Source organism: Lygodium microphyllum, chromosome 1, assembly GCF_053477565.2.
Source record: "Lygodium microphyllum isolate KBCC chromosome 1, Lygodium_microphyllum_v1.1.10, whole genome shotgun sequence".
Lineage (NCBI taxonomy): Eukaryota > Viridiplantae > Streptophyta > Polypodiopsida > Schizaeales > Lygodiaceae > Lygodium > Lygodium microphyllum.
Genome location: NC_141135.1, coordinates 32,531,122 through 32,819,479, shown reverse-complemented (window position 1 = coordinate 32,819,479; position 288,358 = coordinate 32,531,122). Strand labels below are relative to the sequence as shown.

At 41.2% G+C, this 288,358-nt stretch overlaps 3 protein-coding genes across 5 annotated transcripts; 1 reads left to right on the top strand and 2 right to left on the bottom strand.

Annotated features, from left to right (window-relative positions):
• Positions 1 to 81,272: 81,272 nt before the first annotated feature.
• LOC148040977 (uncharacterized) lies at positions 81,273 to 83,047 on the bottom strand. The gene is made up of 3 exons (XM_087675287.1): positions 82,912 to 83,047; positions 82,717 to 82,802; positions 81,273 to 82,038 (listed from the first exon to the last, which is right to left on the bottom strand). Exons 1-3 carry the CDS (start codon positions 82,939 to 82,941, stop codon positions 81,639 to 81,641), a joined length of 516 nt encoding a protein of 171 aa, XP_087531413.1. The 5' UTR covers positions 82,942 to 83,047; the 3' UTR covers positions 81,273 to 81,638.
• A 22,174-nt stretch (positions 83,048 to 105,221) lies between these two features.
• LOC148040976 (spindle pole body-associated protein) lies at positions 105,222 to 139,224 on the top strand. Its single transcript, XM_087687355.1, has 3 exons — positions 105,222 to 105,661; positions 138,464 to 138,605; positions 138,697 to 139,224. The coding sequence occupies exons 1-3, from the start codon at positions 105,297 to 105,299 to the stop codon at positions 138,772 to 138,774; spliced, it is 585 nt and encodes a 194-aa protein (XP_087543481.1). The 5' UTR covers positions 105,222 to 105,296; the 3' UTR covers positions 138,775 to 139,224.
• A 7,731-nt stretch (positions 139,225 to 146,955) lies between these two features.
• LOC148040975 (inorganic pyrophosphatase TTM1-like) lies at positions 146,956 to 285,122 on the bottom strand. Of its 3 annotated transcripts, XM_087675280.1 has the most exons (14): positions 284,839 to 285,117; positions 284,377 to 284,572; positions 283,831 to 284,208; positions 263,834 to 263,948; positions 263,529 to 263,724; positions 215,620 to 215,733; positions 215,375 to 215,548; positions 164,766 to 164,960; positions 164,528 to 164,650; positions 164,161 to 164,267; positions 163,909 to 163,950; positions 148,167 to 148,302; positions 147,851 to 148,078; positions 146,956 to 147,650 (listed from the first exon to the last, which is right to left on the bottom strand). In XM_087675280.1, the coding sequence occupies exons 3-14, from the start codon at positions 284,168 to 284,170 to the stop codon at positions 147,420 to 147,422; spliced, it is 2,001 nt and encodes a 666-aa protein (XP_087531406.1). In that variant the 5' UTR covers positions 284,171 to 284,208; positions 284,377 to 284,572; positions 284,839 to 285,117; the 3' UTR covers positions 146,956 to 147,419. The 3 variants fall into 3 exon arrangements, with proteins under 3 accessions (XP_087531406.1, XP_087531409.1, XP_087531410.1); XM_087675283.1 differs by lacking the exon at positions 284,377 to 284,572; XM_087675284.1 differs by lacking the exons at positions 147,851 to 148,078; positions 148,167 to 148,302 and having other exon boundaries at positions 147,531 to 147,650; positions 284,839 to 285,122.
• Positions 285,123 to 288,358: the final 3,236 nt, after the last annotated feature.

The following is a 288,358-nucleotide window of genomic DNA, read 5'->3' as shown; positions in this document are numbered from 1 at the left end:
CTCTACAGGTTGGAGTTGAGCTCAATTGATTGCATTTAGGAAATTGTTATTTTCTTCAATGATTTCCACTTGTGTGCTTGAAGACTTATTAAAGGTATATACTATTGGATATATACATGATGTATTTTGGGCACCTAGATGCTATGAGCTCTATGAATTAAGCTTCCTTTGCTACTTCGGATACCTCAGATTTTCTCCAATGGAAACACTCAATATTTTTTACGTAGAGCTTGGTTCATTTGAGTCAATGGGAGACTCTCTTGTGCTCTCTTAGTTTATGTATATTCTATCTCACTATAGAGGTTTATGTAATTGTGTGTTGAATTTCCTTTGATTTGGACTCCTTGTACTGCTTATTGGTAGTGGGTTGTTAATAGCAGATACATGCTTAGTTTGCATTGTGGCATGCATCTATGTACCTGTTTTAATAGTCTTTGGTACTTAGTGGCTTATGCTACACTACTAATTTGCATTGTACATCCCAATTACTACTTAGATCTTCTTGCTAGTAGACGCTTATTCTTTTGCATGTTTGTATGTACATACATGTTGGTTTACTACAATTTTATGAATAACCATGCTAAAAATCAGTTTTGAGCAATTTCTTTGAGAGTAGATACTTGTATTCAACACTCAAAAGCTTCATGCTTTGTGGATAGTAGTATATTGGTTTTATCTTCCTCCTACTACACTCTTTCTAACTTGGTTTTGGGATTGATTTGCTGTTATTACAGTAGCATGTACTCTCTTTTCTTGGCAAAAATAATGGAAAGTGCTTCAAATGCTTCCAATGAGAGTACTATCTTCAACATAGATAAGTTGGATTGCAATTATTACCAATATTGGGAGACTTAGACTACGGAAATTAGAGGGCATAAAGCTAGAATTTTGTGATGGAGAGGATTGGAAAGAGCTTGATGGGCTATGTAAGTCTACCATTATTTTGTCTTTGTGTCAAAGTAGGTATACTTCAATGTCATTGAGATTGAGGATGGTGCTTATGCATTATGGAAAAAGATTTGTGATCTCCACAATAAGGAAAGTCTTATAACTCAGCTATATTGGCTTAAGAAACTCATGGACCTTCTTATGAAGGCATATACATCTATGTCTAGTCATTTAAATGGGTTTCACTCCATTTTTAGTCAGCTTACTTTGTAGGGCCTCAAGTTTGAGGAGAATGTAAAGTCTCTTTTCTTGCTTATCACACTGCTTGAGTCTTGGAATACGTTTCACACTACTATGAGTGCAAATCCCACTGAAGGTGGCTTTCATCTCAATGATGTAGAAGGTTGGTTGCTTACAAAAGAGGTAAGCATGAAGAATGTAAATTCAACCCATACATGTCATGCACTTACAATGAGAGGTAGAAATGGTGGAGTAGAGACTCACAGCCCAGTAGGGATACGTTTGTCTTGTGACCAATCACAAAGTAAGTCATGTGGTCCTAAGTCATGTCTTACTTGTCATTATTGTGAGAAGTTGGGTCACATAAGGCCACAGTGCCATAAGATGTGCAATGATAGTGCAAAAAAGATAAAGAAAACATGCAGGATAATGCCAAATCTTTTGAGATTGTAATATTGTTCCTAAATCTAGTATTAATATATAAGAGATAAATGCCTTGAGTATAGCTCAGATGGTAAAAAACTTGTTGCTTCATCACTTTAATGCTACTCAATTGATTGATGCTCCATCTTCTTACTCTCAATGTTGGCCTTTTTATTTAGGGATTTCATTTCATGTTACCTTACATCGTCATTCTTTAAATACATGTTGTACTATGACATTGCATTGAATATTATTGGCATATGTGATGTGAGACTGCAATTTGATACTGGTGCTCTATTTGTGCTTCATGATATGAATCATGTCTCAGCTTTGACTAAAATTTTTCTCAATGGGACATTTAGGAATTTCATTCTCTAAAATAGCAACAATATCATTTGCCCAATGGGGTGTGAGGTCATCCTTGAAAAATTGGGCCTCTTGTTGAAGTCGAAAGAAATGGGGATCAAGTAAATTATCATCGACACCTATTGCTTTTTCTCCACTATTTAATTGAGACATGTGATTAGCCATTTAATGTTGGTTTCCTTTTTGCACAAACATCGGGAAGAACCATCTGATAAATTTGCCTATAGCACATGACTTGTTCATGAGATAAAGTAGAGCTTGATGATTAAAGAAAAAAGTGAAGGGAGTGGCAAGTAAATAATGCCAAAACTTCTAAACTTTGTAAACCATTGCTAAGTCTTCGTGTTCAATGGTGGAACAATTCATCTCAGTCTTAATGAGTTGCGTACTTGCAAATCTCACCCCGGAAAGTCCATGTTATGCGCACTTGGTTAGCACAAAATAGCTCCAATGGAAATTTTGGAGGCATCAATGTAAACATGGAACTAGATTGTCCAATTTGGGGTTGGGTGTGTAGAGAGACAAGAGCCTTCTTCAAGGTCTCATAGGCATCCTAACATTTAGCAATCCGTTCCCACATAACCAAAAGCTTATAAAGTGGTCTAGCAGTAATAGCATAGTTTAGAATAAAATGATGATAATAGCCAATTTACACCGAAGAAAGCATTGAATACCCTTTGGATTGGTGGGAGGTGGAAGCTCCATAATAACATTGATCTTAGTTGTATTAGTGGCAATGCCATTTTTGGAAAAACATGTCTGGTGCTTTACTTAGAATTGACATTTCAGTGTATTTAGGGAAAGCTGATATTGGCGACATCTTTCAAAGAGAAAGGCAAAGCTTGGCTGAGTGCTCTTCCCAATTGGTATGGACATAGAGGTCGTCAACAAAGACTTCAAGCCACTTATGCAAATGTCTTTAGGGATGGTGCACATCAATCATTGAAAAGTGGTGGGTGCATTGGTCCTCCCAAGCGGCATGACAATGTAAGCAAAGACATCCCACTCAATGGCAAAAGTAGTCTTATATTGGTCATCTAAGTGAATCTAAATTTGATTGTACTGGAGAATCCATCCAGGAAGCTATAAGACTCCTTGGCCACTCTCTCAATCACATAATCTGTATAGGGTAGTGGATAATGGCCGCGTTTGGTTGTAGCATTGACCTTCTTATATTTGACCCATGCTCAAATCTTGCTATTCTTTTTGAGTACCACAACAATGGCAGATACCCGGTTAGTATGCTCAATCTCATAGATGAATCTTCATCAGATTGGTTGCTAAGGGTTTTAATTAGGAGAAGAGAGTTGACTTTAATGAGATATTCTCTCTTGTGGGGTTAAGAGGACTAATACTTGGTACTGGACTTGGTTGTGTAGATGGATCTAGACTTGTACTAGATGGATATAAAAATGACTTTCCTTTGTGAGAACTTGTATAATGATATTTATATATAGCAGTCTAAGGGCTTTGACAGAAAAGGTAGGGAATACCTAGTGTACAAGTTGAGAAAGTGTCTTTATGGACTTAAGTAGGCACCTAGGGAATGGTATCATAAGTTTCATGGCTTATCCAATCATAGGGTTATGCTTGGAATGATATGAATCTATGTCTTTACACAAAAAAGACTTGTTGTCAATAGGGGAATTTTTTCCATATAATGAAAGCATATGATAAGTCGTATATTAAATTCATCCATAGTTTACATGATGGGGGATAGTAAAAGGTGAGATTTGGTAGTTATTTCCTAATTGCAGTTACTTGCCAACACATGAAAAGATAGGTGGTGAGCATGCCAAGGTTGAAATTAGGTGGAATGTTTGAGTCGAGTCACACAAGTTGGAAAGAGGAAGTTTGTGTGTATACGGCCTAAGTTAATGAGGTAAGTGACTTGTTTTAAGGCTTCTCATGCCAAAACTTTAAGGATAGAAATGTGGGATTGGAAAAAGAGAAAAATTTGAAAAAAAGAAAAGAAGGGCAATAGTAGAAAAAAAAAAACCTAACCAATTTTTGGAGTTCTTGGACAGGCTTTTATAGCTCATGAGAAAGCTAAAACAAGAGATAAACTATCTTGATGTGCTGTGTCTGAACTTGATTCTATTTCTCACTTTTCTTATTCTTTCTCATCTTAAATCTATGTACCCTTCTTGTCATAACCCCCATGGTTAAGGACTTTGATAGTATAAACTTTGGCATTGGTCAACCTGACATGAAAGCAGTCGCAAGGTTCGAGGATGGGAGACCCTGTAGATGATACTCTAAGTTTAGGATTTAGAGAGTTTGTGTCGACTTATGGCATGCATGAGAGGGAAAATGAAATTATTGAGTGTTTGCAGAGTGTGTTGCGGAGTTGCAAAAATTTGATGGTAGGAATGTTTCTCAGTACTTGAAGGTTTATGTGAAGAAATTGGAATGGAAAAATGTACCTACAGATGATACACAATAGTATTTTTATAAGGTTATGGTTCTTGAAATTTGCATATAGAATGCAATTCATGTGAGCCATGGGCATTCTTGGGATGCTTTTAAGTGATCCTTAAAGGAAAAATATTTTATCAAGGATACATGCAGGGTTACAAAGGATACATGTAGGGTTACAAAGATGGCTTTTTTGGAATGTGCTGCAAAGCCTACAAAGGGGCATATTGCTTCTAAGTTGTGGGAGTTTGAGAAGTGTTATGATTAGCTGGATGCTATGTTGAGTAGCTATCTTTTGAAAAAAAATTATCTTGTTCTTGCTGCAGACAACAGAACCATCATTGCAAGGTGAGTTAGAAAAGCCTTTGGAAGTTGATACTATAGTACATGGGTTGAAAATTGATTGGGCTGATGTACAAGCCATAGCAACAAAGTTGGTCAATAGGAAAAAAAGAAAATAATTGCTAACTACACCTCATATTATTGCTAATCCTTTGTGGACTAAGCCCGTAATCAGGGGTGATCCTATTGCTAAGATAGAGCCTATTATAAGATAGTTGTTGGTTGTGCCTCTTGTTGCTTCATCTAGAGATGTTGTTATTGAGGAGATAACAAAATATTTGCATGACTTGCATCTTAAGTATGCAGAGCTTGAAAAATTTGGTCGTTCAATAGGTTCTAAGGTACTTAGGGAGGGCTTTGTCAAACAATGTATGTGGTGTGATAGCTCGTGGCATGAGTGGTGAGACTATGAGTCATATCGTAAAGCTTTGGATCATAATATAATTTATTGGGAAAACAATACAATTCATGTACGAGAAACATGTATGCCTCTTGCCTTGAATTCCGGCAAGGAAGGTATGTAAAAATTGATTGAATATTTGGCTATTAAGAATGCAGTTTCAATAGTCCATGCATCAACTTTTGGCTTAAGGATAGAGGACGTCCCTACTAGAGTTGTTGCTATTTCAAATTTTGATGTATGGTCACTAGCTTTGGATTTGTAGAAAAGGGAAAAACATCTACAGCTGATCTACCATGTGTTGGGAAAAACATACAGAGTAGAACATATTGGAATGTTGAGGTGGATTCCTTTACAACATATGCACACTTGGCTAAAGTGCATAATATTGATGTTGTTGGTGAGAAAAAGAGATGATGGGGTTGCAAGTACTTCAAAATAGGTGACATGAAGTAAATTAGAGCAATAGAAGGCTATTGAAAAAGCAAGTCTTCTCGAGTATGTCATGGAAGATCTAGTATAGGAAAAGAGTCAAGATGAGAAAAAGAAAGGAAAGGAACATGACTATAATTGTGGTTTGACATAGAAACTGCCATAGACATAAAGAAAGTTTTTGAGGAGAGAATCTTAAACATCAAGGTTGAGTTTACACTTGGTGAAGTCCTTAGAATTACCAAGCGTGAATTCCATGATGAAATAATAGATGTCATTGAGAGAAAAAGACAATTTATTAGGGAAATCACTTAGACTTTTTTGCAGGTTGATGAGAATTTGGATTCTCAAGGAGTTCATGTAGAGTCATCTAACAATCCCATTGTCGTTTACAAGTGGATTGAAGCTACAAATGGGCTGATTATGGTGAAGAAGAGGAAATGGTGGTTGAAAAATGTCCTAATTAAATATCATTTCTCAAAGACAAGTCACGAAATACATGATTTGATGACACTTGCTTTATTTCTAGCAACCATTATTCTCGTATACACTAGTCAAGGGCTATGACGAAGACTATAGTAAAGTTTGTGAGTGGGAAACTCCGCGTGTTGCATTACATTAGTTGACTGATGTAGATCTTGGATGGAGAATGAGGGCTGCAAATAACGTCAGAGGACTTGTATACAACATGCTTGAATGTTTGGGTTACCATATGGGATGCCCAAGATGATAAACATTTCTTTCTGTAGGATACTAATAGTTATCCAATGATTTTAGGGTAGCCATACATTATGCAAACTAGGGTAAAAATAAAAGTGCTTGATCATGGGTTATCATCTGCTCGTATAAAGAGTAGAGATGAAAGAAATGTAGTTCAATGAGTGTCAATCATCCACGCAACATAATATGCTCCAGAGTTCATCTTGTGCCATAAAATGCCAAAGAGTTCAAGGGGTTTTAGATGGAATTCCCATAAGGGGAGTGAGAGTAGATTTTTAGAGTTGATTTTAAAGTGCAAACATGGCCTCGGAGGAGATGTAAAAGAGAAAATTTTCATGGAAAATGAAACAGTTGTATATCAATGAGCTGGAGTTTTCCTAAATGCATTTTGATGTCGGGAACCGCAAAATTTGGCATTACGAAGTAGCTAACCGGATCCAGAAGCTGAAAAGCATGTGACAAAGGCCAACGTGATAGATTTTGATGCCAAAAAGCTACCCGTTTAGTCGGATTGCAATTCCAAGATTGTTTGCCCCCTCAATAAGGTTGGGACCACTTCGGGTCAAGTGTGAAAAGGCCAAAATGAACTAGGTACTTTGAAGCTTATAGTTAAGTTTGATTAAGAAGAGGCAACTAATCTAAAAAATAAATGACATGGGGGCGGGGGGGACAATTTTTTCGATGCCTCTTCCATCCCCCAAAAATGGCAATTTTGGACCTACAAGGATTCTCTTACTACTCTTGGACTTGAGATCCATCATTTTTTCACTCTTCAATGCTTCAATTCTTGCAAGAAATGATGTAGTATTTAACAAGATCAAATTTTACTCTTTGAGATAGATCTATTATTTTCTAATAAACACCATCAAGTTGAGATCCAAAAACAAGAAAGAGCCAAAAAGGCTAACGGCAGGTTAAAATCCTTAGGAGGTATTCCCCTCAATGTAGCAACTCGATACCCCTACAAGGGAGAGGTCTTAGTGGCCCTAGTGCCACAAATAGTCCATTAGGGGGAGGAGGAAGCTCTAGTGCTCCCCTTCTCCTAGTAAGTCAACCCACTTCAAGTGGGATTGCAATCACACCATTACAAACTCCTATAGCAAATCTAGTTGTGGTTATGGTGCAACCTATTGCAATTCTTACATGAACACTCGATTTGCCAGCCTTAGGTTTTCCACTACCCATATTTAATGAGTTAGTGGAGGAGGATGCAGAGCTTCACATCAATGAGTTTCAAAAACTCATGTTGGACATCTAATGATGTTCTTTCGCATGACCCTAAAACGGAGGGTTGTAGTGTGGTATCATGGCTTAGAAGTCGGCACCATAATCACAATTGATTTATTTTATGTAGCCTTTCAAAGGGAATTTTCCCTTGAGATAGATGGATAATATTGGCTACATGTGCTAAATGTAACATGTCAAGAGCCCCATGAAAATGCCTGAGCATATAACAAGAAGATGAAAGAGGTTTTTCGCAAATTATAAGCCTCTATCCCTATCCCACATGTTGTCTAATTTCAATATTTCTTGCATGGATTGGACTTCAATATTGAAGTGCAATTGAGTAGTGTCTCTCTAGTGGATATAGATACTACTATAACCCAAGCATAGGAAGTAGAGTCCCGCTTACCAGCAACCTATGCATTGGGGGTAAATCTAAATTTGAGCCTTAGTCCCGAAAATAATTTGGAATTGGTTAGTGGAGATCAAGGTGCGATTAGTACCCCTATGATCAACCCGAATAGTAGACGAAGCATGATATAGAATGTGTGTTTGTTGCCAGATCCTCCAAATATCATTAAGCCAATAGCTAGCCAAAGAGATCCTTTTGTAAACTAAGGGTCAGTACATGTAGCACCCCCTTTGCAAGTTGAACAACCTAGTGGGAGGGGTAGCTCCTCAAGCCACTAGTTTTGAGTCCTCTACATCAAACATTGTAGAGGAAGTAAAATATATGCTGAAATATTATACATATATGATCATTGAGAAATACCGCTAGATTGTCGTAGATGTCAACTTTTTAAAGCACCAATAAAATATGATGGATACTATAGAGAACTTGTTGATGTGGGCACATCACAATTCATGTCATTGCTATCACTACTAATCATCAAGACTCTACAGACTTCTTATCAAGTCAGGCATTTTAAGCGAGTGGCAATGGCTACCTCTCACACAACTATGCACACTCTTGCACACACAAGGATGTAGTGAGCTTTGTTGAGTTTGATCATTGTAGTCCTCTTCCTCAAATCCTTCGATGGCTCCATGATTCAAGGCACTAGCTCAAGCGAGCTCCGACTCCATGCTTTAAGCTCCAATATCCATAACCGTGAGCATGAGAAAAGAGAAGAGAAGAAGAAGAAGAAGTGAAGAGGAGAAGAAGAGCTTCTCCATGGTGCCTCACTCTCACACACTCACACACACTCCCTCTCTTATGCATAAGAAAGAATTAAGAACAAGAATAAGAAGAGAGCTAGTTTACACACACACCAAGAATGAGCTTATCCATTCACTTTTTGGCTTTTATACATGCCATTTTACTCTTGGGAACCCAACCCATTTTCATGGCTAGTCATTTGACCTTGGTCCTCTTTTTCACTCTTTTCCTATTATTTCCTATTCTCATGGCTCCTTACATGTGCCTTTTCATTTATAACTTGCACAAGAGAGAGCCTAGCGCTCTTTTTCATAAGACTAGTCATATGACAACTATCTATGCTTGCATTTATATAAAAAAAGAGGGGCGGTAGTGTTGGGGTAAAAGGCCCTTGGGCCTGCCCGTGTACAATGACCGCCCATATTGTTTATTCATATGTATGAGATAGTGCAATAAGGTTGTCATATCATTCTTGACAGCACCTACATTGTGTGTGCTCTTCTCTCCTGCATCTTCCTCTTCTCCTTCTCCACTGCCATTGCATCCCCTTCAATTGGTATCAGAGCTTGATCATGGCACTTAGCTTGCATTACTTCAGCTTGGATTGAAGACCTAGAGCTTGGAGCTTCAATGTCAGCCATGGCTTCTTCCCCCGAGGTAAGATTTCATCTCCCACCTCTCCCCGGCCCTTATAGGCTCTTTGTAGGTGTTCGTTGGCTTCATTGGGCACCTTGTATGCCCCCATTTTCCCCCGTATCCTTAGGATAACCAGCAGGCCCCACAGTAGCAGCTCATGTTTTTTTGCACATGTTTCAAAATTTGGCTTAAAAATCCTATTTTTTCTCATATCTCGGCATCCAGAATCCGATTTAGGCAAGGTAAGAGTCTAACTTGGGATTTTGCCATGCTCTGAATGCAATGGTGATGTTAGAACTGCCAAATTCTAATTATATAATGTTTTGTAATAGATATGGGTTGATTTATAGCAAGAAAATGTCATGCTCTTAGCTTATGTGATGCTCCCGAGGCCTGGTATTTGATGCCCAGATGCTTTGGGGATGTTTGCCCAATGTTTTGAGATGCTTTGGGACTTGGTTTGAGCTTCCATAGCTCGATTTATGTAGGGATTTATTGTTGTACATTGTTTGGGCAACAAGGTTTTATTAGCGACGGCTTATGCATAATGCTCTTTGTTGACATTCAGGTGTCCTGTTGGATATACTACTGCTTGGTCATCATGGTTTATGCCCGGATATGCTATTCAAGAGCTATTGAGCCTTGATTTGGATGCAAACACTTTGTTGTTGGTTGGGATTTATGCTACCTTGGTTGACAGGTTATTTTATCTCCAGTTTGGTTATGCCTATGGTCTAGGGGTGTTTTCGACTACTCGGGATGATATGCTGATGTATTTGAATGATGCCACTTTTGATGTTTATGCTCTCAGATGCTGCTTGAGCAAAGAGTAGAGCTCAATTCTTGGTTCACTACCATTTTCTTTGTAGCTGGCATTTCACTTGACAAGGTTTATGCCCCGTGCTACCCATTATGGGACTGATGTCTAATGTGGATGCTTTTGGGTTCGATTGTAGTATGGCAAATGTTTGGGCTTGAATCAACTTGCATTTGAGAATTTTGTGGAGCAGTTTGCATTTAGTTGGCTTATCACTTATGCATCTTTGATGCTATTTGGCCCTTAATGCCGCAATTATGGATCTTGGATTTACTTGGATGCAGATACATGTTTGAACAGTGGTTGCTCCATTGTCTTGGCAGTTGGTTATTGAGATTTCATTGATCATTGATGCTTGGTTCTTTACGGGTTACTCCTTGATCAGTGGACTTCTTCATTGACAATGCTTGGTTTTAGAAGTTATGGCTTTGTTACTTCTGTGTTGCCTAGCATCTATGCTATTTGGGTTGCTTTTGCCCATACAGGTCAGAGAGCAGTTGCTCTTGATGCTTACCCGGCTACGCACTTTGTCTATTGTCATGCACTTTACAGAGCTACTTATTTCGATGTTTTTGTACAGATTTTTGGGCTTATCCTGGAGCTTGACTTTTGCAGGATGCTTTGCCACTTGTGGATCTTTACTTGACTTGGATGTTCCTAGGTGGCATGATGTATTGCAGAGCTATGCATATGCATATGGTTATGGGCTGATTTTATGGCTGAAATCCATATGCTCTTTTGACAGATGTTTTATGCTTTACCATACTGTGGTTGGTTATGTCAGGTAGTTGGCTACAACTCTTCTTCATGTGGGAGCTTTTGCATCCTTGGTTGTTGCCTTTATGTCCTCCCATCCATTGAGGTTTCATGAGCCTTTGTAGCATGCTTCTATCACTGATGTACTTGCAGATGATTGTCTTCATGAGCACATTCAGTCTGTTGGGACAACCCTCGACTCCTTGAGCTCCCTGGATGCTATGGACAGCCCTATTCATGATGACTTGGATTCCTTGTCGTCTTCTACAGGCTCTTCAGTTACAGATGTTGTATGCTTCCATTGTGGAAAGCTTGGGCATGTTAAAAGAAAATTTTTTAGATAGATTAGAGAGCAGCAAAGACAGAGACAGACTCAACGTGAGCAGAGAGTCAACAATGCAACTAGTGTTACCACTCTTTCTAGTGGTGAGGTACATGCAATTACCCATGATGATGTAGTTGAGCACGTCCTCCTGTCATCTAGTTTCCCTACAGCTTACTTGCTCAATGATCAGGCCTATGTCTTTGATTGGCTGTTGGATTCTTCAGCCTCTTGTCATGTTGCCCCTCATAGAGCATGGTTCTCTACTTACAGGGAGGTTGACAAATGTATTGATTTGGGCCTCGAGCGGACTTATGCTATTGTTGGTACAGGGGACATACACCTACTTTGCCTGACGGGACTTCTCTTGTGCTCCATGATGTATTATATGTTCCTATGCTTAGTAAGAGCTTGATGTCTATTTGTCAGTTGCATGATGCAGGTTACTATGTTTCTCTTCATGATAGGTCATGGAAGATCTATCATGGTTGCTTGGTTTTGGCGAGAGATTCTAGAGTTGGTTCTCAGTACCCAGTGCATATCTCTCATGTAGGAGATTCTATAGTTGTAGTTATTCGAATACCACATGCATTGTTATGGCATTATTGCCTAGGCCATATGCACCACAGAGAGATGGAGATCTTGTCTCGTTCTTCAGACTCATTGTTGCCTCCTATGTCACATGCAAATCTTGATGCTTGCTCTGATTGTTCTTATGGTCCTTGCAGAGCCCTTTGACTCATGGTGATCGTGAGAGGCATGATCCTCTAGATCTTTTCCATTGTGCAATTTATGGACCTATGCCTACCCACTCACTTGATGGAGCTTCCCATTTTGTGGCCTTCGTGGATCATGCTACCCACCATGTTTGGGCTTTTCCCTTGGTACGGATTGAGGATACTGCAGTTATGCTTGATAGGTTTATGGATTTTGCTAGTTGCAGGCCTAGGTGCTTGCAGATGGATTATGAGAGCCATGCTATCTCTCCTAGCTTTCAGTCCTATTGTCAGCAGTCTGGCATTGATTTCCTATGCCCAGTCATGGCATGTGCCTGACTCTACAGGCAAAGTTGCTTCTATGCTTACCACAGCTGGGTTATCTTATGGCTTTTGGGCTGAGGCCCTTATGATGGCAATTTACTTGCTTAATAGGATGTCGGGCTTGACTTTGGATGGTATTACACCACACAAGGCATGGAGTGGCATGAGACACTCCTATGATTACTTGAGGATGTTTGGCTACCAGGCATTTATATGTATGCTAGATATGCCTATGTCACACAAATATATCCTCCTTGGTTATGGAGATGGAGACTTTTAGGCTTACAGGTTATGGGACTTGGATGCCTAGTAGGTTATACATAGCTGTCGTGCTGTCTTTTATGAGATGTAGACATCTCTCAAGCCTCTCGATGTGCATTCAATGTGCTTTATGGTTGATGCACCATATGCCAGTCTTCTCCTTTGTTGAGGCCGTATACTATCTTGAGATCCCGTATGCTGGGATGCTGGCCCTTCTTCTATGATTGACTTTGGAGAGTCTATGTGCTCTCAACTGTCTCTTATGTGCCACACTAATGCTATGTGCTACTCTGATGCTTATGCATTACAACCTTGCACTCATGAGTTGTGCTTGCTTCATGAGAAGCATTATTGGATTGCTCCACTGTATGGAGCTACGGGACCGCTTGTCTCTTGGATGTCATGGACTCGAGGGTGCTTGACTCTTCTTTCACAGAGGTTCCCACTTATTGCACAGCTCGCTTTCCGATTGGGCATTGGGTGAGATGTCATGATTCCTCACCTTGTCTCTTTTCCTTTTTCTTTGTTTTTTCACTCCCTGGCCCATTGGCCTTTTAGTGGGAGGTTGTTGGGGTAAAAGGCCCTTGGGCCTGCCCGTGTACAGTGATCGCCCATATTCTTTATTCATACATATGAGATAGTGCAATAAGGCTGTCATATCATTCTTGACAGCACCTACATTGTGTGTGCTCTTCTCTCCCGCATCTTTCTCTTCTCCTTCTCCACTGCCATTGCATCCCTTCAAGTAGTCACTCTTTCTTTAGAGTGGGCTTTTTCTTAAGAAGGATTCTTAGGAGACATTAGACAATTTACAAGTGGTGATGAATGCTCGATCTAGATATGAAAAAAACTCATTGAGAAAGTGCATAATGGATGTGAGAAGATCTTTTTTAGTGAAGATCATGCACTCCTTAGGGGTTGCAACATTAACATTGTAAATTCGTGGGAGATTGTACCTTCCATGCACCTCTAGATCAAAATCTACTCCATACCTCCTTGGATAGGGCATTTAGATTAAATTATCCTTTTCATGTGGAAATGTGTTGCAAAAATCCATCCACACATCCATATTTCCATCCCATATGTTCCTTCTCCACTTTGGCAATCCTTTAATTGTTCTAGGCTTATCCATCACTTTATCCTCCCAATATCTAGCTAGTTCCCTTTGCCATAGTGTTGGTTGCCTTGCCCTTTCTTCTAGCTATCTTTTCCCTAGCCGCATTGAAAGCTTGATCACCTCATCCAACACCCTTGGTGATAGCACTGTTGAGATATCGAGCTCCACTCGTGATATGCCAGGGTGACCGTTCTGCATTTATGTCACCGACTTGTCAGTTGTAGATGCGGTTGGTACACCACCCATGAATAATAGCTAGATGATAGCTACCCTTATCTACTCTAGTTCGTGGCTCAGTTAGTATGCCACCTTAGTTAGTTGAGTTTGGTTTGAGACCCATCTCTAGGGTTCTTCTATTTCTTTGTACTTGAGTTCTTTTGGCTTACAAAAACTAAGAAGAGAAAAACTGTTTTCAGCCTCCACCTTTGTGTGTATTCCTCCATTGTGCAAGTAAGAAAGCTACAAGTGACACCCCTTCCTTCTCTCCCACAATCTTGACATGGTATCAGAGCCTTGTTCGTGGTAAGGAGCTCAAGAAAGCAAGCCAAGTTCGCAGTATTCTGGTAAGAGGACCAGTGTTGCTTTCATTCTTCTGTTTTGGGAGCAAGTCTCTGCAGGTAGCACAGCTGGAAAGTGCAAGAGTGCATTGTCTCAGGTTGAGATGCCCTTCACGGTGAAACCACTTCAGGGCCTGTTTTGGAGGCGGAAGTTTTCTGCACGCACAAAAGAAAAGGCCCAGTTTTATGCTGTGCAACCACTGTTCTACAGGTCGGTGAAAAGTTACTGTAGAAATTTCATCGTATGCATGTGCACAGAGACATTGGGAGTTACAGAATAATCCTTGTTTCCTATTGATGCAAAATCGTCACTAGGAAGTGACTATGTGGCCAAATACCACTTTCGTCAGTTTTGCAGATTTGCCCTTGTGAGGCTGAACCTGTGTTCTTCGCAGTGACAGAATTTTTTGTAGTGTTCTGTAATGGCGTCTAATTCTCTTTCACAGATTGTCACTAAAAAGCTTGACAAGAACAACTTCCAAGCATGGAAGTTCAGAATGACGAATTTCCTTATGGAAAAAGGATATTGGGAATTTGTTGCAGGAAATGAAGAAGAACCAATTCTTCCTGATGTTCCCAATCAACAGCAAATGCAGGCATTTAAAGCATGGCGTGAGAGAGCCAGGAAAGTTATGTACTAGATGTCTATCAGTATTTCAGACTCTATGATTGTGCATATTCAGGATGCAAGTACGCCAAAGGAGGCATGGGATACTTTGTCAAAAATGTATAGCATAAATACACAAGCCAGGAAAATGCAGCTCAAGCAAGAGTTGCATAATGTGCAAAGAGAAAGTATGAGCATCAATGACTACCACATGAAGGTGAAGAAGATTGCAGATACACTTGCTTCCATTGGGTCGCCAGTGGAAGATGATGATTTAGTTTCTGTGACCTTGAATGGTCTAGGAAAGGATTATGCACAGTTTCGGACATCCATTTCAGTTCGTGAAATATTTCCTGATTTTGAGGAGTTGATTGCTCTTTTAATTTCTGAGAAGCAGAGAAATGGGGTGCATCTTCTTCAGGAGGAACTTCAAAAGAAACTGTCTTCTACTCCAATGCTGGAAGAGGTAAGAGGCAGAGGTAGAGGAGGCCGATCTGGAGGCCGTGGTAGAAATCAGAATATCCAGCAGACTCAAGAAAACCAGTCCTATGGAGGAGGACGTGGTAACTCTAGAGGCAGGGGGAGCCAAAGAGGTCGTGGTGGATGGTAAAGAGGCCAAAATGCAAACAACAATGTTGAATGCTACTACTGTGGTAAAATGGGTCATATGGCTAAAGACTGCTATAAAAAGCAGAATGACATCATGAATAGGAAATTGCAACAAGGAAATTATGCATCTTCTAGTAGACAGGGTGATGGCAGAAATGAGCATTTTTTTATGGTGCAGCACATGAACAATTCTGTGACAAGTGCAGAAGAAAGCAACGATGTATGGTATGTTGACTCAGGTGCATCAAACCACATGATAGGTCATGCAGAATGGATGGAGGATGCAAGGAAAATAAAAAAACCAGGATTTGTGGAGACTCATGATTATACTGCACATCCTATTGTGCAGATTGGAAAAATTCCTTTGTCTATGCAGGATGGGAAAAAGAAATACATGTCCGATGTATTTCATGTCCCGAATATCACCAAGAATCTGGTTTCTGTTGGTCAAATGGTTGAGCAGGGCTTGCAGGTCAGATTTAATCCTCATGGACACTTTGTTGAGGATATGAAAAATAAAGGTCGCTTGATAGCAAAAGGAAAGAAGAAGGGCAGAATGCTTACATTGGATGTAGACATGTCTAAATTGAGTGCAGCAATGTTTGCACATGGGACCGGTGTAGTTACAGATATTGATATCTGGCATAAACGCATTGGTCATGTTAATGTACAGTGACTTAAATCAATGCAGGCCCAAAATATTGTTGCAGGATTACCTAAATTCAAGGTTGCAGAAATGCATAAGGTATGTGAAGCCTGTCAGTTTGGAAAACAGGCAAGGAAACCATTTCCTAGACATGTTCAAGAGAGTAAGAAGCCATTGGAATTAATCCACTCTGATGTGTGGACTACTAAAGCTGCATCTCTTGGAGGCTGTCATTATTTTATCACTTTTATTGATGACTATAGCAGAAAATTTTGGGTGTATTTTATGAAAAAGAAAAGTGAAGTTTTTGGGCATTTCAAAACTCTTAAAGCTATGGTTGAAAAAGAAACAGGCCTGCAAATAAAATTCCTAAGATCAAATGGAGGGGGAGAGTACCTCTCAAATGAGTTTGCAAGGTTCTTGTAGGAGCATGGCATAAAGCAGCAATATTCATGCAGTCATACCCCACAACAAAATGGAATTGCAGAAAGGAAAAACAGGCATATTGGAGAGGTATCTTGTGCCATGCTCAATGAAAAAGACTTGCCAGATTTTTACTAGGCTGAAGCAGTTGCTACAATAGTCTACATAATGAACAGGACTCCCACTACAGCAATACATGGGATGACTCCAGAGGAGAGGTATACTGGTAGGAAACCAGATATTTCTCATTTGAAGATTTTTGGTTGCATTGCCTATGTTCATGTGCCAGATGAGTTGAGATCCAAGTTGGATCCAAAAGCTGAGAAGTGCATCTTTATTGGTTACTCTCTACAGAGCAGAAAGGGTATAGATGCTATAATTCTTCTACTCGTAAGTTTACAATGAGCAGAGATATTCTTTTTTATGAGATGAGTAGCTAGTATAAACTAGTAAATGTGATTCATGATGTAGATGCACAAAATGGTAATGCTGCACAAAATTCACAACAGCAGTCACAAAATATTAGTGGACTTGGAGTGTCCTCTAGCAGTGGTTCATATTCTTTGCCATGGACAGGCAGATTGAGATCAGGAGAATCTCCTCAAAACAATGCAGATAGTGGTATGCAGGTTTCACGAAAAGAAAAAGAGAAGGTAGATCAGCCCATGTTTGATGTGAATGCAGGTCACTCTTATGTGGATGGTGAATCCAGTGGCTCAGAACAGAGCATTGATGATGAGTTGGGTATTCCTTCTATTGTTACACCTGGAGTAAGAAAGACCAGGGATGTTTTGAGAGCACCTGGGAGTGAACCTACTTTGTGCAGTTCTACCAGAGCTAGGTATCCTGTGGATAGGCTGAAATATGATGGATTTACAGCCATTCACTATGCATATATGGTCAAAGTGATACAGGAACCAGAACCCACTTCTTTTGAGCAAGCCATGGGAAAAGAAAAATGGGAGAAAGCCATGGATGAAGAAATGGAGGCCTTGGAAGCAAATGCTACATGGGAGTTGGTACCTTTGCCTAAAGGTAAGAATGCAATTGGCTGTAAGTGGGTTTATAAGGTGAAGCACAATGCAGATGGTTCTGTGAACAGATACAAGGCAAGATTAGTAGTCAAGGGGTATACACAAACATATGGCATTGACTATGAAGAAACATTCAGTCCGGTTGCAAGGATGGAAACCGTAAGAGCAGTCATTGCTATGACTGCATCAAAGGGATGGTCTTTACATCAGATGGATGTAAAGAATGCCTTCTTGCCTGGTGATTTGCAATAAGAGGTCTATATGGAGCAGCCACCAGGTTATGTACATGCTATTCATCTTGAGTTTGTTTGCAGGTTGAAGAAAGCCTTGTATGGCTTGAAGCAAGCACCTAGAGCATGGTCTGACAAGATAGGACAGTATCTTGTCACTATTGGCTTTTAGATTTCCAAGGCAGATTTCTCACTTTATGTGAGAAAAACAGAGAAAGGTATTATGCTACTTGTCATTTATGTTGATGATTTGATTATGACAGGTGACAGTGATGAAGATATCCTTCATGTATAAATGCTATTGAAGCAGAAGTTTGAGATGAAGGATTTGGGAGAGCTGCGTTATTTCTTGGGCATTGAGGTGATTAGATCACCAAGTGGGATACAACTCTTGCAGAGGCAGTATGGATTGGACATGCTGTCCAAATATGGGATGACAGGCTGTAAGCCTATTTCAGTTCCTTTGGAGCAGAATGTGAAGCTGAGCGCAGATGCAGGTGAGCTTCTGGAAGACCCTACTATGTACAGACACATAGTAGGAAGCTTGATTTATATGACTATTACCAGGTCAGATTTGAGCTATGCTGTTGGATTGGTAAGTCAGTTTATGCAGGCTCCAAGGAAACCGCATTTGGATGCGGCTAAATGCATACTCAGGTATGTGAAGTCCACATTGCAATATGGACTATTTTATGAGACTGGGGTTCAGATACAGTTGCATGGATACACTGATGCTGATTGGGCTGGTAGTATTTCTGATAGACGATCTACCAGTGGATATGTGTTCTCTTTTGGGAGTGCTGCAGTCACTTGGAGCAGCAAGAAACAACCTACAGTTGCCTTGTCGAGCACAGAGGCTGAGTACAGGGGTGCAGCAATGGCTGCATGTGAGGTAGCTTGGTTGCATAAGCTACTTTATGATATGCATCAGCCTACAGATGGGCCAGTTGTCATTTATTGTGACAACATGAGTAGTATACACTTGGCAAATAACCCAGTCTATCATGCTAGAACAAAGCACATTGAGGTGCATTATCACTATGTGCGGGAGAGGGTTTTACTAGGTCTTATTGATCTAGTTTATGTCAGCACAGAGGATCAGGTAGCTGACATATTTACGAAGGCATTGGGTGCAGAGAAGCTACGCAAGTTCAGAGACTTACTTGGTGTGCAGGAATTAGGATTGATCTCAAGGGGGAGTGTTGAGATATCGAGCTCCACTCGTGATATGCCAGGGTGACCGTTGTGCATTTATGTCACCGACTTGTCAGTTGTAGATGTGGTTGGTACACCGCCCATGAATAATAGCTAGATGAAAGCTACCCTTATCTACTCTAGTTCGTGGCTCTGTTAGTATGCCACCTTAGTTAGTTGAGTTTGGTTTGAGACCCATATATAGGGTTCTTCTATTTCTTTGTACTTGAGTTCTTTTGGCTTACAAAAACTAAGAAGAGAAAAATTGTTTTCAGCCTCCACCTCTATGTGTATTCCTCCATTGTGCAAGTAAGAAAGCTACAAGTGAGACTCATTCCTGCTCTCCCACAATCTTGACAAGCACTTGATCAAGCAATCAAGGTTAGGATAAGATGAATTCAAATGGGTTTTAGTGGCTTTCATACTGCTCCCATCGGGTTAGTTCTTGTGACTAGTTGATTGGCAACCATTCTTCACGTTGAGGGATAGGGGCTTTAGGCACTAGTTTAGGCTTGGAACTAAGCTTTGTCTATGACATATATGCCAATTCCCTCCTTTTGTGCCTCATTTCCACAATTCTTTATAGGGCAATGGGGTCTTCATCATGTGCCTCTACTTGTGACTCTAGTTGTGGGGGTGGACTTGATACATTGGACTACTCTTTCTCATCATTCTCCTACTCGAAAAGTCAGGCCCATCTTTAAGATTTGGATCTACGGGCTCTTGAGTAGGGGCTATGCTTATTGCTCTTATCCCCCAAATCCCAGCAAGTCAAGCTCTTGCCTATATAACCCTGCTTCGATCAAACTTTGCTCTTCCATACTTAGGCTGGTGTTGGCTGTGCGTGTCTTTTCATGGAGGCCATATCTTAATGCCCTCCTTGTGAGTTCTAATTCCTTTTTGAGACCGTTGACTATTTCTTCTCCTTTGGCCCAAGTGATATGTAGCATAGTGTTGAAGAAAGCCTCCTGCTGTGCTAGCATTTCCATCTCTATTGCTTCCACCTTTCTTTTAGCCATTATGCACTCGCTTTCTAATAGCACCAAGTGCTCTGCTAAATCGCTGATTTTAGTATCATTCCTTTGTGCCCATCCTTTAGCTTTCTCTTTTATCTATTTGAGACTTTGGTTTTGCTCTCATGAGAGGATGGTTGTTGGTTGCTCTTGCTCTTTCCATATCATAAGCATCTTCTCTTTGTCTTGGCCTTGGCATTCCACATGCTCCTTTAGGATGCTCTACTCATGGAAATGCTTGTCTAAACTCATCCCTCTGTTGCTTCAACTCCTTATTTTCTAACTACAGGTTGTGCGAATTCTCATCACCATGTCTTGCCTTCAAGGCCTCTTTTAGTGCCTAGAGCCCCAAGAGGAACACCAAGGAAAAGGGAATTCTCTTGCAATAAAATCTATCTTGTAACATCAACAAGCTTTTATTTCATTCTTTTGATCATCAAAACAAAGAAAACAGCAATTCTTCGCACAGCATCATAGTAGATATCTCCCACGGATTTGATAGAATCAACCATAATCTTCAACATCTTCATAAAATCCATCAACATAACAAAGAACACATCTTTGAATGGAAATCAATCACATATTATTCATCTTCAATGTCTTCATAGTTTTCTCTCTCAATCTCTCATATACAGTTACACTGTTCTGATAGATTTGACTATCTCTGGCTCTCTCTCTCTCTCTCTCTCTCTCTCTCTCTCTCTCTCTCTCTCTCTCTCTCTCTCTCTCTCTCTCTCTCTCTCTCTCTCTCTCTCTCTCTCTATCAATAGTACATCATATTCTTACTACAATACTCTCATAATAACTCTCAATAATCCTTCTTAGGTCATGGATGCACCTCCCAAGAGGTATGTCTGATATGAAGAGTCACCAGAGCCACTACAGTATCTTTTCACAGCTCACTACTGTCACTGTTACTTAGTCTTCTCTTCAGTCTTCAGCGGCTGCTTCTTCCACTTGTTTTAGCTCTTCTGAACTTAGATTCATCCTTTCCAAATGTTAGAAAACTTTCCCAAAGTCACACATACATTCTACAAAACACTTACAGAACACCTACAGTACAGTACCAGAGCAACTACAGTACAGTTACAGTACAGAGACAGAGCAAAGACAGAGACTCTACATAAGGTCTACAGAAGGTCACATAAGGTCATCAGAACCTCATAACTCATACTCAAACCATTCCATACTATCAAAAACTATTCAATAGGCTTCCAAAAGATCTCAATCTTCATCAATCTCAATCCATGCTTCATACAGAAGAAAATCAGAACAAAACAGAAGCTATATAGAAGATATACAGAACCAATCAGAAGCTCAACCGAACCTATCTGAACATTACAGAGCTTCATATCTCCACTAAAAATCATCATGATCTTCCAAAACATAATCAATATCATCCAAAACACTCTCAAATACTTCCATTAACAACCATACATCACTCTAAATCCATCAAAAATCAATCATTCAGTCCTTAAAAACAATAAAAATCAGTCAAAATTTCAGTCTTTTTCCACTCTCAACATATCCCCACACTTAGAAAGGAAGCGTCCTCGTGACCTAAGGAAAAGAATAATATAATTTCATTAAAGAGCTCAATTTTATCTTCCGTCAAATCTTCAATAATCTCTCCAAACCACGACCCCAACTAACGGGCACCCAAATCCTCGTGTCAGGCAAGAAAGAAAGAAAAAAACTACAAATCGTACCCGTAATCATAACACATAGACAAATCATAGAAATCTAAATCAGGACCTGACCATAACCTTAACCAACAGTTTCAACTAAGAGGACTTTACACGCCCATCCTACGAAGCGTGTTTATTAAAAATGGGAAAAAATACAGTGAGGGAAAATTATTTTAATGAAGGGTTCATTTTAAGAAATTATTAACAATGGGTGACATTTTATTAGGTTATAAATCTTAATAAGAAAATGGCACTTCCTTTTTAAAATTTTAATTACAATTTATTAGGATGGAACGTTGCTTTATCGAAACCCAGACTACGATTCTCAAACTGGGTCTCTAAATGTTAATTCATTAATTAAAAATTAAGAGTGATATGGAGCGCTTTTTTGCCAGCGCATGCTTTTCTGTGATGGCTGGTTGATTGTTTAAATTATTAGATTGTGTGTTTAGCGCGAATGCACATGGAAAAGGTGGGTGAATATAATTCATTTTAGCAATTAATTGTGATTAAGGGGTAATGAAAATAAATCAAGCTCACAAAATAAATACCTGGTAGGGGTGTGTATGCAATGGACTGAAGGCGCACGGACTAGTCCCCCAAAAGTAATGAATCCAGTCAAACAAAAACAAAGACCACTAACTGAAAAAAATAAACCACCTTAGTGTTTTTGTTGATTTTTTATTTTTTTTGTATTTTGTATTTTAGATATGTTTGTATTTATATTTTTTTTATATTATTTGGCTTGATTAATTTATTTTATGATTTTTATTTTTTCTGTTGTGGTTTTTTTTTAAGAATTAAATCAAGATATATAACACATGGATATGTTATGAAGTGTAAGAATGAATTTTCAGCCATCTTGCAAGTGTCAACAATGTATGTTAATTTAGCCATGATTTTCAGCTGATTTTTTAGGATTTAAAATGAATTTTTATGAAGTGTAGTATTAAAATTAGGGTTTTTTGACTTAAAATAATATTTTTACATGCTATGGAAGCATGTTTAATTGATAAATTAGTAGCAGAAGAGGCAAGGGGATTTGTGGAATTTTTTGGAATTTTTCTACATTTATTTCTAATTTTTTACTATTTTTTAATGAATTTTACTCATTTTACATGTAATTTTGAAGGAATTTTCAACTTTTAAATTTTTTGCAATTTATTTGTTTTAATTTCCCCCTTAAAAATATTTCAAATAATTTCAGCAATATTTGTAAATTTTTAAAAAATATTTTTTTTATTTTAAATGATTTTTGAAAAAGTTTTATGTGTTTTCTGTTTATATTTTTTTAAATGTATTTTTATATATTTTGCGGTTTGGAAAATACAAGGCGGTACCCGGGCTGCGTGTGAACAGCGAAGGATGACTGCAAACGGCGGGCCTGCAATACTCCACCGCACGGACAAATCAAAAGCGCGTCCTCGCGCGTGAACGCCCGCTAGCACACCCATACTCAGCAAGAAAAAGAACAGAAGAGAAAGGGCAGGAATGGGGGCTAACTTAGTAGATTAAGTGAATTAGGTTAGCTTAGTTTGATAAAGTTAATTTAGTTAATTTAGTTGAATAAATCAATTAAGTGAGTTAAATTAGGTTAGTCGATTAAGTAAGGTCAAGTCAGGTCAATTAAGTCTGGTTAGTCTAGTCAAGTCTGGTTAGGTTAGTCAGGTAAGTTTGGTCTGGTTAGATTAGTCAGGTTTGGTTAGTCTAGTCAAGGTAGTCATGGTCTGGTTAGTCTAGTCAGGTCTGGTTAGGTTAGTCAGGTTAGTCAGGGTTTGGTTAGTTAGTATTGGTTAGTTAGGTCAATTCTAACTAGGTTAACTAGGTTAGGGGTTTAAACTAACTAGGGTTAGCTGGGGGTTAACTAACTGAGGTTAGTTTGGGGGGAGGGGTTAACTAACTAAGGTTAGTTTAATTAAGAACTAAGGTTAGATTAATTAGTAATTAAGGTGAGATTAATGACTAATTAAGGTTAGATTAATGACTAACCAAGGTGGTGGAGGAGGAGGAGGAGGAGGGGGAGGAGGAGGAGGAGCAGGAGCAGGAGGAACAGGAGGAGGAGGAGGAGGAGGGGGAGGAGGAGGAGGAGGAGGAAGGAGGGAGGAAGGGAGGAGGAAGAAGAAGCAAGGAGGAGGAGGAAGAGGAGGCAGCGTCTGGTGATGGAGGAGGAGGTGGAGGTGGAGGAGGAGGAGGAGGAAGAGGAGGCAGCGTCTGGTGGTGGAGGAGGAGGTGGAGGTGGAGGAGGAGGAGGAAGAGGAGGCAGCATCTGATGGTGGAGGTGGAGGTGGAGGTGGAGGTGGAGGTGGAGGTGGAGGTGGAGGAGGAGGAGGAGGTGGAGAAAGAGAAGGAGGAGGAGGTGGCGGCCGAGGCTGGAGTGCCGCGGGAGGGCGTCGCTAGAGCGCGGCGGCACAGCAGGGGGCCTAAGGCAGCGTCGGGGTCGTCAGAGAGGCAGTCGGCATAGGGCGGGCGCACGGCCGAGGGCGGCGACAGCGACGGAGGGCAGGCGACAACACGGCGACTGAGCACTGGAGTGGACGACGGCGGCCGACGAGGAGCCGCAACGACAGCAGCGGCGTCACAGGGCCGGGGGGGGGAAGAGAAGGAGCAGGAGGAGAAGAAGAAGAAGAAAGGGGAGAAGAAGGAGGAGGAAGGAGGGAGGAAGGGAGGAGGAAGAAGGAGCAGGGAGGGGACGCGACGCAATGGCACATGTAGGCTTTTTTTTCTTCTTCTTCTTCTTCTTCTTCTTCTTCTTCTTCTTCTTCTTTTCTTTTTCTTTCTTTCTTTTTTTTTTGTTTCTTCTCTCTCTCTCTCGTTTGTTTTGTCTCTTTCCTTGTTTTCCTTCTTTTGCTCTTTTTTTTTCTCTTTCTTTTTCTTTGTTTCTTCTGTTGGTTTTTTCCTTTTTTGGGTTTTTTTAAATAAATTAAATTATATATAGATATATAGATATATATATATATATTTTTGTTTGGAGTTAAGTATTATTAGGATTATTGATTAGGTTGTGTTGTTTTTTTTTCTCTCTCTTCTTGTTTTTTTTTGTTATAAATAAATTTTGGCTGTGGTTATTGTTGTTTTTGGTTTTTGTTTTTTAAGGGAGGTGGAGGTGGAGGAGGAGAAGGAAGAGGAGGCAGCGTCTGGTGGTGGAGGAGGAAGTGGAGGTGGAGGAGGAGGAGGAAGAGAAGGTAGCGTTTGGTGGTGGAGGTGGAGGTGGAGGTGGAGGAGGAGGTGGTGGTGGTGGTGGTGGTGGAGGAGGAGGTGAAGGAAGAGGAGGAGGTGGTGGTGGCGGCCAAGGCTGGAGTGCGGCGCGAGGGCGTCACTGGAGCGCGACGGCACAGCAGGGGGGCTGAGGCAGCGTCGGGGTCGTCAGGGAGGCAGTCGGCGTAGGGCGGGAGCACGACCGAGGGCGGTGGCAACGACGGAGGGCGGGTGGCAACATGGCGACGGGGCACTAGAGTGGACGGCAGCGGCCAACGGGGAGCCCGCAACGACCGCAGCGGCGTCACAGGGCCGACGGGGGGGGAGAGAAGAAGGAGCAGGAGGAGAAAAAGAATAAGAAAGGGGAGAAGGAGGAGGAAGAAGAAGGAGGGAGGAAGGGAGGAGGAAGAAAGAGCAGGGAGGGGACGCGACGCAACGGCACAGGTAGGTTTTTTTCTTCTTCTTCTGCTTCTTCTTCTTTTTTTCTTTTTCTTTCTTTCTTTTTTGTTTCTTCTCTTTCTCTCCTTTGTTTTATCTCTTTCCTTGTTTTCCTTCTTTTGCTCTTTTTTTTTCTCTTTCTTTTTCTTTGTTTCTTCTGTTGGTTTTTTTTCCTATTTTTGGGTTTTTTTAATAAATTAAATTATATATAGATATATATATATATATATTTTGTTTGGAGTTAAGTATTATTAGGATTATTGATTAGGTCGTGTTGATTTTTCTCTCTCTCTTCTTGTTTTGTTTTTTTTTTATAAATAAATTTTGGCTATGGTTGTTGTTGTTTTTTGTTTTTGTTTTTTAAGTGAAAATAGAAAAATAAAATTAAAAATGGAAAATGGAGGGGCAAGAAACACACACCCCGGCCTGTCTGCATGCGCGGGCAAGGGTAAAAAAGTTTGCAGTGACGCGGTCAAATGGGAAGGGACAAGGACGCGCAAGCCACGAACGCCAGGGGCGTCCCGAGGTGCATAAAACCAAAAACAGGCGCATTCACGCATGATACAAGAAATGCGGTCACACGGGAAAAAGGAAGAAAAATTAATAAAATCCAAACCGTTTGTCGAATCAAAAATCCGTTAAAAGGAAAAATGTTTCGGGAGACGATGGAAAAATGATGGAAACATGCAACACTGGGTCCGGGGAAAAATCAGGGTGTTCACATGGGAAAAACCCCAAAAATGGGCCCGAAAATGGACTCGAAAATTAATACGTGAAGAACCGTGCGTCGGAATAGTGGGCGGTAGAAAGAAAAAATATCCAAAAGAAAGGGATTCACAGTGTTGGTGCATCAAAACTCAGTTTGGGAAAAATTAGGGAGGATTCACGTGGAAAAAACACACCTAAAAACACTCGAAAAATAAATAACTAGAAATCTGGCAGTCGAAAGAGGGGGCAAGGAAAAAGGAAAAAGTGGAGGAAAGGTTGGCAAGACACGGCTGTCAAATTAAAATGTAATTCCGGTGAAAATAGGGCAGGTTCACATGGAAAAATGTGAAAAATAGACGCGAAAAGGACCCGAAAACCCGCAAAAATTACTAACGGATGAACCGTGCATCAAAATGATAGGGAGTAAGAAGAAAAAATGTCAGGGGGAATGGGTAGGATAGGGTTCACACATCAGATCTGGGTTCGGAAGTAATGAGGTTACATTCACATGGAAAACCGTCTAATTTATGGGAATTGCTTCAAAAATTAATAACTTAAGAACCGTATGTCGGAACAGGGGTTGGTAAAAAGGAAAAATGGACATTTCAAAGGAAAAAATAGGTCTATAAGGTTGGATTGGGATTCCTGTGAAAATAGGGCAGGTTCACATCGAAAAATGTAAAAAATAGGCACGAAAAAGGTCCCAAAACACATAAAATTTAATAACGAATGAACTGTGCATCAGAATGATAGGGAGTAAGAAGGAAAAATGTTAGGGGGAATGGGTAGGACAGGGTTGGCACATCAGATCTAGGTTCTGAAGCAATAATGATGCGTTCACATGGAAAACCGTCCCATTTACGAGAATTGTTTCAAAAATTAATAACTTAAGAACGATATGTCGGAACAGGGGTTGGTAAAAAGGAAAAATGGGCATTTCGAAGGAACGAATAGGGCGGTAAGGTTGGATATGAGTCTCAATGAATGTAGGGTGCGTTCGTATGACAGAAGCACAAAACCAAGAATAAGGGCAAATGGTCAAGAAACAACCCTAAGGACAGGGTGAAATAGAACGGAAGGGTGGGGAAGGGACCCCATCATGGTAAAATGAAATCATGGCATAGATGCATGATCCTAACAGGGTATATGCATGGGGGTATGCAACATAGACGTGCAGGGACACATCCCCACACTTTGCCAAAGCATAGGGCAAAGGTTCCTTGTTGCATGCGCTTCAGGAGGAATACCATGGTTGAGGGATGATGCAGATCATGAGTCAGAGAACAACCCGAAAAATGCGCTGATTTTCCTGCTCTCATTCCCTGCTCAATCTGCTCCAAATCTTCAGTCCATTGATCAAATACTTTAAAAGGCTTCATCAACACTTGTCTACAGCAATCTTCAGCTGGAGAAGAACTCTAATCAATCATTCCTTTGCTCAAAACCCTAAAACACAGCAGGGCAGTCATAGCCACAAATCTGGAAGCTCAAATTTCTTCAAATTTTGGACTTCCCCGACCTCCAAGGCTTCTCTAATGCTATGTACAAGTTGGATAGACTCCAAGATTGAAGACATTGAGGAGATTTCAGCCCGTGCATGACATTGGACCTCAAATGGAAGGATTATTTTGGGGCTTTTCTTCAAAAGACTTGAATCTTTGATATTCAAGTGTTCAAGCAAGGCCGGGGCAATGATTCTTCATGGATTTCATCATATTGGAGCTTGTATGGACTGATTCTATAGAGATTTCAAGCTTTATGACGGATTTATGATGGATTATGAAGAACTTTTACATCAATGGGATTGAAGCTGACATCCACCATATTCTTCAAGCTTAATTGAGGTATTCCTTTTACTAATCTCTAAAATCTCTCAATAATCCGTTTGCTATTGCTTTTCCACTTGTTGATGGGAGATTATTGATCAATTAATTCATTGAATTGATAAATAGATCAGAGATTAGTGTTAATTCTCATTGATTTCAGCCTATTCCATTGAATTTCATCCTAATTCAGTCATTACTTCATCATAGATATCATTTGATCAGCTTGATGCATAACCTTGATTTGTTTTGGCTGAATTTCTTTTACCCAAGCTAAAATATTGTAAAAGGGTAAGTACTAGCAATCAGTGAGTCACTGAATTGCATTGGTAAGACCCTTCTCCTATCCAAACTTTCAAGATTCCATTCAATTGCATCTCATGAAAGGCTGAATGAATATTTCAGAAATGCATCTCATGCTGATTGATTAGAATACTAGCCTTTGCCATGTTGATATACCCACCGAGGAAAAAGGTGGATGCCGAGGAAGATAGTGGGACAAAAGAGAGGTGACCCTCCCTCACTATCAAAGATCCCGAAGGGGTACAACCAACCGACCCGAGGGGAACTTTGCCCACCTCGGTGATTCGGAGCCCGTGTAGGGAGCCTATCATGCCGTTTGATCCCTCACACAGGTACACCGAGTGGAGAATTGAAGATTGAAGACTTTCCAAAGGCTCAAGTACCTACAAGTCCAAAACAAGGTAAAACAGAGAATTTACAGGGCACTTACAGGGTACTTACAGGTGGTTATAGGTACACCCTTCATTATTGAAGTACAAGTGCAGGTACTACAGGGTACCCACAGGTCCTATACACCCTTTTACAGGGTTTGATAACCATTTGGGGTTACTATCTTGCACTACATGATCAAAACAGGGCACTTACAGGTCTAGACAGGGTGTAGGACTGGACAGTTCAGACTCAGAAATCCAGCTACAGAATTTTCTATCCTAAACCTGTTATAGCGTGCTATAGCTCATCTCAAAGAGGGAATACTTAGCTTCTATTTGAAGTAAAAAGTTTTGAAATCGAAGTTCCTTAGAAAAAGTTATAGCCGTTTTTCCGATAGGGGGTACTGCAGGACTACACTATTATGGCAGGATATAAAGGTAAAAATAAGGTCCAGGAAGTTTATGCTCAGCAAATCAAGGATTCCATGCTAGATAATACACTTCAAGAGAGCCCTGAAGAGCTTCAATAACAAGGAGAAGTCAGTATACTTAATAATACTTTGTGGGCCCATGAATAAAGACATAGGGAACGACATGAGGCCATTTTGTCAAGAATGGAGCAAATGGTTTTATCTACTGATCAAATGAAGTCTTCCATTGATAAGTTGGTGGATTCAACGACTCAAACCAAGGCTTCTATTGATAAGTTGGTGGAATATAATGCTCAACTTATGGCACAATTTTCTCAATTGATGCAATTGCAAATGGGATTAAGAGAAGCTAATGAGAAAGCTAGTTCAAATATGGCCCTTCAGTCCCACTTCAGCCATTTAACCAAAATGATCATGAATATGGGATTATTGGAAGAAGAGGCATTCCAAATAGTTAGTATGAAGTAGGAGAGGCTTCACAAAGGCATGATGACTATTTGGGCAGTTTGAATGGAGCCAATCCTCAAGCTTTTGGACTGAATACTCAAAATTCTAGGGGTGCTCTACCAACAAGAAGATTGCATAGTAATTCTCAGCCACCTGTTGGAAGATTTCCGTCTCAATTTGGAGGTTCTGTACATGGTAATCATGATCAGCCAATCTTGGGACAGCAACCTTTTCATGAAAGAGAACTTAAGGACAAAAATGTTCTAGCCAAATTTAATGGTCAGTCATCTTCACCATCTGATTTAGAGGAGTGGACCTCTAAGATGGAGTCCTACTTTGACATATTCCCTAAAACTGATGACATGAAGATTCACTTTGCTTCCTTGCATTTGGAGGGATTTGCCCATACTTGGTGGAGGTATATTTTTAAAAAAATGTACTTGTAGAGAATTGGGAAGCTTTCAAGGCACCTATGACTGAAGTATTTGTTTCTCCTCTTAAGAAAGAGAAATCAGCATGGAGATGGTATGGTTTGGAACAAAGGGGCCTAAGTGTAAGAGAGTATACTAACCAATTCCTCAACCTGACCATGTATGTGGAAAGCATCAGTGATGGGGCTAAGCTTCACAAGTTTATGTATGGTTTGGAGCCATCTTTATCAGCTGATGTTATGGCACAAAATCCTACTTCACTCTTTAAGGCTATTGAGCTTGTGGAGCGCTATGGAAGAAAGTATAGAAAAGAATCTTCATTTCAGCCTAGTTTTGGACAACCAAGGACTGTTTTAAAGCAAGGGCAAGTTGGTAACACTTATGGCAGTAATCATGTGCCAAATGGGAGCTTACGGGTACCAACTTATCCTCCATTCAATGCTTCTAGGCCTCAAAGTAATTTTAGGACAGCAAACAATCCAAGAGTTGATTTCAAACAGGGGGACAGCAAGCCTAAGTCCATCTCAACCAATACAAATCCTAAATCTATTCCTATGGATCTTTATAAAGAAAGAAAGGACAAAGGCTTATGTTTCAAGTGTGGGGAAAAGTATGCACTTGATCATGCCTCAAAGTTGTATACAAAAATGTCAAACCCAAGCTTCAGAGTATGTTGATTTTTGAGGATTTTGAAGATGACATAGATAAAGCTAATGCAATGGCACTTAATGCTGAAAATAAAGATCTTGAGGAAGAAGTCGAGCAAGAGTATTTTTATGATCCAGCCGACTCTTTTTCTTTTGATCCAGGTGGAAGTGTTCCGTTTGATCCAGGTGGGACTTGTGATGAGTCACTTGCTGCCACTAATTGTTCTATCTCTGTGGATGCTTGGACAGGATCTAAAAGTCCTAATATACTCCGTATGAAGGGAAGCATATGTGGAAAGCCAGTGTTCATCTTGATAGACAGTGGCAGTACTCATAGTTTTGTGAATAAGTCCATCATGGACAAGATAAATTGTGTTCCCTCAGATTTACAGCAGCCCATTAGAGTTCAAGTGGCTAATGGTGAAGAGGAAATCAGTACACAGATATGCCCACAGGTTTCTTTACAGTTGGCTGAAAATTTTGAAGCCAAGGTAAACCTGATCACTCTGCAAATGGGGCCTATAGATATTGTACTTGGTTGTGATTGGTTGATGACACTAGGCAGGATCACTATGGATTTCTCACAGTTATATATGGAGTTCATTTTCAAATGGACAGCTTATCCATTTACAGGGAATTCCTAGTAGATCATATTTTCAGCTTATCACCATTCAACAACTCAAAAGAGAGTACAAGAAACGCTCACAAATATTTGTTTTGCATCTGAATAAAGAAACACAGGATCAGCCCAATAATTCAGCAAACCATCCAGCCTTGACAGCTCTTCTTGAGGAGTATAGAGAGCAGTGGATCACCCCATTGATTTGGAGCCCAACTCAAAAGACAATCAATAAGCCATCTTACAGATTATCAAAGTGTGAACGAGAGGAAGTAGCCAAGCAAATCAAGGAACTTCTTGAAATGGGATTCATTGAGCCAAGTTCTTCACCTTATGCATCCCCAGTCCTGTTAGTCAAAAAGAAAGATGGATCTTTCAGAATGTGCATTGACTATAGGGACCTCAATAAGATCACAGTGAAGAACAGGTATCCTATACCCATTGATGATTTGCTTGATGAGCTTAAGGGGGCTCAATTTTTTACGAAGATTGATTTGAGGTCAGGGTATCATCAGATTCGCATGCGAGAGGGTGATGAAGTCAAGACTGCTTTCAGGACTGATCTTGGGCTCTATCATTTCTTAGTGATGCCATTTGGGCTTACAAACGCTCCGGCTACCTTCCAAAGACTGATGAATAAGATTTTACAACCTTTCCTCTTTTAGTTTGTCTTGGTGTTCTTTGACACATTTTGATCTACATCAAGACTTTACAGGATCACTTGGCATATATGAGGAGGGTTTTTTATGTATTGAGACATCATACGCTTTTTGCTAAGGAGAAGAAGTGTTCTTTCATGCAGACTGAAGTGGAATACTTGGGACATATTGTCAATGAAAAAGGAATATAGGCTAATCCCAAGAAGGTGCAATGTATAAAAGATTGGCCAACGCCTACTACTACTACCTCTCTTAGAGGATTCCCTGGTTTATCTTCATTCTATCGCCGATTTATTAAGCATTATGCGGCAATTGCAGCTCCTTTGACTGATAGGTTGAAGAAGGAGGCTTTCTTTTGGGATGCTCTTGCAAACAGCAGCTTCAACCAGTTAAAGGAACTCCTTACCTCTGCTCCTATCTTAGTATGCCCGAATTTCTCCAAAGAATTTACTATACAATGTGATGCTAGTGGCCGTGGCATTGGGGCTGTTTTGCTTCGGGAGCATGGAGTAATTGCATTTGAGAGCCGTAAGCTTACAGATAAAGAAATGGCCATGAATGTTTATGACCAGGATATGTTGGCTATCTTGCATGCAATCAAGAAGTGGTACCATTACTTATAAGGCAGCCGATTCAGAGTATATAGTGACCACATGGTACTTAAGTATTTCCTTACTCAGTCCAATCTTACTCCAAAGCAACGTCATTGGGTAACTACATCTTCTACAATCTTCTCTCTCCTCTTTCTCTCTCCCTAGTTCTCTCTCTGACACACACTTAAGACAAAACCGTCACTAAGGAGTAGAAGGTGTAGGGTGAGAAAAACTTGGCCCATATTGCCGAGGAGGAATGTCGACTATCGAGGTTGCGTTTGGTGTCATTGTCGGCCTGCAAGAGGTAACAAGGTGTCTTCACAGAATACGTCCTTCGTCTTTCGTAGCAAGGACCATGCGGCAGCACCTAGGGAGGTAGCTGGTTGAAGGAATCGCAGGAAATTCATCGATGGCGAGGGATATTGCACTCAACTCACGATCACTCAAATGGATTGAAAGAGCAGTCACTCGCCCCATGACTAATATCACTCAAGGAAATAATGATGAAACCCATAGCTCACACCCAGTTTAGGAATCAACAAGGGGATGGTGCGAAGAGAGTATGCCAAGGTACACAATTGATGGTGCATCCGTGCATCCAACCCCGTCTGGCATAGGTGCAAGGAGGAAGGCCAGGGAGCCTTGTAGTGCAGTATACAGAACAGAGTGATGTGTCCTATGCTAATGGCAGAGACCCAGCCCGTGGGTACATAGGGAAACGGGAACGTACCTGACTCCAATGGTCGCAGCATCCCTCAATCCTCACCTCTCGATAATTGATTGAAGAAACACTAGTCACACTCAGCCCACCCTCTGTCTCATGCTCTGTTGAAAGATACAGAGGGCAGCCCTTTCCTGAAACCCATTGATGTAATCCTCACGGTCACTTGTGCAAAGATTATATGCCTTGTGCGCAATTGATGGTGCATCAGTGCATCCCACCCTGTGCCGGCATACAGTGCAAGAAGGAAGGCCAGGGAGCCTTATAGTGAAGTGCACATAAACAAATCGTGCATTGTACATTGAGAGGCCCATACCATGCATGCAACACTCCATTCACACATCTTCACCTCTCATTTGATTTGAAGGGAAAGACTGGTCATTCACCCCACCCTCTGTCTCACTCTCTGATAGATATAGAGGGCAGCCCATACTCACATCCCCATCCTGGTAGGATGAAAGCTCACATCACTCCAGGGGTTGGTGATGAAGATCATGTCTGCTATTGTTGTCATCAGGATCTTGAGGAGGAGGCATATCCAGGGAGGCAACCTACAAGTCTCATACTTCAATGACTTGTAGGAAGAGTCGTCTGTTAAGAAGGGCAGACGGACTGATATTGCAAAGACAGCGCACCAAGGAAGGTGGCTTCAAATTACTTGCTAGAAAGATTCTGTTGGTGAGTCAGCTATCCTAAACTGCGGGGTGTTACCACCTTTTCCACAGTCAGCTTCTCGCCCAAGGGTGTTTCCACCTTTTCTTGGAACGAGGCATGTTATGACAAGGAATTTCTTCCTTTTCTCCCACAACAGTTTCATTTATTTTTTCTTTTTGTTCTTTTCTTTTCTTTTCTTTTTCTTTCTCTTTTCTTTTCTTTTCTCCTTTTTCTTTTTTTTTCTTTTTTTTCATAAGAAAGAGAATGGTAGAAATACCATGTGTCAGGACCAACCTCGCCACCGTTGTTGGATCAGACGAGAAGAGAACAATGTAGGGTTGAGATGTTTCTGCTAAGGGGTAGCAAAACGAAACCGCCTCATTAGGAGAATCATAAGGCCTATCAAAAACACGACGAGAAGGACAGTGTGATGCCCAAAAGGAAGAGGGTAGGTCAATTGTGATTGTCAAGATCCCCAGGGAGGGAAGTACAACTTCAGATGATAGCCATTGATCAGGAAAGGATCATCAGAGGTATCAACGGCCTGCACTTGAACAGAGCCATTAGGATTGATAGCAAGTACCTTGTACGGGCCCATCCACCATTGTTGAAGCTTCCCAGGAAACTTGCCAAATCTCGAATCATAGGCTAAAACAAAATCACTTTCTTTGAACTCCTTGTGCTTGATAAAACTGTCATGATAGGCCTTGCATCATGCTTAAGTGGTTTCCATGCACTATAGGGTCATCCGTCGTATCTCATCCAAGCATTCCAAGTGCAGGAGACGGCGTTGCAGTGACTCATTATCTCCCAAGCGTTCTTTAATTGCCACTCACAAAGAGGGAAATTCCAGCTCAACAGGGAAGACGGCTTCTGTACCATACACTGCTGGAAAGGGGTCTGTCCTGTAGCTATCTTATGAGAAGTTCTGTATACCTAGAGGACCTCTGTAAGTCGATCACCCCAGTCGCGACGATGTGCGGCAATCGTTCTTGTCAGGATCGAGCAGAGAATGCAATTGGTGACTTCAACTTGGCCATTGGCTCTGGAGTAATAAGGAATGGACTTGCGATGGCGGATCTTATACAGTTTTGTCATCTCCTCCATGATTTTGTTAAGGAAATGAGTACCTCTGTCACTTATGAGGGACTGTCGAAATGGGTGATAATATTCTCGTATATGAACAAAGCTACACTGTTACCATCATCCCACTTCAGGGCTTTAGCTTCACACCACTTTGTGACATAATCCATACATACTAGGATGTATCTGTTCTGCTTCCGACTAATGGGTGGATCAATGGGACCCACAAAATCAATCCTCCACTTCTCGAACGGCTTTAGGGAAAGAATGGGTTGCAGTGGCATGGCACTTGTTTTGGTGGGTTTACCCATTCGCTGACAAGCATCACATCTCTTGCAGTAATCATATGCATCCTTGTGGAGAGTCGGCCACCAATATCCTGCTAACAGAGCCTTCCTGGCTGTCGCTTTTTCTACGAAGTGTCCACCACACAGGGTTTGTCATAGCATGCTTTCAATACTATGCCGATTTCATCCCTTGCAACACATCTTTGCAACACTTCATATTTGCCTCACTTGTATAGTGCACCGCCTAACAAAGTGTAGGGGGCTGATTCTAACAAAAGCTTCTTCTTCTCACAGCTTGAGATTCAAGAAGGATACTGTTGAGTTGCTAGGAGGTCGGTTATGTCTGCATACCAGGGAGTGACTGTTTCAACTAGAAACAAAGAAGCATCAGGAAGGTCTGGATCATCCTATTCCTCAGCTTCTGTTTGAGGGATCCGTGATAGATGATCAGCTAGGACATGGGAATGGCCAGGCTTAGTGACCACTTCAAAATCGAACTCCTAGAATAGGAGTAACCATCTCATCAGTCATCCTTTAACATCGGCTTTGTTCATCAGGAAGGACAGGGCTTCATGATCCACATAGAACTTGAAATGTGTTGACAATAGATAATATTGAAACTTCTCTAGTGCAAACACCATTGCCAAGCATTCAAGCTCTGTCACTGTATAGTTCCGTCCCCTATCAGTGACCTTTTGGCTTGCATAATAAATTGGTTGATCTAATTTAGAAGAGCCCTTTTGACATAGGATAGCACCTAGCCCTTCAATTGATGCATCTATGTGCACATGGAACTCCTTCATCCAATCAGAAGGCTACAAAATAGGTGCTTGGACAAGGCACTGTTTTAGGGTATTAAAGGCTTCTTCACAGTCATCAGTCCAAAGGAAATCCGCCTCTTTCCTTAGGAGCTTGTGCAGAGGGGCTGCCTTGGTTGCAAAATGTGCAATAAATCTTCTGTAATAGCCCACATGGCCAAGAAATCCTCTCAAATGCTTGAGGTTTGTTGGTGCTGTTAAAGCAACAATCTTTTCAATCTTTGCTGGGTCTGTTACAAAGCCTTGTGCAGAGATAATATGGCCCAAAAGAACTCCCGAGGAGACGCCAAAGACACATTTGTCAGGGTTGAGAGAAATCCCATACTCTTGGCATCTGTCAAAACATTGCTCTAGGTGTCCCCAGTGCTCTCGAATCAAACTATAGACACAAAAGTCATCAAGATACACCTCAATGAAATCATGCAAATTATTCTGGAAGGCCGCCATCATTACTCATTGGAAGGTGGCAGGAGCATTACAGAGCCCAATGGCATCACTCTATAGGCATAGGTCCCACATTCTGTGATGAAGGTTGTTTTAGATTGGTCCTCTTCTGCGATTTGGACTTGGTTATATCCACTGAATCCATCCAAGAGGGAATAAAGCTCATGGCCTGCCACTGTGTCCAACAATTGGTTTGTAAAAGGGATATGGAAATGATCCTTCTTCATCTTCAAATTGAGCTTTCGAAAGTCGGCACATATTCGAAGTTTCCCATTCTTCTTGGGTACTACCACAATGGGCGACACCCATTCACTATTAGCCACGGGATAAATGAACTCTGCTTCAAGAAGTTTCAATAATTCAGCCTTCACCAAAGCAAAGTAATTAGGATTCATATGCCTTTGTCTTTGCCTTACAGGTTTGGCATCAGGCTCTAGGTCAACGTGATGTTGGCATACTGTGAGATCAATCCCCTTTAGGTCTTTATATGACCAAGCAAACACATCTAAGTTCTCTTTGAGTAGGTCTCGCAAGACCACTAGTTCTTCTTCTAGAAGATTGAGACCCACTTTTAGGTGACGTTCAGTACCATCAGTATCCAAGAACGTTACTTGTCTTTCACCTTCCATTTCACGGATGAATGTCCCATGGATTGCTTCTGGATAGAGGTCTGACTCTTTCAAGAGAGTAGTATCCTCGTCTGATGTTCCACTAGAACTAGTGTCCTCCTTCTGAACAGATGACTCATTTGTCTATTTAGGTTGCTGGAAGGGTATCAAAGCTTTGTTTGCTTCTATGTGAGTGGTAATTTCTTCTGGACTTAGGGATTCATCTTCAGAGGATGTGTCCAAGAATGTCACATAGCACGGACCTTCTATGGGCCGCGGCTCTGATGGCTCTAGCTTCTATTGCAGGGGGCGTCATCATTATCTTTTCTCTGGACTGAACAATTAGGGCGACAAGAGCCACTGGTGAACTTAATTTTTATGCTTTTAATCCATTGCTTATACAGATTTTGCATACTTTGTGGTCCATTGATCAACCCAAATGGAACCATAGTCATTCCATCCAACACCTGGAGATCTTTGGCCTCCTCTGAGGTCTTTGTAGGGACATCAACAAGATCATCCTCTATCATAGGGAATTCTTTATCTACACTTTCATAGCCTGCTTCATTTTCTTCCTCATCATTTTCATCCTCTTCCTCTGAAAGCTCTATCTCTGCTTCTATAAAGGCTCTGTAGGAGAAGAACAAATCTTCTGCCTCTACATCTGCTTCTGCTTCTATCACCACTTCTAACTCTGCTTCTGCCTCTGGCTCTATGTCTGTTACTGTCTCTCTGTGACTGTGTGTCTCTGTTCTGTATCTGCTCTATATCTGCTCTGCCTCTGTACTGTCTCTGCTCTGTAACTGTACTATCTCTACTCTGTCTCTACGAGACTATCATGTAACAAGGAGAACAATACATCCATGCTTCTATTTCACTGTCAGAGGTGATTTCAGAAGTTAATTCTAGTTGAGGCAGGAGGTATTCACCCATGGACAAGGATTTTGCTTCCCTTGGCAGTTGGCTTACAGTGCCCACTGTTAGGGACTGTGCCTTTGTTTTCTTAGGAAAAATCTGCTTAATAGCCCCTTCATCTCCTGATGTACCATTGGTTACCTCGTTGGAGGAGTCAGTTATGACTTCGATGGATGTGGATCCATTGCCTTTTTGCGATCCATACAGCTTTAACACCGCTTTGTTGGGTCCTCTGCCTAGGGTTAGGGTTCCTTTGAACTAGTCCGTCGTGGTTCTTGCTTCAAAAAGCCAAGGTCTTCCCAATAGGAGAGGGTACGAGATCCCATAAGAATTTGGTTTGACCACCAGGTATATCATCCAATAGTCTCTCCCTGCAAGGGTTGTTTTTACATATGGGAGGATGCCCAACGGTTTGACTTTGCTTTGGTCCGCCAATTTGATAAGCCACTATGTAGGTTGAATTCCTTGCAACCCTAAGTCCTTCATTGTCACATCCGTCATTATGTTTACTGATGAACCTCCATCAATCAATGCATCTGAAATGAAGCATCCTTCTATCCATACACTTATCTCTAGGGTTCCAGGATCTAGGAAGGCATTAGCCACATCTACTTCCTTTATAGGCTCTAAGACCTTATTGGTCTTGGTCGTTGTTGAAGGAGCGATCCTTAGTCCACGTCTTCTTGTCAAGTTGCTTTTGAATTTCTTTCAACAGCTGGGAGACAGCATCAGCAACTGTCGGAATGTTAAGTTTGGTTTAAAAGTGTCTAGGTCTTTGACCAAGTCATAATCTTTGATAGGATCCACAGGCTTCTCCAGCCCGCTGGGGAAGGGGGCTACACCCATTTTCATCTTTCCTTTTTCTTCTAACAATTGCAGCATCGGCACTTCTTCTATTTTTGGAGGTGCTTCTATATCATCTATCTCCTGGGTCTCTAGTCCTGTCTCTGTAACTCTTTGTGGCGCTACAGTGCTCTGTACTGCACTGTTCTGTTCTGTACTGCTCTATCCCTCTGTCGGCAAGTTGAACTTCACAATCTTGGCAGGAGAGTTATTTCCGTTCTGAACAACTGGTTTCTTTTTCTTGGTGCACGTAACAGTGACAACTTCCAACTCTATCAAATTGGAGGCAAGCTCTTGTACCTTCTGTTGGCTATCAGTGGCATTGGCCTTTAGAGGGGCTGGACTTGGACAATCCTTTGCAGTGTGGCCTTCACCTTTGCATCGACTGCATAAGGGCTTGTAATCCACAGATCATCTAGGGTTTGGACAATTCGAGGAGATATGTCCCTTTTCTCCACACCTATAACATTCCACTTCTGATCTATGACCACCGCCAGACTGTCGTCCTCTGTAACTTTGAAAGGGAAACCTCCTTGGACCAAAATTAGGACCAAAATTCCTAGGCTTGGATCCAATATCCTGTGTTATCATTTTGGATTCCAATAAGTTAAATCTTGCATTTTCATCCTTCTGTCTTCGTTCATGCATCTCTTTTAGACAGAAATATCCTCTGTATGGTTCTTTCGCAAACAGTAGGAACAGAAGGCTCTAGGAATGGTGGTTGGCTTTCAGGTACATTCAGTGGCTAAATGTCCCACTTGATGACACTTTCTGCACCATGTATTAGAGTACATCACATCTCTTCCAGCTCCCACAAGAGTGGATATATTGGCAGTATTCACCTTCAGCGTCTATAACTGCTCTGTAATCACATCCAGAAGCTCTTTCTTAATACTTGCAACTGAGTTGGATAAGTAGTCCTTCAGATTTTCACCTCCTGAAGTACTTGTAGTAGGGTTTTGGGAAGCTTCTGTAATTATTGCATACACTAGTTGGGTCGATCCACGAGGTCCTCTATTCTGGCTTTGATTCAGAGCTCCTATTGAGACTTGGGGTTGTTGATTCCAATTGGTAGGATTCCACTGTTGTTGAGTCGCCATTGGAGAAACTGTTTGATGCCACTGTTGCTATGGTTGAACCATCATTTGAGGCATTGTCGTCTACGGTGACCACAGTGGATTAGGTGCATTATATTGTCGCACTATTTGCATATGGGGATAGGGGTAGGAAACTGTCCCTGGGACTGCATTAGGTGGGTATACCATTCTAGGCATGGGAGGAGGTAAGACTCCTCTTCCTGGAGTCATTGACAGCCTTGCTTCAACTTCGTCATACAATCTTGCACCTTCCAATGCAGCTTGCAAATTGATTGGACTTCTCAATTCCACGAACTTGTGAACTTCTGGTTGTAGGCCCATGAGAAACACTCCTTTCTGGATACCTTCGTCCAAATGATGGTTAGTCCATCTCTTCAGTATGGATTCCATTCGCGAGACTTTAGCAGGCCATCATAAAAGTTTGAACCATTTTGAAGGCTTTTGGATGAAAGGGAAGCTTACTAAAGATAGAGACAACTAAAAGCACTTCCACTTTCTGAAGTAAAGTTCTTATTTCCCCTTTCAAGCTTCTTTGCAAGGTTTCATGGTGAAAACTTTTTGGGATCTCTTCACTGGAGCTTCTAAGGCTTGAATGGCCACTCTATATTGGTTTCCCTTGCCAAATGAAGCATTCTCATAACCAACATGGAGAGAAATGGTTGAAGGCACGGACAACCATCATCAACATGATTTGTGTTATTTAAGCCTGGAAGCATTCTTGGAGTCTTAAGGCTACAATGCTACCGTGAGTTGGGGATTTTAAGTCTTGAGGATAAATTCCTTCACTTTGAGCATGGAAATGTCTTGAGGACCATTGAAGAAGGGAACTTCATCAACTCTTGATCATCCATTTTATGGGATTCTACCGAAATTGATGCATCAAGTCATCAACAAATCAATGAAGAGGCATTTCACTGATTCTCAATCTCTCCATCTTAGCCACTTGTTGTGTTGAGCCTTACTCCATTTTTTGGAGGTTCAAAATTTCAATCTCTTAATTTTCTTTGTTAGATTTCTTGATTCATTCAAATCAATACTTAACATGGCTTGTCCATGGTTCTATTGTGTGCTAGCTTGTCTGAAAATTCTCTATCACTAAGCCATTCATTTTATCACTATTCTTGATTGGTTGTGCTAAAGTATTGAAGAGAATTAATCCATTGTTGTAAAAAGTGGTAAGTGAAAAATCAATAAGTCATCTAATTCCCATGGTAATCCCTCTTATCCCCATTCATTTTATCCCCTTCAATTTTATCCCCATTTCATGGTGAAATACTATTTTGAGTCAATACAATTCATCAATGTTTGATTATCCTAGCATTGAATTTGATATGTTCAATACCCAATAATGAAAAAGTTGGATAGCGGATGAGATGGTAAGACAATAGTGAGGTGACCCTCCCCTACTACTAAAGACTCCAAAGGGGTGAAAAACTAAGAAGGTTGCCCACCCCTAGGGGTCCTGATCCCATTTAGAAAGCCTTGTTGACTACCGCTATATCCCTCACCATAGGTACACAAGTGGACATCTTGATTATCAATATTAGTTGAGAGAGAGTCACACATTTGTTGCATGCTCTAAGTAGGTTTATAGGCTTACAAGTACCCATAAGTGCTTATAAGTGTTTAGGAGTCACGAAAATTGCTACATAGATTTTTCAATATTTTTTTAATTCCTATATATTCCTATCAATGTGTGCTCAAGTCTCCATTGTGTGTATGTGCCTTGGTTGCTTCACCTATCTCTCCTCTTTTGAGAGAGAGAGAGTGTGTGTGTGTGTGGGGTGTACTTTGCTTCCCTTTCTTCTCTTTTCCTCTCATCTCTCTCTCTCTCTACCCCCTCTCAATTTTTTCAATGTACTTTGCTTCCCTTTCTTCTCTTTTCCTCTCATCTCTCTCTCTCTACCCCCTCTCAATTTTTTCTCCACGCACACTCACATACACACACACACACACACACTCTCTCTCTCTCTCTCTCTCTCTCTCTCTCTCTCTCTCTCTCTCTCTCTCTCTCTCTCTCTCTCTCTCTCTCTCTCTCGTTGTACCATGTGGCATTTTATAATGGAGCACAATTCTAATCCAAAGAGAGTAGTAATAATTGAAGAAACTTATAAGATGTGTAGCCATGGCCATTCCATGATTAATGTATTCTCAAAAATCATGGTGCAAGGAAGCTATAGCTAAAAATGTATATGAAGCTTACAATTGTGAATTGCATGATATGCATCTCAATGCTAATGGACATGGATACTAGCCTCCATATATGGTGGAGACCTTCAAGAAGATGATCTTAAAATTGATTTATGGAAAAAAATATCCACACAATGTTGCATCTCCACCTTTTATACCTACGTCCTAATTCACAAAATTGAAACATAGAGAGTATACAATGGAAGCTTCATGAATTATCTTTAAAATATGTAGATTCCACTAAGAAAAGAGCCAAATGAATATGGTGAAGACCACCCATTGAAAGCGTAAATAGAAGAACATGCAGTGAATTTCCTACAACATTGTATAAAAAGGCCCAATGGTAGAAAAATCACTATAACTTCGTGTAGAGAGCTCCGAATGATGCATATGAAGTATGATGACAACGTGCACAATACAAGGCATCTAGTTAAAGCATGAAAACCTAAGTTTGAGCAAGTTATGGTATTTTGCAAAAATTTTATAAAGCAACTTGTTATGTTCATTGTATTCAATCTTCCTCTTGCAAAAGCCATGGAAAAGAGAAGAGATAGGATGAACATTTCCAAATGGACTCCTCTATAGGTAAACCAAGCCACTTAATAAGATATTCTAGCACTATTTGGTTTCTTAAAACCTTCTCTTGCTTTTCAATGACCTTCTTCAATTCATATATGATAAGACCAGTCTCATCCATTAGAGATAAGTCCTCAAGAATCTTGATTGCCCATAGAATATGTGAGCCAACTTGTTATGCTTACCCTTAAGTAAACTATATTAAGATTTATTAGAAACCTTGGGTAAAACCCAATCTTCTTCTTCAAATTCCGAAGGCCTTCCCTTCTCATTACCATATGTATTCATGATGTCTTCTACTTTGTAGATATTCTCTTTACATTGAATCATCAATGCTTTCATCCTCTCTAACTCGGCCTTGGCTTGGGGTTTCACATCTTCATTGAAGAGGGTTGAGGGTACATGTACCTTATATCCATAAAGGGCCTCAAATAGAAACATTCCAAATGCTTACATGGGAAGTATTATCATAAAAATTTTCAATAAGGTGCAACCATTGATCCCATGAAGTTTGAGTATCATGACAAAAGTGTCCCAACTAGACTTTTAGCATTGATTGACACACTTGGTTTGACTATCCATTTGAGGATGATAAGTGGTACTTGGAGGTAAGATGGTACCCACATAATTAAACAAACTACTCCAAAAATTTCCCATGAATTTGGTATCTCCATCGAACACGATCTTATATGGGAGTCCATGAAGCTTGAATACACCTTCCATGAATTGCATTGCAACTCATTTTGCTGAAAATTCAACTTTGGTGGGGATGAAGTGAGTTAATTTAGTCAATCTGTCCAACACAACAAAGATATTATTCCACCCATGCTTAGTGGTTGGTATCCTCATTAGAAATCCATACTAATATCCATCCACCTTTCTTGAAGAATAGGTAAAGGCTAAAGCAAACCATCAAGTAAAAGAGTGGGATCCTTGTTTTGTTGACAGGGCAGACATACAAGGAAAAGGTTAATATTTTAAATTTTTAAGTGAAATAACTCATCATTAACTGAACTGGAAGAATGGTTGAACAAATTAGAAATGTGTTTCAACCTATACACCTACAATGATGATGCCAAAATCTATTATCTCGCACTTCACCTTGAAGCGGTATGCTTACACATGGTTTAGGTATGTAATTAAGATTGGGTAGAATTTTGCTACTTGGAAAGCATTCAAGAGTGCGTTGAAGTTTTTGTGTCTCCATTGAAAAAACAAAAGTCAGAATCGAAGTGGTATGGATTGCAACAAAGGGGAATGTTTGTGAGGAACTATTTAAACATGTTCTTGGATCTCTCAATGTATGTGGAATTTCATATTTGGCTAAGTTGAATAAGTATATTTTTGGGTTAGATCTAGGCATATCTTCATATGTAGTGTACAACTGTTCATGAAGCTATTCGTCTTACTAAATGATATAGCTAAAAGTACAAGAGAGATTTGACTTATTTTCAACTTCAAGTGATGGGATCTTCTTAATCAAACCACTCCACTAGAACATGGAAATATTTCAACCAATTTAAAGATGGAAATAAAGGGTCAAATACATATAGCAAGGTTTCCATTCATTCCTTTGCTTACTCTTCAAACTAGGGGATTAATTACATACCTACTACACTTAGATAAAATCAGAGTTTAAATGGGCTGAAATGTGTGCCAAACCATCATCAAATAGTATGAACGTCAAGCTCCTATCTAGTGATAAGCTTTGAGACATACATATGGAGGGTTTGTGCTATAAATGTTGTGAAATTTTCACAAGCTAATATAATAAAGTTAAAAATGCCAAAGTAAGCATGATTCTTATTGAATATTCGGAAGAAGAAGACATCAATAGAGGAAATTTGTTGCAACTTTATGTTAATACTATATATGAAGACCTGCATGAGATTGATGAAGAGACCAATTATGAGTTTTTTTATCCCATGGATGGTTCCCCATTTGACCCAATTGGGACTCTATGCACTATTTCTCATGATACTTAGATGAGTTTGAGAAGAGAAAGCACACTTCAACTCAAATAAAATATTAATGGCAAGGTTTCTCATATTCATATTGATACGAGTAGCACACATAGTTTTGTCAATGCTAAAGCTTTTAATGAGTTGAAGTTGTTACCAAAAGGATGCAAATGTACCATTAAGGGTACAAGTGGCTAATGGATCCTTTGAAAAAGTACAAAGTTGTGTCCACAAACTTCTATGCAAAATTCACTAACTTACACTATCCAAGTTGATCTTATAGCTTTAAAGATGGGGCCAATAGATGTTGTTATTGGTTGCAATTGGTTAAAGACTCTTGGAAAGTCCTCTATGGACTTAGAGCATATCTAAATGAAGTTTTCTTGTTGGAATGGACAACAAGTAATACTTGATGCCATTAAGCAAAAGAAAATAGACTTGATCAATTAAGAAGAAGTTAAAAAGGGAAATCAATGCCATGTCTTGTATTTTACTCTACTATTTTCTAAAGTGGATGAAGATCAGCCAACTTCTTCTTCAATAGAGAAGGATCCATTCTTGAGCAATTCATTGAAAGAATATAAGGACATATTTTAGTCACCTTCTTCTTTGTCACCTAAAAGTGAAGTGAACCACTAGACTTAGCTCCAAACACAAAACCCACAATAAACCACCCTACCAGCTAAATCAAAAGGTGAACATAAAGAGGTGGAAAAGCAAGTCAAAGAGTTACCTGCAAAAGGGGTAAATTCAGCCTGGTCAATTATTGTTTGCCTCTCTGGAAGAAGGATGGGTCATTTAGGATGTGCATTTATTAATAAGACTCAACAAGTGTACCATCAAGAATAGATACCTAATCTCAACAAGGATGGGTCATTTAGGATGTGCATTTATTACTAAGACTCAACAAGTGTACCATCAAGAATAGATACTTAATCTCTTGCATTGATGATCTTGTAGATGAGATCAAGGATGCCAAAGTATGTACAAAGATAGATCTTCAATCAGATTATCATCAAATATGCATGCAGGAGGGAGATGAGTGCAAAACAGCTTTCCAAATGAAAAAGGGTCCCTAATCTTCTTAGTTATGCAATTTAGCATTTCAAATGAGCCCTCCACATTCCAAGCTTTGATGAATAAAGCGTTATAGTCCTTCTTGTACAAAACAATCTTGGTCTTCTTTGATGATATTCTTATCTATAGCATGAATAGAAGAGAACATTTATAGCATGTGAGGCAAGTATTTGCCACTTTAAGAAAGCATAAGCTCTTTGTCAAGGAGAGAAGATATACTTTTATGGAAAATGAGGTTGAATAATTTGGTCATATAGTTGGTGAAAAGAGCATCAAAGTGGATCTTAGGAAAGTTCAATACATCAAAGATTGGCCCACTCCTATGAACTTCTTTGTAGGGACTTCTTGGACTCTCTTTACTCCATTGGTGGTTTATCAAGAATTATGTTCACGTAGCCACTCCTTTAACCAACTGAAGTGTGAGCTATTTTTTTGGGATGGTGCAACTAAATACTATATTAGAGAATCTAAGAATCTCCCAAGTTCCACTCTCAAATTGGAAATAAAGATTTGACCATGTGGCTAAATCTTAATCCTTTTTTTGAAGATGGAACTTGGCACTATCATCTATATAGTATCTAGAAAAAGTTTCACCTTCAACGAAGGGGTAACAATTTGACCATGTGACCACCATCTTATAAATTCCCAAAGCATATGAAAATCCCAAACTCCCTAGTATAGTGTTACTAGCACTAAAAGCTTCAATGAGCTAAAATAATTTCTTATTTCAAAACCTATCTTGGCATGTCTGGATTTCTCCAAAGAGTTTACCATTAGTGCAAATGCTAGTATCCGTGGGATTGGAGTTTTTTTATTTCATGACCATAGAGTTATTTCTTAAGAGAGTAGGAAACCTAATAACAAGGACAAGGAGCACCAACTTCATGGTATATGAGCAAGAAATGCTTGCGATCCTTCGTGCCATCAAAAAGTGGCATCACTAGATTTATGGCCACTATTTCAAAGTGAAGACTAATCATTGGGTGCTCAAACATTTCCTCTCTCAATTGAATCTATCTTCAAAGAAATGATGGTGGTTGGCCACATTACAAAGTTATGCTTTTGAAATATCCTATATGGTGAGACAAGATAATATTGTAGTTGATGGATTGTCACATATGTGGGTATGTTCTATTTATACCATTTGTATTGTTCACAAGGATTCTATTCATGACATTCAAGAGGAGTATTTGTTAGATGATCAAAATGCCAATATGATGAATAAATTATAGCAAGGTGAAGGTGAAGAGTATCCAAACTTTTGATAAAATAGTGGACTTCTTTGGTATAAGGAAAGAACGCATTTGATACCATAAACAACTTTCAAGCATTGGATATTACAAGAAATGAATTCTTTGCCATCAACGGGTCATCATGGACTATTTAAGACCTTTTAAAGCGTTCACAAAAGTCGAAAGGGAATTTGGAAGTATGTCAATAAGTATGGCTCCTAATCGCCCACTATTTGTTTGTTTTCCACATAAGAGGTTTGTCTAGGAGGCTCTTGATTCCATGAGTTTTGTCTAGGAATTCGCTATCCAAAATGATCATGAAAATTCCCATGGGTTGATGGTTGTCCATAAGAATGGTTCTCCACATTAGCTCGACCAAGAGATGATCTCCTCTCATCGTGCTTATCTTCATGAATTATTTAATGGTTAAGTTCAACTCTTCTATGCACACTTGAGGGTTATGGGTTAAAAGATTTGTAAAATGGGTCACATCCATGGTAGTCTTTATCATGCCTAGGGTTGAATTAAAGCCCTTCATGCTAGTCATTGTTTCTCAGGGTAAATTAATGACATGCTTTATACTTGGCTTGCACTTGAGGTGGTTGATAATAGTCTTTTACCCTAGTTGGCTCACTGCCTTGAAATTTACTCCATGGTGTTGATTTGTTGATTTGGGTAAAGTAGGTTTAGTTCGAGCTACATTTGGAATGGTGGGGCTATTGTCAAAGTAAATTTATTACTAAACATAGTAAATATAGCTATTAACTTGTCAAGCTTGGTATCCATGCTCATATTGAGTTGGTGAATCCCTTGATTCATGAGCTTAATTTCATTAGATGACTACTGCTTTTGATAGTCATTGGAATCATTAGATATGTTGTTAATCTCATCCAAATGAGGGGCATGTTGTACATTTCACATGCTAACTCCAATATCCTCTTGCTCATGGTTGATGGCATTATTGGAAAGATTTTGGTCATTTTTGGAAAGGCCTATACATCTTTATCAATTTCATGCACTATATGATCTTTTCTCTTGTTCTTTGCCATAGGTGCTAGAGTGTTGCCTACTTGACCAATTGATAGTATTCCAATAATGTCTTGATGCTATTGTCCAAATGATGAGATTTTTGATTCAAAATAGAGAATATGATGTTCTCTACAAGCTACTTACTTTAGATTTTCATTCAAATCTATCTGAAAAATTCTATTATCACTTCTCTAAGACTATATATGCATCTAGTGGAGATAAATTAGAATATGTTGATGATCATCATAGTCATGTGTAGATAGAAAATTAGGAATAACAAACTCTTAGTAGACCACAAACATTGTCAACCTACATTTAATCCTTGGTCTCAAATGTGCTAATGATATATGGTTGTTCCATAGTATGGCTTGGATACATTATCCATGTATGGTATGAGAGAAGTAAATGTTGGGGGTAAAGGCACCTCTGCCTAGCTGCCCGTGTATTACTACACTAACAGTCACCGCCACTGCACAATGCAGCTGACAAGCGCCCGTCACCCACTTTATTTTTTATTCTTTTAGTGAAAGTTTGAATAAAGGAAGGCCCGGTCACACATTGTGACTGTTGGAGTTCCCATTTCTAGTCTCTCCCTTTCTTGCACTTCCTCTCCTGCCATAGCTCTCGAGTCCAACCTTCGATCCGTCGCTCCCTTTCAACTGGTATCAGAGCTTTGCTTTCCAACTCTTGAGCTTGTTTCGTGGCATTCTCAACATCCCATCAACTCCCTACTTGCATTGGGTCTCCTTCCCGGCAGCCATATCCGACTCCTTCGAGCTCCCGTCACTCCCCCGCTTCCCGAGCACCTTCCCGGCATCATTGGGCACCTTCTGACTCCTTCGAGCTCCCGTCACTCCCCGACTTCCCGAGCACCTTCCCGGCATTGTTGGGCACCTTCAGGGCATTACATCAGGGGACAGTTGCAAGGTAAGCAAGCACTATTCTTGATAGATCTTGGGGCGAATGAAAATATTATTTCCTTGCAATTAGCTAAAGAGCTTGGATTAAAGAATGAAGAGATGGACACTCCGGTAGAAGTTCGCCAAGCTTTAAATGTTGATGAAGGTGACACAATGAAGACTGTGATACCCTACATTGGCAAGCTCAAGTTTCAAATTCAAGGCTACAGTGACGAAGATACCTTCTGTATCGGAGACCTTGATGGTTGCGATGTGATTCTTGGCATGCCCTGGAATCATAGAATAGATTCAACCATCTTCTCTCAGAAAAAGAAGGTAGAACTCACCAACAAAGGCAAGAAGTACGAGATCCAAGCTGGAGTTTCTGGAGACACCATACCTATGGTAAGCCATATGCAAGTCTCTAGAGCAATTAAGGATTGTGTTCAATGTTGTCTGCTTTATGTCACTGATGTAAAAGATAATATGAATGCTGAAAACCAAGAGCAACTTCAGCTCTTGGAAAAGTATAAAGATTGTTTTTTGGAAGATCTTCCTTATCAGCTTCCCCCAGAAAGGCCAGAAGACCATCATATTGATATTATCCCGGGCAGTTCTCCTCCTAATATAGCACCATACCGTGTGAGCCATCCTCAACAAGAAGAAATCAGAAAGCAAGTCGAAGACCTACTCAACCGTGGGCTAATTAGGCCAAGTAGCTCACCATTTTGTTCACCGGTTCTTCTTGTTCAAAAGAAAGATGGCACATTCAGGATGTGCATTGATTATCGAGCCCTCAACAAAATCACCGTGAAGAATCGGTTTCCTATTCCCAGAATTGACGACATTTTGGATCGTCTAGGAGGCTCAAAGGTTTTCAGCCGCATTGATTTAAAGAGTGGTTATCATCAAATTAGGGTAATACCACAAGATGTACACAAAACTGCTTTCCGCACTTCATACGGTCTTTATGAATTCTTGGTGGTTCCTTTCGGATAAACCAATGCACCAGCCACCTTTAATCGAATGATGGAGCGCATCTTTAGAGAGCATCGACAATATGTCGGTACTTTCTTTGATGATATTCTTGTCTTTAGCAAGAATGAAGAGGAGCATCATCAACACTTGGAAATTGTTCTACAATTACTACAACAAAATCAACTCTTGGTAAATGGTAAAAAGAGTGAATTTTTCATGCATAAAATAAATTACCTTGGGCATGTCATCTCTTTTGAAGGGATTCAGATGGATCCTGAAAAGATCAGGATAATCCAAGAATGGCCTCATCTTCGTGATGTACATGAGGTGCGATCGTTTCTTGGCTTATGTTCTTATTACCGCCGCTTCATCAAGCATTTTGCACATATGGCTTCTCCACTTCATGACCTTACAAAGAAGAAGATCTCTTTCCAATGGAAGGAAAAAGAGAAGGCAGCCTTCACAAGGCTGAAAACAGCTCTTACTTCTGGACCTGTTCTTATCATTCCAGATCTGGTAAAACCATTTGTGGTGGAAGCAGATGCTTGCGGTGATTGTATTGGTGCAGTGCTAAATCAAGAAGGCCATGCCGTAGCCTTTGAAAGCCGCCGTCTAAATGATGTGGAGAAAAGGTATGACATTTATGAAAAGGAGCTCTTAGCAGTGGTTCATGCTTTAAAGATATGGAAACATTATCTTTTAGGCAATGAATTCCTTATTAAAACCGATCATCAAAGCTTGAAGTATTTCAAGACTCAAAAGCATTTGCAGGAGAAACATGCAAGATGGGAAAATTTCTTGTCTATGTTTCATTTTCAAATTATGTACACTCCAGGGAAACAAAATGTAGTTGTTGATGCACTTTCTAGAGTGCCTCGCATTGCAACTATTACAGTGGCTCATCATGAAGATTTTCAAACGATGAAGAATACTTATGATGAAGATACTGATTTTGCAGCAATTTGGTCAAATTTACAGCAAGGAGGTTCTCATCCAGATTATTCCATCAAAGATGGTTACCTTCTCATGAACAATCGCCTTTGTGTCACTCTTCCTGTTCGACAAAAGGTGCTTAAAGAAAGTCATGAACCCCCTTATGCAGGGCATAGAGGGAGGGCAGCCACTCTAAGTGCAATTGAGCGCTACTTTTATTGGCCAACATTATGAAAAGATACACATAACTTCATTGAGGCTTGTCTGGTATGCCAAAAATCCAAATATGATAGGCAGAAGATTCCAGGATTGTTGCAACCTCTTCCAGTGCCCAAAGATCTATGGGAATCTATCACAATGGATTTCATCTCAGGTATTCCAAGAACACCTCAAGGTCATGATATGATTTGGGTCATAATTGATAGATTCAGCAAACAATCACATTTTATTCCATGTCATAAAACATTGAAATCCGCACAAGCTGCAAGACTTTTCATTCAACATATCTTCAGATTACATGGTATGCCTTCTGAGATGATTTCAGATAGAGACTCCAAATTCACAAGTAACTTTTGGCGTGCTTTATTTGAGAATTTGGGAACCACTTTAAAGTTCTCCTCAGCTTTTCATCCTCAAACTGACGGCCAAACAGAGGTGATGAATCTCACTCTTTTGGATATGTTGAAAGCTTATGTTAGTGAACATAAGTCACAATGGGAGAAATATCTTCCATTATTGGAGTTTGCTTACAACAATACAGTGCACTCATCCACAGGGAAAGCTCCAAATGAAATAGTACAGGGTAAAGTGATTCCTCCTCCAATTATTCGCACTAAAGATAAGATTTTTGATGCTGATGAGTTTGCTTCAGATTTAAAAACAACAATGGATCAAGTTCGAGCCACTATCAAAGTTGCGCAAGAGCGACAAAAGAAGCAAGCAGATAAACGAAGAAGACCTTTGGCTTTTGAAAAAGGTCAATATGTCTTGCTAAAGTTTGATAAAAGCAGGCTCAAACAAGGTTCTGGTCAAAATTCATCTTTTCCAAAGCTCTCCAGTAGATACTTTGGACCCTTCAAAGTGATTGAGAAAATAAATGAAGTTTCTTATCGACTTGAGCTTCCTACTCATTGGAAAATACACAATGCTTTTCATGTAAGTTTGCTAAAACCTTACATAGGACCAAAACCAAAGGAACCCATTACTGAAGATCCCCCAGAAGTTGAAGAAACAGAGCAACTCTTGGAACCTGAAAAGATTTTGTTTCTCAAGGATCAAACCACGAGAAGTGGCCTTGTGACACGAAAATTCTTGCTAAAATTCAAGAATCTACCCACCACAGATGCACAGTGGGTAGATGAAAAATTCATGAAGGATTACCCAAATATTCTACAACAATATCAAGAAGATTTTCAGCTAAGGACAGCTGAATAAAAGCCAGAGGGCTGTCACAACTCTATAGAAACAAAATTTGTATCCTTTTTCATTAATTTATCTATATAATGATTTATTAAATTTATTTCCCTTGCACTAATTAGATATAAAGAAAAGTGCATTGGAGCTGGCCACTGATGAGTGGTCACAGGTTATGGTGGACCCACATGGTGGGTTAGAGAAAAGATAGTTCACACTTCCACCTATATGACCCGATTGGGCGCCTGTGACTAGAACTCACGCATATCAGGGTTAGACTCGCACACAGAAAGGATTGATGCCTTGAAGTGTGGGCTAGATCCACCAGAACAGACAGTTACAATCAACAAGATGGCATGATCATGAAATGCTTGTATAATATGCATGTGTGGGCTGAAAGCTTGAAATGCACATTTCTTTGCATAGGAAAGTCATATGAAGATTCGGATACCATTTTTGCGATGTACACGGAAAAAGCTTTCATATGATACCCATATTGGGGGGGTCCCTAAATTCTAGGAGATCCCTAAATTTTAGGAGGTCCCTAAATTTTAGGAGCCTCGAATTAGCCTAAAAATGCTAGTCCTAAAAAATAGGGATGTCATTCTAAAAATAGTAAGTTCTGTACTCTGACTGTGCTTACTAAATTTGGTTGTTTCTATTCTTGACAATATTCAACCCAAAAAGGAAGGCCATAAAGAAGAGACAAGTGTCAAGACACTTGTCACACAAGTTTCCAAGTGTCCCACCACTTGTCACATCTCATGACATGTGGCTGGACACTTGTCTTGTGCTACTCCACTTTCCCCTTTTGCACTAGCTCTCCCCTCTCCTATAAATAAGAGCTCGTTTTTCTTCATTGAGCATCATTTTTCTTTGCTGTAAACTCATGTACAGCACCACAGATAGCCAGAAACTGGCCCCATCCATCCCCATCATCATCCCCCACTTCTCCATTATCAAATTCCTCCATATTCCCTCTTCTATCACTGCTGTTTTACAAGACAACAAGCCTGTAAATTCATTACAGCACCTCCTTCTTGAGCTCTTTCTTCCATTTTAGCTACAAGAAGCAAGCTCTATCCCTGTACTGCTGATCAACGATGGAGAAAGGCTGAATTCCCCTTTTTCTTCTCTCATACTGTAAAGAAATCAGTTCTTATCATTGCATAATAGATAATGCATGTGTGTTTGTACATCTTTGCATGATCTTGTGAGAGTGAGAATTACTTCTTCTCACTCTCAGGTTGATTGTAACTGAGCTCTTCCCTAAGGGACTTGGGTTGAGCAGGAATACATTCCTTCGGGGGGGGTTGCCCATCTTCAACCCTCAATCTTGCCTCCATTACTTTTACATTTTTATGGCTGTAATTTTGTGAGTAATTTTCATTTTCAGCTTTAAGTGTTCATTCTCTTTTCTATTAAATCTCGAAAACAAGCAAATATCATAATTGTTAAGCATACTACGTTGTTCGGGGCATTTACATCTGGTCTCTCCCTTTCTTGCTCTTGCTCTCCCGCCATAGCTCTCGAGTCCAACCTTCGATCCGTCGCTCCCTTTCAATAAAGCTAAAATCTTCTTCTTCTTCTTCTTCTACACAAAAGAACTTAGTCTACAACATGATTAAAAAATATTTTGAAAGTACTAGAACATATATACAAATAATTGCTAAGTGTAAATCCATTGAGGTTAGATGAGGTGGCACAATAAATGTACCATAACCAAGAGTGAACTAAATACTATATTAGGAAATTCGAAACTTTCATGCACTTTGGGAACCCCAATACCTTTATTATTCAACCGCATGGTCAAATCTTGTTGTCTTACTTAAAGGTGAAGTCTACTCTAAATGTTATATAAGCTACCTTCCCAAATCCCACTTTCAAATATGGATCAAGATTTAGCTACGTGATCAAATATTTATCACTTATTTGAAATTGGAACTTCAAATATTTCCAAATTCTCTAATATGATGTTGTTACTATGTGGATGTAGTTCAACTATAGAATCACTGGCATATTCTCCATGTCGTTTATCTAACACACCAAGAGTTAAGTCTTGTCACATCACTAAGGCTTATAGTAGGTGACATCTCGTATGGAGCTCGACATCTCAACACTCCCCCCTCAACCTCAACATAAGCTCATATACTTCAAGCATAGTTTTGAGCAACGAAGCTTCTCAAATCCCAGTGCCCTAGTGAAAAGATCTATATCTTAATCCTATCTACTGACATAAACCAAGTCAATATCATCTGCTAAAACTAGCTCCTCAATGGTATGGTAATAAATCTCTATGCGTTTGGTATGCACATGATACACACGGTTCTGGGTTCTTGGCCAAGAGAATTCTATTAAGGTTATCACAGTAGATGATAACATTTTTCTCCACTTACAATCCCAAATCATAGAGTAGCTTACATAGCCAAGCTACTTTACATGCTACAATAGCAACAAACCTATACTCTATCTTAGTAATAGATAGTGCAATTGTAGGCTATTTTTTGCTACTCCAAGCAACAACAAAGAAAGATATAAATCCATTGGTAGACCTCCTATGTGAAATGCTTGTTGAGATATCGAGCTCCACTCGTGATACGCCAGGGTGACCGTTGTGTATTTATGTCACCGACTTGTCAGTTGCAGACGCGGTTGGTACACCGCCCATGAGTAATAGCTTCATGACAGCTATCCTTATCTACTCTAGTTCATGGCTCAGTTAGTATGCCACCTTAGTTAGTTGAGTTTGGTTTGAGACCCATATATAGGGTTCTTCTATTTCTTTGTACTAGAGTTCTTTTTGGCTTACACAACTAAGAAGAGGAAAACTGTTTTCAGCCTCCACCTCTGTGTGTATTCCCCCATTGTGCAAGCAAGAAAGCTACAAGTGAGACTCCTTTCTTCTCTCCCACAATCTTGACATGGTATCAGAGCCTTGTTCGTGGTAAGGAGCTCAAGAAAGCAAGCCAAGCTCGCGGTGTTCTGGTAAGAGGAGCACTGTTGCTTTCATTTTCTGTTTTGGGAGCAGATCTCTGCAGGTAGCACAGCCGAAAAGTGCAGGAGTGCATTGTCTCAGGTTGAGATGCCCTTCGCGGTGAAGTAAGAGGGCTGTATATGCTCGGGAGATGGATTTAGCCCTAGGCGACCTTGTTTTTTTTATTTGAGACCATTTCGAGGCTTGTTTTGGAGGCGGAAGTTTTCTGCACGCACTCAGGAAAAGGCCCAGTCTTATGATGTGCAGCCACTGTTCTACAGGTCGATGAAAAGTTACTGTAGAAATTGCATTGTATGCTTGTGCGCAGAGACATTGGGAGTTACAGAATCATCCCTGTTGCCTGTTGATGCAAAATCGTCACTAGGAAGTGACTGTGTGGTCAAATACCACTTTCGTCAGTTTTGCAGATTTGCCTTTGTGAGGCTGAAGCTGTGTTCTTTGCAGTGACAGAATTTTTTGCAGTGTTCTGTAATGGCGTCTGATTCTCTCTCACAGATTGTCACTGAAAAGCTTGACAAGAACAACTTCCAAGCATGGAAGTTTAGAATGACGAATTTCCTTATGGGAAAAGGATATTGGAAATTTGTTGCAGGAAATGAAGAAGAACCAGTTCTTCCTGATGTTCCCAATCAACAGCAAATGCAGGCATTTAAAGCATGGCGTGAGAGAGCCAGGAAAGTTATGTACTGGCTGTCTATCAGCATTTCAGACTCTATGATTGTGCATATTCAAGATGCAAGTACGCCAAAGGAGGCATGGGATACTTTGTCAAAAATGTATAGCACAAATACGCAAGCTAGGAAAATGCAGCTCAAGCAAGAGTTGCATAATGTGCAAAGAGAAAGTATGAGTATCAATGACTACCACATGAAAGTGAAGAAGATTACAGATGCACTTGCTTCCATTGGGTCACCAGTGGAAGATGATGATTTAGTTTCTGTGACCTTGAATGGTCTAGGAAAGGATTATGCACAGTTTCGGACATCCATTTCAGTTCTGAAAGATTTCCTGATTTTGAGGAGTTAATTACTCTTCTAATTTCTGAGGAGCAAAGAAATGGTGGTACATCTTCTTCAGGAGGAACTTCAAAAGAAGCTGTCGTCTACTCAAATGCTGGAAGAGGTAGAGGCAGAGGTAGAGGAGGCCGATTTGGAGGCCGTGGTAGAAATCAGAATATGCAGCAAACTCAAGAAAACCAGTCCTATGGAGGAGGATGTGGTAACTCTAGAGACAGGGGGAGCCAAAGAGGTCGTGGTGGATGGCAAAGAGGCCAAAATGCAAACAGTAATGTTGAATGCTACTACTGTGGTAAAATGGGTCATATGGCTAAAGACTGCTATAAAAAGCAGAATGACATCATGAATGGAAAACTGCAACAAGGGAATTATGCATCTTCTAGTAGACAGGGTGATGACAGAAATGAGCATTTATGGTATGTTGACTCAAGTGCATCAAACCACATGACAGGTCATGCAGAATGGATGGAGGATGCAAAGAAAATGGAAAAACCAAGATTTGTGGAGACTCGTGATGATACTGCACATCCTATTGTGCAGATTGGAAAAATTCCTTTGTCTATGCAAGATGGGAAAAAGAAATACTTGTCCGATGTATTTCATGTCCCGAATATCACCAAGAATCTAGTTTCTGTTGGTCAAATGGTTGAGCAGGGCTTGCAGGTCAGATTTAATCCTCATGGATGCTTTGTTGAGGATATAAAAAATAAAGGTCACTTGATAGCAAAAGGAAATAAGAAGGACAGAATGTTTACATTGGATGCAGACATGTCTGAATTGAGTGCAGCAATGTTTGCACATGGGACCGGTGTAGTTGCAGATATTGATATCTGGCATAAACGCATTGGTCATGTTAATGTACAGCGACTTAAATCAATGCAGGCCCAAAATATTATTACAGGATTGCCGAAATTCAAGGTTGTAGAAATGCATAAGGTATGTGAAGCCTGTCAGTTTGGAAAACAGGCAAGGAAACCATTTCCTAGACATGTTCAAGAGAGTAAGAAGCCATTGGAATTAATCCACTCTGATGTGTGGACTAATAAAGCTGCATCTCTTGGAGGCTGTCATTATTTTGTCAGTTTTATTGATGATTATAGCAGAAAAGTTTGGGTGTATTTTATGAAAAAGAAAAGTGAAGTTTTTGGGCATTTCAAAACTCTTAAAGCTATGGTTGAAAAAGAAACATGCTTGCAAATAAAATGCCTAAGGTCAGATGGAGGGGGAGAATACCTCTCAAATGAGTTTGCAAGGTTCCTGCAAGAGCATGGCATAAAGCAGCAATATTCATGCAGTCATACCCCACAACAAAATGGAATTGTAGAAAGGAAAAACAGGCATATTGGAGAGGTATCTCGTGCCATGCTCAATGAAAAAGACTTGCCAGATTTTTACTGGGCTGAAGCAGTTGCTACGGCAGTCTATATAATGAACAGGACTCCCACTGCAACAATACATGGGATGACTCCAGAGGAGAGGTATACTGGTAGGAAACCAGATATTTCTCATTTGAAATTTTTTTGTTGCATTGCCTATGTACATGTGCCAGATGAGTTGAGATCCAAGTTGGATCCAAAAGTTGAGAAGTGCATCTTTATTGGTTACTCTCTGCAGCAAAAAGGGTATAGATGCTATAACCCGTCTAGTCGTAAGTTTACAGTGAGCAGAGATGTTGTTTTTTATGAGATGAGTAGCTGATATAAACCAGTAAATGTGATTGATGATGTAGATGCACAAAATGGTAATGCTGCACAGAATTCACAGCAGCAGTCACAAAATATTAGTGGACCTGGAGCGTCCTCTAGTAGTGGTTCACATTCTTCGCCATGGACAGGCAGATTGAAATCAGGAGAATCTTCTCAAAGCAATGCAGATAGTGGTATTCAGGTATCATGAAAAAGGAAAAGAGAAGGTAGATCAGCCCATGTTTGATGTGAATGTAGGTCACTCTTATGTGGATGGTGAATCCAGTGCCTCAAAACAGAGCATTGATGATGAGTTGGGTATTCCTTCTATTGTTACACCTGGAGTAAGGAAGACCAGGGATGTTTTGAGAGCACCTGGGAGTGAATCTACGTTGCGCAGGTCTACCAGAGCTAGGTATCCTGTGGATAGGCTGAAATATGATGGATTTACAGCCATTCACTATGTATATATGGTCAAAGTGATACAGGAACCAGAACCCACTTCTTTTAAGCAAGCCATGGGAAAAGAAAAATGGGAGGAAGCCATGGATGAAGAAATGGATGCCTTGGAAGCAAATGCTACATGGGAGTTGGTACCTTTGCCTAAAGGTAAGAATGCAATTGGCTGTAAGTGGGTTTATAAGGTGAAGCACAATGCAGATGGTTCTGTGAATAGATACAAGGCAAGATTAGTAGTCAAGGGGTATGCACAAACATATGGCATTGATTATGAAGAAACATTCAGTCTGGTTGCAAGGATGGCAACCGTAAGAGCAATCATTGCTATGGCTACATCAAATGAATGGTCTTTACATCAGATGGATGTAAAGAATGCCTTCTTGCATGGTGATTTGCAAGAACATGTATATATGGAGCAGCCACCAGGTTATGTGCATGGTGTTCATCCTGAGTTTGTTTGCAGGTTGAAGAAAGCCTTGTATGGCTTGAAGCAAGCACCTAGAGCATGGTCTGACAAGATAGGATAGTATCTTGTCACTATTGGCTTTTAGATTTCCAAGGCAGATTTCTCACTTTATGTGAGAAAAACAGAGAAAGGTATTATGCTACTTGTCATTTATGTTGATGATTTGATTATGACAGGAGACAGTGATGAAGATATCCTTCATGTGAAAATGCTATTAAAGCAGAAGTTTGAGATGAAGGATTTGGGAGAGCTGCGTTATTTCTTGGGCATTGAGGTGATTAGATCACCAAGTGGGATATAGCTCTTGCAGAGGCAGTATGGATTGGACATGCTATCCAAATATGGGATGACAGGCTGTAAGCCTATTTCAGTTCCTTTGGAGCAGAATGTGAAGCTGAGCGCAGATGCAGGTGAGCTTCTAGAAGACCCTACTATGTACAGACGCATAGTAGGAAGCTTGATTTATATGACTATTACCAGGCCAGATTTGAGCTATGTTGTTGGATTGGTAAGTCAGTTTATGCAGGCTCCAAGGAAACCGCATTTGGATGCGGCTAGATGCATACTCAGGTATGTGAAGTCCACATTGCAGTATGGACTATTTTATGAGACTGGGGTTCAGATACAGTTACATGGATACACTGATGCTGATTGGGCTGGTAGCATTTCTGATAGACGATCTACCAGTGGATATGTGTTCTCTTTTGGGAGTGCTACAGTCACTTGGAGCAGCAAGAAACAGCCTACAGTTGCCTTATCCAGCACAGAGGCTGAGTATAGGGGCGCAGCAATGGCTGCATGTGAGGTAGCTTGGTTGCATAAGCTACTTTATGATATGCATCAGCCTACAGATGGGCCAGTTGTCATTTATTGTGACAACATGAGGAGTATACACTTGGCAAATAACCCAGTCTATCATGCTAGAACAAAGCACATTGAGGTGCATTATCACTATGTGCAGGAGAGGGTTTTACTAGGTCTTATTGATCTAGTTTATGTCAGCACAGAGGATCAGGTAGTTGACATATTCACGAAGGCATTGGGCGCAGAGAAGCTGCGCAAGTTCAAAGACCTATTTGGTGTGCAGAAATTGGGATTGAGCTCGAGGGGGAGTGTTGAGATATCGAGCTCCACTCGTGATATGCCAGGGTGACCGTTGTGTATTTATGTCACCGACTTGTCAGTTGCAGACGCGGTTGGTACACCGCCCATGAGTAATAGCTACATGACAGCTATCCTTATCTACTCTAGTTCGTGGCTCAGTTAGTATGCCACCTTAGTTAGTTGAGTTTGGTTTGAGACCCATATATAGCGTTCTTCTATTTCTTTGTACTAGAGTTCTTTTTGGCTTACACAACTAAGAAGAGGAAAACTGTTTTCAGCCTCCACCTCTGTGTGTATTCCCCCATTGTGCAAGCAAGAAAGCTACAAGTGAGACTCCTTTCTTCTCTCCCACAATCTTGACAATACTACCATCCCAATTTGCATTTGTATAATCATGCAAGTCTAAGGGTACAGCTATTGCATAGAACAAGACATAGTTGAGTATAGACCTAACATAGGGTAATGTGTGTCACAGGATATCCAAATGTGGCTTCTGTGGAAGCTACATGAATTGACTCTCCAAACCAATTGTGTAGTTTAGATCTGGCCTAGTGATAGTCAAAGAAATAAGATTGTCTGCAATCTTTCTGTACATAGTGACATCCTCAATCACATCATCCTCATGTGTACTAAGCTTAGCATTGACATCCAAAGCTATTGAGATTGGCTTATAATCGACCATATCATACTTTTTCAATGTATCTGAAGCATACTGCCTCTGTGAAGACCATATGCCCTCTAGAGTATTAATTATCTCTATGCCAAGAAAATAGTGTACCTCTTCCAAATTCTTGATTTCAAACTTAGCCTTGAGAAGACTCTTCACTCGTTCAATCTCTATCACACACTCACCCACAATAATCAAGTCATCTACATATATAGTGATGACCACAATACCCATATCACCCTCACATACATAAAGTGACTAATTAACCTATGCTCTATAAATTCCAATGCTAATAAGATATTCTACAATCCTATCATGTTATACCCTAGGTACTTGCTTCAACCCATATAAGGCCTTTTGAAGCCTGCATACATAATTAGGATAACTTTTATCCACATAACCAGGTGGCACCTAAACATAAACTTCTTCTTGCAACTTCCCATGAAAGAAGGCCTTTTTATATCCATTTTTAATATTCTCACAATAGTTATTTTAGTTTCTAGAGCAAAAATCTCCTCATAATCAATACCATGAGTTTGTGCATACCGTTTGGCAAAACTAGCCTTACCTTATAGCACTCAAAGTGAACCATCAAACTTAATGCTTCACTTTGTAAACCCATTTTCAGTCAATAGCTTCCTTGCCTTCTTGTAAAGGCACCAAATCTCATATACCATTCACAAGTGCAACTATTTCTTCATCTATAGCATTATCCTAATGCTTATTATCCATTACATCCTCAAAACTAGTGGATTGTATATCATGCATATAGCCTTAGCCATGTATACATAGTGATGAGCTACAAAGCTATTATATGTTAATCACTACATGGGCATTTATACTCTTATAAACTTACATGGACCTCGATCATTATTAGGTATCTTAGCATCCTCTTATGCCTTTGTCACACCAAGTTTCTTAAAATATATGGAATCCAAAAACTCTTCATCCAAGCTTTGCTCAAAACCATCTAAATCTACATCAACATGAGAGAAGCATGATAATACATCAGTCATATTATATGAGTCCCCAAGCTTCTCCTTGTCTTTTCTTAATACTTGTGATGTACTTGGTGGAGCAACTTGTAACCATAATCTACCATTCCAAGGTTATAAACAGACCCATGCCTAGGAGACTCATGTAGCCCATTCAATGCCTGTGAGACTGTTGACTTATTTTTGCACAGCCACACTCTCATGCACATCAATCGCAGTTGTATCCTACACATTGGTATACCAACTACACATTTCATCAAAGAAAACATTATATCCCTTCTGCTTAAGAGAATGTCCCACAAATACACATTTTTCTACTTTGGAATCCAACTTACTATGTAACTCATCCAAAATATGCACATAAGCAATGCATTCAAATACTTTCAAGTGGGACCAATTTGTCTTTTTACCTACATATTTCTCCTCAGGCGTCATATAATTTAGAGTAGTTATAGGTGTCCTATTTATAATATATACAACAATAGCAAAACTACTCCAACCCAATAGTAGTAAGGTAAGTTTTTTTTTAAGTTGTCAATGATTGAGCCACCTTTGCAATATGCCTATTTTTTTTGCTCAACAACTCCATTTTGTTGTGGAGTGTACCCACATGTAAACTCCCTCTAAGTACCATTTTTCTACATGAAATCAAAAAACTCATCAGGGAAGTACTCTCCCCTTCAAACTGACCTTAGGCATTTAATATATAACCTTGTCTCCTTCTCATCAAGCAAAGCTTTAAACCTTTAAAGTGAATGAACATCTCACTTTTCTGACATATCAAATAAACCCACACTTTTCAAGTGGCTTCTTGCATTTATGCTTTCATGTGAAAATGCATGTCTTAACTACTTTTTGAATTGACATACTGCACATACTTTATTCATCCCATTAGCTCTAAATGTTGGTAAGCCATCCCCAATCTCTTTTGACTGCATATGTTTCAAACGTTGCACATTTACATGACTAATCTGCTTATGCCAAATTTCTATGTTAGCCACAACTCTTAAACCTTATGCAAACATAGCAACATCCATTTCAAGCAGGCCTACATCAAGAGTAAACAATCTGCGAGTATACTTACCTTTTACAATCAACTTACAATCATTTCCAGGGTCCTCTATATAACAACCATCTGATGTGAATTGAACCTGCAATTCTTGTCTCACCATCTGACCAACAAGGACCAGGTTTTTAGTTATGTTTGGTGCATGCAACACATCAGCCAAGTAGTTTGTTTTAACTTCCTACATACTCAAGGGAACATTTCCAATGTGGGTAATAACTTCTAAAAATTTAAAACTAAAAGACCCTTAATGCAAATTTTACATGAGGTACATTTATAAAACCCTTTCATTTTTTGGAAGCTGTAAGTCAACATAATAAAAATACCCTTTCTTTTGAGCTCACATAGCACATTACATGAGTATGTATGTTGCTCCGCATTGGCCTTGTGCATGCAAATGATCTATTGCTTGTCTTTTATACAAGTTTATTTTGGCTTTTTGTTGGCCCAACTACCAATTTTTGATACATTTCAAGTAGTTGTTTGCATAGCTTGTCCACCTCTTGCTCCTCAACTTTGAGCAATGCATCTCTCTCTCAAAACTTAGAGTATTTTTCACGAAGATTTAAATCCTTTTTTTAAATTTTGGAGTTCTCACATGGCCTTGGGACTCCATGAGGAACTTCCTATATACTTCCTAGAGATAAGAAGTATCATCCCCTGTCTCCACATAGCCTGGACACTCTAGAGTACACATCTCCCTAAACCACTATCCACGAGAAGTCATGTAGTTAGAGGCACATGAGTCCACATACTATGCATACAGCATTCTTAGACGAACCATCAATAGTCATAGTGTTCATAAAATGTTACATAACAAAAAGTTACTCACTTTTTTCATCATTATTTTTGCTAGTGGAAGGATAATTTTCTTGCTACTTTTTTCCATTTTTGCTTTTTTCTTTCTTTTTGAAACAATTACTAAAAATATGACCTTTCTCATCGCAATGCTAGCATTTCCTACTATCACCAAAATTATCTTACTATTGGTTAAAACCTGCAACTTGCCCTATTTGGCTCCCTCTTTCTCAAGATTGTCTTCCCCTATTTTATTGTGCACCATAACTTTGACCAAGACCACCACCTTGGCCTTGGCCATGACCTCTACCTCTACTAGTAAAGTAAAATACATGTTCATACTTGCTTTACTCTAAGAAGAGAGGAATCTAAAACAAGGTTCTTCTCCTCAAGTATCAACATAAAGATTAAAATTACAATTTCAAGGATATCATCCCTAGTACTCATAGATGACTTGAAGCTCTTGTACTCATCTCCAAGTCCATCTAAACATGCTCACACAACATAAACACATTAACTTCTATAGATCCAAGAGCTTCATTCATGCATAGTCATTTATAAACAAACTCCCTCTTTTGATCTTTAACCATTATACTATTTATGACACCTACAAATAGCCAATACATTGTTGGGGGTAAAGGCGCCTCCGCTAGCCGCCCGTGTATTACTACACTGACAGTCACCGCCACTGCACATTGCAGGTGGCGGGCGCCTGTCACCGTCACTTTATTGTTTATTCTTTTAGTGACAGTTTGAATAAAGGAAGGCCCGGTCACACATTGTGACTATTGGAGTTCCCATTTCTTGCCTCTCTCTTTCTTGCTCTTGCTCTCCCGCCATAGCTCTCGAGTGCAAGCCTCGATCCTTCTCACCTTTCAATTGGTATCAGAGCTCAGCTTCCCAACTCTTGAGCTTGGTTTGTGGCATTCTCAGCTTCCCATCGACTCCCTACACTCATTGGGTCTCCTTCCCGGCAGCCATATCCAACTCCTTCGACCTCCCGTCACTCCCCGGCTTCTCGAGCGCCTTCCCGGCCCCTTTGGGCACCCTCAAGGCATTCACACAGAGGTATTGCTTCACTCTTTACAGGGTTTACCTCAGATTTTAGATCTGGAAGAACACAGGGTAGCCATTACACTCCCAGCTCTCATTTCATATGTGGGCTGCTCTCCCCTTGATGGAGCTTGTTTGAGGCCTTCCTTGGCTTTAACCGAACCCCTCCGAAGCTTGGCCACCATTTTTTGCAGCCCCAGAACCAGCATTTACAGTTGGCGCAATCATGCAACCCTCCCATATGTGTCTTCAGCATTGACAGTCACAACAGCAGCTCTCCCCCTCCTTTGGCACTTGATTTTGGCTCATTTGGAGCCCTCGAGCACTTGGCATTGAGCATTGAGCATTGACACTTGCATTTGATTTTGGCTCATTTGGAGCCCTCGGACACTTTTGGCATTGAGCATTGACACTTGCATTTGACTTGGGTGATGTTTTGGGTCTGATTTGCACAATCCCAGGACTGTTTACAGTAGCTCACAGACATTACACAGCAATGTTACACTGACATTTGATGCTACAGCTTGTTTGGCATTGTCATTTGATGCCTGGTTGGTCCCGTTTGATGCCTGGATGTTAGGGGAATGTATGCCTATTGTTTGGCAACCATTTGGAGCTGATTTTGGTGCTAAAATTCTCATTTTTGAGCAGTAAATCATTGATGTACACAGTTGAGCTGAAGTCATTTTACTCATGCATACTCATGCCTATGTTTTTCGGGCTATGTTTCGAGCATATATGGTGATGTATTGACACTTGGGGCTCGACATAGAGCTTGGTTTTGATTCAGGATTGTTGGTTGAGCTTGAGCTCGCTTTGCAAAGCATTTGGATACTCCATCTTGGATGTACTTATGGCATGTATGTTGCTTATGTCTGACCGGTCTTGACATGCTTAGCCTATGCCATTACTACATGCTAGTTACATTGTTTGGAGCCTATTGCTACTGGAGCTCGGTCTTGGCTTGACCTTGGATTCCTGGAGCTTACTTGAGCTATTTATTGCCTTGCCAGAATTGTATCTTGGGATGTACTTGATGTCTTACATGCTTATGGATGCTACATATGGATGCTCTACCGCCTACATGTCCGGGATGTACCATTGATGCTTGATCTTGGACACTTGTCACTAGTGCTTTTACATGCTTTTTTCAAGCTTTGTTGCTTGATATTTAAGGCTTTTATGCCAATGGGAGAGTCTTTAGATGCTTGACAACCATTGAGCATGCGGTCTATGCTCTTTGAGCTTTTGAGACTATTTGGGATCTTTTACCCTTCAGGATGATGCATGGTTCATATGTCTTCTCTTATGCTTATGAGCTGACTCTTTGCTTTGGGTCCCTCTCTTTGTGAGCTGACACCTACTTGTGTCAAGTCTTGGTAGTGGCAGGAACACTTTGCCCCATTGCCTGGGGGTGTGCCTACTCACTGGCAAATGTTTGTATGACATACTTGGGTATTGGATTCATGCTTATCGACTATCATATGCTTATGCTATGCCCGCATGATGCTGGCTTTGGTCTTGGCAGTATCTGATTGCCTTGGGATCCGATTTTGGCATTGTTAGCTCTCTTTTACTAAAATCTGAAATTTATCACAGCAAGCATATATGTATGGACTGACGTGGATTTTTCATGTTGAAATACTCTGAAATGATGTACTTTCACTAGTACTTGGTGGGCAGTAGCTTTGGATCCACTTTCTTCGCCATTTTTCCTCGATTTTAGTGATTTTTTTTATCATTTTCTGCAGTAAACAACAAGCAGTTTTGAATTGTCTACAGTCTTCCAGCCTGCATTATGGCAAGTTCGTCCACTAATCATGCTATTTTCAACATCACTAAGCTTGATGGTACGAATTACTCTTATTGAAAGAGCCAGATTTGGCAAGTGTTGGTGCAGAAATTGCAAATCAAACCTCTGAGGTTGAGCGGGCATCCGCCTGCAACTATGCCAGATGAGGAATGGCTTGAGCTTGATGAGTTATGCAAGTCCACTATTGTATTATCTCTCACAAAACAGGTTCACTATAATGTCTTTGAGGAAGAATAGAGTGCATGGCAGTTGTGGAAAAAGATCAAAAATCTCTATGACAAGAAAAGTCCAGCGAGTCAGATGTATGGCTGAAGCAGCTTATGGATCTGCGCATGAAGGAGAATGTGACTATGTCTCCTCACTTGAGCCAATTCCATGCTATACTCAAGAACTTGACTTCGCAGGACATTACTTTTGCAGAGGATGTCACTCCTCTTTTTTTACTTGGTACTCTTAATGAGTCATGGGATGTATTCTGCACTGCATTATGTACCTCTACTACTACCTTGAAATTATCTGATGTTGAGAGTGCTCTTCTGTAGAAGAGGTTAACCGTAACAATTTGGATGCATGTCGTGTGTCTCATGCTATGACAGTTAGAGGTAGGAATGATGGATATGGAAAGCATGGCAGTGGTAGTGGCCATGGACGGGATTCTGAGAAATCTCGGTTTAAGTCTTGTGGGAAGTCACGTAGCAAATCCCGTGGCAGGAATGCAGATGTTACTTGTCACCATTGTGGGAAAAAGGGCCATATTAGACCACAATGCCATGAACTGCACAATGAAAGGCGCAAAGATAAGGGGAAAGACAAAGTGCATGATAAGTCTTATGATCGCAGCATAGTGCCTGCAAAGTCCAGTGTTAAAATTGAAGAGATCAATGTTATGCAGCCTGAGGATGTTCATGATGATGACTATATCCTGGCAGCTTCTTCTAGTGCTTCATAGATGACAGAGATACACTCTATGTATGCATAGTGTTGGCTCTTGGACTTAGGTGCGTCCTTTCATATGACACCTTGCCGAGAGTGGTTTCATTCATACCGTACCGTTTCGGGTTCTGTGCGCTTGGGTGATGACAGCTCTCTTCATATTGTGGGTATTGGTGAGGTTAGGCTGCAGTTTCCTTCTAGCAACTGTTTTGTTATGCAGGATGTACATCATGTACCTGCTTTGACACGCAGTCTCATGTCAGTTGGACAGCTTGATGACACAGGATATCATATATATTTTGGAGACTCTGCATGGAAGATCATTCGTGGCAAACTTGTGATTGCAAGAGGTGCCAAGGCTGGCAGTCTCTACCCCTTGATTGTATCAGCTTCTTCCCTTGATCATGTTTTGTCTGTGGGTTCTATCCCACATGTATCTCTTTGGCATGCCCGTTTGGGCCATATGTCTTTGAAGGGAATGAAAATGCTTTCTGATTTGCACTACTTACTGCCCCTTGATTATGCATGTTTTGATTTATGTAATCATTGTCTTTATGGCTGGCAGACTAGGTCTACGCATAAAAAGTCTAGTAGGCCACGCATGAGTGAGCCCTTGGCATTGGTACATTCGAATGTCTATGAGCCCATGCCTTGTCAGTCTATGGATGAAGCCAAGTATTTTGTTACTTTCATAGATGATTTTTCACAAAAATTTTGGGCTTATCCCATTAAGCAGAAATCTGATGTCTTGGCTATGTTTCAGAGATGGCTTGCATTGGTTGAGAACCAGTCTGGATATATGCTAAAATGCCTAAGGACAGATAATGGGGGTGAGTATGTCTCATGTGCTTTTGAGCAGTTATGTGATGAGAGGGATATTAAGCATTAGTTGACCGCCCCCTACACCCCCCCAGAATGGTTTGGCTGAGCGGATAAATAGAACCATCCAAGAGCGTGTACATAGTATGCTTAGCCACGCAGGCCTACCACAGAGCTTTTGGGCTGAGGTAGTTAGTACAGCTATGCATATCATAAACAGATCACCTTCTAGTGGTTTGGATTTCCAGGTTGCCGAGGAAGTATGGACTGAAAGACCTCCCTCTTATGCGCATCTCTGTGTCTTTAGATGTGAGGTATTTTGCCATGTGCCCAGGGACAAGAGAAGTAAGCTGGATCCTAAGAGTGTCAAATGCATTTTCCTTGGTTATGGGGATACAGGCGAGATGGGTTACCGTCTCTGGGATCCGCAGTCGCGGAAAGTCATCAGCAGCAGTCATGATGTAGTCTTTCATGAAGACAAGATGCATAGGCAAGCTGAGAGAGTTGTTGAGATCCACAGGGTCATATTTCATGAGGAGCCGAGAGCTCCCGCACAGCCAGTTGGACAGCCTATAGCTGCAGCAGATGCTCATGGTCAGGGTGTTGGACAGGCATCTAGGCAAGCAACAGAGCTTGTCGTGAGATGGTCTACTAGAGACAGACGTCCACCAGATAGATTTCAGCCCTCGATGCATTATGTCTTGGTTACAGATGTAGGAGAGCCTTTCAGTTATAATGAGGCTATGCCCAGGGGTGGCAGTTACTCCTAGGAGAGGGCTATGCAGTCTGAGATAGACTCCTTACATAAGAATGAGACTTGTGATTTGGTTTCCTTGCCTAAGGGTAAGAAGGTTTTGCCATGCAAGTGGGTGTACAAGCTGAAAAGTACCCCTAGACACCCCAAGCCGACATACAAGGCTAGATTAGTAGCAAAGGGTTTTAAGCAGGAGCATGGTGTGGACTTTGATGAGGTCTTTTCTCCTATGGTTAAGATGACCACCCTATGCTTAGTCTTGGCTTTGGTTGCTCAGGTTGACTTGGATTTATACCAGATGGACGTCAAGACGTCTTTCTTACATGGGGACTTGCATGATGAGATTTATATGGAGCAGCCTAAGGGCTTTGCAGAACCTGGCAGGGAGCACCTAGTGTGCAAATTGAAGACAAGTCTTTATGGCTTGAAACAGGCACCTAGGGATTGGTATCATAAGTTTGATGCCTTTATGCAGTCACAAGGCTACAGCAGGAGTGCTATGGATCCGTGTCTTTACACGAAGAAAGCCCGTGATGGTTCTTTATTGATTTTGGTCCTCTATGTGGATGATATGCTGATAGCAAAGAAAGCTCATGATGAGCTAGATGATCTTAAGGCTCAACTCAAGAAGAGCTCTGAGATGAAAGATCTGGGACAGGCCGCTCACATACTTAGTATGCGCATTAGACGCGACAGGCATCAAGGACTCCTCTACTTATCAGAGAGGGAGTACATTCATAAAGTCCTTGAGCGCTTCCGCATGCAGGATGTAAAGTCTATTGGCTGTCCATTGCCTTCTTATGTGAAGGTATCACAGGCTGATTGTCCGCAGACAAATGAGCAGAGGGCCGAAATGGCTAAGATTCCTTATGCATCTGCAGTGGGCAGTCTTATGTATGCCATGATAGCCACTCATCCAGATATTGCCTTTGCAGTTGGTGTTGTGGCACGCTATATGGCTACACTTGGCAAGAAGCATTGGGATGCCATGAAGGGTATCATGAGGTACCTAAAGGGCACTACAAATATGTGCATATGCTATGGCAGCCAGGATACAGGAGTCGTGGGGTACACTGACTTTGATTATGCAAGACATGCAGATAGTAGGAAGTCCACTTCCGACTATGTATTCACATAGCTGGAGCTGGTGTTTCTTGGATGTCGAGGGTGTAGAAATGCACGGCCCTTTCTACTACAGAGGCCGAGTATGTTGCAGCCACTGAGGCTTGCAAGGAGGCCATTTGGTTGGGTCGTTTGGTTGCTAACCTTGGTATTGATGCTATCTCTACACTGGATTCGGATTCTATGAGTGCTATTCAGTTAGCCAAGAATCTGATCTTCCATGCGAAGACGAAACACATTGAGGCGAGGTATCACTTCATACGTGGGGTCGTTGAGGACAAGTCTATTGAACTTGTCAAGATCTCGACTGACCAGAATCCTGCAGATCTACTCACGAAAAGCCTCTCTATAGAGCACTTTGCCTTCCTCAAGAGGTTGATGGGCGTGGGATGAGATGACGTCTTTCCTCATCCTGTTGTACATGTGTACATGTCGTACTATCTTTTCCTCCTCCTTTTTTTTGCACTCCTCAATAGAGCAGATTCACCTTTAAGTGGGAGGTTGTTGGGGGTAAAGGCGCCTCCGCCTAGCCGCCTGTGTATTACTACACTGACAGTCACCGCCACTGCACACTGCAGGTGGCGGGCGCCTGTCACCGTCACTTTATTCTTTATTCTTTTAGTGACAGTTTGAATAAAGAAAGGCCCGGTCACACATTGTGACTGTTGGAGTTCCCATTTCTTGCCTCTCTCTTTCTTGCTCTTGCTCTCCCGCCATAGCTCTCGAGTGCAAGTCTCGATCCTTCTCACCTTTCATACATCACTTTACTCTATATCTGCTCCCAGTCCTTCTTAGCCTTTATCTGTTCTACAGTGGCATTTTGTTGAGGGACTTTAGGTGGCATTGCCATGTCTCTTTCAATGTAGTTCCAAATGCATTTGTTCTTCTTGAAGAAATTTGTCATCTTGAACTTCCATGTATGATAATTATTCTTATTAAGCTTCTCGTTGACAATTTGGTTAAAATTTTATACATTTCAATAGGCTATTAAGATTTGAAAAGAGAGAATGAGAGGAAAAGTACACAAGTACAATGATTGAATGAAAGTACAAAGCAAATGGCATATTTATTCATGGAAGACATGTGTCCTTTTATAGGCATACAACAAGATGGATTAGGGTTTCCTGAACAGAGAATGTTTGGTGGCTAAAGTGCATCCACACAGTGCAAGGTGGGGTATAGGGAGAGACTCCCTTTATTGATGGTACAAAAACCATAGGACAAAATCAATTAGGCAAGGTAGTGTGTGCCTCTTGTGCAACCTCCAAAGTAAATCATGTATTTGTGGTTTTAACACCCCCTTTCAAACTCCTGATTGTAGGTAGTGTGTCCTCTTGTGCAACCTCCAAAGTAAATCATGTATTTGTGGTTTTAATACCCCTTTCAAACTCCTAATTATATGTAGCTTTGTGCCATCTTACAATAGCTTAGTCACCATGAGTTATAGTGACATGTCCACCCTTGAGTTTCACAGAGGCACAATGGACTTGTGATCTCAAGCTAATTAGAGGCTCTTCTAGCTTGATTGCTTGGTGATTTAGAGGTTTGATGGTTTAGGAGACTTGGGCTTGAGCAAAGACGATTGGGAAATTTTTACAAGGGTTACATGCAAACTCAAGAGAGTTACAAAAGAGAATCACACATTTAGAGCAATCCTTCATGAGTAGACACACCTAGAGGAGCCTTCTTAGCTTCCTTCTTCTTCTTCTTCTTAAAAGTCATGAATAATGCTTCATATTTTTCTTCTTCAAGCTTTGCTTCTTCCTTGTCTTCTTTAGCTCCTTCTTCACTTTCTTGGGCAATCTTCATGAGAAACACTTTTTGAACTCACTTTGTATGAAGACAGTCTTTTTCTTTGTGATCGGGCTTGTGACAAAAATTAGATACAATGGGTTCATTTATGAATGATTTTATTCTTTCCTTTGTATTTTCATTTGGTATACAGTGCCTCATGTTCTGGAGCAATGTTATGACTCTCTTGTTTAACTTTCAATCTCTTCTCCTCTTTAAGCAAAGATGCCTCTATTTCCACCAGTTTTGGAGAAGGCATATTAATAAGAGTGGTGACCACATGGTTGTACTCTTTAGGCAGTGACTTTAGTAAGACACCAATGATGTTGTCCTCCTCAATCTTTAGCTCAATACCTATAAGTTGAGTTAGAAGTCCTTTCATATGATTAAGATGAGATGCAAGAGTGGTTTGAGACTTCATTTCAAGACACAAAAATTCAATTAAAATACCAAACTTGGAGCTCATTGACTGAGCACCAAACAATTTGTTGAGTTCATCCCATGTGTCTTTGGCAATATCACAACCATCAACATAGTGTATGTAAGTGTCATCTAGTTCAAGATTGATGATTGCTTGTGCTTTTTCATCCTATGTTTCCCAAGCAGCTTGGTGAGTCACTTCACATTGTTTCTTCTCCTTGCCATTGGCTATATTCCATAGACCCTTTTTCATTAAAATCATTTTGATTCAAGTTTGCCAAGTATGGAAGGAAAAGCCTTTGAACTTGGTAGAACCGATCTCACTACTTGAAGCCATGGAGCCATGTTAAAAAACACACATTCTCAGTTAGGATTATATGGCAATAGATCAAAAATGAGCAACATTAGATGACATAAACTATCTCCCACTTTTTGATGAAGTTCAGAAGCTTAAATCTTCGGAGTAACCAACAACTAGTCAACTCATATTTGAGCTATCAATGCTATCTCAAAGCATCAGCAAGAAACCATGAGCTTTAACCATGAACAGTAGATTTGAAATAGCTCATTGAATGAACTATAGCTCCATCTAATGGTGTGTTGGTTAAGATATCGAGCTCCACTCGTGATACGCCAGGGTGACCGTTGTGTATTTATGTCACCGACTTGTCAGTTGTTTGCAGACGCGGTTGGTACACCGCCCATGAATAATAGCTACACGATAGCTATCCTTATCTACTCTAGTTCGTGGCTCAGTTAATATGCCACCTTAGTTAGTTGAGTTTGGTTTGAGACCCATATATAGGGTTCTTCTATTTCTTTGTACTTGAGTTCTTTTGGCTTATACAACTAAGAAGAGGAAAACTGTTTTCAGCCTCCACCCTTGTGTGTCTTCCCCCCATTGTGCAAGCAAGAAAGCTTCAAGCGAGACTCCTTCCTTCTCTCCCACAATCTTGACATGGTATCAGAGCCTTGTTCGTGGTAAGGAGCTCAAGAAAGCAAGCCAAGCTCGTGGTGTTCTGGTAAGAGGAGCAATGTTGCTTTCATTTTCTGTTTTGGGAGCAGATCTCTGCAGGTAGCACAGTCGGAAAGTGCAGGAGTGCATTGTCTCAGGTTGAGACGCCCTTCGCGGTGAAGCAAGAGGGCAGTGTACGCTGCGGGAAAGGGCTTTAGCCTCTGGCGACCCTGTTTTTTTTATTTGAGGCCATTTCGGGGCCTGTTTTGGAGGCGGAAGTTTTCTGCATGCACTCAGGAAAAGGCCCAGTTTTATGCAGGGCAGCCACTGTTCTACAGGTCGGTGAAAAGTTACTGTAAAAATTGCATTGTATGCTTGTGCGCAGAGAAATTGGGAGTTACAGAATCATCCATGTTGCCTGTTGATGCAAAATCGTCACTAGGAAGTGACTATGTGGTCAAATACCACTTTCATCAGTTTTGCAGATTTTCCCGTGTGAGGGTGAAGCTGTGGTTTTTGCAGTGACAGAATTTTTTCTAGTCTTCTGTAATGGCATCTGATTCTCTTTCACAGATTGTCACTGAAAAGCTTGACAAAAACAACTTCCAAGCATGGAAGTTTAGAATGACAAATTTCCTTATGGGAAAACGATATTGGGAATTTGTTGCAGGAAATGAAGAAGAACCAGTTCTTCCTGATGTTCCCAATCAACAGCAAATGCAGGCATTCAAAACATGGCATGAGAGAGCCAGGAAAGTTATGTATTGGCTGTCTATCAGTATTTCAGACTCTATGATTGTGCATATTCAGGATGCAAGTACGCCAAAGGAGGCATGGGATACTTTGTCAAAAATGTATAGCACAAATACGCAAGCCAGGAAAATGCAGCTCAAGCAAGAGTTGCATAATGTGCAAAGAGAAAGTATGAGCATCAACGACTACCACATGAAAGTGAAGAAGATTGCAGATGCACTTGCTTCCATTGGGTCGCCAGTGGAAGATGATGATTTAGTTTTCGTGACCTTGAATAGTCTAGGAAAGGATTATGCACAGTTCCGAACATCCATTTCCGTCCGTGAAAGATTTCCTGATTTTGAGGAGTTGATTGCTCTTCTAATTTCTAAGGAGCAAAGAAATGGTGGTGCATCTTCTTCAGGAGGAACTTCAAAAGAAGCTGTCTTCTACTCAAATGCTAGAAGAGGTAGAGGCAGAGGTAGAGGAGGCCGATTTGGAGGCCATGGCAGAAATCAGAATATGCAGCAAACTCAAGAAAACCAGTCCTATGGAGGAGGACATGGTAACTCTAGAGGCAGGGGGAGCCAAAGAGGTCGTGGTGGATGGCAAAGAGGCCAAAATGCAAACAGTAATGTTGAATGCTACTACTGTGGTAAAATGGGTCATATGGCTAAAGACTACTATAAAAAGCAGAATGACATCATGAATGGAAAACTGCAACAAGGGAATTATGCATCTTCTAGTAGACAGGGTGATGACAGAAATGAGCACTTGTTTATGGTGCAGCACATGAACAATTCTGTGACAAGTGTAGAAGAAAGCAATGATGTATGGTATGTTGACTCAGGTGCATCAAACCACATGACAGGTCATGCAGAATGGATGGAGGATGCAAGAAAAATGGAAAAACCAGGATTTGTGGAGACTGGTGATGATACTGCACATCCTATTGTGCAGATTGGAAAAATTCCCTTGTCTATGCAGGATGGGAAAAAGAAATACCTGTCCGATGTATTTCATGTCCCGAATATCACCAAGAATCTAGTTTCTGTTGGTCAAATGGTTGAGCAGGGCTTGCAGGTCAGATTTAATCCTCATGGATGCTTTGTTGAGGATATGAAAAATAAAGGTCGCTTGATAGCAAAAGGAAAGAAGAAGGGCAGAATGTTTACATTGGATCCAGACATGTCTGAATTGAGTGCAGCAATGTTTGCACATGGGACCGGTGTAGTTGCAGATATTGATATCTGGCATAAACGCATTGGTCATGTTAATGTACAGCGACTTAAATCAATGCAAGCCCAAAATATTGTTGCAGGTTTGTCGAAATTCAAGGTTGCAGAAATGCATCAGGTATGTGAAGCCTGTCAGTTTGGAAAACAGGCAAGGAAACCATTTCCTAGACATGTTCAAGAGAGTAAGAAGCCATTGGAATTAATCCACTCTGATGTGTAGACAACTAAAGCTGCATCTCTTGGAGGCTGTCATTATTTTATCAGTTTTATTGATGACTATAGCAGAAAAGTTTAGGTGTATTTTATGAAAAAGAAAAGTGAAGTTTTTGGGCATTTCAAAACTCTTAAAGCTATGGTTGAAAAAGAAACAAGCTTGCAGATAAAATGCCTAAGGTCAGATGGAGGGGGAGAGTACCTCTCAAATGAGTTTGCAAGGTTCCTACAATAGCATGGCATAAAGCAGCAATATTCATGCAGTCATACCCCACAACAAAATGGAATTGCAGAAAGGAAAAACAAGCATATTGGAGAGGTATCTCGTGCCATGCTCAATGAAAAAGACTTGCCATATTTTTATTGGGCTGAAGCAGTTGCTACAGCAGTCTACATAATGAACAGGACTCCCACTGTAGCAATACATGGAATGACTCCAGAGGAGAGGTATACTAGTAGGAAACCAGATATTTCTCATTTGAAAATTTTTTGTTGCATTGCCTATGTACATGTGCCAGATGAGTTGAGATCCAAGTTGGATCCAAAAGCTGAGAAGTCCATCTTTATTGGTTTCTCTCTACAGCAAAAAGGGTATAGATGCTATAACCCTTCTACTCGTAAGTTTACAGTGAGCAGAGATGTTGTTTTTGATGAGATGAGTAGCTAGTATAAACCAGTAAATGTGATTGATGATGTAGATGCACAAAATGGTAATGCTGCACAAAATTCACAGCAGCAGTCACAAAATATTAGTGGACCTGGAGCGTCCTCTAGTAGTGGTTCACATTCTTCGCTATGGACAGGCAGATTGAGATCAGGAGAATCTTCTCAAAGTAATGCAGATAGTGGTATGCAGGTATCACGAAAAGGAAAAGAGAAGGTTGATCAGCCCATGTTTGATGTGAATGTAGGTCACTCTTATGTGGATGGTGAATCCAGTGGCTCAGAACAGAGCATTGATGATGAGTTGGGTATTCCTTCTATTGTTACACCTGGAGTAAGGAAGACCAGGGATGTTTTGAGAGCACCTGGGAGTGAACCTACGTTGCGCAGGTCTACCAGAGCTAGGTATCCTGTGGATAGGCTGAAATATGATGGATTTACAGCCATTCACTATGCATATATGGTTAAAGTGATACAGGAACTAGAACCCACTTCTTTTGAGGAAGCCACGGGAAAAGAAAAATGGAAGAAAACCATGGATGAAGAAATGGATGCCTTGGAAGCAAATGCTACATGGGAATTGGTACCTTTGCTGAAAGGTAAAAATGCAATTGGCTGTAAGTGGGTTTATAAGGTGAAGCACAATGTAGATGGTTCTGTGAACAGATACAAGGCAAGATTAGTAGTCAAGGGGTATGCACAAACATATGGCATTGACTATGAAGAAACATTCAGTCCGGTTGCAAGGATGGCAACCGTAAGAGCAGTCATTGCTATGGCTGCATCAAAGGGATGGTCTTTACATCAGATGGATGTAAAGAATGCCTTCTTGCATGGTGATTTGCAAGAAGAGGTCTATATGGAGCAGCCACCAGGTTATGTGCATACTGTTCATCCTGAGTTTGTTTGCAGGTTGAAGAAAGCCTTGTATGGCTTGAAGCAAGCACCTAGAGCATGGTCTGACAAGATAGGACAGTATCTTGTCACTATTGGCTTTTAGATTTCCAAGGCAGATTTCTCACTTTATGTGAGAAAAACAGAGAAAGGTATTATGCTACTTGTCATTTATGTTGATGATTTGATTATGACAGGAGACAGTGATGAAGATATCCTTCATGTGAAAATGCTATTAAAGCAGAAGTTTGAGATGAAGGATTTGGGAGAGCTGCGTTATTTCTTGGGCATTGAGGTGATTAGATCACCAAGTGGGATATAGCTCTTGCAGAGGCAGTATGGATTGGACATGCTATCCAAATATGGGATGACAGGCTGTAAGCCTATTTCAATTCCTTTGGAGCAGAATGTGAAGCTGAGCGCAGATGCAGGTGAGCTTCTAGAAGACCCTACTATGTACAGACGCATAGTAGGAAGCTTGATTTATATGACTATTACCAGGCCAGATTTGAGCTATGTTGTTGGATTGGTAAGTCAGTTTATGCAGGCTCCAAGGAAACCGCATTTAGATGCGGCTAGATGCATACTCAGGTATGTGAAGTCCACATTGCAGTATGGACTATTTTATGAGACTGGGGTTCAGATACAGTTACATGGATACACTGATGCTGATTGGGCTGGTAGCATTTCTGATAGACGATCTACCAGTGGATATGTGTTATCTTTTGGGAGTGCTACAGTCACTTGGAGCAGCAAGAAACAGCCTACAGTTGCCTTATCCAGCACAGAGGCTGAGTATAGGGGCGCAGCAATGGCTGCATGTGAGGTAGCTTGGTTGCATAAGCTACTTTATGATATGCATCAGCCTACAGATGGGCCAGTTGTCATTTATTGTGACAACATGAGGAGTATACACTTGGCAAATAACCCAGTCTATCATGCTAGAACAAAGCACATTGAGGTGCATTATCACTATGTGCAGGAGAGGGTTTTACTAGGTCTTATTGATCTAGTTTATGTCAGCACAGAGGATCAGGTAGTTGACATATTCACGAAGGCATTGGGCGCAGAGAAGCTGCGCAAGTTCAGAGACCTGCTTGGTGTGCAGGAATTGGGATTGAGCTCGAGAGGGAGTGTTGAGATATCGAGCTCCACTCGTGATACGCCAAGGTGACCGTTGTGTATTTATGTCACCGACTTGTCAGTTGCAGACGCGGTTGGTACACCGCCCATGAATAATAGCTATACGATAGCTATCCTTATCTACTCTAGTTCGTGGCTCAGTTAGTATGCCACCTTAGTTAGTTGAGTTTGGTTTGAGACCCATATATAGGGTTCTTCTATTTCTTTGTACTTGAGTTCTTTTGGCTTACACAACTAAGAAGAGGAAAACTGTTTTCAGCCTCCACCCTTGTGTGTCTTCCCCCATTGTGCAAGCAAGAAAGCTTCAAGCGAGACTCCTTCCTTCTCTCCCACAATCTTGACAGTGTTTTCATGACAGCAAGTATATCTTCAAGGCAACAATGAGGCATTCTTTTCTTGAAAGAGATTAGCAACAAATCAAAGAGCTTATTAGTGATGCATGATAACCATAACAAATAGTATTAATTGGTAGCTAATTCTTACTCATGTTCAATAACTAAGTTGTGATCTGATAGTCACAACAAGATGTGCAACCGCAATAGTCCCCACATAAATACAAGAAGCACAATAGATGACATAAACTATCTCCCACTTTTTGATGAAGTTCAGAAGCTTAAATCTTCGGAGTAACCAATAACTAGTCAACTCATATTTGAGCTATCAATGCTATCTCAAAGCATCAGCAAGAAACCATGAGCTTTAACCATGAACAGTAGATTTGAAATAGCTCATTGAATGAACTATAGCTCCATCTAATGGTGTGTTTTCATGACGGCAAGTATATCTTCATGGCAACAGTGAGGCATTCTTTTCTTGAAAGAGATTAGCAACAAATCAGAGAGCTTATTAGTGATGCATAATAACCATAACAAATAGTATTAATTTGTAGCTAATTCTTACTCATGTTCAATAACTAAGTTGCGATCTAATAGTCACAACAAGAGGTGCAACCGCAATAGTCCCCACATAAATACAAGAAGCACAATTTTTGATAGCTTACATGGATAGCAAAGATTCAAATCAATATACACATGCAACTTGCTCATGGCAGTGATCTATATAAGAATGGCTATCAATTCATTGCAATAATAGATCTAACACTTATGAACTCAAGAAAATAGCAAATCACATGTAGCTACAATGTATGAATTAGCAACTCCCTCCAATCTTAAGCAACAATAGATTTAAACTAAAAACACGATGCTTGTTGGCTAGCAATGGCACAAATATACCAATGTGGATGGTAGCTCCTTTATTAGCATAGAATGACAATAAAATAACCAACTGTAAGAAGTCCAAATCTGGAGCAACATTCATGCTCAGAGCAACTCCCATAAACACTGTGAGTAGCACCATTAAGAGAGAGAGTAGCAAAACAACTCATTGGGAGCAATGAGTAAGAAGAGACAGGCAACTTTAGGAGTTCAAGGATCCATATATTTCATTGCTCAAGATACCATGTTAAGATTTGAAATGAGAGAATGAGAGGAAAACTACACAAGTACAATGACAAAATGAAGTATAAAGAAAATGACATGTTTATTTATGAAAAATGGATGCCCTTCTATAGGCATACAACAAGATAGATTAAGGTTTACTAATACAAAGATAATGTTTGGTGGCTAAAGTGTATTCACACACTGCAAGGTGGGTATAGGGAGACTCTCCCTTTATTGGTTGATATAAACCATGGAATAAAATAAATTAGACTAGACAATATATATATCTTGTGCAACCTCCAAAGAACATCACGTATTTGTAGTTTTAACACAAGCAACCTTACAAAACCTACAATTTGCAACCAAGCCAATACCAAGTGCACCATAACCAAAACATGAAGCCTTTTTCATTGTATGCACGACAATAGTTGTGATCTACAAACTATATACAAATACCCTCCTTGTTTGCAACCTGGCAAACACCTTGACTCTTGCAAAACCAAAATCTATAACCAACAAACATGACCAAATCTATAGTATATCCCAAAACTGCTTCTTACCAACTTGCAAGAGCAAAATGAAGACCAAGACAACCTCAAATGACAAAAATAACTACAATAAACCCTAAAAGGCAAGTCTACAATATAAATATATGCATTGCTCTTCAAGCTCACCAAGTTTCATTGCAATCGAACATTGTAACCCCTACCAATCTCAAAAGTCTCATATAACTATATTTTAAAGCAAATCAAACAAGATGAAAGAGCTTCTTACCCATTGCTTGCTTGCTTGCTTACTTTTACACCCCATCACCTTGACCTTAACCTTCAATTGAACTACTACTCTAATACATATAAACAAATGAAAGAAACGAAGCAACTAAGAGCACACACACACAATAAAGAGTTGAGCACACAAAGAAATAGAGATGAAATCTTCTTTTTTTTCTTCCACACAAAAATACTTGATCTACAACATGATAAAAAACTAATATAAAAGTACTAAAATATATGCACAAACAATCACTAAATGTGAACATACTACGGATAGATGAGGTGGCACAATAAATATGCCATAACTAAGAGTAAATTATATAGGTGTCGTCCAATTGTAAAGTCACTAGCATATCCTACATGTTAGTTACCTAACATGTCAAAAAGTAAAATCCCGCACATCACTAAGATATGTAATGGATGCCAACTCACATAAAGCTCAACATTTGTGCATGTGTAACAAACATCTCTCTATCTATAGTCCGCCGCCACATACACATGGATGCCAACTCACATAAAGCTCAACATTTGTGCATGTGTAACAAACATCTCTCTATCTATAGTCCGCCGCCACATACACATGTACACACTATAAGATCACTATCAAAGCAACTTGCCGCGAGTGTTTTCTCACACAGATGTGCTCTCTCTCTCTCTCTCTCTCTCTCTCTCTCTCTCTCAAAGCAACATAGGGTAGGCGTAGCTAGCAAGTTACTATTCAAGCTGCCAACTTCCTGCTAAATCTGCAGGTTCGCATGGTTTCGGGTTTGCCATCAGAGTGCAAACTATAAATCCTTCCGAGCCATCAGGGAAGGCATTGTTCGAAAAGGTTAGTTCTCAACTTCACAGGTGTAGAGTTTTCTATGGGGCAGCACAACATTTCTTAATTACAAACTCATATTCTATTTCTAAGAAATTTTCTGGCCCGCGCGGACTGGTAGTCTGGTTGTGAACCTTAGGCCTGGTGGAGACAGGTTCAGAACTGTCCAACTAAAACTCACACAAGTCACAACCTTCATTGTCCTCTCCTGTTATATTTCCATTCCACTCACTTTGAAAGACATACAACTAGCTGTTATTTCCATTCCATTTTACTAGAAAAAGCCAGTACTCTCGGCAAATCAGTATGCAAAAACAAAAAGAATCATACCAATGCACGTGGAAGGACACCAATAATAGAACTATCTTATCAGTATGACTACTTTAAATTATCATCACATGCAACATCGGTTTACAAGAATGGAACGTACACATTTCGTGTCCATCTTATTAAGGCCACACGTTGGGAGTCCAGTTGGACTTCAGCATCATCCAAAGTCGCCATTGTGACAAGACAGTGACAGTGGGAAGGACAATACTTAAATCCTTGCACGCTTAAATGCATTCATAAATCACAAGAATTCTGCACAAATATAGTGACTGGCTGTACATCATGTGTGGATGTCCAAAATTGGGTATATAAACCTGCTAGAGTTCTGCACAAATATAGTGGCTGGCTGTACATCATGTGTGGATGTCCAAAATTGGGTACAAAAGCCTGCTATAATAGCTTTTCTATACAAGCTACACACTTTAAAACGTTTTGGCAAACTGTATAAATGGCCGATGAAGGGCGCATTTTATGATCCTGCCACACCAGTACTGCCTTCATGACTTTACATCATCAGATTTTCCATTCAAAACTTTTGCTGACTTGCTTCCAGTAAGACCTGAAAACACACTTTTGACAGACTGAGAAATCTTCCCAGTGACAGACTGGATAATGCTTTTATTCTGATGTGTGGCTGCTTCATTTTTGACAACAGTGTCTGCATTTTCATGGACCACAGCAGTTGGCAAATCCTTCTGCTTCTCCTCTCCATGTGCTTCTGCTACAGATCTATGGTCAATTGTCTCCACTGCATAAGCACCTTCATCAGGACTCTTCTCCACTTCTTTGGTGGCCAGATCCACTTGGTTATCAGGTTGAGAAGCCTGTGCTTGCATTGTCATATTGCTATCAACTCCTGGAGCCTGATCTTCAGAGCCTTCCTGTCTTACTCCATCACTGGACAACATAAAAACCATAACAGGAACGGTTTATGTGATAGATTACATATGAAACATAGAATTGATTGTTCCCAGGATCAGGTCCAAGAAACTTCTAACACAATTTATTCTATTCTCATTCCCCAATCTCAGGTATCCTCTACGAAATCCAAAATAGATCAGCGAATGCTTGATACACCTCGAATCAGAGAACTTTCGAAAAGAAAGTACAATCTACATGCAATGGAGCTATGTCCATGAACAAGGCATCAAGCCACGCCACAAAATCCATAAATGAAGCACAAGAGACTTGGAAGAAAGAAATTATTGTTGTTACACTTAATGAACTTGAAGCACAAGAGCCGTAAGAAAAAACAAACAGACTAGTAAGAAAAAGCATACATACATAAGGAATCGTAAGAGGAAGCATACAGGCTGCCTAAACACATCTAATGGTCGGAGAAACACACAGGCTGGTAAGAGAAAACATACATACACACTGAATTTGAAGCCAAACAGTCTTAAGAGAAAACACATAGGCTCCTCTGAACGCATCTAATGGCAACAGCATAAGAGTTTCCCATTGTGCACAATGACTAAACTAAAAATTTCCAGGATCGAAAACGCTTGACACAACAGACGTTTAAAGTAGACTTGTAAAGGTTATGGTACATGTATCGATTTAAACAAGCAGCACCTGGCTGTCAACGATTCCTTGACGCTGTCACCGGCATCCAGGGGATGGTCTTCCAAGCCGAGTTGAGAAATTTTCTCTTCGAGGGGCTAACAAGAAGACACAAAAACAGATTCCGACATCGTGAGGGCAGATACGAGATGATTCGATGGAGAGAGAGAGAGAGAGAGAGAGAGAGAGAGAGAGAGAGAGAGATACCTGCGTCTGCCGAGAGTCAATGGACGCCATTGTTCGAAGCGACAAGATGTTACCAAGGACGTACACAGACAAAGAGGGGGGCGAGCGGGGGCGGAGAGGGACGATCTGTCAGTGTGAGAGAGAGAGAGAGAGAGAGAGAGAGCTCTCTGGATATTTCGAATTCGAGCTTTGCGAGATACTTTAAAGGCTCACGCGCCAAGTGTCCCCCGCCGATCTTGCTGGCATCTTCCAATGTTTAGCAGCCACGTAGCCCTACGTGGCACATTACCGTTCGCTATCATCTACGCCCACATTCCAATCTCAGAAGAGTACTCTACCACCCAAGGCCCCCCTTGCCAACTAACTGATTATTCAAGATTTTGGAATCAAATTACACGCATTCTTCATTTCATAATCAAAACAGTTGTAAAGTTGAAGGTTTTAACCAAATTTTCCCAATTCAGTTTACATTCAAAGCCTCAATTTCCATGTACAATATTAGAATCAAATTATAAGTACTTTTCATTTCATAATAAAAAAAGTTGTATAGTTTGAGGTTTTAAACCAAATTTTCCCAATTCGTTTTACATTCAAAACCTCGGTTTCCATGTACAATATTAGAGCCTCGTGAGAACATCAAAGACTTTTGTGTCTTGAAATACCACAATACCAAAGGGAACCTACATGCAAATTAAACTAAATGGAAGAAAGTTGCTTCCATAACCAGCAAAGAATGTTGCACTTTTTCTCTTTGCTTTTGTGGCAATCAATTGATTGATCATGTGGAAGTGAAAGATAAAGTGATGCTGATGAGGGATTTTTTTGCTTGTGTGGTGACAAGAGTCTCATATTCATGTTTTTAGAAGTGGTGGAGAAGAGGGCAATTATGTTGCTTATGTAGATGCACAAGTCCTAAATTCATGTCTATCAAAGCCACATGTAGTAGCCTTGCCCTTAAGGAGGACCAATTTTAAAAAAGCCAATGCCCCCTAGGAAACAAATTATATTATTGATAAAACCAACATATGAAGCTCACACAAAGCCCTACCTTTTCTCCAAGAAGTAGGTTCAATAACATGTCCAACTTTAGTAGAGAAGCAAGAGAAGAACTTGGCAAGTACACAATCAAATAGCTCCTAAAACTCACAAATGTACATGGTATTATCAACCCACTTGAAGATGCAATGGGTTAAAATTTGAACTACTCAACTTGACAAGAACTCAAAATTGTGTGTGCGCAAGGTAGCACAACCATATGCAGCATTATTACTAGGTAATGCACACTATAAGACTATAGGTTAAAAGTCTCTCTCTCTCTCTCTCTCTCTCTCTCTCTCTCTCTCTCTCTCTCTCTCTCTCTCTCTCTCTCTCTCTCTCTCTCTCTCTCTCTCTCTCTCTCTCTCTCTCTCTCTCTCTATATATATATATATATATATATATATATAATATGATTAAACTTTTTAATTTAAAATTTGTCGAACATAGTTTTTCACACACTTTGAGAAGGAGATAGAATAAAAGAGAAAGAGGCAGAGAGAGAGAGAGAAGAAGAAGAAGAAGAAGAAGGATAAAAAGAAAAAGACGGAGAGAGAAACGGGAAAAAGAGGAAAGAGAATAGTCTTTTTTTAATTAAACATTTTTCTTCTCCCTCCCCCCTCACCTCCCTTTTTTAAATTAAAACCCCCTCCCCTCTCTCTCACTTATAATCTCTCTCTTTCTTTTCCCCATCCCCTTTTTAATTAAATTATTCCCCCCTTCCCCCTCTCTCTCTCTCTCTCTCATGTGTAGGGCCTAGGTTCTCTCTCTCTCTCTCTCTCTCTCTCTCTCTCTCTCTCTCTCTCTCTCTCTCTCTCTCTCTCTCTCTCTCTCTCTCTCTCTCTCTCTTTGTGTGTGTGCGAGCACATGCACATGTGTGTGTGCATGTGTGTGCACACGCATGCAAGTGTGCGTGCCGCACGCGTTCGCATCTGTGTGTGTGTGTGTGTCATCAAATTCTAAAACCAAAGTAATCAACTTGTTAAATATCAAGATTTACAATATGGAGAGGACTAAGGCAACCACCAAGAATTGTGGGGCAAGAATAAATGCAATGTAAATTTCCAAGTTTTCAAAAGATACTATATGAAATTGGAAATTACAACATTCTTCGAATATTGCCATGTAATGCACTATCATGAGCTACCCATTCTTCAAATATTTCCATGTAATGCATTATCATGAGCTACCCACAGAAATATCTAAAGACAAATAACCTTATCCATCTTCCACAAACAAGTTAGGAAAAATCCAATCTTGATGAAGGGTTGAACCTATTACCTACAAAACCATCCATAGTAATGGGTTAGTAAGAATAGACACACCATTACGAGATGTAGGTGTCAATAGTTTAACACTAGTTGTCATTCCATCACATAAATTTTGTTACCAAACCTGAGTAGCTAATGAGATGACATGCTTATTTTGCAAACTGTGCTTCTAGCCACAATAGTAAGTAAAAGATGATGGGAAGTCTAAAAGAGAATGGATAGGGTGCCACATATGGTAGAGTGCACATTATATAGAAGTCATATTGGTATAAAATACTTTTGATAAATATATCGATGTCCATTTTTCCATTTTTTTGAGAATGTTAAGTACATGAAAACCCTATTACTACCTTCGCATTTTATTGTGGGATTGATGGAATCAATATAAAACGTCATCTACATGTTCTCCATGAGTCTCATTGCAGTAGGCGACTCATTGTCTTTGTGTAAAGGCTCGTCTTTTAAACCCACATAAAAATATGTATAAGCATGGGTATATATATGCAAGGTGCTCACATATCATTCATTTAAGAGACATGCTTGTTGATGTTGTATTCACATTTTCAGACTAGTTATAGATCCTTACCAACTAGACCATGCATGGATGAACTCAATAAGTACAAGTTTACTCCAATGTGTTAAGACTCATCAAATAATTGTTAGGCAAGCTTATTTTCCCATGAGTAAATTCTTATAGATATAAGATAATTTTAACATCATACAAGGCCATAAACAATCTTATAAGGGTCCATGTATCCATCTTGTCCACTCAAGATTTTATGCATATCCTTTCTAGAATGATAGGAAAAACAATTACTGTTACCATGCCCATATGTGAGGAATTTGAGAAACAAGGGCTTTTTTTCCAAATATATGCCCTCAATTCATATAGGTTATGCAAAACATCCATTGTCTGCCAAACATATTCCTATATCACAAATTGTTGGGTAAGGAATCGATGAAGTCCCAAGCATGGTAGAACTAGAGAGAGAGAGAGAGAGAGAGAGAGAGAGAGAGAGAGAGAGAGAGAGAGAGAGAGAGAGAGAGAGAGAGAGAGAGAGAGAGAGAGAGAGAGAGAGAGAGAGAGAGAGAGAGAGGAAGAGGAAGAAAAAAGATTGTAATCATCATGAGTATTTGTGACATAGACATACCTTATGTTGATTGCATGTATATATGCATAGGTATTTCATTTGATACACTATGAATCTCATGCATCCACATGTGCCATCAGTAATCATGAATATGTTTAAAGAACCACAAGGCTATTTATATTCTTGTGAGGGAGACATTTTGGAGTTATGAAAATGTATTCCATAAGCTAGCTACATCATTAGCAACCTAGATCAACAATCATCCACACAATGAATATGTAGAAAGAGAAGTTATAAAAGCAAGATCTAAGATTTTTTATTATCGTAGGGCCATTTAGGAGAGGGCAGCCGACTGTCATCTTGCACGAGCCATGATGGTTGTGGTTTCCACCATCCTTCATGAGTCTCAATATGTTTCGAGAGGGAAGGGGAAAGGAAGTCAAGAGGAACCTTGCTTTTAGGGTTAGGGCACCTTATCATTCAGGGCTCCTTTACAACATTTATTACCTATCCCAAAAAAATATTTAATCAAAATATATAATCATCTTTTACTTGCACATGATAGTCTCAATGGAGAATGTGCATGTGTGCAAGTGTGGTAGCAATGGAGTGTCAATTGAAAAGTTAGAAGAGCAAGAGATTACAAAACAACAATGAAACAAGGCTACCATGGTTTAATAATGTTGTTCACTATGAAGTCATAACAAATTGTTAATTGGGATGTTGCAAAACGTAAATTGCTAAGCCCTATGAATCACAAGTTCTTGCTTTAAAGCCCAAGGTTGCTAAGCTCTACCCACTTGTTTTTGGCTTTAAAGTAATAATTGAGACAAAACTCAATGTCTAGTTTTCATAGCACTTCAATGTATCATTTACATCCAAAAGTACCATGCATTGTGAAGATTCATACTCCATGATGTGTTTGTGCATTTATGATTGTCAAGGTACCATCGAAAGAAGTCTATATTATATTAAACCTCTACTAAGGTGTCTAGTTGACCCGGGCGCTTAGTGTTTAGTTGACCTTAGCTTGATGAATAATAGGTTCAAATATGTGAATGTGAACTTTACCATTGTTCTCACAATGCGTAGCCATTCTTCCATTAGAGCTTTATGTAGTAGTGAGTGGTTTAATAGCTCATTCAAAATTTGTGCATTATGCAACTTAGCTCCCAAGTAGGGGCTATGTATATGAGGTCATGCTTCATCGTATTTTTAGACCTTCAACATTCTATATTGATCATGGTGTGGACCCATGTGGACTTGCATGGGTCATTCTTTTTCTAATGTCATGCCACTTTTAAAGAAGGCATTATTATCATGGTGTGGCATTGCATGGGTCATTTTATTAGTTTGAACCTTAATTTGAATGTGATCGAACTCTTCATCAATTGTTCTCTATAAGCTCTTCCATGTGGGGTTTAGGTTGAGCATGCATGGGCTCTTTTGAGACTATTTTTATAAAAGGCTTTATTAGTTTGAGGTGTTTTTATGTATTAATTCATGCTCTTCCCAAGTATTCTATTATGTTTCAACTACTATTTTGAAGCTCCTATAAATGCATTGTATAGATCATTCAATTCTTTGAGTACGTGGGTATAGACAATCCATGTTTTTGTACTTAGCCAATAGGAGAGTTGAATTTTGAGAGGTGTACCTTGATTGTATTTTCCTTGTTCTTAGTATTGCTAGGCCTCTAAAGTTGTATCTACTTTGATCAAGTAGAAATATTGAATGTTGTAGCCTTGATCTTTTGTTTGTCCATTGTGGATGTGTCTACAAGCTTTGTTGTGTGATTTCAAGGGTAGTCATTTCTCTTTGAAACACTTGCTTGCTTCCTAGTCCTCTCTCCACTTATTCTTCACAATAGTGACTAAATTTAGGACTTCCACCCTTCAGATTGTATACTAGCTTCCCTTCGACTTGGTTGTTTGTCCTTAGATTCTCCCTTTATTAGCACACAGTAATGAAAATATGTTTTGCTTCTTAGTGCTCCCTTCACTCTCTTCACAGTAGTGACTAAATTTAGGACTTCCATCCTTAGGATTGTATACTAGTTTCCCTTTGGCTTGGTTGGTGTTTTGTTTGCCCTTAGGTTCTTCCTTTATTAGCACATGATAATGAAAATATGTACATTTAGTCATGGCCTAGGTAGCTAGATGGTGTGATAGAGCTATTTGAAAGGTGAGAAGGATCGAAGCTTGCACGCGAGCTATGGCGGGAGAGCAAGAGCAAGAAAGAGAGAGACAAGAAATGGGAACTCCAACAGTCACAATGTGTGACCGGGCCTTCCTTTATTCAAACTGTCACTAAAAGAATAAAGAATAAAGTGACGTGACGGGCGCCCGCCACCTGCAGTGTGCAGTGGCGGGTACTGTCAGTGTAGTAATATACGGGGCGGCACGGCGGAGGCGCCTTTACCCCCAACAACCTCCCACTTAAAGGCGAATCTGCCCTAGTGAGAGAGAAAAGAAAAAGAAAAGACAGTACAAATGTACATAGGTACAAGGGATGAGGAAAGGCGACATCTCATCCAACGCCCATCAACCTCCTGAGGAAGGCAAAGCGCTCAGTAGTGAGGCTCTTCGTGAGCAGATCTGCAGGATTCTCGTCAGTGGAGATCTTGACAAGGTCAACAGACTTGTCCTCCACGACACCACGTACTCCACGACACCACGTATGAAGTGATACCTCACCTCAATGTGTTTCGTCTTCGCATGGAAGACCAGATTCTTAGCCAACTGAATGGCACTCATAGAATCCGAATGCAGTGTAGGTGTAGCATCAATCCCAAGGTCAACAACTAGACGGCCTAACCATATGGCCTCCTTGCAAGCCTCAGTGGCTGCAACATACTCGGCCTCAGTGGTAGACAAAGCCGTACACTTCTGAACCCTGAACATCCAAGAGACAGCCCCTCCAGCATAGGTGAATACATAGCCAGAAGTGGACTTCCTACTATCTGCATGTCCTGCATAATCGGAGTCAGTGTACCCCACGACCCCTGTATCCTGGCTGCCATAGCAAATACACATATCTGCTGTGCCCTTCAGGTACCTCATGATACCCTTCACGGCATCCCAATGTCTGCTGCCAGGTGTAGCCATATAGCATGCCACAACACCAACTGCATGCGCAATATCTGGACGAGTGGCTATCATGGCATACATCAAACTGCCCACGGCTGAAGCATAAGGGATCTTGGCCATCTCGGCCCTCTGCTCATCTGTCTGCGGACAATCGGCCTGTGATATCTTCACATAAGAAGGTAATGGACAGCCAATAGGCTTTACGTCCTGCATGCGGAAGCGCTCAAGGACTTTATGAATGTACTCCCGCTGTGAGAGATACAAAAGCCCCTGATGCCTATCGTGCTTAATGCGCATCCCAAGTATATGTGAGGCCTGTCCCAAATCCTTCATCTCAAAGCTCTTCTTCAGCTGAGATTTAAGAGCATCTAGCTCATCATGAGCTTTCCCTGCTATCAGCATATCATCAACATAGAGTACCAAGATAAGCAAACTGCCATCACGGGCTTTCTTCATGTAAAGACACGGATCCATAGCACTCCTGCTATAGCCCTGTGACTGCATAAAGGCATCAAACTTATGATACCATTCCCTAGGTGCCTGCTTCAAGCCATACAAGCTCTTCTTCAACTTGCACACTAGGTGCTCCCTGCCAGGTTCTGCAAAGCCCTTAGGCTGATCCATATAGATCTCATCATGCAAGTCCCCATGTAGAAAAGCCGTCTTGACATCCATCTGATATAGATCTAAGTCAAGCTGTGCAACCAAAGCCAAGACTAAGCGCAGGATGGTCATCTTAACCACAGGAGAGAAGACCTCATCAAAGTCCACACCATGTTCCTGCTTAAAACCCTTTGCTACCAATCTAGCCTTGTATGCCGGCTTGGGGTGTCCAGGGGTACTTTTCAGCTTGTACACCCACTTGCATGGCAAAGCCTTCTTGCCCTTAGGCAAGGCAACCAAATCCCAAGTCTCATTCTTATGCAGGGAGTCTATCTCAGACTGCATAGCCCTCTCCCAGGAGTGACTGTCACCCCTGCGCATAGCCTCATCATAAGTGAAAGGCTCTCCTGCATCTGTAACCAAAACATAATGCATAGAGGGCTGAAATCTGTCAGGTGGACGTCTGTCTCTAGCAGACCGTCTCACTGCAGGCTCTGCTGCCTGTCTAACTGCCTGTCCAACACCCTGGCCCTATGGAGAAACTGCTGCAGGCTGTACTACTGGCTGTGCTGGAGCTCTAGGCTCCTCCTGAAAGATCACTCTGCGGATCTCAACCACCTTCTCAGGCTGCATGTGCATCTTGTCTTCATGGAAGACGACATCATGGCTGCGTACTATTTTCCGCGCCTGCGGATCCCATAGGCGAAAGCCCATCTCTCCTGACTCACCATAGCCAAGGAATATGCATTTAATGCTCTTTGGATCCAATTTACTCCTCTTGTCCTTGGGCACATGGCAGAATGCCTCACATCCAAAGACACGGAGATGCGCATAAGAGGGTGGCTTACCAGCCCAAACTTCCTCTACAACCTGAAAATCCAATCCACTGGAAGGCAATCGGTTTATGACATGCACTGCCGTACTAACTGCCTCAGCCCAAAAACTCTGGGGTAGGCCTGCATGGCTAAGCATAGAGCGTACACGCTCCTGAATAGTCCTGTTCATGCATATCTCTCAAACAAAGAAATATTAGCTCAAGCTTTGAATAGGACAAATCTTCTATACTCAAGATGCTTCAAGTTGGCACAACAGTACATGACATTAACTTATGTACATGGTAGCATTGTTGATTCTTCCAAAAATAGTGCAAATTTCATTGCGTACAACTCAAATTGATCATGCTCTCTGTGGTGTGCATTATTTCTAGAGCTCTATGAGGACTTCTATAGCCATATAGTCCATTAACCACAGCCAAAAGTGCTTGCAGAAATTATCTATTTGTTGCTCGTAATAAACTCTACAACAAGTAGTGTACCTCTTATGGTAGCCATAGCAAGAATTTATCTAAGATTGTTTTCTTCATTGTACCCTCTTTAAAATACTCCTTTGATGCAATTACTTTGCTAAAAATCTAGTGAGAGCTTCATCAACCTCTATTTCTCTTCATTATAAGATGTGGAGCTCAGAAGTATAATCTAACATTAGACATCTCAAGAAGAAAGAAGCAAAGTTGAAGAATGCCATTAAGAACTGGGATATTGAGTCCACTAAGAAGTGTAACAAGCAAAATATCCTTGAAGCTAGAAAAAAATGTAGATAAGGGAATCCTAAAAAATACAGCTCCTCGGATTTCATACTTAATAACCAGAGCTTGTATGGCACTAGAATACCATATGAAGATTGTGTTGGGGGTAAAAAGCCACACGTACCTAGCCATCTACATTTACTTGTACTTACTACCCCCACACACTTGTACATTGCAAATGGTAGCCACCCCTCACAATGCCACTTTATTCTTTATTCTTTATTCTTTCTATAATAATAGAATAAGGGAAGGTAGGTCACACATTGTGACTGTTGGAGTTCCCACATGTGATATTGCTTCTCTCTTGCTTTTGCTTGTGCTTCCACTCCTACTCCACCTTTCAACTAGAATTAGAGCAAGCATTCAAGGAGCTTCATTGTCATTCACTTTAGCCCAAGTAATGAGCTTCATTCATAGCTTCCATGGCAGCCACTCAATGAGGTTTGCATCATCTCCATTGCTTATATGATCATTCCCACCCTTTATGGCATTGTTCAAGACCTTTTTGAGCTTCCATGGCAGCCATCCAATGAGATATAGATCACCTCCATTGCTTCTCTAATCAATCCCACCCTTTTCATCATTGTCAAATACCTTTTCAACATTTATTTAAGCTCTAGCAAGTGAGGTTTGAGCTTAATGGTAGCAATAAAAACCCAAGGATAGCTAGGGTGATTTGCACCAATAGTTGTCTTGGCTATCTTCTCTTGGTTCTCTTCAATCCTACTCCATCTCCAACACTCTCCAAGCTTTGTCAAAGCTTGGTAATCCTTGGCACTTGCTCTTGACACTTGTGGCCTCAAACTTGAGCATTTTTTAAAGGGTTTGAAGTTAGTCATTGACCTACAATTCAAAATAGGTCGGATGTTTCACTATTTGAATAGGAAGCATTTACTTATTTTATGCTCTAGTAATGCTTGCAGGGCCTGTTTATTGTGCTCGAATGATGCATTAATGCTCAAGAAAGGATTTTAGATTAATTAAAGCTTGTTAGCTCGGTTCTTGAAGGGCTCTTTACTGTAATATCATACGAGTAGCAAGCATTTGTAGTGAAAGCTTATGTATTGAATACTTACATATGCTTTGGGGATACTACATTGATATATTGATGCTTGGCATTGGTCATTATGGCCGAATATGCTTATTTTGAGGTCTAAGCTTTGGTGGTTGCATATTTATAATGGCTACTTTCTTTGAAACTTTCTTTGTTATGGGCTTGAAGGCTTATTGCACGTACATGCTCTTGAATGTATTGCTTTATGTCATTCAACACTTGGATATAATGAAGTTATGCATTGAGCTTTGCTTTGCTCTCCAACATTCTAGTTTTCTTTTGTGGGAGCACTTTGATATTTTCTTGCAGAGCTTGGACTCTTGAGCAAGTGGGAGACTCTTACTTGTTATGTATATATTCTTAGTTGGTTATGGTCTGCATTGTTCATGCAAACACCAATGATTGTGGGCTAATTTAGATTTGGTTTGTATACCTCATACTTCCTCCTATCAGATGGGTTTGTCAGCTTGGATGCAGTCTTGATTATATACTTGAGCCTCACTATTCATATCTAGTCAAGTAGTAGATTGGCATATCTTTGTTCTTTTCGGGAGATCTCGTATGCACAGTTGGATTATGTACATGCTACTCCTTTTGTTTGGGATTGCTTCTACATATTTGACGTCTTTGGGTGTCTCTAATAATATTTGGTGCCCTAGTGCTATATTTTGCACTACTGGTTGCATTGTATATCCTAGTTACTACTTGGATATTCTTGGCCGTGGGAACTTGGTCTTTTACTCATTTGCCTATAGTTGCACATTCATTTATTGTAGTTTTGTGACTAGCTATGCTGAAATTTTAGTTTTGAGCAGTTCTTTCAGAGTAAACACTTGTTATAGGCATCATGCGATATCTATTTTATGAATAGCTATATCTTGCATTCTATCAGGCTACCTTTTGCAGTTGGATTTGGGCTGATTTTGGGGCTATTTTACTATTATTATAGCATCATGTAGTTTTATGACCAGCTGTGCTGAAATTTTAGTTTTGAGTAGTTCTTTAAGAGTAAACATTTGCTACATGCATTCTATGATATCTATTTTGTGAATAGCTATATCTTGCATTCTATCCTACCTCTTGCAATTGGTTTTGGGCTGATTTTGGGGCTATTTTACTATTATTATAGCACCCTGTTTACTCTTTGCTTTGCATTTATCATGGCATCTACTATTGGGTATAGTGTCATCTTTAACATAGGCAAGTTAGATGGCACCAACTATAATTATTAGAAGACCCATATTTTGCAGTTATCTATGTAAAAGAAGCAAATCCAACCATTGAAATGCAAAGGCATAAGGCCGTAGGAGTTTGATGTGGAGACATATGCTGATTTGGATGAGCTATGCAAGTCTACCATTATCTTGTCATTGTCTAAGCAAGTTCATTTTAATGCTATTGAGACCTAAGGTAGGTGGTGCCTATGATTTATGGCAAAAGATATGTGATCTTTTGACAAGCAAAGTCATGCATCTTAGTTTTATTAGTGAAAGAAGCTTGTGAACCTTCATATGAAGGAGGGCACTCCTATGTTCACCCATTTGAATGAGTTCCACTCCATTTTCCTCACCTTGCACCCTCACCCACAAATATTTGACTTGCTTATATTGATAAACAACCTAGATCTTGTAAAGTTTCTCTTTGAACAACATTGCCATCCCACTTGAGCCTTGATTGTTATGCATGGTATGCTTTTCCATCATATGTGCTAAATCCCAATCACATGTGGAAGTGAGCTATGTGTTCCCTAGTGTATCTCTAAGTACAAGATGATATTACAATATATGAAAGTCTCCTCAAATGCACCTATGTCTAGCTATAGAGATCCATTACAATCCTTACTACTAGTTTTAGGTTGGTCCTATAGGTCTCACACCCTCATTTCCAATTTCACTACTCTTCCTCCCTAGCTGCCCTAATTTTGGGCATACATTCCCTCATTTGGGCTAGCTAGGTGGGGTTAGGTCATCTCCCAAGAGCACACTTATTGCCTTTAATGTCCTATAGTTTGCTACAAAATCTTTCTCATCTTCTAGTGTGGGAAAACACGTCATGAGAACTGATTCATTTGAGCTTTCACCAATTCAAATTTGCTTGTTTGGTTTCTTACCTAATCTCTAAGTTGATGTGTGTAGTGTTCCCTTGACACCAATCTTTCCACGTAACTCTTTAGTATCTTCCTCCATCGCATCATGAGTTTTGAGCCCAACCACTCACACATGAAATGAGCACACCTTCCTATGCTATTCTTCTTCCAAAGCATAATTTATGATAGTATTTGTGGGAGTTGAGTTCACTTGTTGTTTCCCCTTGTTCAACACATGCATCTATTGTTTAGTTTTCGCTACCTATTTTTGTGTCTTCTTGAGTAGTTCTACTGAAGAGGTCACTTATTTCTCGATTTTCTCCTTATTCTCCTATAAACAGTGGACTTCTTCTCTTAGTTTAATGAACTCCTCAATTACGTGTGGTTGGATTTTGCCTTTCTTTAGCCTGGGACCTTCTTCCACCCTCTTTCTAAGTGTGTTGATCTCCTCATTTTGTGCTACAACTCTTGCACAAAGTGACATGCACTTTGGCATCTTGATTCACTCGACAAGTTGTCAATTTATTATATTGAGGATATTGCCACTTTTCTTCTTGCTATGTATGTTTTGATGTTTTGCTACTCTAATCTCCTCAGATCTTTGGACAATCACCCCTCTCTGGATAGGTGTTGTGTGTGTGACTATAGTCTCAAAAAAATCAATGAGTTGTGATTGTCCCCCCCCCCCCCCCCCCCGCGGCCCCCGGGCCCAAGAGTATTTGGTTGTACAGAGCCTTTCAATCCCAAGTAGGAATGGGTCCAAGAAATGTTGGTTTAGGGACTTATTGACTAGTCTAAGGGAGGTATATTCTCTAAATAGTGTGGGATATCTAGCCCAAAGTGTATTATAGGCCCTACATTTGTAGATGTAGCCTCACTCTCCACTTCCTCTTGGCATAGTCTATTGGTCCTCTAAACTTTAGGGACATAGGCTGCCTTCCCAACCTCAATCTCTAGCTAATGAGAAGAGACTTTAAGTTGGCAAATGGAAACCTGCATCTCATGTGGCATATTCTCAATGAAACCATCCATTGTAGTACTCATAAAGTGATCCCTGTAGTGTAACATATTTGGGAGGAGGGGATGTTGGGGTGAGATCCATGTATGTTGCATGTGTATTTGTTAGGGTTCTTATCACATAACTATGTTCCTCTTAGTGTGAGAGAGGTGTATGAAGGGGGAAGTTTGGGTCATATTGAAAGGGGGGGGGGGGGGGGGGGTGACCCATGTCAATGCCATATCTTGTGAGGTATTGCTCAACTTGTGAGTAACATGAGGTCTCATATCTTGCATGTGCTAGCTATTTGGAAGCCTCGAAAGCTCTCCTGGTAGTCTATTTGGTTGCATGCCACATATTCTGTGTATGAAGTTGATGGTTTGAAAGAGGGCCTCCAACATCATGGGGGCCACAATAAACTATGCTCTAATGATCTCATATGGAACTAAGGTATGTTGCACATCATTCATGAAATCATGATAATATGTGGTCTCTCAATTCATAGGTATGTACCCATTCCAAGGGTCCAAACAGCATGCATCATAATTGGTTGATCAGTGTGTCAAATAGCCATCTCCATGTGTAGGGCTCTTGGAAGTGAACTCAATCCTGGCTTTTTATGGCTAATATTGCATATCCTCATGTTGGTTGGTTTCTAGCAAATGTGACCCCCAAGTAGACATATACATCCATAACCTCCACCTTTCTAGCTCTTAGAGTGAAGATAGATCTTCTTCACATTGGGGCTTATATGTGAAATATTAAGTTCTTCGTTTTCTACAAACACATACACACATAGAGGTTGCAATATATATATATATATATATAACTTTTAAATATATGTAATTTTATAATTGTTAGTTAGACTTGTATTGTTGAAAAACCATGTAGCGGTTTTTGGAAATAGTCTCGAGAAATGGGCTATTAATTTATATAAAAGATAATAGATGTACCGAATCACTTGAGCCATAGTTCAATTTGTAAATAATTGTGTGCATTGCATGTGGGTAAAAGCATCGTGTGCATTCCATGTGGGCTGAGTGATTTGTGGGGTACTTTCATCAATAGGTGACTTTGACTTGAAATGGGGGTCTTGAGCATGGGCCCAATGAATAATGCAAGTAAATCAAAAGGCCACACATTTTCAAGAAATAAAACTAAGCATTTTTATATATAGTATATTATGGAAGCAAATAGATATTTTATTATTCCTTTGGAGATGTGGTGCATAGGGTTTGAACTCACCTCTAAAACTAACCAGTTCCCACACATCAAGCTCAAAACTTTCCTTTGGAGATGTGGTGCATAGGGTTTGAACTCACCTCTAAAACTAACCAGCTCCCACACATCAAGCTCAAAACGTGGAAGAAGAGAGTGAGGAGAGTTTGGAAATGAACACACTGAAGGAGATTAAATGCTCACTTATCCCAACTAGGGAAAGATTGGCTAAGGCCATTTCCCCTATGTGCCCCCTATGTAATAGGGTGGAAGAATCGTTGTTACACCTATTGTGGAAATGCTCGGAAATAAAACCCATGTGGAGGGAATTGAAAGATTAGGTGGATAAGGTGGGGTTCCATGGGATTATTCTTCCATAGTTGATCTTGTTTGGGACCCAAGGTAAGTTGAACAAAGTATAATTAGCCATGTGGGATGTCAATTGTGCAGTTGGGATCCGATATATCTAGAATTTTAGAAATAATAGAGTCTTTCAAGGGACTAGAAGGTTTTGCGGGCTAGATGCTGCCATGTGTAAGAAATATATTTTGGTAGTCTTTAGGGGGTTGGGCAAAAATGATAGAATATTTAAAGCCTTATATATAAGGCAATGAAGATGAATAGCTAGACTATGACTCGTCTCTACTATGATGTGGAATGATGTAAATATCTATCTTACTACTATATTATTTTGCTTGTAGGTTTGGAAAGCTCCGAACCTAGCTTTCTCAACCTCCCCCCTTCCCAAAACTTCCCTTTTTAATCAAAACCCCTCTCTCTCAGTTTTTCCCCTTCCCTTTTTAATTTGAACCCCCCCTCTCTCTCTCTCTCTCTCTCTCTCTCTCTCTCTGTGTGTGTGTGTGTTAGATTAAACTTTCTAATTTAAAGTTTCCTTAAATTTTTCTCTTTTTTCTTCTCTTTTAATTAAATATTTTTAAAATTTTCATTTTCTATTTAATTAAATGTTTTAAAAATATTTTTACTTAAAATTTTTAATACAATTTTTCACATACTTTAAGATAGAGAGGGGGAAGGGAGAGAGAAGAAGAAGAAGAGAGAGAAGGGAGAACACACACAAACACACAGAGAGAGAGGGAGAGAGATAATTAAAAAAGGAAAAAAGAGGAGAGAGAAAGAAGGAAAAGAGATGAGAGAGGGGGGAGAAGAAAATGAGAGAGAGAGAGAGAGAGCAAGGAGAGAAGAAAATGAGAGAGAAAATAAAAAATTTTAAAGAGAGAATGAAGAGAAAGAGAAGGAGAAAAAACAAAAAAAAAGAGGAGAGGGAGAGAGAAGGAAAAGAGAGGGGGAGAGAAGAAAATTAAAGAGGAGAGAGAGAATAAAGATATGAGAGAAAATAAACTAAAATAAAAGGCAGAGAGAGGGGAAGGGAGAGAGAAGAACAAGAAGAAGAGAGAGAAACTTTTAAAAAAGAAAAATAGAGAAGAGAGAGAAGAGAGAGAAAGAAAAGAGAGGAGAGGGGGGAGAAGAAAGGGGCAAGATAGAAAAGAAAAGGGGAGAGAGAGAGAGAGAGAGAGAGAGAGAGAGAGAGAGAAGAAGAAGAAGAAGAAGAGAGAATCTGAACATGGATAGAGATTGACAAAGGAAATATAATATTTAAGAGAGAGAGAGAGAGAGAGAGAGAGAGAGAGAATAAAAATTTTTAAAGAGAGAAAGAGAGAGAGAAAAGAAGAAGAAGAAAAAAAGGAAAAGAGAGGATAGGGAGAGAGAAGGAAAAGAGAGGAGAGAGGGGGAGAGGGAGAAGAAAAGGGGGAGAGTGAAAGAGAAAGTGAGAATTTTACGTTTGATATGAGAGAGAGAGAGAGAGAACAAGGTGATGAGAAAAAATAAACTAAAATAAGGCAAAGAGAGAGGGGGGAAGGGAGAGAGAGAGAGAAGAAGAAGAGAAAAATAGGGGGAATACAAAGAGAAAGAATTATATAGAGAGGAAATATAAAATTTAAAAGAGAGAGAGAGTGGAGAGAGGGGGAGAAGAAAAGGGGGGAGAGAGAGAAGAAAAATGGGGAGCGAAGAAAATGAGAGAGAGAAAAAGGGAGAATATGAACAAAGAAAGAGATAGAGAAAATTATAGAGAGAAAAGTTAAAATTTTAAAGAGAGAGAGAGAGAGAGAAAAGAAAAAAATTAAAGAGAGTAAAGAGAGAGAGGAAGAAAAAAAGGAAAAAAGAGGAGAGGGAGAGAGACAGAAAAGAGAGGAGGGGGGAAGAAAAGGAGGAAGAGAGAGAAATAGAAGAAAAGAAAGGAGAGAGGAGGAGAGAAAAAAGGAGAGAGAATATTATGTTTGATGCGAGAGAGAGAGAGAGAGAGAGAGAGAGAGAGAGAGAGAGAGAGAGAGAGAGAGAGAGAGAGAGAGAACTAGGTTGACACATTCAACTAAGTAAAGGATTATGAAGTTCCATATACAATTCTTGCATGTTTGTTATATAGTAGTTTTACTGATGGTATTTAGACACATGATGTGTTTTAAAGTGAAGTACGTTTATGTATAAGATTTAGCATTGTTTAAATACATGGAGAATCTCGAAAAGAGAATATGTATACTTATATAGTTCAAGTCAATGATTGTGAGTTTGAACATTCACTTTTTTTTAACCATGTTAAATGAGGTTTCTTCTCTTCAAAAAATAATACTTGTTACATCTTGCTGGGTATCCATATGTATTGTTATACCTTGTCACGGTTGTATTTTTCTTACAGATGGTGGCTTGCTCAAAATTCCTAGCCTTGTCTATGCTATCAACTATTGCTTCTATGTTAACCTCGAAGTTATCCTTGAACGGCTAGAATGTTTCTATGTCTTTCTTCATTTTCTTGACGAGATTTCTTTGGTGTTGTTGGATTCTTTTCTTGATGTTGCTCGTTTGTCCTGCATATTCCTTGTCATTTTTCTTACATCTTATGCTGCACATGAAGTACTTGCTTTTGTGCCTCTATGTTAGCTCTTCAAAACTGGCTCATGGGTTTTGGTTGTAGACAGACGGATGATATGAAAGTACTTGAGCTGGTGGTAGGACTTGCAGTGGTTGAGGCTGTAAGTTTGGTGTTGGGTGGCAGAAGTCCGGTTTCTTCTTGGTTTGCTTCTGTTTGCATTTCCACAAGAAAAGTTGATATTGTTAGTTTTTTTTTTTAATAATGTTTGAGAAGAAGTCGTGTTTGAGAACTTGCATGTTACATAGATTGTGTTGTTGAAGGGATCGGAGTTGGAACCATGTTTCTGGGTGTAGACCTCTCTGCTCAATAGGTGTGTGACCTTCTTGATCGTTATTACAAGATCGTCACAACCGTGATTATAGTGGTTCTTTTTCGTGTAATCTTCTAGTATGTCCTTGACTTCTTTTTTCGTGACTTCTACCAACTAGTTGAGCAAGATGTTAAATATGTAGTGCAATAGCTCAATTTGGTATGTTTCGATGTTGTTTGTTCTTATATCCAAAAGTTCTTGGGCCATGCTTGTTCGTAGTGGATTGTCAATTGAGTCTTCATACTCAAGTTCAACTCTGTCGAGTATGTCTTTGAGGAGTCATGCATGTTAAGTGCATATGAGTTAACATTGTTGTTTTAAGTAAAAATGAAGTTGTGAAGTATGTAGGAGGTTGTGTACCAATTGCAATCTTGTTCATGTGTCTCTCACTTTGTTAGACAACGATGCCTAATCACTTATAGAAATATAGGAATAATAGGTCATGTGTGTGTCAAACCAAGGTTTGGAGAGTGTGTTACTTTCTATGTGCACAGTACAATGAGGAGGTGATCTAACATTGCTCACAAAACTCAGTTTGATGGTTGTAGATAGACAATAATTGTGCAAGATTGGCAAATAGTATCACGAGCTTCTTGCTGAATGGACTGAGCAACGAGCCTTGGCAGATGCTCACTATTATATCAAACGTTGTCCTTGTTAACATGGACATCTCACCAATGATGATTGTGTCAGCTTCTCTTATTGCAATGTAGTATTCATCCATATCTTGTAATTGTAGTGGATATTGATGTGCACATACATCTTGAACTGATAGTGGACAGTGGTGGATAGGCTACATAGTCTAGTTGCAACTGCTTCTGTGCTTCTTATTAGTAGTACGCTCTTATTCTTGGCAATGAGATTATAGCTATAGTAACGTATGAGGAAGCTCTTTCCATTGCCTGGCATGTTGCTGATGATGTGGAGGTCATATGTCGCATCGATGAGGTGATTGTAGACAACTTGTTGTTCTATTGTTAGAGTACTATTAGGAATTATACAGAACTCTTTGGTGAGCTGTAACATCTTTATTCGTATTGATGCAACACTACTTTCACACAATCAGAAGCTACTGGAGGTACTATGAATATCACTGGGTTATCTTTGATGAAAGGGATCTTTTGAATGATCATGTTCATCAATTGGTGGGTTTTGGTCCGAGGCAAGCAAGTTTCTTTGCATATAGTCTGTGATAAACATTTTGAGGTCTTCCTCATTGGCCAACAAGACCATGGAGTTGGCACTCGATGTAGTATGATTGTGCTAAGTTCTCAATGCTTATTAGTTCGATCTTTGACCTAAAGCTTGTTCGTTGTTGCAGTAATGTGTTAAAGAATAACCCTTTAGTTTGGTGGCCTGGGTAAAAATTGATGAATCGTATCAGTCTAGTATGCTACTCCATGGTGTTTCCATAAGCATTGCAGAGAGTGGGCTTGAGATCAGATACACTAGTGGATTTGGTGATGCTGTAGGTTTTATGGTAGTGATAGAATGTTACATTGTCTAAGCTCGTTGGTTGGGCACAATAAAGGTTTACAAGGTGTATGATGATATTCCTTGTCCTTGTGAGCTTCCGTTGTCATATTTATACAGGGGAGCTATTGATGTACTTGACAAACTCGCTTCTTGTGTCTATTGGATCTGCCTGCAATTTAACGCCGCTTTGGTGGGTGACACTAGCTTGCACAATATTGTGACGAAAATTACTTTTGCTTGTTTGAGTCCAAGTCTTGTGGTCCTAGCCTCTTGGCATCTTTTGTCTAGATGTTTAACTTTTCGATTAGCTCTGCCTTCATTGCATACTTGAGCAGGTTGAAAGAGATGGAAGAGTTTGTTACTTGTTGAATATTCATGTACACTCCCTAGAGGAGTAGTAGCATTGGGTGATATGGCACAACATTTCAGTGCCTATCTCTAGGATGGTACTAGATGTTTGTTGATTTTTAGGGTCTATTATTGGTTGTAGATCATCACGTGAGACATATAGAAATCCATACTTGCATTAACCGTGGCCGTTACTTTTGCTTATGTAGCAAGCACAACAAGACCTATGAATTTGCTTTGCCATGACGAGGGCTCTTAGTTTTCTCATCAAAATGCATCGATCATCGTTGGATAGAATGTACGTGTATATCTCATTTGTTGTATTTGCGATGTCTGCCTCATGTAACCATAGGATCACATGTGCATGTAAGGAGCCCAATGTTGGATCTCATACCTAATGACATGGTGTTGGACACACCCAACATAAGTAGCTCTACTAAGAATGTACTAGTTGAAGAAAAGGTGAAACTTGGTATGGAAGAGAACTATGCTCTCAAAGGGGTAGTCTTTCCATGAGAATTCAAGATTGAACTCCTTTGCATTGCATTCCAACTTGTTGATCTTGTCCCACCTTGTGCTTGTAACCTTGTCTGTAGTGAACATAAGAAAGAAATGAGGCATGCCCCATACATTGACCATTGTGATAAGGTCCTTCAAGATACACCGGTGCTAAGATGGGAATCTTGTTACTGAAGTAGGAACATTGTAGTGGAGGATGTGCTTGATGACCTCCTCACTGGAACTATTCTTGTTTGCACACATGTAGTCGTTAATGTCCCTTTGTAGGCAAGTTGTGCTTGTGTTGTTCCCAATCAAGACAATCTGTTTTAACTGGTATAGAATTAGGATGTAAGGCTTGTGTAAGGTGTACACAGAGAACAGGGTTGATGCCTACATCTTAATGTATTCACTAAGATAGATATTGCCATCATAGGTGCCATGTCCAAGTGGGAATAGGAATGAAAACATTACATTTTCCAAGGTGATATCTAGGCAGGGCAAGCTTCTTGCAAGCAAGCCGTCCATCCCAAGTGTTGCTGTTTTTTCTACGAATATGATGCATGCGAACTCATGTTGATCAACTCTTTGGAATGCTTGTTGTCGGCTTGAGTATATTGTTGAGCAAACTATAACCTTTTTCATTCTCATATTTTGCTTGGAGCATTGGGTCGAATGGAGAGCTTTCACGATGGACCTCTAGAATCCTTATGATGGATTGCTTTGCTGAGGGTGAAAAGTCCTATCCTTGGATGTGGATATTTTGTTATAGGCATGAACTTCTGGATTAGTGGATTATATAGCACGTTGAAAGCGAACACATCCGCAATATCATATGTAGTCAAGTTAATTCTAGTAGATGACTTTAAAAGTGATACATCATTTTAAGAGGACTGGGGTTATTGAGAATTGATCGACGGTCCAAGGTTCCATTCGCAATCATTGTTGTCATTTTAGAGACCAAGATGGATGTATCAATGATGCTCAAGAGTTGAGGTTGTAACATCTTTGCATTAAGAATTCGTTTTATGTAGTCTAGTAATAGTGAAATCATGGATTTGTTTTTGTATTTGTTCAAGACATGGTCGATATTTCATTATCATCATGTGGACTCCGTGTTGTTGGCATGCAAGGATGAGAATAGTGCTTGACAAAGCTTTTATTACTTGTATTTCTTCTGTAGATCCATTGTCATTTTGCGAGATGATAGCATGATGTTGCATTGTGACTATACCATAGGATGCACACATTATTAGTGTTCCAATGATGCTTTCACATTTCGTTTGCCCAAGATGATTCGAATTTGTCTATGTCGTACCAAGTTGCAAGAAAGGGTTTTAATAATGTCTGTCTACAAGCCATAATTTTCATTTTTCTAGAAGTCTTGAAAGATACCCTTTGACTTTGTTTTTGCATAGCATCCATTGATGCTAATGAGAACAATACATTTTTATCATTCAACTACACTACACTTGTTTATGAAAACATGCTATACTTCGCAATTACATATTTTTTTTAAAAAAAGTTGATCTCTTTTACATGTGAAAATGATGATTTTTAAAATTTTCACTTAATAGTAATTCAAATAAATAAATCAAATCAATAAATATTTAAAAAATAAATACTAATAATACTTTAAAAATTAAACGAAATGAAAAAACATGCTATATAGCATATCGAAGAGTTGGCACAAGTCTCTTCATATTTAAATAATTATGTCCGTTCAAAATATGCCATTTATTCAAAAGAAATATGGTTTTGGTTTTTTTAAGTACGTTTGAAAGATCTTTATGCTTTCATTTTTTCCATATGTTCAAAATATCGTTTTCTTTTCCTTTCGTTTCACATTGCTTGTTGGAGACACGCTATCACACCACACAGTGCTTGTGCAACATGTCAAGCATCGCTAGTTGAAGAGCAATATGTCAATCATCGGAGGAGTTGAAGGTTTAGGCTTTCAAAGAGAGCTTACATGCACGCACATTGTTTTTGCATTGTAGCATTGCGCTCCACACAAAGCAAGAAGCGAGGAAATAAACTTGCTTTATTTTGTTTCATTCGATTTTTAGTTTTTTTCAATTTGCAAAACCAAGCAAAAGAACCAATAAAAAAAGAAAAGAAAAATGATATATAGCTGAACATGTAATAAGGAGATGAGAGAAAATAAACTAAAATAAAAGACAAAGAGAGAGAGAGAGAGAGAGAGAGAGAGAGAATTAGAAAGAGAGGGAAAAGAGGAGAGAGAAAAAGGGAACATAGATTGTCGAGTTACCCCACGGCAACTTCGCTTGCCACTTTGAATAGCAAAGTTGTCACGAAATGACCTAGCGTTCCTCGTGCAAAATGCTAGTATTTCTAATGGAATTGTGTATTATAAAAAAGCTAAGCATTTTTAATGCAGTAAATGATATCGACAAAAGAAACTAAAACTAGGCCCCAAAGGCAATTGCAAATTCCAATATGGATATACTTTCGTGAAAGCTAAGTATTTCTAATGGAATCGTGTGTTATAAAAAAGCTAAGCATTTTTAATGCACTAAATGACATCGACAAAAGAAACTAAAATTAAGCCCCAAAAGCAATTGCAAATTCCAATATAGATATACTTTCGTGAAAGCTAAGTATTTCTAATGGAATCGTGTGTTATATTCGCTAAGCATTTTTAATGCAGTAAATGACATCCACAAAAGAAACTAGACCCCAAACTTCAAAGGCAATTGCAAATTCCAATACGGATATACTTTCGTGAAAATTAAATGGTGCGGTGACATGTAAACTTTGAAGGGCCTCAGAGAAAGATGGCGCAGGTGGTGATGCCTAATCTCTGTACAGGGTCATCGTCGTCGTCGTCGTCATCATCATCATCCGCCTTGGCGTGTCTAAGTCGTTGTGCATTGCCCTATCCTCACCATCGCTTCTCCATTTCATTTCCTCAGCTTTTCTCTTCTCCCTTTTCCTCGACCTGTGCATCCTCAATCCACTGTCGTTCTTCCAACTCGAGGTCTCGCCTTGCTCCGCTCTTCTGTTCGCTGCCACCATCACCACCACCACCATCATCGTCGTCAAGCCATTTTGATGAGAATGGCGCTGTCCGAGACATGGAGCTCTACCTCAATGACCTGTCCCTCGAATACGAGAGCGTGTGGGACACTAAGCCTGCTTGGTAAGATCATCTAATGCACCACTTTTCTAGTTTTCATGTTTTATGTGGGAACCAGGTCACTCTGACTGTCTGTTTAAAGACAAGAATGATCGAGTTACTCATTTTAAGCTCTGGACATTCATTATTGCATCCTAAGACGGTGAAGCAACTCTCGACTTGATGGAGAACGAGTCTCAAGCTGGGGATATTAGAAAATGAGAGCTCTCGTTGTAGCAGGTGGTCTCATGGGGGATAACTTTCGTGAGTGTAATTCGTGTCATCAGTGCAGCAAGATCGCTGTCTACTAGCATTGTCTATGCATTTATTGTCTTCCGAGAGGTTTTATGTGGTTATGGACGACGAAGGCATTGCAGCAGGGAAAATTTCCCAGCACCTTCGAGTGCCTCTGCAACTTAACTACACGGAGACTTGATCTAACTTGCAGTGTCAGCAATTTGGGTCTCTCTTGTGAATGTACAATGAAAGCTCCTAAAAAGAAACTTGTAAGGTGATTGGGTAAAGGGGATAAGTTCAACACTATATCTTATACTTATCAACACTGCATCCTATAGTTCTCATTCTGTGTGTCTTCAAGGACGAGTCCTCCCAAAGCACCCCTTGAGCATCTTGCATATAAGAATCTCAAGGTCCTCATAATGAGGAGAAGGTGCTATCATCTCTTGTACCCAAGTGTAGACAAGTGTGCCGCATTGCTTGCCATCGGTATTTGAATCTAGATGTTGACATTATGGTGTACATAATGCTAAACCATTCCACCATCTTATTGTGGATACGTGGAACATGTGTGCACGGTGAATAAGCAGGACACATGACACATCACTATACCCACCTTGTTAGTTATAGTTGTGTATGTAGTGCCAATATATGAAGCACACTTAGTCATTTTAAGATATAGCACACTCATTGGTAATAAAAGAGAGCAAAGCCTAAGAAGTTCCCTTCCACAACCATATGAAATTTTGTGTCTTCTTTAATTTCTTACATGGTATTAGACATCACTAAAGGTTGCGAGTGTAAGAGTTGTCTCACAACATCCTTAATGCTTAGACCAGTCCTTGAGGAGTCTTGAAGCTTTGTACCAACCATTTCTCTACTTTATACTTTAAGAAGTGAAGGTGCAACAAAGGGGAAAGGCAGAGAATCTCGCAAGAATTGATTTTAGATCCCATTCTATCCATTATATCATCCATATGGGTAGAGAATGTCATATAGAAGTCATGCATGAAATGACAACTTGACAACACTTCATTATTTAGGGTATAGCTCTTGCATAGTGCTCAAAATGAAAAGTACAATGAGGCATATATATTCATGTTGTTATAAATTTTATTTTGTAAGATTTACAAGTGTTTGTTTTGTACACAGTAAAACTATACTATTTTCAAGATGCTTGTTATGGGTGCATTCAATGAGGCCTACACGTTCATGTTGTTATAATGTTTATTTTGTAAGGTTTATAGGTGTGTGTTTTGTACACATTAAAACTATACTATTTTCAAGATGCTTGTGATGGGTGCATTCCTTAACTATATATAGTGATTGATGGCACATTTTAAAGCTAATTCAACAAGAAACGATGTAAGAAAGTATTGATTTACTTTTTGCACAAGGTTGAAAGATTATAGAAAGCATATGCTAACTGTAGCATTTGCAAGGTATGCTATATTTGTCAATGACATGCTGTTGGCTCTTGTTGAGTAAGGAAGCTGCAATTGACGATGCGTATGGTGTCGTAATGTATGTGCAATAACAAGAAAATACAAGTTTGAGATGTTTATTGGTTGCATCGTAGTTTTGATCAATTTGTATACCTTGGGATATTTTATGCAAATCTTTGGTATTTGGGTGTAGGGATTTGTTGGGAATACTTTTCTTTCAAGCAAGAAATGCATTGTAAGAAATGACCACTAAAATGCAAATATAAATATCATTTCAAGCAAGAAACTAGGTCAAAATATTATTAATCATGCCACTTTTCCTATTGAAAACTATCTTATTGGTAAGGATTTGCGGGACATAGTTGATTGTAGTTAAGCCAAACTGCAAGGTAATGATACAAACCTGCAAGTCAAAGCATGGGTTTAAAAGATGTATCAAGCAATCTATCATTATCACAAATAACATTCTTGGGCACATTCAAGATAAAACCACTGTAAAGGATGTTGGGATGTCATAGGAATGTTATATGAGATGAGCACCAAGGTGTTGGGATAAAGATCAATGTGGTCGCTTACAAGAGAGCTAGTAGAGGCACCATATGTCAGAGTGCAGCGATGCGGAAGCGTAGGACAAAGACTGAGAGAGAGTGAATACGGAGAGAAGAGAGAGAGAGAAAAGGAGACAGTGTAGCACAGAAAATCTGCAGTGTAGTATGCTATATATGAGTGCAGAAATATACACGGGGGTAGAGGAAATATCTGTGTGTGTCTCCATTTTGAAGACCTCGATCTCCGTCAGCCCGAGCACAGTCTGTCGTTTAGTAGTTGGCACTTGGCTTGGATATGGCAAGGACCTAGTGGCATGCGTATGATGTGGTGAGCCAGAGGAGACACAAAGACATTGCCTATGGGACTCTCCAAGAGCCTAGGAGATTTGGAGGAGAGCTCTTAGGATAGTATTCCATGGTACAACAGAGTCCATGGTGGCAACATGGGGGGTTGTAGCTTGGGTCATAGACGGAGGTCCAACATGCGGCTATGAGGACACTCAGGGGAGCATTTCTTTTCTCATCATTGGACAGCATTTGAGCAGGATCCCTACCCCAGACTACTCACAGACACAATGGACTCAGGGACATTGTCATAGATGGGAGCTGATTTCCAGCATTATAGATTGGTATATATGGAGTGTGAGATGTAGCCAGGTCGTTGATCTTCAGGATATACCCACTGGGGAGTCTTTATCGAGGATTTGGATAGAGATAGTCCACACTCTCTGTGGGAGATGGGAGAGGTTGCAAGGCAGCTTTGAGAGGATGAGAAAGAAAAAAGAGAGGCTTTCCTACGGATTTGGGATTCAAACACCTGCTTTCATACTACCCCTCAGATGGTTTGGCACCTTAGCCCGCCAGACTGGTTGTTTACATAACCATTGTATCTTTGATGTACTTAGTTACTCTTCATAGAGTTTCTTGTACTTTGTATTTACCTTAGGGGGCTTTCTCCGAGCTGTTATTAATAGAATTCTCTTTTCTTGATAAAAAAAAAGGTTAAGGCAATCTATTGTTGTGCTTCTTGCCTGACTATGCTAGAACAACGATTTGTAATTCAGCTCTAGATGGTGAGTTGAAGTTTGACGATGTTGTGGGCAATTTATTGGCTGTAGAGATACGTAGGAAATCCTTGGACCAATTTAAAAATGGTTAGGCATTGGCAACTCAAGAAGAAAGAGGCGAAAAACAATATAAAGGTAAGATCTGGGACGGTGGAGGATCAATAGCAAATCATGGTCCAAGAAAGACATTGAATGTTTTCATTGTGGTAAAACAAGTCATATTAAGAGGGATTGTTTCAAATGGAAGTGAGAGCAAAAAGATAAGAAAATGAGGATAATGATGTTGATAGACAAGAAGGTAAAGGAAAGGTAAAGATTGAATAAATCAATGTAGTGACTATGCATAATGATGATGGTGAAGTGCTATTTACTTCTACTTTTCCTATGTATAATGCTAGTTGGAATAGATAGACAACTAGCTCAAGATTGGATACTTGATTCTAGCGAATCTTTTCATAGGACTTTGTTAGCAGTCTATTCAGCTCGTGTGTGAGTTTGGGTCATGCTTGACATTACTATGTATTGGGTTCTGTTGGAGAGAGGGAGCCAGTGCAAGTGCCCACATAACCAGTGACTCACTGTTATATGCGATTGTCTTGTGTTTGGTATATGGATTCCATTTCATGAGCATTCTTTTGAGTTCTCTTCTTTGTAGCGTTCTTTTGTGTTTTTCTCTTTTGTCCTTATGTTTAGCAGTTTATTACAACATTTGTTTATGCTTCCATTGCTGCATCCACTTTTGACATGGTATTAGATTTCAAGATCTGCGCTCTTGCTGATTACAAGCCTTCCCCTGCTTATTGTTGACGTTTCCTGACTGCTGCAAACTCTTTACAACTTGGCGATAGTTGTCTATTACCAATCACACTGTTTTCTGCCTTCAGCAGGCTGCATTTTTAATTTCTGCATTACTTTATTACTGATCAGTCTGTGCTTTGCTGCACAGCTGCTGCGTTTACTGCATATAATACCTTCTTAGGCTGGGTGACAACACTTTCTAGCTTTTGACAGTGTTAATTGGCTGTAATCCATCTCTTTTCTCTGATTTTGCAATCGTTTTTTGTGATCAGCTTGTGTATACTGCGTGTGAACTCTGTTTAGTGTAGTTTGTGCTGTTGGTTTGGTTGTGCTCCCTCTCTCTCTCTCTCTCTCTCTCTCTCTCCATTTCATTCTTTTATTTTCTTTCCCTATTCTCTCTAAACGGCTCCCCCTTGTCATTCCACTGATGACAAATTACCTGGCCCTGATTGCCTAACATGGAGTGCTATTATGAAAGCATGGTATGTACAGGAGTGGTTATGTTATGTTGTGTTTGGAGCTTGTGAGTGCCTTGAGCGTCCTACTCCTCTTCTAGTTGATTTTGATGAGAACAACTATGAAGAAGCTGTGCTCACATGGGATACTGATGATGCCCGAGCATATTTTGCTCTTCTTTGTTTAATCTCCAGAGAAGTTCTTTTGGCGGTCACCTCTTGTAGGCCTTTTGTGATTTGAGTGAAGCGTTGGATGCTGTACAAGGCTCCTTCGCTTACCTGTGCCGTCACGCTTTATGGACAGCTCCAGTAGATGAGATGCAAGCAGAAGGATACTATTTAGTCGTTCTTACTTCATGTTACACAGGTACAAGACCACCTTCAACACATGTAGTTTGTCCTTCCAAAGGCCCATATTGTGGGGATTGTGCTATATAAGCTCCATTCGGAGTTTGATGGAGCAGCCAATGCTTTGAGGGCTGAGACATTATTGATATAGTCATTTTTCTACACATGTTCTCGATGCTGCTTGAGCATGAGATGTCTTTGCAGTTATAGGGGAGGCTTCCATCACAGTTTGCTGGTTTCAGTGAGGCCTTTATAGCTTTAGAGAGGGGTGATAGGAAGAAGAAGTCCGAGGCCTAGTGTTATCGCTCTAATAAGAAGGGTCATGTGCGTAAGGATTGCAAAGTGTTAGCGGCTTGAAGGAAGAAGGAGAAGAAGAAGTAGGATTTGGACTCCTTTGGTGAGTCATTTTATTCCTCAGACTCCAACTCAGATCCTTCGGCCAAGGCCAAGGCTAAGGTACGGATAGGGACATCTTCTTATCATTGCAGGAAGGGCTTGGCAACCCCTCTTGCTTTCTAGTATAGGTGATGCGGTCATTCCTCACGTCTCTCTAGTGCCAGAGTTGGAATGTGAGAGAGTGGTGAGATGGGGTAGGTGAGCCTCATCGATACAGGTATATGGGTGCATAGGTTCCAAAGAGGGACTTTCTTGATGCATGGACTGAAGTTTGGTAGGTTCAAATCTTGGAGCTAGGATTGATATCTAAGTTTATGGTGGGCCGTTTCTTGACAAAGAGCAGGGTTGGCTCTTAGTCTGAGCTCATATGAGGGGACACTTTTGCTGTCTTGGCTGAAGGAGGGGAATCCATTGTTTCATATGTTCAAAGGCATTTTTGATAGGATGCTCTTGTATGTTGCTGCGAGACATTGTTGATAGATGTAGAGATTTGTTATGATTCTTTTCTATTTTTAGGTTCTAGTACGATTGGCATTGATACCAAGTTCTCTCTGAGGCACCTTGGTGGTGGCTTGATCACCTACTGCTTGGGTATCCATGGTTCTATTCTAGTGGTTGTTGTATGGACTATGATTAGTCATTATATCACTATATCATTATATCATATCAGATCACCTATGATTTGAGGGAGGATGCTAGCAATCTATTCAGCTCATGTGTGAGTTGGGGTCTTGCCTGACATTACTAGTTATTTTAGGTATTTTATTATGGTCATTATGATGAGTATTTAGGCATTTGATGTTGGCCACCTTGTTGCCATTTATGGCACTATTTTGGTCTATACATTGTACTCCCTTCTTAATTAGTCATTCATCACATGATGTTTTGTTGGAGAGAGGGAGCTGGTGTCAATGTCCATGTAGCGAGTGACTCACTATTGTACGTGACTCGTGCTGTCCTTGTGTTCAGCAATTTATTACAGCATTTGTTTATGCTTCCATTGTTGCATTCACTTCTGATAGTCTCTGCATAAGAAGTGGTTCTATTTATATGACAGTAGCATGCGCAAATCAATCTATCTTGGTAATGACTATGTGTATGATATAGTTGGTGCAGGTGATGTGTAATTCACTTTTCAAAATGGATCTACCTTTAATCTTCAGAAAGTATGACATGCGCCCAAGCTTACTAAGAGCTTGATATTGTCACTAGGTGGTGATACTTTTTGCAGTTGCTTTCCTTATTATTTTATTTTTCTTTTCTTTAGTTGTTGTTGCTCTTTACTCCTAGAGTTCTCTTGGATTAAGCTGGGATCTTTGCATGGCTAGAAGAGGCAGCCATGGGACAAATTGGACTAATGGTTTGTCTGAGCCTTGGGACAAGTTTTATATTGAATGGGCATTGAAGAATAGAATGGTACTGGTTTGGAACTGTGTGCTTAGCCCTTGGAGATGGTGCAGGACAATGAGCCTGGCCAAGACAGAAGATACACAAATTAGAATGCTCACGGAATAAAAGTCATCATAACTGAGCTACATCATACTTTTTGATGTGGTTGCAATGATAAAAGTTACTCAAAACAACTTGAGGAATGCAAGGGTTACCATCCCTAAAATTTAGGGAGTTACTATTTTTGGATCCCAAAATCTGTTCGCGCCATTATCTTCGTTTTTGCACGAGGATTAATTTTTTGGTTTGTACCGAGGTCAAATTTTACACCGATCATGGAGAATTTTAGATTGGAAGGTTTAAACGGGAAAATTGTTACATGTATGCCATATGTCACAATTTGGGCACAAATTTCCAAAGGAGAGAGAGAGTATTAAAAAAAAAAAAAGGCAGGAGGGGCAGATCTAAGGGTGAAGTTTTCAGGGGCTGAGGGCAGATTGCTGCAAGTACATCAGCTATGGAGAGTAGTTCTTCGTCTTTGACTCATGTACGGAGGTAGAGCTTGCTCCCTCTGGTCAACTCTCTCTCTATTCTCAGAGAAAATGCTATGCATGATGGGCTGATTCAATCGAATGTACAGTTCTCTGTTTTCTTTGCTCTTCTGCTGAGGTCAGAAACTCACTGTCCAGGTTCAAGAGTAGCTGATTGCTTCTCCAATGCATAACTAAAGAAAGTGATGACTACGCCACACAAGAACAGGGTTTTCAGCTTTGATTTAGTGCTGTTTGTGGGATTGTTTTACTGCTGGAATGATGCGAGGGTCAAAGGATTTGTAGTCCATTTGGTATGGAGCAGATCTGGAATGGAACGGTAAATACAGAGTTGTGCAGATTGCAATTCTACACTTGAAATATTGAGTTATGCTCACAGAAAGTGTTTTCCTACTTGGGATGTTGTTCTGGATATGCTGTACTGTCCTTATGTAGTTGAAATTTACTCAGAAAGGGATGTTGTTCTGGATATGTTGTACTGTCCTTATGCAGCTGAAATTTACTCAGAAAAGATGAAAGCTTGTTGGTTGAGACATATGTTCAGAGAAGGAATGGAGATGCTATCTCATTTGGATTACTTGCCTTCTCTTGACTTTTTAAACCCTTCTATTTATGAGTATATTATGTACAAAAAACATGCATATTCAGCCCATAAGAAAAACTTAAATAGGAAAATGAGTGAGTTGCTTGACTTAGTGCATAGCGATATATGTGGGCTTATGCATACAAAGTCTGTAGAAAGGGTATCCTATTTTATCATCTTCATTGACAATGTAACTAGAAAAGTGTGAAAGCAAAGTTAATGTTTTGTTTTGTTTTTAGAATTTCTAGCACACGTAGAAAATCAATTTGGCAAGAGAGTTAAGTATCTTAGAATTGATAATGGTAGAGAATATGTTTCTCACGATTTTTTTTTTAAATTTTTATTTTTGGTGAAGCACATTGTATAAAAAGGAAACTCACTATACTTGGTAATCCTACCCAAAATGGTATTGCAAAGTGTATGAATAGGACGATAAATGAAAGGATGCTGAGTACGCTATCTAATGTTAGTCTTATGCAAGGATTTTGGGTTGAGGCTATGGTGATTGTTGTACATTTGATTGAACACATCACCTAATACTACTTTGGATGGTGGCATTCCTTGGTCGGGTAAGAGACCCTCTTATGATTACTTAAGAGTATTTGGCTATGAAGCTTATGTATATATGCCAAAGGAAAAGCGTAGCAAGTTAGAATCAAAATTCACTAATTGTATATTTTTAGACTATTGATAGAGTGGCGAGATGCGTAGCAAGTTAGAATCAAAATCCACTAATTGTATATTTCTAGACTATTGATAGAGTGGTGAGATGAGTTATCGCTTGGGGAATCTAGAAGGTAGAAAGATTGTTGGTAGTAATGATGCGGTCTTGAATGAGAAGAAGATGCATAAGTAGCCTCTTAAGGAAAGTGAAAAGAAAGGTTATGCAATTGGCCTTCCTTCTCGGGTAGGATAATAATAACTTGATTAAGCATTAATCACAGCAAGTAGAAAAATTCACATAAATTGAAAATGCAAATGTTACCTTCGACAATGGATAGCCTATTGTCCCCAAAATTGGCACCCCTTGCGGTATTTCTCTATCTTGATTTGCAATCTGGATAGAATACAATGAGATTCCTTGAATCTCTTGTGCTTTCCAATTGCTGTCATAAATGACCAGCAAGTCTTCAAAGCAATTTGCCCCTTGTTTTGCTCGGCGATTGTGCTTGAGGATTGGCATTTAATTGTGCTCCTTGGTTGACAAATTAAGCCCCAAATGTTTGCTGGTTGAATGGTTACTTGAATCGCTTGAAATTGCCCCAAATTTTAGTGATTGAAATTAATATCTCTAGGTCTTTATTTTTTGAGCATGCTTCCCGAGGTGGCCGTCAAAACCTAATGTTTGCTGTAAATTAGGGTTTACGGCAGAGATTAGTTAAAATCTCTACCTCCAATGTCTGATTTTGTTGGAAATTATTGAGGAAGGATGAGAATAGGTTGGGGGATGAGAGAGAATGTTGAGGAGGAAAAAATTTCAGATTTCGATTGTGAGAAAATGAAAGTTTAGACAGCTATGATATCTGTTTCCATTGATGGAACATTGTGAATATGATGTTCCTTGGTTGAAATAGCCCTCAAATTGCTGTTGCCTACCGTTGTAGTCTCTTTTGGACATGTCACTAGCTCTTGAAGGATCCTTGCTGGTTGGAAACGGCAAAACCCCCCCCCCCCCCCCCCCCCTCTCTCTTTCCCCCAGCCTCAAAAATATTTTTCCACTTTCATGGGCAAGTTTTGCTTACCAAGTGGTAGCAACTTTCCAAAATAATTTTCAGCATTATTTAATTTTATTCAGTTAATTTTTAAAATTAATTAATTAAATAATGCCAATTGTGGGCTAATGAGAGTGCTTAAGATAACTTGGGTGATAAATTGGCCTAGCCACTTTTAATTATTGGCCATTTAGATTATTTTAAAACCAATTTAATTGTTGGCCATCTAGATTATTTTAATAATTTGGATGGCCAACAATTAAATTGGCTAGATCAGTTTATCATCCAAGTGATCTTTAGCACTCATTAGCCTAGAATTGGCATTTATTAATTAACTAGTGTCAATTTCCTAGTGTCACCATTGACACTAATGGCTAATGAAATGTTCTAGGTCAAGTTTTGACTTTGGATACCACCTACTACTTGTCAGGCATAACTTATTACAACTTTTGGCAATGTCACCCATTGATCATTGGGGTTACTAAGGTGTCATTGTCACTTAACTGGCTTGCATTTCACACGTGTACCTCACGTGTACAACTTAATAGTGCCAAAGCTAAGCATTCAAATGCACATATACAATGCTCATGCAGCAAATACACTATGCAATGAATGAATACTGTATCTTGAACTCTTGTGCTTGAGGACCGAGGTAGAGATAATGAGCTGGAGAGTGTGTCGTACTCTAACGGATCCCAAAATGTAGCAAGGCAGCCTCCGAAGACGTTTGGATGCAATAACCGCAGCAATATGAATGCCAGATCAATGTTAGATAGGTAGAGGAGAGAGAAAATCTTCAACCCAGTAGGCTGGTGATAACATGGCAGTTTGAATAGCAGCACCATGTGAAAAGCGCAGCCCTAGAACAGGTCGGCAGCTATAGACAATGCAGCAGATTCAGCAAACGCAATTGAGAACAGGTTACTAGCTGCTATAAATGCAGCCTTTTGGAGGTAGGTGACAGCTGGCAGTAGCAATGGAAGGTGTGGAAAGGCTGGAAACAAATGCTAGAAGGGTATAGATAGTGTGGGGCAGCTTCAGTGGATATGTTTTTTGTGAATGGGGTGTGGACAGTGAAGCTCTAGCACTTGAAACTTGCAAAAACTAAAATGGTCTAAGTGGGAGGGCAAGCTATCTATTTATAGAAAGTTTGGGGCCTCCCAAATTAGGGTTTATATGTGAGACTCTGAAACTCTCTTGAACGGCATCTCCATTATTTAACTTGAATTTTTGTGTTGTTTAACGAAAGTTAATGATAATTTATCTCAACACTCCCTCTCAGGCCCAAAACTGGAACCAGAAAGGCATAGCAAACATGTCCAAGCCCTTTTTCCTTTCTTTTCCACAAGGCGTCCCACCCCAAAGTAGCTAAGGCATTGGGCAAAGGGTACTTGTTGGCTACCTAGTGACCTACCAATACCACAGAGGCGATGGTTATCCTACCAAGGGAGCTGAAGTATTCACCTCAGAGAGGATAGAGCATTAGACAAACGGTGCTTGTTGGTTGCCAAGTGGCCTACAAGTCCTGCCAAGGTAGATGGAAACACAACGGATTTTATTTTTTGTTTTTTTGTTTCTTGCTGGGAGGGATTTTGTGTTGTTTTTCAAAAAAAATATCATTAAATGAGGTTTTTCCAAAAGTTTTCGGTTGGTTGAGTAACCATGTCCCAAAGGGAGAGAGGGATTGCCAGTCTTGAGACCTTTAGTTCCAACCCATAGACAATATCCCATAGGTTCTAGGAGTGGAGAACATGTCTCATCAGATTGGACCAAGTAGCATAATTAGACTTATTAAAACAAGTCTTGTGAGTGAAGGCATACTTGGTTGATGAGGAGGAAGAACCATGAGGTGTTGGATAGGTAGGATAAGAAGGATAATGTGGATAAGAAGAAGATGGTGGAAGGGGATAAGGAGGAGGAGGTGGGTAGGCAGAAATAGGTTATAAGTGTCTAATGGTGCTACTTGAAGGCATTGGAACATGAATGTTCTCGTAAGGTGTTGGTGGAGGTGGAGGCATTGGGACATGTGAGCCTTGTCTAAATGTCAGTTGGAGCACAACTAGGCCTTGATAAGCGCGAAAGTGTATGGAAAGGAGGCTGAGTCTCGATCATGGGTACACCACTTGGCTAAGGGAAAAAACGAGGTCCTAAGGGTTGTGCTTAAGGGTGAAGGACCACCCCAGTGTGGTGTGGGGTTTACATGTGGGACATTGAAAAACTCTTGAACCACATGTGTTTAAAAGAAATGGTTAAAATCCATTAATTAACTTGAGTTTTGGGGCAATTAATGAAAGCTAATGATAATCTAGCTCAACACGTTTTGTGACATAGCTCCCTCTTGAAATCCTTGCAATAGTCCTTGATTGCATTGTCGGGTGAGAAAAGCAAACTAATATTGAACTGGAAAAAGCATAGGTATCATAGTCAAAGAACATTGGCTGTTGCTGCTCTATTATGCCACTGCCCAATTCATGCTGAAATTTCCAGCCCTCATAACCAAGTCATAATTGATCAAAAAGAAACTCTAACTGCTGTCAAACTCCACTGCGGATGCATCCAATAACTTTATCTCAAAAGTGTTTTGACAAAGCAACCGTAGTAAAGCATAAACCATGGCTGTATTATCAATGGCATTACTTCACATGCTGTTGTCCATAAAAGCCAGCTGAATACCACTAAACTAATGACCGTACATTGAAAACCTGCAACTGATAATCAGCCTATGATGATCATAATCTGATGGCCATACTCTAATGATCATACACTAATGCAAATGTAGATTTTTAGAGCTGTAGTGAAAACCATACCCATTTGCATACCAAGTATAGTGACTAGTACACTGAATAGTGACCTCTTGGCAACAACAAAGAGTATCCTAGATGCATGCTAAATACACTCGAGGTTCACTATATACAAGCATGTCCATCACTAGAGGAGTGGAAGTGCTACCTCCCCCTTGAGCATCAAGCAATGCTTTGGACTTTCTAAGCTCTACTGAGCCTGATGGAAAGTCAGCTCCTGAACGGCTTCTAGGTAAAGTTGCAACAATTGAGAGTGCTTTGCTAAGTCACCCTCTTCCATCCATTTGGCATCCATTGGTGAATAATTTTGAAATTCCACCAAGTATCTACTGGAAAACTTTACCTCTTATCTTCCTTATTTTCAGCTTGCTGCCTATTGGGAGAATCCCTTGCCGTGTGTCTCTCCTGTTCACATACAAAGGATTTATTTGCAGCCATTAACTCCTTGCGTTGTGCATGCGTTTTCCAAGTTTTTCCTTGTTGTTTTTGCCTCTTCTCAGCCTTATTTTTAGATCTGCCCCTCTTTTCAGCCTTTAAAAACTTCTCGGATGGCTCCTCATTATCTTATCGGAAGCTTGAATCCTTTCTATGCAGCAAAGCATCGGCTATACTTGCCATCTCTATGAGTTGTGACATGGTAGTCATGGTGGTCTTTATGCAAAAATCCGTACTTCCTTTAGTCAGCCCATAACAATACTTCTCCACTTGCTCATGAAGAGGGACAGCTTGATAAGAAGTAACAGGCAGCAATGCATCCCAAAACTTCTTATTGTATTGCTCCAGTTTTTTGCATTGTGATACATCAAACTTATTCCAAGCAGTCATAATATTCACTTCAAAGGTGTTTGCCAATCAATTAGAAGTAAACATTTGCTTAAATTGTACCCATATTGACGGTGCTCTACCTTGCATTAGAAGTGCGGACCACCATTGCAATGCATTTCTTTTCAAGAAAGTGGTTGCCTTTTGAATATTAGAGGATTTGGTGAAATTGCTATAGATTGCTTAAAACTGTTGAATGAAAGTCAAAGCTTTAGGCTTATCTTTTGCACTGCTGAAGGCCTCAACTTTGCCTTTTTTCCACCCTCATCAAAGTCCTTTGTTGCCCCCTTGAGAGTCAAATTATCATAAATTGGCTTTTGCGAAAAGGGTGCACTTGCTGCCTTTGTGTCATAAGAAGCATTTCCTTGAGCCCCATACATAGCAGGGAGTGTAGGTGCATAACTATACATGCCACTTTGTGCCCCAAGCATCATGCCAATACTACCATACATGGGGTTTTGCATTCCACTTGCCATACCTGAAAACATTGGGCCTTGCATTCCATGCATTGGTTGTTGCATACCGTAAGGAGTTGTACCATGCATCCCTATATGTGGTCCTTGACTCACCATAGCATGAAATATAGTACCACCACCAAAGTATCTTGGCTGTCCCATACTTGCATGCATGCCTTGCTGCTCAAAATCCATTGCATTGGCACTACCAAGATGGCCTTGCATTTGCGTGTCTTGCCCCACTTGCACTAGTTGCTTTTGCTCATTGACAACATTGGGAGTATCTTGAGATGGTTTTGGCATTTCCTTTGGTACATCTTGTTGTCTTGAAGCTCTAGAGGATGACTTCCTCTTTTTGCCCTTGGTGTCGTTCTTAGAAGAATTTAAAAATTGAGTAAATTGAGGATCCTTTGCCAATTGTGCAAATATATCAATTGCTCTCCTCAAATGATCTTTAAATTGGTCATCAAATTCTTGAGTCTCTTGTTGATTATTAGCATTTAGTGGCCTAGAGGGATGTGCTTCTTGCTCTAAGCCCACATTTTCTCCTCGAGTCTCTGAGCCCACATTCTTGAGTCTCTTGTTGATTATTAGCATTTAGTGGCCTAGAGGGATGTGCTTCTTGCTCTAAGCCCACATTTTCTCCTTGTTGCCCAAGTTGCATGCTTGTTCCAAGATTGCATTGCTTTGTGTACCTTCTGATGGTAAAGCATCATCATGACTTAAACCCAAATCACTGTATGATGGCATGCTTGCTGTAAATGCACTCAGCTGATCACAATTTCAGCAATTTGCAGTTTCATTGACTTGCACATAAGTGCCTCGGGCTCTCCTACTTAAGGGACTTGATAGTATCCCGGCAATGGAAACATGCAACCAGCCTTCCTTCTGAGATAGGGTGGTAATAACTTGCTTAAGCACTTATTACAGCAGGCAGAAAATTCACAAAAACTGAAAATGCAAAGGTTATGACTTAATCTTGGACAACGGATAGCTTGTTGGCCCCAAAATTGGCTTCCCTTATGGTATTTCTTTATCTTGATTTGTAATCTAGATGGAAAACAGTAATATTCCTTGAATATCCTTTGCTTTAGGCTTTTATTTTTTGAGTACACTTCTCGAGGTGGCCATTAAACCCTAAATTTTATTGTAAATTATGCTTTACAACAAAGATTGGTCAAAATCTCCACCTCTATTGGCCGATTTTTTTGGAAATTGTTGAGAAAGGATGAGAATAGGTTGGGGGATGAGAAAGAATGCCGAGAAGAGAAAAAATGCAGATTTCCATTGCGAGAAAGGGAAGAAATCAATTGCTTCCCTATCTTGACGGCCATGAAAGTTGTCTCCACTAATAGAATATCCTGAATATGATTTTCCTTGGTTGAAACAACCCTCAAATTGTTGTCACCTATTGCTATGTCTCTTCTAGGAATGTTACTGGTTCCTGGAGGGTCTTTTATTGGTTGGAAATGGCTTGTCAACTGTTACAGCAGCAATAGTAGCTTCCTCCCTCCCTCTCCTAGCATCAAACACATTTTTTCCAATTACGTGGGCAAGTTTTGCCAAGTGGCAGCCTTCTCGAACAATTTCCAACATTATTCAGCTTTATTAACTTAAATTTCAGAATTTTATTTCTGAAAATCAATTTAATAGCTATTTGTGGCTCAAAAAAAAAATCCTAAGTGGCCAACAAATGAATTGGCTAGGCCAATTTATCACCCAAGTGATCTTGGGTACTTATTAGCCCAGAAATGGCATTAATTAATTAATGAATGCTAATTTTCCAGTGTCACCATTGACATTAATGGCTAATTAAATATTCTAGGCCACTTATTACAACTTTTGCCAATGTCATCCACTAATCATCAAGTTACTAACGTCTCATTGTCACTTAACTAACTTGCATTTTACATATGTACCTCACATGTGTACAACTTAATGATGCCAAAGCTAAGCGTTAAAAATACACGTTCTCATGATAGGTTACTTTCTAGGATGTAGTGCCACCTATTATTTTGCTATGTAGCATAAGTGCTAGTGCACCAACCGTGTAGATAGAGGGCACAGTTAATGCTTCAGCTAGTGAACAAGAAGCAGGGAGTTTATTGAATAGCAGGTTGAGAGCCCTATAGTGCCTCTCATGAAGAAAGAGTGAAAGTTGAAATTCCTACTCTATGTCAATCCATTGTGCTATATAGATCTACTCGTATCTCTTGTCCCATTGAGCCTGGAGTTGACTATGTGATGTTGACAAATTGTGGGGAGTTATCTTGTTATAAAGAGGTTATGACTTGTGATGATAAGCTCAAGTGGGAGCTAGCTATGCAGTTTGAAATGGATTCCATTATGAAGAATTAGACTTGGGGGTTGTTTTCTTTGCCAAAGGGTAAAATTGCTTTGGGTCTAAGTTGATTTGTACATTGAAGGTTACAGGTGATGCTAAATCAAACTACAAGGCAAGGTTAGTAGCCAAAGATTTTAAGCAAGAAAAAGGTATGGACTTCGATAAGATCTTTCTAGTTGTGGTGAGATTGACTACTCTTCGCATTGTGCTTGCCTTGGTAGCTAAGGATGATATGAACCTTGTACGATTGGATATCGAGACAACATTTCTACATGTTGATGTTTATGATGAGATCTATATGCAAGAGCCAAAGGGTTTTGTGGAATCTGGCAAGGAAAAGCTTGCTTCTAAGCTAAAAAAGAGTCGTTATGGATTAAAACAAGCCCTATAGAAACGATACAATAGGTTTGATGCATTTATGTAGTTTCATGGCTATAAAAGAAGTGAGATAGACCATTGCATGTACACCAGAAAGACTAAAGATGGCAGCTTCATAGTGTTGATTCTTTATGTGGATAATATGTCAATAGCTAGGAAAAACAAGTATGAGATTGATGCCTTGAAGAAAAGGTTAATGGAAATCTTTGAAATGAAGGATTAGGACATCCAAATCACATTCTTAGCATGCATGTAATTAGGGATAGAACAAAGAGATTGCTCTATCTATCCTAAAGGATTATGTCAGCAAAGTGTTGCAGTGTTTCAATGTGGGGGGAGGGAAGGCTGTAGTACTCCATTACCTCCATATGTGAAACTTAGCGTCAATGATTGTCCCAAATATTTGAGAAGGAGAGGATTGAAATGGCCAAGGTTCCATATTCATTTGGGTAGCCTCATGTATAGCAAATATATGTTAAATCTTGGCAAGAAGCATTAGGAGGCAGTGAAAGGCATCTTGAAGTACTCAAGTGATACAAGGGATATGCACATATGCTTTGGGAGTAGTAGTGGTGCACTTGGATACATAGATGTAGACTATGTAGGAAAGGTTGACAAAAAAAACTCAACCACATAGGATATGTTTTAACCTTGTATTGTAGTGCAATCTCATGGATGTCTTGTTTGCAGAAATGCATGGCATTATCTACCACTGAAGTTGAGCATATTGCAACCACAGAGGCATGCAAAGAAGCCATATGACTGACTTGTCTAGTGGGAGACTTGGGCCTTAGTGAAGACATGCCATGGTTGCATAGTTATAGTCATAATACCATCATAATGGCAAATAATCTTTTGTTTCATGTGAAAACCAGTACATATAAGTTGCGAGAGTGCGCAACGGAAGAAGGAACACAAACACAGAGAGAGAAAGCAGAAAATGAAGGAAGAAATACTGCATTGATTAAAGATGAATGCTGGATACAATGATGTGGATTGATCAGTCCCTGCATGCAGCCCAAGGCAATAGTGAGGGCACCAAATCAGGCTGAGATGATGGCAGCACCATGTTGGAGAGTGTTTGGAAGCCAGAGTGTGTTGAAATCTACAAGAGGAGGTGATCAGCCAAGTGTGGGCTGTGGCTATAAATAGACAAACACCTCTAAAACTGGCTGTCTACTAAAAAGGCCTCTAAATCTGGCCAACCTGCTAAAATAGGTGATATGATTGCAATAAATGGAGTCCGATTGCACATTAAAAATGAAAAAATACTGACAATATCCTAGGCAGTCGTGGAGCAGCTAGGCATTGTTAGGGGGTGGAATCCAACAGACAGATAGAGAAGATGCATAAAAATGCAATTAAACTGTTAGAGCTCCAATGTCTCCACCAAACTCTGATAGGAGCTCACAATGAGGAGATGATAGACAACATGATTGAATAGGACAGGCTGACACCCCCTCTTAGATCTTAGGAGTGTCTAAAGACCCAACAATCTCATATGATGAAAGCATAAAAGCCCTAGGCAAAGGCTTCGTGAAGAGATTCGCCACATTGTCCTCCGTGGGAGAGTAGGCCATTGTTAGCTCGGAATCCATGAAAGGCTCACGAACATAGTGAAACTAAGCCTCAATGTGTTTCATGTAGGCATGAAACACTAGGTTCTTCACCAGAGCAAGAGCACTCTGGTTGTCCATGCGCAGATCCGTAAGTCCTGTCTGTGGAAAGCCAATGTCCGCTAACGTACTATGGAGCCAAACTTCCTATGTAGGCATCAAACATAGGTCACAGTACTTAGCCTTTGTAGAAGAAAGGGCCATAGTAGGCTGCTTCTTATTGCTCCAAGGGATAGCTCTTGATCCAAGGAAGAAGGCATAACCTAGAGTGGACAATCTCGAATCCACATCACTTGCCTAGTCAAAGTCACTCCATCCAGAAAGAGTAAACCCCTCTCCATACATGATCCCGTAGGATTGAGTCCCTTGTAAATACCAAAGAATACGCAAGGTGGCCCTCCAATATGGTCTTTTGTAGGAGTCTTCATAAAAGAAGACAATTGAGCCACCACAAAAGAAATATCCGACCGAGTGTGGATGAGCTAGATAAGGGAGCCAATAGGGCACTTGTAGCGGGTAGCATTTGAAAGGGGATTTCCTACTGCCACAAGCTTGACTCAGGGTCCATGGGGCAAGAACTAGGCCGACACTTAGCCATACCAAACTTCGAAAGTAACTCGAAGATATACTTGTGTTGCGAGATAAAGATGCCGTGTGCCATCTGACAAATCTCTAGACCAAGGAAGAAGTGTAGGATCCCAAGATCCATCATCTCAAACTCGTCTCAGAATATCTCGAGTCCAATCAACCTTGGTAGAAATGCTCCTTGAGATGATAAGATCATCCACATATAAGATAATGAAAACACATGTGTTACCTGCAACCTTATAGTAAAGGTTAGGGTCGCGAGCTGATCTCTCAAAGCCATTGTCATGAAAGAAGCGATCAATCCTTTGGTACCAAGCTCTCGGAGCTTGCTTTCGGCCATAGAGGGCCTTCCACAATCGATAAACATAGTCCTCCTTTTCCTGCACAAGAAAACTTGGAGGTTGAGAGATAAATCTCCTCGTCAAGGACGCCTTTCAAGAACGCAAACTTGTCATTCATCTGATAGACAGGCCAAATGGCAAGATACTTGGTCTTATAGACCCACTTCACACTAATCACCTTCCGTTGTTGAGAACGTGGAACCAACTCCCAAGTTTGATTTCACTCAATAGAATTGAGATCATCCTACATAGCCTGTCTCGAGAAATCCTATGCAAGAGCCTCATCAATAGAAGTAAGTTCACTGTCATGGAGAATCTAGGTCATAAGAGCATAGTTCACACAAAGTGAACTATCCTGCTAGGCCTGTAAACGAGTTGATTTGCGTGGACTTGTTTGGGAAGGGGACTTCTCTCACTAAGTGAAGGTACATCCTCCTCTTCCAAAGGAAGCTCCCTAGTTGACTACGATGCATCCCCTGATGGCTGAGGGGATGTAAAAGGGGTAGGGTACTCTTTGAAGGAGTAGAGGAACTCGTTAGCAGGTGGTAGGAAAGTTGGAGTAGAAGGAGATGGTGGTGGAGGGGGAGGAACCGATAACAGAGGGGTGCAGACAGGTAATCTTGGGAGAAGGAGAGGTAGAGAAGGCGGGGGAGGGGCAGTCGATGACAAAGAATCACCTACTTTAGAATCATCAATTGGATTCTTAGAGGCCGCAGCCTCGTCGAAGATCACATCTCGGCTCACCTCAATCTTCCGTGCCGTAGGATCATAGATTCGATATCCCTTTGTGGTAGTGCTGTACCCCACGAGGAGGAGCTTCCTCAACTTAGAGTCAAGCTTGGTCTTCCTCTTCTTCTTGTCCACGTGGACATATGCATCGCACCCAAAGATGCAAAAGTGAGACACGGAAGACTTTTGTCCAAAGAATAATTGTGGATGTCATATGGAGTCATGTCCTGCAAAGCTGAGGTAGGAGAATAATTGTGGATGTGAACTGTAGTCGCCATCAGCCAACATCGATCGGGCCATCTTCAGCATGGTCCAATTCATATGCTTCACCATACCATTTTCGGATGGTGTGTTTGGATGGGTATACTCCACCAAAATGTCGTGATCCTTGTTAAACTAAGAAAAGAGGTGAGAAGTAAACTCTCCACCATGATTGACTTGAACACCACGAACTTTGAAGGCTGTTTGCTTCTCAGCAAATACCTTCCACTCACAGAAACAGTACGCCTTGCTCTTGAACTCCAAGAAGTACACGACCATACATAACGATTGAAGTTGTCAATAATCAGCATCAAGTACTTGGTCGTCCCAAGGGAGGCCATGCCCATAGGTCCGCAAAGGTTGGTATGAGCCAACTCGAGTGGTGTAGAAGCCCTTGGAGTGGCGACTTGTGGATGTGGCCACTGATGCTGCTTGCCCCTTAATCAACTAGGACAATGGGTGTGAACAGGAGGAAACTCCACCATCTTCCTCCAAGAAGCCTGTTGGATCGTATTGAAATGACCATACCGAGTATGCCAAAAGTAGCCCAAGCTCGTAGGAAGATCTTGTAGCTAAGGCTGTGAGCATATAAAGCCCACCCTCCTGTGTGCTTGTCCAAAGAGTTGCACCTATAGACCCATCCTCCATTGTAATTGCATCTCTGGTGAAGACCACATGGGTACCTAGCTGGGTAAGACCATGACAAACAAAAGGTTACAGCCCAACTCATGTACATAAAGAACTCTGGCAGAGGAATATTGCTTGTTTGGTAATAGGGGAATGGTCCCCACTCCACGAATTGGAACTGTAGAGTTGTCACCAATGGTGACAGTGCCCCCTCTGGAACTCAAGTCCTAATGCCAATGTTGCCGAAAGGTCATGTGAGAAGAAGCTCCAGTATCCACAAGCCATGGCTTCTCCCGAGTGGAAGAGCTTGCTCGAAAAGACATGCATGAAGGCAAACTCTGTCGTGGTGAGTGTGACCTTTGAATTCTTTGAATCCTTCTCCTTTGGCTTCAAATGGGGGTACTTCTGCCAACACTTCTCTTGGGGTGAGTGCCCTTTCCACAGTGTGGGTACTTGGCCTTCTTCTCCTTATTCTTGTCCTTCTTGTCCTTGGCCTTCTCCTTCTTGTTCTTCTTGCATTGGTACGTGTAGTAAAAAAAAGCCTTGGAGAAGCTAGAACCGGCCCTTACCTCTCCGAGTTTCGAACCTAGGAGATGGTAGCTACGTTAACAGGATCATAGCCATATCCTCGGAGGATATCTTCTGTCCAAGAGAGGCAAGCTTACCTCTCATGTCCTCCATCTTCGTGATATGCCCTTTCATAGAAGGAGAGCCATCAAGACTGAGCATCCACAACTTCTTTTCACGGAAAATCTTGTGGGCAAACGTCTTGTGCTGATACAAAGACGAAAGCTTGCGCCACATCTTCGTTGTGCTTTTCAACTTGTGAACATGAACTAGGACAGAGTCCTGAACACTCATAAACAGAAAGGATGGGGCTCGAGAGTTGAGCTGATTCCACAAGGTAACACAATCCAGCGAGGTACCATTAGCTGGATCCTCTTGAAGGCGGGAAATAGACTCAGAAACGAGCTCCCAAAGATCCAAGATGTCAAGGATGCACTCCACCTTGCAAGACCACAATGAGTAGTTGGCACTGTTGAGTTTATCTTCTTTGGGTGAGGAAGGAAGAACAGGAACTTGAATAGAGGGTATCAAAGAAGGCATCTTCACATCAGATGGAGCCTTCATTTCAGATGGGTTCTGCTGTGAAAGATGATGGACAGGTTCTAGGAGACTCCACCCATCGAAACTCCCTATAATCATGTCTCTGCTCAGAAGAGTGGTGAAACAAAAGCTCATCGTTTGAGCCATCAGAGCCTGAAAATTGGTAAGATATGTTCCAAATCTGCAATCACTCAGAAATGTTGTGTTTTGATGGAAACAGTGGGAATGTTAGAAAGCAATCCGCTACAAGAGGTGCAGATGGGCTGTCTGCATAAGCAAAGACTATCGCTTGCAAGCCAGAGAGGTGCTGCCACCTCCAGAAGAGGAAAATTGGCTGCAAATGCGGATGTGGTAGCAATGAATGCTGCTGCTTGGGGGTTGAAAGCTGCTGCCTGCACCAACTAGCTGATGATTCAGCACCAGGGAGGGTCACCTCCACCCAAGACCTCCAGAAATGGCTGCGTTTGCAGCAAATGCAAGGCTGAATGGCTGCATTTGATGGCTGGGCTGCTCCTCTGCAAAGAAATCTGCACTTTGTGCTCTCACTTAGGCGATGATACCATGTGAGAGTGTGCAAGGGAATAAGGAACACGAACACAGAGAGAGAAAGTGAAAGCAGAAAATGAAGGAAGAAATACTGCAGTGACTGAAGATGAATGCTGAGTACAATGATGTGGACTGATCAGCCCCTACATGCAGTCCAAGGTGTCAGTTAGGGCACCAAATCAAGCTGAGATGATGGTAGCACCATGTCAGAGAGTGCTTGGGAGCCAGAGTGTGCTGAATTCTGCAAGAAGAAGTGATAAGCCAAGTGCGGGATGTGGCTATAAATAGCCAAACACCTCTAAAAATGGTCGATTGCTAAAAAGGCCTCTAAATCTGGCCAACCTGCTAAAATAGGTGATATGACTACAATAAATGCAGTCCGATTGCACATAAAAAATGGAAAAATAATGACAAAATATCCTAGGTAGTTGTGGAGAAGGTAGGCATTGTCAAGGGGTGGAATCCAACTAACAGATAGAGGAAATGCACAAGAAATGTGCCTAAAATAGAGGAAATGCATAGAAATGCACACTAAACTATTAGAGCTCCAATGTCTCCGTCAGACTCTGATAGAAGCTCACAACTAGGAGATGACAGACTGACATGACTAAATAGGGTAGGCTAACAGAAGTGAGATATCACTTCATTCATCAGATGCTCGAGGACAAGTGAGTTAGGCTTGTCAAAGCTCATGCTGATGATAACCTTGTAGACTCTCTCACAAAGAGTTTGCCCTTCGAAAAGTTTGCACATTGCAAGGAGTTGATGGGCATTGAGTAAGGGTAACTTATATGTATTTACCTCACTTATTTTCTTCTTCTTTTGTCTCCCCCTTAAAGGCACATTGGCTTTTAAGTGGGAGGTTGTTGGGGTAAAGGAGGCCAATGTGGCCAAGGGCCTATCTTACTCACTAACCTTAACTATATATGTACACACTTATTCTTTATTCTTTGACTGATAAGACAATAAGGTGTTGCTCACAAGAGAGCTCATGGAGGCACCACAAACATAGTGTCTTCTCTCTCTCTCTCTCTCTCTCTCTCTCTCTCTGTGTGTGTGTGTGTGTGCAATCTCCACTCTTCTTGCAGCTCCAACACAAGGCTTATAACTTGCATCTAAAAGAAGGAATCACATTAATGTGGAGAGCAAGTCTATGAGCATTTAGGACTAGGTTTTGAAGATCTAAAGTATTGCCAATCACTTGGGCAGTATTGGAGTCGAGGTTGATGATGATGACCTTGTTGCAACTTGTTTGCATGGTCTAGGGAAAGAGTATTGGTCATTTGTAACTAGTATCTCCATTAGGAAGAACACTTCATCATTCAATGGTGTCACCCTCTTGTTGGCTAGTGAGGAGACTAGGGTAATCAAAAGAGTGATTATGAGCACAAGCAGTGCCTCTTGCAATAGTAATAAAAGAAGAGCATGTACTAGTTGTAGGTCGTTATGGCAGAGGCCACAGTGGCTATAATATAGGCCAAGGTTAAGACCAATGCTGAATCTCGATGATGCTACCATGGAAATCATCAGCCCCAAAATCAGCCGCAAAGAAATCATAATTTGGTTAAATATGCAAGAGGAAGGGGGGTTAATAGAGGTTGTGGTAGAAGCCAATTGGAAAGGAAGCTCAGTTATTGCAATTATTGTTGCACTATAGGGCATTGTGTTTGAGTGTAGGAAAAGTCAAGCAAATATAAGCTCAACAAAGATCCCACAAAATTATTATGCATTTGGGGATTAGTCACATGGTGGTGATGTATACCAGCTATGTAGCATGTACTTGGTACAATGCATAAGTCTAATGAGGAGTGATATATGGATTTCGGGACTACATGACTTCGCACATTGAGTGGTTTGAGAGCCTGAAGTATAACAGGGATGTGTAGTTTATTGCTTGGTTTTGGCATAATTAAGTTGTGCACACGTGAAGTGCAAGCTATTTTGGGCACAATGATAGGCCAAAACCCAAGTTGGGTAGTGGGGAACTTGGCGAAAGTTGCTAGAAGTTATACTGGACAGGTACTAATGGGTGCCTGTGACAATCTAGGTCTTAGGCATTGTCATGGTTCAAATATGGGGATGTTTGTCAGATAGTGTGAGCGTGAGAAATTGCTGTAATAGACTACACAAACACAAAAAGGAAAAAAAAAAACACTGCAAAGAACAAAATAACTCAAGAAGAGTATGGGCATGAAATCTAATCCATATACCTAGGCGCAAGATAGTACAAGGCTTGAACTCCAAGTCACTAGCAATGGGCACTATCCATAGTTTCTAGAAATGGTGCCTGCCGAAATGGGACAGCTGTTTTGGCTGTTTTCATTTCCTGGAAATGCCATTTTGGAAGGTTTGGGTTCGGGCAGGGTAAAACCCCTTTTGTGGCTGTGTTTCATTTTCACCTGTTCATTTCGCCTCTTGCCTGATTGTTTTTGCCCGCTATACCTGCACAAATTGCTGCAAACCTGCCCCAGCCCCCCAAACTGTCGCACAGCAACTTGTTGTCACCACAGCAACGCTGAAAGCTCTCTTCTTGAAAGGTAAGCTTCAACTATGAATATTCAGCCTGCTTTCCTGCAGTTTTCAGAGCTGAATTTCTGCAAATTTCAGCCTAATTTTATGATTTTTTTTGTCTTTCCAGTCATGTGCACACTATTTCAGCCTTTTGTGCCATTTTTTTGTGATCATTCAGCTTGTTTTGCTGCAGATTTCAGACCTGAATTTCTACAACATCCTTTTTATAGGTACTTGTGTTTCCTTCCTTGTCCAAGGAGGACCACTTGGATGGTTCCAACTATTCTTTGTGGTCATGTAAGGTGGAGTGTATCCTTGACACCTTTGATCTTTGGGAGTTCGTTTCTCATCCCATACCTTGTCTTCCGGAGTATCCAGCTGTTGGATTGATGATGGATCATACTGTCTTGTGGGATTGGCTAACTCTTGAGTTAGATTTTTCCTATTTATGAGCTTATAAAATTTGTCCTAGTGCATGTTTGTAGATTGAAGATTGCTACGGAGGTTGGGAAGAAGTTTGCCTCTATCTACCATTAGAAGTCGTTTGCTCACTACATATCCCTTGAGAAGAAACTTTGGATGGTCAGTGTCAATGATTTTTCTTCCATGAAGGACCACATCAACAAACTGGAGGATATGAGAGATGATCTTGCATCTCTTGGACCGACTATCTCTTCCAAGGACATAGCCATGATTCTATTGACTCAGTTTCCATCTTCAAAGTTTGATGTATTCTACACTAGTCTTCTTACTTCGAGGACCTGAGATGCACTTCTTTGGGAGGATCTTGCCCCACTAGTCTTAGAGCATGATGAGTGACTTACAGATATATGTACTCATGGATCCATCTTCATGAAGCCTTTTACTGTAGGTTCAGGGGGAGAAAGAAAAAGGGGAAGCCCCAGACTAAGGAACAGGAGGACAAGAAGGATGATTCCAAGGATGAGAAGAAAAAGAATCCCATGTTGGAAATGGAGGAAGAGAGATAGAGTGAACAGAAGACTATGAGCAAGAGTAGGCAACAGTTCCACACTCAAAAGATGCAAGTGCTAGAATGATAGAACGAAAGTACAAAAGGTGAAAATGTCTAGAATATTGGGCATTGGGCATTGTCCATAGAATTTTGAGGCTTTTTGAAAGTCCTTGAACTTGCTATCCTTTAATGATTGATCTTTCTGTACTTCTACCACACTGGCACTGCAAGGGGATATTAGAATTTGCCAATTCTATGGACAATGCCCAATGTTTTAGTGAAATGAAAGTGCTATGGTGAAGATGTTTGCAACATTCTCCTGTGTAGGAAATTGATCTCTCTTGCATAGCATCTCTATCTGACATCACGGATATGGACCTCAATGTGTTTGGATGAAACATAGGATTTTGCACCACTGCAATAGCGCTTTGATTGTCAGGAAGAAAGGGTGTAGGACCCTCCAAAGAAATTTATAGATTAGCCAACAATTTGCGCAACCATACACATTTCATTGTTGCAGTGAAGGTTGCCTTGAGTCAGCCTCACAAGATGAGGTAGCCACTGTAGGTTGTTTCTCACTTAGTCATGAAATGCACAAGCGGTCTAGAAAGAAACAAGGTCCACTAGTAGACTGCCTAGTGTATGTATCACCAGCCCAATTTGAATCGTTGTAAGCCTATAGATGCAAGTCTTCCCCTTGGGAAATAATAATTCATGTGATTGAGTTCCTTGCAAATATTTGAAGATCCGCTTAAGAGCTTGCCAATGTATGGTTTGTGGGCTATGCATATATGTGCTCACTTGTGATACTGCATACTGAATGTTAGGGCGTGTATTGCAAAGGTAAATAAGACAGCTAATAGCTTGGCTGTAATTTGCAACATCAGACATCTCTTCACCATGATGCATAAATATCTTTAAGCCTAGCTCCATAGGAGTGTCACATAGGTTTGCAATCTTGCATTTAAATCTATATAACAGCTTATCCACATACTGTGATTGTGATATGATGATACCATGTTGATTTCGGGTGAATTGAATTCCCAAATAATAGTGTAGACAACCCATATCTAACATACATAGCAAATGCATGTTTTAATTCAGCCTTAAAATTTGTAAATTTTCCCTTTGTAGGTCTAGTGAGTAGCATGCCATCTACATAAAGAATGATAATCAACGAGTCCCCCCCTTCATTCTTAATGTATAGAGTGGGAGCAGTCGGACTATTTTTGAACCCTTACTTGGCCAAATAAGGATCAATTTTAGAGTACCATGCACGAAGAGCTTGTTTGAGACCATAAAGAGCCTTATGCAGCTTGCATACCATGTGCTCTTTCCCTTTAACCACAAACCCTAGAGGTTGTGACTCATAAACATCCTCATGTAAATCCCTATTCAAGAATATTGTCTTAAATGTCCAATTGATGTACTTTCCAGCCATAATTTGCAGCCATAGCAATCATACATCTCATCTACTTATACGGGATGTAGGAGCAAATGTTTTTTCATAATCTATGCCCTTCTTATGTGCATAGCCTTTTGCTACCAATTGTGCTTTATACCTGTCAATAGTGCTATCAACCTTGCATTTGAGTTTAAAAACCCATTTCGTGTCTATGGCTTTCTTACGAGGTGGTAAATCCACAAGATCCCATGTAGAGTTAGTGGCAATGGAGTCTAACTCCTCCTGCATGGCTTGCATCCAATGTACATCTTGCTGAACTTTGTCCTAGGAGGTAGGCTCGTCATCATCCAAATAAACACAGACTCATCACAATCATCTACTTTCTTTAAATCAGCCAAATGTGCCCCCTTGCATCATGTGCTGCATGCTTGGCAATCCTTCTAGTTTGTTGAGGTAATGGGGCATCAATTTTACTCTCTTGGAGAGTTTGTAATGGTCGCCTTGGGACTGTTTTTACTGCATTTACAACAGCCCTTTCATGTTGAATTGCTGCCTCCATTGCATTTGGCAAACCCTCATCAATACCCTACTGTTTAGGAGCATATGGAGCAGCACCAGCTTGTTGTAACAGGTCTGCCCTGCCATTTATTGCAGGCACGGACTCCAAAGAAAGTGGTAAAAGGCCTTTAAAAACATCACCAATGTCATGTGTGACTAGCATTTGAAAATGGTCGTGTGATAATACTACATTTTCAGCAAATAGGACATCCATACTGACAAACACCTTCTTCGTGCATGGGTCATACATGTGATAGCCTTTGCTTTTTGAATTGTAGCCAATGAAAATACATTTTACAGCCTTTATCATTAAGCTTCCCACAAAGCTCTTTTGGAACATACACATAGGCTATGTAACCAAACACTCGAAAGTAGTCAACTTTGGGTTTCTTGCCATGCCAAGCTTCGAATGGTGTGATTGTCTTCAAAGCCATTGTAGGTGCATGATTCAATACATGATTAGCACACTGAAGTCCTTTTAACCAAAATTTATTTGGCAGTCCCTTGCTTTTCAACAAACAACGAGTCACTTTTATGAGAGTGCGATTCTTCCTTTTGGCAACTCCATTTTGTTGAGGAGTCATTCTAACAGTGGCTTGATGCGTAATGCCACAATCCAACAAATATGTCTCAAATGCACGAGACATGTACTCCTCTCCTCTATCTATACGAAGTGTGAGCACTTTTAAACTAGTTTCAGCCTGAAGCTTTGCCGCAAGATGTTTAAAATGCATGAATATATTAGATTCAACCTTTAGCCTATACACCCATGTATACCTCGATAGTCATCAATAAATGTAACAAAGTAAAGATGATCCCCAAGTGTACGTGTCCTCGTGGGACTACAAACATCAAAGTGAATAAGTTGTATTTTTCGGACAACATGCAGTACGCCATCCAAAGTGGCACCGGTTGACGGTGGCTATTCAAAATCCATGTGTCTTTGATACCAAATGTTGGAAGCCATGTGCAGAAGCTGTTTTGATATCAAATATTGGAAATGGAGGAAGAGAGAGATAAGAGTGAACACGACAATGAGCAAGAGTGGGTAGCAATTTCACACTCAAAAGTTGCAAGTGCTAGAATTCTAGAATGAAAGTACAATATGTCTTAAGTAAGTTAGACCTATCCGTAACTCAACTAGAGTTCATTTAACTCTAGAACTAACTCTAGAAGTGGTAACACAACTTATTAATGTAGTTGTATTCACACTATAAACCAACTAACTAAAACATTGGGCATTGCCCATAGAATTGGTAAATTTTAATAGCCGAAGTGTCTACACCATGAGAAGGGCACTCATCCTGAGGAGAAGTGTTTGCAGAAGTATCCCCATTTGAAGCTCAAGGAAGGGTCCAAGGATTTGAAGGCCACACCGGCTACTACAGAGTCTGTCTTCGTACACTTGTTTGAGGTGGAGAATATAGTACTTGCTTCTTCTTCCTCGGAGGAGAAGCCTTGGCTTGTGGATAGTGGACCACATGACTTACCACCAGGATTGGCTTCAGGACATGCGATCTCGAGGGAGATCCATTACCATTGGTGACAACTCTTTAGTCCCTGTGCGTGGAGTAGGAACCGTTCCCTTGTTGCCCAATTGGCATTCTTTTTCGGCCAAAGTCCTCTATGTACCAAATTTGGGCTTTAACCTCTTGTCTGTTTACAGTCTTACATAGCTAGGTACCCAATTCATCTTTACCCAAGATGCAATCACAGTGGAGGATCGAGGATGCCTCTTTTGGTGCTGGTTTATGGATAGGTACAGAAGAGGATGGGCTTTACACACTCATAACCCTTGTTGCACGGTCTTCCCACAAGCTTGGATTGCTTTGGCATGCTCGTTATGGGCATTTGAACCTCGATGCAATTTGATAGGCTTCTTGAAAGAAGATGGTGAAGGGGTTTCCCAATTTCTGTCACGTTCACACTCTATTCCGCAAGCAACATAGGTACCCTCATCCACAGGTTGCTACTTGAAGGGCTCTACCCTACTGGAGTTGGTTCACCCTGACCTTTGTAGACCTATAGGCACAGTCTCCCTTGGAAGGGCCAAGTATCTTATGTTGATTGTTGATGACTTTAGTCATTATGTGGGGTCCTATTTCTTGGAGTACAAGAGCGAGACATTCTCCTACTTTTGCAAGTGGAAGGTGTTTGGGGAGAAGCAAATCTACTTCAAGGTTTGAGGTATCTAAGTAGATCATAGCGGTGACTTTTATTCTAACCCATTTTTTGAGTTTTGCAGGGACCATGGTATTTGGGTGGAGTATTTTCATCCGAACACCATCAGAAAATGGTGTGGTGGAGCTTGCCAATTGGATCATGCTTAAGATGGCTCGATTGATGTTGGAGCACAGGAGTCTTTCCCATTTCTGATAGGGCGAGATAGTGGCTATTGCGGTACATATGTGCAATAGGTCACCTACATCGACATTGAAGGATACAACTCCCTATCAGGCTTTCTTTGGAAAGAAGCCTTTAATTTTCCACTTTCGTATCTTTGGGTATGGGCATATGTCCATGTGGACAAGAAGAAAAGAGGGAGCAAACTTGACCCCACGTTAAAGGAGCTTATCTTTGTTGATTACAGTATGACCATGAAGGGCTATTGGGTCTATGATTCGAAGACTTGAAAGATCAAGGTGAGCAGGGATGTGATCTTTGATGAGGTTGCGGCCTTCAAAGATCTGATTGATGGTTCTTCTGTTACAACCGATTGACTCCCCCCCCCCCCCCCCCCCAATATTAGCCCCTTCCTTTCCTTCCAGGTTACCTCTTGGCACCCCTTCTTTGTCTGCGACTCCTTCCCCTCCTTCACCTTCTCCCTCCCCTTCTTCCCTTCCATCCTTGACGGCTCCTTCATCTACTACTTCGTCCTTGAGTATCTCTATCCCTTCTCCATCTCCTTAGGTTTCTTATGGGAGGATTGAGCTATTAGAGGGAGAGCCTTTTTCATCGGATGAGGAGGATCTACCTTCCCTTAGTGAGGGGGAGTCCTTATCACAGACAGGTGTTGTACTAGTACCAGAGGCTTCTCGGTCTCTTTTGCTGCAGGCTGAGCCTATCACCATTCCTCGGTGGTATTAGAGGCCCATGGAGGATTAAGGGATTATTAAGTTTCTTGAGGCACCTCTTGGCCCATGCAAATCAACTAGGTGGTATGCCCTTATGCCACAAATTCTTCATGACCATGGACCTATTATAGTTGATGAGGCTCTTGTATAGGATGTTTGATGTAGTGCTATGTAGGCTGAGCTCAATTCTATCACGTGGAACCAGACTTGGGAGTTGGTTTCTTGTCTGAAGAAGCGGAAGGTAATTTGTGTGAAGTGGGTCTAATAAGACCAAGTATCTTGTAGGTGGGGCCTTGGACAAGCATAAGGCACGTCTTATTGCCAAGGGATTCTCTTAGCGGATAGGTTTGGACTACTTTGGGACTTTCGCACTGACAACTTGAATGTCTGCTATTTGAGCGATCTTGGTTTTAGCCACTTATCACCATTGGTCGGTTTATTAGATGGATGTGAAGTCTGCCTTTTTGAATGGTGTCTTGGAGGAGCAGTTTTATATCTCACAATCTCCTGGTTTTCTTGTGCAAGGGAAGGAGGACAATGTGTATGCCCACATAAATACGCATAGACTCACATGCGAGATGTCTAATTTGCTATTGGGCTGCCCATCATTGCATTAGAGAGGATGAGATGGGACCTATGGGCGAAATTGGTATGGCATGTAAAGGTCATGCAAAACTAGTTACACCCATCATTGGAAAGCTTCAGTTACACATTCAGAGTTATGTGGATAGTTAAGAGTCTTTTGTTTGCACCTTTAGAAGGTGGTGACACTACTTGTTATGCCTTATGATTAATGCACACGACACAAAGGTCACCCTCTAACATAGGGCCAAAGTACATACTTTGGATGTAAAGCTTCAAGGGGAATTTGTTCGTATTGTATCTGCTTTTGTTATTTCCAAAGTAATGAAAAATCACATTTTGGCTGGCTTAGTGTTGCAAAGGATAAAGATGATAATGAAATTGAGAGTAATATGTCTAAGTTAGACAAAGATCATATGACATTTTTGAAAGAGTATGCTGATTGCTTCTCACGCTCATTACCAAGGAAGTTACTACTTCAAAGGTTTGAGGGTCATGCGGCATGCCATATTTCCAACAATAGCCCTTCGATTAAGTCACCGTATAGGGTGTGCAACCCAACATAGGAGAATAGGAGCTAGGCTCAAGGGCCCTTGGACAAGTGGTTGATTTGATCTAGCTCATCATCTCCATACTCTTCCCCAGTGTTGGTGGTTCAGAAAAAGGATGGCCCATGGTGTATGTCCATTGACTAGCGAGCTTTGAATAAGATCACAATCAAATATTACTTTCCAATTTCTAGGATCAATGATATCATTGACAGATTGCAGGGTTCTACCATTTTCAATCACACAAACTTGAAAAGTGATTATCTTCAGATTCACATTAGGCTTGAGGATGTGTCTAAGACAACTTTTTGCACTTCCTTGTTTTCTTTGAGTTTCTAGTAATGTCATTTGGGCTCACGAATGCTCTTGCTACCTTCAATTGCATGATGGATAGAATTCAGCCCCATAGAGCATTTGTGGGTGTATTCTTTGATGATGTGATTTTTTCACTCAAAGAATGAAGTGGAGCATTGCAAACTCTTGGCTGTAGGGTTTGATGATCTAAGGAAGCATTGGCTGGTCATTTATGATAAGGAAAATGAAATTTTCTTGCACGAGAGGACTGACTGAGCGCTCAGTTTGAAGCAATGGTAGACTGCACTACAGTGGCACTCGGCCAGCGTTCAACACTTGTCAGGCTTGTTTTTCAGTTTGCCAGAATCAAATGGCCCTTGGTTTTAGCCGGCAGGCCTTTAAAGGCCAAAAGGATATCTTAACGTAGTGTCATTTTGCCAGCTTTTGTGCTCTACAGATTTGCAACCTAGGATACTTGCAAAAGGAAGGCATTCCACTAAGAGCGTTTGTGTCAAATGCTTGCACAGACGAAGTCATGTAAGCTCTCACTGCTTTATATTGATGCCTCTGTGTAGATCTCAACACACACTTCATTCCCTAGACCCCAGCAAATACTTCGTTTCCTGTCTGGTCACTGGTTGGTTGTCTGATTTGTGTTGCTTTATGTTTAGGCGAAGTGCGGAATCTCTTTGTTGGGATACATTTGAAGTCTTGTTGTCGCTTGGTTGATTTTGCAGGTGCCAGCCTTGGACCATTGTGCTCACTGGCTCTGTTACCATTTTGATGTCTTGGCTAGTCTTGCATTCAGTCATGGTGACTGGTATCGTAACATCTGCAATCGGAGTCTGGTGGTTCATATTCCTGTACTCCTACCCACAGGTAATGCATATCGTCCCTGGTTCCAGAATGTGCATGCATGACTTAAATGGAAAGCAGGTTAACTGAGCTTTTCGTTATGCCTTGCATACAGGCCTATACAGAGATGATAGCTGAAAGAAGGAAAAAGGTCAGAGAAGGGGATGAGGATACTTATGGGTCTAAGAGATGATGAAGTGAGAGAGAGAATATGTTTCTCGCTCGTGAGATTTCAAAGCTTCACATTATATTTTTTTCATGTAGCTGATTGTGACCTCTGTACGAGGCAGTTTCAGCTGGTCAAAGAAGTGTATTCACATCCCATACAAGTTTTTTAGCGTGCTTTGTATTCAGATATTCACAACAGACCAGAAGTGCTCTGTAGGGAAATCGTAGAACGGGAGGATTTCCTGTGTCATTTTTAATCCCTCTTGTTGGGATTTTTGGTGGTTTAGCTGTTTTGCAATCGCTCAAAAGGAAAGGTGTGGGTGGGTAGGACATTAGCTATACAGAATGCTGAAAAAGGGTTGTGGCTAACCGTTCTTGGGATAAATCGCGACGCATCCATAATGGTGCATTTGCTGATATTTTATGGGGAGCAATAAAATACATTCTATTTGCATTCCAAAAAAGAGAAAAAGGGCGAGCCAATTTGTTCTTGAAGCAATTATATTGAGAGCACCCTTTTCGTGCTGTTTTTGTCTGTTTTACCAAGGTACACACTTAGGGTATTAGTTGAGATGGACCATTTTTAAATGAAGGCCATACATGGACATACCTAGAGGATATAAGAGAATCAAGTCACCATAAAAAACTCTCTACATAGCCTTTGCAATGTTAGATATATATTTTGGCAGCATATATTCTTGGCCCCTAATGTGCATCTTAGATCTTGAAGGGTTTCTTTTCAAGCAAGTGCCATTGATTCTTTGCGAAGTTAGCATTGCTTGCTAAGGCACATGCTTTTACAATGGCATAATAACAATGTGAATCTTCGTTTGTTTAAAATTCCCAAAATGATGTCCATATGTCTAAATACACAAAGTTTTGGACATATCCCCACTATAATTCCCACATTGTGAATTATGGCATCATTGTTAGCAAAACCCATGTGCAACCCTTAGGTTGGTAACTATTGGCTTTGGTTACACCTAGCTAGGTATAGTGTCCCTCCCTTGTAGAAAAGCTCATGATGTTGACCACTACAAGTGAAAAAAAGGGGGAAGAGAGCTCCTTTTCCCATGTGAGAGTATGTTGAAAACTTATTGTGATAGTCGGCCCAAATCAATTAATGTAATGGGATTATCTTTTGAAGCTGTGACAAGCTTTTCACTTAGCTTTGGTTGGGTTAAAGTAAACCATCCATCAAAGCAGCTTAACATGGCCAATCAATGCTTGCATGGAGGCCGACCACTAGGGCTTGTCTTACTACTAGTTTTTGATGGCCCGTGCGACTTAGCCTTCCACATTCCATTATAGGTTTGTTGGTGCTATGATGCCCATCTTTATGTAAAGCAATTGTCGATGGGAATGCTTTGAATGATATGTATCAATTCAACAAAAAGACAAGTGGCATAATAGCTCAACATGAAAGCACACGGAGCTTTGGAGCTATATTTTTGGATCCTTGGCTATTGTTATTCATTGTTAACTAGGAGCAAAAGACAAATAAGAAGATGAAGTTCATCATCAAGAGTTGAGTCCAAGAAAGAAAACATTGCCTTGGATGTAGCATGTTTTGCTAAATATTGTAGTATGCTCTATGTTCTTGTAATAGCCAAGATGAAGTGTGTTTTTGTCATGGCCAATTTATTGAACTTCATATCGGGGTCAAGGGAGGTGGATCTCTTGTATTCTCTTGTATCCATTGCTAATTAGAAGCAAAAACACAAATAAAGAGATGAGGTAAATGAGAAGGTTATATTCATCATTAGGAGTCAAAGAAGGGAAATGGACTTTAATAGAGCATGCTACATTCAAGGCTATAAAACATGCGAGTCTTTAGGAAATGTAGCAACCTCAAAGAAGCAACAAGGAAATTACAAACAAAGGGCACTTTCTAATTGTTCTACAATACATTAGTTTGGGTATTATAAGCATTTGTAGGTCATAGTGAAACTCTTAATTGCACTATTAAACAAACAAGAGGCCATTGTACAGTATACCTATTTGCTTGATCATATGTTGTCAAACTTCGACCCCACAAAAACAATAACAATGATACATTATATTGGTTAGATTACCATATACACCATATTGATCATGTTACAATGACATCATTATGCATTACTAATTGACAAATACCTTGAAACAAAACAAGCAACTAGAAACATGAAAAACTTTGCACGTGTAGGCACATCTTGTCGCTGCCCCCAAAAAAAGAAAGAAAAGAAAAAGAAAAGCTTCAATGCGAGCTTGTACACTTTTGTCATTTGAAAGTGGGTAGTAGAAAGACTTGGACAAGAAGAAACAGACTAAACTTTTAGCATGCATTTCATTAAAAGCAATGATGCATATCACTTGTGAATTAGGACCCAAAAGAGAATCGATGATGTGGGAAGTAACATGACATAAAAGCAGCATAACGTAATAAGACTAGTCCACAATCACATATGCACATGCACACACACCCTTGCCTATGCATAGATGCACATGCACGTGCCCACACACAAATAATTTTAAGATAATTCCCATGGAGTCCTAAACTTTGAAGGTTGCAAAACCCTCTTCAAAGGGGGTGTTACCCTTCTAGAGAAGGGCTAAAATATATACTAGTACATCTAGAAGAGTAGTCATTCGACCTTCCAACTTCTCTAAAAAGAAAAGGGAGTTGTTTCTAAAGCCTTCCAATTAAGAGGTTGGGCGAAGACGTGAATCGGTATTTATCGTTGGGTCCAAGGGTAAGCCCTAAGGGGGCCATGAGAGTACACGTACCCCCCCAAAAGAGTTATGTAAAACCTTTGCGAAGTATCTCCTTGTAAAATGACCGTGATTTGAGCCAATACAAATCCCCGAGCATCTCCTTATACGGAAAAGTTGAATCGGCACGCAGGCTTGCACAAATCGTGGCCTGCTTGGGTTTCCGACAGCAGTGGATTTTGCTGTCACTCTAATGGCCCTCTCACCCGACTCACTGCTCTCATCACATGCTAAAGGCTACAACTCAACATGCCTCTTGGGAAGCCATAAGTGCATTGCACGAGATAACTAGTCTATCTGTAGTGTACACCACAGGCATATATACACCTTTAAAGCCATGCTAACATGATTTTCTTTTCAGGGAAAAAGGAAAAGAAAAGACTGCCTAATCACTGTTATCATACTGTACGCATGTCAGGTGCCTTGTCCAAGTAAGCATCCGATGATCTCTCCTATTAAACAGTAGCACAGGATGCTCGTGGATCCCTTCCTGCCAAATTCCAGTGCAATGCCCTTATGATCCTCTTGAGAGTTTTAAGGATCAGCGAGCCCTTGCATGTCTCCTTTTAACTCTATTTTACGCAACCCAATCTACTTGCATTAGCACCACCCCCAACAATCATATTACAACGCCGCAACAAGATATGGCTTTGAGTGAAGGTGGCGGCCGCTATGGGAGTTGTACCAATAACAATAACATTCACACGTGCAGCCTTGTAGGGAATATGGCCACGAAAGGCATCTTCCCCCTTGGACTGCATCCTCAAGTCCATACGCAGGCTTCGACCGATTAAAAAAACCATCTATTGGTGGAGTGAAGGCTAGAAGGTTTCTAGGCTTTCATGGGAGACTTGGCAAGATAAACTCGAGAAATGGTGGCTCAACTATTAAATTTAATAAGTGGAAATCCCTACATAATGCAGTTAAGGATCACCCTGATAATGGACAAGCTCGGAATAGAAAAGCTAAAGTTTGGGAAACACTAGACAAAGTGTTTTTTTATTGTGATAAGACTGAATGGAATGATGATGATCTCAAAGACTTTAAAAACCAATTGAACATTTTCAAAAAGGCTATGACAGAAGCTTGGGGTGATCAACACTTTACTCACTATATGATAAGAAGTTTGTATATGTTTGTTTCTTCATTGTCGAACTTATATAATGTTTTTTAACTTTCTTTATTTATTGACTATGCAGCATATTCTATACAACCATGCTCCATACTTTATTAAACAATACGCAGGCTTCAATCGATTTCTCTTGAGCTTCAGGTTGGGGCGTTCCATGCAACGGCTGCCAATAATCCAAGAAGAGGAGCAGCAGCAGCAGCAAGCAATGGGTGCTGAGGCTCACGAAAAGCACTCAAGAAGCAGGCAAGGTGTGGAAGGCTCCAACAAACTTTTTCCTCGCCCAGTAGAAATTGCAGGAAGTTACCAAAGCAACTGGTTTTGATGTTCAAAATCTGCATAAAATGTAAGTTTTGTAAGTTACCATAAAAAAAATCTAGTGGTATCTTTAAAGGCATAACAAAATTCCACCTAATACCAATACATTAAAATGCAGTTTTTGTTAGCATTGCTTGGGAATATCTAGGCTGTCAAGCCCTTATTTTCCAACACCTCCCGAACAAGTATATGAACCAATAGGGCTCTACCATGAGGCCCCGCCCCCCAACAAAGTATCTCAAGGCCTCAATTAAAAATAATTAGGTGTCTCTAGGTTGCAAAGTCCTGAGTTTTCGACCCTTCTTGAACAAATATCTCTCACTCCGAATATGCACAAATGGCATCAAATGTATTTAGCCATGGCCAATGGATCATTAAAATTTCTCCTCTTACACTATTTAAATGGGCTTTCAAATTTGATGCTACTTGCCCTAAACCCTCTAGGGCACATGTATTAGTACAATCAATTTATCATGCCCTAAAGCTTAGTTTCTATAGTAGGAAAGAATGATGTTGCTAGATTTGTTGAGGCAAGCCTCAACCATGAAATTGCAAATGGTTCATTCAATTAGTTATAGTTTCTTTGATGATGCCTTGCTACTCTAATGACCATAATAAGTCCAGAGCTAATATGTGCACCAACTCCTAACTTTTGGAAGGGATTAATTTATTAGATAAAATGCCGATGTGGGCTTGCTCGGTACATGGTGAATCGGATAACTTCTTGAATCACACTACCATAGTGTCAACAATGCTTCATTCAAATTTCTACCTTATCAACTTTCAATAGTAGTGGCCTACCATGGTGGTGATGGGTGACAAAGAATTAGGATAGGAAGTGACAAATGACTACCACATCCATGGAAGGTAGCAAGTGCACAAATTACCTAATCCCGATATGGGGAGCTAGTGACAATAAATGACAATCCTAGGCTTTCACAAGTCTGGTAATTGGAATATGTACAATCTAAATCCCTTAAATGATGATTTTGCCTCCTTGTTGATATATGAAGAGAGGGTACTATTTAGGTTTCTAGATTAAAAGGCATATGTATAGTTCTTTATCATTTTAATTTGATATTTGAGATTTTAGTTTCATTGGACAACCTATGCTTATTCTCAACTCTCCATGTCACCTCATGTGGGCCCCCCTTCCTTTGCCTACTTTGTTAAAATTGCCCCGTAAGTATCCTCAACACTCTTTATAATGCTTTTTCCCATGGTGTGGTCCTTCTTGTGGTATGTCTCCATTGCATCCACATGCACTACATATAGGATGGCTTCCACATTATATTGTTTGCTATGTGTGTCGATTTTCACACAAAATACTCCCTTTAAAAAACAAACAAAATTTTGATGGTGAAAATGAGTCGTTTTCGAGAATAATATTGTAATTTTGAAAGGTCTAATGCTAAAAGTTGGATTACACTTTGAAATGCTATCATCTAGCTAATTGGCACTAGTGTTAACAATTTTGTTTGGGGGAAGAGGATCATCGCAATACCTACTATCCTTGCTAACATTGTGTTAGCAAGGTTAAGGCTAGGAGAAGCATCACATTGGCCTTTGAAAGCCCCTATAAATTCAATCTTGACAAGAGTACCTACTCCAACCAATCAATGGCTTTGGCACTCACATCTTGCACCATAGCACCGAAAGTGTTGAGTCACAACCATGCAAGGCTCTACAAAACATATTGTTCACTCCAGTGTGCAAATCACATATGGCTCAATGGATTTGTGCAAGTTAGCTTTAAGAAATGGTTGGAAGAGTGGGTGATGTCTACATGCAATGGTGATGAATCTCTCTTGTACAGATCTCATACATGTAAGGTTAGACGACGGGCTATCAAACCACATTATGCAAAATAAAAGCACGCAACAAGAAGCAAAGAGAAGACATTGTAAATTACACATCCAAACATAATTTATTAATGATGTCTTGTGTTATCCCTCTTATCGCGAAGATTATAAAGTTGTATTGCAAAACTTAACATTAAGTGTTCAGTTCTAATGATGGAAACACTACTAGCAATAATCAAAACAAGGCCAACTTCCAATTGCAAGATTATACTTGTTTTTCATAGTACTTGGCACATGGCTATGATTGATGCCTTCAAATCCTTCACATGTACAATAAAAACTTTATATTTACAAGCCATCCCATTCTTGGCCTTTTTGTAAGAAAGGTGCAACAAAATGTATACACTTTGTCCTCTTTAAGATCAACATCCATAGATGTAGATCATGCTTTTGTAGATCAAGCATTACATACACACGTCAACATGTGGCAAAAGCTTGAAACATCTCCTAAAAACCCAAAGTGGATGAATTGTACCCAAAATCCTATATGGCCAAAGTTGTAATAGCTAAAATAATGCAAAATATCATATATAAACAATAAAGTTGTATGAACTAAAACAATACAATAAATCCTTTGAAGCATCTTTTTTATACAACCTAACAAGAAAATCTTGTGATTGTGCTCTCTCAAAGCATTATGGAAACTTAGCTTAATACACCAACCAAGACTCCAGATTTACCAATCTATGTACCAAAGAGTATAAAATTGCCTATAATTTTGCAAAAACTAAAACAAGCCCTATTAATTGATGATGTATGTTGCAACCTAGATTCCCCTACTATTCTTCCTAATGATGAAAAATTGGTTTAAAATGTCAACCAAGGCTTTAGATTTACAAATTTGTGCATGCAAGGCCATAAATTCGTCTATAATTTTGTAAAAACTAGAAAAAAGCCCTATTAGTTAATTATGTATGTTGAAACCTAGATTCCCCAACCATTCTTCCTAATATTTTGCTAAACATTTAAGCTATCAAAAAGTATGTGCCTTGCGGATTGAAAAACAAGTTCTTGCATGTGCTCAACTAATTGCTAAAAGCATTACATGCCTCATTCTACTCTTACAGTGTTCAACTAATTGCTAAAAGCATTACATGCCTCATTCTACTCTTACAACAATTTCAACACTAGCAAGTAATGATTCTATCCTCTCCCAAGTCCCAAACTGCTTGGGTCCCTAAATGGGGTGCTTGGGTGTCTACCCCTGTCAATGCAACGATAGTCTCCCCCTAGCTATAGTTCAAAGGAAGTGGAAACAAGTAACCTTGTCTAACAAAACCAAGGGTGTAAGGGTTTGACCTTGTGATAGCCCTTGCATAACTTCTTGTGCATACTTGACTCACAAAACAAAATAAAAAAAGCAAGTAACAACTCAGACATGTTGCTTAGTATACGAACATATTAATATTAATGATTCTTAATTTACATCCATAGACTGTATCTAAAGGAGCCCAAGCACTGATATGTTTTGCATAAGGTATATAAAACCTCCCTCTAATGGACACAACCACACAGTCACATTACATGCTTTATAGATAGAATTTTCAATATTTTGCACTTCGAACCATCCATGACTAAAATAAGGAAAGGTAGCATTGGCTAAAGCTCGTACGCATTAGAATCATTCAACATAAGACTTGGGCTGGCCAAAGAAAGCCATTCAAATCAGCCCATGAATAAATGTTTCAAGCTTGCAAAATTAGGGGTGTATATTAGGGGGGATATACACCCACCAACCATATACCTTTGCCACAAAAATGATTTCAACAAGATAAATCTTCCCTTGACATCCTGTTGATTCAAAGAAGGCTACAAAGATGAGTAGGTAGCAAACATAACCCCAAATTGTTAAACACAGTCACTATAAAGGATGGTGAGTTCTTGTAAATCCTAAGAGCTAGCCGTCATTCTATGCTATTTATGCTTAACTCCACAGAAAACATCCAATTTGACTCCCAAACCATACAGCACATCCTACGCTACTGGAAACACCTTGTGATTTCTACTTGATAGTTTGATTCCCTTAACCTTATTGTACCAACTGTTCATAAGATCTGCCTTTTGAACCCCACCCAGTATAAGGCTTGTAAAATCCAATAGAAGCATCCTTAGAAAATTTAATCAATATTAATCACCACTTTCATATCAACATTTAAGTCGTATGGCCTTAAAGGTTTGGCATTTTAGCTGGACTAAAGGTTGAGCTAGTATTGCCAAATTTCATGGCATCTTAATACCAATCCAATGAGTCCTTGCTGGAAATTTCACATTTTTTAATGATTCATGTTGCATTCATTCCAGGGTGTGGGCTGCAGAACCCCCTTTGGTGGGCAAGCAAAGCCTCTCTTCATCCAGATACCAAAGATTACAGCATACAATTCAGTACACAGTAGATCATCCAAAAAGAGCAACTTATCATATCTAGTCGCTAAAATACAAGTGAAGAGATCTCTTCTTTAGAATGAAGCAAATGTTAGAGGTTGATCCTCATATATGCTTAGGCTTGTTTTCTATTGCCTTGCAAGTTTTTGAGTGTCTGTGTGAAAACTGGTCTCATGTGACCCATATTCTTGAATAGGGAAGTCAAAAACTTCATCAAATTATTCCATCTTACTTGTTCCGAATAGCTTTTACTGCAACTGCACCCATAATAAAACCTAGACTGCAGACTATGAGACCTGCAGTAGTTTTGGAGCATGTATTCCTCTTCAAGACAGTATCCCATATGCCAGATTCACACTTCCTCTGTTGCTTTGCATCATTCAACATCCCACGAAGTGAGGTACTCAGCATATCCAGCTGCGTTGTAAGAAGATGCTGGCCTCTACCAAGATTCTTCACCTGAAAAAAGCATTGTGTATATTAGAAGTAACAAAAGAAAATGTGTGCATGCAAGCTTCTTAACAGTCCCAAAACTATGAACCCATAAAACAGTTCTAAGTTCAGCATCAATGTTCCAGAAAAGTAGTTGCACATCAGCACTTTTGAACAATCTGGAAACAATTAGTATGATCAGAAACCCGTGGCAAATGTGAATTCACCTCTTCCAAAAGGAATTCAGTGCTTGTAAAATTTGGTGCTCCAAGGACCCCATTGGCATATCCACAGCTTTGTGCAGATGCAGTCATGACTGAGGACAGGTTCTGCTGAGATTGTGTTCGAGATATTGAAACCATAGCGAGTTTGCTCTCCAGTTCACCAAGCCTTGACAAAACCTCTTCTAATCGTTCATTCAAGTTTGAGAGTTTTTCTAGAAGCCGAGCACAACCCTTCACAAAAATTTGAGTTTCCCAGTTTATTCCAGCAGTTTACATAAACCTTTTAAACTCCTAGCTGGTATTACTACATAAGTATCACCTGATCAGTAGATAAGGGTGATGGCGAATCAAGAGTTCTATCTTCGAAATGTTTTCCATTGACCTCTACCCAAGGATGCTTTGGTTTCAGAAAGTCTGAGCGGGTCTGCTGAGGAACACCTTGAGCACTGGGCAAACTAGCAATAAAAAAGAGAAAAGGGTTATCAAGAGGCATGATGTGTAACCAAATTATACCATAGCTAGAAGTGGGAAAGCTAACAAATCAATCTTACAAGTCCATAAAGAGCATCAAACTCAGATAAGAAAAGACAAGTAAATATGCCCTATCATTCACATCCTCTAATAACTTTATGTAGTCAAGCAGGCCAATATAAGAATATGACTTTCCAGTTTGTGATAAACTTGTTAGACAGCTACTCTCATTGAAAAACACCATATGCCATGGCAAAGCAGTCCAGTTGCAGCATTAATTTTGAAAGTGACAGGGAATCAGTTCATCTCAAAGTCCTTTTCCATTCAGGAGAACCTTAAAGTCAGTCTAGGGTACCAGAACCTGGATTTCTCTGGTCACAGCCAGAGATGTGAGGCGATTTAAGATGAATGCCTATCTTGAGCACAATGGAGATGTCCCCAGTCATCTCCGGCTGGGAGGTTGCACTGAAAGCATGGAGATAAGTAGGTCAACAGAAAGCCTCATCACATGGCCTGTTGCCAGTTTTCATCCTTTTATGACCTGTTTTAACACGAGAGTAGCTCCCTCTTTGTATTGTAGCATGTGCTGATGCTTTTGTTCAACAGCCTAGCCTGCAACATATCTGTACCTGCATGCAGCCTCAAGATCCCTGCTCAGAAGGTGCTCCAAGGAGGACTCAATCTCATCTAGATAGGGACATATGAGGCTAGCACCATAATAGAAGGTCCTTTATAGTCGAAGGATGAAAGCACCCTTTTGGCTGTGACACGGTTCCTGCCTCTACACGCTTTGCCAATAAGAGATTTCCATCCAAAGAAGAACCCAAACCTTGGCAGCCTTGATGCTTGGCATTGTGCTGAGCCTCACCTTTCTTCCTCTTAACAGAAGTCTGCATAGTACGATCCTTCTTACAATTATTGACGCTCTGACTTCTTTGCTTTGCTTACCCTCTAAGTGCTAGTGGAAAAATCCTGCACCTACCTGCCTTCACTACTCCCAAACAACCTCTAATTTCTCTGGTCCTCCTCAAGCAGAGGAAATGCAACCTTCTCAAACTGAAAGGGGCTGGTTACAGTGCCCAATGGTGAGGGAAGTAAAAAACGTCAGTACAACAAATTAGTCAACTTTCTCAAAAGAGTGTTTAGAGGGGTCAGCTATATCCTGTTGCACGTAGATGACTGACTTATCACTAGCTCAGATTTTGTTGCCATCATAGAAATTAAGGCCCAACATTGTGCTCCTTTTGAGATGGCTGACTTCAATTTGTTACCTTCCTTTCCAGGGATTTAGGTAGCTCAATCTAGGGGATGTATTTTTGTGTCACACCAGCTATACACTCTTCAGTTGATGGAACAATATGTTGAGCTAACATAAGCATTACACGCTGAATAATCCACTTGAACAGCCCCAAAAATACTTAATGAATGAGAACCCTAAAATGGTGCGGGGTTCAAGAGAGTTTTAAAACAGTGTGCAGTACGAGGTCCCGAAACTTTCAATAAATAGGCATGCTGCCCTTCATTTAGCCCAATCTCGTTTGTAGTTTTTAGGCCCTTGGATTGTGGACAGTGGAGCTACCCATCAAATGGTCCCCATCAAGGACATTTTCATTTCCCGAGCCTTTGCGGCTGGGCATGTCTGAGTTGAGAATACTCCTTGGTCATGATTCAAGCTCATGATCGCGTCGCTTTTGCCACTAACTAGGGTCCAATTCGCGCTATGCTTGATGATGTATACTATGTCCCCCAACTAGGGGTGGACTTATTATTCGTTCAACACCTTTGCCGGCTGGGTCGAGTAGTCTTTTTCATAGTGACCATAGTCAAGGTTCTTGACTCTTAGACTAGTTTAGTGATTGCTCACGATGAGGCACAACCTAATGGCGTATACCACATGACAATTTCTTTCCAAGCAGATAGCCAAGGGCTCTAAGTTCCACCACTTCTAGGCTTTAGCCGCTACACGGGAGTCTACGAGGATTGAGCTCCTTTGGCATTTTTGCTTAGGACATCTTGGATACAACTCTCTTTATGAGTTGTCATGTCGACAGATGGTTGATGGGTTTCCCTGCTTGAAGTTATTGTAGGATTTTTGTAAAGCTTGTCAACTCGTGAAGTAGCATCGTACCCCCATCCCCTCACTAGTCTACACATCAAGCTAAGGCGCCTCTTCCATTGATTCATGTTGATCTTTGTGGGCTGATATCCATCGCTGCCTTGAATGGCGCCTTATACTTCTTTTTGATTATGGATTATCATTCTCGTTACATGTGGGCATACTTTCTCAAGCATAAGTCCAATACTTTTGGCTTGGGTACTGTTGGTGCATAAACAGAGTGTTGAGAAACCACTTTTTTAGCTCCACACTTTAGTTAGGGTTTCACATAGATAGCTCCAAAAAGGATTGGTGTCCTCATTCTAGTCATTTTGTCAGTGGGCTTCACCCCTCTTCTTCCATCACTCCGACATTTTGTCCTTCTCTCGCTTGCCTCTCCACTGCCCTCACACCCCTTCAGGTGGACATTGTGCTTCATGGTGGGCATCTATCTCTCTTCTCCAACATAGCAACCATCTCTCTCACCCTAGCGTCATCTTAGGTCAGCCTACACTTTGTGTTTATTGCTTGGAGAATTCCCCACACCTTAGCATTAATCCTACACAATTGGTGACCACATCCACCCGTTAGGTGTTAGTCCTACACACCTAGCATCGCTTCTAGACCTTGTGTCAGTCCTACACACTTGGTGTCACCTCTAGACCTTAGCATTCAAGGACTATGCTTCGCTCCCTCGACATCTAGTGATCATCTTTCTCATCTCTAACGGCATCTAAGGATTGCGGTTTGCTCCCTTGATAGTTGTCCTTCGTCTTCTAGTGATTACTTCGATAGCCCACTGCTTGGAGGACTATGTTTTGCTCCCTTCACTCCGCAGATTCCGCAAAAGTGCTACCGCTTGATTCAGACAAGACAATGCAGTTATCTTCTAAGCTTCGGCTTTGTTGTATCAGCTTTCCTTCTCATAGCATGATTCAGTGCATCATCACTAGGTTCTTTTTGAGTTTTTGAGTTTCTCTTCTCTCTCAGTGTTTGCCATGCACACTTTGTCTCTCTCCCTACGAACCTTACTGTCTCTCTGCATCGTTAGATATATTGATATGGTATCAAAGCACATGAGCTTAGAGAGCTAAAGACCTTGTTCATCAGAGAAGGCAAAAACAAGTTGTGGATGCACCATCATCTTCTGATTTCCCCTTTCATTTTCATTGCACCATTCCTCTCCCTCCCACCCTTCCTTTTATAGCTTGACACTTTGGTGTTATGACTTTTCCACAAGTAGATGGATAGACAACTAGATGCTCCTCTTTTGGCATCACCGAACTCCCCATCGATGCTTGCTAATATGGACCTTTGCTCCCTACATTGCTAGAGTATATGTGTCTTGCCCCAGGTACTTGAAGTGCCACCTCTCCCTTTTGGGCCATAGAGTTTATTCAGCACTGGCTTCAGATTTTTATGCTCAAGGCAATAAGACATCTCTGATGTGCACCAAGTCCTATCGAGTAACAAAAGGATCGTTAGGTGTCACAACCTCTTCGCGACTGTTGCAATATGCTGTGGAGGTTGCTTCTACTTCTTCTAGGGTTTCAAGAATGCCACCTCGACAACTTGTGGTTCTACAGTCCGCTCCATGATTTTTTAGATTCCCTATCTCTTGTAGAGGGAGATTCAGAGAGGATGTACTCTCTTTGCCATTAGAGGGGCTCCTACTTCTTCGGCTTCAAAGGAGGGACCCCTGTTCTCCACCCTCAAAGGGGACACCTACTCATCATGAAGTTCTTCACTCACCATTTACTATTCGGGGATGGCTATCTTCGAGTAGTCATTTCTCCTCTTGATACCTAGGATTTAGATACCATCTAGATCAAGGCCTTGGAGGCTATGACTTGGTGACAAGACCTTCAAATTCCTTCCAGCATGGAGTTATGGAGCTAGTGGCTTCGGGTTCTACAGTTCATCCCATCTATTGTTCCTTACAGTAAGTTATTTTTCAAGTGGAAATCTTGGATCTTCACGATCCTCTACATCTTCGTATTTCTCTTTACTCCAATTTCTTCCTTCCTTTTTGAGCATGAGAGGGGGTGTTGAGAAACCATTTCTTCACTTTCCACAATTCAATTTGTTAGTGGGCATCCACCAAGTGGTGCACCGCCCTAGACAATTGAGGCCTATAAATAGGCCATTGCTTTGTTCATTCTTCACCACTTCAATCATTCTTCCCTTCTCTCTCCTACCTCTCCACTGCCCTCATACCCCTTCATGTAGACATTGTGGTTCAATGGTGGACCTCTCTCTCTCTCTCTCCTCTAGCAAGGTGACCATCACTCTCACCTTGGTGTCATCTTAGGTCAATCTGCATTTTGTGTTCGGCTACTTGGAGGATTCCCCACATCTTAGCGTCAGTCCTACATAGCAAGCGACCACATCCACCCATCAGGCGGCAATCCTACACACCTGGCATCACCTCTAGATCTTGCATTCATCATCTGGAGTGCTCCACTTAGTCTACCATTAGTCACAATCACTGAGCATCAAACTCTTTTTGATGGTATTACGGAGGCTATCTATTTGAGGAGTTATTGGTAGCACTTCACTTTCCATGCGACTCTCCCACTGTTATCTATTGAGACACTAGAGTGTCATCTTATGGGAAATGGGATCATTACACCATAGACACAATATGTGAGGGTCCACTTCCACTTCACTAGATAGTAGGTTGAGCTAGACACCATACATGTAGAGTTTGTACCTTCATTTAACAGCTTTGCATACATATTGACTAAGACCGGCGGTGTTGTGGTATATTCTACCCAGGATTGGCTTGGGTATACCCCGTTCACGGAGGACATCTCAATCGAAGCTGCTTGTGTTGTCTACATCCATTAAGCTTGTTTGCTATATGAGCATTGTATATTTAGCATTTAGCCATTGATTCAGATTTCCATAGTGTTCATTGTCTTTGAGTCACCCTAACCCGAATTGTGTTCTTTTTGAGTTTATGCTTTGTTGTACACTTTTATTTATATTTCTGCGTTAGGGTATTTCTTCACACAATGTTGCTAGGATCAGACACAACCTATGGCTATGTCTCTCCATCCTACTATCTAGTTGTCTAAGGATATCTTGGGTCAGCCCTTTGAGTAGCACACCTATAGATTTGTAGTAGAGAAGTGTCTTTGGTTAATTCGTACTAGGCCAGATTTAGCATACTCAATCAGTTTGCTCAGTTTGTATGTCACTATACCTAGGATGTCACACTAGATTGCATGTCTTTGTGTTTTGAGATATTTAAGATGTACCTATTCTGATGGCATGACTTACGATTTTGGTTTATGTTTGCAAGAATACATAGATTTTGATTGGTGGGCATGATATACTGACATTCAACATTTCCATGGCAGCTACATCTTTACCTTGGATACAACTCCCATCTCTTGGGCTAGCCGTAGGTAGGAAACAATGGCAGCTTCCACGGCCGAGGCTAAGTATAGGTCTCTCTTTGATGGCACCACAGAGGCCATCTACTTAAGAAGCTTACTAGTAGTGCTTCAGTTTCCATGTGTTGCATTGACTGTCTTATACTACGACAACCGGAGTGTAATTGTATGAGTTGGTAACCTGCTAATCATTACACCTCAAACGTAGCATGCTGGAGTACATTTCCACTTTACTAGAGAGCAAGTTAAGACAGGTATCATTCGCTTAGAGTTTGTGCCTTCATCAGATAATTTGCACACATATTAACCAAGGTGGTCAATGCGTCGATGCTTTAGTATTTACTACCCGAGATCGGCTTGGGTAGTTCCTCCCCTACTTGTATTAGTAAAGTGCACGAGGATCGAGACACGTGATGTTGTGGTTTGCATAGTGAGAGAGAGTGACAGAGAGAGAGAGAGAGCACAAGACTCGACATGGGTACAATCTCCAAGTACCACTTCAGGTTTTTGATAACATATATAGTACATGTGTAAGGGTGCGTGCATACTTGAACACCATAAATGGCACGGTGAGTGCACAAGGATCGAGACATGCGATGGTGTGGTTTGCACAATGAGAGAGAGTGCATGCAGAGTAGAGAGAGAGAAAGAAAGAAAGTTATATTAATGTCTACAAAAGGCCAAGTTGGCTTATGAGACCAAAAGGTTACATATAAAATGTCTCAAAAGTTTTCCAAGTTGCAATAAAGATACTATCTAGTGTTATGGTGAACTAGGGAAGTAGATACAAAATGGTATACAGACTCGATACAATCTAGATGCACTTCAAGTGTAGTGTGGAAATGCTCATGGAGCGTGGTCATCTTAAGATGTCATGCATGGGCTTGTCTAGCATGGAGAGGTTGAAGTGGTGGGATGTGGCTCCCCAGTGGCACTGTAGTATCTGCTGTATCTGTGGGTTATGTCTCCTGTGGGGGCATGGGCATGCTGGGTGTGGGCGGTGAGCTCTGTCTCTCTTTGTAGCTCTATCCAAGGTGATTCCTTGAGGTGGGGCCACTAGTTGGTTGGCTGCAGTCCTCGTTGTAGAGGGGGTGGCCGAGGGTTTGTAGAACTTTTGGAGGGTGCGTTGCTGTGTGTTCCTAGCTGTTTGGTGTCCTGGACCTATAGAAGGCAATCTCTATGTCGGCGTAGCTCCAGGAGGAAAAGCTTGAGGCATTTCTGGTTGGGGAAGTCTAGTGTTTGGGAGAGTGGTCCAAATCCCTCCTTGAAGAGACAGTGGAAGCGGCCTCTGATCTTATAGTACACTGGGCATCTACATATGTCATGTTCTTCTGTCTTTGGCTCCAGTAGACAGAGTTGGCGGATCTTGTCCTTTGGGAGAGAGAGTCTGCTCTGTATCTACCTGTCTCGATCCGTAGCTGGTGTGATGACGTATGGAGTTGCCCGATGCCACTTTGGACCCATGGGACAAGTGTACATCCATGTATCTTGGGCGTATAATGAAGTCGTAATGTGTGAGGCATAAGAGGTGCTCTCGGTAGAAGGCCATCTTCTTCCCCAGATCCTCGGCCGGTAACATCCATGTCCTGGCTATGTGTAGCTGAATAATATCCACCCTGATGACGCGGTTCAGCTCCTCTCGGCTAATCTTCAGGTGGAGGTAGTCCAGACTATATTGTAGGGGCAAGAGGTGGTCCATGTGTAGCCCATGCAACTGCAGCCAGGAGTACCTGTGTTGTTTGAATGATTCTAGTGCGAGGCAGCCAGGAGTACCTGTGTAGCCCATGCAACTGCAGCCAGGAGTACCAACATTCAGTGTCCCCTTGCGATGCGAGTTGTTTGAATGATTCTAGTGCGAGGCAGGAGTACCTGTGTTGCAGTAGGCTCCAAAGCTTATGCAGGAAGGTCACCGTCTAGGATAGGGCCTTTGCCACCCTCACGATCTTGTGTGGTACTGATGGTTTACTCCTAATCAGCCGGGAGATCATCATCACCAGGAGGCGTTCCATCTACTCCCATCCTTCGTATCTCTCCTCCCCTTCGGCCAGTGGCTGATCTTGTGTGGTTCGCTGTGTATGGTAGAGGCTAGACCCTCATATTGGGACCCTATACAGAAGTGTTGATGTGACCAAGGTATCAAAGAGCCATAGCTTCGTCGGAGGTTCTTGAAATTGTAGACGTGCACATTGGCTTTCCATGGATCACAGGGCAACGTAGCCGCGTGTTAGTTTGTCTGCTGCGGCCTTCCTTAGGGTGAATCTCGGCCCTGAGAATGTGATCCCCAAGTAAACATATTTTTGAACCACCTCGACTATATCCTCTCCATATTTGAAGTCATATTTGAAGTGGGGCACTGACCGGCGGATCCATTGGGTGGATGTGTTGAATACCATGATCTTGGTTTTCCCCAGGTTCACTCTGAGGTCCCTATCCTGGCAGAAGGTTTGTAATGCGTTTAGGTGGCAATGCAGTCCCTCCGACGTGCTAGAGAGGAGAACTATATCATTTGCATATAATAACATGGGTATCAATGTTTCCCCCAAGCAGGACCCCTCCCCTCCAAGTCTGTCCACATAATCTAATATCTCGTCGATGTAGAGCCTGAACAGGGTGGGGGAGCAGGGGCATCCCTGCTTTATCCCAATAGTGCTAATAATCTCCTCTGCCAGCCATCTTGGTGCTCGGACCTGTCCAGTGACAGACTCGTATAGAGCTAGGATTCCCCATCTTATCTCTCCTGGGACTTAGAGCGCCTACAGTCTTTGCATGATCTGGCTCGGGGAACTGTATCAAAGGCCTTGCAGAAGTCCACAAAGCAGCAATACACCCGCTTTCCCTGTGCCCTATTCTCTTCAATGATGGCTCGGAGTGTGAGGATGTGGTCAAGTGTAGAGTAGCCTCTTCTAAAGCCGACTTGCCCCCGTGCTTGGTGTTGGTGTGTCTCTGCCCATTTGCTTAGCTCATGCTCCAAGATGGATTCGTAGAGCTTAGCCAGCACATGGCCAACCATGACCGTCCGGTAGTTTGTGGGAACCATGGGGTCTCCGGCCTTCAGGATTGGTACTATTGTATTAGCTGACTAACTGGCAGGGAAGGCTTCACGTAGTGCCCTGTTTATTAGGTGGGCTAAGAGGGGGGCGATTGTATCTCTAGCGAATGAGAGGTGTTCTGCTACTAGTCCCGCGTGGTCCTGGGCTCGACCATTTTGGAGTTCGTCAATGGCATCACAGATCATTTTAGTCCTGAAGAAGGTGGAGGCAGTTGGCCTGTCCTCTGGCGTCTGAGGTAGGGGGGTTGTCTTGGCACGTGGTACAGTGAGGTGGCATAGCTATGCCACGTCTGTGGGGGAGGTAATGGTTGTCTCTACTCGGGGTGCTTGGAATGCCTTCCACGCTTCCTTGCTGTCTTGCCCTAGGAATAGCTAATAAACTCGTGCTCTAGCCTGGATAGGTATGCCCACTTCTTCCTTCGCACTAGGCGACGGAAGATTGTGCGAGCTTGGCGGTGTGTATATGTCCTGGGCGTGTGTGGGGGGAGTACGAAGTGGCTGATGTGTGAAGGGTCCTGGTCAATTGTGTCGTGAACTCCTCCAGGGGTGTGTGTGGGTCCATTTCCTATAGGTTCTAGTACAAATGATTTGAGTAGGCACTCGCCGTCGTCTTGGTGAAGTGGTATTTGGGAAATCTTTGAGAGTTGCTCATTGGGGAGGTATCCTCGTAATTACATGTGATGCTAAATTGGAGGTATGCGTGGTTTGCGGCTACCGCCAGTGGGCATGGTGAGATGTTGAAGGCCTGTATGTTCGGGATCACGGTGGGCGGCTCTAACAAGTAGTCCATTGTACTGACTCCTCTCAAACCTTTGGATGCATGCTTATGTGGAAAGCATGTGAGTGCGCCAGACCCAGGCCATCTAGCCAGGCCGTTAAGGATGGCTAGTCCGTGTGCCCCTCTTAGTGCTAGTAAATAGTCTCCATACTTTGTGCACTCAGCTATGTCCTGTGATGTCCCGGCTGATCCCCAACTCCTTTGGTGCCAGCTCTCGGTACATGTGGTCTTTGCTCTCAAAGAAGGGGACTTGGCTCTACGCTGTGCGAGCGTTAAAGTACCCCATCAGCAGGACGTCTCCTATGCTCGAGTAGAGCGTTGAAGTCCCTGTGTCGCATACGGGGAATTTGCCGAGGCAAAGTAGCGTACTACGACATATATATCTCGTGCGTGGTTTGTATGTATCCTGATCCAAATGAAACGGGCTTCATCATCTCTCTTCATGACTTGCACGATGTGCTATAGCTCCTTCCTATAGAGTACTGCCACTCCCCCCCAACTCTCTGGTCCCCCCTCGGGATCTGGCCCGGGATCTGGCTCGAGGGCGGTACACTGACTCCCATTTGTAGCCTCTCATTGTTGGTAGGTGTGTGCTCGGGCTCTTGTGTGTCTTTGTGTATATGACTATGTCCCTACCCATGAAGGTTTCCTGGAAGAGTCCAACATCTGTTCTCATGGCTGCATTACAGTTCCACATTGCAAATTTCAGGATGAGGGGCTATCCTTTGTCTGATTCCTTGCCTACCCTCCACGCCTTTTCCAAGAGGAAGGGATCCTCCACCCCCATTTTCTCACAAATGCCTTTGGCATCCTCCATAGGGCTGTTTCCCTCTTTCCACCTAACCACCTTGACATGGAGGGCTTTGATTTTCCTCCTCTTCTCTTCCTCCATGGCTGCATTGATGAACTCCTTCTTCGTGGGGATCTTTTTTGCTACTTCAATCCCTTTGGAGTGTTCCAGTGTCATAAAGCCTCCTTGCATGCCTCAGTGGTAGCCACATACTTCGCCTTTGTAATAGACAATGCAACACACTTCTACAACTTGGATATCCAAGAGATTGCTCCCCCTATGAACGTGAATACATATCCTGAAGTAAACTTCATGCGGTCACAATGACTAGTATAGTGTTACGGACATGCCATGATCAAGTGCACGGATTAATTCTTGCTCATGCCATATGAATCCATATCCCATGCGAACACATCCTTAACATGACATCCTCGAGCCAACCATGCGAACCCATCCTTCCTATCCTTGCCATGTCATCATAGAACCTTCTAGAAGATATGCCATGTCATCACCTGTATCATCAATGATATCATCATGGAACATTCTAGAAGATCTTTAACCACCCTCCAACACCCAACACCTATAAAAGAAGGGGCTTTCCATAGAGCTCCTCAATCTTGCCAATGCCAATCTTGGGAGCTTAAGAAGTCGAGATCTCCAAGTAAGTAACTTCGAGTTTCGGTTCTAATTCTTGTCTAGTCATGGCATCTAGTCTTATTTTTTCTTCCATTATACTCCTATTGTCTTGTCACCTTGTAATCTCGTAGTACAAGATCTTGTCTAGTACTGTCTTGTATCTTGTTTATTTACGTTGCGGGAGATCTTGTAATTCTAATATCTTGTATCTATACCTGCGGTCCCGGATTGTGGGATCCTTTATATCCTATTGAGTCCTGTTGTCTATACCTACCATCTCGGGTTGTGGGATTTTCTATATCTTGTTAAGTTATCATTGTACCTTGTGTCCCTACGTAAGATTATCTTGAAATTGGTATTCTTGTAACAAATCTTGCATCTAGTCTAGTCTCTCGAGCATAGTCTAGTGCTCCGATAACAGTTTGACAAGACTACTTTCTAGCCCTACTGAGAATAGTCTAGTCTCTCGAGCATAGTCTAGTCTCTCGAGTATAGTCTAGTGCTCCGATAACAGTTTGACAAGACTACTTTCTAGCCCTACTGAGCACCATCGAGGTGTCCCTTGAAAGGATCATGGCCTCCCTTCAAAACATCCAACAACAAATTCAAGACTTGAATGAACGACATGCGCAACTTCAAATAGAACACCCTATGCATCTAGGCCTTGCACTTTAAGAGATGCAAGACCAGATCCAAGAGTTGCAAAACAACAGAGGAAGTGATCAGATGATTCCGCGTGTTTATCAACCCCCAACAAGAGAATCCAAGAGCAGCATGCCAGAGAAGTTCAATGGTGATCGTTTGAAGTTCAAGGGATTCCTACAACAAGTAAAGCTCTATATCCGCATGCAATTGGATAGGTATCTAGATGATGCTTCCCAGGTGGGATTCATTGGGACTTTGCTTTATGGTCAAGCTTTATCATGGTTCGCCTCAATCTTGGAAAAAAATATGCCAGTACTTTATAACTATGAGGCATTTCTTTGCAAGCTCACATCCAAATTTGGAGATGGAGACACTGGTCAAGTAGCAAAAACAAAACTTTGGAAGCTACGACAAGGTAACCCCTTGCCTCTCCTTACACATTTGAATTTAGGCAATTAATGTATGAACTCACTTGGCATGAGGAGTATTTTATTAACCAGTTCAAATGGGATATTCAAGATGACATCGAGGACCTCATGCTCATTATGCCTGAGGTAAAAACACTCAATAGTTTATCATGCATGCCATCTAATGTGATAATAGATTGCTCAAGAGAAAGCAAGAAAAGCGAGAAGAATTAAGGCCTCGCCAATGGAGCCCAGCTCCAATCAAAGAAGAAACAAAGCCTGAACCAATGCAAATAGATAATACAAAATTTCAGCCCTTGGACCCATAAGAAACACAAAGACAAAAAGAGAATCATCTATGTCTATATTGTGGAAATCCTGGACACATCGTCCTAAATTACCCAAATAAGAAGGCAAGAACCCCAAGAGTTGTTGCAACCATCCTTGAGCAGGAAAAGGAGGATGCCCGGTTGTAAACGAGACTATACAACCGCCGAACCTTGATATAAGAAAGGGCCTCTTGATCCTAGCCACATCCATGGAAACTTTCCTTGTCACAATCTACATGATCTTGCCGAGAAAGATCCTTTCCCTCAAAGCCCTGGTCGACTTCCGAGCCTCTGCATGTTTCATTGATGATGGCCTTGTGAATAGCTACCAAATTCCAGTACTCCAAAAGACTAATCCTACACCAGCTGAAGTCGTGGATGGAAGACCTCTAGCATTTGGAGATACCAAGGAAACTTGACCACTCATGTGGTAACTCTTAGGAATCATAAATCTTGTGTATGCTTTAATGTCATATCCAATCCCATAAATCCAATCATTCTTGGGATACCTTGGCTAAAGAAACACAACCTTGTATAGCTGGGATGCCCAACTATCGAATCGTCATGGGCCTTCTATAGAATCTTCTTCTTGAGGTCCCAACTGTTGGGCACACACAACTTGAGTTTGTAGTACATAGGCTCTCCCTCAATGTGATAATGCTTGAATTTGGCCATTGCATTTTGGCTATTTTCCCTAGATTAGGTGGATCCTATTGTCTTTACTAACTATTTGCTCATGATGAAGACTCCAGAGGCAATAATTCTACGCATTATTATTGTTCTAGCATCTAGATGATTTTGTAGTTATATACTTGGATGATATCTTGATACTCTCAAAAGATCTAAAGGAGCATGAGCACCATGTAAAATTAGTTTTGGAAAGGGATCTGATATACCTCCCGGACATCTGACTCTGCCAGTAACCCGCTCATATAGTGCATAAATACCCCACATCATGTCATCATCCACCCCTAGATCAAGTAGGCGTCTGAAAAGCCTCTCTCTCGGAACCGTGTCAAAGGCTTTGCGGAAATCCACAAAGCAACAGTACAATCTCTGTTTCTTCACTCGTGTCTAGTCGATCAGACAACGGAGAGTGAAGATGTGGTCTATGGTAGAAAATGCCCGTCTAAACCCTGCCTGTCCGGGTGTGTGCATGCACTCTCTCTCTGCCAGCATGCTGAGCTCCTCCTCCATCACCGTGCCATAAAGTTTGGACAAAACTGGCCCAATCATGATGGTCCTATATGTGTTAGAGAGAGAGAGAGAGAGAGAGAGAGAGAGAGAGAGCACAAGACTTGATACAATCTCCAAGTACCACTTCAGGTTTTTGATAATATATATATAGTACATGTATAAGGGTGCGTGCACACCCGAATATCGTAAAAGGCACGACGATCCTTTATTCCTAACAACTTGTTTGGATTGATGGGGAGAGGGTGCTTCCCTCCCAACTTTCCCTTAAGTTTGAGATAAGGAAGCTTTCTTCTCTTGATGTGATAGCATGTTGATTACATTTTTTATTCAAACATTATGTATATGGCACTTTGTATCTTCATTCGTATTTTTAGGATGACCGTGATTGTAAAAGGAGCGCTTGGGCAAGTGAACAATTCCCTTGCAAAGGGACTATCCAATGTGGTACTGTTGCATCGCATTTTGCATAAGCATGCTCCCTCTTGCATAACTCCAATGCATTAGCATTCTGTTCATATAACCATGCATCCGTATGCATTTATTCCTTTTCAATCTTTGGAGTGGTTGACTCTAGCCCCATCATATTAGTGGCATTGCACATGGCGATCTTCAAGGCAATCTCCCTTGCTTGCTTAGCTTGTCTAGCTTGTTATCTACACATTTTTTTTGTCTCTCCACATACTCAACATAGATGCTTCCCACACTTGACCTATTTCCTTTGCCCTTGATATCTAGTAGTGGTTCGGATAGGTTTATTTGTTTTCTGAAGGTCTTGGGATTGACCATCTCAATCTTGCTTTGGGGTACTATTATTGAATCTATTAAAAACTTTTTTGAAAATCCTTACTTAATGATAAATCTTTTGAAAAACAGAACATAGCCATTAAAAAAAAAAGATAGTCAATTGTGTTTTTATCAACCCCTTTGTAGGACTTAGTAGGCCACTTGGCACAGTCAATGAGCACCCTTTGTCGTCCGATGCTCTGTCCTCTCTAGAGTGAATACTTACGCTCCCTTGGTAAGATACCCATAATCTCTGTAGGCTTGGTAGATCATTGGGCAACTGACGTGCATTCTTTGCCGCTCAATGCTTTGGCACACATTGGAGAAAAGAAAAGAAAAGGAGTTAGCCTTGTTTGCAGTTCCTTTTTGGTTCTAGTTTTCGACATGAAAGGGGATGTTGAGCTAAATTACAATGAGCCAGGGTTGTCAGGTATGAAAGGTAGGATACGGTACGGTACGATAAAATACGGTACTAATTGGTACCTTATGATTTTATAAGGTACAATACGATATTAGTACGAGGAAAAAAAAAAAAACAAAAACTTGTTTATTTTGGATTATAGATAATAGAACACATGTTTAGAGCTAAAATAGCAATGTCACTTGAGTTAATAGGATGAATATATGAGGGTAACAAGGTAAAACCTCATACACAACATGCGCAATGCGCTACTAGAAGACAGATGGGAGTGTATATGTAATACACCATAGAGCAAAGCAAAGTGTAGGGTGGATGAACACAAAGACTCTTCATTCTTTTGTGAGAGAGAGAGAGAGAGAGAGAGAGAGAGAGAGAGAGAGAGAGAGAGAGAGAGAGAGATGCTCTTGGAATTGCATACTCATCTTGTAAGTTGGGAGAGAGAGTGAGAGAGACTTGAAATTATGATAATAAACATAAGGTTTAGGAGTTGGAAGATATTGTGTGGTTTAGTCTTCATTTTCTTGCTTTCAGCTTCATGATCAGGACTATCCCTAAGCCTTCTGCTGTGTCAAAAGTCTGTCCTGAGTTGAGCCTAATTCTCTGCCCTCTCCAGCTTTTTCGGCTATGCCTGAGAGAAGTTAAGTAGTTTCGGGTCTTCTAAGAGTGCTTGTTTGTATCTCCAGTTCCCCTAAAGCAATCAATGTACAGGACACCTTTGCATAAGATGCACAGCAAGCCTGAAGTGTAACCCGTCTTCTACAAGGCCAGGCACTTCACCTAACATAGACATTCCTCGCCAGCAGTTATGGGTTGCAGGAACCTGACCAATCCTGCTAATGAAGGTATATCTAATCTCTTTTCAGCATCCAAAGTCAGTATTGTCCCCTTTCAAAACTTTGGCATCACCATATTTTGCACGTTGATCTTGTGCACTTCACAACTAACTGGTAAGACTTTCATATTACCTGGAAGACACATCCTTTACTACTCAATGGTAAGACTTGAATAGTACCTGGAAAATATATCCTTTATTACTAAATGGTAAGACTTGAATAGTACCTGGAAGACATATCCTTGGCTTTATCACGCATCCAGCTAAAACTGCAAATGTATAGGACCATGATCACTTTGTGAACTTGCAGGACAGTAGTTAGATAGGCTTTACTATGATGAAGCTTTACCATTCCATGCAAGAAATGGAAGAGCAATGTGCAGTTTTGTTTTTTTGGCTTTTTTTTTTTGTTGTTTGAGCTTTTTCGGTTTGGGGGGGCAGGTGGCTTTGTTGGGGGTTTTTGACTTTGCAGTGCATACCTCTTGCTTCCAGCCTTCTTGGTCGTTATTGAAGCAGTTAAAGACCGCGGGCTTGAGATCAGGTTTTCATCAATACTCAGTTTGGACTTCAAATCCTCAGATGGGGCCTGTGAACCAAACATTTACCATCTCATATAGCAACATACAATCACAGGCATTAACAGCTTTCATGCAGAGGAACCATGATAAGAATGTTGAATCTTGATTTTTTTCCCAATAAAAGAAGATTCTATTAATATAATAACACCTCAGAGAAGTACCTGAGGTCAAATATGAAACACAAAAAAGTTCTGTGAAGGACTGCTAAATACATCATAAACACAAAATGCTGAATCTTGTTAATAGTGAATCACAAAAGTATCCTTACCATTAATCCAGAGATCAGCTTTTCTAATTGGATCTGTTCAATGTATGAGTGAGGTATGTACGATCCATCCAAACCTAAGTTTCTAGCAACTTCAGCAACGACACTTCTATCTTTTCCTTGCACCTGAGAAAACAGAAATGGTATTATTTGAAATATGTCTTGCTTTCTCTCCATGATAACAGAAGTATTCTCCACCATGCTCAGGCAAATGGTAGGTTTCAAAGATCTACTTGTGTACCTGCACATATTTCCGTTCTAGCTGCTCCAACTTGTCAACCTTGACAGAAACTTTTTGATCTGAAAAGACTTGACTGGTCCTCTTTAGTATCGTTGCTATTGTATACCCAAGTGCCATCAGGCCTCCAAGAAGGCGAACACTAACTTCAAATGTTATTCTAGGAGATATGATAAAAGGATTGTCAATTACAAATTCCTGCAAAACAAAAATTGTAATTTGTGGCTTGAGTAAATGATAATCATTAGAAATCTTAAAAGGAAAAAGAGAAGAAATTTCAAAATACTGCGTGATTTTTCCCTGGCAACTCAACTCAAATAACAGTCATACTGTAGTTTAAAGAAAGGAAGAAATAAAGATATATTAGCCTCTATTTCCATGCAAAGCTGATGCGATGAGGTATGAATCTAACCAATTGTGCGTCCGAGGCTATGTGAGAGGTGTCTGTCCATGTATGATGGGCGTGCGAAAGTTCAGTCATGGGAGAGGTGCAAGAAGTGTCTCATAGATTGCCATCTTTGTGACTAATTATTGCATAGGGCTCACCCAAGTCCTCTCAATATCCAATCTCCATCCTGATCACTCCATTTAGTTCTATGTGATTGAGTCCAACTGTAGGACAATCAAGATTGTAGTCAAAACATGGGAGTGCATCTATCCTCATCCCATGTAGGCTTAACCAAGTGCACATCTGGGCATTGCCACAGCATGCATTTCCCTCTACTTTTAGCAGCTTGGAGGACATGAATGCTAGGCAAGGGTATCTCACTTGTAGGAGCATCCATAGTCTCTAAAGGAACATCACTACCTTGAAGAGGACCTCTATGACTAAAGGTGCAATGCCTAATTTTGCTTTGACAATCTTATGGGGTATTGACTACTTACTATTGATCATAAGTGCTAACAGCATCACCAATAGTCTCTCCATGGGCTGCCATCCATCATAGAAGCGTCTTCCTAGTCCTTGCCCTACAAGCAGCCCTCTTCTCATGTGGTAGAGGCTAGGCACCCATATCTCTACTTTGTAAAGAAGTATTGTTGTGGTGACCAATATATCAATAAGCCATAGTTTGGTGCATGGTTTTTGGGGTTGTATATATGTACATTGTCGCTCAAGTGCCCCTAGTTCTGTGAACATAGTAACATGGGACAGCTTTAGGGGATGAGGATGGGAATGGGGACAAGGACAGGAATTGCCATCTCCTATCACCATGAGAGGGGGCTCTAACATGGGGATGAAAGCTGGACAGTGTGGGGATGGGATGTGGCTGGGATGAGAAGCTAGAAAATGGCCACCGTCCCATGTTACTATGGCTCTGCGAAACCTCATGCTAGCCTAGCTTCTACTACCCCTCCCATGGAAAAATGTGGTCCTTGAAGGTTACACCTAAATATACATAAGACCTGACAATCTCAACTCTCTCCCAAAAGTGAACTGTTACTTTGAAGGGGTCACCCAAGGCAATGTAGTGTTGAACACCATAACCTTAGTTTTAACAAAGTTCATTGAGAGCGTTCTGTCTGTGTAAAAGGTTTGTAGTGCACCCAAATGCTGCTGTAAGACCTCAGGGGATTCAGAGATAAGCATAATATAATCTGCATACAAAAGAACTGGACAGTAGGGTTGCAGCTAAAGTGTTGAACTTCGTCCAACTCTTTTGATGTCATGTATTTGACTCTGTATCAGTAATAACCACATTTAGGTGGGCTCAACAGCACTAGTAACATCATTTAAAAGGGGAAGTCATCTTGTCTTTTCAACTTGATAGATGTATTAATTACAAAGAAAAGATAGATAAACTGTTTAATGATCCTTGTGTCTTAAATTAAGGTAAATAAATGATTTCTTTTATATCATATTTCATATATTCTGAGTCAACTGGTGCTGAGAACTAAATTGAGGCTTATAGGTGTAACAGATTGGACAATGGCTTCATTGATAAATTGCTGTTCTGCAAGAAATAGGTCTCATCTATCGCTAAATCTACAAAAGTGCACATAGCAGTGTACCAGTCAGGAGTAATCATCATACCAAATAAGCCCCTCAAATAGAAAGACATCATTTGCAATGGAGTGGCCTACAACTTCACTGCTATGCTTCTCCATTAGATATTTTCATAAGAGAACTTGCAGCAGGTTGATTTGTTGATGGATCAGTAAGTTACAAGAATATCAGGACAAGCAGGGTAAATGGGGGACAATGGTGTCGCCAAAAGGTGACCCCATTAATGAAGCACCACGAAGATGAGCTTTGACACTGCAATTACAAGAATGCAAATCTGGTACTCATTCAAGCTGTTCACACAAATCGACAATCGAACTGCTTATGATTGATTGCATTCACAGTTTTGAGAAAAGCATATGAAGTTAAACAATTAATTGTCTCTCTATCACGTCAAAGAATCCTTACCACTTTTTATGAAAGCATTCTCATTTGTGTTGGTGGTTTTCTACCCCTTGTCATTGGTTGCATAAACAGATCTTAGTGAGAGCACTAGAGGGAATCAAGAAAATCATTTCAGTTGTTGCAATGGAGGGAGAGACACATTGAAGCTTAAGGTCTCTCAAGTGACACAGGAGGACCAAAACAGTGGCACAACAGTACCCTAATTAACCTATTAGATATGTCTAAATAGAAAAAGGGAGAATCCAAATTTCAAAAGGATCCTCCATGAAAAAGAAAAAGGTACAGCACTGATGGAGGCATAGTTGTCTCCATACGTTGTACAGCACTGATCCTACCGTAGGAGGGAGGTTGTAAGTGCTGCACACAATAGCCTCTGGAAACCCCAAAGCACTGCCTTTGGTCGTGTGAGGCAGTGTAGCTCGTGTGGAGAGAAGCATGCTGTATCCTTTGCCGTATAGCACCCAGCCTTGGATGTATCTCATGGGGAGCTTTCTACTTGCACGCAGTCAGCCAAGGCCGTCACATTCTATAGGAGGCCGGGATGCAGGACACAATATTCATTATTGAGGCAAGGTCATGTGCAGTGGTCGGTTTGGAGGCTCTATCCATCTGCCAAGTGCTGGAGTCCACAGCAGACCGCTCTGAGACAGCAGACCGCTCTGAGGTATGGGAGATCATAGGGAGTCTTACTAGATGGCATATCTGGTAAGCGCGGTGTCAGGAGGCTTTTGGCAGAGAGAGACTTTCAGTATAGGCGACCTTAGCAGAGCTCTAGACCTCCATCATCCACTCCCTTCGCGGCCAATGGGACCAGGTGCAAGGCGACTCCAGGGCTCGTCAGGAGTTTTGTTGTCATTTCATGCACACTTAGGACGGCTAGGACCTGTTTTTCGTGATGCAAGCAGGTAGCCCCAGATGATGATACACCCCCCCTCCATGGCTTCTTGCCCCCATCCCCCCCTAGACCGCCTCGAGAGGCTTGTACATCTAATATAGATGTGACTCTACATTAGCTCCAGCTAGTCTGTTGAGCATAAGCACTTCTTTGTATTCAGGTTTTTTTTAAAAGTAATATAATTAGCCACACTTTATTTGAAAAAAAAAAGCATCTCACTCTTCCCCTCTCTCTCTCTCTCTCTCTCTCTCTCTCTCTCTCTCTCTCTCGGGTCTTTTTATCTATCATCGGCACCATGACTCGTGAGAAGCATGAGGCCTTTAATTTATACACGATCCATGTGGAGAGGACACAAAGAAGTCTAACTACCGTCACATTCGACAAGCTATCATTGAGGTATACATTGCCTTTTAAAATTGTTTCACTTTCTTTCATTATGATAATTGATTTGAGCATAACTATCTATCTTCCTATTTTAACTTTTCTCTAATATCTATATTGATTCTCTCCTTGCCCCCGGTCCCCAACCCTCATCTCTTTTCATTCTTGAATCTTGAAAGTTGAAACTTGAAAGGCTCAACTCTCTTTTTCTCTCTAGCCTCCAAGTATTGTTAGTGTACTTGTAATTTGTAAATTATGGTTGTAGATGGGCCTCTCAAATGTGGTGCAAGTTGTTACCGACAATGCATTGAATTATCGGCGCATGGGCCATTTGCTTGAGGCCGAGTTTCCCACGATTGTGTGGACTCCATGTGCAAGTCATTGTTTGGACTTGCTCGCGGAGGACATTGGGAAGCTCAAGTGGGTAAAGAGGGTGGTCCGCAAAGCTATATCAATTGTCACCTTCTTCACGGTAAAGTTAAAGGTGCTTGCGATGTATCATGAGCATAGAACACTGGAGTTGAAGAAGCCTTTTTCAAATCGCTTTGCTTACATGTGGTTATTGCTGAAGTGCATTTATGAGATGCAGTTGGCAGCCTTCCACCAGACAGTGGTATCCACTCTATGGAATGAGTGGAATGAGCATGAGACAGAGGAGGCCAAAGCCATGCAATGCTTGCATATTAATGAGCAGTTTTGACAAAAAGTCTCTATCGTTGTCATTATGTCGTTACTCCCTTTTATAGGGTGTTACGTACGAGTGATTGCGAGGGGTCCACCATGGGCCTTCTCAGCACTTCTTTAGAGCGGCATTGGTGGAGGCATGTGCTTGTACAATGATCACAAAGACAGTGTGTGCACATGTTTTAGAGATAGCAAAGAGGAGATGGGCATGGATGCATAAGCCCATCCATGGTTTTGCCGCATTGGTACATCCGGCCTACACGTCGCCAACCGTCATGAATGATAGAGAGTTCCATTCGGACTAGCTTGCTTATTTGATTTGTGTGGTCCCTGTGAATGACCAAAATGCAGTGCTCGAGGAGTTAGGATGCTATGCAGTTCAGAGAGGGCATGTGGCTTTTACTTCTCCCACTTGTTGGAGGAGAGAGTCACTTGTAAAGCCTTTATTTTGGTGGCAAAACTTTGGATACACATTGGAGACCCTTCAGCCCTTGGCCATGAGGGTTCTTGCTCAGGATTGCTCTTAGGGCGCAAATGAGAGAAGCTAGAGTGCCTATTCTCTTATTCACACAAAGATTCGCAATCGTCTTAGCACACGACAGTTAGAGCAGCTAGTCTATCGCCGCACTAACTTACGCATGATGAGGGCTATGATAAGCATGGGTAGTCCAAAGCAGGTAAAGTTTAAACAGTTAACCATAAAATTTAAAATTTATTGTTTTAAACTTTGAACTTTGAAGTTTATACTTTTTAGACTTCAGCATTTACAATCTTACGTGCATCACTGCATTGTGTAGGTGAATGTTGATACATTTAAGTTGATGGGCGACACTCTTCCGACTGTACATCAAGAGGTGGACGAGGAGGAGGAGATGATTTTTACAGAGGTCTATAGAGAGCTTATAGCAACAAATACTCATGACACTCGTAGTCAGTGTGCTCGTGGTTGAGGAGTTCGAGTAGATGGTAGCAGGGGCATGGTCATTCGAGGCGCTTCAACATTGAGGAGGGGTGGTTCGAGTGACTTGTAGACATATGTAAGGCAGGGCTCTAGTGGCTCACATCTTGTGCCTCATGATGACATCCCTCCCCCCTTGCCTACACAGTCGCTACCTAGGAATCCATCATTTGATGATGATGGTAACCTTATCAGTGAGGATGAGTATGAGTGTGTCTTATTATCCAATGCCGAGGAGTCATCCTCAGACTCTCTTGATGAGCACTCAGATGGTTCTGATGATAATGATGATAGTGATGCCTCATCATAGATTCATAGGTCTCTCTCTTTTTTGTATCAGATATCTACTATCATTGTATCCACATGCATGATGTCACTATAATACACTAGATTGTAGTTGTATCGCATATTTTGCGTAGCCCATCAGACCGCAATAGTCATCCTCATGTATTCATATTATTTTCTAATGAAATGGCTATTTCAACATTAAATGTGTTCTATCATTTAATGATTTATGGTTTTTAAAAAAAGTATGTAATTTTTTTTTCATACTAATATCGTACCATACCTTATAAAATCATAAGGTACCATTAGTACCGTAATTTATCATACCATACCGTATCATACCTTTTATACTTGACAACTATGAAAAATGGTAAGAAAAAGGGAAAGGAATCTCAACTAAAACAAGGTGAATGTAACCTCTATGCAAAAGAAAAAGCCACAAGATGATGAGGAGCAAAAAGTGACTTTGCAAGTCAAGGAGAGTTATCATTCCCTCTGGAGATGGAAAATTTGCAACCCATAGATCTAGGGATTGCGAGGATGGTTTATTAGCCCCTCCAAATGAAGCAAACTACTACTCGTCCATTTGAACTAAACACTCTAGATCGTGGCTCCACAATGAAGCAAAGGGCAGATATCAAGAGCCGAATTCAAGAGCATATGCTACAAGGGCGAAGCATGGGTGGGCTAAGGATTTGTTAGCAATTACTATCTATGCCCACTACTTGTACACAATTCTATGGTTGTAGTAGATGCCTAATAATACGATGAGTCAATTGTAAAGAAATGCTAGTCTATGGAACACAAACACAATCACATGACAAATACACAAACTAATAAAGAAACAATGTTAGGATTAGGGTTAACACAGAGACAATGAACATAGAATATAATAAACTTGAATGAATGAATGAATAGGTACAATGCTCAATGCAATAAACACACTATGCAAGGTGAAAATTGACCCCAAACTCCTATGTCTCAGGGACCAGGGCAAAGCACAATGAGCAAAAGAGAGTGTTGTATTGTGACAAATCAAGAGACGCACATGCAGCCTTTAAATGTGTCTAGCAGCAGCAAATGTAACCTATGAAGACTAGGTTAGTGACAAAGTAGGCAATTGGAGCAGAAGGACAACGAACTAGCATATATTGATGATATAGCAGCCTGTCAATGCAGCAAATCTCGTAAATGCAGCCCAAATGATGATGAGGCAGATCAAGCAGCCCTAGAATCAGCAAATACAAATGTGGATGATGACATGGCAGGTCAGGCAGCTTCGGGGACAGCAAAACACAGATGCGGCTGGTTGTAGAGTGCAGCGAACGCAGATTTTTGTCCACGTGGTAGCAAGTTGCAGTTGGGAAAGGTGCAAGCTGTAGTTGCCTAGCTAGACAAAAGGCTGGAAAGCTTGTAAACAGCCTTGAATAGCAGCAGAAGGCCAAACAACAAGAGCCATATCATAGAAAGCAATAGTGGATAGCTCTGGTTGAGATATCCTCCATGTGCGAGTGTGGACAGCAGTGAGAAGCCACATACAAGCTGCAAAATAAGATCACGAATGAATGGTGAACAACCTAGCCTGTCTATTTATAGAGAGTTTGGATCCTCCCAAATCGGGTTTGTGCTTATAAGATACAGACACTCTCTAGGAACACATTTCTTTTTAATAAAGAGGTTTAATTCATTAATTAAGCATGATTTGGGGCAGTTTTAAAGAAGCTAATGTATTTTTAGCTCAACACCCCCTCTCAAGCCCAAAATTGAAACCGAAAAGGGACTATAGAAGCCCCCATTTTTCTTTTCTTTTCCCGAAGGCATCCCACCACAAAGTAGCTAAGGCATCAGACAAAGAGTGCATATCGCTTGCCCAACAACCCATGAAGACTAAAGAGGTGATGGTTATCTTGCTAAGGGAGCCCAAGTGATCACCCCAAAGAGGCCAAGGCATCGGACAAAGGGTGCTTGCCAGCTACCCAATGCCCTACTAGGATGTGCAAAGGCAAAGGGAACCACAATGAACTTTGCTTCTTGTTTTTTAAGGGCTTTGTAATCTTTGTTTTGATTTAGCATTAAGTATGGTTTTTCAATTAGTTTTCGTCCTATTGAGTAATCTGTTCTTCTAGGGGAAAAACAGGGATGGTCAAACCCAAGACTATTACAAAACAAAAAGCCATCACAACCACTCCTAAGTGTCAGTGATGCATAATGCTATGGAGGGAATGCAGTAAATCAAAAAAGGTAGGTGGTAGCAAAAGGGAGACTACGTCAAAAGACTACGATATGAGCCATTGAGCATATGGTGGATCCAAAGTCAACCACTCCAAAAGATCAAAAAGGCATAAATGTGCACAAATGCATGTTTAAAAAAATAAAATGCCAATGTATAAGATCGACTGTCTTAAAGTCTTTGATAACATTCGGTGCCCCCTCTGTCCGGTTCTTCGTTTGAACAGCACGAGAGAGATTACTCATTCACCTCCCAACCTCGCCTAGAAGATTGCTGGCTCCTCTCCCTAATTCGACTGCTAGCCGTCCGCTTTAGGTGAGTCCTACTATTCTTAGACTCACTTACTCTCTAGGCTCCCCTTGACCCCGTTCGGGTGCCCAAGGCCCCCAGACGGTCATTCCTCGTGCCTGTCTCCCATAAGTTACATTTATTAATGTAACATTTCCTTCCCCTTAAGAATCGGTTTCGTCCTCGAAAACGATACTTGGAAGGTCCAACTGTAAATTGGGAAACCTTTTCCTTAAAGTACTTACTCGCTCCCATGTTGAGCTTTCTTCTGAACAATCTTTCCATTTGACCAAATATTCTTGATAAATAGTATTCCTTGTTCGTCTATTACGAACATTTAATATTCTTTCTAGTTCATCTGGATTAGATTGGTCATCTAATAGCTCCTCAATGTTATCATTTAAGATTAGATTATTCAAATCACCCAGCTTCTTCCTTAGCTTACTTACATGAAAAACTGGATGTGTTTTACTACCAGCAGGTAGTTGGAGCTTGTAAACCTGTTCTCCCACCCTTTTAAGTATTGTGAAAGGACCACAATACCTGGGTGAAAGCTTTGGACATCGTCCCGTTTTCATGGTTTTAGTTTGTTCATGCACCTTAAGATAAATCAATTCTCCTTCTTCAAAGGAGATGTCTCTTCGGTGAGGATCTGCATAAGCTCTAGCTCGATTTTGAGCTTTCTTAATATTTTCTTGAGCAAATTTTAACATACTATTCATATCCTCCAAAAAGTCCTTGGCTGCCTGAACCTTTTCCTTATGCAGTCCCATTGCATGAGGAGCTCTGGGCAGAAACCCATACATTAGCATAAATGGACTATATCCAGTGGAAGAGTGCTTGGCACTATTATATGCAAACTCTGCTATCGGTAGATACTCTTCCCAATTAGTTTGCCTTTTACTTACATATGCCCTGAGCATATCTTCAAGGATTTGGTTAACCCTTTCAGTTTGCCCATCCGTTTGCGGGTGGTCCGCCGTACTCATGCTAAGTTTAGTATCCAACTTCCTAAATACAGCCCGCTAAAATTGACTATCAAATTTCCTATCTCGATCAGAAACTATATTTGCCGGAAGGCCATACAATTGGTATATATTCTCAATGAACAATCTAGCCAATTCTGGTGTTTTAACATCAGTTGAAGTTGGAATAAACCTAGCCATTTTGGTTAACCTATCCACAATCACCTACAGAGAGTCGTGCCTCCTCTGTGTTCTGGGTAACGCAACAATAAAGTCCATGGAGATACTCTCCCATTTTCCCAAAGGAATCTCTAATGGGTGGAGAAGTCCTCCCATTTTCAATTTTTCAGCTTTATTAACCTGGCATTTATTACATTTGACCACATGATCAAGGACGTCCTTATTCATTCTAGGCCAATAGAACTGCCTTTTAATAAGACTATAAGTCTTATTAACTCCTGGATGTTCCGCACTAGGGGTATCATGATACTCAAAGAGTATTTGGTGCCTTATTTCTTCATCTTTCGGGACACATACCCTACCATTGTAGAGTAAATAACCATTATCAATGATAAAATTCTTCCACTTAAATCTCATTTGAGCAACCCCCGATGCTCCATTTCCTTGATGAACATCCTCAGATATTCCTTCCTCTGTGGAGACTCTTCCATTTGGATCCCCATTATTTATTGCTTCCCATATGTTGGAATATGCCGGATCAACCTGGCATTTCCCTTTCAAAGATTCAAGTAAATCGGAAGTGAACTGAGTAAAACTCAATTCATTTATGATGGGCATTCTGCTGAGTGCATCAGCCACTATATTGTACTTACCCTTTCTATACCTTATTTCGTAGTCGAACTCTTGGAGGAGTTCGGCCCATCTGACTTTATGCCCTTGTAGATCCGGTTGGTCATTAAGCCACTTAATGCTTTCATGATCCGATAAGATCAAAAGTTTGGCACAGTACAGATAGTGCCTCCATTTCTTCATTGCATGTACTATTGCATACAACTCTCTCATAAACAGAATAATTCCGTTTTGCACGGTCTAATTTCTTGCTTTCAAAAGTAACTGGTCAACCTTCTTGTAATAAGACCACGCCTATCGCCTTATCATTGGCATCGGCTTCAACCACAAATGGTTTATTGGGATCCACAATTAATATTACTTGAGCTGTAGTAATAGCTACCTTAAGTTTTTGAAAACTTTCATTTTGGTCTGTTCCCCAATTAAAGCTCTTCCCTTTCCCTTTAAGTTGGTCTGTCATTGGAACAGCTATTTTGACATAATCTCGAATGAATCTACAATAAAATCCAGATAAACCTAGGGAGATCTGCAACTCTTCCAGGTTCCTTGGAGATGGTCATTCAATAATTGCCCTTACTTTTTCTGGATCCATCTTGATTCCCTCTTTCGAGATAATATGCCCCAAATATTTGACCTCTTGTGCGAAGAATTCACATTTAGTTTTCTTCGCATAAAGGGAATGTATTCTTAACAATTGGAATACTTATCGTAAGTGTTCCAAATGCTCTTCTCTTGATTTACTAAAGATCAAGATATCATCCAAGAAGACTACTACCAAATGTCCTAGATAGGGCCGTAACACACTATTCATCAGCTTCATAAAGGTAGCTAGTGCATTAGTGAGACCAAAAGGCATCACCAAAAAATCATAATGCCCATATCTAGTACAAAATGCTGTCTTAGGAACATCCTGTGCCTTAATTCTTACTTGGTGATAGCTTGATCTTAAGTCTATCTTTGTGAAGAATTTTGCCTCTTGTAATTGATCAAAAAGATTCTCCATTCTGGGCATAGGAAATTTATTCTTCACCGTTATTTTATTAAGTGCTCTACAATCAACACAAAGTCGCATACAATCATCTTTTTCCTTTACCAATAAAATTAGCGAAGCCCAAGGTGAATTGCTGGGTTGTATAAACCCTTTATCAAGATAATATTTAATTTGTATTTCGACTTCTTGGTGTTGTGTTTCACTTAGCTTATAAGGTGGTTTAGAAATAGGGTGTGTATCCCTATCTATGTCAATTGGGTGATTTACATCACCCCTATCTGGTGGAAGGCCACTTGGTAAATTAGAAGGAATCACATCTTTAAATTCATCTAACAAACCACTTAATTCATCACTTACATTCAGCTCACAAACATAAGAAAATTGTTGCTTTATATTACAAAAAGTAAAAGTGTCCTGTATAGGAAGGGACCATAACATATATACCTCACAAGCTTCCTTCTTTATCAGCTTCTGAACTTCAATGGAACACATTAAAGGGTTATCAATTACTTCATGTTCACCTTGAATCACAAAAGTCTTACCATCCCTTTCAAATTCCAGTGTATTATGATGATAACTACGTTTTAAGGATGGTTCCAATCCCCATAGCCACTCCCTCCCTAAAGCAATATCGGCTCTTTCCATATTCATAATTTGGAAATCAAGTTTATTTTTATATCCTTGGATCTCAATTTCCAAATTGGATACCATTGTATCCCATATTTTATTATCCTGACCTTGCATCATACAAACAACATATTGATTCCCACTCTTTTGTTGGGGAAGTTTCAATTTTTTGACAAGTGCATAATTTATGAAATTGTGGGTGGCAGAGTCATCAATCATGACTCTAACCCTCTTCCCAGCTATCAATCCATGCACTTTAACTAAATCATGTGGCTCAAAAGTAGACTGCCACATAGAAGTTGACATACAACACCTGTGTTGTACATCCTTGTGCAAGACCTCTAAAGATTTATACTTTTCATGCCCCTTTAATTCCAGGGTCTGCACTATATGGATTGGTTTTTCTTTTCCCTTGCCCTTGTCCTTATCCTTTCCTTTATCTTTCCCCTTTTTCCTTTGAGGGCAATTCCAGGCAGTATGGTTAGGGGATAGGCAATTGAAACACAGCCTTTCTTTTTTGGCCTTACCAAAGTTATCTTGACTTAACTTTGGCCTTACATATTGTTTCTTTTCAAAGGGTTGTTTCTTGCCCTTAAGAAATGGCATTTTCCTTTTAAATTTGCCTACAAATTTTGAGGCTTCAAATTCCTTAGTCTTGGGCTCCGTATCAGTGAGACTAGTGAGTGTACTTGGACTCGTATTATCTTCATTGATTAATGCAAATTTAATTGCCTCTTTAAGCGTCTTAGGTAAACTCCTTTTCACTTCCTTTTTACAGGCTTTATCTAGTCCTCTTATGAATCCTCTTGTCTTTTGAAATTCATCTATTCCTTCCAATTTGAGGATTATCTCACGATACTCCTCCAGATATGTCAGCAAAGGTCTTCCCTTTTGTCTGACATAATCCCAATCTTTCCAATTTCTTTTCATTTCATTTTCAGGAAGGAAATCTTTCAAAAAGACCGATTCAAATTGATCCCAAGTTTCAGGTATTTTATTTGCCTCCTTTAAAGTTCTCCACCATTTATAAGCCTTTGGCCCCAAGGTTAAACTGGCCTCCAGCGCTTGGAGATGTGATGGAGTATTTTTAATTTTGTGCAAATCCTCCCATTTTTGGAGAAAATTAAAGATAGTGTATTTATTTTTGTCTTTTTTCTCCCCGAGAAACTGAGGGGGTTTCATATCTTTTAACATTGGGTTATCCCTTAACTTTTGGTGGGATTCCCTAGGATCTCGTATAGTCACATCCAATTCTTTCGATGAAGATGGAATGTCCGAGGTCTCTATCTTATTTTTATCCCTTTCTAGTAACAAGGCTAATTGAGATTTTATTTTTGTGAGTGCTCGAGTTAGTAACTCCATTTGAACCCCCTATGCTTGCACACGAGCAATTAAATCATCAAATTGTTCTCGTGTAGCAAAAAATTCTTCCCATTGTTCTTCTTGAATTTATGTTTCATGGGGATCCACCATAGGATGGTCCCCAGAACTAGAATCTTCAATCATCCCCTTTTTCTCTTTACCCTCCATTAATACACTGGAATTAGGAAGCAAATATAAGACGTTTGCGTACAAAATGAAGTACTTCCCTGATTATAGTGATAGAGCAGCTGAAATGAGACCTGTCGAGCAAGAATGCAGAATAAGGAGGGGATTAAACACACACATCCCCCCCCCCCCCCCCCCCCCCCCCCAGGTCACGTGTAAACCAATTGTGACCACAACTATATTTTAAACGGGACTTCGCCCGACTTGCTCCATATTGCCGTCCACGCCAGATACATGAATTCTGGCGACGGCGCCCACATTGACGTAATCTGTCAGGCGACGGTGGCCAACACTGACGTAATCTGTCAGGCGACGGCTGGCCAATGTCAGGTCTGTCAGGCGACGCCTGGCCAACACTGACGTAATCTGTCAGGTACACGAGCTTTGACGATGACACCCACAAGGATTCGAATCCAGGCTCGAATTGAAGACCGGTAGTGTGTGAGACCAACGTGCTAACATAACTACATGCATTGTGTTACATTAATAAATGTAACTTATGGGAGACAGGCACGAGGGATGACCGTCCGGGGGCCTTGGGCACCCGAACGGGGTCAAGGGGAGCCTAGAGAGTAAGTGAGTCTAAGAATAGTAGGACTCAGCTGAAGCGGACGGCTGGCAGTCGAATTAGGGAGAGGAGCCAGCAATCTTCTAGGCGAGGTTGGGAGGTGAATGAGTAATCTCTCTCGTGCTGTTCAAACGACGGACCGGACAGAGGGGGCACCGAATGGTATCGAAGACTTTAAGACATGCGATCTTATACTGGTATCAGAGCCGTCGGATCCTGTCTTTCGGAAGAGTCGTTGGGTCCCGTCTTAACCTAAGGCAAGACAATACAGATCATTGTGCTCATGCAAAATGCTATGCAACAATAGCACTTGAATAGTGCCCTCACAAGGGAATTGTTCACTTTCCCAATAACTCTTTTACAATCGTAGTCATTAGAGGATGCGGATAATGATACAATGTACGAATAATAAATGTCTACGAAGCAATGAATAAACCAAAATTTTGTCGCTCTCAAGAGAAGTCTGCCCCCTCTATGTGGAAGGGAAAGCCAAAGGAAATCAACCTCTCCTCGCTGATTTAAAGTAGCAATGGAGAGTGTATCCACACCGATCCTACATTTGAAAAAAACGAAGGAACAAAAGTGGGAAACTCATGTACCTTGCACCAAAGTAGTAGGAATAGTTTAAGAGTATGGGACATACTTTGGATCTCCATTCTCAAGAGGGGGGTCCCATCCTTGATTGGATATCTCGAAGGCCCTTCCAACATCATTAGATTTATACGTAACATTTGAAAGAAAGAATCAATTATACCTTCTTCAAGTAGCTTTAGTCGAAAGACTGCTCTTCGAAGCTTTTCACTCTTCTTCGCTCTGTGAGTCATGATTACAACTCCTCGTCTATGAAATGATAATGGCATATGTCTCCAACGAAGTCAAAAGGATCTGGCCATGTCGCAACCTTGTGCAGTTGGTAGTGGATGCTACTCATGCTCAGTTCTTGGCATAGGCTCCCTTCAGGATGATTGAGTAGGTGTGGAAATGTTCGATATCACCTTCCCTTTGTGGTTTTTGCTTTGAAAGATGAAGCTTTTTGATCAAGGGCCTAAGTTTCTTGATAAGTATCTAGCACTGATACCATGTGAAAAAATATTAGATTACGGAATACAAACACAATCGCACAACAAACGCACAAATTGATAAATTAAAACAATTAGGGTTAGAGGTCCACAGAGACAATGAACACAGAAGATAATGAAACTAAATAATGAATGAATAGATACAATGCTCAATACAACAAATACACCATGGAAGGTGAAAATTGGCCCCTGAACTTCTGTCTCAAGGATTGGGTTAGAGAGTATGAGCAAAAGAGTTCATTGTACTTTGATGGATCCCTAGACATAGGAGGTAGCCTCTAAACATGTATCGCAACAGCAAACATGGTCTATGAAGGCTGGATCAATGATAGAACAAGCAATCCTAGTAGCAAGATAGCAAATGCAGCATGTATTGAGCAGCTTATCAATGCAACAAATCTGGTAAACATTGCCCAAATGACGATGCTGCAGATCAAGCGGGCCCAAAATCAGCAAACACAAATGTAGATGATGATGTGGCAGGTCATGCAACTCTTGGGACAGCAAAACGTCCATGTGGCAATAGGCAGCAGCTGGGAAAGATGCAAGCTATAGTTGCCTAGCTGGATAACAGGCTGGAAGACTGGTAAACAGTCCTGAACGGCAGCAAAAGGCTAGACTGACACACGCAAATGGTAGATAGCAATGATGGACAGCTTTGGCTAAGATATCCTCCATAGACAAGGTGTGGATAGTAGCAATGAGAAGGCAATTGCAAGCTTTTAAAACAAAATTGAGACTAAATGGTGGGCAACATGGCTATTTATAAAAAGTTTGGATCCTTCCACATTGGGTTTGCGCTTATGTGACATCTACATCTAGAGGGCTGTTTTGGGGTTGTTTTAAAGAAGTTAAGGTTTTAAAACAACCCCAAAACAACCTTATCATTGATTAAGAATGTTACTATCCACACCTTGTCTATGGATAGCAATGAGAAGGCAATTGAAGTTAAGGTCTAGATGTAGATGTTGAACTAAAAATACCTAAACTACTTTAAAACAACCCCCAAAACATCTACATCTAGAGGGCTGTGGTATGGGAGACATACACTCAGAGGTCATTGTGTGATTGATTTACGCGTTGATGGAGCCAAAGACAACCTAGCTAGCAGTACGATCTATGATGCCAAGAATAAAATCGAAGTAAACATAGGTCAATACCACATGCTTGAAGAGCCCTAGGCCAAATATATGGATGAAGGCTGTATTGGAGTTGTAAGTGGATGAGGACTAAAAGGGAAGGACGAGAGGAGAGCTAGAGCAAATTGAGGCCTACCGGTCGATAGAGGAACTAGGAAGCTGATAGCCATGACTATTTCAAGGTTGAACTAAGAGGAAGGAGGTGATAGTACTCCATGTTGAGAGACATTTGCAATAGGAGATCTTGTTGGATGGGGGGATTGTGACCAAATAAGAGAGTTGTGGATTCAGGAAGTCTACTTGCTATAGCAAGAGCCCATTATCTCTACTATCTTCATAAGTCTTGCCTCAGACTTGGTTGTGTTTATGAAAGGGCTGGATTTGTTTTGGAAAGGATATATGTAAGATTGTAAATAGTTTCAGAGGCAACAGAGAATACATAAAAGCTTGGCATGCAATTTTGGACGTTTGTTAGATGCTGCAAGAGTGTTGGATATTATCTGCTATATATATTTTGCCTTGATAATGACCATCTAGGTTCTCTTCAGCATCCAAGAAATTCAGACTATCTTTGACTATAGTAGGGAATTGTAGGCAGCAGCAAATAGTTCTCAACACTACTTTTCTGCATATTAGAATTTGCAAAGTTGTTTCTCAACATTTACTATTGAGCTAAAAATGCATTACCTTCCTTAAAACAGCCCAAAAACATGTTTAATATATGAATTTTACCAAACTTTATTTAATGAAACCCAATCCTAGAGAGTTTTTGTGCCCCACATGCAAACCCTGATTGGGGAGTCCCCAAACTTTCTATAAATAAACAGGCTTCCCTCCATTCAGCCTAATCTCATTTTTGCAGCTTGCACGTGCCAAAGCTTCACTGTGGACACAGCATACGCAGAGGATATCTCAGCCAGAGCTGTTGTAGACTGGTGTCCACCTAGAGGCACTTGCTGTCCAGCCTCTCCTTGCTGTAGGTAACTATTTTCTGCCCCAAAATCACTGTTGTCCATCAAGCAACTGATGTTGCCCTCTTTCCCAGTTGTCGCCAACAGTTTTCTGCATCCAAAAGGCTGTATTTGGTGATGTCTATCTCTGATCAGCTTGCATTTACTGCTCGTCTGCAGAGAACATCAGCTGGTGATCCATTTTCAGGCTGTGTTTTCAGCAAAGAGCTGCTGCCTATTGTCATCCATATCAGCTGCCCTCTGCATTTGCTGTTTTCTCTCACCTCACTGCCCATCCACTACTGCGTTTGCTGCTGCCAGACACTTTCGGAGTCTGCCTTGCTGCGTCTCAGGATCCGTTGAAGTATGATACACTCTTCAACTCATACTCTCTAGCCTGTCCCTCCAGACATGGGAGTTTGGGGGTTAGTATTCATTCAATACATAGTGTGTTTGCTGCATTGAGCATTATATTCTATTCATATTGATTCACTTAACTATTCACTATGTTCATTGTCTCCGCCGGTGCATTTTACGAGGTCCCCTTAGTCAATCACCTTGCGCATCATCCTCTTTGAGGAGCAACTATTAGCCGTCCGTGCCACAAAGCTGGAGTTGAAAGAAACAACGATCTTTGGTCAGGTCGTTTGACACCCCCCATCAAGGGCCCAGTTGCCGGATTCGCTCTACTCCACGCTGCGTATTGGCACAGTGCAGATCGCGGAGGCAGTCTTCATGGGTCAAGGGATCTTCATGGTTCGACTCACCTCTGCGGATGCAGCTCGTGAGTTAGTGAAGAGCTCGCCCTATGCCTCCACGAAGGGAGTCATTTACATGGTTCCCTGGTATAGCGGCTTCATAGTGGAGACATTTGCACTCCGTAACAGATTTCTCAGATATCCAATCACCTTACTTTTCCCCGGACTGGTGGTAGAAGGGCGAACGACCCCCCCCCCCTTTCCCTTGGCAAAGCACTCTGGAGCCCCCCCTACCCGCCCCTCTTGGCAGGACCGCAGTCCCCCACATCCACCACCCGTGCCATAGACTACCTCACCTAAGATCCCACAGTCTCCACACCCACCCCCCTCCACAAACCCTGGCCCATAACCCCTCCCTTGTAGGGCCACCAGTTCCCCCCCCCCCCCAAACACCCGCCACATACCTCCGACCATCCCACCATCCCTCGATCCTCTTCCCCCCCACTACCTCCCCTGCCGAGAGCCCCGCCCCCCCCTCCCCCCTCCCAAGACCCACCCCCCTAGATCCCCCCCAAACCCAGCCCCCCTCCTCCAATAGGAGGTGATGAGCCACAACACATGCCTACATCCTCCTCGCACTAGCAATTTTTCCCCTCGCACACAATCACCAGCTCATCTGCCCCTGCTGCCCGTCACACTTTCTTGAGATAGGCACACTTGTTGCTACGGGAGTTCTTTTGTAGTGGCCCGTGGTCCTACCTGAGAGTTGCGGAGCGCGGAGAGTTCCCACTACCTTTAGAGGTAGGGATCTTCGTGGTTCGTAAGTCAAGGAGGAGCAAGGTCCATCTACTAGCACCACCGGATGGACTAAACTACGCTTTTTTCTTTCAGTCCTCTCACTCAGGGGATTGGACGACAACAGTGATAGAGGAGTTGAAGAGCCAAGTGGCGGACCACGTCTCCCAGTGGATGGGAGAAGGGCTAGCACTATTTGCACAGCAGTGGCCTGGTTCTATGATGGACATTAACTAGTGGCCTGGTGCTGAGGTCCCACACTTGAGCATTATATTTCGAGCCCCTCCACAGTGGAGAGCTCCAAGGGATGTGATCGAGCCGCCCCTGGCACAGGCAGCCCGTTTCTACCAGTGTACAAAGTCATGACTCTTAGTATAGCTGATAGATGCATTGATAGTACCACTTGGAGCATCTATCACCCCTATGGTTCGCCCGAGGGCCACCATGGGGGACTGGAGCTCACCGTCCAAGCTTGCGGCAAAGTAGACTTGCATGGCCCATCGTTTTTCCTCCTCATTAACAACCTCCACACCGAACAGATGCTTGTTCAGTCAGTCACAAGTTTCCCCATGAGCTTACACCTTGCATCTTGGAATGTGAATAGTCTCCACTACAGTGGGTCACGTGGTTCCAAGAAGTTGATTGTTTGGTAGGAGTTGTAGCCGGCCCTTGCGGGACGGTTAGACATCCTACTTCTACAGAAGCACAAGCTCACCCCTGCCCAAGCCCATCAGGTAGGGAAGGTTCTCCCAGGCACATCACACACCTAACTGGGAGTACGCCATCGGTGCCCACGGTAGGAGTGGAGACGTATGCACCTCTATTGGCCAAAGCCTTACCACCTGCTTACGAGATCATAGGTCGATTGTGGCAGGGAGAGTTCTATGGGTCACGTTGGATATTGGGGACTTGTGCCTCGGAGTCCTCAATGTCTATGCCCCCACTGAGGTTAGGGCACGCAACAAGTTCTAGGTGGAGATTGCAGCACAACTCCCAGAGGTGGACTCCTAGATTGTTGGAGGAGACTTCAACCTAAAGCCCTTAGAGGACCAATAGGATAGAGGCAGAAACTACCAAGGCATGGCTGGGAAGGAGCAAGAGGCATGGAAGATCTTCTTACTGGCAATAGAAACTCGTGATGCTTGGAGAGACCCAGCTTTTCACAAGAGGAAAAGGTCGTTGGACTTCTCGTGGGGATACAGGCGGCTAGGCGGAGTCTTGCTGGAGCAGTTGGACAGGTTCTATGTGGGAGAGTTGGGATGCTCTCGTGGAGGCTAGATAGGGCAGTTGGCTAGCACCACTCTGTCCCTGGTCCTCCTGGCACTTGACCCCTCTACATCTTTCCTAGGTACACAATCATGCCATATCCTCGACTCGATCTACAAGAGAGAAGAGGTGAAGAGACATATAGAGCAGATTTGAAATAGGGAGTCCAGTAGGAGGGACCGGACCGCAGAGAAGGTTGCAGAGGTCCTAGCCGAGTCGAGTAGTGTCTGCGAGGAGGCCGCCCTATAGGTCAAGCAACAGTGCTGGGAGGAAGAGAGAGCACTCCAACGGGACCTAGTAGCCACGCAAAGATTATTATAGGAGACACCAGGGGATCCCATCCTCCCTGCACAGGAGGTGCGCGCACGAGCAGCCATCATCGACCTAGAGAACAAGCGCTCGGAGTTCTCATTCCGCACCTTAGCAACCTTCTAGGCACATAAGGGGGACACGATGTGCAGGGAGTTCTTTCAGCCACACCAGCCCTGCACCTTAGGAGAGCAGATATACAGTCTTCGGGATCAGTATGGGAGGATTTGCTCTAGCCCAGACGAGGTGATGAAGATTGCCCACAACTACTACAGACGCCTTTTCCAATAGGAGACAGCCTCAGCCAGAGAACAGCATTGCAGACAGCAGGGTTGGGATCACATCCTGTCCCTCATCACAGAGGAGATGGGACGCTCCCTCCTAGTCCCCTTCACAGAGAAGGAATTAGAGAAGGCTTTCCACACACGGGACGGGCAAAACTGCCCAAGAGAGGAGGTAGTGAAGGACCCCTTCACTACCTACTACAGAGGACAGCATTGCAGATAGTAGGGCTAGGATCACATCCCATCCCTCATCACAGAGGAGATGGGACGCTCCCTCCTAGTCCCCTTCACAGAGAAGGAATTAGAGGAGGCTTTCCACACACGGGACGGGAAAAACTGCCCAGGAGAGGAGGTAGTGAAGGACCCCTTATTGCTGGCTTTCCATGAGATTTTCAAATCAGGTCGAATGCCAGGGAGTTTATCGGTAGGTCTTATTAGTCTCCTCTCCAAAGGGGGAGACCGGTTAGAGCTATCTCAATGGAGACCGATCACCCTGTTGCCAGTTGTCTATAAGGCACTAACAAAGATGATTGGTAGGCGACTGTGCCCCGTGCTTCCAGACATCATTAATGACACACTGACAAGCTTTTTCCAGGATAGGAGCATCCTAGGCAATGTCTTTACCTTCTTTGAGGCGACAGACTGGGCCCAGCACAGTGGTCAGGGATTGGCGGTACTACTGAAATTTGGAAAAGCCTATGACAGGGTAGACTGAAACTTCTTGGAGGGTACCATAGAGAGGTGGGGCTTCCCCCAAGCATGGATCCATGGGATCTCTGCACTCTACAAATCGGCCACCAACAGGGTTCTCATAGATGGCAGGAGAGGGGAGGAGTTTCGACTAGAGAGATCGATACGGCAAGGCTGCTACTGGCCCCCTATCTGTTTCTACTCTTTGCAAAAGCGATGTCTCACTTCCTCAGATCACGTGAGTGGGTTACGCGGCCTCCGACATCCAGTGAGAGAGGAGACGGAGCCGTTACACTCAGAGTATACAAATGATACATCACTTTACATAGAGGACGATGAGTTGATGCTAGAGAGGGTGAGACTAGCTCTTGAGGTGTTCTGCACTACAACATAAGCGAAAATCAACTGGCGGAAGTCGGTTGGTTTCCTTACAGATCTAGACTCCAGTACGGAGTGGAGCGTCCACTTGGGATTTAGATGGGTGCGCAGAGGGCAGACGGTCCGCTACCTAGGGTTCCACGTGGGACTCGACATCACCCCCGCCTAGCAGTTTCTCCCAATCTTCGACTCTATTCGGAGAAAGCTGAACTATTGGAGTACTGCTCGCCTCTCCCTTGCGGGCCGAGCCCTAGTGATCAACCAGGTCCTCCTAGAGACGGCTTGGTACATCGCCTCATGCCGGTGCTTCTCCTCGTCCTGTATTGCTCAGCTTTGCTGCCTAGTGTGGAATATCCTCTGGGCCGGGTCGGAAGGTTCCAGGGACTCTCGGGCCAAGGTGGCATGGGTGACCGTCATCCGGGATCGGTCAGAGGGAGGGCTTGGGATCATTGACCCAAAGTATGAGAGTATGGCCCTTTTGGGAAAGCTTGTAGTCTGTGGTCTCACACTAGGAGGGAAAACTTGGAAGGTCCTATTGCAGGACGGCCTCCAGGAGTGCAGACCAAGGCTTGGCGAGGATTGGAGACCGTCCTTGAGATGGATCTTCAGGACAGCCCAGATCACCGCCCCAGATCCCCCTTCTTGCACAGCTTACTTTGTGTGTGGCAGGGCCTCCATAAGACCCTAACTCAAAGTCCCCCAGGTTGCCAGGAGGAGATAGACCGTCAATCGATGATCTGGAACCCCCAGGTCAGAGATTAGGATGGGGTACAGATCAGCGAGTGCCCCTACATCTAGTGGGCTGGTTGGGAGGCCGGCCCGGCTCGCACCATTAGGACCTGGCAGAAGGTGTACAGGTTGGTGGATGAGGTGTTGCAGCAGGCATCAGGTTGCCAGAGAGGAGTCGAGTTGAGAAGAAGGGAGATTGACGCATCAATACCTCAGGAGTGGCTTGGCCCTGACAAGTACCCCCCTACAAGTGGCAGGCAGAGTGGGCAGCGCCCCACAAGGGACTTTCTTCACCGTTCAGGACGGGGGGCGTCTGGCCCTTGAAAGAGGGCAACAAGATGAGGGGATCATAGAAACATGAAACGGGGAACGGGAACGGGGAACGGGGATGGGGACGGGGACGGGGACGTGGAAACGGGAACGGCATTTAAAAAATTAAAATTCATGAAAAGAATTTAATATTTCACTCATAATCCATGTGGACTCTGGAGTGTTAAACCTTAAAACTAAGGTATATAATCCACAAGGACAAATCATTTAAGTTTTAACTTTAAGATATCATGCATCATTCTAAAACTACTCATTAGAAATTGAATTGCAACTTACAAGGCTCAAGAGGTAAGCTATTCAATTATAAATAATAAAATGCATAATACATATGCCACAAATGATAAAACAATGAACAATGAACTAAACTTTAAAGTCTAAGCTAAAAGAACATGCCTATGGTCCCATTGCCAAAAACTTAAAAGATTACAAATATGAAATTGGAGTCTAATCTTTGAAAGAACATGCTCATTGCCCCAAAAAAGACTATAAATATAAAGTCTAATCTCTAGACTGAAGCAAAATGCGGCATGCCGAAATAGCCCAAAGGACAATTGCAAGAGTCAAGTACAAATATAATATCGGCATGGCACAACTGTCAACAGCCCAAGTGTCACACTGTCCATCAATGATCATAATATCATATACAATGTACATGTGCCATGTATCATGAGACTCATGATAAGTAAACTAAATCAAAGATCATAATCATGATCTGAGGCTGCTCTAGCTACTCCTAAAGTGCCAGCCTCATCATCAAGTGTACCATGAATTGCTGCATCTCCCTCAACATCAGCATGTATCTCCTCTTCGTGCTGCATCTCCCACTCTGTGAATGGATCGGGCTTTGTTGTCATATTGTTACATAACATCCTCAAATTAGCACTAACAAATACTAGATCATTTGCTCTCTCCACACCAAGAGAAATTCTCTTCTTTGAAGCAATGTGAGTGTATATACTCCACAATTGCTCCAAACAAGAGAAGCTAACTCACTGACTCAAAATATGGATGGCTAGTTGCTGCAACTCAGGACCATCCAAACTATAGTCCTCCCACCACAAAGCTACCCCAATCTTACAGCAATCCTCTTGTGCATCCCCATAACCAAAAGAACCCCGAAAGGTCCTATACCATGAAAGTTGATCTCTGATCTTTCGTCTAGTGTCATGATCAGGCACTAGACGAGACAATATAAGTCTCCATGCATTCATAACCTCAGTGTCATTCTCCTGACCCTTGCCCTGGAACTCAGGATCCACAACAAATGGAGCTGCATGCATGGGTGAGCTATAGGAGTTCCACCTCGTCACAACTAAAAGGTGTATCTCCTTATACGCCTCATCATTTGGTGCCAACTCTTGCAACTTTTCATTTAGCCTATCCATAGCCCCATATACCTTGCCAATGCAAGGTTGCATAGCATCCATAACCCTCAATAAATATACAATAGGTGATACCATAGCATCTATCCATTTTACATCATCCCAAAAAGTGGAGTTATTTGCTTTCTCCAAGCATAAGATACCTGTAGGAGTATCTGCCAATGTTGATGAGGTAAACTCATCACTAAGAAATAACTGCCTCAAGGCACCACTGCATTCTCTTAACCTGCCTAGCATCAAGAAGTTAAAGGAAAATCTAGTATTAGAGTATTTTACCCACAAAGAGAAGTGATGGCAAAGAAACTAGTGATTCAAAACAAAGGTAACCATTTGAGCTCCTTACTCTATGACAGGTGCAATCCATGACAAGTTACCAATATCCTTTAGTAGGTTGTTCAAGCAATGAGCCATACAATATGATACTGTGATATGCAGATATTATCCCTGGATAACAACACCTGCTGCCCTATTTGCGGGCTCTCCATCTGCAACAAATCCCACAACATGCTCTGGGCCAATAAGTCCAACACCTGTAACCCACTCTACTGCAAGTACATCTGCTGACTTTCCTGTCCCCGATGCATCATGTGAAGATATGAAATACATTTCTCCACGAGAATAAGCAACCATACCATGAATGGATCGCTTGCGTGTATCACTTCAACCATCAACAATCAAGGAAACTCCATTTTTAGCCCACATGCTCTTTCTAGTCACTGCTGCATGCTCAACAAGGCGCTTTTCCTTGTCGAGCAAAGTGGTGCGTAAGATCTCTCATGATAGAGGTATATACGAAGGGCCATACTCACTAATATTCTTGCACATCCATTTAAAATACTCTGACCTGGCTGTACGAAATTGAATGTGGTCATGATAAAAAAAGCGTGCCACTGATGTATCCACATCTTCCTTCTTGGGATCCCAACTAGCATCAAGTGTGCTATGTCTACGTGCAACATGTGGTGTTGTTGATGCCATGGCCAATGCAATGCATGCAATAGGTGTGGAGGTAGCACTTTTTGATACTGACCTTGCTCTAGATACATCTGATGGGGATGGTGTCACAAAAGTTGCAAGGTCAACTGCAACACGTCATGGTCTAGATGCAAGATAAACTTGTTGACCTGCTACACGGTCACGAAGCTCGCTTTGCTTCTCCAAGGTCACATTCGGACAAACTTGTGCCTCTGAATTTGGCTCATGTAGGAGATGAGCTCGGACCTGATTATACATAAATATTAAAATGGAACAAGTGGCAATTGGTATTTCATATTCTAATATTTAAGTAACTTTGAAAAATTAAAATCAATAAAAATTAGAAATACAAAAGCTCGACTCAATGGATTACCTTGTTTGCTCCACTAGTTCGCTTGTATGGGCAAAGCTTGCAAGTCCATGGTCGAGATCCTCCACCACTCAATGGGCGGTCAACATTTACTTCTTCCCACCATGACCAATCATCGGACCTTCTTCCTCGACCACCAACCCGACGAGCGGGGCGGGAACATGAAGCCATTTCAGGCTGAAAATTGAAGGCTCAAGAGTCGAGAGAAGGAAAAATTGAAGGCTCGAGAGAAGGGAGAAAGCTCAAGAGTCAAGACTGACTCAAGAATTGAGAGAGAAGGGAAAAGGAGAGAAGGGAGAAGAAGAAGAGAAGACAAGAACTTGGAACTTGGAGAAGAAGGAAGACTCAAGAGAAGAGGAGAAGAAGGAAGAGAAGGGAGAAGGTTCAAGGAAGAAGGAAGAAGAGAAGGGAGAAGTGAAGAGAAGGAAGAAGGAAGAAGAGAAGGAAGAGAAGGAAGAGAAAGAAGAAGAAGGAAGAGAACTTAGAAGGAAGAGAAGGAAGAGAACTTAGAAGGAAGAGGTTGGAGGTGGGAGGAGACGGGGCCCATGGGACTGGCACAGGCTGCAACGCAGCACAGAACGGAGGGGCGCAGGCGATCTCGAGCAGGAGTAGTGGCACTGGGCAGATGATCTGGAGTGGGAGCAAGACGCAGTCACAGATCATCCAAGCGGGATCAGCGGGGAGCCAGCCACAGGTAAGTGGTACCACGTGGCATTCCTTGTCCCGTTTCAGATAGGGAACGCATTCCCTGTCTGAAACGGAACAGAGAACGTTCCACCAATTCGGAACGTGGTCCACGACGGATTCGTGCTGGGAACGGCGATTCCACATGCCGGGGGGGGGTTCCAGCCGTTTCCTGTCACTATGGAGGGGATAGCTGCCCTTTCGTGGAGGAGGATTCAGCTGGTGGGCCTTCAGTGGAAGACATGGCGACTGGACCCCTATGTTCTCTGAAAGGAGCTCAGGGAGTCACTCCTTTGGATCTGGGAGGGCAGACCACTTGATGAGCTGGAGTGGGATCTAGGAGAGTGGCTATGGCCGGCCACTGCGGTCACCAAGAAGCCACGAAGGTTCCTGGAGTACACAGTCAGCATTGGCAGACACGTGTTGATGTAGGAGGACATGCACTAGGCGCCATCGCATAGCAGGTACTGGGCAGAGCACAACATCATGGATGCTTTCCAACGGACTTTCTGACGCCGCCTATGAGAGAGCTGGAGGCCAAGGAGGGTATCGTATTTCGCATGGCTGGTGGCACATGGAGGCCTAGCGGTAGGGAGTTGATTAGCCCAGATGCTAAAGGATGGAGGATGTAAACGCTGCACACAGCAGCTTCTAGAAACTCCAAAGCACTGCCTCTGGTCATGTGAGGTGGCATAGCTAGTGTGGAGAGGAGCATGCCGCATCCTCCGCCGCATAGTTCCCAGCCTTGGATATATCTCATGGGGAGCTTTCTGCTAGTAGGCACTCAGCCAAGGTCATCACCTTCTCTATGAGGCCGGGATGTAGGACACGATCTTCCTTATTGAGGCTGGGTCGTGCACAGTAGCTGGTTTGGAGACTCTACCCATCCGCCAGGTACTGGAGCCCACAGCAGACCGCTCTAAGGTATGGGAGATCGTAAGGAGTCTCACTGGATGGCACGTCTGGAAGGCGCGTTGTCAAGAGGTTTTTGGAGGAGAGAGACTTTCTGTACATGCGACTTTGACAGAGCTCTGGACCTCCATCATTCACTCGCTTCGCGGCCGATGGGACCAGGTACATGGCAAGTCTCGAGCTCGTCAGGAGCTCTATCTTCACTTCATGCGCACTTGGGACTGCTTGGACTTGTTTTTCGTGATGCAGGCAAGCAGCCCTAAATGACAATACACCCTCCATCCATGGCTTCTTGCCCCCATTTCCCCTAGACCGCCCTGAGGGGCCTGTATATTTGATATTTCTGTGACTTTGTATCAGCTCCAGCTAGTCTATTGAGCAAGAGCATTTCTTTGTATTCAAGGTTTTTCTAAAGTAATATAATTAGCCACACTTTATTTGCAACAAAAAAAAAAATCAGTTTGTGCTTTGTCGTACGATGGTATTTGAGTTTTTTTGTTAGGGCATTTCTTTACATGGTATCAAAGTTAGATACTTTATGAAGAATCCTAGACCTTGATCTCAAAACTCTTCTCACAAGCTAAGAGCTACAATAGGACAAATGACATCAAACACTTCTACACCTACTTGGTCCCCAAAGGGGCCTATGTCGAGAATTGAGGAGTTGCGTCCATTGCCAACTCCACAAGATTCCGACATGGGCGGAGATCCTTTTGACTACGTTGGAGACACGCATCACTATTCCATCACATATGAGGAGCGACAACTGACCTTGGCTCACAAAGCCAGGAAGACCAAAGAGCTATGTTAACAAGCCTTTAAACAAAAGCTGTGTGACGAAGGTATACTTCATTCTTTCTTGTCAGATGTAGTGCACAAGTTAGATGATGTTGCAAGGCCTTTGAGAACTCCATTAGGGATGGGCCCCCTCTTCGAGAAAGAGATCCAAAGTATGTTCCCTGCTTTTAGCCTATCTCTTCTACTTCGATGCAAGATACACAAGCTTTTACTTTTGTCCCTTCATCATGCAGGATGATGCCAATGTGTAGGAGCTAACCCCAAATGTGGAGGAAGCCAACGCCAAGATGGAAAGATGGCACCACTCATGTATATTGATACAAGAAGGGGTGATTATAAGAAAAAGACCAATATCTTTTCTTCTACCTTTCCTTATTTAATTTTGCTTTTCAAAGTTGGTGTATCCTCTTCTTTACATTCTACATCTTCATCTTCATTTCAATTTCCATTCAATGCACCTTCATCATCATTTCAACAATAGTTTCAAAACCGACTCATCCCACCTCTTGAGAAACCACTTCTATAGTTTAGTCACTTTAGTTGGGGTTTCACACTGACAGTCCCAAAAAGGATCGGCACCCCCATTCTAGGCACTTAATTAGTGGGCACCCACATAGTGGTGCACCACCCTAGACTAGTTCGGGCCTTCATATAGACCACCTCTCCCCTCATTTATACACCCATCTCTCTCATTCATCCCACACTTTCTCGTCGTCATTCCAACACTCTTCTCTCTCCTCACCATTTTTGCTCGGCCTATTGGAGGACATTGTAGTTCTTGGCCACCTTCCATCATCTTCTCACCTAGCGACAACTCCCTTCCATCTTGCAATAGGATCTAGGTTCATGTTTTGTACTCTAGGAGGATCTCCACCAGACGTCAGCTCCTACACATCTCACGTCATCCTGTTTAGTCCCACGTATTTGTGTTTGCACCCTATGGACACTCCTCACATTTGACATCATCCTCCTGCTCCAAGCATTAGCATCAACGCTATTCTCCCAATGTTTGGCAACTCACAAATATCCTAGGTATTTGCATTTGCAAATTGACCCACTTCTTGGCATTAAAGAATTGTGCTTTGCTCCCTCAACAGTTGGTTATCAAGTTATTCATCCCTGACAACATTAGAGAACTGCGCTTTGCCCCCCCTTCAGTTGTCCTTCACCTTCCAATGATTACTTTGATAGCCCAATGCTCGAAGGACTGCGTTTTGCTCCCTTCACTACACAGATTCCTTTAGGTGTTGCCGCCTGATTCAAATAGGACAATGCAGTCATCTTCAAAGCTTTGGCTCCCCTATATCAAAATTTCTTCACATAGCATGATTGAATACTTTGTCATTTCTTCTTTTGTGGTTTTTGAGTTTTCTTCTTTGTCAGTATTTACCATACAAACACTCTGTTTCTCCCTACAAACCATACTGCCTCTCTGGTTTGTCACATATTTGACATCACCTAGTTCTTCAACAGCATCACCCTTACCTTTTTCACCATTTATCTTGATATATTAGACACCACATAGCACTGCACACACCATATTCAGTGGTCTCTTAAACATAGGCACAAGCTTTAGAACCTCTATACCTTTAGTTTCGGATAGTGCTCATGCACCTTCAGGCTCCATCCTACATACCTCTCGGTTGCACGGTTACACCTAGCATAAGGTACCTTCTCCTACTTACCTAGGTATCGATCAACTGGTACCACAATTTTGCCTCCATGGCTTTACCTAGTAGATCTACTAGTCATTCTGTTGTGCCCTAGTTTGACATTTAGAGAGGGCTTTCACGTTCCAATGCCTCCGCCTTTATGGGCACCTTATGAAAAAAATTCATGTTTCAATGCCTCCACCATCGGCACCATATGGATACTCGTAGCCTACTTCTACCTACCCATCTTCTATTCCTTCTTATCCCCCTCCCTCCTTTTTAATCTACAATGAGAAAAAATGAGCTCTTTTTATAAGAAAAAGGGAAAAGCTAGTGCAAAAAGGAAAATTCAAGTAACAAAAGATAAGTGTGAGGTGTGACAAGTGGTAGAATACTTAGAAGCTTGTGTGACAAGTGTTCTGACACTTATCTCTTCTCTATGGCTTTCCTTTTTGGGTTAAAAACTATCAAGAATAGAAACAACCAACTTTAGATTCACTTAAGCAATGCTAGAACACAAAACTTACTATTTTTAGAATATCATTCCTATTTTTTAGGACTCATTTTTAGGCTAATCCAAGGCTCCTAAAATTTAGGAACCTATAATTTATTGGCCTAGGTGTGAAATAATTGCGCAATTAAATGAAGAGAATTAATTAATTAATTAATGCACAATGACATCCAATCACAAAAGAGAAGGGATGTATTAATGAATGTGAGAGAGAGTATAATGCTCAAGGTGATCACAATGAAAATGCCACACTTATGTACTAATGACACACAAAGTATCTTTTTATAAAATGAAATTCTAAATGGCTTAACCATTATAGGAAACCCTAATTGAAGCCCAAACCCTAGTATCACTTAGTATTTAGAACACTAGGGACAACCACTACATTTAATGACAATTTAAATGCCTAGGGATCCGAACTCATGAATCAAAGGGCATCAATACATAGCTAATGAGATGGCATAAATACTCTTCTCCATGGAATAGGCGAACTCATCTAGGAACAATAACAAAATCCTAAAAAATAAAAAGAGAGAGAAGGTCATGGTTGCATCAGTTTATCCAAGTGGATATAGCAACCTATAATAATACAAAGTATGATAGATCATTGCCAAGTGGCGGTACACGTAGGGCATGGAGGAGCAACGCAGAGCACCAGAGACGGCGCAGACAAAGAAGGAGACAAAGAAGGAGACAAAGATAATGACAACGAAAGTGCACGTACAAGGAACAGAGGCAAGAGTAAAGAGGCCCAAAGCTAAGATAAGCAGAGGGATGGTGGAAAGTGGTCAAGGACCTTAGACCACCAGCCATACGATGCTACCCCAACCTCCTATGGCTTCCACAACCACTCCCTTGGTTATCCAAGAGCTAGAGATTCTGCGGCAAATTATTGTAGCACCACAAATAGACACAATGTAGCCCACAAAGGCAATTATACTAGTAGTGACTCGAGAGATGCAATAGGCTACAAACGCGCCCCCGTCTCCTGGACTTTTACTTCGCCAAGTGGCGATCCCAGAGTTGATCCCGTCGCAAGTACCTATACCCAGCAAGGTGAGAAGGGTGAGGAGACACAAGAGAATGAGTAGGTGGTAGAGGACTTGAATGCATACTCCGAGGATTTCCCCCCACTCCACTCTGTAGCAGAGATAGCAAAGAGGGCACCTAAGAGGGTACATGCTAGGAGACAGCAGAGACAGGCGTGGGTGGCAGAGCTACGCCAATCTGAGAGGCTAAGACATATGCCATGAGGATATTCTCATGGAATGAACAAGGCTTCGGAGGACGACACTTCAAGCAGCACCTAGATCGAAGGGAGAGTTGGGGACCATAGATCCAAACAACCAGAGCAAAGCCTTGATGGCTAAGCTCATTGTTAGGGGTTTGCTATAGGCTATGACACCCGCACACAAAGGACAATAGCAGCCCAACATCCACTAGATTTTTCAGGAAATCAAGGCCACGAACTTAAGGAGCAGCTTTGAGGTCAGATTCGCAGCTATTATTATTAGCGCCTGGAGATCTATACTACAAGGGCTTCACTAGCTACCCCCCACTATAGCTGAAGAAACAAGAAGGCAGCCTCTTCTCTTCAACCACCTTTTGAGATTAGACTCCGGCCACACTAATAGACAGAGGACATACTTATCATGGGGGAGATTCTCTTTAGAGGGTGTTGTATCACTGGAAGATTGGTTTACATTCCAAGAGCCTCCATAGGAAGCTCAGAGACAAAGACTACAGGGCTCAGGGGAGCCAGAGTTATGTTTGAGGCCATGATGGAGGAAGTTTCACCAGATTGGTGGACAAATACAAACACCTCTCAAACTTGGATTTGTCTTTTCTCCAAAGGGGACATTCTTCTAGCAATCTTTGTGACTACCAAAGATGACATTTACTAATACGATTGAGAAAGATGGCCATCTCCAGCAAGAGGACCTTGCCTAGGCAGCATTCATTGGATGCTCAAAAGAGGATTGGAGTAGTGGCTCACTTCGAGAGGAAGTGGCACATTGACCCAGACCCAATGACCTCTTTAGTTAATGGATGGAGATATTGGGCTAGACCTCTACAAAGATTACAATGGGAACCAGGAGAGTAGGTGTGGAGGGATCCGCTCCTTGATAGACCTTGTAATGTGTCCTCCTTTGGCTACACTACCAAGCTGGGGAGGAGAATACAGATGAGTAGGATAAGAGCATAGCCAGCAGCCTCCCCCCATTGACACAAAAATGAAATCACAAAAGAGGAGTTCCTATATGACTTTTGGAGGAGGCTACATGATAACTTCAAGCCTAGGAAGATATCACTCTTCCTATAGCTTGTAGCTCATAGTGGAGCCTAGCAATTGGCATGTGGCTTGGATATGGCAAGGACCTAGTAGCATGCACAAGATGTGACGACCTGGCGAAGACATAGAGACATTGCCTATGGGACTGTCCTAGAGCCCATGAGGTCTGGAGGAGAGTCCTCAAGATAGTATTTCACAACACAGCAAAGACCGTTGTGGCTACATGGGGGGCTATAGCATGTGTCACAAATAGAGGCCTGGAATGCAGCTCTGAGGATGTTCAAGGGAGCTACCATTTTCTCATGATTGGACACCATCCGAACAACATTCTCACTCCAAATTACTCACACACATAGTGGACTCAGGGACACTGCCATGGATGGGAGTTGATTGCCAACATTATAGCCTAGAATATTTGGACTACGAGATACAGCCATATTATTGACCTTCAGGATGTATCCACAGCGGAGACTCTATCAAGGATCTAGACAAAGATCATTTACACTCTCTGCAGGAGATGGAAAAGGATACAAGGCAGCTCTGAGAGGATGAGGCCACCCTATCTCATCTAGTCACCACACATTGCCAGTGCTGGTCGTAGTGTTACCTGAGGCTAGGTCTAGGGCACAAGGACACACCGCCTAGCATGGTCATGATTGTTTGATAGCCGTTTGCCTATCAGCCGCCGCATGTCCTGCCGACATACACCGCCATGTCGGGTTGAACTTGCAATCACCGCCTTTCTATCGAGCACAAAAGTTATCAACCCCTTGACAGTCGACACAATTTTGAGCCGCCATGTCATCACAGCATTTTGTCGCCTTGTCCCCCACAAGGTTGACACAATAAAATTGTTGCTTTGAAACATTAATTCACTCCTTCAAAAGAAGAGAAGGGCCAATTCTCACATACTGCCCTTCCCAAGCACATTTTGAACAAAAAATTAGGGCTTTTCTCATATTTCCTTCAATTTGCTTCCCATCTTCACAAATATTTGACACCTCCATCAACTCTGCTCAAATTATTCATCAAATAGAAGAAAGTAGCTGTCGATTTTCATCAAATTTTGGGCTTTTCATCAAATTTGCCAATTTTACTCTAATTTTGTCACCAAATTTGAGGCTTTTAAAAAATTTGGCATTCTTCGTCGACATTGAGACACAATTCATCACCGGAGCAACATTCAACATCTCTCAAGTAAAAATTTCACAAAATTTATAGAATTCCTTTTCGTTTTCCCAACAAAATTTAGGGCTTTTCACAATTTGAGCTCAATTTCGCCCAACTTTCTTCGGCAATTTTGGGGCTTTTCTAAAATTCATCAAATTTCATCAAAATCAAGGCTCAATTCACCTTGAGGCATGGCCTTCAGCATTAAATTAAACCAATTTCTCTTCAATTTTTGGATTAAAATTTGGGGCTTTTGCCAAATTCAACAAAGCACCTGAAATTTGGGGCTTTTGCCTCTATTCATTTTCTTAGCCCTTGATGTGCTTCAAAATCATATTATTTGGCTGCTGGCCCTGTTTTTGCCCGACGTTTAGGACAAATTTTATTGTTTCAATGTATTATTGGGTGAATTTTTCAGTATACTATGCTGCCATCCACATTATTGGAGCATTTTCAGCCATTAACCTCTAATTTCAGCATATTACTGATTACCACCTTTTTTTTTTTAAAGAAAAGAGATTTCTATTAATAACACCTCAGAGAAAGTCCCCCTAAGGTAAATACAAAGTAAAAGAAACTTTGTGAAGAGTAACTAAGTACATCAAAGATACAATGGTTGTGTAAACAACCAAACCGGTGGGCTAAAGTGCTAGACCATCTGAGGGGTAGTGTGAAAGAAGGTGTCTAAATCCCAAATCCTCAGGAAAGCCTCTCTTTTCTTCCTTATCCTCTCAGAGCTGCCCTGCAACCTCTCCCATCTCCCACAGAGAGTATGGACTATCTCTCTCCAAATCCTTGATAAAGACTCCCCAGTGGGTATATCCTGAAAATCAATGACCTGGCTACATCTCGTAGTCCATATGTACCAAGCTATAATGCTAGAAATCGGCTCCCATCTATGACAATGTCCCTGAGTCCACTGTGTCTATGAGTAGTCTGGGGTAGGGATCTTGCTCAGATGTTGTCCAATTATGAGAAAAGAAATGCTCCCCTGAGTGTCCTCATAGCTGCATGTTGAACCTCTGTTTGTGACCCAAGCTACAGTCCCCCCATGTCACCACCATGGACTTTGTAGTACCATGGAATACTATCCTAAGAGCTCTCCTCCAAATATATTGGACTCTAGGACACTCCCATAGGCAATGTCTCTATGTCTCCTCTAGCTCACCACATCGCGCGCAAGCCACTAGATCCTTGCCATATCCAATCCAAGTGCCAACTGCTAAACTCCTATGGGCTAGAAGCCATGATTACCGCCTTGATCATGTAATATTTTATTTCTGAAAATAATAAGTTTCTGCATATTTTTGTCTCTCCTTAGCAGGAAAACAACAGTAAAAATTTAATGTTCTTCATATTATTCGACTTTGTTGACGCGAGCAGCATCTCTTCTAACAATGATTTATTATTATTCGTGCATCTATTCTCTCTCTTCACTTGGAAATTGTAATTTTATTGCTAACCATCCCTCATGCTACAATAATAATGATTTATTTGGCATGCTTGGAGCCAACAACAAGCTCAATGGCACCAATTACCAAATGTGGACTTACACGATGCGACATGTTCTTGTCACGAATAATCTATGGCATATTGCGAACAACATTAAGCAAAGGCCGGCTTCTTCAACACTGGCACCGCTTCTAGCCTCCACATTGCGAGGTGGCTCTCATGATGCCGAATCATCTTCTTCTTCGACAATGCCTCTCACTCAAGATCAGACTCGATGGAATGGATGTGATGCCCAAGCGCATGCCCTAATTGCTTTATCCATAAAGAGAGCCACCATTCCACACATCCGATCATGCAAGACATCCAAGGAAGCATGGAATAAGCTTGCATCATTATATCAAGTGTGCAATGAAGCGAGTGTTGCTTACCTACGTAAGAACTAGGAGACGTTTGCCTGGAAGGAGGAGATAATATGGAAGCCTATCTTGCTAGCATAAAAAATCTTATTGTGTAATTATTAAATAATGATGAAGAAGTTTCTAATAATCAACTTTTTTCCATCACTCTTAATGTCTACCAGAGTCATATCAAGGTTTTGCTACCACCTTGTAGTCGATAACAATGGGTAACCAAGTTACCTACGATTTCGAGTAGCTTGTGTCTCTTTTGTTGCATGAAGAACAAAGCCGGCTCAACCACAATGCTACCATGGCAACCAAACAAGCCTTTTCCACCCACCATCGTGAAAAACCCAAAGTGAAGGTTGAAAACAAGGCTGCTTGTGAAAATCAGCAAACTTTCATATTGGTCATCCTTCTTCTTCCACCCCTTCTACATCGAAGACACCCTCCCATGCTGGTCCATCCTCTTCCTATCCTTCCAAGAGTACATTCACCAAACCTAAGAGGCGTATTTATTACATTCACCAAACCTAAGAGGCGTATTTATTGCCGAAAGACAATTCACGACATCACTAAATGTCATAAGCGCATTGCATCAGAGGAGAAGAAGAAGAAGAAGAAGAAGGAATCCGATCTCGCTCTTACACATCAAAACACAAACTATTCTCAATTTAAGGACTGTACTTTTTTCATTGAGTGTTAGTATAATCCTTCTATTCATGATGCGTGTTTTTCTATCACTGATGCGGTTTCTACTTGGTATTTCAACAATGGTGCATCTAAGCACATCACCTCTTATTGCACATTATTTTCATCTCCCTCTAATGTACCTAAGGGGGGTATAGTAAAGGGCATTGGACATGTGCAAGTCATCTTCATTATTCTTTCTATGTGCCCGACATCAAGACGAATCTTATTTCCATTTCAACCATTGCAACTTCTAGGTTTTGCGTCATTTTTTATGGCCCCCGATGTGCAGTATATGATGATCAAGTTTCTTCTTCCGTTGTCTTGACAAGCACCCTCACTAAAGGTCTCTATCCTCTTAATACTTATGATCAGCAACTTATTGAAAATCCTATTGATACTGCCTTTTTAACTAAGGAATCTTTTCATGATACACATTTATGGTATTAGAGGCTTGGTCACATTAACTATTGAGCATTGATGAAGCTCCAATTAGATGATATGGTTAAAGATCTTTCAAAATTTCACTTGCCATCAAATTACATCTATGAAGGTTGTTTACTTGGTAAGATGTATCAATTTTCCTATCATAAGGATTCTCATGTTCATTCGACATCTATTTTACATCTCCTTCATAGTGATGTTTGTGGTCCTGTGCCGACCAAATCCATTGGTGAATTTCTATATTTTGTCACATTCATAGATGACAAATCTTGATTCACTTGGCTATATGGACTGAAATCTAAGTTTGAAATCTTCTCTTGCTTCAAGACTTTTATTGCCACAGTGGAAAATCAAAGCAACTTTTGCATTTGGACCCTTCACGCTGACAGGGGAGGTAAATATCTTTCCAAACAGTTTTCAAAGTATCTTGCATCCCAAGGTATTCGGCATCAATGCACTGTTCCTTACTCCCCATAATAAAATGGAGTAGCGGAATTGAAGAATAGATTACTTATGGAGATGGCAAGGTGCATGTTGAAGAGTAAGAATTTACCTTGTTCGATGCTATTCTATGTGTCGCTTATGTTTTGAACAAATGTCCCACAAGAACTTTACGCACCATCACTCCTTATGAGGCATGGAATTGCTCCAAGCCTTCTCTCTCTCATATAAAGATTTTTGGATCATTGGCGTATACTCATGTGCCTTCTTAGAAAAGGCATAAGCTAGATGATAAGGCTATTCCCTACATATTTATTGGATATAGTGCTAAAAGTAAAGGGTACCATCTTTATCAAGCCCTACAAGCAAGGTTATTGTCAACAGAGATGCTATCTTTGCTGAAAATGCTTCTCACCCCTTGCTAGACTGTCAAAACAGACTACTATTGATGCTTCAGACATCTTTGACAGCCTACTACTGCTTCTCCATAATGGTTCCATGGCTGATCCTTCTTCTCAGCCTTCATTTCCACCATTTACAAATACATTACAATAGTCTATTCAGTCTGATTTACAACCACAACTGCATCATGATACCTTGTCTAAAGAGCAGCCTCCTATTCTTGATCAATTGAAGCATACAAGAGCTGAAATTCAGCAGCCTAAAAGAGTCCCTCCTTGGGTGCTAGACACTCTTCGGGACAACAAACAAACTCTTCCTTTGGCTTCCCACACACAAGCCACTTTTCGGAGGATCAAGGTAATCTTCTTGCATGTGCATTGGTGGCTACAGCATGCAATGAAAAACCTCTATGTTATAAAGATGCTTTTTCAAATGATTGTTGGGTGGAAGCAATGAAGGCAGAGATTGATTCAAATCCATCAGAATGACACTTGGGAGCTATGTGACTTGCCTCATGGCAAGCATGCAATAGGTATCAAATGGGCTTATAAAATTACAAGAAAATCAAATGATTCTATTGCCAATACAAAACCTGGCTTGTTGCCAAGGGTTATACCCAACAGCAAGGAATCGACTTTAAGGAGACTTTTCCCCCTACCTCTCACATCACTATCATTAGGGATATTGTTGCCCTTGTTGCCCACTTTCATTGGAAGGTACATCCACTAGACATCAAGACCGCATTTCTCAATGGATATCTCACTAAAGAGGTATATGTTTCTCAACCTCCAAGATTTGCAATTAAAAGCTCTAAGCACAAAGTCTGTCGCCTCAAGACGGCTTTCTATGATTTAAAGCAAGCTCCACGGGCTTAGTATGCCCGCATGCATTCTCATCTATTACATCTTGGATTTCAAAATAGCCCTACCAAGGCTACTCTTTGCATTCAATATTAGGGATCTGATTTTATCATTCTTGTGCTTTATGTTGATGACATGCTCGTCACTAGGACCAATGCTGGTCAAATTGCAGCATTTAAGGTTGATTTACAACAAACATTTGTCATGATACATCGTGGTCTACTTCACTATTATTTGGGTATCCAATTTGCTACCATTGAGGGGACATCATTATGATGCAGTCCAAGAATATTGGGCAACTTCTTCAATGCTTTCAATTTGAGGATTGCAAACCCGTGTCTACTCCCTTGGAGCCTGGTTTCAAATTTATTTTTGATTATGGTAGCAGATCCTTCGATACTACTTTATATCAACAAGTTGTTGGATTCTTGATTGACCCAAGTTATATGAGGCCCGATTTTCAGTTTGTTGTCTCCCACTTAGGCAAATATATACACAAACCTTCAGTACTTCATTGACAAGCAATGAAGTGTGTCTTTTGGTATCTCAAAGGCACCCAGAATTTTGGCCCTACAAGGCTGATTCTTCACTCTCTTTGCATGGATATTCTGATAGTTATTGGGCTGGATGTTCAAATTCTTGTGTCTCTCGGCAAATGTTTCTTCTTGGGTACATCTCTTGTTTCTTGGTTTAGTATCAAGAAACAAACTACAGTTGCTACTTCTAGTTGTAATGTTGAGTACAAAGCACCATTCACACTCGTAGTGGAGTGTGTTTGGCTCCACAAGTTACTTGCAGATCTTCATGTGCACCAGACAGCTCTGACACTTATCTACACTAACAGCCAAAGTGCTTTGGCCATTGCGCAAAACCCAATGTTCCATACTCGCACAAAGCATATAGAAGTTTATTACCATTATGTTCGTAAGCGGATGTAAGCTAGCGAAATAGAGTTGTCTTATGTACCCCACTAAAGACAAATTGGAAGATTCTTTTTCACGAAGGCTCTTCCTCCACCAAAGTTTCGAGCTCTTCAGTCAGCCTTGAACTTGATTCCATCTGTTCCATGATTTCTCATACTCTGTATTGTCATAGGTTGCCATATACACTCGGATAAACTTGTGCAACCATGACCTTATATTTCTTTTTACTTTCTAGGATTTTGTCAATGTTCCTAGATCAGTCCGCCCATTTCATGGAGGGGATTTGTAGGCCATCGCGTGGGCTATGCATTGATGCCCTTCATCCATGATCCAAGCTCCCTAGGCATTTAAACTATCATTAAATGCAATTGTTGTCCCTAGTGTCCTAGGAAAGTGACACTAGGGTTAGGGTTTGTTTTAGGGTTTCCTATGATGGTTAAGCCATTAGGGTTTCATTTTATCATTCAAAGACGCTTCACGGTTCGTGTCTCGTTAGCACATAATTGTGGCATTATTTAGTGTAATCGCCTTGAACGTTGTACCCTCTTTCACTCATTAACACATTGCTTCTCATTCGTAATCAAGTATCGTTATGCATCAATTAATTCTTTCATTCTCATTCATTTTCCATTAAATTAATTGCACCATGAGCCAAGCACACTCCACTATGACCATGAATGCAGATCTATACTCAATCTCACAGCCAAAAGTAGCAACTGTAGCTTTTCTCGCCGAACCAAGAAACAAGAGATATACCCAAAAAGAAATAATTGCCACTATGAGTGAGAGGAGAATGTGAACATCCAACCCAATCCAACCCAATCACTATCTGAATATCCGTGCAAGGAGAGTGAAGAATCAACCTTGTAGAAAAGACAAATCCTAGGTGACTTTAAGATATCGAAAGACGGCTCCATTGACTGCCAATGAAGTACCGAAGGGCTGTGCATGAATCTCCTCCACAAGGAGATAGCAAATTGAAGATCACGCCTCTTGTGACATAGATAACTCAAGCATCTAACAACTTGTTGATATAAAGTAGTGTTAAAGAATCTACTACCATCATTAAAAGTGAATCTAAAACAAGGTTCCAAGGGAGTAGACATGGGCTTGCAATCCTCAAACTCAAACTCTATATTTGTCAAATAACTTGGAATGTGTCATGATGATGCCCCCCCTCTCGATAGTGGCAAATTGGATGACCAAGGAATAGTAAAGTAGACCAAGATCCGTCATGGAAAAAGTCTGATGTAAATCAACCTTAGATACTACAAATTGACTAGCATTGGTTCTAGTGACAAGCATATCATGAAACTTGGTGCTCAAAGCTTTTGACTTCAAACCTTAAAGGCTACAGAACATATGCCTCTTCAATGAGATATCCATCGTCTTGATGTCCAACTAATGTACCTCACGATGAAAGTTAACAACAAGGGTAATAATACTCCTAATGGTAGTGATGCAAGAGGTAAGGACAAAGGTAGTGATTCCTTGTTAGGCATAGCTCATAGCCACTAGGCGGGCTTTGTACATGTTAATAGAAGCATTTAACTTTCTTTTCATTTTATAAACCCATTTGGTACCTATTGCATGCTTGCCACAAGGCAAGTCACATAGCTCCCAAGTGTCATTCTAATGGATGGAATTAATCTCTCCCTTCATTGCTTCCACCCAACAATCATCTAAAAAAGCATCTTTATAGCATGAAGGTTCTTCAATGCATGCTGTAGCCAATAATACACATGTAAGAAGATTACCTTGTTCTTTGCGAGCAACAGATCGTATGTAAGCAACCAAATGAAGAGGTTGCTTGCTATATCGAAGAGTGTCTAGTGGCCAATCAAAGACTCTTTTAGGCTGCTGAAGTTCAACCCTTGTATACTCTAAATTGTCATCAATAGTGGGCTCGTCATGGGACAAGGCATCAAGCTGCTGTTATGGCTGTAAATTAGGCTGATTCAGCTAATGTAATATACCTATAGATGGTGGAAATGAAGGCTGAGGAGAAGGATCCGACATGGAACCATTATGAAAAAGTGGTAGGAGGCTATCAAAGATATCTAAAGCATCAATAATAGGTTAATTTTTACATTCCAACAAAGGATAAGAAGTATTTTCAAAAAAGATAACATCTCGACTAATAATAATATTGCTGGTAGAAGTTTGATAAAGTTAGCACCCTTTGCTTTCAGCACTATACCCAATAAATATGCACCAAATAGCCTTATCATCCAAATTGTGCCTTTTCTAAGAAGGCACATGAGCATATGCCAATGATCCAAAAGAGAAGGTTTGGAACTATCAACATTCTACTTGCAAGATTATTATAAACCAAGATGTTATCTTTGCTGAAAATAATCTTGCATGTACCGTTTGCTTTCACCACTATCTCCAATAAATATGCAACGAACAACCTTATCATCCAACTTGTGCCTTTTCTAAGAAGGCACATATTAGCATATGCCAATGATCTAAAAGTTCATGCCTCATAAGGAGTGATGGTATGCAAAGCTCTTGTGGGACCCTTGTTCAAAACATAAGCAATACAAAGAATAGCATCGAACCAAAAAAAAATTAATAAATTCTTACTCTTCATCATGCATCTTGCCATCTCCATTAGTTGATCATATATATCAAGACAGTAAAGGCCTTTAGTGAGAGTGCTTGTTAAGACAATGGAAGAAAAAACTTGATCATCATACACCGCACATCAAGGGCCATCAAAAATTACTCCAAGCCTTCAAGTCGCAATGGCTAAAATAGAAATAAGATTCTTCTTGATGCAGGACACATAGAGAGCATCCTGCAATGTTAAAGGAGTGCTCAAAATAGAGACAACATGCACATGGCCAATGCCTTTAATTCCATAAGAAGCACTATTAATAGGCACACGACTGTGAACCCCCTTAGATACATGAGAGAGAGAGATGAAAATAATGCTCGAAAAGAGGTGATGTGCTTATGAGCACCACTCTCGAAATACCAAGTAGAAGCCGCATAAGTGATAGAAAAACAAATATTATAAATAGAAGGATTTTACTGACATTGAATGAAAAAGTATAATCCTTAAACTGAGTATAGTTTATGGTCCCATGTGTGATAGCAAGACCGGACTCCTTCTCCATTGCAATGTGCTTTTGACATTCAATGATCTTGTGCCCCGGCTTTTGGCAATACTTGCACCTCTTAAGTTTATTGAATGTATCTTTTGAAGGGTTGAAAGAGGATGGATCAACATGGGAAAATGCCTTTGATGTAGAAAGCATGAAACTAGAAGGATGACTAGCATTAAGGTTTATTGATTTTCAACTAGCAAGCTTTTTTTTGGCTTTAGGTTTCCCCTTTCCACAATGATAGGTGAAAAGGACGTGTTCACTCTCACCAAAGTCACATTGCAATTAAGATGGCTTTGTTTTTCTTGCAATAAGAGAGACACAAGCTTATTGAAGATATAGATAACTTGGTTGCCCATAGTTACCACCACAAAGTAGTAGCAAAACCTTGATAAGCTTTAACTATGCCATTAAGAGAAATTGAGATAAGCTAATTATCTATGACTACTTCATCAATATTCAATAACTATTTTCAAAGATCTTTGATGCCAGTAAGATAGGCATCCATGTTACCTCCTTCCAAGAAGACATCTTCCAATTTCTTACATAGGTAAGCCATGCACACTTCATTATGCACATTTTTCAATGATGTAAACTGATCCCATGCATCCTTGGCTGTTTGTACGATCAGATGTGTAGAATGATACTTCTCTTAATGGATAAAGCAATTAAGGCATGTGCTTAGTCATCACAATCATCCCATCGAATCTACTCTCGAGTGGGAGGTGATGTGGAATAGGATGATTCGACATCATGCGAGCCACCCCTTGATGTTAGAGAAGCCAACCTTCACTCAGGATCATTTACAATATGCTATAAATTCTTCATGACAAGAACATGTTGCATCATATATTCCCACATAGGATCATTGATAGTGTTGAGCTTATCGTTGGCACCAAGTATGCCCAACAAATCATTCTTATTGATGGCTATGAGTGAAAAATAAGCAATAATATGATAATTTCCAAGTGAAGAGAGAAAACAAGTCCCTAAAATTTCTCACATTCCAACCGACTTTCATCCTCCACAACTAAACCTTGCTCAAGGATCCATGTTTCTCAAAAAAAAGTTGTTATAGAAAGGATGAGTGGTATTTTTTAATGGGATCTTTTGGTTATAACATTTCATCCAACCAAAGATCAAGATTTTTCTTTCTTTAAAATCTAAACATATGTTTCATGGATTGGGAAACAATATTGGATTCATTTCTTTCGTTGATTGATTCATACTGTCATTGTCTACTCAATGTGAAGATGATAAAGATATCTTTTACTACTACAAAGGTCATTGGATGATTGATCCATTTCAAGAATGTGATATGAAGCTTCACATGCAAATGGTATGAGAAATCAAAAGAGAAGAAGAATGATGTAGAAACTAGTCAGAAGGAGAAAGAAAGAGAAGAATAAGGATGGAGGAAGATAATCAAATATCCAAATATTCAAATTGAATATTCACTTTCACTTTTATGAAGATAAGGTAGGATCTTCATTAGGTCAATGATTGTCACCTTTATGGAGATCCAGATTTTCAGGTTTGACCACAGCACCTATAATAGAAATCAAAAGAAGGGGCCGCCAAGCCCTTCTTGCAATCCAAAGAAGGTGTCCCTATTATCATAGTGGTAACATTGGGTCTTCCACTTCTTTCTCCTATCACTCCTCTTTGAAGCTGTAAAGGCCTTGCTGGAACAGTAGACTGCAATGGAAGCCTTCCTTGTAACTACAAAGACGTCTCATGCTCAAGCAACATCAAATTTTGTTGAGAAATTTGAAGATTTCTTGCAAAATGTTTAGTCAAATAGGACTTACATTGCCCCAAAGGCTAAATTAGACTTTAATTCGGTTGAATTTAACCAAATTTGTCAAAAGCTTCAATTTGATGGTAAAATAGGAGAGAAATTGGAGGAGTATAATGAAAATCACAAATTTGATTAAGAATGTGGGAGCTTTCACTCAACCGCCAAGACCCACGGACCGCTTATTGTTTCAAGCGTTCCAAGCCAAGCACTAATGGCTACCTCTCACATAACTGACGCGCCATCCATATCTACGGGTATAGTAAGCTTACCTCCGTGCCATTCGAGTTACCTCCTCTCCCGCGCACTCTGGTGGCTCCACGATCCAAGTGCAAGCTTCAAGCAAGCTCCATCCTCAAGCTCCACACTCCAACCTCCATTGCCACGAGCAAGACAAAAAAAGAGAAGAGAAGAGAAGAAGAGAGGAAAAGATGGGGAGCTTCTCGTCCTCAGTCCCTCACCCTCACACACTCACTCCCTCACACTCTCACACTCCCTCTCTCAAGCACGAGCTCAAGCAAGCAAGAACAAGAAGAAGAAGAAGAAGAAGAGGAGAGCTACTTTTGGCCACACACAAGAATGAGCTTCTCATTCACTTTTCAACTTTATATACAAAACCCTAAATCCCTTTTGGGCGGTCATCCCCTTTTCCCCTTTTTTACATGGCCGGCCGTAGCCTAGGCCCTTTTTCCCATTGTCCTTCTATCTTCCTAGCTTCCTTTCCACCGCCCATCTACATTTACAAATTGCACGGGTGAGAGCCCCCGGCGCTCCTTGAATTAAACCATGATGCGCTTGTGCTCTTTTACAAAAGTTTTGACTTGTGCTTTTCCTTGTGCGCCTTTCTCCCTTATTTAGGACTCTTCTCCTTGTGTGTCTTTGTCTTCCGTTTCTCTTTGCCTTGGCCTTTGTCTTTGTCTTCTGCTTTAGCTTTTCCGGATTTTCCACCTTCGTTCATTTGAGGGTTAACAAAGACCATCATTGAAAATCTCTAATTCGATGATGGATTCCTAGAATTGACGATAAACCCCTAATTTGCTACTTCAAGTGGGATAGGTGATAATTTGCTAACTTGATTTGATTACCAAATGTTGAGAAAATCTTCGTGGAATCTCCATAATGGAAGTCTGAACTTGTTCCAAAAGAGAAAAGACATTTGAAGATCTTTGTGGGCAAATTCAAGTTGAATTTGAAGATTTGGATGAAAACCCTTAAATTTTGGCTTAATTTGTACTTGGAAAGAAGAGGGAATGTGAATATCAATAGAGAATGATACTCCATCACAAAAGAGAAACAATGTATTAATGAATGAGAGAGAGTACAATCCTCAAGGTAATCACAATGAAAATGCCACACTTACATTCTAATGATGTACCAAATGTCTTCTTATGGTAAAATGAAATCCTACATAGCTTAACTATCATAGGAAATGCTAATAAAAACTCTAATCCTAATATCACTCAGTGTCTCGGATACCAGTGTATGTTAGTATCTAGGACACTAGGGAACAACAACTACATTTAATGACAGTTTAAATGCCTAGCAAGCTTGGATCATGGATCAAAGGGCATCGATGCATAGCCCAATAGATCTATAAAATTTAGGAATCCCCTAAAATTTTACGAGCCCCTCCAATGTATGTGTAATGTGTGAAAATGTTGAATCTAGAGCATAGTAGGAGCTATGGAGGTTGAAGGTGAAGACTAAATTCATGTTGACATGGACAATGAGTAGACAACTGTTACACAAGTGAATTAGGTTTCAAGATGGAATCTTGGACTCATAAAGACAATCTTGTGTATTGGACTGACAATGACAATGACACTAACTGAAAGAGGAAAGCATCATGATATTGTATTCATCATTGTGAAAGTGATAGTCAAGTACAATGCTTTATAGAAGTTGGGTTGTTCCACTCTCCTCACTGTGCATATGGGATTTAGGACATCTCTTCCTGGAGCATACATCATTTGTCTATTTCTCAACACCCCTCCTCAAATGATGAGTCCCTACACTTGTTGGCTTTTGCCGCCCCCCCCCCCCCCCCCCCCCCCCCCCCCCACATGGTGACATGGCTCGGGAGACTAGCTCATAGGCAGCCTAGTCAAGTTAAAGCTTGAAACTTTACATCTTTGGCAAGGGTTCTTACAAAGCAAATCCAATATGGGAAAAAAAACATATGAAAGATACAATGAAAATTCTTTAGAACAATCTATCAGAGTTGTTGATGGTAGCGGAAGTATCTTCTTCTTCATTCATGAACCGGTTCTGGTGGTGATCATTCTGCATATGTTGTGTTTTTTTCTTGTGAAAACATTTACTAGTTGTATGGCCAGTCTTGCCACAGTAATGATATATAATCCGATCCTTGTTGTTGTTGATACTGAGTCCTCGACCACGGCCTTTTGCTCCATAAGTGCCCTTGGTGTATAAGAGATTATTGTTGGTGGTGTGTTCCTTTGCATCCTTGCTTTTAACTTTGCTTTCTCCATCAAGTAGTGAATACTCAATATCTTTAAGTGAGAGACTTGGAACATTACTTAGGGTGGATACAAGATTCTCATATGGGTCCTTATTTATATTTGCAAGCAGTACGGCTATTGCTTCATCTTCATCAATATTCTTCTTAAGAGTTGCAAGCTAGGTTCTTAGGCTCTTGAACTTGTTAATGTGTATGGTCATGGAAGTGCTATCTTTTATATCCAGTTTATAAAACTGCATGAGTAATTTTATCTTTGAATTCTTTACTTGGGTATCAAAGATCCTGTCAAGTTCCTCCCAAGCAGTTCTAGCATCTCTGATGCCAGAGATATGATGTAGCACATCATCACTTAGTCCCGAGGCAATGATGCCTAGTGCCTTGTTATTCATCTTCTTCCATTCTTTGGTTTTTGGTGGAGCTACTGCAAGGATCCCATTTTCTAAATCTTCTTTCCTACCATCTGCATCACCTTCATCATCTTCAAAGAGATCCCAAAGATCTTTCCTCATGAGGTGGTACATGGTCTTTTTCTTCCAAGAATAGAAGTCTTCTCCATTGAACTTTGCTATTTGCTCAAGCTCTACCATGTTGATAAGCTTCAAATAACCAGCAAAAGAGTTATAGTTCAATGTGTCAAGAGATACAAGAAGATCAGTGTCAAATTGACACTAGTTGAGTATTAATGGATACTAGTCGATGCTTGATCTACTTTCTCTCACGAACTTTGTGGATGACTTCTGAGCTTCCTCAGGTACTTCCAAATCTACAATGAACTTCAAAGAGTGTAGCTCAATGATTAAAATCACTCGTGATAGCTTCAATGAGAAGAAATAGTGAAAATGTTAAGCTTTGAAGCTTTGGCTATGGCTGCCCACAAAGATAACAATTAGGGTTTCATAGATTGTGAGAGATAGAGAGAGAATTTTTGGGAAGCCCTTTCAACCTAAGATTGTCCACTTGGAGATCTTCAAATGCCCCATGATCATCGTCAGCATCGTGATCTCTATGTGTGGCGTAGGCTGTACGAACAGGTGCAAGCACAGATTGGGTAGCTACTGACAAAAAACGTAATGCTAGGCTCTGGCTGGAACAATGTTGGTGTTTGATGTGCCACAGAGAAGCTTTGGAAGTCAGGAAACACTTTTCCAAAATGAAGCACCGGAAAATATGGCCTGTAGAGAGAGATCTAGCCGCTCAAAGTAGGTTAGGTACTATTCTGGCTATGACTCCCACAAGGTCAAGTGGAGATGGAAGTGAGAAATGAAACCATGAGCTAGACTTTAGCTGACCTGAGGTTAAGAGAGATTGAGAGAGCAAAGAGGGGAGTTATGCCATGCTCAGCTAAGCTGTGGTACCAAGTGAAAATGTTGGATCTAGAGCATGGCAGGAGCTATGGAGGGTAAAGACTAAATTCATGTTGACGTGGACAATGAGAAGACAACTGTTACACAAGTGAATTAGGTTCCAAGATGGAAGCTTGGACTCATAAAGACAATCTTATGTATTGGACTAACAATGACAATGACACTAACTGAAAGAGGAAAGCATCATGATATTGTATTCATCATTGTGAAAGTGATAGTCAAGTACAATGTTTTATAGAAGTTGGGTTGTTCCACTCTCCTCACTGTGCATATGAGATTTAGGACATCTCTTCCTGGAGCATACATCATTTGTCTATTTCTCAACATAATGCCCCCCTACAATCCAACCTGCACACAAGACACGATGCAAGCCAAACCCACCATAAAGGGGACTGGATACCAAACTCACGTCCCAACCATAGAGCCAAACAGGCTCACCCCCAAGCCTAGGAGCTAGCATCACTCTGGGTCACGACCGCATACCAAGGGTTGGCATCCCATACCACTAGCCTATACCTTCTCGGTATATGGATGCATCGACCAATGGGCCAAGAGTCCAAGAGTGGTGATCACACAATGAATGTACACAATAGGACCTTGAGTCCTATAAATATGACTCGGCTGCCCTAACCTCGAAGTATCCTTAGTACATTCGTATAAAGTCACTTTATGACTACTATAAACAATGTTACTAGTGCCCATCCGGATATCCAGGGACATAACAGTATGCATTTTGGGCTTTAAACCTACACGTGCACATTGTACACAATGAATGTACACAATAGGACCTTGAGTCCTATAAATATGACTTGGCTGCCCTAACCTCGAAGTATCCTTAATGCATTTGTATAAAGTCACTTTATGACTACTATAAACAATGTTACTAGTGCCCATCCGGATATCTAGGGACATAACAGTATGCATTTTGGGCTTTAAACCTACACGTGCACATTGTACAAACATTTCAAGATAATGCCATCTTATTGATTCTAACTATCTATTATGGTGGATCTAGCCCACACTTCAAGGCATTAATCATTTCTGTGCATGAGTCTCATCCTAATATACTTGAGTTCCAGAGTCATAAGTGTACAATCGGGTCATATAGATAAAAGTGTGTACTATCTTTCTCTAACCCACTATGTGGATCCACTATAACCTATGACTACTTACTAATGGTCAGCTCTAACGCACTTTTCAAGATATCTAGTAGTTATGAACAAAACCAATTTAACAAATAATTAAATATACAAACGTATCGAAAGAATACAAATTCATTTTGTATTGTATTGTGACAAAGTGAAAGACCTTATCTTTATGCTCTAAAAGAGAAAACCCAAGAGATGGCTCTATATAGACTTCCTCCTCCAAATAACCGTTCAAAAAGACACTTTTAAGATCTATTAACAAGTGAAATAAGGTCAAAAGTTTCTTCATAGTCAATTCATTGCTTTTATTGAAACCCTTGTACCGCAAGGCAAGCCTTGTACTTATCCAAGTTTCCATCAGCGTCTATGTTGGTGTGAAAAATTCACTTAGTCCGAGTGAGCTTTGTTAGAGAAGCAAAACACACAACGTAATAATGAAAGACACAAGATCGACGAAAGAGACAATGTGCAAGATGTAATCTTGAATAGGAATCCACTATGACAAGCGTACAATGGTTGAGCACCAGCTTACACATTCACAAGCTCCCTCTCTCCACATCAAGAGCCTGCAAGCATATGAATGGATAATGGATTGTGGCCATACTCCCTTCTTTTATAGACAAAAATAAAGGTGTGGTTCTACCACAAATTACGTTGGCCAATTATCAAATAGAGAATAAAGAGAGTGCTCATAAATTAGGCAATGGGCGCTCGTGAACCTGTGATATGACCACTTCTAGCAACCTACTTGTAGCCCACACGATCCAGCAAAATTGTGAAAGACAAAGTATTACCACTGTCACTCCTCATTGTTCCTACACGGACATCTATCTAGTTTTGCGTAAGATGCACCCAAGTAAAGAAATATGCAAAGGCGTCAAATTTTAAACTTAAAGAAATTGACCCACATGTATCTCGAGAATGAAAAAGAAGTACAACGCACTATTAATGTTGGTGGTGGGGATTGGCCCATGAAGGTCAATGTGAATCAACCTAGGAGGCCCCTCAGCTCCGTGAGTGGATTGCTAAGGAAATGGAGTGACATATTTTTTCCCCAACTCACAAGCTTTACAAACATCCTTGGACAGTTTCAAGTGTGAAAGGTCCTCAACCATCTAACGACATGACATCTCGTAAAGAGAGTTGTATCGAAGGCATCCAAAGCAAATGCGCTAGAGATGTACATCATTTGCATGAGAATAGATGATCTGAGGTGGAGCAAAGCGAGGGCCCGGTCAATATAGTTTGTGACTATATTGACGATTAATTCAAGCATGCATGGGTATATCCTTTCAAAGCTAAGTCCAAAGCGTTTTACTGCTTCAAAGAGTTTGCATGTATAGCTGAAAATATGTTAAGACCTATAGACTAAAGGAGGTACTTGCTATTCTAATAGAGGGGGAATATATGTCTAAAGAGTTTTATGCATTTCTGGCTGAGCATAGTATAAAATACCTATGTACAATGTCATAGGGTGAAATTTTAACTTATTTCTTTGGGACAACTAAATTGTGCACGTGATGTGAGTACATGAGAAGTTGAATGTGAGTCATGGTGACAAACAACCCTAGCTTGGGCAGTGGGGGAGATTGGCAGAAGTTGCTGTGAACAGGTGTCAGTGGGTACTTTGGACAAATCTTGGTGAGGAAAATTGAATAGCCCCTTGGGAATGACTTTTAATATCATGGGAGTTTGGAAGTGAATCATTTAATGAATTGGATTAAGATTTGTGGAAAGTTTCAATATTTACACATTCAAAGTGGTTAGGAATTTAAAATTGAGACCAAGTAAGCCTTGGGCAGGGCCAACTATTTTTCATTTTTATTCAATTACATCTAGAGGCTAAGTTTTGCATGGGCAGGTCTCCCACTTTGCATTCAGTCATGACCAGTGCCATGCAAGGCTGAAGGGAGCAGAAAGAGGATAGTAGTGATTCACTCACTGAGGAGAGTAACAAGTGTTGAATTCAAATCATAACATCTATATATTCATGATTTCTTCCATCACCTCCTTTCATACAACACATTTACATCTGCCACATAGGAACTGCATGCCTGACAACTCACCTCAAACATAAGGCTGTATTTGCCATCTCGATTGCGCATTCTTAGATAAGACTGGCAAGTTTCTGGATCTTCCCCAGGTGGCAAAAGATAGATATCATATGTTTCTTCATTTGTTTCCACGTGATTGGGTGAAAGGACCTGCCGTATTTGGTCTTCTGCAACAGTTCGAGCAGACTGAACCACAAAGACAGATTGTCAATATAATTCCAATAGATCGTAAAGTTGACACACAAAGGGTTGCCTACCTTCAGTATGTAGGTTGCACTTTGGAATCCTGAAAATGGATTGAACCTGTTTACTATCTTTATGTGTGCAGTCTCCAAATCTGGCTCAATAAAAGCTTTGTACATAGGATAGACCTGCAAAAAGTAAACCATATCATTAATAAAGGTTTGCTGACTAGACAAAGATTGGAGTCTGAGATTATGAATTTCAATCATGTTGCTAGAATCAACTTTTGGCTACAAAACGCTAGAAAATCTTTTGATGGTAAGCTAACAAACTTGAAACTCTAAAGTTTCCGTATCAGGTGCCCTTATAACTCCATCAGCACCACTGCCCACAGAAATTAAATAGAAAAAAATCACGGTACGCTGATTCAGGATGCTTAGTTTGAAATGCCTAAGAATGTTTTATGGAGCATGGACTACACTTGAAGAGCCAACAGTGGATTATAGTAAAATGTAGTCATTTAAGGCCCCCCAAACAACATGATTTATTTCAAGCTGGATAACCAGGGAAAAGACAGAGCAGATAACCTTCATAATATCAGAACAAACAGAACACAGTGGGATCCAGCGAGTGGAGAAGAGCAGAGATAAATTCAAGTCAAAAGTATGGCAATAGGAGGAAAAAATGTAAGAGCTTCCTAGAAACCTCAGAAAAATAGCCATTTTGAGCAAAATCGCCCCTAATATTTTCTTTGAAGTGCAAAGGCTTTCAAGGAGGAATTTATTTTAATAATTTTTTCAGTGAGTTTTTGGAAAGAATGATGAGTTATTTCTAAAAGTAAGAGACTGATTATGAATTTAACAAGATGCACTATAAAAAGCTCACAAGAATGTAAAGTGCATTACTTGGTATAAGTATAAAAGTTGGGACATTGGAGACTCTCTAGCGGACATACATAAGCATGTTCCTATAGGGTGAGTTTGGGATTTGATTCCCTTAGGTCTTTGAATAGCCATAACAATTGACTTACACTTCTAAACGAAAAGAGAGTAATGAAAAAGCCATCACTACTATGCACAAATTATACAAAACTTGCAGCATATTCCAATATAAGTGAGAAACCAAAATTCACAGATCAAAATAAAAAGTTTTCACAAAATCATGTATGTGCAGGGCAAGAACGACAGTTCCCATGGATGGAAAATCTAGTAAGCTAACATGTTTTCTTACCATTGATTTAAAGAAATCCAAATGCATTTATAAGCAGGTGCATTGACATCCAAGGGCTCCTTAATAAAGTTGACTGGACAGAAAGCTAGTGAATGAACATATCTTTATTTTGATGGAGCCCAATGGCATGCAAGAAGATGAAGATGTGTTTGCATGAAAGCTAGGCCATCCTTTTGTCAAGTGATGTAAGGGTTTGCACAAAGAAAACAAAGAATTTATGAACAGATGAGAATGCAATAAATGCAAAAACATAAAACATAGACAAAGAAGAATGCGAACTTTGAAGTGAATGAATGAATGCCGTAAATGAAATAAATAAATGTACAAGATGCTCAAAGGCAAAGCAATGGGAGTAAACGGAGAGTGACGTCCACTTGAGATAGATCCCGAAATTCGTAACCACCAATCGGAGTTGAGATGATGCTGAAAGTGCAAGGGCAGGAGGCTGGAAACCAAAACACAGCAATCTTTGGGGCTAGACCTGGTAAATGCAATAGTGTAATCAACCAAAGTGATGGCAGTTGAACACTAGAGGCTGTAGGAAGTTGGGCAACAGCAAAGGAAGGTGAATCGGATGCCGAATTATGAATGGGCCTGCATTGTAGAAAATGCCAACTAGAAGCCACTCTAGATGAGGCTAATCAATAGGGCGGCCTATCACATGAGGACATAAAACTGTATTGCTTTACTTAGCATTTGATTAGAAGTTAATTAAATGCGCTAATGTGACTTGTACATGTGCAATGCAAGTTAATTATTCACAATGTGGGACCCAATATCCCCAAATATCAATTGTGATGCCAAAGGCAAAAGTTGTAATAAGTTATGTCTGGCAGGTACTAGGTGGTACTTGGTGTCAGATTTTGGCCTACACCAATTTATTAGCCACTAATGTTAGTGGTGACATTAGAGACTAGCTATTAATTAATGAATTAATACAGGTCTAAAGGCTAATAATAATTGCTCAAGGATACTTCGAAGACAAATTGGCCTAGCCAATTTAATTATTAGCTAGTGGAATTATTTTTTTGGGCACTAGAATAATTATCAAATGAATTTTCATAATTAATATTTTGCAAATTAAATTTAATAAGTTGGATAATGCTAAAAAATGGGATTAGAAGAATGCTACTTGGCAAAACTTACCCATGCAAGTGGAAAAAATGTTTCTAGGGAGTTAGTGGACTATTCCAACCATTGTGAGAGGAAAAAAAGACTGTTAAAGAGCAAGGAGATGGCAGTGATATGATTTGGAGCCACTAGAAACCAGTCCTACAATAGGCAACAACAATTTAGAGTTCTCTAGGTTCAAAATAGTAGCCCAAGATTCTTTTGGCGCAGGTTATAGAATATAGAAGAGAGCAACAGCCTTTCTAGTGGTCCTAAGCTGTAGATGACAATTTCCATGGTTGTTTGACCAAGCCATCGGTAATTTTTCAACATTTCTCGTGATAAAACTCTCAAATTTATCTCTCCACAACATTTTCTCTCATCCTATAACCATCTCTTAAGTTATCTCAGCAAATTCCAGCCAATTGAGTTATCAAAGGTGAAGATATTGGAAAACTATGCTATAAACCCTAATTTACAACAAAAATTAGGGCTTGATAGCCACCTGGGGATGCATGGTCAGAATTGAGGGCCTAGGACTTCAAATCCAACAAGTGAAATTAAAGAATTTCCGGGAGATTCAAGAGACTGGCCAATCCATATCAAATTTGGGGCTTAATTTGTCTTTCAAGAAGCAGGGTAAAGACCAATCCCCAAGCAAAGCAAGGGAAAATTGATTTAAGGCTTACTGGTCAGATTTGACAACAAGAGGCACTTGGATTAGCAAAGGAGATTAAAAAATTTCAGTTGTATCCATATATTTGCAATAAAAACTAAAGAAATACCGCAAGGGACACAAGTTTTGGGGGCAACTGGCTATCCATTGTCCAAGATTAAAGTAGTAAAGTGTGCATTTTCAGTTTATGTGAATTTTATACTTGTTGTATTTGTTGATTAAGCAGGTCATTACCATCCTCTCTGAGAAGGAAGGCTGATTTTATAACCTCCATAAACTGCAAATATAACTATCTAGGAGCTATAGGAATGATCGCCAGCAACAGGGAGTAAAAGGTTAAAGCATAGCTTAGCCCATAATACTTCGAGGAGTCCCACCACAAAGTAGCCAGGATATCAGGCCAAGGGTACATATCAACTGCCTAAGGACCTACCAAGACTACAAAGGCAATGGTCATCTTACCCTAAGAGCCCAAAGGGGTCAACCCAAACTATCAAGACTTACAAAGGCAATGGAATTACTTTGAACTTTTTCTCTCTTTTTCTTTTTTTCAAAGGGAAGGCAAAGGGGGATACTATGGGGAAGGGAAAAATAAAAGAGATGGTCAAATCCCACATTCCCAAATAGAATACTACCCAAACCACCTATCCAAGGTATCGATGACAAAGAAAATGGTGAAGAAATATGGAAGTGTGGTAGTAAGAGAGCCACCAATAGAAACAACTCACAATTTGCTTAAGGATGCTCTGCACAATGAGATGCATAGATGAATCCTATATGATGAGAATGTGCATGCAACAAGGTGCCACTTAAATAGTGTCCCTCATATGGAAATTGTTCACTTGCCAAAGTACTCTTTTACAAAGAAGATGATGATGACAACAATGCAAAGGGTAGGTACAACAAGGAAGGGAGATTGATGTCGAAGACAAATATCAAAACTACTCGGTCCCTTCCTTGTTCACTTGGGACTCTATTGGCAAAGGATGCAAATTCCTACTGGAAGTGACGGGTATAATGGAGTGTATGATGGTGTACCATAAGCAGAGGACAGATATTCATGCACCTAAAGGGAGGGGAATGTCCAAGGCTAGTGAGGAGGATACCTAACACATAGATCCCATGATAGACAACTAAGCTCACTTACGGGTGTGTATAAGGCACATTGTTAATGGGTGGGATTCCCACTAACGATGTACTAGGGTATAGAGTGGCATTCATCTATGGGTAGCTAATATATGGTACTGAAAAATAAAAAGTGCAAGCACTGGAAATAGGAGATCCTTATTCATATTGTGTTGAATGTACATATCGAATATAATCCTAAGCTATCGAAAGCAAAAGAAAAAAAAAATCTAAATTTTGATATGCAAATGAAGAATCTAAGTATTGAGCACAAAAGCACGAGGGATGGGAGGATTTAGAGAATAATGACTACCAACTCCATACTCAAACGGAACACAGGATACATTGTCAGATATACCTGTGGATGTATGTTTGCATCTAGAGCCTCCTCGATTGTTTACATATTCAAACTTGTTAGGATCTAGATCCTGCATACCAAAGGAGAAACAAGGGAGGGTTTTGCTTCATATGACTCAAGAGTATTATCCCTCAAGTCTAACACCACACAAGGCTAAGATGAAGAAGATGGATCACTAGTCGTCCCAAATGCAAAGTGCCCTCCCTGATTGGAGAGTGGCCAATCTCACCAACCAGTCCAAACGTATTTGCAAGGTTTTCAGAAGTTTTAGAGCAATAGCTGCCATACTTAATACGCATATGTATTCTTTGAACTCCTCATTTGTCATCAAACATATATCTGGCCACATAGCAACCAAAAACTTCAGAAACGTTTAGAAATGAACATTAGAAATGTGTTTTATAAGCTTCTTTTAAAAGGGGATAAAATAAGAAACACAAGTTTTTTTATAAATGGATTTTTTATGATTTTGAGCTAGGAAAAGAGGTTTCAAACCTCTATGGAACTTTCTCTTAAACAAAAAAATACCAATTGAGTATAAGTGATAATATATGAGAGCCAATTGAGCACAACATGTTATACATCTGTTATAGACCTTGTCAGAGTTTAGTCTTTAGACAAGATATACTACGATTCAAACCTCAGACATTATGGTTCATACATATTACATATTACATAAAGAAAATTGAAATGAACATGTTACATAGCCCACGTGCAATGTGGAATGGGTCAAGTTGCAACATCATGATTCTCATTCCAAAACATCATGTGGAATGTGGGATGGATTAAATTGGAATGAGGGCTCAGGAAAGAAGAAAGTGATGGCTTCACTTATTTACCCCTCAAAGAAAGAAAGAAGGAAAAAAAACAATATTTTTACTTTCAAAAATGTTTCTTTCTTCTAGAAAAGTTTATGAAGTTTTGAACCCAAAGAATATGTCTCTTTGCAACTATGTCTAGCTAAGAAGTTGATGATATGTCATCCTCCTTGTTGATTCATAATGTCTCCTCAAGGCCTCTAGTGATAAAGCAGCCTAAAAAGACACTATAGGATGCGGAGAGGAAGGAAGTCTCAGTCATTGTGAATTTATTCTAGTAAACCTAAGCTATTACGAATCATTTTTCTTGATTGTAGAGATCTCCTTTATTATGACTACATCCATTCGTTTATCTCAACCAAAACATTAAAACTCAAACAAGAATGTCATAAATGCAAAAACACAAAACACAAACAAAGAAGAAAGATAACTCTAAAGTGAATGAATGAATGATGTAAATTAATGAATGAATATACAAGATGTTCAGAGGTGAACTTCATGCACATTCCGCAAGTGTGGCCATGACCGTATTGCCTCAACCTTCATGGGATCCATATGCACTCCATTAGTTGATAGAATATGCCCCAAAAAGTGGTTTTCATGCAAAAAGAAAACGCTCTTCTTGACATTGATCACTAATCAATGATTATGCAACTCAATAACACTATGTCCAAGTGTTCTCTATGCTCTCCCTCAATCCTAGAAGATATTATCATTATCATCAAGCAATGTACCCACAAAAGCTCTATGTGGAAATCAATATGATTGAAAACAGCTGCCCCCTACAACCTATTCATGATCCTAGGAATCAGAAACAACTCTTAATTATAATCTTGTTCAAAGCACCATAGTCAATGCACATATGCCATGAACCATCCTTCATTTGGGCCAAAAGCACTAGCCAACAATAACGATACGAGCTGGATTGACTCAACCCCCTTTTCCAACGGTGCATAATCTCCTATTAGGCTACACTCAACCTACATGGTGGTTGATTAGGAGGGCTGCTACCAAGGATCAAGTCTATGGCATGATCTCCTAACCTTCAAAGTGGTAATTGCCCTGAAAGTGATTGAAAGCAATCAGCATACATTTTCAGAAATGAAATGCGATCCCTATCCAACTTAGATACATTCCGAGCATTTTCATTATCATCATTATTCTTAGCAAAAACCAACTATATTGAAAGATGATTTTTTGTTACTTCTAAAATAGCAGCAGTAGATAGCTGATACACCAAGGACAAGGAAGAACATTTCGCTATCCATATAACTTTGTAAGTGCAAGCAAAGATTCTCAATGATAGGAGTGATGAGCTCTACATATTCCTTGCATGTCATCCCAATCTCAACCATGGGATCTATCTCATCCTTTATGATGTCAAGATGGAAACAGCCAAGTCAATTGAGATGAAATTCAAACATGCACCAAGATCAAAGAATATCAAAGGATGATGATCTCTAATATTACTCCATGCTATACAAAGCTCAATAGCATCATCATTGGGCTGGTCTTCCACTACATCAAGAACCAACCCAACTGAAGTTCTAGACTTTGGAATCTCCCTTATTTTCAGCTTTTTCAGCCTTGTTGTCTTTTGGGACAATCCCTTGCCGTGTGTTCCTCTTGTTTAGGTTACAAAGCATTTATTTGCAGCCATTAATTCTCTGCGTTCTAACACCAATTTCCAAGTCTTTATTTGCTGTTTTTGGATCTTCTCAACCCTATTTTCATATCTTCCCCTTTCCTCAACCTTGTAAAACTTCTTAGATGGCTTCACATCGTCGTCTTGAAAACTCATATGGTTTCAACCCACCAAAGCATCGACTATACTTGCCGTCTCTATGAGTTGTGACATGCTACTCATGGTGGTCTTTCCTAAAAAATACTTGATTCCTTTAGGCCCCACAACAATACTTCTCGATTTGCTCATGAAGGGGGACAGCACGATAAGAAGTAACGGGAATCAATACCTCCAAAAACTTATTATTATATTGCTCCAAATTTTGCATTGTGATGCATCCAACTTATTCCAAGAAGTCATAATATCCACTTCAAAGGTGCTCATCAATCAATTAGGAGCAAACATTGCTTAATTGTGCCCATGTTGATAGTGCGCTACCTTGCAGTAAGAAGTATGGACCATCATTGTGATGCATTTTCCTTCAAAAAGGTGGCTACCTTTTGAATCTTAGAGATCACATAGTGGAGGCCAATTACTTTGCTTGGAACTACCTTTAACATCCTTGCAAAGATGCTCAATCTCAGATTAGCCCTATTGATGCCAGATATCATTCACCACACACAGACAGGTTTTGTCCAAGAGCGCAACATCTTCACTTTCTTGAAGTCCACAACTTTGGCTCGATCTAGGAACCATGACCTTATTGTTGTGCTACTTCTCGACTTTGAGAAGGCATACAACTACATCAATTGGGAGTTCTTAGAGGGTACAATACTGAGGATGGGATATCTGGAGCAATGGGCCAAGGGAATAGCGGCTCTTTACTCAGCTCATAGCCAGGTTATGACCAGTGGGGCATGAGAAGACAAGTTCAACATTCAAAGATCACTTAGACAGGGCTGCCTACTAGCCCCCTTCTTACTCTTATTTGTAACAAAGGCCACGAGCTCCTTCAAGAGAGAGATCTACAGATATTAGAGGCATCAAGTTACCCATCCTTGAGTTTGAGGAGCTTCTGGATGTGGAGTTTGCAAATGACACGGTAGTCTATCTTGACGAGGATGAGAGTAACTTTAGGGCCTTTGTATCAGCCATAGAGATATTTTGTAGAGTAGCAAGTGCCTTAATTAATTGGCACAAGTCCTATGGATTTTGGGTATGTGACACTAGGCAGCTGGAGTGGCAATCAAGAGTGGCGACCACATGAGGATTTCATGTGGGTTCCTTGCGGGACCGCAATGAGATATCTTGGATACCATGTGGGGATTGACATTACCTTAGAACAGCAACTAGCACCTCTCCTCTTGAGCATAAGATAGAAGCTTCTTTATTGGAGCTCAACGAAAACTCTCACTAGCAAGAAGAGTAGTGGTTCCCAACCACGGTCCTTGCAACTATGTGGTAGATCACTTCCTACTGGGCACATTCTCCACATCATGCATCAGCCAATTGAAGCACCTTATCAAGAACTTCATTTGGTCTGAAAAAGATAGGAACCCACCTAGGGCGAAGGTTGCTTGGGATGTCATCATACAGCCTAGATTCACAGGAGGGTTGGGAATCATAGACCCAAATAGCTAGACGATGGCTAAGCTCATTGTTAGGGGTTTGCTTCCAAGTGAGGAGCCCTGGAAGAAACTTTCGATAGGTAGGCTACACGCTATGACACCTGCACATGGAGGACCATGGCAACCCAACATCCACTAGATTTTTCAGCAAATCGGGACCATGGACTTAGGGAGAAGTTTTGAGGTCAGATTTGTAGTTGCTATTATCAAAGCCTGGAGATCTACACTACCAGGGCTTCACCAGCTACCCCCCAAAACAACCGAAGGAAAGAGAAGGTAGTCTCTTCTCTTCAATCAACTTTTGAGATTAGACCCGGCTAAACTCTTGAACACAAGACATACCTATCATGGGGGAGATTCTCTTTACACGTTGTTGTATCAATGGAAGATTGGTTTGCATTTCAAGAGCTCCAGGAAGAGGCCATGATGGAGGAAGTTCCACCATGATTAAGGCCGTGATGGAGAGAGTTCCGCCAGATCTATAAATTCGATCAATCTCTTCTCGCAAGGGGACATTCTTCTAGCAGCCTTTGTGACTAGTAGAGACAAGACATTTACGTTTATGGTTGAGAATGGCCATCTCCATCGAGAGGACCTTAACCAAGTTACATTCATTGGATGCTCCAGACAAAGGATCTAAGTAGTGGTTCACTTCAAGAGGAATTGGCACATCGATCCAAACCTAGCCAACTATCTAGTTGATGGATGGAGATATTGGACTTACCAAAGAAGACATCTATTGAGATTTGTCAAAAGTGGATGCAACGATGGAAGCGTATATGTATGCTCAAATAGACTGTTGAACACAAGACAGAGAGAAAATAAGAGCACTACAAAAGAAAAGAACTCAAAAGAATGCTCAAGAAATGGAATCCATATACCTGTTGGGATAAAGGCTCTTTATCCACCTCCGTGTATAGTACATGTGTATTATTTAGTTGCATGTGTGAATGCACCCTTATGTGCCCAAAGTATAACTACATTTTATTCTTTGTGTACCAACACATTTTGTTGGTACACCCGAATCTAATCGTACTTTCACTCTCTCTCTCTGTCACTCTCACTTCTTGAACTGCTGCTCACTCCTCCAATTGAGTACTAACAATTGGTATTAGAGCACAAGTTGTGCATACTTCCCGAGCTCAAACCAACTAGTGACACGGCTGCAGACTGACAATCGATAGGCACAGCTAACAAGCGATACACACTCAGCAAATGAATAGGTCGTGAAGAAGACCAGTGCGGGCAACCAAGCAGAAGATGAGCAAAAGACTACTCGAGGCAACCAGCAGGTGTGTGGCGTAACTAGGCAGCAGCAAGCGATGGGGCAGTAGCAGGTGTGATGGACCTACGACCTACAACCAGCACGTGAGCTGGGGATCAGGCATAACCTGCCGACGGTGTGGACCGACGACGGACAACAGCAGGCGGCGGGCAGCACACCTAACGAGATGGGCAACCAACCCAAACGGCGGATACCCTTCCCCCCCCACCTTTTTTTTTAACAGATAATTTTGTTTTAACAAGAATTTCCAAAATTCTTTCATTCCCTTCCCTTGACAAGAGTTCACACGTGGAAGTACATGTCTCAGACTTATGCAAATTTAGGCTCGAAAATTTAGGGCTTTCCCAAATTTGATGCCATCTATGCTTGGCAGTGACATTCATGTCAATAATTGCAGACATTGTGCGTGTTGACCTCAATCAAATTGGGAATTTTGTCAATTTTGTCAAAATTTTACTCTTTCCAGTAAAATTTCCTGACATTGGATCCCGAAAAATTGGGCCTTTTCATGCATTGGTAAAATTTTGCTAAGCTGGGTCAGATTGACTAACATTTATGCACTATTGGACCTGGAATTTTGGGGCTTTGTGCAAAATTTGGTATTTGCCCGTGTGGTGGCTAGTTTATGTACAAAGAGCAGAGATTTATTACTGTTTGAAGAAAAACAGCAATGTACTTGCTGGTTCAGCTTGTGCTTCTGCAGTCCAGGACATTTACTCTTGTGTTCGTGATAAAAATGGTTGCAACTTCTTCGAGTTCAAACATCAAGAGTTTGATGGAAATCAAACGGTTTGATGGCTTTGACCTTTGGAAAGACCATATGCAAGGCATATTGTTCTTAAAGGATTGTGGGGATGCTTTGCAGGAAGATAAATCTGCACAAATGTCTAATGCAGATTGGGCCAGAGTTAACAAAAAGGCTGTGGCTTACATAAAGATGGGTGTCACTGATGACATTTTGACAAACATTAAGGATTTAGATATTGGCTATGCAATATGGGAGAAGCTGAAAACTACCTATGAGATCACCACACCTATTAATCAAGTGCATTTAATGCGCGAGTTGGTGGATATGCAACTGGATGAGTCTAAGCCTACAGCTGAGCACTTGAGTGCATTTACTAGCATTTTAAATCAGCTCAAGGATGCAAATTTGGATTTTGATGAAGTTGAGGGCGATCATTTTCATCATGACACTGCCTAATCCTTGGGAGACCTTGGTGGTTTATCTCAACAATAACCCTAATCTCTCATATGCTGGTGTGAGGGGTTCAATCTTGAATGAAGAAATTAGACGTGTGTCTAGTAGAGAAGGTAGCAACTCAGCTTATAATGTAAGAGGCAAGGCTGAAAAGAAAAATGCAAATGCTGGACAGAGAAATAGAAGTAAGAGCAAAGGAAAGGAAAAGAGTGACATTACTTGCTATCAATGCGGTCAGAAGGGCCATAAGAAGCTTAATTGCATGTACTACAAGAAGGAACAAGAGAGAAAGAATAATGCAGGAGACAAAAAGAAGAAAGATGATAAGACAGATTTATCTAACGCAACCAAAGGCAAGAAAAAGACCAATGTGGCCTCCAGTGTAGTCATAGAGGAGCTTTCGAATACAAAGGCTGATGTATTATGTGCAGTTGATTATGATGCCCTTGTATGTCACATACAGGATATGCAGATTACCAAGGCTGATGTGATTGATGCACTTTTGTTAGTCGATGATGGTGTCACTCAGACTTGGATTGTAGACTCTAGTGCCTCTTTCCATGTAACTCCTTGCTTGGAGTGTTTTGCTATGTTCAATGCAGGAAGTTATGGAAAAGTATACGTTGGAAATAAACATGCTTGCAGCATTGATGGGATTGGCACTGTACACTTGTCTTTAGATAATGGGCAAGAGCTTGTGTTAAAAGATGTCAGATATGTGTCTCGCATCAAGAAGGGTTTACTATCTTTTACTCAGCTTGACTTGCATGGTTACACTACACTGTTTGGTGGTGGTTTCTGGAAATTGAAAAACGGTCCCATGCTGATTGCAAAAGGAACCAAGAAGGGCACTTTGTATTGTTTGCACTGAAAAGCTTTGAATGGCAAGTTTCTTACAATTGCTGAAATTGGTTATCGTTTGGAGTTGTGGCATAAGAGACTAGGCCATATGAGCCAGAAAGGACTTGATGTCCTTACCTCTTTGAAGAGGGTTGATGGAAAAGGCTCTAAACTTGATTTTTGTAATGACTGTCAGTTTGAAAAGCAAATGAAAAGTTCCTTTTACTCTGATGTCTCTCGTAAGTTCAATGTCTTGGACTTAGTGCATTCTGATATATGTAGTATGTCCCTGAAATCGTTGGGTGGTGTTGCATATTTTGTTTCTTTTATTAATGATTGTTCCCAAAAGATTTGGGTTTATCTATTGAAAAAGAAAAGTTTGCTGTTTTTAAAACTTTTCATGCATTTGTGACCACTCAGACGGGTAGAAAGCTAAAATGCTTGAGAACTGATAATGAAAGTGAGTTCACATCTACTAAATTCAAGTCCTTTTGTGACCTGCATGGAATAAAGAGGGAGCTTACAGCTCCTTACAGCCCTTCTTCAAATAGGGTGGCTGAAAGATTTAATAGGACTTTCTGTGAAAGAGTGCAGTGCATGCTGTCCACTGCTAATCTCCCTCATGAATTTTGGGGAGAGGCACTCAAAACCGCGGTTCACATTTGCAACCGCTCTCCAAACAGGTCCTTAAATAATGGCATCCCTGAGGAGGTTTGGTCTGGCAAATCGGCCTCATATGACCATTTACGTATATTTGGCTGTGATGCTTTTGTGCATGTTAGAGATGAGCTGAGAAGTAAACTTAACCCAAAATCCACCAAAAAGGCGTTTTCATGTGCTATGGCGATGAGGGTGAATTTGGCTACAGTGTGTGGCTACCTCAGTCTAAGAAAATTATTCGTAGCCATAATGTTGTGTCTAATGAGGCAAATTTGCTGAAAGGTACTTTAGCCTCCAACGAAGACATGAAAAAGGTCAAACTTCAAAATTTACAGTCACCTATTACTTCAAATGATGAGCCTCATGATGCTATACCACAGGCTGAAACTGATGATCAGCCGGTTACTTTTGAGCCAGATGATGATGGACAGCAAATAGAAGCACAAGGAGGTCATGGACAGCAAAATAGACATGCTGATTATGAAAATGCAGGTGCTATACAGCATGAACAGCATACTGAAAATGGCTTACAGCAGCCAATAAATGCTGAAAATGACATACCTCTAGATGTAGACCCAATTCCTGAAAATCTAGATGCTTACAGATGAGGGTGAGCCTCTTACATATAAAGAGGCCAAGTCATGCAAATTCAGCAGAGTAAGTGGGAGCTGGCTATGCAGGAAGAGATTAAATCTCTGTATGCTAATGATACTTGGGATCTTGTGTCATTGCCCAAAGGAAGGAAGCCTCTTCCAAACAAATGGGTTTACAAAGTAAAGACAGTTGATAGGAAACCCAAGCACAAGGCAAGACTGATTGCTAAAGGGTATGCACATAAGGAAGGGATTGACTTCCAAGAGGTCTTCTCACCTATTGTGAAGATGACCACTCTACGTGTGCTTTTTGCTCTCACTATTGTATTGGACTTAGAGTTGTACCAAGTAGATGCAAAAACAACTTTTCTACATGGTGACATTGACAAGGAAATCTACATGAAACAGCCCAAGGGCTTTGTAGTGTGTAAACTAAAATGCAACTTGTATGGGCTAAAGCAAGCACCACAACAGTGGTAAAAAAAGTCCGACACTTTTATGCTCTCTCATGGGTTTACATGTAACCATGCAGTTCATTGTTTGTACATGAAAAAGGATACAAATGGCAGCCCCATCATACTTGTTTTGTATGTGGATGGTATGTTGCTAGTTGGGAAAAGAAAGACTAGCTTGGATGCTCTCAAAAATCAACTGAAATCAGCTTTCTCCATGAAAGATTTGGGGAATGCAGAGCATATATTGGGCATGAGGATTTGCAGGGATAGAACGCAGAAATTGTTGTTTTTATCTCAAGAAAAGTACATTGAAAAGGTACTGGACAGATTCAACATGGCTGAAGCTAAGCCTTTTGGGGTGCCCTTACCTCCATACCTTAAGCTTAGTAAAGCCAACAACCCAAAAGATGACGTGGAAGCAAACGCTATGAAGGGAGCCCCTTATGCATCAGCTTGTGGCTCTCTTATGTATGCTATGGTTGCTACTTGTCCAGACATTGCTCATGCAATGAGAGTTGTTAGCAAGTTTATGTCAAATCCTGGAAAAACACATTGGGAGGCTGTCAAGTGTATTCTTCGATACCTAAAGGATACACAAAGAAAGTGTATTTGCTATGGACAGGGTGCACTTAGTTTGCAAGGTCATTGTGATGCAGACATGGCAAGTGACTTCGGCACTCGTAGGTCCACTAGCGGTATGTCTTTACAGTTGCTGGTGGAGCCGTTTCTTGGTGTTCCAAGTTACCAAACATCATAGCACTAAGTACTACTGAAGCTGAATATATATCAGCTACTGAAACTTCTAAGGAAGCTGTATTGTTGAGCAGACTTGCAGAGGATCTCGGCATGTCTATGAGTACTGCAGTGTTGGGATGTGAAAGCTAGAGTGATGTGTAGCTAGCGAAGAATGCCATGTATCATTCACGCACAAAGCATATAGATGTGCGATATCACTTTATCAAACAAATTCTGGAAGATGCTCTAATTACATTGACCAAGATCAAAACACAGGACAACCCTGCAAATGTTCTCACCAAAGATCTAAGCAAGGCTCAACATGAGCATTGCATACGACTAGTGGGAGTTGGTTAGAGGTTCATTTCGGACCTTTAAGTGGGAGGTTGTTGGGATAAAGGCCTTTTATTCACCTCCGTGTATAGTACACGTGTATTATTTAGTTACACATGTGAATGCACCCTTACGTGCCCCAAGTATAAGTACATTTTTTTCTTTGTGTACCAACACATTTTGTTGGCACACCCAAATCTAATCGTACTTTCACTCTCTCTGTCACTCTCACTTCTTGAATTGTTGCTCACTCCTCCAACTGAGTTCCAACATATATCAAGACATGAGACAGTCGTGCACAAGAGTGAGTCACTAGTTGTGCAGGCACTCGCAGTGGCTCCTCTCTCCGCTATGACCTCTAGGTGATGGAATACAATGATTGAGGAGGACGAGCACAATATATAGGCAATAAATATGCCATAAACAGAAGTTGGTCGGCCAACATGGATAACTGGCACAAAAAGCCCTAAAATGCCACAAATAAGGCACAATAAAATGCCTAAAATGTCAGTCATGTGCCCAACCCAATCTGGCATGCATAAACTCACACATGAGCTAACATATCTACAAACATCCTCTCTCAAATCATGGGTGATCTAATACAATACAATATATGATGATAATATCCCATCAAAGTACATACAACAATGTCCACCAGAGTAGAACGATGGATACCCAAATAGTGGGTGCGCAAGCCACCACCAAGGTACCTCGAAGAGAACTTGATGTCAATGTCGATCGTACCAACTCTTGAAAATAAAAAAGAATCAAACCAACTCTCAATGTCTGTCAACAATGTCTCGCAATAGCATACAAGACCATCCTTTCAAAAAATGCCTTTACACATAGGTGACCATGGATTCCCCAGACTGCCAAAGTGCCCCCTCATGTGAATACCAAGCTAGGAGTCAATCCTGCTCTCTATCAAATACTAGCCCATCATGAACTTGGATGTCAATCCCAACTCTAAGATTTGAATCTGCCACACTTCAGTCAATGCGTCAAGGATGTCCCTCTCTAGAACATATGCACCAATATCCATGTATAGATGTTCTCACCACCCTCTCACACTCCCTCTCTGACACTAAGAGTTGTGAGGGATGATCGCATCACTTATACTAAAAAGTAGCAAAAGAAGGGGGAACCAAGCCCTTCCTTGGATCTAAAGACCGAGGATCCCTTCCGTGCCTTGGCCTTCGCCTAGGCCAAAGGATCTGAATTGGAGTTTGACAAAGAGAATGACTCAGTAGAACAAGTCCACATATTGCTTCTTCTCTTCTCCTCCTTGGAAGCCGCTAACTTTTTACAGTCCTTCCACAAGTGTCCCTTCTTACCACAATGATAACACTGGGCCTTGGACTTCTTCTTCTTGTCACCCCTCTCAAAAGCTACAAGAGCCTCACCAAAACCTGTATAATGAGATGAAAGCCTACCTTGAAGACACAAAGATGCCTCATGCTCAAGCAGCATGGAGGACATATGGGTAAAGCTCACAGGGATTGAGGATATCTGCACCCTCAAAGCATTGGCTACTCTCTCAAACTCTGAGGGGAGCTTATAGAGTACCGTCCCCACAATATGTGCCTCTTGAAGAGCAAACTACATGTGTCAAAGTTGGTCGTATACCTGTGTAACATAGAGCAAAAATGACTAAAACGTTTCCTTAGCTCAAACTTCATCTAGAAAAGTTGTCCATAAAGCATCACTACATGTATGGTGGAAGGTTCCTTGTACAACATCTGAAGCTTCGATCATACTTCAGGAGATGTCCTGCAAGAGGTAACCACCGCTAGTAGAACTTCTTTAGAAATACATTGAAGAATCGCAAAATAGGCACGTTGATCGTTCGTAAACCATGCAAGCACAGCTTCGTCATGGTTGTCCTCATCAAAATCTTCGGGAACTAGAAAAGGACGTTGAGGACATGAAATAGCTCCACAATGTAATTTATCATTAGTAGAAGTGCACAGAGGAGCCATCTGGAGAGGATAGGAGGAGAAGATAGAGGATAGAAGGTGGATAGAGAGAGAAGATAGCCATACCAACAGTAAAGACTGCACAAAAATGAGACGCATTGGAAACCAAAATCAGATTAGAAGAGGAGGGTGACTGCTGCAAGAAGTGAAAAATACAACCAAAAAATGCTAGAAACAGTAAAACTACCTGTACACACAATCGCTTAGTCAACAGTCAGGGTTCGAAAATCAAAACACGAACTAAATTAAGCAATAAATGCAGCAAACGGATGAAAACAGGGCTGAATGCTGACGTAGGCTGAAAACATAGATATCTATGCAGAAAATGCTGGCTGCAGTAGACCACAAACAGGCTAAAATCAATCAACAATAGGTCGGCTGATCAAAAGAGGTAAGAAAGACCTGTATTCGGCAGAAAAACATCAGCAGGAACATAGATCCTGCAATTTGATACCATGTTAGAAGTGGATGCACCAATGGAAGCATATATGTATGCTGAAATAGACTGTTGAGCACAAGACAAAGTGAAAAGCAGAACATTGAGAAAGAAAAGAACTCAAAAGAATGCTCAAGAAATGGAATCCATATACCAAGACATAAGACAATCACATATAACAGTGAGTCACTGGCTGCATGGGCACTGGCACTAGCTCCTCTCTCCACCAAGACCTCTAGGCGATGGAATACAATGACTAAGGAGGGCGAGCACAATATATAGACAATAAATATGCCATAAACAGCAACTGGTCGGCCAGTATTAAATGCTGGTTGGCTGGCATAAAATGCCACAAATAAGGCACAATAAAATGCCTAAAATATCGGTCATGTGCCCAACAGCCCAATCTAGCATGCACAAACTCACACATGAGTTGACATATCTGCTAACAAGATTACAATGGGATCCAGAGAGTGGTTGTGGAGGAATCCATTCCTTGATAGACCTTGCAATGTGCCCCTCTTTGGCTACACTACCAGGCTCGGGAAGAGAATACAAATGAGCTAGATCAGAGCACAGCCAATAGCCTCCCCCCATTGGCACAAAGAGGGAATCACAAAGGAGTTCCTAATGTGACTTTTGGAGGAGGCTACAGTATAGCTTCAGGCGTAGGAAGATCTCTCTCCTCCTATGGGTTATAGCTCACAAAACCCTAGTAGTTGGCTCATGGCTTTGATACAGCAATGACCCAGTAGCATAAGCAAGATGTGGAGATCCCACAAAGACACAAAAATTGCCTATGGGATTGTCCTAGAGCCCACGAGGTTTGGAGGAGAACCCTCAAGATAGTATTTTACAACACAGCAAAGACCATGGTGGCTACCTAGGGGACTGCAGCATGGGTCACAAATAGAGGCCCAGCATGTGGCTATGAGAATGGTCAAGGAGCTACTCTTTTCTCATCATTGGATAGTATCTGAGCAGGCTTCTTACTCACAGGTACAGGTATCATAGCCTTGTATATTTGGACTATGAAATGCACCAGGGTTATGGATCTTCTAGATGAATCCATAGTGGAGACTCTATCAAAGATCTGGATAGAGATCATTCACACTCTCCATGGGAGATGGGAGAGGATGTAGGGCAACTCTGAGAGGATGAGGAGGAGAAGAGAGCCTTTTTTGTGGACATGGGATTCAAGCACTTTCTTCCACATTGTCCCGCATATGGTTTGGCTTTACAACCCACCAGATTGGTTGTTCACAAATTGTGTTTGTGATGTATTTAGTTACTCTTTAGGCACAACAGATAGCAAAGGCAGGATGCAGTCAACCCAAACCTGGTATGGAGAACGACAGCTAACATGCCACACAAAACAGGTAGGACATAGGTTACATGCACGTTGGACAAGAGCCTGTTGCCTCCAATAGTCACATACAAGAAGGGCAACATGACAGGATGGGAGGCTTTAAGCCGTGAGACAAGCAAACACGAGCAGTCTTGTAGGACAACTCCCTGTGCAAACAGCGCAGATGAACTCCAAGGCGACAAGGCACAAGCAAATTTGCGCAATGTAGTCAGAGATCCTCTCTCTCTCTCTCTCTCTCTCTCTCTCTCTCTCTCTCTCTCTCTCTTCATGTAGGACAAGAGACTTCATGGTATGCACAGGTTGAGCAGTAGCTTAGAGGATATGGGAACGACATGGACCACCTCCCCCCATTTCAATGTGATCCTAACTCCCCCTTCATACACCTCTCCCATGCAAAGAGAAACTTGGTCAAGAGAGAGGATCTCTACAAATCGTACATACAACATAGATGGCTATCAACCAGGCAGCCTCTCCCCTCGAAGATGTCTTACTACAAAGACCACTTCATGAAGACTATCATGGATGGCTTCATCGAAAGACCTCGATACCTAGATGTATACATGCCACATGAGAGGCGGGTAGCCATTGACCAACTTGGGGTATCCTCTCGCTCAAACTAGTTATGGAGTCCCCACACCAGTGCCACTTGGGCCAGTTCCTAGTTGAGATCCAAAGGCTCTACACATCAGTACTACACGCTAGCACTACACAAAAAGGGGGGGCATCAATCACAACTTACCGATTTCTTTCAGACAGTGACCATCCACACGGCATCTATACAAAGAGGGATGATAGTCCAGAGAGCTGAGGAGATCATAGTAATAGCCACCCACGGATACAAGGGTAACAGACACAAATACATCAAAGAGCAATAGGGCGATCTGCTAGCGACATGAGTAGCAGTTGACAAAGTTGAGGACCTAGCCCGAACAATATCCTCATACTATTTCATCCAGGATGTATGACATACTCTATCAAGGTAATCTTGAAATGTTGATAGTGAAACATTTCACCTTTGGGCAAGTCCCAACCAAAACGCCAAGTGAAACGGTTGAATAATATATATGAGAGTTTTCTTTATAAACAATTGGTTGCAACTTACAAATTTGTCAGCAACTAATGTCTACCCTATATGCAGAGTGCCTAGAAACACTCAAAAACGCAAGAAATTTTTATTATTTTCCATTTAAAAATGTGGTTTTAGTCAGCCATTTTATTCAAGGCGTTTCACTAAAACATTTCAGATGCTTCACGCATTTTGCGTTTTAGTGCCAACGAAACGTGTTTCACAGTTACCATGTACTCTACCTAACCTAACCAAGTGGAACTATATATACAAGTATCATTCAACCACGTAGCTACACATATACTATCTCATCCTCCCATTGTATCTCTATACAAGCACTATTTGGTCTTGTACACCACCTTGGGTTCTTTTCTAGTATATCACTTCTAGCATGTCACATCACCACATCACATTAGCGCGTCCAATGACGATCAACATTGTATATGATTTTGCCTCATAGGCCGATTTCGGCCTCATACATACATACATACATACATGTGTGTGTGTGTGTGTGTGTGTGTGTGTGTGTGTGTGTACACACACACACACACACACATATATATATATATACGTATATACATACACACGCGCACACACGTACTCCACAATTACACTAACTTGCTTGAATGGCCCTCAACCACTGTAACAATCCTCTTTCAACCTTGCATGGATAATTTTAACAAGTTGCAATCTCTTCTCCCACTTGGCAGCTTTTCAAGTGTAATTTCAAGCTTTAATTAATTAATTTTTAAGATTTAACTTCTGAAAATTATTTATTTATCCATTTGACCCATGTTATCACGTCCGATGGCATCCGATTAGTATGGTACTAATCGGACTAATAAATCTTGGACTCACATCTGAAGTAACGTCCGATGAAAGAAAAAATACATATAATTTTAAGTCTATGCTTAATGTTTAGACTTAAAAGTTAAAACATAAACTTAGAGATTCAAGTCAAAAGTACAAAAGAGAGTCGAAACAAGACTTAAGAGTGTACTATGTAGCATGAATAATGAAACCAACAACTTTATTATGAGCATATGTGCAATCTCATACAAAAAGTATACAAAAATAGATTGAGATAAAAGCCAAAATCTATGGCTCAATCGGAATCGAGATAAATGATTACTCTAGGTGGTCATATCACTCTCGACATCGAAGGTGGAAGCATCCTCATCACTGCTTGAGGAGCCATCACCTTCCTCAACAAAATCACCCTCACTAATGACATTGCCCTCGTCATCATACTCGGGCTCTCTGAGCTCTAGGTGAGAGGCAATGATATGCATGTCCTTCTGGGCCGAATTAGGAATACTTCTCGAGTCACTTCCATGCCTCGTGTAGCATCTAAGGGCCTCACAAGCATCATGGGCAGCCAATGTGGATGCCAAAGTGGAAGCTCCATCGCTACTAGTCCGAGGGCACGAATAACAACACAGGCACACCGTGCATGAGTGCGCGAGACCCACCTATCTATCTCCACGAGCTCCAAGTAAAGCTCCCTAAAGATTTGCTCCTCCTCCAAGTCTCTCTCACGAGTCACACTTTTAAGTGTACTAGCGGAGAGCTTGAGTGAATACACATTTATCTATACATTTAAACAATGAAGAACTTAGATTAAACAAATAAAACTTCTTTAAATATATTTCATAATCTATAAATAAAGTTATGAACTAAAAAGTAGAAAATTGAATATACGATACATATCTTGCTATAGACATCTCATGCATATTACGTAGCATGCGTAAATTAAAGCAACAATAAATTAGTCGCTTCAATTATCATATGCTAAGCTTATTACGAATTTTGGTGTGCATGAGGGAATAGGTGGACCAATTCCTCTCACATGCACCCAACGAACAATCCTAAACCATGTGAAGAACCTTGTTATCCCTTTTGGGTCTTCTAAATATAGTCTCATGTGATAATACGATTTTCATGGGACTAAGAATGATTCTCACTAAAATTACAATAACTAACATGTCTTTATCCATGGATAATAAATTAGAAAGTTTACATGAGCACCTTATGGATATGTGGTGTGCCTAGATCGATACATAAAGCTCTTTGATATGGGAGCATGATCCTAAAATTTTGACTTGGGTATCCTTCCATCTTTTTCAATCCGCCTTAGTTCTGCTTCAACAGTTTTTCCTTGTGAGGTTTTACATCACCCCCTTGCTACCCATGTGCCACTCCCATGGCATGCCCCTTTAGATTGTTGTAAGGGTCCTTATGGAGATCCAGATTAGGAGAGTGTATGCAACTCATATGATGAGAGGAAAATGTAAGGAATGGTTGCCTTGATGAGGGATAGATAGCCATTGATGTTGAAGGATACCTTAGATCCCTCTTCAATTCACTCACATACAAGTTTGGTGAGTGTGTCTCACACTTGAGGACCCAATTGGTGATGAGATGGTTAATGTGGTAGAATTTTAGGTCAGTGTCCATTAAGCAAGCATGGGATTTCTTGCTTTTGATTTACCCAAAACTTGTGAAATGGGAAAAAATATGCGCTAGGGGATTAGAGACGGAACAAGTGATCAAGCCATTGGGCATCCCTAAGGTTAGGACTCCTAGGTGCAATGAATATGCATGCACCTAACCTAATTGGAGCTTTTGATTTCTTTTTATTGATATGGTTTTCTTTTTTCTCTTCTTTTTTGAATAAAATGCACTTTTTTGCTTCTCAAGGAGAAATTACAACATTTTGGTCGTGCACTCCTTGCTCCACTCCAACGCTAACCAAGTGTCATAGGCATGCTTGAAACTCAACCTTAAGAGATGACTCCAAAGCAAGCAAAGAGTACAAAGATATAATCACCAAAGTAGTAGTATACTTGTCATGAAAAGTAAACTAGAAGTGTAGATAATTATGGTTAAATGATAAAAATACCTCAACTAAAAGGAAAGAAAAATGAATGCCAAGAGAAGAAGGCTACCCAAGACTCAATCTTGAGAGAGAAGACGCTATCTCTCTCTCCATGCTAATGGAGGCAACACTCGCCAAAGGAGAAACTGGAAAAACAAGCCTTCAACCCATGAGCCTACAATGTTAGTCCTAAACAAAAATACAAAACTCAACATGAAAGGATCAAGAAATAAACCATATACCAAATGTTTCATATTGAGATGCTTTGGATGTTGTGCTAAAAGAAAGGTTGAGTGAGTCTAGAATGCAATGGCAGACTTGAAAAAATATGGCTAAGCCTAAAGAAAATGTGGCCTAGCTAGCCTAAGGTGCCTAAGGATAACTTAGGACTCCTAAGTAACTAGCCTAGGTGTGACATTAATGTGACATTAAAAGTGATATTTAATGTCACATTAAGGTCATAAGTGTGGAATGTGACATTAAAAGGGATATTTAATGTTACATTAAGGTAAATTTAGGGGAACATGCACGAGAATGACCGTCCGGGCTCTTGGGCGCCCGAACGGGGTTAAGGGGAGCCTAAAGAGTAAGGGAGTCCAAGAATAGTAGGACTCCAGCAAGTTGACGGCTGGCAAAGAGATAAGCTTGAGGGCCAGCACTTATCTAGGCGTGGCTGGGAGGATGAACTGTCTCGTGCTTCCATCAGTATTAAGAAATCTGTCTCCGTCACCTAACATTGGTATCAGAGCCGGTAGCCGTAAGGATTCCTGAAGGTCTCAACAGAAGAGCAGTGACGAATGTGAAGAAGAACGGAAATCAGTCGTGAAGAAGAACGGAAGCCAGAAGCGTCCCGTCCCGTCGCGTCTTCACGGCACTTAGTTTCAGATGGTCACGCAATCTGACGTAGCACTTTTGCCCTGCCCCGTCACGTAAAAAAACGGGCCGTCACTTCTGTTCGGTCCGTCGCGTGAGAAAACGGGCCGTGAAGAGAAAATTAAAAGGGAGAAGCCACGTCACATTACATACATTAATGTGACCCATTTCGTTGCGGGCAGGAAACGTTACGCCACATCAAGGTAACCCGTCTCGTTACGGGCAGAAAAAAGAAGAAAGAAATAAAAAACGTGGGCTGCGAGGACCAGGTGTGGAGTCGCCAGCATTCGCGAGGACCAACCAGATCACAAGTGGAGCTGCCAGTATCAGATTGCTGTTGACGGATAGGACTGCTCCTGAGGCGGATAGGACTGCGACTGCTGTGAGATAGGCAGAAAAATTTCATACACAACTAAAGCCACAGCCTGCCATTAAAAATCAGGGAAGTATTTTATCTTGTATGCAAATTTCTTATTTTTGCTTTCCAATTCCAGTGTATTAATGGCAGAAAAAGGGAAAGAAAGGGTAATGGAAAGTTCTAGTTCCGGGGATCAACCTATGGTAGATCCCCATGAACCAGACATACAAGAAGAACAATGGGAAGAATTTTTTGCCACGAGAGAGCAATTTGATGATCTTTCTGCTCGTGTGCAAACTCAAGGGGTTCAAATGGAGTTTTTAACTCAAACACTTACTGAAATAAAATCTCAGTTAACTTTATTATTGGAAAAAGATAAAAATAAGATAGAAATCTCAGATGTCCCATCTTCATCGAAAGATTTAGATGTGACTATGCGAGATCCTAAAGAACCCCAAACTTATCATAAATTGAGGGATAATCTGGTTTTAAAGGATATGAAACCACCTCAATTTTACGGGGAGGAAAAAGATAGGAATAAAGATACAATCTTTAATTTCCTCCAAAAATGGGAAGATTTACATAAATTAAAAAATACCCCACCACATCTCCAAGCACTGGAGGCCAGTTTAACTTTGGGGCCCAAAGCATATAAATGGTGGCGAACCTTAAAGGAGGCAAATAAAATACCTGAAACTTGGGCTCAATTTGAATCCGTATTTTTAAAAGAATTTCTTCCTGAAAATGAAATTGAAAGAAATTGGGAAGATTGGGATTATGTCAGACAAAAGGGACGACCCCTACTGACATATCTGGAGGAATATCGTGAGATAATCCTCAAACTGGAAGGAATTGATGAATTCCAAAAAACAAGAGGATTCATTAGGGGACTGGATAAAGCCTGTAAAAAGGAAGTAAAACGGAGTTTACCTAAGACGCTTGAAGAGGCAATTAAATTTGCATTAATTTATGAAGATAGTACGCGTCCAGGTACACTCACCAGTCTCACTGATATGGAGCCCAAGTCTAAGGAATTAGAAACCTCAAAATTTGTAGGCAAATTTAAAAGAAAAATGCCATTTTTCAAAGGTAAAAAACAATCTTTTAAAAAGAAACCATATATGAGGCCAAAGCTAAGCCCTGATGACTTTGATAAGGCCAAAAAACAAAAATTGTGTTTTAATTGCCTATCCCCTAACCATGCTGCTTGGAATTGCCCTCAAAAGAAAAAGGGGGAAGACAAAGAAAAGGACAAGGGCAAAGGAAAAGAAAAACAAATCCATGTAGTGCAGACCTTAGAATTAAAGGGTCATGAAAAGTATAAATCTTTAAAGGTCTTGCACATGGATGTACAACATAAGTGTTGTATGTCAACTTCTTTGTGGCAGCCTACTTTTGGGCCACATGATTTACTTAGAGTACATGGATTGATAGCTGGAAAACGGGTTAGAGTCATGATTGATGACTCTGCCACACATAATTTTATAAATTATGCACTTGTCAAAAAATTGAAACTTCCCCAACAAAACAGTGAGCATCAATACGTTGTGCGTATGATGCAAGGCCAAGACAATAAAATATGGGATACAATGGTATCCAATTTGGAAATCGAGATTCAAGGATATAAAGATAAGCTTGATTTCCAAATAATGAACATGGAAAGAGCTGATATTGCTCTAGGGAGGGAGTGGCTATGGGGATTGGAACCATCCTTGAAACGTAGCTATCACCATAATACACTGGAATTTGAAAGGGATGGTAAGACTTTTGTCATTCAAGGTGAACATGAAGTATCTGATAATCCTTTGCTGTGTTCTACTGAAGTTTAGAAGCTGATAAAGAAGGAAGTTTGTGAGGTATATATGCTATGGTCTCTTCCTGTACAGAGTACTTTTACTTTCTGTAATATAAAGCAACAATTTTCTTATGTTTGCGAATTGAATGTAAACAATGAATTGAACAGTTTGTTAGATGATTTTAAATATGTGTTTCCTTCTGATTTACCAAGTGGCCTTCCACCTGATAGGGGTAAAATAAATCACCCAATTGATATAAATAAGGATACACATCCAATTTCAAAACCACCGTATAGGTTAAGTGAAACACAGCATCAAGAAGTTGAGAGACAAATTAAGGATTACTTGGATAAAGGATTTATTCAACCTAGTAATTCACCTTGGGCTTCACCAATTTTATTGGTAAAGAAAAAAGATGGTTCTATGCGACTTTGTGTTACTATAGAGCACTTAATAAAATAACGGTGAAGAATAAATTTCCTATGCCCAGAATGGAAGATCTTTTTGATCAATTGCAAGGGGCAAAATTCTTCACAAAGATAGACTTAAGATCAGGTTATCACCAAATAAGAATTAAGGCACAAGATATTTCCAAAACGGCATTTCGTACTAGATACGGGCATTATGATTTTTTGGTGATGCCTTTTGGCCTCACTAATGCACCAGCTACCTTTATGAAGCTGATGAATAGTGTTTTACGGCCCTATCTAGGATAGGACATTTTGTAGTAGTCTTTTTGGATGATATCTTGATCTTTAGTAAATCAAGAGAAGAACATTTGGAACACTTACAATTAGTATTCCAACTGTTAAGAACACATTCCCTTTATGCGAAGAAAACTAAATGTGAATTCTTTGCACAAGAGGTCAAATATCTAGGGCATATAATCTCGAAAGAGGGAATCAACATGGATCCAGAAAAAGTAAGGGCAATTATTGAATGGCCACCTCCACGAAACCTGGAAGAGCTGCAGATCTTCCTAGGTTTATCTGGATTTTATCGTAGATTCATTCGAGATTATGCCAAAATAGCTGTTCCAATGACAGACCAACTTAAAGGGAAAGGGAAAAGTTTTAATTGGGGAACAGACCAAAATGAAAGTTTTCAAAAACTTAAGGTAGCTATTGCTACAGCTCCAGTATTATTAATAGTGGATCCCAATAAACCATTTGTGGTTGAAGCTGATGCCAGTGATAAGGCAATAGGCACGGTCTTATTACAAGAAGGTCGACCAGTTGCTTTTGAAAGCAAGAAATTAGATCGTGCAAAACAGAATTATTCTGTTTATGAGAGGGAGCTGTATGCAATAGTACATGCAATGAAGAAATGGAGGCACTATTTGTATGGTGCCAAACTTTTGATTTTATCGGATCATGAAAGCATTAAGTGGCTTAATGATCAACCAGATTTACATGGGCGTAAAGCCAGATGGGCCGAACTCCTCCAAGAGTTCGACTATGAAATAAGATATAGGAAAGGAAAGTATAATATAGTAGCTGATGCACTCAGCAGAATGCCCATCATTAATGAATTGAGTTTTACTCAGTTCACTTCCAACTTGCTTGAATCTTTAAAAGGGAAATGTCAGGTTGATCCGGCATATTCCAACATATGGGAAGCAATAAAAAATGGGGATCCAAATGAAAGTGCTTCTACTGAGGAAGGAATATCTAAGGATGTTCAACTAGGAAATGGAGCATCAGGGGTTGCTCAAACTGGATTCAAGTGGAAGAATTTTACCATTGATAATGGTTATTTACTCTACAAGGGTAGGGTATGTGTCCCGAAAGATATAGAAATAAGGCGCCAGATACTCTTTGAGTGTCACGATACCCCTAGTGCGGTACATCCAGGAGTTAATAAGACTTATAGTCTTATTAAAAGGCAGTTCTATTGGCCTGGAATGAATAAGGACGTCCTTGACTATGTGGTCATATGTAATAAATGCCAGGTTAATAAAGCTGAAAAATTAAAAATGGGAGGACTTCTCCATCCATTAGAAATTCCTTCGGGAAAATGGGAGAGTATCTCCATGGATTTTATTGTTGCTCTACCTAGAACACAGAGGGGGCACGACTCTGTGTGGGTAATTGTGGATAGGTTAACCAAAATGGCTAGGTTTATTCCAACTTCAACTGATGTTAAAACACCAAAATTGGCTAGATTGTTCGTAGAGAACATATACCGATTGTATGGCCTTCCGGCAAATATAATTTCTGATCGGGATAGAAAATTTGATAGCCATTTTTGGCGTGCGGTATTTAGGAAATTGGATACTAAACTTAGCATGAGTACGACGGATCATCCGCAAACAGATGGGCAAACTGAAAGGGTTAACCAAATTCTTGAAGATATGCTTAGGGCATATGTAAACAAAAGGCAAACTAATTGGGAAGAGTATTTACCGATAGCAGAGTTTGCATATAACAGTGCCAAACACTCTTCCACTGGATATAGTCCATTTATGTTGATGTATGGGTTTCAGCCCAGAGCTCCTTTTGCAGTAGGACTGCATAAGGAAAAGGTTCAGGCAGCTAAAGACTTTTTGGAGGATATGAATAATATGTTAAAATTTGCTCAAGAAAATATTAAAAAGGCTCAAAGTAGAGCTAGAGCATATGCAGATCCTCACCGAAGAGACATCTCCTTTGAAGAAGGAGAATTGGTCTATCTTAAGGTGCCTGAACAAACTAAAACTATGAAAAAGGGACATTATCCAAAGCTTTCACCAAGGTATTGTGGTCCTTTCATAATACTTAAAAGGGTGGGAGAATTGGCTTACAAGCTCCAACTACCTATTGGTAGTAAAATACATCCAGTTTTTCATGTAAGCAAATTAAGGAAGAAGCTGGGTGATTTGGATAATTTAGTCTTAAATGATGATATTAAGGAGTTATTCTATGACCAATCTAATCCACATGAACCAGAAAAAATATTAAATGTTCGTAATAGACGAACGAGGAATACTATTTATCAAGAATGTTTGGTTAAGTGGAAAGATTGTTCAGAGGAAAGCTCAACATGGGAGCGAGTAAGTACTTTAAAGAAAAGGTTTCCCGATTTACAGTTAGACCTTCCAAATATCGTTTTCGAGGACAAAATCGATTCTTAAGGGGAAGGAAATGTGACATTAATGTGACATTGAAAGTGATATTTAATGTCACATTAAGGTCATAAGTGTGGAATGTGACATTAAAAGGGATATTTAATGTTACATTAAGGTAAATTTAGGGGAACATGCACGAGAATGACCGTCCGGGCTCTTGGGCGCCCGAACGGGGTTAAGGGGAGCCTAGAGAGTAAGGGAGTCCAAGAATAGTAGGACTCCAGCAAGTTGACGGCTGGCAAAGAGATAAGCTTGAGGGCCAGCACTTATCTAGGCGTGGCTGGGAGGATGAACTGTCTCGTGCTTCCATCAGTATTAAGAAATCTGTCTCCGTCACCTAACACTAGGGAAAGGTAAGGACCAAACCAATCAAAGATACTACGATGCCCTAGCTAAGGGGAAGATCCGAGATCCACCACATTGGTGGTCAACCATTGATGACCATAGATACCAGGGGGTGGAGAAACTACACTACCTCCCTCTGAAAGAAACCCACCCTATCTCCCCCCACCCCAAAACCTCCTAGGAGTGGCACTACCACTGCCAAAAGGAGCTCAGGTTGGTTGAGAAATGGGGATTGGATTCAGCTTTAGTGCGGATGGAAGACCCTTAGCTAAGGATGAGGTGATTTTGGCAGCGGGTCTAAGATCCTTGACCTTTGAGCAATAATTGTCATCTATGTGGCCCGAATCCTAGCAAAATATGCAAAACCTATCCTTTTTAGACGAGAAGTATCAGGAAGGTCTTTGTGAGGGTGTGAGTATATGGCTCCCTTTTCCTTCAAAGAAGAAGGCTGACCATTGGCATCAGAAAGTGGTCCGTGTTTAGGGTCAATCGTGAAAGGCAAAACTGGATCTAAATGTGGAGGTGATTCCTTTCCACTCCCTTGTTTCCATCAAAGAAGGAGGTGACTCATTAGCACAAGATGGGTATTCATGCATTTGAGCAACCAACAAGGGCCATACTGTATGCCAAATGGAGATTCCTCACACAATCAGACTAAAGGACACAGAGTAATGCACTTGCGAGTGTGTTTAAGGCACGGTGTTAAAGGGTGGTAGTCCTACTAACGATATACTAGGATGCAAAGTGGTATACTTCTATGTGTCTAGTGATGGCCTAAAACCTTGATGTGCATCAAAGACAATTTATGTTAAAACATGATAATCTATTATAGGTCTAAAGTTCTTATTCAACAAGCATCAGTATGGGTTCCTCAAAGGCCGAAATCTTGTAAATAATGTTTTGAACGTGATCCTAGCCATTCAAAAAGGCTTGAAAATCTTTCCTTGGCTCCTACTGACGCGCCGCTACTCCCTCGCCCTCGACATCAAACCAGCGCACCCCCGCCACTGTCCCGTGTCATGTGCCTCTATCCCGCTTTTCCCCCGCTATCCCCCCTCCCCACCTTTTGCGCCACCTCTCCGCCGTCTTCCCTAAGCGCAACCCCTCCCCCTAATGCGACCCCCCCAGCAACCCATCGCCTCTAATCGACGCCACGTCGTCTGCTCCCCTGCACGCCTCACCCATGCCGCCTGATCGCCCCTGCCTAGAAACATGCCCCTCCCCGCCTAAACCCGCACCCTATCCTCCCGCCTGAGGATCTGGTTCCCCGCCCCTCCGCCTTGACGCCCCCCCGCCTCCACCGCCTTGCCCTCTGCCTTTTCATGTACTATGGCCCGTGGCTTTGTTCGACAAGCCTAACACACGCATTCGCCTCACTGCAAGCTAGCCTACGGCGGTGTCCAACACCCCCCCAATGTAAAAAGCATTCCCCACCCCCCACCCCCCCGGCCATCGGCCCTCCTCCCCTCCAGTTGCTCCCTTCCTCTGCAGCAACATCCCCCCCCTCCGATAGCGCAATAGCATGAGTGGTAGGTCCTCAGAAAGGACGCGCAATGGAAACCTCTAGTCGGATGCCGGTGCATTCTACGAGTGCCCCCCAGTCAAACATCTTGCACGTCGTCCTCTCTGAGGAACAGCTCTTAGCCGTCCATGCCACAGAGCTGGAGCTTAAAGAAACAACGATCTTTGGTCAAGTAGTAGGACACACTCCTTCCAGGGCCCCAGCTTCAGGATTGGCTTTACTCCACGTTGCGCATCAGCACAGCACAGATAGTGGAGGCTGTTCTAATGGGTCAAAGGATCTTCATGGTACCACTCACCTCAGCGGACACAACACGTGAGCTATTGGCTGGCTCACCCTATTCCTCCACGAGGGGGATCATCCATATGGTTCCCTGGTACAGTGGCTTCACAGTGGAGGCATTCGCGCTCCATAACAGTTTTCTTAGACACCCGGTCACCCTACTCTTCCTTGGACTGGCGATAGAGTATCGTCAACTTGTGGAAGACTTTGGACGGCTCTTTAGCACTATCCTTCCCGCCTCTTTCATAGACGCAGTGAAAGCCACAGGAGTCCCAAAGGTACGGGTGGCAGTGAAAGAGACCAAGAATATACCATAGTTCCTCGAGATTGAGGCGAGTGGACACTCCTTCAGGCACCAAGTCATCGTGATTGGGCAGCCAAGACAGTGCCTGCACTACTGCCATGACTTTGGGCACCAAGCAGCAGAGTGCACGCGCTTTGGAGCTAAGGCAACTTCGCCGACAAGCCCACAAGTGGACGTGAACAGGTTTACACGAGTACAAAGACGACAGAGAGGGAGACCGCACAGGAGGCCACAGGCAGCCCCTCAGACACAGCCACGGTAGTAGGGAGCAGCAGGGCAAGCGTCGCCCCCCCCGGTAGAGCACCACGTGACCCCCTCTCTCCTTGCCCTACCCGACAGGACCATAGGCCTACACATCCACCCCCCACGGAGGCATCACAAGCCACCTCACCCGAGGGCCCACACCCCCCACCCCCTCCCCACAGCTCCCCCCCCAACCCTAGTCCACACCTCCCCTCCCCAAGAGCTACCGCCTCCCCCCCCCCCACACTTGCCGTGTGCCTCTAACCACCCCACCATCCCTCTATCCTCCCCCTCAACCCCGCCAACCAGCCCCCTTATCTCCACCCAGCACAAGTGACCCTCCCCCCACCCATTCCCCCCCCTCCCACGAAAGTGAGGAGCCCCTATGCCGATATCCTCTACCCACCAACAATCTAGCTCCCCCCCCCCCCCCCCCACATGCCACCTGTCACACTTTCCCGAGAAAGGCACGGCTGCTACCACAAGAGTTTTTTTGTAGTGGGTCGTGGTCTTACTTGAGAGTGGCGGAGCACGGAGTGTTCCCACTACCCTTGGAGGTGGGAATCTTCGTGGTACGCAAGTCTAGGATCAGCAAAGTCCATCTACTAGCACCATCAGATGGACCAAACTACGCCTTCTTCCTTCAGACCTCTGACATAGGAGACCGAACGATGTCTCAGATAGAGGAGGAGGTGAAGAGCCATGTTGCAGACCACATCTCCTAGTGGATGGGAGAAGGTGGACTGGCACTTTTCTCCCAACAATGGTCGGGTTGCATGATGGACATTAATCGGTGGGCTAGGGCCGAGGTTCCTCATTTGAGCATTATCTTTCGAGCCCCCCCGCAGTGGAGAGCACCGATGGATGTGATCGAGTGGCCCCTAGCACAGGAGGCCCGTTTCTACCAGTGTACGAAGTCTCGCCTCTCAACTTGGTTGATAGATGCCCTGGTGGTACCACCAGGCGCACCCATCATCCCCATGGTCCGTCCGAGGGCTACCATGGGGGAATGGAGTTCACGATCCAAGCCGGCAGTAAAGCGTATACGCATGCCTCTTAGTTCCTCTTCTTTGTCAGCAACTTCCACACCGAACAAATGCTTGTTCCGTCAGTCACAGGTCTCCCTATGAGTTTACACCTTGCATCCTAGAATGTGAATAGCCTCCACTATAGTGGGGCACGTGGTTCCAAGAAGTTGATTGTTCAGCAAAAGCTGCAGCCTGCCCTTGCCAAACGAATCGACATCCTACTTCTACAGGAGCACAAGCTCACTCCCGCCCAGGCCCAGAAGGTAGGGAGGGTACTCCCGGGCAATTCACACACTTACAAGGAGCACGCCATCAATGCCCACTGCAGGAGTAGAAGCGTATGCACCTCTGTTGGCCCAAGTCTCACCGCCTATGTATGAGACCATGGGACGATAGTGGTAAGGAGGGTTCTATGGATTAGATTGGATATTGAGGACTCGTGCCTTGGAGTCCTCAATGTCTATGCCCCTACTGAGGTTAGGGCACGCAGCAGGTTCTGGGTGGAGATCGCGGTAGGACTCTCAGAGGTGGACTCTTGGATTGTTGGAGGAGACTTCAACAACCTGGAAGCTTTAGAGGACCAGCAGGGCAGAGGCAAAAACTACCAGGGCATGGCTAGGGAGGAGCAGGAGGCATGGGAGGTCTTTCTACTGGCAGTAGGAGCACACGATGCTTGGAGAGACCCTGCCTTCCACAGGAGAGAGAGGTCGCTGGACTTCTCTTGGGGATACAAGCGGCTAGGTGGAGTCCTGCTGGAGCGGTTGGACAGGTTCTATGTGGGTGAGTGGGGATGCTCTCATGGACGCCAGGTTGGGCAGTTGGCGAGCACAACGTTGTCTGATCATTGCCCGATTCTCATGACACTTGATCCCCCAACATCTGCCCTAGACACACGATCCTGTCAGATCCCTAACTCAATCTATAGGAGAGAGGAGGTGAAGAGATAGATTGAGCAGATCTGGACCAGGGAGTAGGGCAGGAGGGACCGGATCGCAGAGAAGGTTGCAGAGGTCCTAGCCAAGTTGAGCAGTATCTGCCAGGAGGCAACCCTACAAGCCAAGCAGCAGAGCTGGGAGGAGGAGAGAGCACTCCAGCGAGACCTTGCAGCCACGCAAAGATTATTACAGGAGGCACCAAGGGATCCCACCCTCCACGCACACGACGTGCACACGCGAGCTGCTATCACCGGCCTAGAGGACAGGCACTCAGAGTTCTCATTCCACACCTCCGCAACCTTCTAGGCACGGAAGGAAGACACGATATGGAGGGAGTTTTTTTAGGTGCACTAGCCCCGCACCTTAGGAGAGCAGATACGCAACCTTCGAGATCAGTATGGGAGGACTCGTTCTACCCCAAACGAGGTGATGAAGATTGCCACCGACTACTACAGACGCCTTTTCCAACAGGAGACAGCCTCAACTAGAGGACAGTGATGTAGACAGCAGGTCTGGGATCACATCCCGTCCCTTGTCACAGAGGAGATGGGACGCTCCCTCCTAGTTCCCCCTTCACAAAGAAGAAACTAGAGGAGGCTTTCCATACATAGGACGGGCAAAAATGCCCAGGAGAGTATGGCCTTTTTAAGGCTTTCTTCACTACCTACCAGGAGGTGGTGAAGGACCCCTTACTAATGGCCTTCTAGGAGATTTTCACTTCAGGACAGATGCCAGGGACTCTTTCAACAGGCCTCATTAGTATTCTCCCCAAAGGGGGAGACCGGTTGGAGCTTTCCCAGTGGAGACCGATCACCTTACTTTCAGTGGCCTATAAGGCACTCGCAAAGATGATTGGTAGGCGACTACGCTCTGTGCTTCCAGACATCATCCATGACACACAAACAGGCTTTGTCCAGGATAGGAGCATCCTAGACAATGTATTCACCTTATTTGAGGCGACAAAGTGGGCTCAGCACAGTGGGCAGGGACTGGCCGTACTACTCTTGGACTTCGAGAAAGCCTATGACAAGGTGGATTGGGATTTCCTAGAGGGCACCATGGCGAGGTTGGGCTTCCCCCAGGCATGGATCCACGGGGTCTCCGCACTTTACAGATCGGCTACCAGCAAGGTTCTCATAGGTGGTAGGTAAGTGGAGGAGTTTCAGCTGGAGAGATCGGTCCGGCAGGGCTGCCCCCTAGCCCCGTACCGATTCTTACTCTTTGCAGAGGCGATGTCTCACTTCCTTAAGTCACGTGTGAGCGGGTTATGCGGCCTCCAACATCCAGTGAGAGAGGAGACAGAGTTATTAGACTCAGAGTATGCAGAAGATACAACACTCTACATAGAGGACAACGAGTTGATGCTGGAGAGAGTAAGACTTGTCAAAAGATGACATACCAGCGAGATAGTAGGGTTTGCGGGGAGGAACACGGAGTGAACTCAGCAAACATAAAGAAGAGAAGAGAAGAGAGAAGAAACTCTTATGAATGGAATGATGAAGTTCAGAATCATGGAGTGAATGTGATACAAGGAAACAAGGGTGTTGTAGCACAAGGAAGATGATGAAGACAGCCATGAACCACGAACCGCAATGTCCTCTTGAAGGGGTGTGAGGGTAGTGGAGAGGCTGGAGAGAAGAGGTGATAGACTGAATGAATCAGCCATAAGGAATGAATGAGAGTGGCCTATAGATAGGCATAGTCAGTCTAGGATGGCGCCCCTTTTGGGGGCTGTAAACCCTACTGGCTCTTGAGGTGTTCTGTACTACAACGAGAGTGAAAATCAACTAGCGAAAGTCGATTGGATTTCTTACAGACCCGGACTCCAGCACGGAGTGGGGTGTCTACCTGGGATTTAGATGGGTGAGCAGAGGACAGACCATCCGTTACCTAGGATTCCAGGTGGGACTCCACATCACTCTCGCCCAGCAGTTTTTTCCAGTTCTCAACTCTATTCAAAGGAAGCCGACCTACTGAAGTACTACTCGCCTCTCCCTAGCAGGCCGAGCCCTGGTGGTTAACAAGGTCCTCCTAGCAATGGCCTGATACATCGCCTCTTGTTGGTGCTTCTCCTCATCCTGTGTAGTTCAGCTTCGCCACCTAGTGCAGAACTTCCTTTGGGTCGATCAAACGGTTCCAGGGATTCTCAGGCCAAGGTGACGTGGGCAACCATCATCTAGCATCAGTCAGAGGGAGGGCTTGGGATCATAGACCCATAGTATTAAAGTATGGCCCCCTTGGGCAAGCTAGTAGTCCACGGCCACACACCAGGAGGGCAGACTTGGAAGGTTCTATTGCAGGAGGGCCTTCAGGATTATAGACCGAAGCTTGTGGTGGTGAGTGGAGGCCGTCCCTGAGATGGATCTTCACAACAGCCTAGATCACTACCCCAGATCCCCCTTCCTGCATAGCTTGCTTCATGTGTGGCAAGGCTTCCGTAAGGCCCTAATCCAGATCCCCCCATGCTGCCAAGAGAAGATAGACCGTCAGTCGGTGATCTCGAACCCCCATGTCATAGGTCAGGAAGGGGCACAGATTGGCGAGTGCCCGCATATCCAGTGGGCTGGTTGGGAGGATGGCCCGGTTCGTACCATCAGGACATGGCGGGAGGTGTACAAGATGGTGGACAAGGAGGTGCTACAGCGAGTATCAAGCTGCCAGAGAGGAGTGGAGTTGAGTAGAAGGGAGATAGACGCAACAATACCTCAGGAGTGGCTCGCTCCCCCGATACAAGAGCCAATAGAGCCCAAGGAGGTATGGGCCGCTAGGTTTTCACCAGCAGAGGTATCCCCCTATAGGTGGCAGGTACAGTGGGCAGTGCTCCTTCGGGAACCTTCACCATGTAGGAGGGGGGGGCGTCTGACAAGGGTAGCAGGATGAGGGGATAGTTGTCCTTTCATGGAGGAGAATTCGGGTGATTGGCCCTCAGTGGAAGACATGGCAACTGAACCCTTATGTCTTCTGGGAGAAGCTCAAGAAGTGGCACCTCTAGATCTGGGAGGGCAGGCCACTTGATGAGCTGGAGTGGGATCCGGAAGAGTGGCTATGGCCAGCCATTGCGGTCACCAAGAAGCCACCGAGGTTCCTAGAGTACACAGCTAGGATTGGCAAACATGTACTGATGCACGAGGACATGGATTGGGCACCGTCACGTAGCAAGCACTGGGCGGAGCACAGCATCACGAAGCCTTTCTAACAGACCTTCTGGTGCCGCCTATGGGATAGCTAGAGGCCGAGAAGGGTGTCGTATTTCTTATGGCTGGTGGCACATGGAGGCTTGGCGGTGGAAAGTTGGCTAGCCCAAATGCAGGAGGGAGGTTGTAAGCGCTGCACATAACAACCTCTGGAAACCCCAAAGCACTACCTTTGGTCATGTGAGGCGGCGTAGCTCGTGTGGAGAGGAGCATGCTGCATCCTTCGCCATATAGCACCCAGCCTTGGATGTATCTCATGAGAAGCTTTCTATTGGCAGGCAGTCAACCAGGTCCGTCACCTCTTGTATGAGGCCAGGATGCACAACACGATATTCATTATTGAGGCAGGGTCATGCGCAGTGGTCGGTTTGGAGGCTCTACCCATCCGCCAGGTACTGGAGCCCACAGCAGACCACTTTGAGGTATGGGAGATCACAGGGAGCCTCACTGGATGGCATATTTGGAAGGCGGTGTCAGTAGGCTTTTGGCAGAGAGAGACTTTTAGTACATGCGACCTTAGCAGAGCTCTGGACCTTCATCATCCACTCCCTCCGCGGCCGATGAGACTAAGTGCAAGGTGAGTCCAGGGCTCACCAGGAGCTCCATTGTCATTTCATGCGCACTTGGAGCGGCTAGGACGACCTATTTTTCGTAATGCAAGCAAGCATCCCTAGATGGCGATACACCCCTGCTCCATGGCTTCTTGCCCCCATCCCCCCTAGACCGCCCTGAGAGGCTTGTACATCTGATATATCTGTGACTCTGCATTAGCTCCAACTAGTCTATGAGTATGAGTACTTCCTTATATTCAGGTTTTTTCTAAAGTAATATAATTAGCCACACTTTATTTGCAAAACATGATCCTAGCTATAGAATGGGTGCAAGCCTCCAAGTAAGAGGTAATCTTGCAAGTGGATATCAAAAAATCCTTCGACGGGGTCTCATGGGTATACATATTTCCAAAAGGTGCTCAATAAAATGGGTTTTCATAGCAAAATAGACGGCCTCTCGTGCTGCATGAGCCTCCACTCTTTGGCTTTTGTTGGAGTTGAATGCAGATGTGGAGCCCCCACTACCAATGGTGGAGGCCTTTGTAGATTGAAAGAAGAGGAATCTAAATGTGAAGTGAATGTGGGAGAGAAGAGCAAGGAATGAAACGGTGGAAGGAAAGCATCAAATTCATCCTCAAATGAAACAAAGGATGAAGATTACCTTGTGGAACATCTTTGAACATAAAGTTTCCTTCAAAACCATACCAGCACCAACTTAGGTCTTCATGGTGACTTACAAGTGGTTCATGCATAATAGGAGTAGTAGTATAGACAAAATCACACTCACACAAAAATGAATTGTACGAACCTACCACTAGGCTTGGTTGTAAAGAGTTTGAACTTTCAATTGTCCTGAATGGATAGTATTTCCTCAACTAAGAGGTCATCACAGTATAGTACTCCAATTGAGATGCACCTTGTAAAAGAGTACAAGGTGAAGAAGACTTGGGCCTTGGTGAGTGATCCCTACAAGAAAGGTTAGTAGGAGTGTTGTTCTCCAAATCAAGACCATAATGCCTCCTCAGGGCCTCCATAAAAGAAATAGTTCGAGGAACCATCATAGCATCTCAAGATGGAATTAGTTGAGCCATCATGAATCACTTACATATCGTTTCTATATCCATGGTTGCACTCATATGTCATACAGTATTGTGTGTATCGTACGATTCATACCATATGGTTCCGTACAGTTTCGTATAATTAATAGGCCTTTATTGGCCATCGTGTCTGCCACGTCTCCCCTGAGTGGCACTTTTTGGGGGTGGAAAGTCTTGGATACTTCAGCCCATCCCCTTTTCCAGTTGTGCACTCCTCCTCCAGCCTCCCTTGGATTCCATCCAACTAGCAGCCATATTTGACTCTTGACCCCTCTTTGATTGTTTGACCCCTCTCATCTACAAAAGGTGCTCCTCTCCTCCATGCTTTCACATCAATTCAACAAGCATTTGCCATTCTCATCTACCCCTCTTGGATCTTGAATTGATTGGTGATTCGTGAAGCTAAGACCTCTTTCCCACACCCTATCAAGGCTCAAGCCTCTCCCATCCCCTCTCTCTCACTCTTGCTCTTTCAACTTTACCCCAAGGCTCAAGGCTCAAGGCTCAAGCTTCTCCCATCCCCTCTCTCTCATTCTTGCTCTTTCAACTTTACCCCAATCCTCTCCCTCTCTTTCAAGTTTCAACTTTCAAGTTTCAAGAGTCAAGTCTCAAGCATCTCACTCTCCCTCTCTCACTCTCTCTCTCTTCCTCAGGCCTCTCCATCCATCATCCGCTCCATGCAAGAAAATCCCTCAAAACATCACGGATGAGATTCTTGCCAAGATGAGAGGGGGATTCACAAGAGGAGGAGGAAGTGGTGTATCAGCACCAACTCCTATACCTACTAATGAGGAAGCATCGAATGTGTGTGTATCTTCAACCAGTGCAGGAGAGGCCTCTATCATTGATGGTGGGGACTCCACATCCGCATCCAACTCCTGCAAAAGACAAGAGTGGAGGCTCATGCGGCACCGGAGAGACAATCCTCTCTCTCTTAAGCTTCCGGTCTTGTGCATGGACCAATTGCCTTTTTTAGAGAGAAAGGCAACGACTTGCGGACATTGAAATTGCACGCACGGTGATTGAGTGCAATCTTACATTGAATGTCCTAAAGCAAGAGCAATGGAAGAAGATGGTAAACGTCATTGCCAATGTGGGTCCATATGAAGGATGGACCAATGTCACATACAACAACATGAGGACAAAAAAGATTGATGAAGAGAAGGAGAGGATCGATAGACCCCTTAATCCTATTCAAGCCGCATGGATAAAATATGGTTGCTCCATTCTCACAAACGGATGGAGTAATCGTAAGAAACGGGGAATCATCAACATACTCGTCTCATGTCCACTCGACACTTACTTTTTGCGGGCCGTAGATACCAGCAAGAGGGGGAGAAAAACAATCGACGCATTCATCTACCACCATATTTGACAAGCTATCATTGAGGTATACATTGCCTTTAAAATTTGTTTCACTTTCTTTCATTATAATTTATGTATAACTATCTATCTCCTTATTCTCTCTAATATCTATCTCAATTCTCTCTTTTCCCCCAACCCCTTTCTCTCTTCATTATTGAATCTTGAAAGTTGAAACTTGAAAGGCTCAACCCTCTCTTTCTCTCTCTAACCTCCAAGTATTGTTACTTACTTGGAATTTGTGGTTGTAGATGGGCCCCTCGAATGTGGTGCAAGTTGTTACTGACAATGCATCGAATTGTCAACGCATGCACCGTTTGCTTGAGGCCGAGTTTCCCATGATTGTATGGACTCCATGTGCAAGTCATTATTTGGACTTGCTCATGAAAGACATTGGGAAGCTCAAGTGGGTGAAGAGGGTGGTCCGCAAAGCTCCATCAGTTGCACCTACTTCACGGTAAAGGTAAAGGTGCTTGCAATGTATCGTGAGCATAGCACACTAGAGTGGAAGAAGCCTTCTTTGACTCGGTTTACTTACATGTGGTTGTTGCTCAAGCGCCTTTATGAGGTGCGGTCCACCATAGTGGTGTCCACTCTATGGAATTAGTCGGATAAGTATGAGACAGAGAAGGCCAAGGACATACAACACTTGTGCTTTAATGAGCAATTTTGGCAAAAAGTTTGTACTGTTGTTATTGTCGTGACTCCCTTTTATAGAGTGTTACGTATGACTGATTGCGAGGGGTCCGCCATGGGCCTTCTTGTTCACTTCTTTAGAGCGGCATTGGTGGAGGCATGTGCTTGCACAATGATCACAAAGACACAACGTACGCATGTTCTAGAGATAACAGAGAGGAGATGGGGCAAAGATACATAAGCCAATCAATGGTTTTACTACATTGGCACACCCGACCTACAAGTTGCCAGTGATCATAGATGATAGAGAGCTCCGTTCGGACCAACTTGCTTATTTGACTCGTGTGGTCATTGTGGATAATCACAATGCAGTGCTAGAGGAGCTAGGATGCTATACCGATCAGCGAGGGCATATAGTTTTTGCTTTTCCCACTTGTTAGAGGAGAGAATCACTTGTGAAGTCTTTATTTTGGTGGCAAAACTTTGGAGACCCTTCAACCCTTAGCCATGAGAGTCCTTCCTCAAGATTGCTCTTCGGGTGCATGTGAGAGAAACTGGAGTGCTTACTCTCTCATTCACACAAAGATTTGCAATCAGCTTAGCACACGATAGTTAGAGCAATTAGTCTATTGCCACACTAACTTATACATGATGAGGGCTATGATGAGCATGGGTAGTCCAAAGCACGTAAACACTTAAACATAAAATTTAAAATTTATTGTTTTAAACTTTAAAGTTTATACTTTACAATTTAGACTTCAGCATTTACAATCTTATGTGCATTGTGTAGGTAAATGTTGATACATTCAAGTTAACAGGCGACACTCTTCCGACTATACATCAAGATATGAACGAGGAGGAGAAAATGATTTTTGCATAGCTCTATAGAGAGCTTATAGTAGCAGATACTCGTGACACTCGCAGTCAGCGTGCTCATGGGCAAGGAGTTCAAGCAGGTGGTAGCAAGGGCATGGTCATTCGGCACCCTCCAACATCGAGGAGTAGTTTGAGTGGCTTGCAAACATATGTAAGGCGAGGCTCCAGTAGCTTACATCCTCTGCCTCATGATAACATTCTCCCCTTGCCTACATAGCCGGCACCTAAGGAGCTATCATTTGATGATGATGGTAACCTCATCAATGAGGATGAGTATGAGAGTGTCTCATCGTCTGATACCGAGGAGTTATCTTCAGATTCTCTTAATGAGCACCCAGATGATTTTGATGATGATGATAATGATGATAGGGATGCCTCATCATTGATCCATAGGTCTCTCTCTTTTTTGTATCTACTATCATTGTATCCACATACCACTATGATACTAGTTGTATCTCATGTTGTGCGCAGCCCATGCGACTGCGATGGCCACCCTCATATATTCATCTTATTTTGTAATGAAATGGTTTCCACTTTAAACATGTGCATTGTGTTCTATCATTTAATGATTTATGGTTCTTTTAAAAGTCGATGTTTTTTTTCATACTAATATCGTACCGTACCTTATAAAATCATAAGGTACCATTTAATACCATATTTTATTGTACCGTACCATATCAATATCTTTCATATCTAACAACTATGTGTATATCTCACACAAAACCAAGCTCATCACAACAACCACAAGATACTCTTTAAAAGCGCACCTGCTCTGATACCATGTAAAGATATGCTAGAGTTTGCACAAAGAAAGCATTAAATATAAGAACACGATTGAAACACAATAAGTCAAACGATAATGCAATAAGCACAAACCCTACTTGCGAAATATAAAGCACAAACAAAAGCAGAGAAGAAAGAGAACTCTTAAGTGAATGAATCAATGCTATAAAAGAATGAGAGAATGTACAAAATGCTCAAAAGAAAAGTTGTCCAACAGTCAGTGGCTCTCGTGGGACCATGCTAGGGGAGGTGTTAATATGTATCATCCACCAAAGACAGATCCAGAGTGCAATAACTACTAGTTGGAGCTGAGGCTGATGAAAAAAAGTACTTAAAACACAAAAATGATCTACTGTAGATGCAAATGCAAATCAAACTGATGTTGGAAATGGAAGGACAATAGGATGAAAACTAGAACATAGTAATCTCTAGAGTTGGAATTGGTAAATGCAGCAATGTAACCGCCTGAAGATGATGGCAGCAGATCACTGATAGTAGTGGGAGACTAGGCAATAGTTGTAGACCACATAGCAGCAACCTATCTGTTTACAGATGCAAAAGGATTCTCCCAAATTAGGGTTTTGCTTATGGGACACAAAAACTCTCTAGGATCGAGCACTATTTAATGAAACTTTTGGTAATTTACATGTGTTGGGGCTGTTTCAAAGCACTAATCAGTTTGTAATGCATTTTAAGCTCAACAATATCCACAAGTGCTTGTCTGGCATAACTTTGTACAACTTGTGCCAATATCAACCACTGTTCCATTAGGTTACTTAGGATGTCACCTCATATGTGCACAACTTAATACTGCCAAACCTAAGCATTCAAAGTACACATCCTCATGACAATTAGCATACAAACTAGCCAATCCAAAACGTGGGCGCCCAAGTCAACATGTCAAACTGACCAAAATGGTCACCATGCCAAAAAACGAAATGCATTGGTACGATGTCCACAAAAAGTGTCTTAAACACATAAAATGACAGACAATCACAATGTCAAAGCTCCTAAGCTCTTCACCTAACTTAGACTAAGACTCACATGCAATTAACAAGAATATACAACTCCTATGAAGCCTAAGGTGAGCAACAACCCATATCCCTCAATGGATCTTGGAGTTGAAGGTGGTGGCTAATAGCCCCTGTCTCTCAATGTAGCACATTGCAAAGTTGAAGAAGTCCAACAACCTCTGTCTCATGATGGAACAAACTGCCAAAAAGAAGGTATCCAACCGATTCTCTCACAATGAAGCAAGCAAAAGAGCCAAGGGTCCAAGAAGCCACTAAACTCAAAAGCAAGTGGAGAAAACCATTATAGCTCATTGCAATGGTCTTAAAGAGGGCTTATCACCTTGTGATGTCTTAGAATCTTCTTTTGCTACAAGGGATAGTGCACATTGTATACATATTATTGCCTTGGACATAGAAATCTCATAGCCAATGGAGAATAATCTTTGCCACCCAAAACGCCAAGATTGAACAAGGAGGGTGTGGGGGTAGACACACATACTCAAGGTCGATGATGATAATCTTCGGTGGAGCGACTGTTCTTACCGTAGTAGGTGCACCTAGTGGTTCGTACCCCCTCCTTTTAAGGACAAGCCATAGCACTAATACATCAAACCTATAACAAGAGGGTGTGAGGGAGAGGAAGATAATGGTGTCTCCCAAATGTCACTGTGGAATAAAGAAGAATTCGGAATCTAAGAGTTCTGCCACTCCTGCAACCTTTATTCACCTTCAATGAGGATGAGGATCTTTAGAACTTGGAGCACCTCTGGTTTGAGACCATGCAAAGAAATGGTAGGGTTTGCGAGGAGGAACACAAACTGTGTATGGCCAACACTATAACACAAAACACAAAAATATAGAAGATAAATGAAAGTATGATCATGCTAAATGATCATGCTTAATGTTGATACAATGAAGAAGAGAGCCTTGGGGTTCTGTTTCTCTAGAACTAGTGCTGAGGTGAGTAGAGTCAAGTTGATAATGCCAATCATAGCTCAGAGATAACAGTATTGTCTTTAGATGGCAACACTTATGGATGAGGATGCTCTATGAAGGGAGCAAAGCACAATCCTCCAAGGGGGAGTTTCAGAGAAGACATTGATAAATAATAGTAGAGGGAACAAGACCCAATCCTTAGTGCTACTGCTAATGGAGAAAATGGTGAATCTCTCCATAATGATGGCTGCTATCAAGGCAACTGCTAGGCAGCCATTTTAGAGGAGAAAATGCGGAAGTGCTAAATGAAGATATCTCCATATGACTGGCTGCAAACAAGACACTACTAGGCAGCTCTTTACGAGAGGATGACGATCAGTGTGCTAGAAGTGCAGATGACCAACAAGCCGGCCTGTTGTAGAAGGAAATGCAGCTGTAATTGGTGAAAATAGGGCCAGAACCAGGAAACAAAAAGTGAGCTGATGTGGATGGCTGCTAAAGGAGCCATGTAGGATGTTGGGCAGCCAGCTGACCTAGGCGGCTGACTAAAGCTGCAGCCAACTGGCCTGGACAAACCACCAGCTGATGAGGCGATAACTCTAGGCATAGGGAGCACAATAACTCTAGTAGGCAGCATCCATCAAGAAAGTAGAGAAAGAAAAGTCAAAGAAGAGGGAGACTGACTGAGATGGTAACAATGCCCACACATGCCTTATTTAAAGGGATTTTGGAGCATTTTTCCTACCACATGCAAAAAATGCCAATAAATATAAATAAAGCATTTTTGGGGCTGTTAAGCAAGACCAAAATAAAGAATTAATGCACTACATTTAAATGTTAATGCATGTTATGACTTTGATTACTCAATATCAGATACTTGAATTGGGGCATTCTCCTCAGCAATGACCCGTTCCACACATCTAAATATGACTAAACATTGGCAAATCATTGCAATAGTCACTCTCTTCCTCTTATCGAGATAATCTTCACATCAAGCTCACAGAATGCTATAGAAGCCTCCATTGCAATAGAAGCACAAAATTCTACCAGAAGCAAGAAAGTATGTTATTCTGATAGTAGTAGTCCTACTTCAGACAAGATGAGGAGAAACATAGAGTGAGGACCTATGATGTTCAAAGGTGGAAATTTTGCCTCTTCTTGAAAATATGCCTAAATCTTGGAAAATAATATAGCATGGTTTAAATTTAAAAATTAGCTTTAAAAATGCACTTTTTTGCTCGAATTTTTGTTGTAATCATGACAATAAATTAGCATTATTTCAATCATTCAAACATTCCTTTGACAATGACAACGACATAATCACGAGGGCAAAAGGCAACCTAAAGAAGATCCCCCCTGCCCCAGTCCCCCTATTTTCCCTGTGAAAAAGCATGACATGCAACCTTGTTTTTGGCTCCAATTCTCTCCCTTCCGGCCCCAACTTTCTAATTAACTTTCACAAAGATTGTACATGGCAACTTTTTGGTCTACACTATTTGGTTGCCTTTTGGAGCAAGAGCACAAAATCTCCATTGACCTGTATGTCAAGAAAACTGGCAAGATGATATGCACTCATACCATATCAGAGAGACAGTAGGGTTTGCAGGGAGAAACATAGTGTGTGTAGGGTAAACACTAAGAGAAGAAAAACTCAAAAACTCGATAGAAGAAGATGAATGATGAACACTGAATCATGCTGAATAAATCAAGCTGATACAATGGAGCAATAGCTCAAAGATGACTGCACTCTCCTAGCTGATCACGTTGCAGTATCTGAAGGAAACCTGCACTATAGAGGGAGCAAAACACTATCTTCCGAGTAGTAGAGTATAGAAGGTAAAGCTGAATGATGAAGAAAGGTTCATCTAGCTGTAGAGGGAGCAAAACACAGTCATCAAGGGCCATCAGAGATGAGCAAGGAGATCACCTGCTGTAAACACGTACTTCAGAAGGTTAAAATCAGCAGGGCAGCCTGCCAGATGATCAAATGCAGCCCCAAAAGCATGAGGAACTACACAATGCAACCAAAGCCAAGAAGGGTGAAGACTGCAAAACACAGCCCCAACACTGATGCCAGGTGATGGACGATGACACCAAGTTTAGTGGATCCCTCCAAATGGCAAGATGCAACCTACTGATTGAGTTAAGGAAGTTGGTGATCTCTTGAAAATGGAACCATGAAAATTACCTTTGGTGAATCAAACAGTAGTGAACTTCCTACTTTGCAAGCACTTAATCTTATATAAAAATTCAGCAACAGAAAAGTAAAACAAACTATGGAGCTAGAATGCTCCTAAACCTGGACATGAAGAAAGATTGGCCCCAAAGCATGGTGCCCTCATGGTGTTTCTTTATCATTACTGGATTGCCAATATTATTGTTATTAGTTAGAAAGCTCTGATCACTAGCTTTCTAAACTCAGCCCTCAATAGGCCAATCTAGTACATCTACTCACCGATTTGCAGTGTTACAAATATTCACTGATCTAGTACTCAGGTAACTATCTCCAACTGCTCTCACCAACCAAGAGCAAGGATACCAAATTTGAGTAAATCCACTATGATTCCAAGATGGCACAAGAAAACCAATTTTGCCTAACATTAGATCTTGCCCAAAAAAACCTTATTTGACAAAATTTGTTGCAACAACTCCGTCTAGCATGTCTCAAACCATAATAGATGAGTACAAAATGGCTCAAAGACCACTCAACCACTCCCAGAAGTTAGAAGAACATTGCTTGCTCTTGAACAGCCATCACCTGCCTTGCATCTACCATCGCCTGCCCAAACAGGTTGTTGCCAGACTTAAAACGGCATGCCAACAGAACATTGCCAACTTGGGAAACTTCACTAACATAGGAATAGTATGGCCAGCCGGCATGATCAGCTATTCGGTAGCCATGATCAGCACAGGCCAAGGATGATGTTCCTTGGCAGCTAGGAATGGCCCAAATATAGGCCATTTGATGAAGAAAAGCTTTGTGTTCACACCTTTCAGACGTTTCTCCTCTTTTCCTATGTTTGAACTTTGAACAGCTTTTCATAAGAATAATTCAATTAAATGTTAATGTAATTCATCCACCTTTAATTCGTTAAACTAAGGTGTCCAAGCCCAAACATTTGGCTCACACCCAAATTTAATAAATTAAACAGACATTCATTAAGAATCATTCAAATCCAACTAATCAATGTGTGTGCACCTTCGATGGAAGCTCCAATGTTAAAACATTGTGCTCTAAAACATGATAGAAACAAAGGTGCAATGATGATGAGGCAAACAAGAAAGAAGAAACAACACAATGAAGGCCCAAGGCAATGAGCCCCAAGCATGCATAGTGACTTGAAAGGAATAATATATAAATGGGAGTGAATGCCCACATGAATACTGGAGGATAGATGATGAGTTGCGAAGAATGCTAATTAGATGGTACCATGCAAATATAGCCATAAAAAATGAGGGATAGATTGTTAGAGTTATGGATGTCCCAGATCCCATATCAAGCAACACATTGAAGTGACACAAGATTGATTGTGTCCATTGCGTCTTCTGTCCTACATTTATGGAAGCTGCACCCCATCTTTCTTTTATGGCAGGGGACTAGTCAGATATCGAATTTCTTTTTTGAAGTATGGACTTCACTGACATTGCAAAAGACAACTAGTCAAGTATGGGTCCTGGAAAAATTGCATTATGCTAATACATTGCAGCCAAACAACATTCTCATTTGTGGCATTGGATTGGGCTGGCACATTTGGAAATTGGCACAATAGAAATGCTTTTATTTTGACTTGGCTTCTGGAATTCATTGTCATATCACTTGCATTGGAGGTTTTCTTGTTCTCACAAACAGGTGGCTTCTATGATACAGGAGGTGTGTTACCTATGATGTGGCTACTCCACCGCTTGAGATCATTCAGAGCACTTCTATCATTGTTCATGCATGATGGCCTTTTGACACTCTCAACATTCAGGATGGGGCTTCCTAGGTAGGCAAAAACTGCACTCAAAGTCAGGACATTGAAGTGCACTGCACGCGAAAGTGTAAAATAGGTCTGTTGTATCTCAAATAAGGCCATGTCAAGAAATGGATGCTTTCATCAATATCAGGAAACTCTACAGGTGAAAACCAGCAGTTCTTGCGGATGAAAAATCTTGGGCAGATTTTGCACTTCCCTTTATATGTTGAAGCATTGATATACTTCTCTTTAGCTTTTAAAATAGAAACTTTTCTTGTTGTTACAATGCATCTGAGAACTTTATTTAGTCAGAAATGCAGTCTGAAGTTTATGAATCAATGCACTTGTCAATCCACGAAAAAAGTAAACAAAGAAGAGTAAAGACAAGTACAGTCTCTGATATCTGATGAATTATCTCCTCAGGATCTTGGCCAGCCCGATTGATATCCCTGAGAACTCTCTTTATAAGATCAAAATGCACACCACCTCTGACAGCTACGCGCAGGTCAAGAAAAGGACGAAGCTTCTCACTCAGAGCATAAATACCCTCAATAACCACAATCCGCGAGGATGGTACTTTCAGAGGCCTGTACATACGACAAAACAACCAATTGACCTCTGATCACTGAACAATGTCAAAGGGATATGTGATGAGTAAGAAAAGAAATGGTATCCTGTTTAGACAAGAGAAACAACCTGTATCCCACACGAGTGCTAAGCTTAAAATCATAAATAGGAACTTGAATCTCTTTTCCTGCCTTCAGATCATTTATGTGTTCAAGCAGCAGATCATAGTCTGTCAGCCTGGGATCTGCAGAGCAAGCACAGAACTTTATATATTCACTTTTCATCTAGATCAATCATTTATATCCTTTGGACTTGCTCTCATCTTACATTTTAAGCATGCCCTTATTAATACCCTGGCCTTTATGTAGGCAAAAGAAATGGAACGCAGCTTAGAGAGATTAATCAATGTTTTTGACACTAAACTTCATGGGGGCTTAATGATTCCTTGTGCCATACAACCAAATTGAGGTGTATTGTAATTTCAATATAATAATATCCCTGCTCAGTACGACTAAACTTGCAAATGTAAATAATTAAAAACATAGAACAAAGCATGCATGCATAACTCCCGTGCTTCACAAAATTGGTGACACCCATGCCCAAATAAACTAACTCTGAGAACAAACAGTTAGTCACTATTTAAGAACTAACTATCAAAAACCCCTAAAAGAACATCTAGAACTCTGGCAGTGACCACATTTGAAAATACCATTTACTTGCTTGTGAATAAGTATGCGATCCATGTTTGTTGCTGCCAAGTTTGTTCTCCTGTTTTTGGTTTCAGCACCATACCATGCTTGCATTTAAAAGAAATGAGATATTTGACTTCAAGTTGGCACATGGATGTGCTGTGCACGCACGTGCCATTAATTCCTCCTCTTCACTGCTGCCTCTTCCTCATTGCCCCCTTAACTGCAGTCTGCAACTCAGCCAACCCTGCAAGTGATTCTCATTGTTCCATTTCGCAAGCCACTTTCCACTGTGCCTCAGCCCAAAAAAAACCACCAAAAAAAAAAAAAAAAAAAAAAAAACCAGGGAGTTCCATCTTCCCCTGGTTGTCATCCTGCCTCACATTGTACCACCTCTTGATCTTATGCTCACAGCTGTCCCATTCTTCTGCTGCCTCTCCCCTCTCCCTCTAGTTCTCCTCTATCCTGCTGCTCCCCTCCTGTGGCCACCACCTCAACCTCATCATCTTTATCCTTATCAAGGAGGAAAGGATGAGGTTTTGGGTGGTTATCCAATGGTGTACCAAGACCTGCAAAGGCAATGAAAGCACTTGGAACTTTTTCCCTTCTTTTTTTTCTTTCCTTTGTTGGTGCCGGGGGGCAGGGCGAGGGGGGAGGGGGGGGATTTGTTTTTGTCCTTTGAACTATCTATGCCCTGGGGGTTAAGAATGGATGGTCAGATCCAACATCACAAAATAGAAAGCCATCCCAACGATAGCAAAGAAAATATGGAGGTATGTGTGGGATGCACCCACACAGATCCATGGAAGCAAGCACTGATGGCTCAATCAGTTGACCAGCTTATTCAATATGTCTATGGTGCATGGTACCTAGCTTCACCTAGTCTCTAGTAAAATGAAAGTGCACACCAACATGCTTCCTCTTCCGACAAAGTGCAATGGCACTCTAGTTGTTGTAGAACATCACAGTCAATATGTCATATGGGAAGCTCAACTCTGTGGTGCTATCATAGAGAGCCTGATACTCAACCTCGGCAATGGACACACAACCTCGGCAAAGGAGCCCAATACTCAACCTTAGCAATGGAGAAATCCATCATCTCCTATTTGTGGTGACCATCACATACAATGGGAGTTAAGCCTAAGAAGAAGTTGTAACCACTACGGGAATGCCAAGTGTCAGGATCTCCTACACAACTAGAATCACTATACCCCTGCAAAATCAAAGCTTTACCATAATGTAAACCATAGGAATCAATCACTTAACATATCTCAACATGTGCAAACAAGCAATCCAATGAGACATTTTTGTGCATTGCAACACTAACTAAGCAATGAAACTGAGGATACAAGGTCTAGCCTAGCATGAATTAACCAAAGAAGTCAATTCCTTGCTTATGTCTAAACCCTTGTAGCTCAAGGTAAGCCTTGTACTTATCCAAGGTTCCATCAACTTTCATTTTAGTGCAAAAAATCCATTTAGTCCAAATGACCTTCTTGTGGATCAAACAATCCACCAAAGTCTAGGTTCTATTCAATTCTCTTAAGCTCCTTTTCCATGGTCTCTCGCAATGGGAGATGCTACAATAGACCCTCTTGTTGGGAATAAAGGCCCTCATGCCTTTTAATGTGCTCGGGTGTGAACACACCCTTAGCACTTGTACTTACATATATATATCTATCTAAAAACCTAAAGAGGTACACTCGTCATTGTACCCACAAATCGTGCACACTCTCTACTCTGCTCTCTCTCACTCTCTCTGTCTCTCCGCGCGTAACGAACACCGACTGTCGCGATCTTCGTGCCTCCCAGTCACTACAAACTGGTATCAGAGCGGGCAACAGACAGCTCAAGTGTTGTAGGAGTCTCAAGTGGACTCGACGAGCAATAGTCGATAGTCAACAAGCGAGCAAGAGTCGTCACAAGCGAGCAAGTCGTGAGGTCGTTTTCTAACCTGGCAAGCAGGCAGGAGGCAGTTGGTTGCAGCAGGGCTGACGAACGACAGGTGACCAGCAGATGGGACGACTACAACGCTGATGACAGACGTGGCACGAGCAGCAGCAAGTGCGACGGACCAGCTGACGAGACAATGGGCACTGACGAACGACCAGGCGGCGGCCACGGACTGTCAACACGCGACGGGACAGCAAGTGACCAAGCGGTGACCTACATGGCAGGTCAACGGACCCGTTGTTCAACATTTTTTTTTCTCTTCAAAATCTTTTTTTTTTTAAATTCCCCTACCAAGGATTCACACGTGGAGGCACACCTTCAAATTTTCGTGCAATCTAAGCCCAAAAATTTGGGGCTTCTCAAGACCGAGTGCTGTTCATGCAAAATTGAGGCATCTGCATCAAAAATCGCAGACATTGTGCACATTTCAATTGGGGATTTCACCAAAATTATGGAAATTTTGCTCATCTAAGTGAAATTTCTCAACATTGGACCCATAAAATTTGGGGCTTTTACTATATTGGTGAAATTCTGTTCAGCTGAGTCAGATTGGCTGACATTGGTGCACATTTGGACCCAAGAAATTTGGGGGTTTTGCTGAAATTGCTCTATTTTGGCAAAATTGGCCTATTTTATGCATGTCAGAGATAGTTCAAATGTATGGTTAATGCTTTGAGTACAATTTTCGGGGCTTTTGACCGTGCGTGTCAAATTTTATGCCCGTGGGTACATGTACAATAGAAATTGCAGCTAAAATTTTGGATTTCTCATGTAATGTGATGTATATGCCCTTGGAACAGTTGTAATCAGTTGTGGAATGCTGTAGCACATGGTTTGGTGCTTCTGAAAATTTAATTACAAATCTGAAATCTCTGCTTCTACGTGGTCATTTATTATTGGTTGGTACTTGTTTGTACCTGGGTCACCTGTGTGACAGTTTAGGCCTGCATTTGCTCACAGTTTAGGCCTACATTTGCTGATTTTTTTGTCACATCTGGGTTAAAAATCATGACTGGCAGCAGTGACAACAGTAATCTCATGCACATAAAGAAGCTTCAAGGAGCACATAACTTTGAAGTTTCGCAAAAACAGTGCTACAATAACCTATTGCAAAAGAAGCAGGTAAAGCCGATTAAAACCAAAGGGGCAAAGCCCGCAAACATGGAACAGGAAGATTGGGATGAGTTAAATGAGCTTGCACGCTCAACCATCGAGCTATCGATTTCTGATGCCTTGCTGTTTCACATTGAAGGTTTGGATTTTGCATATACTATATGGACTCGACTGGAAGAACTGTATGCACAGAAGAGTGCTACAAGCAAAGTGCATTGGCTGAAAAAGCTTATGGATTTGCGAATGAAAGAGGATACAGCAATGTCTACTCACTTGAGTGAGTTTAATTCTATTTTCAGCCAGTTGGTTGCCTTGAAGTTCTTGATTGATGAAGAATTTAAGGCTACATTCTCACTTTGCACTCTTCTAGAGAGTTGGGATACATTCAAGACTGCTATGAGCAATTCCAATGCGATTCTTTTGCATGCTAATGTAGAGAGTGCTCTACTCATGGAAGAAATGAATCGGCAAAACAATGCATCTAGTGAGTCCTCTAGTGCTATGCATACTAGGGGCAGATCACAGCAGAAAGGTAAATCTGATAGCAAGGGACGTAGTAAATCACATGGCAAAGATATTGAATGCCATCATTGTGGCAAGAAGGGTCACTTTAAACATGATTGCTACAAATGGAAGAAAGAGAAAGGAAGAGCAAGAAGACAAATGATAGCAAAGAAGAGAAGAAATAGGGTTAACCCAAGAAAAGCAGTGTCAAAATTGAAGAGGTGAATGTAGTCACTCATGACAGTGAGGACAGTGGGAATGACGTACTTTTGGTCTCTTCACACTTTGGTGCACATGCTTTACTTTCAGATACAGATGAGGACATGCATACCTAGATTCTCAATTCAGGTGTTTCCTTTTATGTCACCTCTCATCGAGAGTGGTTCTCTGCCTATATAGGGGATCGACATGATGTTGTCCATCTTGGAGACAACTATGCATGTGACATTGCAGGTATTGGCAATGTGCAGTTGCAATTTCAGCATGGCTCTATCTTCACACTTCAGCATGTACGGCATGTACCTCAGCTCAATAGGAGCTTGATTAGCACAGGGCAACTAGATGATGATGGTTTTCATACCACCTTTAGTGATGGAAAATAAAAGATCTGTAAGGGATCTAGAGTGATTGCCAGAGATTGTAAAAGTGATACTTTGTATCCTCTCCATGTATTTAGTGTGAGTGATCATGTTATTTCCATGACCGAGCAATAGCCAAGTGTTTCTTTGTGGCATGGCCGGTTGGGACACATGAGTCAAACAGGAATGAAAGTGCTTTCTTGTTTGGGTTACTTGCCTTGTCTTTGTTATGCTGATTTTGAGCATTGTGATCATTGTATTTATCGTAAACATACGCAGATGTCTCGCAAAAAGTCTCTTTCATTGAAATCTTCTCCTCTAGAGTTAGTACATTCAGATGTATGTCAGATGCCATGATTATCTTTAGGGAAAAACAAATATTTTGTCACCTTTCTTGATGATGCTACACGGAAGGTATAGGTTTATCCTATTCGTAGCAAGGATGAAGTGGTTGACAAGTTTAAAAAATTCTTGGCATTGGTTGAAAATCAAACTGATAAGACACTCAAAAGTCTTCACTTTGATAATGGTGGAGAATATGTGTCCAAGGCCTTTCAGGCATTTTGTGACAGCAAAGGAATAAAGAGGGAGCTCACTGCCCCTCATAATCCACCCCAAAATGGAGTTGCAGAGCGTATGAATCGGACCATACAAGATAAGGTTCGTACGATGATGTCTCATGCTACATTACCCCATGGTTTTTGGACAGAGGCTGTTATGATAGCCATATATTTGATTAATCGGTCACCAAACAGGTCTTTAAGGGGGGGGAGGGGGGTGTTCCCCAAGAAGCGTAGTCGGGCAAGCCACCTTCATATGCTCACCTGAAAGTGTTTGGCTGAGAGGCTTTTGTGTACATTCGTAAAGAAAAATGCAGCAAACTTGAGCCAAAGTCCTATAAATGCATTTTCCTAGGATATGGTGACGAGGGTGAAATGGGGTATAGATTATGAAATCCCAAGAAAAGAAAAGTAGTACGCAATGATGATGTTATCTTCCGGGAAGATCGCATGCATAAACAGCCCGAAAAGACTGAGGAGGTCCATAAGATTTATTCTGGGAAGAAATACCTTTTGAACAGCAAAATGTGTCCGCTGTACAACAGCAAATACATACTGTAAATGAACTTGTAAATGCAAAAGTTGGAAATTATCAGCCAGCTATTGCCCGTGATAATGAGCCACTACATGTGTAGGAACAGCCAGGACAGCAAGCTGCTAATGTTGATTTGCACGCTGAAATGCCAGGACAGCAAGCTGAAAATGCTCAACAGCCAGCAAACAATGATCATTGGGTTAGGAGATCGTCTAAGGCTACTAGACAACCTAATAGATTCATTCCCGGTACTAATAATGTGGCTGATTATGTCATGTTGACAGACTGTCGTGAATCGTCTTGCTTCAAGGAAGCAATGGGCAGACAGGACAACAAGAAATGGTATAAAGTCATGTTGTCATAGATGGAATCTCTTGAGAAAAATGGCACTTGGGACTTGGTACAGTTGCCTAAAGGGCAGAAAACACTTCAATGCAAATGGGTTTACAAGATGAAGGTCACTTCTGGTTCCTCACCAAAGTACAAAGCAAGATTGGTTGCAAAGGGGTACAAGCAGGAGCATGGAATTGACTTTGATAAGATTTTCTCTCTTGTAGTCAAGATGACTACATTGAGAACCATTTTGGGCTTGGTTGCAGCTGAAGATATGGAGCTCATACAGATGGATGTAAAGACTACATTCTTATATGGTGATCTGCATTAAGACATATATATACAGCAGCCTGAAGGGTTTGTTGAAAAAGGGAAAGAAAAAATGGTATGTAAACTCATATTGTATGGGCTGAAACAAGCACCAAGAGAATGGTATCATAAATTTGATACATTTATGCAATCTCAAGGTTTCTATAGAAGTCAAGTAGATCACTACTTGTACACTAAGAAGGCAACAGATGGCAGCCTGATTATCTTGGTTCTGTATGTTAATGACATACTGATTGTCGGCAGGGATACTCATGTCTTGGACTCACTGAAGCAAAGTCTTCATGGCAGCTTTGACATGAAGGATCTTGGTGATGCAAAACACATTCTTGAGATGCGAATACTTAGAGATAGGTCAAAAGGATTGCTCTATCTATCTCAGCAGGAGTATATCTCCAAGGTTTTGCAGTGTTTCAATATGGAGGGGGGGAAACAATCGGGATTCCATTGCCTCCATATGTGAAACTCAGTGCCGAAGACAACCCTACATCTGATGATGAGATAGCTGAAATGGCCAAGATACCATATGCTTCACCTGTTGGCAGTTTGATGTATGCTATGGTTGCTACACGTTCTGACATTGCCTTTGCAGTGGGAGTGGTTAGCAGATGCATGGCAAACCCTGGTAAAAAGCATTGGGAAGCAATGAAAGGTATTATGAGATACCTCAAAGGCACAAAGGAATTGTGCATCTGCTTTGGAAAGCAAAAGGCATATGTTATTGAATTTACGGATGCAGACTATACTGGTCATGCGGATTGCAGAAAGTTCACTTCTGGGTATGTGTTTACTTTCACAAGAGGAGCGGTCTCTTGGATCTCCAGGCTACAAAAGTGTGTTGCATTGTCTACTGCAGAGGCAGAGTATGTGGCTGCCACTAAGGCATGCAAGGAGGCTTTATGGCTTTCACGTCTGGTGGGAGAGCTTGGCATCACAAAGTTACCTATTCTCCATTGTGATAGTCAGAGTGCTATTATGTTAGCAAGGAATCCTGTCTTTCATACAAAGACGAAGCACATACAAGTGAAGTACCACTTCATTAGAGATGTACTTGACAGCAAGAGCATTGAGCTTATCAAAGTGCATACAAATGATAATCCTACAAACCTTCTCACGAAGGGTCTTCCAGCAGAGCGATTTACTCGTTGCTGACAGATGTTGGGAATTGGATATATATATGTATTTCAGCTTTGTACATACCTAGACTTAGCTGATTCTTTTCTCCTTTTAAAGCGCATTGCCTTTAGGTGGGAGGTTGTTGGGAATAAAGGCTCTCGTGCCTTTTCATATGCTCGGATGTGAACACACCCTTAGCACTTGTACTTATATATATATATATATATATATATATATATATATATATATATATATATATATATATATATATATATATATATATATATATAAACCTAAAGAGGTAGACTCGTCATTGTACCCACAAATCATGCACACTCTCTACTCTCCTCTCTCTCACTCTCTCTGTCTCTCCGCGCCTAATGAACACCAACTATCTCAATCTTCGTGCCTCCTGGTCACTACACCTCTTTGAGGCATTCTTTGATTTTGGACCTACCATCTCCTACCTTAGAGATGCATACCTCTTTGATGCATACTTTGATTGCTAATAAATGGAATGAGTGCTGTCACTAAATTGATTGCTTATTACACATTCTCTATTTAATAAATTCATATTAACAAATTAATGACTCGCTTTTCTTTGAGTGTTGATGATGATCTAGCATGGCCATGAGACCATTTAGAGACCAATATTCCTAGTGCATCACTTAATGAGGTGATCAGAGCACTCTGACAGGGATATCTGATACAGGCAGTACAAGTTATGAAGGGGGAAAGAAGTGTCTGCTAAGTGTAAGTGTGTATACAAGAGCCAAGGAGTTACACATAAATGAAGATAGATTAAGTTCTTAGAAGAGGAAATGTATTAGCATTGTGTATATGTATTTATGTGTGCATCCAGGGACGCCTGGGAACGCTTACTTGTGTGTAATGAGCATTGCATTCATTTGGGGTCATCCTCTCCCTTACAAGTTAAGATTTAAGGTTTTTTCTTTCATTAAGAAAGATAAGAGAGGTGGTTGTCTCACTAAGAAAGACGAGACGTGATCCTCTGGAAGTGAGGAGAGAAGTGATTTTCTCTTTCTAAGGTCTAAAAAGACACAAGCTTTTGTGTGGAAGTCAATCTTAAGGTTGAGGCCCAAGGCAATTTAATGAACTCTCCTTAAGGTGGTTGCATGGACCACAAGTTAAGAGTACAGTTTGAGAAGCTGTTCTTTTTAAAAAAGACATGGCGAATCCATTTTTAAAATATCACGCGATAGAAAGACGATCTCTAAAAACGGGTCGCATGGGTCATCCAAAACAGCAAGATCTACAACTTTCGTGTTGGACATTTTTTCATCCAAACAACACATAGAGAGATATCTCGAAATTAGTGCTCCAAAGTAGATCCTGGAACAACCACATCTTGCATGAAGATCAACTCGAGTCTCTCTCCAAGTGAAGAAGTGAAGCTCTTGAGGCTCTCCTTGGATGTGAGAGAGAAAAAGGAAATATCACTTTGCATGCATCCAAGAGGAGAAGAGAAGGTGCAACTGCTGCGCAAGCTCTGCTGAAATCAAGTTCCAAGAGGAGAAGAGAAGGTGCAAGTGCTCGAGAAGGATCAAAAGGTGCCAACTTCCAAGTTGTGCAAGTGTTAGCCGGTTGTATACCGTGCAAGAAACCGTGATCTCGTTTCCAAGATCTACAAGTAAGAACTAGCTTATGTGTAACGGAGGAGCTTGCTTCTTGTCAATAATATAACTCCACAAGGGGGGGGACTGGCCCATCTTCCAATCCCTAGTGTGTTGCCAATTTCTCTACCTCTCTCTCTCTCTCTCTCGACATCTTTCGTTTCTCTCATCTATTCTCCCTCTGTTGTACCAGCATAATATTCGCCATATATATTTTAAATATATAAGAAAGTCGAGTGTGTATCTCAGATCTTATAATAGTGATATCAGAGCAGGTCTCTTTGCTTTTCTCAAAGTAAAGGCGATCCTTGCAAGAAGAAGGTAAAGATGGCAACTGATGAAGTGCCTACAAGTGAGAAATTACAGGCTGAATTGACAGACCATCGGAGCTTGTTGGAAATTCCCAAAGTACGTCAATTGATTGACAGCTTAAGGGCAAGGGAAGAAGCTACTTATGAAGGACCGAATCCTCCAAAAGATGGTGATAATGGAAGAAACACCATTGCACCAATTGATGATGAAGATGCAAAGCATCCAATTGTTGAGAAGCTTCCTAGAAGGAAGTAGGACTCTCGGGTCAAGAAGAGTAAAAAGACCTCACCTCGAGTGAGGTGGATAAGGATGGAGTCATCTCCCTCAGCAACCAACTACTCCCCTGATTACTCAAGTTCCTTCTCCTCCTCATCAACTTCTAGTTCCTACTCTCTTGGTTCTAAGTCTCGTACAATCCGTCTACGGACAAAGAGGACATAAGAGAAGCAAGCTTAAGAAGACTACGACTTTCAAGTCTGGGGATAAGAACATAAAGTTTGACTCTTACTCCGGTAAGAGAGATCCTGCTAAGGCATTAGCCTTTGTCAGGAAATTTGAAGTTGCTTTTTCTGATGGTAATTGCTCAGAAAAGTCCAAGCTAAGGCATGTAGGCATGCACTTAAAAGACACCGCTAGCAATTGGTGGTTGACTCTCATTTTGGAGAGAAGAAAACCCACAACTTGGGAAAAGTTTAAGAAGAAGTCTTATGCTCAATTCTTGCCTCCTGATTTTGAGAATGATGTCAAGAAGGAGTGGGATTGGCTAGGCCAGAAAGAGCATGAGAAGGTCAATAGTTATGTGGACAAGTTTTGGTCTACTCTTCTCAAGGTTACTCCTTTCATGGATATCAGCGATGAAGAGAAGAAAAGGAAGTTTGAAGCTAGCCTACTCCCTCATTTACATAAAACCATGAAGGTGTATTCACATGAAACCTTATCTCGCATGATGGAGTCTGCCATCATAGCTGAAAGTTTGCATACATCTGGTACATCTCGAAAGTTGAAGATGAGTTCTTATAGAGCTGGACAAGAGCAACTCTATAATCAACCAAGAAACAGGACTAATCAAAGAAGACCTACCTTTACCCATAACCAATATTCAAAGCTAGAGAGTAACAAGAAGAAGCACAAGTATCTCTGTGACCTTAATGTCACATTAAATATCACTTTAATATCATTTAATGTGACATTAAGGTCACAATCTCTCACCCTTTGAGATACAAAAGTACAAAGAGGAAGGAAGGTGCTTTCTTTGTGGTGAGTTAGGGCATATGAAGCCTGATTGTCCTCACAAAAGGAAGGAAGCAAATGTGGTTAAAGATCCTCCTCCGCCATCCTCAAATTCTATTCCGGATGTGCAAGCTAACACTCATTCAAATGAGAAGAAAAGACAACACTTAAAGGGTTAGGAGACCCTCAACAATCAAGGAGTTTTGATACTCTTTGATCCAGGTTCCACAAATAATTTTGTGTCAACAGATGCTGTTGAAAGGCTACAAATTCCACCGGATCGATTAGGAACACCAATTGGATCAAGTTCGGCATTTGAAGGACTTACAACCAATTCTACTCCTATCCAAGGAAAGTTGAATCTTAGAATTGGAGATTACCGCGACGAAGAATCTTTCCTACTTGCACCCATCGGTAACTGTGATGTTATCTTAGGCATGCCTTGGCATTACAAGATTAGACCTCTTCCCGATTTTGTTAAGAAGACCCTTGCATTTCAATTCAAGGGTCGGAACATAGTATGCATTGTTGATGCTGGAGATTGGTCTGTGCCAATGGTTAGTCATGTTAGCATTTCTAAAGAAATCAAGAAAGCTATTTCTGCGTACATGATTTTTGTGAGAGAGTCAAAAGAAGCTAATGATTCAAGGGCACTTGATGCCTCTAATGAACACATAATACCAACTAATGCTTCTAAGTTTCAGACTTTAAAAGAACCCCTCTCTTTGATTGATCAAGCCAGATATGATTTTATTAAACAATATGAAGATTGTTTTAGTGATTCACTCCCAGGAGAGTTACCTCCTAAGTGCTCAGAAGATCACACAATTGATCTTATCCCAGGCAGTTCACCACCTAACCAACCAACTTACCGAGTAAGTGCAAGTCAGCAAGAGAAGATCCTAAAACAAGTAAACGAACTGTTGGAAAAAGGGTTAGTTCTCTTCTCCATACTGCTCTCCAGTCTTACTTGTTCAAAAGAAAGATGGTTCTTTCCCTATGTGCATAGACTACAAAACTTTGAACAAGATCACAATCAAGAATCGTTCTCTTATCCCAAGGATAGATGATATCTTGGATAAGTTGCAAGGAACTAGTATCTTTAGTCGCATTGATCTCAAGAGCGGCTATCACCAGATACGGATAGCACCTGAAGATTTTAATAAGACAGCTTTTCGTACAACATTTGGACTATACGAGTTTCTAGTCATGCCATTTGGTTTAACTAATGCACCCACCACATTCAATTGAATGATGGAGAGAATTTTCAGACCTCACTCAAAGTTCACAGGTGTCTTCTTTGATGACATTCTAATATTTTTACCGCCTTAAGAAAAGCATAGAAAACATCTATCTACTGTTTTTCAAGAGCTTCGCAAGCATAGACTACAAGTCAATGCTAAGAAAAGTGAATTCTTCCTTTCAGAAATTCATTACTTGGGCCATATTGTTTCTCACAATTTGGTGAGAATGGATCTTGAGAAGATTCGAGCCATTATTGAATGGCCTACACCTACTTCTGTACATGAAGTTAAAAGTTTCTTGGGCCTATGTTCATACTACAGGAGGTTCATACGAGATTTTACGTATGTTGCATCTCCTCTACATGACCTTACTAAGAAGCGAATGCCTTTTCACTAGGAATCAAGGCAACTACAAGCCTTTGAAAAAATTAAGTTTCTTGTGACTCAAGAACCAATTCTCATAGTTCCGGATCTTCAAAAACCTTTTGAAGTTCACTGCAATGCTTCTGGGGATTGCATTGGAGCTGTGCTTAACCAAGAGCATCATACAGTAGCATTTGAAAGCCGACGCCTCAAAGATCATCAGCTATATACTCCAATATATGAGAAAGAGCTTATGGCAGTGGTACATGCTCTTCAAGAATGGAAACACTACTTACTTGGTGCAGATTTTGTTATTAAAACAGATCACCAAAGTCTAAGATACTTCCTCACTCAGAAGAAGCTCTCAGAGAAATAGATGCACTGGGCAAATTTCTTATCTATGTTTCATTTTCAAATCCTTCATACATTTGGAACTAAGAATGAGGTAGCAGATGCTCTATCACAACAACCTCGAGTGAATGCAATCACAACTGTTTACCATAATGAGTTCATGGATTTACCCAAAATGTATGCAACTGATTCCGACTGCTCAACCATATGGGATCAGCTTAACTCAGGTCAATCAATTACACTTTACTCAATTCGAGATGGTTATTTATATCATCATCAAGTAATTTATATAGCATTACCACTGCGACACAAGGTAATGGATGAAGCACATCCATCTCCATATGCTGGACATAGGGGTATTCTACCCACTCCTCAAGCATTGGAAAGATATTTCTTTTAGCCCACTCTTAGAGCTGACATTGAAAGATATGTCCGCAAGTGCAAGATATACCAAAAAGTAAAGTATGACAAGCATAAACCACCTAGTCTACTGAAGCCATTATCTATTCCCAATGAGCCTTGGGAAAGTATAGCCAAGGACTTTATCATGGAGCTTCCTCGCACACAAGTAGGCAACGATGCAATCTGGACTATCATTGATAGATTCAATAAGCAAGCTCACTTTATACCTGTGCGAAAGACAATCAAAGCTGATCATATGGCTAAGCTATTCATTGCTCATATTTTCAAATATCATGGCATGCCTAAGTCCATTATAAGTGATCGAGATCCCTGCTTGACCAGCCTCTTTTGGCAAGCTCTCTTCGAGAACCTTGGAATAAAGTTAAAGTTTTCATCCTCTTATCATCCTCAAATGGATGGGCAGAGTGAAAGTGCTAATTCTACTGTTCTGGGCCTTTTGAAATCCTATGTCTTTGATAATCAAAGAGAATGGGAAAAGTATTTGCCTTTAGTAGAGTTTGCATATAAGAATACGGTGCACTCTAGTACTGGTAAGGCACCCTTTGAGATCATCTATGGTAAGCCTCATTTACCACCCATCCTTACGAAGAATAAGATCTTTGCAGATGAGTTTGTTAGAGACATTGATACAGCTTTCACTCAAGTAAAAGCAACTATCCAAAGAACACAAGAGAAGCAGAAACGCGAAGCTGATAAGCATCGTCGTGAGTTAGATCTCAATTTGGAACAACATGTTCTTCTTAAGTTTGAGAAGGCTCCCTTAAAAAAGCAGAAAGATCAAAAGGGTAAAGTGGTTAAACTTTCTAATCGCTATTATAGCCCTTTCAAGATCAGAGATAAGATAAACGATGTGACTTTTTGTTTGGATCTACCAAGTCATTGGAATATTCATAATGCTTTCCATATAAGTTTGCTACGTCCCTATATTGGAGAACCTCCAATGGAACCAATCAAGGAAGATTTACCTGACATGGAAGAAAAAGAAGAGTTCCTTGTGCCTGAAAGAATTTTACACCATCACGATGATACTCTAAGATCAAATAAGGTATTACAAAAGTATCTGGTTAAGTTTAAGAATTATCCCCCATTGGACGCTCAGTTTATGACTGAGAGAGAACTACAAGACTTTCCAAATCTTCTTAAGGACTATGTATCCCCTCTACAATTGAGGTCAACTATTTAGAAGCCAGAGGGATGTCACTAAATTGATTGCTTATTACGCATTCTCTATTTAATAAATTCATGTCAATAAATTAATGACTCACTTTTCCTTGAGTGTTGATGATGATCTAGCATGGCCATGAGACCATTTAGAGACCAATATTCCTAGTGCATCACTTAATGGGGTGATCAGAGCACTGTGACAGGGATACCTAGTACAGGCAGTACAAGTTATGAAGGGGGAAAGAAGTGTCTACCAAGTGTAAGAGTGTACACAAGAACCAAGGAGTTACACATAAATGAAGATGGATTAAGTTCTTAGAAGAGGAAATGCATTAGCATTGTGTATATGTATTTATGTACATCCGGGGACGCCTGGGAATGTTTACTTGTGTGTAATGAGCATTGCATTCATTTGGGGTCATCCTCTCCCTTACAAGTCAAGGTTTAAGGTCTTTTCTTTCATTAAGAAAGACAAGAGAGGTAATTCTCTCACTAAGAAAGACAAGAGACATGATCCTCTAGAAGTGAGGAGAGAAGTAATTTTCTCTTTCTAAGGTCTAAAAAGATACAAGCTTTTGTGTGGAAGTCAATCTTAAGGTTGAGGCCCAAGGCAATTTAATGAACTCTCCTTAAGGTGGTTGCATGGACCACAAGTTAAGAGTACAGTTTGAGAAGCTATTCTTTTTAAAAAAGACATGGTGAATCCATTTTTAAAATACCTCGCGATAGAAAGACGATCTCTAAAAACGGGCCATGTGGGTTATCGAAAACAGCAAGATCTACAACTTTCATGTTGGATGTTTTTTCATCCGAACAATGCATAGAGAGATATCTCCAAATTAGTGCTCCAAAGTAGGTCCTGGAACAACCACATCTTACATGAAAATCAACTCGAATCTCTCTCCAAGAAGACAAGTTTTGAAGCCTATAAAAGAGGAGGCTCTCCTTGGGTGTGAGAGAGAAAAAGAAAGCATCACTTTGCACGCATCCAAGAGGAGAAGAGAAGGTGCAAGTGCTGCAGAAGCTCTGCTGAAATCAAGTGCTGCGGAAGCTCTGCTGAAATCAAGTTCCAAGAGGAGAAGAGAAGGTGCAAGTGCTGCGGAAGCTCTACTGAAATCAAGCGCCAAGAGGAGAGCCCTACACATATTGTGTAGGAGAGAAGGAGACTCGAGAAGGATCAAAAGGTGCCAGCTTCCAAGTTGTACAAGTGTTAGCCGGTTCTATACCGTGCAAGAAACCGTGATCTTGTTTCCAAGATCTACAAGTAAGAATTGGCTTATGTGTAACGGAGAAGCTTACTCCTTGTCAATAATATAACTCCACAAGGGGGGGGACTAGCCCATCTTCCAGTCCCTAGTGTCTCTCTCTCTCTCTCTCTCTCTCTCTCTCTCTCTCTTTACCACCACCTGAGGATTGAGACAGGCAAATGGGAGGGTATAATCCGACCTTGAAAAGCACCATCCAATCTTGTTTGGATGAGGAGAAAAGAAATCAAAAAGAAGGTAGGCATCTAGTTTAACATCCGGCGAGCAACTATTGGTTCATACTGTTTCCACTAAATGCTCTTTTTGCAAGAAGTGCAACAAATGTAAGAAGATAGGACATATCACTAGTAAATGCCCTACCATCCCTAAAGTACCAAAAGAATTGGAAGCCGACTATGTCTCCATAGCACCCGACAACCATCAAGCTATGCCAGCTTGCGCGCAGGAAGAGATCTTGGAGACACATGTGCATACTTAGGAGGTTCTTCACTCTTTTTTGGCTTTCGATGAGCGCGGTGTTATTCTTTTCTTCACCAGTCGGATTCCTGTGCTTGCTAGGATGCATCAATGGCTGACATCTATCCTTCAAATTGATTGTGTGGAAGAGATCTTTGCACTAAGAGTGGGTTCAATGAGGTTGTGCTTCTTTCTCCTTTTGCACGAGATCTTCTTCTCAATAAGTAGTCCCTTTTTTGTGATAAATAGTTAGTGCACATTGTCTCTTGGAGTCCAATGGCCGATTTCCAATGTCTTTTTAAGCTGGCATGTCCAATATGGGTGGAAGTGGAGAGTTGCCTAGCAATTTACTAACCCTTCTAAAGGACACAATGGCTGTAGTAGGCCATGTGTTGGTGCTCCCGAGCCTCAAGGCAGCCAACCGTAATTGATTGTGTATGTTGTGGAACACTGCTAGAAAGAGGCCCAAACACAGTCGATACAACTAATTAGGGAGCCCACTGAGGTCATGGTCTACAGACAATGCAAGAGTCCAGCCAAAGAGTCTACCATGCACGGTAAAGAACCTGCCGCCCAATGCAGATAAGTGGCCACTTGTCTGAATACTAATGCCAATGATATGAATATACCTGCCATATTGGACTGCTAAAGTATCCTAGAGATAAATTGCAGCACATAATGCGGCCTATCCACCTGGAATATGGGCTGTCAAGTTCAGTTGGAGTGTCCCAAAGAATGAATCATAGCAGTGGCAATGATAACCTAGACAAAATGCAAAGTGGAACGGTCACTGAAAAGTGCTACCCACCTGATTTGCAAAGATGGACAATTGCTCCTCTTCTAAGATCTCTTGCTCCTACACATGGTTTTGATACCGTGTGAATGCGCAGCAGAAAGAAAAGAGAACACAAGGAGAAGTGGAGACAAAAAGACCAGGCAAATGAGAGAGAGAGAACAATCTAACTACACCGGTTGAAGGATACAAGGTTGCAATAATCAGCCCCAACAGGTAGCTCTACATGTCAGTGTGGGCGCCAGACAATAGCAAGGGAATGAAAGAATGAGAAGGCCTATCTGACCACAAAGGATCAATGATGGATGATAAGAGTCAAAGGGCAAGCCAACTAGATATAGGCAAAAGTGACTAGGCCCATAATATGAGCGCCTAGGACAGCCTGTAGTGACCAAAAGAAATGCACTAATGTACCCTCCATCTAAAGTGCCTAAAGCACATAAAATGACAGACAAAGGCAATGTCAAAGCTCCTAATGTCCTCATTTGACTCAAACTAAGGCTCACAAAACAAGGAGTGGCATTGCTATTCAAAGAGGGGCTACAGTAAATGATCTAGATGGTCTGCAAAGATGAGCAAGCTAGGTATATGTAAGTGACAGCCCAAGTTGAGCAATACACTTTTTACATCACCATATGCTATTTCCCCCCTATGGCATCCCAATACACCCCACCCAAGGGGAAATCACCATATGTGGCTTTGGATGAGGATATTTGGTAGTTTTTGAAGAAGGGAGATGCCATTTGACTAGGGGACTTTGATTGCCATGACAACCTCCCCCTAGGTATCTTTCTTTAATGCGTCCAAGAAGATTTTATAAGACCAACGAAGTGTAAACACCTTGAACAACATAGTATGCTCAACAATTATATATTCATATGTTTTCAAGAAGAAATGGAGAGAACAAATATTTAAAGGTGAATATGACAACTATTCAAAGAATTACATGAAAAATTACAGCCATGGAAATGCAAAGTAATGGAGACAAGATTAAGGGTTGAAGATGGGTAAGATACATCACTCTCAAAAGTTGGTGAAAAGTTCTAGAAAATGGCCACAATTCAAAGACCAGCTCACTAGGTACCGCAAGAAAGACTACATGTTAGGCTAGTCCAAAGCACAACATGAAAGGTAATTTACAAATTTCCTCAGTTTTTCTATTTATATGAAGTTTTAACTTTCAATACAACTTCACATTAGGCACACAGGAGGCTGATGATTTAGTCTTTGTTAATGCAAATCTATGTTTGCTAATAAAGATAAAGTTTGAGTACACTCGTGACTTTTATATTGGCATAAAGATGAATGGAATCCAAGTTCCATAAAAAAAGTTGCAAATGAAGAGAGGATAATGCTGACGAAGAGAATGAAGAAAATGATATCACTGAGGATGAGAAAGAGCAAGAGACTCTAGATGACAGAGAAATTTGATGCATTTTATTTTGTCTCTACTTCTACTTATTATGAAATTTGTATTTTCCATTTTGTCCTTGAAATTTGAATGTAGTCTTTAGATCTTTGATCTTTTGTAAGTCCGGCCTTACCTCCATTGTTGATTCAAAATGGTGTTTTCATTCTCTATCTTTCAAATTTCAATCTGCAATATTGATAAATAAAGTTTTTCTAATATACAAGTCTTAAAATATTCTTAAGAAGGATATTATGTGACATGTAGCCCTCATATCCCCTTGATGACATGGCGTTCTCATTCACCGCACCTGAAAATTGACATTTCTGTTCCCATTTCCGTTCCTATACCTACATTTCTCTCAACTATGGTTGTATTACTTCCAAATTATGAGTCACATCCTATCCCAGAGCATCAAGGGGAAGGTAGTTAAGTATCATTTGTCCAATTTGCCCAATCTATGGAATTAGTACAATACTGAATGTGCACAAAAAAAAAAAAGCAAAATGAAATACCATATTTTTTGTGTGGCATAACAAAATACATAAGAAATTAAGGATTAATCTAGTAGAGAAAGAGGAAGAGTCAAAGGAAAAGGAAGAGGAAAGCTTGCTTGAGAGGTAGAGAATAGAGTTTGAGAGCTTGAGTAGAGGATGGAGCTTACTTGAGGTGAGAGCTTGAGGAGTAGAGGATGGCAATGCTTGAGGATGGAAAGACGAGCATGAGGGATGACTTTTAAAGAGAGAACAGACCAGCCCTACACTCTTGACAGCCAAAAAAAGGGGCAAGAAATAGATCTTTCAATGGCTAGAAATGACTATTTTTTGAAATACGTGCATATTTTTTCCCAACAGGCTATTACCAATAGAGGATGGCGATGCTTGAGGATGGAAAGACGAGCGTGAGGGATGACTTTTCCCTGGCAAATCTGGAACAATTTGCTGTCTACTGCAACCAGAAACGCTAATCCTCAATCTGCCCCTCCATTTCAGAGCTTGTGGAAGCCAAATTGAGTCTTTTCCTGCTGGGGCAATTCAACCTGCTGTAGACCACAAAATGCCTTCCTATCTGCTGTCAAATGACTAAATTACAGCAGCATACCTCCATGCATGAGTAACACATGCAACAGACATGTTACAATGCTCTGGAGGAAGTGCACCTAACATCAATCTGCAGCTCTACTTTTTCCCATCTAGAGTCTCATTCAAATGGTACATGATCCTGCATATGAATAGGCATCTGACATCCTCCAATTTCATTTGAATGGTACTTGACTCTGCAGTATTAATAGAAATCAGACATCTTACAATTTAATTCAAATGGTACTTCACACCATACTATGAGTAGGCATCTAACATATATTGGACAAGTGTGCATGCCATTGTTTGGCAAGAACTGCACGTACAAGCATTTCCATCAGGTCAGGTACATCTGAAAAACACTCGACTCCACCACCTAAGCAATACGACGATCACATGCAAGTTATTTCCATCAGTTCAGGTAAACTAAAAAATTCATGACACCAACAGCCATCAGTTCAGGTATCTCTGATCCTCAGCAATCATCTAATCGCATAGTAAAGAAATATCTTATGCAGAGGTTATCAAGTAACATACTCCTAGCACAGTTTAGAACCACTTTCAATAAATACAGTATTAATCATTCACAAAGATAAATAAAGAGAGACCTTCATCAATCAGTGTTTTATCTAATGCTTTGTGTGATACATCAAAATAGCTGAACTTACACTTCTAGCCTTAATAGAATGCCCTCACCATCAAAGTTCCCATCAATGACACGGCTTGCATCATTGTAGTTATCCATAGATATGGTAGCAATTCCAGGCATAAATCCAACAAGCTTCTCAGTGAACACGGTCTTTCCAGCACCAGAAGGGCCAGCTAAGCCCACCAGGATAACATCGTCCATTTTCTGAGCCAGAAGCTGGCAAGCTCGTATGAAAATGAAGAGGCCCTTCTCAAATGAGAGAGACTCTTCTATCGGCACAATCTCATAACGTGCACAGTCTCTTCGCTTCACCAATTGCAACTGATGTTTCAAAAGTCCAGCCCTCCGGTGCTGTGTATGTATATGGCTTTTCATTGTATTATCCATAAGTGGAAGTCACAGAACAGTGCTTCCTATCAGCAAACCTGCCCAGACACATGAATTAAGACGACACCCTTACAAAACTTCATTTAAGTTTGTTAAGAGACGTAAGTTTGTTAATTTAAGTCTGTTAAAAGATGAGAGAAAAACTGCAGCTACAAGAAATCAGGGTTGCATAAATGATATCCAATGAGAAGAGCATCGAGATGGACCGGTATTGGAGGTGGTATGCAGTGAAAGGCTCCTCTTCTTGGAATTGCAGCCGCAACAAAGAGCGTTAAGCAGGATAGCAGCAATGGACAAGGATTGCTTTGAACGCAAGACGGCAGCAATGAAAAGGGCGGTACTGATTCGTGGAGACTTCGATCAAGGTGGTCAGACGTATAGAGTCACACAATTATGTGGTTACTGGAAAACAGAAGAGATCAGGAAAGCGCTAGACAAAAGGTGAGTCGATGATAAGGGATGAGAGAGAGAAAATTATTACAATTAAAAAAGATTAGATAGAAGCACGCATGAACAAACGATTGAATAGGAATAGGAAGATACGTGCGCACAGGCAAAAGATTCTAACAAATGAAATGGAAGATAGGAAGGTGCACAGACAAAAGCTAGCTCTCTCTCTCTCTCTCTCTCTCTCTCTCTCTCTCTCTCTCTCAGCTTGACGTAATCACCTTCGTCATAAGGACTGGAGCAACAGTCCACGCCCCAGTCCTTGTTGATCGATGGAAGCTTAAAGGCGACCGTTCCGTAATCCGTTTGTCGACGCGCCGAAACGCAGAAGATCAGATTCCACAGTCATAGTTCTGCTGATGATGAGACGATGGCTGCCTAATACGGAGAATCAAAATTTCAAAATCGGATTTCAGCCACCATTACTTTCCGATCATGCGCATGAAGCTTTTGCTGAGAGAGATTGCTGGAATATCGCAGCCCAAGCATCTTGTAGTTCAAACTAAAGTAGTTAGTTTGCGTTAAGAAATCGGCCTTTCATATAATCGCTTTTGATTATTTTTTCATGAAGCCAAGAATTGAACCTGGGAGCAATGCCAAAAGAATAGGTACCTCTAATGTCATCATTTTTCAGCATACCCAAGTAGGATATGAGTAGTTGATAGGCCTAAGGCCATTTCTGATGCTCCTTTTTTTTAATTGTATTATTATAATTTATGTACTAGCGTTACACGCGCGCACGGAATGTTAGGTCGCTTCGTGAAGCGGCAAGTAAAGCATGGCAACTTCGCTCGACAATCTATTTCTCATATTTCTCTCTCCTCTTTTTCCTCTCTCTTTCTCTCCCCCAAATTCCCTATGTCTATTTCTCTCTCTCTCTCTCTCTCTCTCTTTCTCTGTCTTCTATTTTAGTTTATTTTTCTTTTCTTTTTGTTCTCTCTCTCTCTCTCTCTCTCTCTCTCTCTCTCTCTCTCTCTCTCTCCGCTTTTCTTCTCTCTCTCTCCTTTTATTCTCCTCCCTCCCCCCTCTCTTTTCCTTCTCTCTCCCTCTCCTCTTTTTTCTTTTTTTTCTTCTTCTCTCTCTCTCTCTCTCTTCATTCTCTTTTTAATTTTTTTCTTTTCTCTCTCTCTCTCTCTCTCCTTTTCTTCTCTTTGTGCTTTTCTCCTCTCTCTCTCTCCTTTTCTTCTCTTTGTGCTTTTCTCCTCTCTCTCTCTCCTCTCTTTTCCTTTTCTCTTTTTCTTTTATTTTTTATTCTCTCTCTTTTTAAATTTTATCTTCTCTCTCTATAATTCTCTCTGCATATTCTTTCTCTCTCTTCTTCTTCTTCTTCTTCTTTCACTTTCTTTCCCCCCCTTAATCTCTCTTAAAGTATGTAAATTTTATATTTTCCCTATATATAATTCTCTCTTTATGTTTATATTTTCTCTCTCTCTCTCCTTTTCTTCTTCTCCCCTTTCTCCTAATTTTCCTTTTTTTCTTCTCTCCCTCTCTCCCTTTTAAAGTTTATCTTTTTCTTCTCTCCTTCTTTCTCTTTTAAATTTTATCTTCTCTCTCTCTCTCTCTCTCTTTCTCTCTCTCTCTTTCTCTCTCTCTCTCTCTCTCTAAAAATATTTAAATTTTTAAAAAAATCTCATTTCTCTTTTTCCCCATCTCTCTTCCTCTGTTCCTCTTTCTTCTTATTTTTGTTCTCTTTCTCTTTCTCCTCTCCTTTCCTTCTCTCTCCTCTTTTTTCCTTTTTTTCTTCTCTTTAAATTTTTTATTTTCTCTTTCTTTTAAATTTTATCTTTCCTCTCTCTATAATTCTCTCTGTATTCAAATTCTCTCTCTTCTTCTTCCTATTTTCTCTCTCATTTTCTTCTCTCTGTCTCTATTCGTCCTCTCTCCTCTTTTCCTTTTTTTTCTCTCTCTCTCTTAAATTTTATATTTCCTCTCTCTATAATTCTATTTCTTTCTTTTAAATTTATATTTTCTCTCTCTCTCACTGTGTTCAAATTCTTTCTCTTCTTCTTATTTTCTCTATCTCATTTTCTTCTCTCTGTCACTCTCCCCCTCTCTCCTCTCTTTTTCTTTTTTCTTTTCCTCTCTCTCTCTCTAATTTTATATTTCCTCTCTCTATAATTCTCTTTCTCTCTGTTTCCCCTCTCCCTCTCCTCTTCTTTTTTTTGCTCTCTCTCTCTCTCTCTCTCTCTCTCCTTATTTTAATTAAACAAAATGTTTGCATTAAAAAGTTTAATCTAATAGAGAGAGAGAGAGAGAGAGAAAACCGAGGCCCTACGCATGAGAGAGGGGGGAGGGGGAGAAGAAAAATGTTTAATTAAGAAAATACTATTATCTTTCCTCTTTCTTCCTCTTCTCTCTCCGTCTTCTTCTTTTTATCATTTTTCTTCTTATTCTTCTCTCTCTCTCTCTCTCTCTCTCTCTCTCTCTCTCTCTCTCTCTCTCTCTCTCTCTTTTATTCTATCTCCTTTTCAAAGTGTGTGAAAAAGTTCGAAATTTTTAAATTAAAAAAACTTTTAAAATATTTAATTAAACTTTTAAATTAAAAAGTTTAATCTAAGAGAGAGAGAGAAACTTTTGATTTAAAAAGAAATTTGATGTAATTAAAGGAGAGAGAGAGAGAGAGAACCTAAGCCCTACACATAAGAGAGAGAGGGGGGAGGGGGAAGAATTTAATTAAAAAGGGGATGGGGAAAAGAAAGAGAGAGATTATAAGTGAGAGAGAAGGGAAGGGGTTTTAATTTTAAAGGGGGGGAGCTTTAATGAAAAAAAGAAGGGGAAAAGAAAATGAGATATTGCACGTGAGAAAGAGAGGAGGGGAGGGGGGTTTAATTGAAAAAGGGAGGTTTGGAAAAGGGAGTAGGTTCAGGAAGCCCTCTGGAAGTTTGGGGCTTTCTGAACCTATAGCTAAAATAATATAGTAGTAAGATATGGGTGTTGTTCTTTCTTTTCCCTCCCTTTCCTAACCTACAACTAACACTGGCGTTGAGCATATGTCAATGCTCCCATGCACAATGTGTGCTCTATTTAGTCTCACCACAAATAGAATGCCAACTCACCCCGTATAATTTTTGCTTTTTCTTAAAAGAAAACATGTCAACTTGGTTGAGATTGTAGCTTAACCCACTTTTACAAATAAAGACATACACAAACAACATTTGCCCTATCTACAATGGGTCCTTACACACAAGAATATTGTAAATTCATAATTCCAGTTTATAACCTATTCAAAACCATGTTATTTACAAAAACATTTATTTATTATTTAATATATTACATAATCGTACCTTTTTTTTTTAACAAAACACTAGACACCATGTAGCAGGAAGATTGCTTTACACACTATGTTTCGAAAATGGCATTATTTTGATAGGCAAAGCCATGAGAAGAGTAGATAAATATTTCCCTAGTAAAAGAGAGATTCAAATAGAAAAATGTTAAGGAATGGACACTAGGCCTAGATTCTCCTAACATTTCATGTCAATATTCTAAAGCACCTTTCATGTGGCAAGACAATTTATGGGGGTTGATATAAGGAACATAATCTAAACTTCAAAAGCTTTGGCAACTTAGACTAATAAAATGTTGAATGCACGAAAATACAATATATGGGGATGTGGGACTCTTTGATATACATGATATACAATGAGTGGAAGACCAGCATTAAAAGGATCAAGCCTAAACTATATCTCCAAAGAACCCTAATGACCATTTATCAAAGTTTCTCAAAGATAGACACGTTTA

Bases quoted from the DNA above. Each gene is read 5' to 3' on its own strand.
- LOC148040977 (XM_087675287.1), bottom strand. From the start codon at position 82,941: ATGGCGTCCATTGACTCTCGGCAGACGCAG. The intron at 82,803-82,911 runs GTATCTCTCTCT...TCTTCTTGTTAG, and splicing joins TTGACTCTCGGCAGACGCAG to CCCCTCGAAGAGAAAATTTC. The intron at 82,039-82,716 runs GTGCTGCTTGTT...TATGTTGTCCAG, and splicing joins AAGGAATCGTTGACAGCCAG to TGATGGAGTAAGACAGGAAG.
- LOC148040976 (XM_087687355.1), top strand. From the start codon at position 105,297: ATGGCGCAGGTGGTGATGCCTAATCTCTGTACAGGGTCATCGTCGTCG. The intron at 105,662-138,463 runs GTAAGATCATCT...TTGATTTTGCAG, and splicing joins TGGGACACTAAGCCTGCTTG to GTGCCAGCCTTGGACCATTG. The intron at 138,606-138,696 runs GTAATGCATATC...CCTTGCATACAG, and splicing joins TCCTGTACTCCTACCCACAG to GCCTATACAGAGATGATAGC.
- LOC148040975 (XM_087675280.1), bottom strand. From the start codon at position 284,170: ATGGATAATACAATGAAAAGCCATATACATACACAGCACCGGAGGGCT. The intron at 164,961-215,374 runs GTGAGTTGTCAG...TTTGTTTTGCAG, and splicing joins AATACAGCCTTATGTTTGAG to GAATTTGTAATTGACAATCC. The intron at 147,651-147,850 runs GTGAATTCACAT...TGCTTTTTTCAG, and splicing joins CTGAATTCCTTTTGGAAGAG to GTGAAGAATCTTGGTAGAGG.